Below are 288,358 nucleotides of genomic sequence, written 5' to 3' on the forward strand. Positions count from 1 at the left end.
TAAAAGGCTTGTTGAAAAAGGAAGGAATATGTACCTAAAAGATGACGCCTGTCTGATCTGTAACATCCGATTAATAATGCAAAGCCTGAATTGGGCCTCTGCAATTTGTAACCCTAGCGAAACACAGCTCACCACCACCAATGCATGGTGGTGGCCCACTGTGAGTTCAATAAACCTGCTTTATTGCCTGGCTAGGACTGCAAAAACATGCAAAAACATGGAGTCTTTCAAGCACCCAGGTGGCCACAATACAGAGCTTGCTGGCTGCATGTGGACAGGCAGTCTCAAGCTGTGTAGACCAGGTCAAAGTATCAAATTCCTGCTGTCTTATTGCTGAGTTTTAGCAATGTCTCCCTTTTCTTGGTACCAGGGCAAAAGTATCTAGCATATCTGCTGCAAACTCTTTTATTGGATTGCAATACTACATATGGACTTTGGACTTGGGTATTTTGCCTTTTTTTCTGGATTTTCTGACTTGTTTTCTGGATTCAATACATAAATGAAATGGAAATGGACTGCCTTCAAGTAGATCCCGACTTACGGCTACCCTATTAATGGGGTTTTCATGCTAAGCGATATTCAGAGGGGGTTTACCATTGGCTCCCTCTGAGGCTAGTCTTCCCCAGCTAGCTGGGGCCTGCTCAGCTTGCCACAGCTGCACAAGCCAGCCCCTTCATTGTCCGCAACTGCCAGCTGGGGGGCAACTGGGCTCCTTGGGACTATGCAGCTTGCCCACGGCTGCACAGGTGGCAGGGCACGTAACCCCTGAGCCACTCACTGTGGGAGTGATCTTTAGCTGGCCCTTGACACCCAGGAGACACGAGTGGGGATTTGAACTCACAGACTCCCAGCCAGGCTGTCCTCCCTACAGTATTTAGAAGGCAATCTAACCTATTGTCAAGGAAATGTGTGTGTGTGGAGACTGGACATGCTAGTTTTATCTTCATTTTTTAAATCCAAAAAGAAAAAATGCGGAGAAAGGAACCACCAGTGAGAATTTTATAAAAATAAGAAAAAGTGTTCTGGCATTCTTGCAGATGTTTACCTTCCTTGCCACTATTTGCTACTTTAAAAGAAATATCACAAAATGAACTCTCCAGCACCAGAGTTGTACAGTGGGGATACACATAGCCTCCAAAGGTGAAAGAAAATCTATTTAAAACAGGGCTGGGGAACCTTTGACACTCCAGATGCTGTTGGACTCCAACTTTCATCGGTCCCAGCCATCTTGACCATTGATTGGGGATTATGGGAACTGGACTTCAGCAACATCTGGAGGGCCAAAGGTTCCCCAGCCCTGATTTAAAAGCTCCTTAAAAGGGTACAGGACTGAAGGGGGCAAATATGTTACTTGAAGAGCTACCTACCTTTGGATATGCTTAACTGTGTTTTTAAAATCATCGGGAGGGGGGGACCTTCTCTGGGTATCCCTGCTATCTGAAGTGAGATGGATCATTATCAGGCCCTTCTCAGTGATGGCACCCCAGCTAGGAAACACCTCCCCAGAGAGGTCTACCTGGCACCCACAGGGCTCCCCAGTATGGATGGAAGGATCTGTCCATTTCAGTTCTCTCCGTTTTGCATTTTTCCAATCTTAAATTCAGTTCTCCACATTTTCACAGCAATCTGCAGTTTCAAAAAACACACACGAAAACTCTTCAGCATTTTTGTGTAAATTTCACCTAGTAAACACATTTTTGTATGCTAACGTATACATTTTTGCAAGTAGTTTTGCCTAATAAACAATGAGTATTAAACAGGTAAGTAGAATAACGCAAATATCAAAACCCGGTAAGATTTACTGCAACTTGCATATTCTTGATGCAGTGGGGAGGAGCACAGAACCTGACCTTCCACTGTGTCACACACAAACTTGGCCTTGTTAATGTTTGTGTCAGAAATGAGAAGTGTGCCAGCTCTGCCCTGCTGGGTCAGCAAAATATATGGATTTCAACCAGTGAAGCCCCAGAGTAGCAGATTAAAAAACAGCATAGCTTGCCCCTTACAAAGTGCCTTTGTAAGAAGAGGATGGGATTGATTTCCAGCTGGTTGCCTTTTTCACTCCTAACTAAACATACACCTTTTAAAAATATCTCAAGCCCTCTGCTGAGTAGGCAGCAGATAACAGTTTAGATGCCGAGCAGAGTTGCTGCAGCAGCAACAAGCCTGTGAGTCAGAGATCTGGGAGAGGCAAGTGTAAAGGTACTGGCTAACTTGTCCTACAGCTGCAGCTACAGAACACTGAAGTGGATCCTCAGCCAGAAGATCGCCGGCAGTGAAAGATGGATCTTTTGGGAGTCCTGTGGCTCCTGATGCACTGCAGAGGCTCAGCTGCTGCCTCAGGTAACTTTGGCTTTTAGCTAGTAGTTTGAGAGAAAACAATTCATAGATGGGGTTTAAGGCAAGAAGGCAGATTGTCTCACAGCTTGGGTTTGTGGCACAAACATGTGATTACCCAGGACTGGCCCGTGACATTTTGCTGCCGGAGGCCAAGGATAGGAACCTGGGAAACAGCATTATACTGAGTCAGACCAATTGTCCATCTAGCTCAGTATTGTCTACACTGACTGACAGTGCCTGTCTAGGGTTTCAGACAGCGATTCCCTTCTAGCTGTACTTGGAGGTGTCAGGGACTGAACTTGGGACCTTCTGCATGCAAGGCAAATGCTCTACCGCTGAGCCACGACCCTTCCCTAGGTAAGATGGTGCTCCCCAGCCCATTTCACCTAGAGAAGTCAACCAGTAGGCATGGGGGAGAAATGTGGTTTCGTTTGCATGTTAATGAAAAATTACCCTTCTCAAACCCATATGCAAAATGAAACACAATTATCCTTCGAAATTTGCACTTCTCCAAATCTTGCGATAGCGTTCTCCAACCAGCGTGTACAAATGTTAGGGGAAAGTGTGAACTAAAAAGCAGGCTATGGTCTGAAGGCGCATAATGCCAGCTCCCTGCTGCAGGGTCAGATCTGGTCAGTGCCTGGATGGGAGACCGCCTGGGAACCATATGTAAGCCGCCTTGGGTTTCTATCATGAAGAGAAAGGCAGGGTAGAAATTAAATAAATAAATAAAATAGCTTACAAAATGCATTACATTAGGGGGAATTGCTTGCAACAATGTGTACATTAGTCAAAACTTAATACAATGATGTGTTTATCTTAGGAGAAAATCATAATAAGTGCTAACAAGTTTTCATTATTTTTTTTATATACCAAATTGCTGAAGAAACATTGAGAATTTAAGATTGATTAAATGAGTAATTGAGAGAAACTGAAGGTGACAGATTAATCCATTCTTACTGATCAGGCTGACAGTTGAATGAATCTTATGCCAATACTGGCAATGGCACAGTGCCCTTTACAGCACCGGATTAGCTTCAGGGGCACAGAGCAGATCATGTTGCAGGCAAAGCTCAGTATTTTAAGTGTCTGGAGCTTGCTTGCTATCTGCTCAGATGCTAAAATGTTGCGGTAGAGGTGGCACAAACATACAACATGTCAGTAGAGCAACTGATGCATGATGACTGCTGGCGTGTATGGCCAGGCTGCCGCTTTGCCTGCTTGTTTGATTAGGGGCCTGTCCTGATGGTCTCCAATATGTCAGAAAAAGGCAGGCAGACAAGACAGACAGCCCAGGCCAGCAATAAGCAAAGGGCCATAGCTCAGTGATAGAGCATCTGTCTTGCAGTCAGAAGGTCCCAGGTTCAATCTTCACCATCGCCAGGTAGGGCTGGGAATGTCACTGCTTGAAACCCCGGAGAGCTGCTGCCAGTCAGTGTGGACAGTACTGAGCTAGACAGATTAAGGGCTTGACTCATACAAGGCAGTTTCCTATTCCTATGCCAGCATTGCCACCACTGAGCCATTAGCTCAGGAGGCTTGGTCTGGGGCAGGGGATGCACCCCCATTGCTTCCCAGCATCTGCTGCCTGAGGCAGCTCCCCTAATGATTGAGGCACAGAGGATTTGGAAAGGAATCCACTAAGTTGACACGGCTGCCATCTTTTTTGGAGGGGGGAATTTGGGTATGCTCTCATGTGGCAAAGCGCCAGCAAAGTCAAAAGCAATGCGTTAAGTACAGTGGCACACTACCTTTCACCTCCCAGAGCCCTGCATTAGCCAACAGGATGCATTGCTCCACCCATGCCCAGCATCCAGAACAGGATTCTTTGGGGGAAGCCATGTGCTTTAAATGTATGGTGTCGATGTGACTGTAGCCCTCTTGGGCTGCTTTCACACTGCACTTTATTATTCTGCTGATTTTTTACCTGGTAATTTGCACATTATATTTGACCTTGCATATGATGTAAAAGCCAGTTCCAGAAATCTAGTGGAATCTCGTGGAAGTTCAGCACTAATTTTTGTGATAAATAATACCTGAAATAATCCATTTGCAAGCCTGGGAACCAGAAGATCACGGGGGTTTTGCATTAACTACAGCTGCTCACATGACAGATATTCCAGCATGCAATGCGTTCCTACCCTTTAGGTATGCACCAATTTTTTCTGCCTAACAAAAATTGTACTGGTATTCCAGAGTAGCAGCATTCCCTTCCTTCTTTTCCCAGCCCCACCCCCTGTGTCCAGACACTAACCTGCACAGGGAATTATGGGGAAACTACAGTGTATAATGAATAAGGGCCGAAAACAAGGTGCTGTTCATTGCAGCATTGTGAAAGACAGTTGCGCGAAAAGCTGGTATATCGGCTGAAAAAGCCATGGTTCCTTAACGCAACAGGTACTGCAATATGAAAGGAATTTTAGACATCGGGTCAGAAGCGCTACCATTTTGATCCATTAAACTAACGCAATAAGCCCCATGTCTGAATGCAGCAATGTCAGATTTTAACTCCTATCACCCCTGACCACTGGTCAGCCTGGCCGAGGCTGATGGGAGTTGAACAACATAGGAAGGGCTGCAGGTTCCCCACTCTTGGTTTAATGTCTAGTTTCCTTACTGGGTTGGTTTAAATGGATTGATTTATTGTGTATTTTGATTATGGGTGTTTATATTTTAATGCTCGTGTAATGGGCTTTTGTGCTTTGTAAACCACTTAGAAGCCTATTTTGACATTAAGCGATCTAGGAATAAATAAAGAAAAGTTTGCCCTCTGTCAGGGAACGCAGCCTGTACTTTGGTCTTCTTGCAAAGGAAAGAGCTGCAGCTGCAAACTTGGTACACAACATCCAAGCCGTTTTGCATCCTCAGCTGCTTCCAGCTGAACAGCTGATGGGAGGAAAAGGACTCAGAGGGCTGGATGAAGTCTGGCTGTTGTGGGCTGCACCTGGCCCTTGGGCTGGGGATTCCCCACCCTCCTCTAGGCTTCAAGTAAAGCTTTCCAAAGCAAAAGTAGAAATATTTCATCAAGAGTTTTATTTTTATCCTTTTTTAAATTACATAGTGGATTGGTTTGCCTTTCCCCCCCTGTTAACAATACAAATAACAAATACGAACAATAAAAGGGGGGAGAACAGAGCAGCAAAACATGCCAATTCGCAATGCCATTAAGAAAAGCAGACATATGCTTTAAAAAGAAAGAAAGAAAGAAAGAAAGAAAGAAAGAAAGAAAGAAAGAAAGAAAGAAAGAAAGAAAGAAAGAAAGAAAGAAAGAAAGAAAGAAAGAAAGAACAATCAATCAAGGGGAGAAGGGGAAGGGATGGGAGGGAATGGGCTCCAATAGACCCCACGTGGCATACCCAATCATACAAACAGCTCCAAGCAGGATTGTTTGTTGGTCAGAGAACCTTTCTTCCCTTACAGCATAAGAAAGAGCTAGTTTTGTTTCTGTCTTTGCCTTGATCAGGTTCCTTTTGGCACATCACAGACCTTCATCTGGACCCGCAGTACAAAGTATCCTCAGACCCCTTGAAGGTGTGCCCATCTGCTGGCACTCAACCAGTGCCCAACGCAGGGGCTTGGGGAGATTACTTGTGCGATGCTCCCTGGATTCTTGTCAACTCTTCTGTTTATGCCATGAAGAAGATTCTCCCTAACCCAGACTTCATTCTCTGGACAGGGTAAGGAGCTTGTGCACTGTGCTGCTGCTGCTCCTCCTCCTTCCTCTTTTTCTGCCACTTACACACTCATTTGCACACTCAGATTGTGTGTATTTGCACACTCAGTTTGGTAAATCTTTGTCTAAACTAGGTGATAGGAACATTTGGCCCTCAAAATGTTGTTGGTCATCTGTCACGGTTGCAGGGGAAGATGGGAGTTGTAGTTCAGTAACATCTGGAGGGCCAAAGGTTCCCCACACTTGGTCTAAACCAAAAGTGATAACAGAGCGTGCTGGAAAAACCCAAAGAACAGTATATTTTTATGGAGTATATATTACAAAACAGGCAAACATTGAAACATAAAAGAAAAAAAACTGATGTAGATAAAAATGACCCCCTCTTCAGCATCTTGCCACTTTAAATAGTCATGGCTTCCCCCAAATAATCCTGAGAACTGTAGTTTGTTAAGGGTGCTTTGTTAAAAGAGACCTTATTCCCCTCACAGAGCTATAATTCCCAAAGTGGTTTTACAGTCAATTCCGCTTCCCAGGGAACTCTGGGAACTGTAGCTCTTTGAGGGGAATAGTGGTCTCCAAACAACTTCTCAGCATGCACACAGTTCCCAGGATTCTTTGGGGGAAAGCCATGGTATGATACTGCTTTAAATGTATAGTGCAGATGGGGCCTTACTTCAGCTATGGAATTCAGTGCTACAAGATGTGGTGATGGTCACCAACCTAGATGGTTTTAAAAAAGGGACTGGACAAATTCATGGAGGATAAGGCTATCAATGGCTACTAGTCATGATGGCTATGCATTGCCTCCAGGAGCAGATCCAACATGTGTCTGAATACGAGTTGCTGGAGAACAACATCAAGAGGTGGCTATTGCCCTCATGTCTTGCTTGTGGGCTTCCCATAGGCCACTGTAGGAAACAGGATGCTAGACTAGATACGCCATTTGGTGTGATCCAGTAGGGTTCCTCTCATGTTCTTATTTGGTTAACTCCTGCACACAGTTAATCTAGCCAGAGACTTGGCTTTTGCTCAGTGACCGTGTCCTTGAGCCGGATGGCATTTGTGCTGTTTTCCAGAGACGACACTCCTCACGTACCTGATGAGAAACTGGGTGAAGACACTGTGTTGGAGATAATTGGAAAGCTAACTAACCTGATCAAACAAGTCTTTCCAGGTAGGATGTTCCAGAGCGGTTGGGCGGTAAGAAGGCAGTGCCAAGAAGAGGCCAGAACTAAATGCCATGAGTTTTAAATGGCAAGAAAAAAGTCTTAAGTTGCACAATAGGGAGTGGGGGAATCTTGACTGTTTCGGCAGTGGAGCAAGACGATAGAATGTACTTCCTTGAAGAGTGTCAAGGGTAGGCAAGATGAGCCCCAAACAAGTATAGGCAAGGCTATATATATATTCTAGTAAAATAAATCAACTCAGCACCAAAAAAAAATTGTATTCAATTATTGGAGCCACGCCAGGCAAGTAATGGGTACAAAAATAGAATCATAGAATAGTAGAGTTGGAAGGGGCCTATAAGGCCATCAAGTCCAACTCCCTGCGCAATGCAGGAATCCAAATCAAAGCATTCCCGACAGATGGCTGTCCAGCTGCCTCTTCAATACCTCCAGTGTCAGAGAGCCCACTACCTCTCTAGGTAATTGATTCCATTGTCGTATGGCTCTAACAGTTAGGAAGTTTTTCCTGATGTCCACTCGAAATCTGGCTCTGTGCAACTTGAGCCCATTATTCCGTGTCCTGCACTCTGGGATGATCGAGAAGAGATCCCGGCCCTCCTCAATGTGACAACCTTTCGTGTACTTGAAGAGTGCTAGAATATCTCCTCTCAGTCTTCTCTTCTCCAGGCATAAATCTGTTTCTTTTACATTGCGGGGATGGGGATGGGACCTTATTTCTGTGGTCTATATTTCCTTGTGGGTAATCTGATCAGAGCTTGGAAAAGTTACTTTTTTAAACTACAACTCCCATCAGCCCCAGCCAGCATGGCCACTGGATTGGGCTGATGGGAGTTGTAGTTCAAAAAAGTAACTTTTCCAAGTTCTAAATCTGATAGGGATTAAGCCACCCTTTTTTCTCGCTTTCTGCTACTCCCTTCCCCTCCCATTTTTCACCACTTTCATCAAAGTGGGTCAGGGCTGCACATTGTTTGCCCCTGTTGACACAATGCAATTCAGATCCCAGGTTGCTCCCCGTGAACCTTTCCCCACATCGGAGTGGCAAGCAGGATTTATATAAGCCAGAGGTTCCAAAATGGTGGTTGCTCTTTGTGAAGAATAGTGGTCTCCTAGCAACTCCCAGCATCCTTAGCAACACTACAGGGTGGTATTCAACATTAGTCCTACTCAGAGTATGGGCATGTCTAGCAGGTTTATTAATTTCAATGAGTCTACTCTGAATAGGACTTAATTGAATACAACCCACAGTTCCCAAGATTCTTTGTGGGAAGTCATGACTATTAAAGTGGTAGAATAGTGCTTTAATTGTGTGGTATGGATAGTGTCCACGTGCTTTGCCCACGTTTTCCTACTCTTTCCCATCTGTTGCCATGTGGACGACTGAACAGCTGCAGTGATACAGCAACTTTTCTTCCCCTCCTGTTTTGGCAAAGGGAGATGCCACAATCCAATTAGTGATGCTAGCGCCAGCACTGAGATGTTTGTTCTGCAGTCACCTCCAGCCTTTGGATGCAAAAACTAATCTCTTCTCCAGCCCCTAAACCCACTGCACTGTTCCCCCCCCTTCCAGAAACTCAGGTGTATCCTGCGATGGGCAACCATGATTTCCACCCCAAAAACCAGCTTCCAGCCGAGGAGAACCGGATCTATAATGCAACTGCAGACTTGTGGCACCCTTGGCTCAGTGATCACTCTGTGCAGATGTTCCGAACAGGTGTGTGTTGGATCCATTTCAGAAACTGATGCTGACTGTGAGAGGTTAAAGAGGAATCCGATAGGCCCAAATGAGATATATCCCTCTGGTTCCGCACAGGTTACAAGAAAACAAATAGCTATCTCAGTCAGAGCAACATAGGGACCTGAATCAGACCATAGGTCTACACTGACTGGCAGCAGCTCTCTGGGGCTTCAGACAGGAGTCTCTCGCAGCCCTGCCTGGAGGTGCCCGGGATTGAACCTGGGACCTTCTGCAGGCAAGGCAGGTGCTCTATCACTGAGCTGCACTACTAGTTCCAGATTGTTTGCCTGTCTAGCCCAGTGTTGTCCACTCTGACTTATTTGCTTAAAGCAGAGCTGCTCAGTAGACTTGTGTTCTTTGCGGCCTCTGCACAGATCCTGGCGGGGAGAGCGAGGGACAACAAACCTAGACTGAACTGTCTTGTTGGCTGTTTTGCAGGGGCTTTCTACAGTCAGATGCTGTCTGGTCCTGGCCCAGCAAGGCGAATGATTGTCCTCAACACAAACCTGTACTATGAAAATAATAATCAAACCATCAGCCTGGAAGATCCAGGAGGCCAGTTCCATTGGCTGGAAGATATGCTGACCAAGGCATCAGATGCAGGGGAAAAGGTTCCTTATCCATGCTTTATTGTTTGTGAATTATTAAGAAAAAAGAGATGCTGTTGGGGGGGGGGAAAGTGGGATGGCAGATCACTGTTATTCCCACTGCACAGATGAGGTGCTGAGGCTGGGACCCAGCAGGTATTTGGCTGAGCAAGAATTTATAGCCAAGCATGTCACATTGCCCTATCCATTTCCTCTTGTCTCTTCTCTTTTCAGGTCTATATTATTGGGCATGTCCCTCCTGGCTTCTTTGAAAAGAAACGAGGCAAGCCCTGGTTCCGAGAACATTTTAACCGAAGATATACAGAAATCATTCAGAAGCATCATGGAGTGATTGTGGCACAGTTCTTTGGGCATCATCACACTGATAGTTTTAGAATGTTTTACAGTAACACAGGTATACTCCCTTTGATGTCAATGGGTTCAGAAGTCCACTGTAGTCTGTTAGGTTATTTTTATGCTGCCTTTCAGCAAAGCCAGGGCTGGGCTGGCATCAAGGGTTGGCATGGTTGGGCATCTGCCGATGATCCATACCCCATCAGAGGGTCCACTGACAAGACCCGCTGGACCTGTTCCTACTTTTCACCATGTTGAGAATTTATTTTTATTTATTTTATTCTGTTTGTTGCTTTCAAAACTGTCTATATATACACACATTAAAATTATTCGGTAACAGTCAACGTCAAAAGCAAATTTTAAAATACAAAAAAATAATTAAAAGCAGTTAAAATTACATTTTAAAACATGTCTGCTCTTAAATGTCTGGGTAGGGTTGCCTAAACAAAGAAGCCTTTAGCAGGCACCAAAAGAATACAGCAAAGGTGTTGGCCTGATATCAATAGGTAGGGAGATCTAGGGTTTAGGTGCTGCTGTGCTAAAAGATGTATTCCTTACAAGTGTGGAACAAATATTATATGGCACTTCTAATAGTGCTAATTCTGCAGATCAGAGCGGTCATGTAGGCATGTATGGGGTAAGGCAATCTCTCAAGTAAATTGGTCCTTCCAGTAAATTGGTCCCATTGCAACTTGCTGGTTCACCTGGCTCTTGCTGTGGTCCAGGCAATGGTGGAGCTGTTGTTAAAGCAGGATCAGTAGATGCTGCTGCCTGCTTGCTCATTGGTTCTCTGCCTGGCATGCAAGCAAGTGGTAGCGGTGGTGAGAAAGAGGAACAGCATCAACTGGTGATATTGGCAGAGACGAGCTAGATTCACTGAGAGTGGGAGTGCCATGCAGGGGATCTTGCCCAAGGACACTCCAGAACCTTGCGCAAGCACTGGGTAGAACTCCTAGGACAGGAGTGGGGAAACATTTTGAACCTGAGGGCCACATTCCTTTCTAGGCAACCTTCCAGGGGCCACATGGCAGTGGTGGGCAGGGACAGAGGAATGCATGCGTTCCTTATTCACGTTTTCTTTTGCCTTTTCTTCCAGGTTCCCCCATCAGTGTCATGTTTTTAGCACCAGCAGTAACACCCTGGAAGACAACTTTACCAGGTGTGCACAATGGAGCCAACAACCCTGGCATACGGGTCTTTACGTATGACCGTGACACCCTGCGAGTGAAGGTAGGGGGAGACTGACTGTCAGTTGTTTATGTTTGTCTCCAGCAAATCAAGTGTTAGTGTCAAGTGTGACACTAATCAATGTGGCCACTGCAAGAGAGTATTCTGGCAAGAAAATCCATCCTGCTCCCAGTGAAGGAAAGACCAGGAAAGGGACTGTGCAGGTCTGGCTTGGGTTGAGATTCACTGACTTCCTCTTCCCCCAGTTTGTGTTTGCCTTAGGCCTGCAAGGTGGTAGATGCCACAAAGAATGCAGCAGTTGGCACAGTTCTGCCAATATCACTTTTAATTACAGCTGTTGCCTGTTTTTATGATGTTTTAACGTGTATTTAGCGCTTCTGTTTGCCGCCCTGGGCTCCTGCTGGGAGGAAGGGTGGGATATAAATTGAATAATAAATAAATAAATAAATAAATTTAAGAAAATCTTAGTCAATTCATTGCATGGTTTTGATAAAAATAAGTAAAATTTGCATATGAATGTTGCAGTATGAATGGCTCTCTACTTATGGGAAAAAGGCATTCCTCACCTGTTTTTAAACAATTTGTGTTTAGAAGGGTTAGTCCTTTGTCAGAGAGGAGAGAGTGCCTCTTCCACACACCATTTTCATTGCTTCTTGTATGAAAATACTTAAGCTGTTATTTTTGTTTATTGTTTTTAAAAAATGCACCCACATGTTGCAGCAAACACCATCTTAGAAGAGGCGGTGTGTGTGTGTGGGGAATATATTTTCTAATGCCTGCTTCTTACCCATCTTTGTAAGTTCTTGCGTTGAAAGAGTTAAGCATTAGAAAAGCAATTTGCTGCCTGATTAATCTGCTACACTGTTTTAATCAATCAAATATTTTTAATTGACTGGCTGATTAATTGACTAAGCAGTGAAGCCTAAATTACTATCTCCATTAGACAGGGTCAAGCTACATGTGATGCTTAGCTGTTTGCAACTTTGTGAGGATATTATCCTGAAAAGTGAGAGTGAAAAAATGAATAAAACAAATAAAAAGTAGTTAATTGACTTTCACATTTGTTTTTACAATTATATATTTATTTGATTGGTTTATTAGTCAGTTTCCACATAAAAAAGGTTCCAGGTGACTTACAACGACCTCACAATATTATTATTATTATTATTATTATTATTAGTAGTAGTAGTAGTAGTAGTAGCAGTAGTAGCAGTAGTACTACTAATACAGCTGTTAAAACCAATATAATAGAAATGGCTCAGCATAGGCATTGTTCATCACTGTTCACAATGAAAGGCAAAGGCTAGTAGGCAAAAGTGTGGTTCGTTGCAGCATTTGAGAAACTTATGCAGCAGAGTGCTTTGCCACATTGAGGAATGAGTGTGGATCTTTAGGCAGCAACACCATCCATGCACAAGAGGAAGGTATCAGCAGGTTTGGGGGAACTCTAAAGTTTGCACGAATACCAGAAAAGGTCAGGAAGAAAAAATAAGGCTGGGAAAAGCCCCAAACAATGAGGACTGACCATGCTTAATAAGCACGTAACGTTGACTGGCTGTTGGGGGGGGGAATGGAAAAGGGGTGGGGCAAGGGTAATGGAATGGAATATTCTGGGAAAAGGTATGGCTGGTTGGCTGTCTGGAACCCTGAACTGGACCAGTCAACACTGCCACATTTTGTTGTAGGTCCCACTTGCAAATAAATTAAGCCAAATGCTTTATGCCTAGCACAGAGTTGCCACTGTTGACCCCCAGTGCCTTTTGTTCTCTTTTTAGGATATGGTAACTTATTATTTAAACCTCACCCACGCTAACATGGGGACCCCTGAATGGGAGAAAGAATACAGCCTGACTGAAGCTTTCCAGATCACAGACGGTTCCGTCAGCTCCATGCAGCTGCTGCTGGAGAAGATTGGGAAGGACCAAGGTCACCTCCAGCAGTACTACCGCTATAACTCGGTTCAATATGACCTTGCAGACTGTGATGGCAGCTGCCAGACTGACCACATCTGTGCCATCAGGGAAGTTGATTTTGCAAAATATAGCCAGTGTATTCAAGCCGGAAGTGCTGCAGAAGCACCCTTAACTCCAGTGCTGGGCCTTCTGTTGTTTTGCTCCATGATGGGACTCTAGGCCTATAGGGAGCATTGAATAGACTGGGATATGAGCAAAGGTGTGTGGCTTCTACACAAGCACAGAAAAAGCACAAGAGTTGGCCACTGCCCCGGATATCAGCATCCTGAGATCAGCTTTCCTGGCCTTTTCTTTTCTTTCTTTTCTTTTCACAAACCTAGGTTGGAAGGTATGCATAGAAATGGGTGCCAAATGCATGTCATTCTCCTGAGTTATTGAACCATTTGAGAACAGGTTGATGACAACATCATTTCAGTGTCTCTAGGATTGTTTTATCAGAGCAAGATACAAAGCTGTTGATAAATTTGCCAGTGCATTACTTGTCTTAGCGTATCTTTTCCTTGCTCCAAAGGGATCTCTCCAGTCTGGGTGAATTGGCAATAAAATGGCAAATGCAATTCAATGCAAGCAAGTGTAAAATGATGCACATTGGAGGAAAAATCCTAATTTCACATATATGCAAATAGGATCTGAACTGGCAGTGACTGACCAGGAACGAGACCTTGGGGGCCTAGTGGATAGCCCAAAGAAGATGTTCACCCAATGTGCAGCAGGTGTGAAAAAAGTGAATTCCATGCAAGGGATTGTTAGGAAAGGGACTGAAAAAACCCTGCCAATATCGTACCGCCATTACCCAAATCTATGGTGTGACTGCATTTGGAGTACTGTGTAAAGTTCTGGTCACGTGACCTCAGAAAGGATATTGTAGAGATGGAAAATATTCAGAAAAGCGCAATCAAAATCATCAAGGGGATGGAGCAATTCCTTTATGATGAAGAACGGCTGCAACATTTGGGACTTTTTTTAGAGAAAATATGAGTAAAAAAGGACATGAGAGAGCTATATCAAACTAAGCATGGAATGGGAAAAGTGGATAGAGATTTTTCTTCCTCTCTAATACTAGAATTCAGACTCATCCAATGATGCTGCATGTTGACTGATGGATATGTTTGACGTCACTTGGAATACTGTGTACAGTTCTGGTTGCCTCACCTCAAAATAGGATATTGTAGACCTGGAAAAGGTTCAGAACAGGGCAACCAAAATGATTAAGGGGATGGAGCGACTCTCCTGTGAGGAAAAGTTGCAGCATTTGGGGCTTTTTAATTTAGAGAAAAGGCGAGTAAGAAGTGATATGATAGAAGTGTATAAAATTGTGCACGGGATGGAGCAAGTGGATCGAGAAAAGTTTTTCTTCCTCTCTCATAATGCTGCAGCTTGTGGACATCCAATGAAGCTGAGTGTTGGAAGATTCAGGACAGACAAAAGAAAGTACTTCTTCACACGGTGCATAGTTACAGGTAAACTATGGAATTTGCTCTCACAAGAGGCAGTGATGGCCACCAACTTGGATGGCTTGAAAAGAGGATTCGACAAATTCATGCAGGATAAGGCTATTAATAGCTACTAGCCATGATGGCTATGCTCTGTCTCCATAGTTGGAGGTGATATGCTTGCAAATACCAGTTGCTGGAAACCGCAAGAGGGAAAAGTGCTCTTGTACTCAGGTCCTCCTTGTGGGCTTCCATAGGGCAACTGGTTGGCCATTGTGAGAACAGGATTCTGGACTAGATGGGCCATTGGTCTGATCCAGCACAGCTCTTCTTATGTTCTCCCTCCAGGATGCCTCTGAATGCCAGTTGCCGGGAATCACAAATGGGGAAAACACTTTTGTGTTTAGGTCCTGCTTGCAGGCTTCCCATAGGCAACTAGCTGGCCACTGTGAAAACAGAATGCTGGATTAGATGATCCAGTAGGGCTCTTAAGAGCACGTGTGTGGGATCTTCCAGGGGAAAGAGCAACATGACTCAACATCAAACTTTACCTACCAGTTCTGTTAAAAGAAGGGGACCGTGGTTGAAAGATACGTAATAAGTGTGGAAGAGAAGGAAGTGGGCAGAGGGGTGAGTCTGTGAAGTGAGAAGGGTTGACTGTGTTTGGTAGAAGTAAACAAATGGTGAAGATACATTTGTCAGAGCTGATGACCTTCAGGGCCTGGGTACCGTTTGTTTCCTTTTCTTATCCCATGCCTGCAAGGCCATAATATAGATAAGGTGAGAGTTACATGTTGTTGTTACTCAGATTTGTTTCTCAGCAGAGAACAGGGAGAGGGGAAAAGATAGTAGAAACAGACATGACTTTTGTGTCTCACACACACTGTGTTCCATTTCATTTTATTGTGATAGATTGAGTCACCTGTTGAAACACATTGTATGCTTAAAGCACATGAGTTCCCCAAAGAATCCTGAGAACTGAAAGGTGCTGGGAAATTTAGCTCTCTGAATGTAAGCTATAGGATTGTTTGGGGGGAGTCATGTGCTTTAAAGGCATGTTGCATATGCAGTCCAGATCCTGTTAGTTGTTTCCCCAAAGGGAATAGTTTCTTCCCCATCCCAGAACTCAGAAAAGGGTTAGAAGAGAGGGTTTAGCTGCACCCTCAAGCCTCCTTTTCTTTTTTCCTGTGCCTTAGCCAAGCTTTGGCAGTGTCTGCCTGCCTGCCTGCCCGCCCAACAGATCTCTATCTGTTCTCCTTCCATCTTCAAAAAGACATCATGAGATAACAAGACCTCCTAGGGATTCCCAGCTGAGGAAGCGCATGGCCTTTCAAATTCCCCTGCCTCTATATTGGTTTGAGCTCCAGTGACTATCTGACAGCTCCCCTCACTTTGCAGCATTTTTTCCACCTAATAACAAACCGTAAAGAAAAGGAAAGGAAAAATCTTACAGAAAGGCCAATCACTATTTTTTAAAATTTTAACAAAACCTGTGAAAACAGAGGAGTCCAGCCCAAACCTTTATTCTGTCTTTTCAATGGAGTTCCACCTGTGGATGTTACTCAGAACACGCTGCAACACTTTGTTGTGGTCTACTCAGAAGTAAGGCCCACTGCATTCAGTGGGACCTACTCCCAGGGAAGTGTGTATAGGACTGCAGATTTAGGGGTTTGAAGGTAAGAACCAGCTCTTTGGCTTGAAACAAATTGGAGTCCAAGCTGACAACCACTTAATATTGGTGTTATAAGGCCTGAAGCTCTTAACAGAATTTGAGCTGTCGTGTCCTGTACTATCATTTGACACTTCTGAATACTTTTAAAAAAATAAACTTTATTATTTTATACAATCAATACACATTCTAGATATCAAAAATGTTAAGAACATCAATATTTAAAGTTAATTTTTAAAACTTGTATAAAATTAAACCATTTTACAATTATAGAAATAGGATAAAATGCTATATTATAAATAGATACAACAGTTACTTAATAAAGGGAGCAGATATGTTGACTAGTGTGTGATTTGTTCTTCTTGTTATTTACAGCTTTCAGCTTTTCCTTAAATGCATTAATTTTACGTCTTCATAAATACATATAATCAATTCCCTGCCCTACAATTCCCAACTTTTTATATATATCATAAGTTACCAGGTTCCACTTTATGGTTTCTCTAAACCTCTCTCTTACTCTTTAAGCATGGCTGTTAGTTTAACAATATTTAACTGTTCCCATACCTTCCTTATTAAATCTAATTTAGTTGGCTTCTGATTTCCCCCCCCCCTTTATATAACGTATCCTAGCTAGGGTTAGGATACAGAGAACTTGTTCTTGTGACTTATATGCTCTTTCACATATTTTCTGAATACTTTCAATTCTTCTGGGCTTGAACCTCTACTGTTTGGAGCTATCCATCTGCCCTTAATTAATTAATTAATTTCCTTGATAACTGGTTAACACCATTGCCTCTAAGCAGTGGTGCTGTCAGGGCAGAACTTTGGCGCTGAAATCCAGGGTACCACTGGAGGGTCTCTCAAACACAGCAACGCTGGATTACCCTGAAGAGAGGCCCCATAAGACCATTAAGTCAAGTATCTGAAATGACTTAATTGTACCACGCTAACACAAGGGTAGGGAACTGGATCAGGCTGGTGGGCTGGATCCTTATCTCTCCCACCCCTGTGGGTCAAGTTTGACAGATGGGTGGGTATGCCCACATGCCAGTCACCTGATATCATAATGATGTCAGGTGACCCATTTTCACCCTGTGTAGTGCAGTGCTTTGAAACCTCAACAATCAGCTGACCTCTAACAGAAGAAAGCACTAGGCTTTCAGCCTGACCTGGGAGTAGTCAGAACACAAAAAGGAATGCGGGCATGTAAGAAAAAAATGCACATCTCCAAAAACTAAATAGTATTGTTCTTTTAGCAATATCTGTATTATATAGCAAAATTATCATATTAACATTTGTCCAATGCATGTTGTATAATATATACATTTCTCAAGTCAACATTTCAAGTCAAGTGAGAAATGTCAACAAAAACTAAGAAAATAAAGTATAACAAACAATGGCCTTATTTCTGGGGAATGTATTGAGAGTTTTGAGTAAAGGATGAAGACCTTTTGGGGGTTACTTTCCATTTCTTAATTTACCTGTGTACTCCCTAGTCCTAAGAGTTATAGGATATGTGATAGAAGACCGTGACATAGCATGTAAAATGAAAAGTGACATAGAATATATATTTAAACAAATACTCCCTCTAACAGTGGATGGAGGTGGTAAATGCAAAAACAAATGAAGCCAAAACCGAACCATGGAGGAACAAGAAGGAGGTATCAGCTTGTCTGTGGGAACTCTGAGGTTTTCAAAATGGCAATTTAAATAAAAGTAAACAAACTGAAGGGGAGCTTTACAATGAGGATTGAGCATGCTCAGTAACCACAGTTTGTTGAGTGTCACAAAGGAGGGATGGAATGCAGTATTTTGGAGGGCGTGGCTGGCTGCCATGCTAGGTCTGGAACCCTCAACAGAAGCATACCTGCAAGGTGAGAATACACTGCAACATTTTGTTGCAGTTCCCACTGGCACATTTTAAAATCCAAACCCTGTTTTTATCTAGTCACTGAGACTTTACGTTTAAAGTCCAAGCCAAATTGTGACATTTTACCACACAAGCTCTTGCCTCCAGCTGTTTCCAAACCAGACAAGACTAAGGAAGGGCTTTTCCTCTGAACATAGCAGCTTTAGCAATTAAATGGTTGGACTAGGACACACCACTGATCTTGGTTTGAATGCTGACTCAAACCATTTCGGTGACCTTGTTGTATGCTGTTCACAGGATGTACAGTACATATATATGTATAAGGAGTCTGTATGTATGTACAGATGTTTATCTTTCAGCCTGGCCTGCCTCACAGGGGTGTTATGATAGAACAGGAAGGGATAGAATATGTATGCTGCCCTATGTTGAATCGTTATTTGTATATTTAAAAATATTTCAAGATGTTTATTTCATTACCATTTCATTTAAATTATAAAGTGTAATCTTATAAACCAATATTCTTTCTGCAGCCTTTGATAAAAAATGTTATGAAATAAAAATGAAGAAATACATGTTAAACATCAGCCATCGTTTCACATTTTATCCTACCTTCACTGCAGTTGCCTCTATTACCCTTTTTCACGGAACATTCACAACAGTTAACATGTAAGCCTCTGGTTGTGTACTATCGGCTGCAAAATTGGAAATTGCCTGTCACTGGAACCACAACTCTCCGTTTACATTAAATGAGTGGTAGGTGAAAGTTTGGAATCTCGGTTTGTTGGAAAAATTGGCTCAGCAAAATAGGCTACTCAGGGGAGTGATTAAATTCGATACTTTCATTGAATCCTGGTGGCCTTTGTTTACCAACAGCGAAGAATGCGCCAGTTGCCCGCCAGCTAGTTATCTGACTGATTCAGAGACGCTGAACATCATGTTTAGATACTTATGATTTATGTATAGGGACTTGCGTGTTCTCTTTGCTATGGCTGTGTCTCTCTTCCCCTTTTTACACTGTTATGACACCACCGCTTGGTTTGTATGCTTTTATTAAAAAATCAATAAAAAGTATTTTTAGAAAGAAAAGAAACGTAAATGTTGTTCACATAACGGAATCTCAACTCTTAACATTCCATATATTATACACTTTAGCCTGGTGGCGGCGGCAACAACAAACACAATTTCTCAATGGCAATCGCACCAGATCCAGTAGGGGGAAAAGAGGGATTGGTCTCTTTCAAGGCGGGACGACGCGTGGGGCCGGCGAGACGGAAGGCCTTCCCTCTCGCTGGGCGGGAGAAGGACGTGCTCTTTGGCTTGTCAGCCGCGTCCTCTCCGACCAAAACGGGGCTGGGCCCGAGCGGAGCTTAGAAGCCTGTAGGAGTTTGGAAGGGAGGCGCTCGCTCCGCCGGGAAAAGTTTGTGGTTGACCGGGGCTGGAGCACACAAGGCGAGGAGAGGGGGAGGAAGGGAGACGATGATGCCATGGAGATCTGCTGGCAATCTCCTCAGAGAAAGTCCCCTCCCGTCGTCGAGGAAGGAAGGATCCCTTTTTTACTCCTGCAGTCGAGGACGGAGAACTAGGGGCATGTGGGCTAACTTGAGGAGGCGGAGCAAGCCAGAATAGTGGCAAAGAAAGACTCATCCAGAAGAACCCAAGGAAGTTGAAGGATTTTTTTGGGGGGGGGGGTTCTCTAGAAAGATCTCTTGTCTGGACGAGGGTCCCCAAAAGAAGGCTAGGAGAGACCGCGCATACGAAATAAGGAGATATCCCTAAACAGCAAGGACGAATCTCATCGAGGAGTTTGGGGGAGGTAGGGTTTAGTTAAGGAGTTCTCATTTGATTCCAGGAAACTTTGATGCGATCAGGGTAGGAGGTCCTTCTCAGCTTTTCTACGTGACTAGCAACTAGCAGCAGTGAGAACTTACTCCTGCCCTCTCATCCCCTGACCCTGGGATCACTGACTCTCCTTAACCCTGTTTCCCCACAAACCATGGCATGGTCTAGTTGTGGTCCCAGCTGCAACCCACCTTGGCCTCCCCGTTACCGTTTCCTGGACCTGGTCTTTGCCTTGTTGGGCACCGTTGCGTTTCTGGTGGACCTGGGCGCTGACGTGTGGGTAGCTGCCAGTTACTTGAAGGCCGGGCACTACCACTGGGGTGGACTGGTGCTGGGGCTGTTGGTCTTGTCGTCACTGACAACACAGTTGTTCAGCTTGGCCTGGTACTGGAGTGACCCCAAAGATCTAATGCAACAGCTGCCCACAGGCAGGACCCTCGTTGCCTTACACTTCCTACAGCTTGGCTACCTGTACAGGTAAGGACATTAGGGATGCTGTGTTCCTTGCTCTAACCTATTCAGACAGAAAGCAATTGCTCTGAGGTTCCATAATAAGATACAAGAGTTCCACATTTCTAAGAGCAAAGCCGTCCAGCTCAGCTTTCCAAGGATTCACTCATTTTGTTCTGTTTCATTTATGGAACCCAACAAAATGATTACTGATGTCAAACCAATTGGGTTCTGTACAAACTCAAGTCTAGAGACTAGGCTATGTAAGGGCAATTTATCTTCCCCATCTCTTGGAACAGGGAAATTAGAGTACCTGTTAATCAGACTACTGCAAATATAATATAGACAAGTAGGGCCCACAACAAAATATTGCAGTATGGAGTGTCTTGTTCTGTGTTCCACACAATCAGCCATACCTTCCTTCAGGATACTCCGTTCCATCCCCCTCCCCCCCATTTCTCCTCAACAGTCAACCAACATTCTATGCTCAGTTCTCATTTTAGTTGATTTGGAGGATCAAGGCCTTGAGCATTTTTACCCCCTAAAGGTTTCATTTTTGTACTTTTGCAAACCTAGAGGTTCCCCTGAGCCTGCCAATAGCTCCCTCTTGTGTGTGTGTGTGGTGGTGTTTTGACTACATTAGGACTAGTAGCTGGAGATTTGTGGTCACTGTTAGAATATGATGCTATCTTCCTCACGTGCTCCAGCTTCTGTAGACTTTTGAGTCTGATTGGACCTCCCTAATAGAACATGTACAGCATTTAGTTCAACTAGTATTCTAAAATCCCATTTTATATACATTGAAGTTCAATTGACCCTCCCTATTCAGAGACAGGTACCCTAAAGACGCCCAATCTTGTCTGATCTCGTAAGCTAAGCACGGTCAGGCCTGGTTAATACTTGGATGGGAGACTGCCTGGGAATACTGGGTGCTGTAGGCTTAGAGGAAGGCAATGGTAAACGACCGCTGAATACCTCTTACCGTGAAAACCCTATGAATATATCCAAAAGAATCATAGGGTCGCCATAAGTCATAATCGGCTTGAAGGCATGTAACAACAAACTCAGACAGTGAGAGAGACTCCCTCCAGGTGAAACCATGGCTAAGAAATGTCCCAAGACATTTTGCTGCCAGAAAAATAGGATAAGATCCCCCCCCAATCCCACATACACAATCCAACATTACATTTTGGGCCCATCTGCAGTACACATTTAAAACAGGTGGTGTTGGCAGTGGCAGGTTGCAAAGCTGAGACATCTCTGAGGTGGGTGGTAGTGTCCCTTGTTCAGATTTTGATGGAGAGAAAGAAAGCTGTATAGGAATAGGACATGGATGTGTATGTTTGTGTCAAAAGGCCACATCAGCACCATACATTTAAAGTACTGTTATACCATTTTAAACAGTCATGGCTTCCCTCAAAGCATCCTGGGAACCATAGTTTGTTAAAGGTGCTGAAATGAGACCCCTGTTCCCCTCACAGAGCTACAATTGCCAGAGTTCCCTGAGGGATGGATTACTAAACAACTCTGGGAATTGTGGTATAATACTGCTTTAAATGTATAGTGCAGATGGGACCTTTATTATTTATTTGTTTCTTACATTTATATCCCACCTTTCCTCCAAGGAGCTCAAGGTGATGTACGTGGCTCTCCACCCCCTGTTTTATCCTCAAAACAACCCTGTGAAGTAGGTTAGGCTGAGAGACAGTTATTGGCCCAAGGTCATCCAGTGAGCTTCATGGCTGAGTGGGCATTCGAACCCTGGTGTTCCTGGTCCTAGTTCAACACTCTAACCATTACCCACCCTTCCCACAGGGAGCTTGGGGGAGGCGTATATTTCCCTTTTCCTGTTTTTTATCTTCACGACAACTTTGTGAAGTAGGTGAGCTGAGTGAGCAAGCAAGGGAGACTACCCCAAGATCACCCTACTGTACGCTTTGGGGGCTAGTGGGGATTTGAGCTGGATCTCTCCAGTCTAAGGCCACATTCACACCATACATTTATTCCATGATTATTCCGTTTTTAAACAGTCAAAAGAATGCTGGCAAGTGTAGTTTGTGAAGGGTGCTGGATGTTGTTAGGAGATCCCTCTTCCCCTCACAGAGCCACAATTCCCAGAGTTCTGTGAGAACAGGGACTGACTGTTAAACCACTGGGGCAATTGTAGCTCTGTGATGAGAATAGAGGTCTCCTAACAACTCTCGGCACCCTTCACAAATGATACCTCCCAGAATTCTTTGGGAGAAGCCATGACTGTTTAAAGTGGAATAAATGTATGGTGTGAATGTGGCTTAAGCATAGTATTCTACTCCATTGTCCCCATATTGGCTGGCCTTTGCACCCCCTCTGAGAATACTGTGTTGCCTTTCCTTTGCGCAGGTGTTTCCATGTTCTGAGGGTGGGCTTCCATGTCTGCCGATTGAAGGCTGCAGAAGATGCAGAGCGGGGTTACGCCATTTTCCTGTCACACGACATCAGCTTATTGCGCCTCTTTGAGACCTTCCTGGAAAGCGCCCCTCAGCTCACCCTGGCTCTCTACATTATCCTACACACAAACAAAACTGAGATATTTCAGCGTGAGTGTCTGGCCAAAGGGGCACAGGGAGAGGGCTGTGTTGTTTGTTTCCAGAAGTTTCCTTGTGAGGTACTGCTTGCATAGTTCATTTCAGATTAAATCAGATTTGAACACAAGAAGAGCCTGCTGGATCAGGCCAATGACCCATTAACATCCATACCCTATATTCCACTATTATTCCACTTTAAATAGTCATGGCTTCCCCCAAAGAATTCTGGGGAGTGTCATTTGTGAAGTCTACTGAGAGTTGTTAGGAAACTCCTCCTCACAGAGCGACAATTCCTAGAGTGGTTTAATGATCAATCCCTCTTCCCAGGGAACTCTGGGAATTGTAGCTCTGTGAGGAGAATAGGGGTCTTCTAACAACTTTCAGTACCCTTCATAAACTACTCTTCCCAGGATTCCTTGGGGGAAGTTACGGTTATTTAAAGTGGAATAAATGTATGGTGGGACTGTGGCCCTATTACAGTTTCCTGTTCTCACAGTGGCCAACCAGATGCCTATCTCAAACCATGGCTAAGAACAGGGCAGGCCCAAGACATTTTACTGCCTGAAGGGAAGGACAAGATAGGCCTCTCTTCCATTTCATATACAGAATACAAACAAAATGGAGGGTGTCCACTAAGGGCAACAGACTATTGTATATTAATTAATTCCAAGGAGCTAAACATTCCCCCCACAATTTTCGCCTCAAAACAATTCTGCCAGGGCCAGCCCAAGATATTTTGCTTCTTGAGACAAAGGGCAAGATGGCATCCCCGATTCCATATGGAGAAGGTGACTTGGATGGGCAAATAAAGCTTCACTTCTGGTGGCAGTACAGCTTCCTTCACCACACTTGAGAGCAAGAGGGGAGTTTAGAGGGTGCAAGGCAGGTTAAATTAGGAGACACAGAGGGAACAATGGTTGTTTTTTCATTTCATTTCATTAGATTTATTACGGTCAATTGACCAGCCAGACAATGGTTGTTTGCCTCCATTGCCCCACTGCTGCTTGAGGCAGCTGCTTCACTCTGCCTCATGGTAGGACTGGCCCTGTGTGACTGTGTACACCACATACATTAATAAAAATAACACCTAGGTCTGTTCATCACATTTTTGCTGCTTTTTATATACTGGTTTGTGTTCAACTGAGGTCTGCTCTGAGGTGAACTAAGAGATACAATCCATGGTCTATCTTCCGAGAAGATCAGGGTAGCATATGCAGTTCTCTCCCGCCCTTTTAAAAAAAATTCTCACCACATCCCTGTGAGGTAGGTTAGACTGAGAAAGACTAACTGGCCCAACTTCCTACAGTGAGGTCCAGGACACTACAATAGCTCTTAGTCCCAAGAACACACATGTACATGCAGGGCACTAAAATCTGTTCCAATTCACCACAGAAAGTTATGGAAGCCACATCTGTACACCCTCTCATTCCATTTCTAAGATTTCAACAGACATTGCCCACAAATATATTTTGTAGTCTTAAGGCCTAGAATCATGTATTTGTTTTTTACATGCAACCTGAGAATGTCAGGAGACTGAATTTTTCTACCTTGTAGTACCAATATCTGTGATTGTGTAGTGTGATTGGTCTCTTCCTCACGTTCTGTGTGCCGATTGCCCTCTCTTCCCTTCTCTCATTTCAGTGCTTGGGATTTGCACATCTTTCCTATGTATCACCTGGGCCCTCTTGGATTATCACCAGTCCCTGCGCAGCTTCCTGCAGGAGAAACACAAGCTAGGCCTCTGCTCCTCTGCCCTCTACTTCCTGTGGAACTTCCTGTTGGTGTGCCCCCGCATCCTGTGCCTGGCTCTCTTCGCTGTGGTCTTCCCAAGCTACATTTTCTTTCATTTCCTGGGAGTCTGGGGTGCCATGCTTCTCTGGGTCACCTTGCAAGGCACAGACTTCATGGAACATGCCATCTCTGAGTGGCTTTACCGGGCCGTGGTGGCTGTCATTCTCTACTTCTCCTGGTTCAACGTGGCTGAGGGGAAGACGTGCCACCGCTCAGTCATCTACCACACCTTCCTGTTGGTGGACAGTGTCCTCCTGGCTGTCTCATGGCTCTGGAACAATGCTCCCTTGAACAGTGACACCCATGTGATGCACGCGCTCTGTGCAGCCCTACCCTGTTACATACTTGGGATCCTTTGGAGAAGTGTCTACTACAAATATTTTCACCCCACTCGGCAGACTTTAACCCCGATTGCTTATGATGAAGTGGACAACAGAGAGCTGGCAGGCAAAGGTGTTGTCGCTTTCCGGCAACTAGTTATAGAAAGACACATCAACCATCGGACTTGCAAACTTGCGCAAAGCTTCTTTGCTGACACTCCTTCATGGGAAGTACAGCACCAAGGAAATGGGAATCTTGGAGACATTAATCTGTGACCCTCTCTTCTAACTTTTGTGATTGTTCCACTGAGTGTTTTTGGCCCTTAGGCTCAATGAAGCCGTTGCCTTGATGCCAGCTGTGTGTGGCTAAATGACCTGTTCTTCAAGAGCCTATTCCGTGAACAGCCCTGTCCCCTTTCCCTGAACATTTATGTCCCCTTCTACCCCCAACCTAACTTCATGTAGCTAAATTTGAAACACAATGTTATTACAGTAATGTATATCAGTTCAAATTGTCAAGCTGTTGGTGTTTTTTAAAAAAATCTAAGGAGCTCAAGCGCAAACCAACTTTTATTTATCAGGCGCATTAACAGCCTCCATTCTTTTCTAAACGAAAAGCAGCTGTCAGAGGCTGGAAGTCTGAGTGGAGGAACAGCAAATAGTCTGGGAGAGGGAGAGGGAAAGAGACTGCTGAATTCTTTCCTTGCCAGCTATTTTTCTTCTCAAACTTAATCCCCATCTGCTTTGTTGCTTGTAGAGGAGAGGATATGGGTATCATGCCACTGAAACCCCCTCTCTGTCTGCCTTCTCTTGACTCACAGCCTCCTGCAACTGTTTTTCATGTTTAAAAAGTGGATGCACATTGGCTGCATAACTTTAGCGTTCTTCGCTTGCATGTGGACAGCTTGGAAAAGTTACTTTTTTTTAACTACAACTCCCATCAGCCCCAGCCAGCATGGCCACTGGATTGGGCTGATGGGAGTTGTAGTTCAAAAAAGTAACTTTTCCAAGCTCTGCATGTGGGGCACTCAGGTGGTGAAACTGCAGCAGAGCTGTGCTGCTGGCCCCACCCTCAGCATTCTAACTCCAGAGTGGCCCCACCCCTGATGTGCCATCAATAAGCACCAATGTTATGCAAAGGAACCCTTGTGCATGAATCCTTACTCATGTGTAGGGGGTTCCTTTGCTGATATTCATGAACCGAGGGGTGGGGCTAGCCTGGGGGTGTGGCATCAGGGGCAAGGGCAGCAGCATGGCCCCATTCCTACTTCACCACCTGAGTGCCCTACATACGAGCAACATACGAATAAGGCTATCGAGTTTGGCCTTCTGTTTAAAGATAGAGTGTTAACTTATTGGCATTTATGAAGTTGTTTAGACAGAATAAAGCGCTTCGATTACTGTTCAGGTCTGTTGTTTTATCAGAACTTACACATGATAAGCCCTGAGGTGATTCCAGAGTGCACTACTTTGACTGGACTGGAAGTGTTTCCATTAACCACAGTTTTGGTATGCTTGTGCCTTCCTTGGTTCCTGGTAGGGATGGGGAGAAATTCAATTCAGTTTGCATTTAAAGCCAAGTTTATCAAATCACCACTTTCTGAAACAACGTGGGACCTGAAACACAGTCATCCTTCTAGATTTGCACCTATTCAAATTTTGTGATGCAGTTCTTCAACTAAGCAAAGTTAGCAAAAAATGCATCTATTAGCATTAACATGCACAAAAGGAATATATTAGTGAAATTAATGTACAAAAATGTAATGCATTTATTGCTTGGAAATTGCTTGGAAACGTGTTTATTAGGAGAAATCCTTACTAAAATGCTGGAGAATTTTCATGAGGATTGTTTTTTAAAAAAAATGAATTGCAAATTGCTGCAGAAATGTGGAGAATCAGATTTAAGATCGGAAAAATGGGAAACTGAGAGAACTGAAATGGACATCCTACCCTCCCTAGTATGAGAGCCAGTGTGGTGTAGTGGTTAAGGTGCTGGACTACAACCTGGGAGACCAGGGTTCGAATCCCCACACAGCCGTGACCATGATCACTGGGTGACCTTGGGCCAGTCACTGCCTCTCGGCCTCAGAGGGAGGCAATGGTAAACACCCTCTGAATACCGCTTACCATGAAAACCCTATTCATAGGGTCTCCATAAGTCGGGATCGACTTGAAGGCAGCCCATTTCCATTCACCCTCCCTAGTCTCTGGGTAGCTGTCAGAGATTACTCCAAGGGATGATTGGTAGTGGATGCTCCAACAAAATGTTTCTCATCCCTTTCATTCTCTCATCTTTCAGTCACAGTATATTAAGGCCCTATATGATGTGCCTTAAATTGCTTGTGTAAATGAGCAAGGAACCAGCTTCTGATTAAATCCTTGCTTGCCTAACAATGGCCCACCCAACCCCATTGAACTTCTTTATGCGTGGATAGCACTGATTTTAGAGCCGCATTTGCAGAATGATTTTGCTATTAGTGAGTATAGTATGTGGGGGGAGTGCAAAGAGATATTTTCTCCCTCAGAGAACACTAGAACTTGGGGTCTTCCTGACATAAGAATATCAGAAGATTTCTGCTGCATTAGACCAAAGGCTGTTCTATCTACACCAGCATTCTGTTTTCACAGTGGCCCATCCGATGCCTATGGTTAGGCTGCAAGCAGGACATGAGTCTCACTGCTGTGAAGCTGCCACAGATGGCAGGCACCAGAGGAGGAGGAATCTTCCCAATGTAGGATCCATAGTTTGTGCTTCACACTGTCCATATACAGAGCTTTGTTGACATTGCACCCCAAAGAGGCCCTTGTTGCGTGTTTCTTTGATAGGAAATGGTTTCCAAAAAAAGGAAGAAGCACTTCAATAGGATTTCTGCCTTTTTTACCCCAACTTTTCAACTCAACCTCATTGTGATGTAATAGGCAATTCTGGAACATGCATCAGTGTTATTGACGGTTAATGTACAAATCAACAGGAGGTGATAAGAACATAAGAGCCCTGCAGGATTAGGCCAAAGGCCTATTTAGTCCAGTGTTCTATTCTTACAGTGGCCAACCTGAGATGCCTGTGGGAAATCACAAGCAGGACTTGACCACAAGGGTCACTGCAGAAAACAAACACAGATGGAGCTGAATTATGTCCAAGAAAGAACTTGACCATTTCCCTGTGGGCTAGTGCTTAGGCAGACGAGTTTTTGAGGTCCTCATCAGCTCCAATAGGTTCTTGGATGTGTCATTATTAAAAAAAACCATTTGTTTCAATTCAGCCAGCAAAAGGTAGCCCATGATTGAACTGTGCAAAATACAGGCCTCTGCTTTGAGTCGCTTATCCTTTCTATTCTGTTCTGTTCTATTGGATTTAATTTATTGCTGTTGGCACCTTGATCACTATTTGGTGGAAGGTGGGACACCAATTTAACAAATAAACAAATAGTTAACACAAGGGCCAGGCAACCAGAGGAAAGCTTGGTAGGATACTACGAGCCTTGGACAGAGCTCCTATCTACTGGCACACTTAAGGGCCAGACTACCCTTCCTATTAGTCACGTGTTTAACTAAGCATGCTTAACCTGACCATTTTTTATTTGGGAACAAAAATAGATGTGACTTTTGTTGACTTTTCTTTTGTTGACCTCTCAGTTGCTGCCCACTGCACTTCAACCAGTGTTTTGACCACTGCCCTTGTTAGTATTTTTGAGGTGGGGAGAAGTGCTGGATTGGACCAACCACTCACTATGCAATGCCAACTTTGTCGAAAGGGCTTAGCAGAGGCTCTCAAATGACAGAACTGGGAGTTCCTCATTTTTTGAACAAGGAACACCACTGAAGGCCTTTAGTGCTTCATATTTGGCACAGAAAAAGGAAACTCAGCTTCCCCCCCCCCATGCCATATTGTTGGCAGCTCCTTTTGGGCTCACAAGTCAATGTAGTGTCTCCAGCAGAGACTATCTGGGTTCCAGCAAATAAAAGCTCTGACCCAAAGGCTCTGACTGACAGGGTTTCTTCTGGTTGGGCCTTGCATTAAAAACTACCCAGAGCCTGTGCCTGTGACAAGGGCCACACCACACCAGGGTTTGTGATAGGCAGGGATGGGTAACCTGTGGCCCTTCAGATGTTGCAATTGGATTCCAACTCCCATCAGCCCCAGGATGATAGGAGTAGTTCAACAACATCTGGAGGGCCACAGGTTACTCATCTATGATGTATACTTACCTGAGCAAACTGCAGGCAGGACAGGCTAAAAGCAATACAGAGTGGCTAACCTTTTCCAAACTGAGGACCACAGTGACCCATAGTCAACCCTCTTGGGGGCCAGATGTCAAAAGTGGATGTGGCAGGTCTTTTTTTAAAGGACAATGGGGGTCACAAAAATCTTTTGGCAGCACAGAATCACAGCAGGGGACCTGCAGGAGTGGTCAGATTTTTTTCTTTAATGGTCATATTTCAGGAGGCCACAAACAACCTTTTGGTGTCACACTGGGGTGCCCATGGGAGCTGTCAGTAAAAAAAAAGATTTAATTTTTTTTAAAAGGGGAGGACTTGTGGCATCCTAGTATCACAACAGGAGGGGTTTTTTGGGAGCAGTCAGTAAAAATTAATTTTAAAAAATCAAATGGAAAATGTTTAGTGGGCCTAGGGAGGGTGCTATTTAGCATCATGGCAGAGGATCCACAGTGTGTGTGTGTGTACACACATAACGTACACACTTGTAACAAAGCTTTTTAAAAATGACAAATTTTGGGAGGCCACTCTTGGGCCTATGGGTTAACCACCCCTGATGTTAAAAATAACAGAAGCAATAAAATGGATATATGAGCTGGGTGGTTATGTTCAATGAGGCTTCCAGCTTCCCTGTAGGGTGTAAAGTGAATACATTTGAGTTTGCACATCCTAGCACTCAGGGTGGTTCAGGACTGAGTTTTCAGGAAGGAGGAAAAGAATAACATGCGTTTGTTTTTTAATAGAAAATAAAGATTTTATTTTTCCAGTTCACAGGACAGTTCCCACTACACAGAACATGATGTTTGACGAAATCTATAGCTGTTAATACCCTCTAATCACAATTGTAAGTACAGCTGATGCCAGTTCTGGACACCTGCAAGACCCTGAGGGTGAATCAGCATTTCTAATCTACACCAGCACATGCAGTTGCCTTGATTGCAGCCTCTGCCTGTGGTGCTTGATAGGATTTCGATTATTCAGACTGCAATGGAAACACAGACCAAGTTGGAGCTGAGGACACAAGACTCTCCCACTCGTTATACAGACATAAGGGATGCAGAGAGCCTTGACTGTCCAGCTTTGCATTAGAATGGAACTGATGCTTGAATGTTAACCAATGGGAAAGAACTGAAAGAGTAGGAAGCAAAAACAAAACCACACACCAGTTTCTAAATTCTTTAAGAAGGCCCAAGAGAAACACAGCCAGTGAGTTCAATGACACAAGAGCCAGGACAATCTTTATTAATGTTAACACAGAACATGTACCATCACCTGAGTGGGTTAGGAAAAAATAAATTCACATACATTGAAGGGGACACTATATAAATATTGATAGCTGATGCCAACAGCGGAGGCTGGTGATCCATGTCAGTGGGGCAGTAGAAACCGCTCCAGATTTTAGTCTAAACTTTCAAGGAGTTGTCCAAGGAAACACCTTGGACAGCTCTTTGAAAGTTCAGACTAAAACCTGGAGTGGATTCCACTGCCCCACTGACATGGAGCCGCCAGCCACCACTGGATGCCCCCCCCAAGCTTCACACACAGCAGCCAAAGGTTTTCTTAAATCTTGAAGGATTCTGAAATGGTTTCACCAAGTCAAACAAAACTCAGGGCAATGTTTATCAATTTCCTGGTGGCTCAACACATCCCTACCTGCTATAATTACTGTGAGCATTTTTTAAAAAACCAAGATTAATCTTGATGGGGGGGAAATTCCTCTACACAGCTGCTGACATCCAATAGTTGGGTGGAAATTAAGGCACAGAGTTGATTCCAAAGTGAAGCACAGACCACAGATTTGGTAGGAGGTAACTCTTAGCTGCCCAGCGAATGACCTTTCTAGCCTTTGCAAAGGAGTGAACAAAGGAAGTTGGAATGATAAGAACAGAGTTTTCTGTTCTATTTGAGAGACACAGAGCTTCCCTGATTGTTGGGGGAGAGGGAAGGAATGTATTTTCATTCCATAAAATTCTACTATATTGCCTTCTGTAAGCTTGTAAGAGAAGCTGAGTGGCTAAATGTCAGGAAACAAAGCAACTTCTGGCTTCCTGTGCAGCTTCCTCTATGGTGCACATTCTTCTCTTCAGAAACTACCCCTCTAGTATATACTATGTTTCTGCAGGGAAAGAAATCACAATGCTGCCTGCCTAGCAAGAATCACTTCTCCACCTATTGGTATGAAATGGTGCTATGAGTCCTGATGGTGCCTGCTTTACTATTTAGGGAGTATGCAGACAAAGACTATCCAGTGCATGATCAGCAGGAGGGTACTGTATGGTACCAAATGCAATAGAGACATTTCTTGGGAGATGGCAGTCTTCAGCTGGGACTAATGCATAAATGTATCTGCACCTGTCCAAGTCAGAAAGTAATGAACTTGGTCTTGTTTCAGCAAACCACTTAGAAATTCAGAATATTAAGTGGTGTATAAATATCTCAAATTAATAAACTCCTGGAGGCTCTGTTTGAAACTGAGGGGGTTTCCATTCCTGTACTTTATGTTTCCTGTTCTGCAAGTGAGTGCAGGTGTCGCTACTTCCCGTTCGCTAAGCCAGTGTTTTAACCCGACACTGTGGCTACTAAATCCTATCCTGGATTCGAGAGGAGACTCAGGGCTGCAGCTGCCCCATTCTGCCCAACTCTTCCCCTCCCACCGCCACCCAAAAGATTGCAAAGAGGCAGGGTGACTAAGGCAAAAAAATAAGGCTACACGTAGTGCCGAGCTGGAATCTTGCTTGAGAAGTTGGTAGATCACACAAAATACCTGTAAATGGAAAGCAGGTGTTTTTCTAAGTGGATTTCCTCTGCTGGTTGGACAGCTCTGTTAGTGTCATGTTGCTTCTTAAGAAATCCTGCTTCTACTTATGCAAGTCAGCAGGTGAACAGAGGGATGAAATGGTGTTTCACTTTCTGCTTCCATTACTCTGATAATCTGGCAGAACCTGCATCTAAATGTCCTGCTGCTGTGGCACGCTTGAGATTGCTAGCTAAGTGGAGAACTCACTGTACGCTAGAGACAAAAACTCTTATGAGAAACTGAACCCAACCTTCCCTTCTTGGTATCAGAGATTGAGGGCATGCCTGGCTATAATTCAGTACCACAGGACATACCAAGAGGGAAAGTTCCCCCATCCTCTCAACACATAATTATTTTGTGATCTTTCCATGAAAATCCATAGCCTTTTCTGGCTTTGCAAGAAGGGAAACATTTCTGGACCCCTTTCTGTAAAAAAATAAACAATCAGTTCACTTCCTTTTGAAACACCTGGTGGTGACAAAGTACTCTACAAAAAATTTGACTGCTTTTTTCTTTTCTTTTTTTAAAACATAATATAATACCACCAAGAGCTGCACAGTGAGTTAGGTCTGTACTGCTGGAGATTCCTATCCAGGATGCTCTACTCAGTCCCCAAAATTCCTCTTTGCCAAAATGCAGACAAGGGTTACAGGCTTCTTCGGCGGCTCTCCTGGGAAAAGCAACGGTGTGTGGTGCCTCCTACTGTACATTTCTGTTAGCTACATTGCTTTGTCTGGATGAAAAAGGAAGTCCCCAAGCAGGCTCATGTTTTAAGCCACGAGGGGGCTGTTGGGAGCTATACCGAACTGCCTTTTGCTCAGTTCCTCACAGAAAGTCCAGTTCAAGGGCCTGATGGAGGGACACCAGATCAGCGTGATTTGTGATTCTCCAAAAGGGCATGTTGTGCTGCAAAACAAGAGAAGTAACGGATGTCAACAAAATGCGCAGATAAACAGCTCGATGCTGCCCTCGTGCAGTGTGAATGGAAGTGTGTATACTGCAGAGGGTGGGTGTTGGGTGATGCTGGCCTTTCTATGACAAAATGAAAAATGAGCCAGCAAGGAAGGGGAAGGTTAACAGGCAAGCAGCCAGGATGCTATTTTAAGATACAGGCGTGTGCCTTTGACAGCAGGTGCCAATGCACTCCTAGGCCATCCCACTGAACATAGGGCACAGCTGTCTACTGTGAGGCTTTCCACAAGGAGCACATTAAAGGCCCTTTTGACCACAGATCTGCAGATGCATTCTTCAGAAGGCAGATCTCCATTCAGATATGCTGGGTCATCTGGGGACGCTCCAGGCAATCTCTGACACATGAAGAAAGCCAACGCGTGCAAAAGATGACAAAGGACACCCAAGGACACTATGGCCGTGTTGCCTCGGAGACAAAGAGGTTCCAAAGATTTGGCAGGACCAACAGCCAGCAGCAACAGGAAGGGAGGCAATGGATTATACTGGGGTATAAAAGTGACCCAGGACTCCTCAAGAAGGGTGCTGCAAGACAAATGTAGCCAACAGTCACCTGTTTGGCTGCCATCTCTTCATCACGCCCATCTCCAATCACCACGTATGTCACCTTCTTCCCAAATCGAGAGATAATCCTTTCAAAACAGCTTTCTTTACCTGTGAAGACACAGACACACACTTGTGATTTATGATCGAAGGAATATTACAGGCCCCAGTAGGGCTGGTGTCAGCACCTGGCATGTGTGGGCAGCTACTCTTTCCCTGGGCCCGTTTAAAAAAAATATCTGGCCTTATGCTCCAAGTAGCACTAGGCAGATGGATCTAGCTGCCATTTTAATTTTCTCCCCCCAATATAGCATCAGTCTGGGGTATTGTAGGAAATGACAATTATTGTTCTGATTTATTCATTAATAAACCACTTAATGCTAACAGAGGTTTCTAAAAGGTTTACATAGTATAAAGGCCAATTACAAGGACATTAAAATATAAACATCCATAACTAAAACACACAGTAAAACAATCTCCTTAAAACTTCAAAATATAAAATATAAACTTCCATCATTAAAATATGCATAAAATTATCCCATTAAACAACGCAGAAATTTAAACAGGTTGAGAGGTCAAGGGAATGCCTGTGTAAACAGGAGCACCTGCAAAAGCTGGTGGAATGTAGCCCCCAGCCATCTGTAAAGCTTTAGCTGCTGCTCTGCCTGCCACCACTGATAAGTTAGCCCATCAGGGCCCATCTAGAGAGGAGGGGGTCCATTACTTTGCCCAGAGATCTCTCAAATCTGGAGCAAGCCTTGACCCCAGCACTATAGGCCTGCTGCTTGTCCTAAGCCTTCTCTCTCTGCATAACCATACTCCACCATGAGGTTCCAGTTGTAAGTACTTGTATTGCAAATAACACATTAAACTCTTCTAACTGATTAACTAGGGCTTCCTATTAAAAGGGTTTTTTTAAAAAAAAAAGATTAAATAAGATCAAATGAAATTAAATAAAAAAAAGATCAAAGTATTTTTTTTAAAAAATATCAATTGATCTCATCAACTGAACAATTAAAATCATCATCACATGACAACCACTACCACCTCTGGCAAAAGCTGTGGGTTGGGAAACGGCTGGGGAAAATTGCAGCTTGGGCAGCTAAAGGCAAAGCATTTTTAAAGAGCATGCTCTTCAACACAGACTGTGACAGTGTGGATCAAGGGCCATCATATGGTGCCATCTACAGCAGCCACTCCATCAGGCTATAGCAGAGGGAGAGATGAGACTCCAAAGATTCTGCCAAAGTCTTTCAGCTTTTGGCTCCTCTCCAATTTTTTCCTGCTGCTCACTACAAGATCTCTGTACTCAGTGACTGAGCTTGATTTTTTCCCTACCCCTCCCAGTTCCTTTTGTTTGTGTCTTTTTAGATTGTGAGCTTGAGGGCAGGGATTTGCAAGCCACTCTGGGAGCCTTTTTTTGGCTGAAGAGTAGGATAAAAATGCCAATACTACTACTGCTGCTGCTACTGCATACCTCTTGCAGATTGATCAAGCTTAGGGAACTTGTTTAAGAGGCATCTAAAAAGTATAAATAATAATCAGTAATAAATAAATAAAACTATGCATCTGGCAGGAGGAATACTAAATGGACTATAAAGACTGCAACAATTTATTGAGCAGTACCTCTGAATCACAGTTGTTGCTCCAAAAGGCTTTGAGGCAACATAAGCCTTTGAGGAGCCCTGCAGAAGGTGGAACAGATGCTGCAGTGGTTGGTTTGACAAGCTGAAGTCTTCCCTTCTTTCCACACCCAAGTTGCACTCAAGGGTCGACTCCCTAACACCATCCAGGTTAACGGCCAAAAAGAGTTGGAATTTGGTGTCACCACCTACCTATTTTTGTTGCACTATAAATATTTTCAATTGGGAACACTTCACCTAGTCCATACAGCAGGACCTTAGCCAGAGCTGGCACCAGCTGAGTAGTCGTTATCAGAACATTCACACAATTCTTTCTAGAGGGTAACAAGAGAAACTGGTCAGGGAGAGGAGCTTGTTTATGCATGCTTGAAAAAAGCTGGGATGCTGCAGATCACATTTTTACAAGCACTGATGGAAAGAAGAAGAAATTGTAGGAAGCTTAGTTTGGATCCTTCCCTTTTATTCACTATTTGGTATTCTTTGTGCCAAAGAATATTATTCTCCACTTTGTGCCCTCCAGATGCTTTGGACTACAGCTCCCATAAGCCCCAGCCAGCACAGCTAGGATACAAACCAAGTTGAACTCCATCTTACAGAGGAGGAACATGGAATTTGACACAGGGCTACTGTTTGTGATTGTTCTGTCCTAAGAGTGGTCTCGGCTTCCACTTTTCGAAAGGTGCTAATATGAACAGCAAATTAATTACACAGAGCCTGCCTAGTAATGCACTACAGATCTATCCCTCCCCCCCTCCACACACAACAGTGCTCACCGGTGGCACCTCTTTTTTTTGCTGCCCACACACAGAGTTTTATTTATATATATTTATGTATTTTTTTAAAAAAATTGTACATACAGTATCACCCTATATCAGTTGATTTTAGGGCAATTATATAAAAATTCAATAAAAAGTGAACATATATTCAAACTATAGCAAAACAGCAGAATGCAGAGTTCTATGTCAAAAACAAGAAAGTCTTTATCTGGCACCTGAATGATAACAAAAGACAGCACCAGTCAAGCCTCCTTGGACAGGACCTCCATACAGGGAGCACAGCTGAAAATGCCCTCCCTGGTGGCTACCTGCTTCACTTCTGGTATCAGGGGCAACTGGCAAAGGGTACCAGAAGATTACATTATTAAACATGTAATCAGAACTGGCTTGTCTGGAGAGGCGGAGTCACTATGCTACTTTCCCAGTAGGTGGGTTGCTGTTGCTTACTGGGGAGGGAGAGCAAGGTGTCAGGGAGGTCAGCACAGTGCAAATAAACTGGAAGGTCCAATATGGTGCTCCTGCATGTGTATTTGCTATGTGTCGACCTCCCCTCCACCTGCCCCTCTTCCCAGTAAGCAACAATGATCCACCTGTCAGGAAGCTAGTGTAACACCTCCGCCCCACTTCAGCATGTAAATAACAACAATAACAAAAATTAAATTTATTACCCGCACTTCACCCTAAGGCCCTTGGTGAGTCACAACAACACATTATTAAAAACAGTTTAAAACCAATTACATTCACAACTAGAGAAGGTCCAAAAAAATATACATTCCAAGTGTCAAAAGCCAGGGTGAAAAGGTGCATCTTCAGAGGAAGGCAGTGGTAAACCACATCTGAATACCACTTACCATGAAAACCCTATTCACAGGGTCACCAGAAGTTGGAATCGACTTGAAGGCAGTCCATTTTCATTTTTTAGCAAACAATAATGCTGTTACAGTGAAGGTGTCAGACACACCTCTGTGAGGAGGAAAGTCCACAACTCAGAGGCCTCCATAGAGAAAGCCTTCTCCCAGGCCACCCCCTGCCTTGAACTTCGGAGGGTGGTGGAACTATCAAGAGGGCTCCCTCTGCTGACCTTAGCACCCGAGAGGGTCTGTAGGGGAGGAGGCAGTCTTTCAGATATTTGGAGCCTAAGTTGCAAGTGGCTTGTATTACAATCAATAATAAATAATCTAATCAGACCAACACATCTTTCATGCTAATTTAAATGGGATGTGGATTGTCTCATTTCTCCTCGCCACCCTGCCTTTAAGTCTTTAATAGGAGGACAAGCAGATGTTGCAGTGTGCTTGGATACCAAGGTAGAAGGTTCTTCACTGACATGTGGCACAACACAATTCAGACAAGAAGTGTCTACACAACAGTGTATGTGAGATGTATCATAGTTCACACCCCTGAAAGTACTCTGTGAAATCTGTAAAAAAGGGTAAGAGCACCCTTTTGTACTAGAGATGTCAATGTAGCAGTTGATAGTGTAGCCTGTCATCTCCATACCTTGACTGAATGAGCAGCAGGGACTTCAATGCTGTTCCCAACCAGGAATCTGTTAACATTTCTATGTCTTCCCTTAATCTCTGCAAAACCTCCTTCTTCTCTGGGCTGAGAAGGGCTACAAAACGTACATAGACCAATTATATTTGTCAGCAAGCAAACACATAATTTTACCAAGTAATGAGTCGCATCCAACTGAGTGCTACTCAGAGCAGATTCATTGAAATTAATGGACCTACGCTATGTAAGTTAATTTCAATGGGCCTCCTCTGAGTAGCACTAACATTGGATACAACCCTAAGTTATTGGCACAAGATGAGCAAGGGTCCAGCTTTGTGATTTCTGCATTTACTTAATGGGAAATGACTCCAATCTGGAAACAACATTATGAAAATGTCAGGCAGAACATTTTTTCCCATCATTTTTTCTCTTTAGAATTTCTAAGCAGCCTTTCTGCAGTATGGCACTCAAGATGGTTTGCAAATAGTTACATATAAAAGATTCAATATTAAACATCCTACAGTGCACAAAAACAGTCTTCCTCTGCACTAACAGAACTCCTTTTTTCATTGGCCTCTCACAAATACATTTATATGAAAATACAGTTACAAATAACCTATTGTGAAAAGGCAAAAGAGCTCTGAGTACAGTAGGGCCCCACTTCCCAGCGTTCTGTTTCCTGGTGTTCCGCTAATGCAGCAGCTTTCCTCCCCTCTTTAAAAGCCGCTTTTGTGGCATTTTTGCGGCATTTTCGCGCAACGCACCCCATTAAAGTCAATGGGGTTCCGCCTTACGGCAATTTCTGCTTTACAGCAGGGGTCCGGAACGGAACCCGCCGTATAAGCGGGGCCCTACTGTAATCTGTTTAAAGGTAAGCCTTCTGCAGGCATTTCATCCACATGGAACTATGCACTTTCTTGACAATACTGGACACTTCACACACATGGATTAGTTCTCTCTCTTGCTTTCAATGTGTCTTTCAGTCCCAGGCAATTCAGATGTGAACATTTTAAGACAGTTTATCTTGTTTGGACATAATGCTAAACCATAGTTTAGCATTAGGCGGATAAGCTGTTGCAAGAAGTTTAGAAGCTTTCACTGATGTTTTAGATCAACCACAGCTTCCTATGTTATCCAAGCCTAACAAATGGTGGTTAATCAACTATGGTTTGTTTAAAGAAGCCAACTTCAAACCATAGTTTAAAAGACTGGCCTATTTTAACAAACCATAGTTAAGATTAATCACAGTTTGATGTATGGATGACACACTAAACTGTAGTTAATCAAAAGCAGAAGCACTGGAGAAGGATGCCAACCTGAGGCTTGCTGTGGCTTGTCCTCATAATGCTAAACCATGGCTTAGCAATATATGTGAGCCAGGCCAGTTACTACAATACTGGCATGGTCTTAAAAGACAGGAAAAAAGGAACAACTCCCTCACTCCAATTTCCAAGGATGGGTGGCTGATTGTGGCCCCAGCTCTCTAACATACAAGAGCTTAATAATGACAGAACAGTTTAGACAGACAAATCTTCCCCTGCAGCCTACAGCAGAATGCTACTCACACTCACCTACTACGTTGCTTTTGTATTTATCATAGACCTCGCGCACCTTCCGGTAGCGGAAAGCAAGCTTCCTCATCCAATCTACTCCACCTTGGACTCCTGCTGAACCGTGATTGGCATTGTTTCCTGAGCCACTGAAGCCATCCGAGGAAAAATTGTAGGTGCTGGGGCAGAAAATGCCGGCTTTGCATTACATATACTGGCAACTTCTACTTAAATTATAGCAGTTACTGTTGGATTAGTGGTTCTGATCCTCTTGTCCAACCCACAGCAGATCTGCATGTGAACACACCTGACTACACTTTTGGCCCTGCTGCTCAGAAACCTGGATACCAAATCTAATTAGTCTTTGTGTATTTAGGATCTGATCCTTGGAGGCTTTGTCAGAACATCAGATCAGGCCAAGTCTGTGTCTCGGGCTCAGTTCTCTCCTGAATATTAAGTCCAGATGGCGGGGTTCCTCATGGACAATTTGTTCTGGGATCTCTGTTAGCAAGTACCATCTCCAGGGCTGCCTTCAGAAATATCTGTGTTCAAGATAAGGAGGGACCCTAGTGGTTCAGTGGTGGAGCACATGCTATCCATGCAGTAGGTCCCATCTCCAGTTAAAAAGATCTTAGGATGCAAGTGATGGGAAAGACTCTCTTGCTGTAAAGCAGTTCCTTGGGACGGTCAGGTGTTTCTCTGATCCTATCTGGGCTGCATCAAATATTAGTGGATGAACATTTTTTGGTAGAAAGGTTTTTCAGGGGCTAAAAATGTTCCCCAGAAAAGCCCCCCAAAGCTTACTATTTTTGTACCTGTTCACTCACTATTTGTTGCCCCTCCACCGTGACAGATTTGGTGCCAGTTTTTGCTTTTCACAATAGCTTCTTCTTCATAATAATAATCGTAACCAGTCAGCAATCATGGTATGAATGTGATATCACAATGCCAAATAGCCAATTAGAGTTGGTTTTGTAATTAGTCGCGGAGAGCAAGGCAGCCAATTCATAGTGAGAGCAATGCTTCCAGGATCACATGGTAATCACTCTCAATGGGCAGAGAAATGGATGTTGGATGGAGAAGAAAGGTGGTTGTGGTTGCCATTGTGACTGCTCCCGCAGCCGCAGGATACCTATCTACCATCAGAAAAGTTTGAAGAGGAAGGTGTTGCTATTATGACACCTGCTGCCACTTCTTAGGGATGGTGAATAAAACTTCACCTGTTTGAAAGCCCCCCAAAAATCTGGAAGTAGGGGGGCCCTTTTGGTTGCCTACAAAGAGGGCTGCAAAGTCTGTTTTGGCTTAGCTTTTACTTTAATTTATATTTCATTTATTAAATTATTTGTGTCTGTCTTACGGCCCAGTGTGGTGTACCATATTAAAAATCATACAATGCAAAAGCTAAAAAGAGAGAGCACCCCATAATTTCTACCCTTCTTCACAGATGAGACACGGTTTTAAACTCTCATCTTATCTCTTGTCAGGAGTAGGGAACCTGTGGTCCTCCAGATGTTGTCAGGTTCTGACTCCCGTCAGTCACAGCCAGCATGGCTTATGGTCAAGGATAATGGAAGTTGTAACCCAACAATATCTGGAGGGCTACAGGTTCCCATCCCCCGTTTTAGGGTAACTGGGTAAGATAACCACTTGAAGAAGCAATTAAGATTGTCTGCTTGTAAATTGATTCTAACCAGCTTGGTCACGTAATTTGGATGGGTAATGAAAGGCCTCTTTTACTCAATAGAAGGATTTAGCATGATTGGTGAAGCATCATTGGGTACCTCTGACTCTTGGGCTGCCATCTACCTACCTCTTTTAACAGCAAAAACTAAAATATAGTGTTTTAATAGTCATGTAACAGTACATACATTTGTTTAGTTTGTGAGCCTTCAGGAAAGGGAACCTTGTTGGTTTTTTGTTCAATGAATACAATAAAGATGCCCACTTTAGACCTTGGGCGCAACAATTCAAAATCGTAATATATCACCTTAAATCTTGCCCATTGTCATCCGATGCAACATCTTCCACGTGAACTTGGTCACACTCCTGTAACAAGAGAAAATGAAGTATGAGAAGATGCCTTATATCAAGCTAGACTATTTAACCATCCAGCCCAGTTATTACTGGAACCTGTGGCTCTCCCAAAGCTGCTAAATTCCAACTCCCATCAGCCCCATGGGCAGCAGCTAGGAATGATGACAGCTGTAGTCCAATAACATCTGAAGAGTTCATGTGGTGCTATGATATCTGGGTTCTGTAGCAGTTTTATGCTTTCAGTTGTGCAAGCACAACAGCTTTGGACATAGCTTCTTCTCGCACAACGCTGTGGTGCAAGGTGTAAAACGGCCCCTTAACAAACAGAAGACAACTTCCAAATGAGGAAGGGCACCTTTGGATCCAAACCCATCAGACATTAATATTAGCCTACTCTTTTAATCCTTGCCAGCAAATGTCAGTCCAGATAAAAGGGCTTACACTTTTTTTCTGGAAGATGCTAAAGCTGACAGAGCTGGAAGCCAGTGTGGCACAGCAGTGAGAATAATGGACTAGGGCTGAGGAAACCTGGTTTCAAACTCCCGCTCGGTTATGAAGCTGATTGGGTGACCTCAGGCTAGTGGCTATATTTCAGCCTAATCTAACCTATCTCACAGGGTTGGGAATAAAGTGGTGGGGGTGATGGTGAGGAGAACAATCTATGTCACCTTAATTTTCTTGCAGGAAAAGCAGTTTTCCTGAGTAGTGAGTTACACCAGATGACCTCGAAGGTCCCTTCCAACTCTATGATTCACTGATCTGGTTCGCATGGAAAGCTAAGCCAAACGTGTGGTTTCCCAGAACAAAGATTGTAGCGGCTGTGCTCCTCTCCCCGCCTCAACCCTGGTCCTGCTGCCGCTGCACTATCTAAGGCTAAGACATGGTTTGGCTTAGTGTTACATCCAAACCATGACTTGTAGGGATTTGTAACCAAGGATTATTTTTGGTTTACTGCTTGTGGTCTGGCTGGGGGTGCCAAACAATGAGCCCAAGTTTGGACATAACACTAAGCCAAACCATAGTTTACCCCTGGGAAGCATGGCAGCGGCAAGAACGGGGGAGAAAAGCTGCAGACATGGTTTGGCTTAGCTTTATGTACAAACTTGGCCTATATGTCATAAATAAATAATTAGCAGTTGTTAAGGGTGCTTTATAGTAGGCTCTTGTAGTTTATGCATAGATGATATCCTCAAGAGGGTGCTGCTGGACAGATCTCAGTGATGACAACGATACACAGGGAAGGAGGTGGTGTGTGCAAAGCATGTAGACCCCAAGTGGTTAAACAGTCCAAGCGGGCCAATTTAGGAGTTTAGGTGTGCAATCTACATCTGGTCCCACTGTTGTTTCAGTTCCAGCTGATGCTGTTAGAAGCTACTTTGCTCTTCTGGGTCACTAGACATTACCAAGGCATTCCATCATATCTATTCAAGGCTCAAATTCAGAAAAGAACACATACCTCTAAGTCATTGAAAAATAAGTGTGTATCGGCCACTTCAAAAATCATTTCTTCCATAGTCAAACCAGAGCCAATCACCAGCGTTGGATCCTAGAAATCAGAATAGAAAATAAATTGTTTTATGTGCTAAAGCTTTGATAGCAACATAGGAAGCTGCCTAAGTCAGACCATTGGTCCCTCTAACAGTATTGTCATCACTGACTGGCAGTGGATCTCCAGGATTTCAGACAGAGTTTAAGGAGAGCTGCCACCCAATGAAAGATATCTTAGAGAGCATTCTTATGCATGTCATAAGTAATTCCCACAGAGATCAATGGGACTTACTCTTCATTACGTGTCTATGGGATTGAAACCTTAGACTTACTTAGGAATAAACGCAGGCATGAAGCAGGGAGACCGAGAAGTAGGGAGAACTAGACAGGTGAATCCAAGGGCTTCCCACCTCTGTAATGGGGCCAGATCAAAATTTTCCAGCTCTACCCAAGCCGAAGATCAGAGCAGGGGATGTGCATTGCTACTGGAGTGAAACGGCCAAGAAATATGTGCAGTGATAAAGTAATAACGTTGGGAAATTAAAACTCCCTTCCTCAATTGATATGAGAGAGAGAGAGAGAGAGAGAGAGAGAGAGAGAGAGAGACAGAGACAGACAGAGAGACAGAGAGAGACAGAGACAGAGAGAGAACCAGGGGCACCTTTTTAGTCAATTCAAAGGAGTTTTTTTCTCTTATGTAAGTGATTAACAGTGCAATTCTATACATGTCCACTTAGAAATAAGCCCTACTAGATATGCCTCCAAAAGTTACTAGCCAACTGCTGCAAGAGGGATGAAGTGATTGTTCCTCCTTCTGTAAGTTCACTGCTTTTCCATGCTGGTTGTGGAGGAATATTTTCCTTCCTCTCCTACAAAAATCAAGTGGGCTGGCAGAGGAAGGATGGAGCGGTCCATCCCTCCTCCATTAGCCTGCTTACTTGCCTGCATGGAATTCCAGGTTGCCTATGGCTATCAAGGAAGTTGTTAAATACAAAGCTGGAGCATAAGAATGCAGCCTAAACATTGTAGCCCTAATTCTAAACCAAAGGCTTAGAATGGGGAAAGGCTGTAGTTCAGTGGCAGAGCACCTGCTTTGTATGCAAAAGGTCCCAGGCTCAATCCCTGGCATCTCCAGGTAGGGCCGGAAGAGACTCCTACCTGAAATTCTGGAGAGCCACTGCCAGTCTGTCTGGACAATACCAAGCTAGATGGATCAATGGTAAGACAATTTCCTATGTTCCTAAGTAACTGGTAAAATCAAGGACCACTATACCAAGCTGCATGATTGTGTGGTATACAAGGGAGATCTCCCGTCAAACTACAGGGTTGAATCCAACTTAGTCATTGTGCAAATGGAACAACTGGCACTAGAACTTCCTCTCTCTCTCTCTCCCCTGCACCCCCACAAATCTGCTCTGAAGGGTTGAGGGAACCACCAAAGCAGATGGGTGTGTGTGTGAGGGAGAGGAAATTCCTTTGCGCAATGACTTCATTGGGCACAACCCAAAGAGAGAATGCAGTGATTGGATATTAGTCTCTGATAAACTTATGAATACACATAAGACTTGCATACACTATAAACATAGAATTATGGAATAGTAGACTTGGACGAGGCCTATATGGACATCGAGTCCAACCCCCTGCTCAATGCAGGAATCCAAATTAAAGCATACACGGCAGGTGCCTGTCCAGCTGCCTCTTGAATGCCTCCAGTGTTGGAGAGCCCACCTAGGTAATTGGTTCTATTGTTATACTGTTCTACCAGAAATCTGGCTTCCTGTAACTTGAGCCAATTATTCCATGTCCTACACTCTAGGATGATTGAGAAGAGATTCTGGCCCTCTTCTGTGTGACAACCTTTCAAATACCTCATATCTCCTCTCAATCTTCTCTTCTCAAGGGTAAACATGCCCAGTTCTTTCAGTCTCTCCTCATAGGGCTTTGTTTCCATTACATGAGTATGTTGTGCTATAAAACTGACCAAAAAAAGCACTTGCACTTCAAATCTTTCATAGTCTCAAACCCTTAAAGAAAATGATTTGGGGGAGGGGGGAATAATAATTACATTTTCACTTATTACCATCCATTTAATTGCTACTACCCTCACACAATCCAGGATATTCTTCAATACAGTAAGCATTTATAATTTATTTACTGCACCTGCAAATTTCCCTTCTGTAGATGTCTGCAAGGCATCTCATAATTTATAATAGTGGTGTACATTTAATAGAGAGCCAGTGTGGTGTAGTGGTTAAGGTGTTGGACTACGACCTGGGAGACCAGGGTTGGAATGCCCACATAGCCATGAAGCTCACTGGGTGACCTTGGGCCAGTCACTGCCTCTCAGCCTCATGAAAACCCTATTCATAGGGATGCCATAAGTCAGAATTGACTTGAAGGCAGTACATTTACATTTTTTTTACATTTAATAAGCACAATACCAAAAAAAAGGGGGGGAAGGGAAAAGGAAAAGGGGACAGGGAGGGAAGAGGAAAGCCAGTCAATACAGGTAGCCTGGCAATTGAATGAGAGCAGTGCTGGGATGGGAGAAGCCAAATATTCCCAGCTAAACTGATGGGAGGGGCCTTGCTATCTCATCTTTCTCTCTGTGGCAGTCAAGTGGAATTGCCACTCATAGAGACATTTCTGGGAGAGAAGGAGTCAAACAGAAGTTGGCCCTACCCAGGCTGACGGAGGCAACCTCACTGTCTCACCTCTGCTCCTGAGTACTGTCCCTGATTCACTGCTTTAGAAGCACTCTCATACTAGGTTGCCATTTTAATTTATTAACTCAGAGTACAGCTGAAACAATTCAAAAGTTCTGCAGTAAAAAGAAAAACATCAGTACCTTCCCATATTTCTGGGCGTATGATCCTGTGAGAAGAGAGTGAAATATTATGATGGTCTCATCCAAGTCCCATAAGAACACTCGCTGAGGAAGAAATCACAGAGATTAATTTGTTTTTGTTTTTCTTCATTTGCCAAGATAGTCCTCCTATTTCAGGAACTTAAAGAGGCCAGAGCGGCTTAACACTGCTGTTATAATCATCTTAAATGTAGACAGGAGAGGGTCATCCAATCAAGCTCTACAGTGGGAGATTCAGAACAGACAAAAGGAAGTACTTCTTTACACAGCTCATATGTCTTTCAAGTCCTTTTAGTACTACAATTCTAAAGCAGCGGTTAATCAAGGTCCACTCTCCATACCACTCCCTGATCCCTACCCAATTGTTCACACACTGTTAAAGCCTTGAAAGAGAGAAAGAGGGGTGTGAGAACAGCTGAACACCAACTTCAAGTTCATTGTCCTGTGGTGAAGAAGAGTCTGCTTTCCTCTTCCCTCTGTTTTTCCCAGTCACATTTTTCCTGGACTGCTCCTCTATGTCTTTACTTGCTGTCGCCCTCAGCAACGATGGACTTGTAGATGGGTCTCCTGGAAAAAAAGGGACAGTGGAGATTTATGTATTTTGTGCAGTGATATCCCACCCTTCAATGCACTAAATTTCCAGGGCAGCTGTTGCACTAAATTTCCAGGGCAGCTGTTGTAATTCAAAGAAAACAATAACATGCAATAAACAAGTCATGCTAAAAACACCCAGGAGTTAAAAACATTTGCAAGGGGCATGAAGTGTAACAAGACTTTTAAAAACTCAGAGTAGGCACAAGATAAACCTCCCTCTCCCCACCATCCTCATTTCAAATGTTAGGGGCATCTAGGCAGAGGAAGATCTCTGAAAATGACCTAAGTGTACAGGCAAGATTGAGGTGGAAATAGGCATTTCTTCAAGTATCTGGGTTCCAAGCTGTGCAGGCCTTTAAAGGTAAGATGATTTAGTGCATGCTGTGGGTCCCCACTTATCATAGACCCAATTATTTGGGCCTCTGGCACATCTGGAGGGCAAGGCATTGGCTCCTGCATTTGGGGAAGGGCCATAGCTCAATAGAAGAGCATCTGCCTTGCATGCAGATGGTCCCAGGTTCAGTCCTTGGCATATCCAAGTGGGGCTGGAAAAGACTCCTGCCTGAAACCCTGGACAGCCATTGCCAGTCAGTGTAGATAGTACTGAGATAGACAGACCATGTTCCTATGGCTACCCCTGACTTAATGGAATTCACTGTCCCAAGATGTGGCTTGGATGGGTTTAAAAGGGGATTAGACAAATGTGTGGAGGAGAATGCTATCAATGGCCACAAGTACCTCCAGAATCAGCGGCTCCATACTTATCAGTTATCAGTTCCTGGTGGGGGAGGTCATAAGCAGAATAGAGCGATTGCACTTTTGTTCTGCTTGTGGACTTCCCAGGGGCATCTGGCTGGGCACTGTGTGAAACAGGATGATACTTTGGTCTGATCTACTGGGGCTCCTCTTATGGTCCATTGATGGTCTTGTTATTGCTTTAAAAATGAGTAATTTTGCAATTTCTTTAACAATGTGCATATTTTCAAAATGATAAAGGTCCATTGCAATATAATACTGAGTAGCCAATGCAGTTGAAGAAATGGTGCAACTCACAGACATTACTGTACATTACCTTTTTTCAAAAACTTGTATATTAATGAAGTGCTCATCAAAAGTGCTTCAACTAGTTTTAATACGTTTTTATTGCAGTCAACATATTCAGAGTCTTGAGTCTTGATTTTTTTGAAAAAAAGAGGTAAATGTTTTAACAATCAAAAATTGCCTTCTGGTAGATTTGTGACCCTGCATTGCGAGAACAGTAGTCCAACTTCATACATTTGCCCCCCAAAAAGGCAGGCAATGCTCACGTTTCTCTTATCCTCTAAGAGCTGGAGAGTCAACAATGACAGGTAGGGGAAGAACATGTATGCTGCCTTGTGGACCTCAGAAGAAAGGTGTGATGGGAATATAATAAACAAAAAAAGTGAAAGTTGAGACCTTTTGGGACTAAGAAGTGGGGTAGAAGGCAATCAGTAGAGCGGCAAAAAAATTCCCAAAAATTCTAAAGCAAAGTGCTTTAGAAAGACCAATACACTAAGATGCATCTTTTAAAATTAATATTATTAAAAAATAATTAATATTATTAAAAAATAATTGAGACTCCTCCCCTTTGCCCAACACACACGTACATAAGAAATTCCATACAAGATTTTCTCCATCATATTACCAGAGGAATGTCTCTGCGCTGTCTGAGTAGGCACCATGGCATTTGGTTTTTCAGAAGGATATGTGGTCGTTGCTAGTGTGGGACTCTCTGTGCTGCTGTCTGCTGGTGTTATAACTCCAAAGCTCGAACTTGAGTAATATGGCTGGTATTGACTTTGGCCAAGGATTGTGTACGTAGGATACTCCTGTTCAAGAGTAAGAGTCAAAGAGGGAAAGGGACAACAAAACAAACACACTCACAGCTCCCCAGAGAGCTGGCAGAAAAAACCCAAAACAGTTCCAACATCAGACTCTATAGGACTGTCATCAGAATTCCTACTAATTTGCAGATAACCTTGGTTTGTAATGTTCCCTGTCACAGACAGAATTAGGTTCTAAAGTGGGAAATTAGACCAAACAAGATACTATGTGTATTTATTTTATTTTTATTGCCTCCATGGGAAAAGGCTGCATGCTTCTGAATACCAGTTGCTGGAAACCACAGGAGGGGAGAGGGCTGTTGTGTTCAGGTCGTGCTTGTGGGCTTCCATAGGCATCTGGTTGGCCACTGTGAGAACCAGATGGACTAAGATGGGCTATTGGTCTGATACAGCAGGCTCTTTTTATATTCTTATTCTGTACATTTATAACCCGTATTTCTTTGGTTCTCATCCAGGAGCAGACCAGACATAGGCTTTAGGGGTGAGGTGGGGAATCTATCCCTTTCTCTTTAGTTGGAATTCTAAAAGAATCATTCAGAGCTAATGTCGTTCAGCCATGAACACAGGAGGAGAGTTTCATTGAGCCTTTAAATCAGCCTTCCTCAACCTGGTGCCTTCCAGATCTGCTGGACTACAACTCCCACTCAGTCTCAACCACCATGGCTAATTGCCAGAGATAATGGGAGCTGGAGTCCAACAACATCTGGCGGTCACCAGGTTTGCGAAGTCTCCTTTAACCAATCAACACTGTAGTAAGTTAGCCAGAGCAAATTAGAGTAACACAGCTTTATACAAGCTCAGATAAATTTGTAATGCCTTTCAGGGGGGAGGGCAGAGGAATTTCAGTTAATTTTTCAGGGGAGGAGGAGGGAGGAAGGAGTTTTGCTTACCTTAAAATGTTACAAGGTAGCCAAGGGATGCTCTTGCATTTAACTTTCAGCCTGTCTTGCTAGCGTGCTTCTTAGAATGCCCATGGGATGATATGATTTCAGGATATCCTCCCATTATATTACAGAGTATTATAGGACGAATGGCAGCCAAGTAGGCTGCCTGCTGAGCAGACAGAGAGTGGTGCAAGGATTAAACAAGTTAGAAGGAACAGTGTGTTCCTTTTAACTTAAACAAAGAAAGTAATGACATGGCATTCTCCCATAGGGATTTCAGGGAGCGTGTTGGCTGGGGTGGGCAGGCTAAGAAGCACCAGAAAGTGGCACATTAAAAAAAAAAAGTTAAGAGGAAGAATACTTCTCAGTCACCTTAATGTTAATTCTTAAAGTAATTGCCAAGTATCAACCCCTCCCCAAAAAGTCATCAAAACATTCCTGCCTTTCCTGCCCTTGCAAAAACCTGGCCTTAATTATCAGCCCAGGGCTAGATTAATGTCTTTCATCTTCCATCCACAGCTTGTTAGCATTTCCTAGGCTCACACAGAACTTCTGCTTGAGCGAGTTTTCCAGTTCACTTCAACAAAGAGGACAGGTCAGCACACACAACAGCTTCAATCTCTGTATGCTCCACTGAAGTGAACAGGAAAAACACAGTCAGGGTGTATGAGTAAAGGATTGTTTCTGGTAACACAGGTGATAGTTACAGAAGAAACAGAAGTCTGTACAGAAAAGACACTGAGCCTATAGATCTTTACTGCAAAGTCTGCCATCAAGTACTCAGCTGCAAGGGTGGGCTTACAATAACTCCCTCTCTTACTCTTATTTTAGAAATATGCTAAATTTCACTTGGTCTTGAAGGAGACCCAGAGCAGAAAGGAACAGATATCAGTTGTGCAAATATGACTCAGAAAAATGGGAAAAGGTCATTAGAACTGCGAAGGGCAAAATCTATTTTTGCAGAGGGTCCCTGGTTCAATCTCCAGCATTTCTAGGAAGGGCTGGGAGAGATTCTTGCCTGAAACCCTGGAGAGCTGCCAGTCAGTGTAGAGAGCACTGAGCTAGATGGACGAATGGTTTGACTCAGGATAAGGCAGCTTCCTATGTTCATAATTAGCTCATAAAACATTCGATTTCCCACACACACAACACACCAAGAAACCCCTTTACTATTATATGGCTTCCACAAATTTGAGGGCCTACAGAAGAAATCAAAGTGAATTTAATTCCTGTTTACTGATGAATTAAGGGGAAAGCTATCTAGACATATTCTCTGGCTATATTTGTTCTCAAACTAAGGTCACCATAATTTATAGACCTTCTAATCTAGGATCATCTCCATAATGAACCCACAATGGCTTATAATTTAGACAAACCACAGTTCCTTACAAGTGGGGAAAATGGAGGTTTACAAATGCGAAGAGATTCAGCCAAGGTTGCAAAGGCAAATCATGGCAAAGGAAGGAATCCGGTCTCCAACTCCCAGGAAGCAACTCTATAATTTTCAGCTACAAGGTCATTTCTCTCCACGCAATGAAAATAATTGGTTGGATCCAAACTAAAGGGTATTCAGATAATCCTCCCCCACGTTCAAGGAATACATGACAGGAGTTGCAGGGCAGTCCACATGGGCCCTGAAATCCCCCCTTCCCATGTGCCTTGAACATGTTTGAGGGAGGGCAGTCTGAATCCTCTTAAGTTAATTGCACTTAGGTCTCACTGAAATCAATATAAAGCATTAGTCATGGCTTATTGATTTCAATGAGAGCAAAGTTTGACTACCTTAATCAGGATCCAACCTTCAGTCTCCAAGAATAGCTTCTGGGAGTTCAAGTCTGGCTTTCATTCTGCATCCAAAACTTCACTCCTAGTATGAAGAGGCAGCCATGAACCAACCCCACAAAATACTTCCAAAGATTTAGGCTGCAATGCCAAACACACTTAACTAGGGCATAAGGCTCATCGAAGACAGTGGGAACTTACTTTCAAATGAACATGACAGAGTATTGCACTGTTAGTATTACAACATCCACTAAAACAATGAATAAAGAAGCTTCACACAGTTCAAAAATGAAAAGCATGGGCATAAAAAATTTCATGCAGACTTATTTCTTTAGCAGGAACAAGTACCTGTTGAGAGATGCTAGCTACTGCTGATGCTGAAATATTGACAGTAGGCGAAGTGGTGGACACTGAATTGGCATTGGTACTTGAAGCTGTGAAAATCAAATAGATGGGTATATATCAATGCATAAAAAGTGCAAGGGGTGGTCAAATGTCACTGGAGAGGGGAAAACAGCAGTTACCAGCATTCGTAGTCCCAACTGGGTTTCCCTTAATCAAAGGTGGAGTTTACAATGACAGCAAGGGGGCAACATAGACTGAGCAACTCTGCTGCCCTCACAACCATCTTTTTGCTACACAGTGCCAAGTTGGAAGTCACCTCATTTTGAAAACAGTGCTTTTCAAATTCTGCCAGATTTGGTTAAAATAAGAAAAAAAACAGTACATGATAGATTTGGTCCTCCCATACAAGCATGCCAGAAGCTGCAACTGTGTAATATTGCGAACAACAGTAGTGGCTTGCATTTATGTTCCAGTGAAACCAATGAGAAAAATTATTCATGACTAAGTCCTATTGTTTTAAGTGGGACCCAAGTGTGCAAAACTTACAAAGCAATCCTAACCATGTCAGAAGACCTTCAATGGGACTTACTCCCAGGTTAAGACTGCAGCCTTAGACTGGATCCAACCTAATCAATCATCATCACCACTATTCTCTCTAATAGCCAACTCAGTTGATAACTGCCAATAGAACAGGAGCCAAAATGAGGCTACTGAAAACATGAGGGAGATAATCAGTTTGTTCCAGCCAACCCAGACATTTACAGTAATACAAAACAATTGGAAAAGGAAAGAAATGGAAAGACGCAAAACTCAAAACATTCCCATGAGGACCGAGAATACTCAGTAGTCACAGAACATTCAAGTATCAGCTGGACAAGAAATAAGGAAAGGGGTGGTGGAAAAGGGTATCCTAGAGGAAGGCATGGCTGGCAAGCTGGAACCATGAACAGGAGCACATCTTTGATGAGTGAGGGTACAATGCAACACTTATAAAAATCATCATCATATTTTAATCTTAAAAACTAAGGCCTACATCTAACGCAGTGCCTACTTAAGCCCACTGAAAATCGAGGGGGTTAAGCAGGTCTCACTCTGTGCTGGATTGTGGCCTGAGTGCTATGCTGAATAACTGTTCCTTTGTCAAGGGGATTCAAAATTAAATACATTGGCTAAGGGGGTGCTCTCTCACATGCCACAGCTGAACACCAACCATAGAGGAACTTAATGGAGTTGGAGCAAACCCAGTTAATCTGTGAAGGTGAATGACCTACTTTAAATGCAATATAAAAATTGCTTAATTCTAGGAAATAGCTACATTAGTATTTGAAATCCTTCCAGCTCATGTGACCCTTGTTTTACAGCAGATGGTTTGTCTGTGCAATAAACAGAGCACTATCGAAGTTCTATTTATTCCAGTGATTATATTAGGATGCTTACAGTTCTTAATGCAACTGACAAAAAGAAAAAAAAAGTCACCATCATCCCCCAAAGTGACATAAGCCACTCATGGCAGTTGCACCAAGGGTGACAGTATCTTGTTTTCAGCTTGGGTCTTCCACTGCTGCCTGGCTCCTCATCTTGCTACATGGCATTGTTCACAGCTTGTTTTTAATCAATAAGCCTGCTACACGTCACAATGACATACAATCTGGGTGAAAAACACCGCCATCTTTTCCCAGCGGTCTGCATTTCCATCTTGTTCGCAAGCCATCGGGGATGCACTTCTTCAAGGTCTGCTCAGTGATACCAAAAGTGAGTTTTTGAAATTCATGTACCCGTAGAACACATGATTTGCCAGAGTCTAGGATTTAGTTCTCATTTTGGAGACAGCTGCATACGAGTAACTGGAATATTAAGATTGCACTCTCTGCTGCCAGTTTTTTAAAACAGGCACACACGTAAAAAGAAACTAATGATAAGCTGATGAAATATGAGAATTCACGCTGGGGCTGGCTGAATCCTGGATGTTTTCAAGTACAAAACAGAGGTTATTATATCTATCTGGGTGTGCTACAAAACAGAGCGTTATTTTGATATGGGCTATAGAGAAGTGGTATGATTTTGCCCATCTATATAAAATCTGACTAGGGCCAAAATACATGTTATGTTAGCTACATGGCTGTGCCTTTCAGTGAAGGCTTTTTGTACACAAATAGCCAGTGTGAGGGGGCCGATCCAGATAGGGGGCCCCATGCTTGCAATTTGCATTAGAAAGAAAAGCTCCAGTTTGTATAGGAAAAAATGCTCCCATTAAAGCAAACTGCAGATCAGGACCATACAGGGGCAAAGGATTAAAAAAAAAAAACCATTTCCCTCAATGCTAGGGTACTGATCTGGATCAGGGCCCACACATTGGTAATGTGTGTGGAAAAAACAAGACTGCACTCAAACACACACTGATGTAGCTAATGGAACATGTTGTTTGGCTCTTGGTCTTCATAGCTTGAACCTAGCGAACAGTCTTCCAGCTTTTACAAGTGCTGGAGGAAGGAGGTAGCCAATGGTAGCTTACTAGATTGTTTGGAGTGAAACAAACCACGATTCTTGGTTAGGAGATAATAATGAGCCAGGGATCATTGCTTGTTTCTCCCACACACTCCCAGGGAGGAGGAAAGTGACCCAGATCGGTACGTTTGTGATAAATCACGAAGTATGGATGATTGTGACATGTGAACAAGGCCAGTAAAAGAGTCAAGTATAAGTATAAATGTGGGGAGAAACAGGCCATTTACTGCATGAATAACACTTGCACACAGGAGCTCTAACAAAGGAAGTTAATAATCTGTAAGTGAAATGAGAGTTAACCGTATTCCCGCCACAACTTGAGGAAGTGGCAAGCGGGTTAACCCTCTGCCTGAATCAACCAGGAACAACATGAATTAGGCCCAGATATTCCCACTTCCTCCTTCCTTCTCTCTTTACGCACTCAGATCCCATTGTTTGCTTCCTGATTCACAATAACCAGAGTCTGTTGTTACTTCCAAACTGGGCAAACTAATGCTGCAGCAAACCAGAACTGGAAACCATGGCTTGAATGGACTTTCCAATTCTGGTCTGGAGGCAAACTATGGTTGCAACAGTTGATATAGTTTGTTTAATTCAAAGGCAACAAGATGCAATTGCTAGTGTAACTAGGAAAGGGAAGGAGGGAACCGGAGTTCACTCAAGGCAACCACTGGCCAGAGAACGAGCAGCTGGAAGAAAGTTTTCCTCACCTCCACCCTGCCAGAAAGTACTCTAATTGCCAGTCTGCCTGGAACTGGGGGGGGGGAACCTCTGCCAATGGCCAAAGGGACAAGGGCTGCTGGATAGTGATTTTGTTTTGTTTTGAATAGCTGCAATCTGTTATAAGCTGCCATTGAGACGATTTGATCAACAGGAGGGGTACAAATATTTAAAATAAATAAAAAATAGTTGCTAGCTCATATGGCTAACCTATAGGCATATTTCCATTTGTAACAAGAGTACCAGAACATAGAACTGACCTCTATGCATTCTTAAAACTCAAGCCCAGTGCTACTGGGAAACAAACATAGACATGCTGAACAATGACATGCATTTGACTTTTGTGATCCATTCCTCCCTTTCCTGGACAGTCTCCTCTTGCCTCCATGAGAGTTTCAGAAGCATAGCACACTACTCCTGTAGTAGTAGACAGATCTCAGCAAATCAGTCAAAAAGGGCAGGCAAATGATGAGTGGGGGAGGAAACCATGACTTGCAAAGCACAGAGAAACATGCACAAAACAAAGACAAAGAACGTGCTGGCCTCTTCATGGTTTCTGGACCGGGCTACAGGGAAGAGGTACGTAGATAAAAACCATGCTGACCTTTACCTTGAATAGGATAAGAATAATGTGCTGGGCTGGATTGGCTTGTGGTTAACCCTGTAGTGCAGGTAAGAACACTGTGCTGACTTGGAGATGGAGTCTGAATTAAACCACTCTCAGGTTTCATACCTGGCCACAGTGCACCTGAATCAGATAAATTGCACCAGTTATAAACAAAATTGGTAGTGGTCAAGCCAGGCTCCCCACTGAGATTATTTTTTGCCTCTGTGTACAAGTGATAAAATCATTGCCTAAATATTGAGAATTGTTAATTTTGCATGTGCAAGTCTTGAGGTATAAGCCTAGAGAAAACAGCAGAGCCAAAGAAAAGAAGAAGAAAGGGAGAAAAGCTGCCCAAAAATTAAAAGAGGGAGAAGGGGTGGGGCAAGGTTAATTTCCAAGCCTTTGCAGGAAAGAAAAATAATGTCCTGGCATTTCTGATGAAGCTATTACTGGGCTGATGCTAAGTAGTTGATCATCACCCTCTGGATTCCTGTGATACCTGTAACAAGGACTCAGTTGGGTGGAAGGCAATCTTAATACCAGCTGCTTCCTTTCTGAAAGGAACTGAAATGTGGCACAATACCTGGGATGGGGGGGGAGTGATTCAATGAAAATTATTGCATGATGTATGCAAGATCTGCTATTACTGAGAATATACATGAGAGTGCACATTCAAAGAAATTGATTTGTAAAACGTTATTTATCTTGATCAATCTATTCTTTGTCACATACAAGCACAACTGGACCCGATTGTCTTTTGCTGTATTCATCTATAACCTTTCATCTACTGGCAGCGGCATGTAAAATGATCCCAGACTTGCACAAACTCTTCAAAAGCCAAACCTTATTAGATGTAGCAGAGTACATGTCTTGCACAAAGATCCCAGGTTTAATTCCTAGCATTAAAAGGATCAGGTAGCAGTTAATGGGTAAAATCTTTCCCTGAGATCCTGGAGTTTACATGTAAGAATAAGCTGAATAACAATTACCTACACCAGGGGTTACCAAACTGTGGCCCCTGGGCCACCACTGATCTGCAAACTTCAGTCAGGTGGCCCAGGACATATCCACATATTGATTTCTAATTGTGTTTTTATTGTTTCTATTATTTCTTATATTGTATTTTACTGTATTACAGTCTGAATTCTATGAAATGCAATTTACCCCCAAATTGGAATTGCAATTTGCAATACAATAAAATACAAAATAAGACATAAAAGCAATAAAATGCAATTAAAATCATCATCTAGCACACTAATAATTGCTACAGCAGGCAGAACAATCATGAAGTGGTCTGCCAAGACCTTCAGCAATTTCCAAATGGTTGATGGGGGGGAAAGTTTGGGAAGCACCAATGATGCTGTTGTGAGGATTCCTGAAGCCTGATTTATTACACATGAAGCAGAATGAGGTGGTAGAATGTACTGTACTATGTCAGTCTGTGGGTGGAGGATTGGGTCACATGTTTTGAACTCTCCCTTATTGTAAAAGTGTTGCCAAATGCAAAAGAACCACTCAGGCCGCTATATTCTAGCCTAGCTGTATGTCTGCTGGGCTGCTTTTCTATCTGCATGGAGTTGTGTTGTTATTTTTTTTCACATGGGAAATAATTAAGGATGGGCACCTCTCATCTGTAGTGTGCAGTAGTACAGCCCATTCTACTACCTCAGCATTCTTCCATTTACAGATCATTCTGCTGCATGTGCGGACCCAGCTTGCAATAATATATGTGAAGCATTTTGAATGCTTGAAATGCTTCCTCCTTTCGGAGGAAGGATGGGACATAAATTTAATAAATACATAAATAAATAAAATATTCCATATCAGGAATGAGGAATCAGATGTTGTTGGACTCCAGCTCCATCAGCCCCAAGCCAGCATGGTCAATGGTCAGGGATGATGGGAGTCGTAGTCCAATATCTGGAGGGCCACATGATCCTGATCCCTGTTCTACATAACTGTTGCTGTTGTTATTTTGCAAGGTTTGTTCTGTGGCAAAATGTGAGTTGCACTTTTTTTTTTGTAAAATTTGGAATTTAGCACTCAGGTTTTATTGTTGGTGGGGGAACAGCTCATATTAAAATGGGGAGGTGCCAAAAGAGATGTGTAATTGTGTTTACAAAAGGATTGAAAAATATGATGAAGTCCTAACTTTGCCCTCTGGAAACCCTACCTATGGCTCTTAAAACTGTAGGGGTGGGAGTGGGAATGTCAACATCTTTTCATATTGTTTTCCACTTGCATGAGGAGCCAGTGACATCACCAGTTAGGCCAGCTGATAATGCAGGTAGGTGTGATTTGGAAAAAATGGCCTCATGGACCGAACTGGATGCCCTGGCATGCCAACATTGGCCTGGAAGGAGAGAGGGAGGGAGGGAGTGTGTGTGTGTGTGTGGGGGGTTCCCTACCCCTGTCCTAAAGTGTGGTTAATCTGAACAATGGTTTATTGAAACAAGCCAGCTTCTTAAAGTATAGTTTGAAGCCGACTTGTTTCTATTAACTATAATTAAGATTAACCACAGTTTGGCGTATTTGAATGACACGGCAAGCTGCATTTTATCTAAAATGAAAGTGAAAGCTTCTGAACTCCTCCTCACAACCACCCCAGAGGGGGGAGGAGGAGGACTGCACAAGCCAAAGGCTTGCCCGGGCTCATTCTCATAGCGCTAAATGATAGCATTACATCCAAACTGCCCAAAAGACACTGAATTTCTGCAGAAGTGACTGAATTCTGGACTAGAGGACATGGTATAAACTGTAGCCACATGGGCTCCTAGATGTTCTACAGATCATTAACAAAACAATAGCTTACTTGCATGAAGTGAACTGAGAAAAGAGTTCATACACATTTACACTGCATTCCGAACCCTGGGAAGGCAGTGATGGGGCTTAACTGAGTAGTTCAACCGCTACCACATACATCTGCAGCCCTGCTGTTCACAACAGCTGGGGCAGAAGGTGGTGGTGGGGAGACAGGCAAATCGCTGCACCAGCCAACAACTGGCACAGCAACTGGGTCCATCAAGCCTAATGCCATCAATTAACTGCAGTGCGGCCAGACTAGCATCCAGCAATTTGACTCTTCCGAACCAATCCCAAGGGTAGTTCTATATAGAGTGTGCATTGCAGTAATACAGTCTGGATGTTACCAGTGTATGGAAAACAGTGGTCAGGCTATCCTGGTCCAGAAATGGCCATAGCTGTCTTACCAACCAAAGCTGGTAAAAGGCATTCCTAGCCACTGAAGACACCTGCACCTTCAGTTAACAGAGTTGGATCTAGAAGCACCCCCAAACTATGTGCCTGCCCTTTAGGGAGAGTGCAACCCCATCCAGGACAAGCAGCTGACTGACTTCCTGGACCTGGGAACCATTCACCCACAGAACCTCCATATTGCCAGGATTCAGATTGAGCTTATTAGCTCTGATCCAGCCCACCATTGCATCCAGATACTGGTCCAGGACCTACATAGCCACTCCTGATTCAGTTATTGCAAAGAAACAGAGTTGGGTATCATCACCATATTGATGGCACTTTACTCCAAATCTCCTAATGACCAACCTCTTGATGTAGACATTAAATACCACAAGAGACAGTACAGAGCCATGCAGCATCCCATACCTTAAGAGTCAGGGGACTGAAAAATGCTAATCCAATGCTGTCTTCTGGAACCATCCCTGAGGATGAAGCCAGAATGGCTACAGAACAGTGCCCCTATTACCCACCTCCCATAGACAGTCCATGAGGATACCATGGTTGATGGTATCAAAAGCTGATGAAAGATTGGGCAGGGGTAAAAAAAAGTCACATTCCCCCCCTCCATCCCTTTTTGGATAAGTCATCCATCCTGATTCAATCCTGAAACCATGTCTGAACTCAAATAGGAATGCGTCTAGATTATTTTATTATTATTATTAAATTTATTACCCGCCCTTCACCCAGAGGTCCCAGGGCAGGCTACAATTTTAAAACACATCATTAAAACAATTAAAACAACTTAAAATCACAACATCCCAAAAAATTGGGTGGGTCCTAAAAATGTACATCTCAGGGTCAAAGACCAGGGCAAAGACATGCATCTTCAGCATTTGCCAAAAGCTGTACAGTGAAGTTGCCAGACACATCTTTGTGGGAGGGAGATAATCCATTTCCTCCAAATATGCCTGCAAAGGTATCATCATGACCCTCTCGAATATCTTGCCCAAAAAGGAGGTATTTGAGACTGCACAGTAGTAGTTGTTAAATACTATTGGTGGTTTTTTCCAGGAGTAGCTACATTACCACCTGCTTCAATGTGGCAGGCATCAATCCTGCATACAAAGATGAATTCACCACACACTGGATCCACTCAGTCATGCTGCTCCCCACCCCTTTGGCTAGCTTTAATCAGTCATGGAGTGCAAGGATCAAGAGAACATGTGGTTGGGTAGATACTTGCAAGCACTTTATTCATGTTGTCATGGGGGAAAACTGAAACTGATCCCACAGAATAAGGCTTGATGGAGAACTGGGAACTTGGAGTTGTGACAACCATGGCATCAGGCTCATTATGGAGATGTGTGACGTTTTCCTCAAAGTGCCCAGCAAGCCAATCACAGCAAGTCTCCAAGGGGTCTTGGGCTCCATCCACAACTACAGGTGTAAATGGCCCATAGATCACCCTGAAGAGTTCTATTGGGTCATTACTCAAGTATGTGATGGAGGCAGCAAAGTAGGCCCTCATAGCTGCTTTTGCTCCCACCTGCAGTCTAGCTGTCATCCATCTCTGTTTCTTAGCACAAAGCTTCCCAGTATACCATGAGGCCAAAAGTACTCTTCAGCATCAGAGACTGCACTCAGGAGCAATTGTATCAATGACCATCTGCATCTTGCCATTTCACAGTGAGAGGAGGGCCTAGGCAGGTTCACCAGCTCTATCCCCAGAGCATTCAGGAATCCATCAGACCCCATAAGTCTCTGAGAGTGGACAAACCTAATTGGTCCTCCATCTGTGCAGGGAGAAATTAGTACCAATACCCTAAACTTAATCAGCAAGTGGTTCGGGAACCAACCTCACCACCAGGAGCAAAAACTAAATTGAGGGTGTGTCATGCACTATGTGGCAGGTTGATAACCCCTTTAGAAAGGCCCATAATTGACATGGAAGTCATGAAATTCTGAGCCAGACCAGTGAGAGCAGTCTTAGCATGGACATTTACGTCCTCCAGGCAATATTCCTCAAGTTCTCCAAAACCTCACCAGAGTCTTCCTCTGCCAGCTTGGTCAGGAAGGTGCTGGGCAGCAGGTTGGGCGGTACTCTCACAACAGCAGCAAGGCCTAGACCCTTTTCCTCAAAAAAAATTTAGAAACTGCCATCAAATTAGTAAAAAACTTCTATGTGAGCAGCTTGGTAATTCATTATGATAAATTGGTAGTACAGTAAGGTATTCCCCCCCTCATCAATTAAGAATGTAAATACCTTTGGCTGTACATTATGCTTTCATGTTCAATACTTTAGGCAATGGAGCAAGTGTGTAAGACCCTTATGTAAGACTCATGTGTCAACCATTCCAGAAACCTGTGACACTTCCTGCCTTATATACATAGAAGGAGAATTGTTGCACTCAGGTCCTGCTTGCAGGCTTCCCATTGGCATCTAGTTGGTTACTGTGAGAACAGGAGCCTGGACTAGGTGGGCCTTTGGCCTGGTCCAGGAAGGTTCTTATGTTCTTATGAAGGAACATAAGAGGGTTTACATAAAATGGTTTCCACGCTGATATCAAGACACCTTTTCTTGCAAGAACTCTCTGACTTACCAAAAGGAGGTAGTCCATAGGCTTGGGTTGTCTGAGGATAAACAGCATACGTCTGTGACTGCTGTAGTGCTTGGTACTGAGTCTGACCAGAATAAGAGGCCATCGTTTCGGATACAGGTACAGAAAGAATATGTGCATATGGCCTGATGAAAGAAAAAGAAAGAAAAAAGTCTTGTCATTAAGGAGTGTTATTAAGTGACTAGGCAAAAGCACTAAGTTAGGAAGGCCAGGATGTATCCTAGAATCATAAAACAGTAGAGTTGGAAGGGGCCTATAAGGCCACTGAGTTCAACCCCCTGCTCAATGCAGGAGTCCATGTTAAAGCACAACTGACAAGTAGCTGTCCAGCTGCTTCTTGAACGCCTCCGGTGTTGGAGAGCCCACCACCTCCCTAGGCAATTGGTTTCATTGTTGTACTGCTCTAACAGTTAGGAAGTTTTTCCTGATGTTGAGCCCTGGATATATGACATCAAGTATAGGGCTGGTGGCCGTGGCTTCCTCAATATGGCCTGGTAGGCCAAATAGGAAAGCCTGAGGGGCCAAGTTTGGTCTGCGGCTGGAGGCTCCCTACCCCTGGTCTAAAGGACAGGAGTATGCAGCCCCCAGGGTGCTATATACATTCCTGCCCCATTAGAAGGTATACACAACCCAGAAAGGTGAATGTGACCCACAACAGGAGGCAGTGCAGCTTTAGGTGCACTGCATTTGCCTTCACAGTTGAACAGGCATGTCTGGCGGGGAAGAAGGATTGTATGAAGGTTTTCAATTTTAAGGACAATTCTCCCCTCCCAAGCAAAACTGAAAGGGGGTGGGCTTCAAGGAGTCATACCCATGACTAATTGCTACTTCTTCCCCCTACTGCCACCCACCACGATCCTTTAAACTGCAAAGAGATAGTCTCCCCTGTCATTTAAAGTATGCATCTGAGAGTGAATGTTGTGCTGTGAACATACACTGTCTTAAGATTAAAACTATGTTGACATCCCTTTACCTATTCTGGTATCTGTTGTGGAGATTTAACCATACTGAGAACTACAGAGAAGCAAAACACTGGATATGCTGAACCAAACTATTCAACTTACTTTGCAGAATACATCTGCGAGGTATATTCATTCGATGACCTTGAGATGTAATCAGTGCATGGCATAACTGAAAAATACACACACACACACACACACATATATATATATATAATTACATGCAAATGATCTAAGAATGATCTTTTAACTGATATTAACATAAACAACTTAGTTAGATGTGCAAGGTTGTATACTGAAACCATATGCATTCCAGTGTGAAGAATGCATGGAAGTGGAAGCTTTTACTCCCTTCCTCTCTTGTAGTGAATGAAGTGACGAGAACAATTAATGAAACTCACAATAATCAAAACCAGGGGTGGGAACCTCAGGGCCGCGGGCCAAATGCGGCCCTCCAGGTCTATTTGGCCCTCGGAACTCCCCAGGCTACACCCTTCACTGGCCCTGTTTCGCACCCCAAGTGTTTTTGCCTGGGAGGAGAGTGTCCTTGAACTCTGATAATACCTCTTCCGTGTCTGGATGGAGGACAGAGAGGCATGTGTGAGTGTGTACAGAAACAAGCCAACTGTACAAAGGTAAAAAATTTACATTTGTTTCTTCACCCACTTTTGCCTCTGGCTCCACCCATTACTGGAATGTGACTCTCAAGAGGTTGTCCAGAAGGGAATGTGGCCCTCAGGCTGAAAAAGGTTCCCCACCCCTGATCAAAAGCATGGCTGAGGACACAGATGGGGAACCTGGGCCCTCCAGATGTTATTGGGACTCCAACTCCCATCAGCCCCAACCAGCACGGCCAATGGTGATGGGGCTGTAGTCTAGCAACAGCTGGAGAGCCACAGGTCTCTCATCCCTGGTTTACATGATTGAACTGGGCCAACATGATACAGAGAATCATTACACAGAAAAGAATGAATGGTAATAAGAGCCAGTTCCCACCCCTCTGTATTTATGTTTTAGCAGCTCACTAGAATGAGCTACTTTGGGCAAGTGTTATGTCAGAGGAAGGCATTCAAGGACATCTGCATGGTTAGCTCTAAATGTTTTGCATGTCCTGTTCACAGCAGTAACTGTATATTCTTCGGAGAATACCCTCCTCCAATATTACACAATAATATATTAAGTAGGCCACTTGTGCAATCAAATGTGTGTGTGGGGAAGGGGGAATCTGCCCTAGAAATTAGATTTATAATTATTGCTTTAAATAGCTGAAAGTCTTCAAGATGCCACCATGCACCCTCTTCCTTATTTAGACTCCTATCGCTCTTCACCTATATTAGACAGCATTCCAGTTATTGTGATCACATAACACTTCAAAGATGGCACCTGAACCTCTCTGTCTTCTTCCCAAGCTATCAACCTAGGGCACCAGTTTATAATTGCCATGGGCATGATGTGTCCAAGGACAAGATTCCTCCCTACAGGGTACCTAAAGTTTATATGGTTTCACCACAATCACCTGTGTCCCATAGAAAGCCATCTTGTACCAAAGTCAGACCATCTAGTTCAGTATTATTGACACCAACTGGCAACAGCTCTCCAGGCTTTCAGGCAGGATTCTTTCCCAATACTACCTGGAGATACAAGCAGTAGTGTAGTGGCAAATTCAGAAGTGCAGGGTCCCTTAATGTTAGTTACAGACGTACCCCTTCTCTCTTTTTTGCTGTGGGGTTGAGAATGAGATCATTAATGCCTTCTTCCACAACAACAGACATCCCTATGAGCCAATAAGCATGAAAGAGGAGAATATTAGCTACTAAGAGTGTTTTGGGTGGCTGATTCACCTCCTTTCACTCTGATTGGCTCCAATCAGCAGGAAAGGACAAGGAAGCATGTTAGAAAACTCTTCTCAGTGACTAACACACTCCTCTTTCATGCTGGTTGGCTCATAGGATGCTGGAGACATTGGGACCATTACCCCCAAAAAGTAAGGAATCTAAGATCCCCTGAGACCCTGGACAACTATACCTCTGGATACAAGGGACTGAATCTGGAAACATCTTCATGCAAAGCATGTGTTCTGCCACTCAGCTACAGCCCTTTTCCAAGGTTTCACCATTGTGGTAGTCCCTTGGTTAGAAACCCAGATTAGGGCCAAATGCCAGCTATGACTGAACCAGCAGGAGAGAGTGAAAGGCAGTTCTGATATGCTTAACCAGACGCTATCTTGGCAATCATGAGAATGACCCAACCAAAGAATTATCCCCAGAGAGATTTGAGAGAATGGTGGTGATCCACTGTAGTCTGACAGAGATCCTTTCTTAAAAAACAGAGCGGCTCATCTGTTTTCATTTCCAGCTTAGCTTCATAAATTTTCTCCTGTGTCCATGTTGCAGCAGTGTCTTGAGTCCTGATTTGGCAGTCCCATACAAACCATGGTTTGTACAGCTGGTACTAGTCTCAACTAAGACAAGCTTTGGGTTAACAAACTATGATTTAGTGTTATGTCTGAGTGCAGCCCCTGACAGACTACAGAGACCTTCTACCAGATGTTTTTACACCCAGGTGCATGAGTCAAGGTACGGGGCCCAACATCTTCCCTACCTAGGCTGTGGTCTCAAGGCACATGAGGCCAGCACCCTGCTGAAGCTAAGCAGGGTCAGGTCTGGTCAGTGCCTGGATGGGAGACTGCCTGGGAACCATATGTAAGCTGCCTTGGGTTTCTATCATGAAAAGAAAGGTGGGATATAAATGTAATAAATAAATAAATAATACCTAGTTCCTCTTTGGCTGGCACAAAAAAAGCTTTTAAGGGGCCATAGCTCAATGGCAGAGCATCTGTTTTCCATGCAGAAGGTCCCAGATTCAATCCTTGGCATTTCCAAGTAGGGATGGGGGAGACCTACCTGAAACCCTGGACAGCCACTGCCAGTCAGTGTAGACAATATTGAGCTAGTTGGTCTGACTCAATATAAAGTAGCTTCCTATGTTTCTGTGACAGACAGAGGTAGCACATTGCCTTCTCTGGCTTCACTGACAGGCAAGTCCAAACGAATAGCTTGCTAGCTCATTAATTCAGGAACTCTTGCATTTTTCTGATATGTGTATGTGGGTCATTCTCCTATCTAATTTTTCAGACATCAGAAATGGTTTCCCAAAAAAGGAGTAGAAATAGCGTCAGGAAGGCTTTTTGTACTGAATGGTACCCACTACAGTTCAGTAGTTACAAAAAGATAGGACAGAAAGAATCCATTATACTACCCTAGTTTCACAGTGCATCTCCTGTTCACTCTACTTTTCTTTAAAAATACCTCTAAATGGCCCTGCACAATTCCTTCTCAAAACCTCTGAAAGGGCTTCTATCCTGTTAACATCACTGGTAAATACAATTAAACTGTGAACTGGTTTAACACAGTGACAAAGGAGGTAAGCCAGGAAGCATCATTTAAATCTTGCCTTTGTCATGGCTGTCTCTAGGTAGCCTGAGTCAAGCTGTTGGATCTCAGCCTCATGTATTCACCTACTTTTTAGGCCTGATTCAAACGTAACTGGAAACCACTGACCAACTAGAAACCAAGCAACATGAACAAACCATGATTTCCTGCTACATAAGCACCCTCAATCTTGTGCATCCCCCTTTTCTTTTGTACTCATGACAGGAAGATCAGAAACTATTGCTTCTGACTTTACAACAAACCAGCATTTCCATGGCATCTAAAACTCAGGGAACTATAGTTTGTTTAAACCATGATTTGAGAACAAACCAAGGCCTGAAACCATTTGTTGATCCTTGCTTGTTCCCACTAATCATCGTTTAAACAAACCCCAGTTCTGCTCTCTTCTCTGCAAATATAACAGAGAGGTAGGGTGCAACCCTGAGGCTTGCTGTGGTACATTCATACAGCAGGAAACCATGGTTTCCTGTTATGCATGAACCTGGCCACAGAGAAGTTGCAAGGATTACTGTGATGATGTAGTTCAGGGGTGGGGAACCTTTGGCCTCCAGAGGTTGCTGAACTACAAGTCCCATCAGCTCCAGCAAGTATGGCCAATGGCCAAGGATGATGTGAAGTGCAGTCTAGCAACATTTGGAGGGTCAAACCTTTCCACCCCTGAGCTATTGTAATAAGTAGGGTCCATCTCAGCCCTAATATGCAACCTATTTTCCTCTTTTAGGTTTCCTTTCAGCAGTTTCTAGACCAAACTCACAAGCTATTGTTTTAAAACTTAAGGGAGTTAAAGAGCTGTGGGATCCTATGGGAACATTCAAAAGAGAGAAACTATTTCATAAAAAATACATGTGAGCCCAAACCCCTCTGGACTGCTAGCAAAGTTTACATTGCAATGTAAGCATCTGGGAATGACAAGGACTACTATGTACAATTCAGGTACATAAACCCACCCAGTTTTTTTACTCATCTACAAAGATAACAAAGCTACTTACTTTCATTGGACATGGATAGGTTTGAACCAAGGCTTGAGGATTCAGGTTTCTGATCATTGCTGTCTGTGCTGTTCACTTGCCTGAAAGGATGAATGCAGACAAGCGAATTGTCACTGGCCTTTGTAGTAAAGTACATTGGCTCAATGTGAACATCATACCAAACCATAGCTTATTCTAATCACAGCTGAGAACCCAAACCATGGTTTGAACTGCCAGACAAATAGTTGGCAAACCCCGATTTAAAGCTGCTTGTCTGCTGTCATTTTCCACCTGATCAGCAATGAGCTTCAGAAGTTTCAGTGTTAGCATTCTGGTTTGCAAACAAACTTTGAACTGTGGCTTCACACATAATCCATTATTTGTAAATTAGTATAGGTTCTGGACATTCTGTGTCTGATTGCAGCCTTTGGCCCAATTCATGCACTCAATTTCCAATTACACCATAATTTAGCAGTCCAGAATGAGCAAGTGGAGCATCTGCTCCTGCCTTATCCTTCCTTGGTGCTTATTTCAGACCGTGTTTTAAGGTCCTGGTTAGTAAACTGACAGTTCCCTGCTTTGGATGTGACAGCTGTGGTTTAATTAAACCAGGATGAAAATGCTAAAGAAAAGAAGGGGCAACAGAATTTGTTAAGCCACTGTTTTGCAATATATCCAAACCAAGGAATTGTGATTTACAATGCAATCCTGTACCACTGTGTTTACCCAGACCGTCCACTGTATTCCATGGGGCTTATTCCCTAGTAAGTGTGTTTAGAATTGCTGCCTTAATCTCTGACTACAAACCAAGATCTGAAGGAAACCACAGGAACACAAAAGGCCTATGATTCATCTCCACTGTCGGAAGAAATATGCCTCCGAATGTCAGTTGCTGGGAATCACAAGTAGAGAAAGGGGGTTGGACTTGATGGTCTTATAGGTCCCTTCCAACTCTACGATTCTATGATTCTATAATTCTATGCTGTTTGCCCTCAAGTCCTTCTTGCAGGATTCCCAAAGGCATCTCGCTGGCCATTGTGAGAACAGGATGCTGGACTAGATGGGTCGCTAGCACGATCCATTAGGCTTTTCTTATGTCTTACTAATCACCTCTTGCAACATTTTATGAACATACCATTAGAACATTAGCTTATTCCATTGTCTTGCCGACATGAAACATAAACATATATTACTGTCATACAGAATTTGGTTTTTAACCACCTATTTATGTTTGTTTGGAGCCAGTCCTTGTCCTGGGGCTAGATCCTGCTGCCTCCTTTTTCCTGACAACTAGTATTAAACTAATAACAAAGTAAAATCCTATGGATATATGCGTATGAAAGTCAATAAGAGTGCAATCCAAAAAGCTCTAATGCTGGACAACCTCCATTTATATAAATAGGAACCCTGAGAAAACTACATTCAAATATATGTGTGTTATACATTAGCAATGCCTGACTACTACACACTGGAAGTGTCACAAGAAGGTTTTCTTACAATGCTAGATTCCATCTATAATTCTAGGGGTGGGGAAAAAACAGACAGACACAGCTTTAGAAACCTAGGAAGTTGCCTTATACCAAGTCAGATCACTGGTCCATATAGCTTGGTACTGTCTACACTGACTGGCAGCAGTTCTCCAGGGTTTCACACTTTCAGGGCCCTACCTGGGGATGCCAGGAACTGAACCTGGGACCTGTTGCATGCAAAGTATGCATGCTGTACCAATGAATTACAGCCCTGCTTAATTGACTCGCCTATTCTGGTTAAAAAGAGAACATCCTATGCGGTTATAAAAATCTGACAAAACCACTTGCAAAACCAAATGACAACTCAGCTGGCAATGGAAGGTCATGTAAGAGGATTTTCTTGTCCTTTCCTTCATCCCTTTGCACCCCCCTGTGCCATCCAAATGCCTCTCTGGCAGGTCCAGGTTTCTCTCTTCTGAACAGTGTGGCATAGGGTGTAGCGGTTGCTGGTGGGAGGGAGGAAACATTACAAATTGAGTGTGGCGCCTTGCAGAAATGGAACTCCACTTGCACATGGGGCCTTCATCCAATTTTGGGCAACACTCCCCTACTTCTGAGGTCCCCCAATGGCCACCCCACACTGTTCAGGAGGGACTCATACTGTTTGGAAAAGACTTGGAGGATGTGTGTGCAGGGGATGGAAAAGCCCCTTTCCATGTACTTGATACCATTCATAGTTTGCACAACTGAAGCCTTTGTGAAGTTAAATATTCTTTATTTGTGTTCAAGACAGAAGGCAGTGTTCACTGCTGCAGCTGTGTGCAATAGAACTTTTTCTCTCCTGTTCCCTTAACCCCGCATGGCCTCAAAATCAGCTCTGGAGAGTTGGGGGACCCTCTGGAGCAGATTTTGAGGGGTGCAGGTGGGAGGAAACAGAAACTCCATTGGGCCAGTGGAGCCCCACTGATGCAGCATTGGCTATCTTGCAGAATAGCAATCCTTAAATAGCAATTTGTTCTCCATTACAAATTTATAATGAAAAACAATTCCACATACATGTGAACACTCACTGATTTCATGGCAGTTTAATTGCTCATATCACTTATTCCATGTGCAAATCTACTTTCAGACGGAGAGGTGGGATATCAGGGTCCTGTCCATAGGTTTGGTTCAGAGGTCACTGGTGTTTGGCTGTTCCCCTCTCTGAATTGTTCCCCTTCAAGCTGGTCATTTATAAGCAGGGGTGACTGGTCCATTAGGGCAAGTGGAACACTGCCTTATCAAACTCTGTCTGCCCTCAGCCAGCCCCACCTACTTGCCTTTGTACTTGGCAACCTGGCAACCAAGAGGTCTTCTGTATCTTTAAAAGTTGTGCAGGGGGAAGGGAGAATTCCACCTTGTGGTTTTCCCATTACAGTGTTGCAAGAACACCTGCATTTGGCTGACTATCTCTTCTCCTAAAGATACAGGTTCAGGATCAGGCCCTGAACCTGGCAACCCTAGTGGTGCTGGTTGTTGTTATGTGCCTCCAAGTCGACTACGACTTATGGCAACCCTATGAATCAGCGACCTCCAAGAGCATCTGTCATGAACCACCCTGTTCAGGTCTTGTAAGTTCAGGTCTGTGGCTTCCTTTATGGAATCAATCCATCTCTTGTTTGGCCTTCCTCTTTTTCTACTTCCTTCTGTTTTTCCAAGCATTATTATCTTTTCTAATGAATCATGTCTTCTCATTATGTGTCCAAAGTATGATAACCTCAGTTTCATCATTTTAGCTTCTAGTGATAGGTCTGGTTTAATTTGTTCTAACACCCAATTATTTGTCTTTTTTGCAGTCCATGGTATCCACAAAGCTCTTCTCCAACACCACATTTCAAATGAGTTGATTTATCAGCTTTTTTCACTGTCCAACTTTCACATCCATAGATAGAGATCGATACCATGATCTAAATGATCCTGACTTTAGTGTTCAGTGATATATCTTTACATTTGAGGATCTTTTCTAGTTCTCTCACAGCTGCCCTCCCCAGTCCTAGCCTTCTTCTGATTTCTTGACTATTGTCTCCATTTTGGTTAATGATTGTGCCAAGATATTGATAATCCTTGACAAGTTCAATGTCCTCATTGTCAACTGTAAAGTTGCATAAATCTTCTGTTATCATTACTTTAGTCTTTTTGATGTTCAGCTGTAGTCCTGCTTTTGTGCTTTCCTCTTTAACTTTCATCAGCATTCGTTTCAAATCATTACTGGTTTCTGCTAGTAGTATGGTATCGTCTGCATATCTTAAATTATTGATATTTCTCCCTCCAATTTTTACACCTCCTTCTTCTTGGTCCAATCCTGCTTTCCGTATGATATGTTCTGCATATAGATTAAATAAATAGGGTGATAAAATACACCCCTGTCTCACACCCTTTCCGGTTTCCTCCATTCCTCCATCCCATAAGGATTTTAATCCTGTTAGTTGCCCAACTTGTCCATCAGTTCAGTATAAAGTTCAGCAACTAGCCCTTTTCCTGAAGTGTTATTCATCATGATGTATTCAAACTGAGTAAAGCATCTGGTTGCATATGTCTGAATACTGGGGTTTTGGAGAAGGTGTGCAATTTGTTGCATGTGGAGCCAAGTAATTTTTAAGTCATGCAAATCTGTTCGTAATTGATATTGTGTAATTGGTGTGCCATTCTGAAAAAAATCTTGCAATCTAAACTAATCCTTATTGTCTAGATGGTATACTAAATTTTTAAGTGTTGGATCTATAATGACAGGGTATGTCACTAAGGGGCTCGGGGGGAGTGGACAGGAGAGAGCGGAAGTTTCCAGTGTTTCCATGCCTGGAACATGCATAAAGTAAAAGGATCACTTATTTTATTACTTATTTTTCTCAGTTGAGACAAAGTAATATGAACAAAAGGAAGAGCCCATAAAGGGCCCGAACTTGACATTTCGTCTTCCAGGGAGATCAACATGTGTTTTCATCATCATAATTGTCTCAACTGGAAAGCATTGTAATATACAGGTAGATTTGGTAATCCCCCTCCATCCAGTCTTCTGTAATATAGTTTAAGTACCAACCACGGTTTTTTATCTTGGAAAATAAATTTATTAAGCATTTGTTGCCAGCATTTCAAGGTGGATGGATGGATGGTGATGAGGAGAACTCGAAACAAAAAAAGAAAAGATGGTATAATTTTCATATATACTGCTGCAATCCTATCAAGCAGATAAAGTTTTAACTTCTCTTTTTTTAATTTTTCATTTTTTTCATATCTCAGAGAATTGGACCATAGTTCAGATCGAAAAGTTTAGATAAATTTCATGGAAGTTGCACTCTCAGGTATCTAAATACTTCATGACATATGAGGATATTACTACCTTGAGAAATGTGGATCTGATCCTTTGGTTTAATATTAAAAAACATCATGAGAGACTTTCTAAAATTAATTCAGAGCCCCGCCAAGCTTTCAAATTGCTGAAATTCAAATTGCACAGCTGGAATAGCTTTGTTTGGATCCTGCAACATCAACATGATGTCATCCATGTAAAGATTTATAAGATGATCTACTCCCTCACTCCAAAACCCCCTGACAACTGTATTCAGTCTCAAAGCTGTAGCCAGGCGATCCAGGGAGAGGGCAAAGAGCAATGGGGATACGGGGCATCCTTGTTTGGTTCCATGAAGCCCAGAAAAAGGAGAATTTCTAAATTATTTATACGCAAAGAGGCGAAATTTCAGGAATATAATTTAGAAATGTTTTCTATAAATTGATCACCCAGTTTACACTTTTTCAGAACAAAAAATAAATATTCCCATTCTAAGCAATCAAACGCTTTATACGTGTCTAAAGGGAGAAGTGTTTTTTTCTTATTAACAGCATGAATCACATTTAATACTCTACGGATCGGATCAGCGATACGTCTTCCTGGTATAAACCCTGTTTGATCAATATGAACAACTGACAGAATGACTGTGTTCAAGTGGGCTGCTAAAATGGAACTAATTTTTTTTTATCTTGATTTAATAGGGCTATGGGTCTACAAGACCCCACCTTCCTTTCCATCTTTCCCTGGTTTAAGAATTACAACAATTCTTGAGGTGGTCCAAGTTTCTGGAATCTGACTTGCCAAATAGAATTGAACAGATCAAGTAAATGAGGGGTCAGAAGATCTTTATACTTTTTATTGAAAGAGCTCCCAAATCCATCAGATTCCAGCGCTCAATTATTTTTAAGTTTCTGAATGTTGTTGTTATGTGCCTTCAAGTCTTACGACTTATGGCGACCCTATGAATCCGCGACCTCCAAAGCATCTGTCATGAACCACCCTGTTCAGATTTTGTAAGTTCAGGTCTGTGGCTTTCTTTATGGATCAATCCATCTCTTGTTTGGTGTTCCTCTTTTTCTACTCCCTTCTGTTTTTCCCAGCATTACTGTCTTTTCTTCTCCCAGGCATTTTAGCATGTGTTTTTAATTTTTTTAAAAAAGTGTTTTTAAATTTGTATATTTGTTTTTAATGTTTTTAATTGTTGTAAACCACCCAGAGAGCTTCGGCTATGGGGTGGTATACAAATGTAATAAATAATAAATAATAATAAATTTCTAGTGAATCATGTCTTCTCATTATGTGTCCAAAGTATGATAACCTCAGTTTCATCATTTTAGCTTCTAGTGACAGTTCTGGTTTAATTTGTTCTAACACCCAATCATTTGTCTTTTTCGCAGTCCATGGTATGAGTAAAGCTCTCCTCCAATACCACATTTCAAATGAGTTGATTTTTCTCTTACCCACTTTTTTCAATGTCCAGCTTTCACATCCATACATAACTGATTGGGAATACCATGGTCTGAATGATCCTGACTTTAGTGTTCAGTGATACATCTTTGCATTTGAGGATCTTTTCTAGTTCTCTCATAGCTGCCCTCCCCAGTACTAGTCTTCTTCTGATTTCTTGACTATTGTCTCCATTTTGGTTAATGACTGTGCCACGGTATTGATAATCTTTGACAAGTTCAATGTCCTCATTATCAACTTTGAAGTTACATGAACCTTCTGTTGTCATTACTTTAGTCTTCTTGACGTTCAGCTGTAGTCCTGCTTTTGTGCTTTCCTCTTTTAACTTTCATCAGCATTCGTTTCAAATCATTACTGGTTTCTGCTAGTAGTATGGTATCGTCTGCGTATCTTCAATTATTTCTATTTCTCCCTCCAGTTTTCACACCTCCTTCATCTTAGTCCAATACCGCTTTCCGTATATGTTCTGTGTATAGATTAAATAAATAGGGTGATAAAATACACACCTGTCTCACACCCTTTCCGATTGGGAACCAATCGGTCTCTCCATATTCTGTCCTTACAGTAGCCTCTTGTCCAGAGTATAGGTTGCACATCAGGACAATCAGATGCTGTGGCATCCCCATTTCTTTTAAAGCATTTCATAGTTTTTCATGATTTACGCAGTCAAAGGCTTTGCTGTAATCTATAAAGCACAGGGTGATTTTCTTCTGAAATTCCTTGGTTTGTTCCATTATCCAACGTATCTTTGCAATATGATCTCTGGTGCCTCTTCCCTTTCTAAATAGTTTCTGAATAGCTGTAAGCATTTCTTCCTCAGTAATTGACTTATTAAGTAGAGCTCTTACTGCGTCTAAAACTGGTTTAAGATCTAGTTTATTGAGGTATGAGTTTATAGCGTCTTGGGTTGGGTTGGAAGAGGAATACAAATTTGAACAGATTTATATAAATGCTATATTAACAGATTTTGAATCCTGCATGAAAGAACCATTGTCTAATTTAATTGAATCAATTTTACTGCTATTTTTCTTTTTTGCTAGGGCATGGGCTAGAAGCTTAGAATTTCTATTTCCTAATTCATAATCCTCCTCTAGGATGCACACCTTAACTTGATGAGGGGGTTTGAGAGTATAGAAGAAGCTGAGAGCAATGCCGTCAGGAGTCTAGATCAAGGGGCTAGACTCCTAGCAGGGTCACCCAAGGCGGAATGGTCAAAGCTGAGACACCAGACCAGAGCTTGGAAAAGTTACTTTTTTGAACTACAACTCCCACCAGCCCAATCCAGTGGCCATGCTGGCTGGGGCTGATGGGAGTTGTAGTTCAAAAAAGTAACTTTTCCAAGCTCTGCACCAGACTAAGATGCATCCAGACTCAGAGGAAGGCACCTGTGAATACCTTTTACCATAAAAACCTTATGAATAGACTATCCAAAATGCAACACAAGATAGTGCTGGAAGATGAGATCCCCAGTCAGAAGGCACCCATTGAGTTACTGGGGAAGAACAATGGACAAGTACGAGTAGCGCCATGACTAATGACGCAACTGGGTCAAAGCCGAAAGGAAGCCCAGAGACTGAGGCGCACAGATACGAAACGAGAGTCCGGAGTTGTACAATGTAGACAATAGGAACATGGAATGTGAGAAGCATGAACCAGGGAAAGTTAGAAACTGTCAAGAAAGAAATGGAATGTATCAATATTACAATACTTGGCGTGAGTGAATTAAAATGGATGGGAATGGGACATTTTCAATCAGGCAACTACAAAATATTTTATGCAGGAAATGAGAAATTAAGAAGAAATGGGGTTGCTCTGTGAGAAGTGATGTAGCAAAAGCAATTAGGAGCCATAACGCAAGGTCTGAGCGAATGATATCAATGAGATTTAACGGGAAACCTATCAATACAATCATCATCCAAGTCTATGCTCCAACAGCAAACACAGAAGAAGAGGAAATGGAGCGATTTTACGCAGAACTACAGGAAGAAATTGATCACACACCAAAACAGGATGCTCCAATAATCATGGGAGTCTGGAATGCAAAAGTAGGGAACAGAGAAGAACTAGAAATAGTGGGTAAATGGTGCTTAGGAGATAGAAATGAAGCAGGAGAAAGACTTACTGAATTCTGTGAAGCTAATAATTTGTTTCTTGCAAACACATTTTTCAAGGAACCAAAAAGACAACTGTATACGTGCACATCACCAAATGGTCAATATAGGAATCAAATTGATTATATAATTGGAAGCAGAAGATGGAAAAGTTCCATACTTTCTGCGAAAACAAAACCAGGAGTAGACTGCGGTACAGATCATGAACTGGTAATATCGAAAATCAGAGTAAAGCTAAAGAAGAACAATGCCAAAATACAACTTAAATAACATCCCAGAAGAATTTAAAGATCAAATAAGAAACAGATTTGAGGCTTTAAACCTAGCTGATAGAGAACTAGATGAACTATGGATTGAAGTCAGAGACATTATCAGGGAAGAATGCAAAAAGACAATACCTCTAATTAAAAAGAGAGAAAGGCCTCAATGGATGACTGACGAAACTCTTAAAATGGTTAAAGATAGAAGAAAAGCAAAAGCAAAAGGAGAAACACAGTTAGAACCCTAAGTGCAATAATATAGTGACTAGTACGTAGGGTTAAAGAGAACTACTACAATAATTATTGTACAGAAATAGAAGAGGATAATAAAAAAGGTAGAAGAGCCCTATTCCAAAAGATTAGAGAAATCAAAGAGAAATTCAAACCAAGAGTAGGGATGTGAAATAATCAACAGGGAAACACACTGACTGACCGAGATAAAATAAAAGGAAGATGGAAGCAATACACTGAGTTATATAAAAGAGATGCAATGATGAGAGATTCATGGAGGAACCGTATGAAGAAGAACCAGAAATTTTAGAATGTGAGGTGAAAGCTGCACTTAAAATACTTGAAAGAAACAAATCACCAGGAATAGATGGCATACCAATTGAGCAGCTACAAGTTTCTGAGATGGAATCTGTCCAAGGTTTGACAAAAAATTGTCAACAAATATTGAAAATAAAACAATGGCATATAGACTGGAAGCATTCAATATACATCCCAATCCAAAGAAAGGGGATCCCAGGGAATGCAGTAATTATTGAACTATTGCCTTAATATTCCATGCAAGTAAAGTACCGCTCAAGTTTCTACAACAAAGGCTCTTACCGTATATGGAGCGAGAAATGCCGGATGTCCAAGCTGGAAAGGGAAGAGGCACCAGAGACATTGCAAACATATGTAGGATAATGGAAAGGACCAAGGAATTTCAGAAAAGCCTTTGATTGTGTAGATCACAAAAAAAACTGTGGAATACTTTAAAATAAATAGGGGTGCCACAGCATTGATTGTTCTGATGCCCAACCTATACTCTGGACAAGAGGCGTAAGAACAGAATATGGAGAAACGAACTGGTTCCCAATGGGAAAGGGGTGTGAGACTGGTGTGCATGTTATCACCCTACTTGTTTAATCTATATGCAGAACATATCATATGGAAAGCTGGATTGGACCAAGATGAAGGAGGTGTGAAAATTGGAGGGAGAAATATTAATAATTAAAGATATGCAGATGATAGCATGCTACTAACAGAAACCAGTAATGATTTGAAACGAATGCTGATGAAAGTTAAAGAGGAAAGCACAAAAGCAGGACTATAGCTGAACATCAAGAAGACTAAAGTAACGACAACAGAAGATTTTTGTAACTTCAACGTTGATAATGAGGACACTGAACTTGTCAAGGATTATCAATACCTTGGTGCAGCCATTAACCAAAATGGAGACAATAGTTAAGAAATTAGAAGGTGGCTAGTACTGGGGAGGGCAGCTATGAGAGAACTAGAAAAGATCCTCAAATGCAAAGATGTATCACTGAACACTAAAGTCAGGATCATTCAGACCATGGTATTCCCAATCTCTTATGTATGGATGTGAAAGTTGGACATTGAAAAAAGTGGGTAAGAGAAAAATCAACTCATTTGAAATGTGGTGTTGGAGGAGAGCTTTACTCATACCATGGACTGTGAAAAAGACAAATGATTGGCTGTTAGAACAAATTAAACCAGAACTGTCACTAGAAGCTAAAATGATGAAACTGAGGTTATCATACTTTGGACACATAATGAGAAGACATGATTCACTAGAAAATACAATAATGCTGGGGAAAACAGAAGGGAGTAGAAAAAGAGGAAGGCCAAACAAAAGATGGACTGATTCCATAAAGGAATCTGCAGACTTGAACTTACAAGATTTGAACAGGGTGGTTTACAATAAATGCTACTGGAGGTCATTTATTCATAGGGTCGCCATAAGTCGCAATCAACTTGAAGGCACATCACACACACACACAATTCATAATATTTTTGTTTGGTAAAGGTTAGAGATTTGGCAACATTTAATTCTGCTTTTCTGGCCAGGAGTTTAGCATAGACTTTGTGAGACCCCATATTTTTGGGTTCTTTCTCTAATTGTTTGATAGTTTGTAATAATAATTGTGATGCTGTAGCATGTGCTTTTTTGATTCTTGAATATTCTGCGATACATTTGCCATGCACAGTAGCTTTCATAACATCTCACAGTATTTCAGGTCTTATCTCTGGAGAGGTATTAAATTTAAAATATTCCTCAACTGCAGATTTAATTGCTTCATTCGAACTCTGAGAAATCAAAAGTAAAGGATCAAGTCTCCAAGCTGGACTAGTCATTTGTATATTACATTGGGGGCGGAATTCCATTTCCACCATTGCATGGTCCAATATAACTACAGTATTGGACTCATAAAAGATGAAAACAGGTCAGGAAGCAGGGAGTCAGAGATTACTATACGATCTAGCCTTGAATCAGTATGATATCTTGCATAGAATGAATAATCTCTGACTCCCTGGTTCAAATATCGCCAAGCATCTATTAACTTGTATTTCAGCATGAGTGAGTAAATGGAGGCATTACTCAGGGTCCTTCTAGAATGCAATGAGGGATGCCTATTAAGATGCTTGTTTACAATAGTGTTGAAGTCTCCTGCTATGACAATCTGTGCAATAGCAAATTTATGAAACTTTTTAAAAGTCTTGGCCAAAAAAGATAGCTGTTGTGCATTGGGAGCATAAATAGATGCTAGCATGAGAAGTTGAGTTCCCCAGAGCCTATCCACAAATATAAATATACCCACTGGATCCCACAATATTTTATGTACCTGAAAATCACAGTATTTGGCCAAAATAATTGCTACACCTCTTGAATGTTTAGTACCATGAGCCAAATACTGATTTCCAAAATAAGAATGAGACAATAGTTTGGTGGTAACAACATCATGGTGTGTTTCCTGCAAAAAGACGATGGAGGGATTCCGCCTATGAAGATAGTTGGAGACCCTCCTCCGCTTCACTACATCTCCCAAACCATGAACATTCCACATGACAAATCTAATATCAGTCATATTGGGGGGATGAGAGAAAAGAAATAAAGATATAATAACCAGAGGATATGATATTGAGTGCTTCATCAGATATTGTCACCAAATACTTTATGAACTGGTCTACATTGTATAGTTGTCCCATATTCCAAGGAAAATAAAACCAACATTCCCAATAAACATCTTCTTCTTCCCTCCCTCCCTCCCCTCCCTAACACCCAAAAAAGAATCCCTAGCATGGAAACCCGCAGTATGAACCAAACAGTATTCCCGCTATACCGGAATGGAGTATGAAACTGTTATGGGGTACAACAAGCAAGGATGCAATTAATAAAACAAAGTTGAGAAAGACAGGACATGATTCCCTCCCCCTCACCTTGATCCAATATAATCTACCACATATTAGTAAATAAAACACCCTCGGTCTCACATGAACTAATGCAAGTGTAGTTCATTTAAATCGTGGACACAATATCATTTTCTTTTGATCCTGGTGGACCTAGTGAATCTGGAAGTGAGCTGCGGAGACATAGCCAGGCCCAATTTAGATTGATTTTTTTTCTGTGGTGCGCGCGTTTGTTGCCAACCTTCCCATCTCATAAGTCTTCTTCATCTAGGTCTTCTTCACCTCATGGAACAGGTACATTAAGAAGAGTGAGGATATGTGCCATATCTTTTTTGGTGAGAGCCTTATGTACCATGCCATCCACCTCAGTTATTAAGGCATACGGGAAACCCCATTTGTAACTGACGTTTGCCTCTCTTAAAAGGTGTTGCTAGTTTAAATGCTTTACATCACAGAAGTGTTTCAGTGCTCAAGTCTTGTAGGAATACAATGGGTTTCCCTTTATACTCATAGAATCATAGTAGAGTTGGAAAGGGCCTACAAGGCCATCAAGTCCAACCCCCTCCTCAATGCAAGAATCCAAATCAAAGCATTCCCAACAGATGGCTGTCCAGCTGCCTCTTGAATGCCTCCAGTGTTGGAGAGCCCACTACCTCTCTACATAATTGGTTCCACTGTTGTACGGCTCTAACAGTTCGGAAGGTTTTCCTGATGTTCAGTCGAAATTTGGCTTCCTGCAACATGAGCCCATTATTCTGTGACGATCAATAATAAATAATAATAAAATTTTATTTTTAGGCCGCCTATCTGGCTGAATAAACAGCCACTCTAGGCAGCGTACATAATTAAAATTTAAAATACACATATAAATACAATCATAACATATTCAATTTACCCACATCTGTACACTATAGAATTAAAATTAACTAGTGATTCTGTATGCCCGCTGAAACAGCCATGTTTTTAGTCCTTGGCGGAAGCCTACCAGGGAGGGGACATGGCGTAGGTCATATGGCAGAGAGTTCCAGAGGGTGGGGGCCACAACCGAGAATGCCCTCTCTCTGGTCCGCACCAGTCTAGCTGTTCTAACTGGTGGGACCGAGAGAAGGTCTTGAGAGGCTGATCTCGTCAGGCGGCATACTTGGTGATGCTGGAGGCACTCCTTTAGATACACTGGACCGAAACCGTGTAGGGCTTTAAAGGTTAACACCAACACCTTGAATTGGGCTCGGTAAACAACTGGTAGCCAGTGCAGATCTTCAAGCACTGGGGTGATGTGATCCCGCCGGCGGCTATTCTTAATCAATCGTGCCGCCGCATTCTGTACCAGCTGTAATTTCCGGACCGTCTTCAAGGGTAGCCCAACGTACAGCGCATTACAGTAGTCTAAGCGAGAGGAGACCAGGGCATGCACTACCCGCGGGAGCAGATGAACCGGAAGATAGGGTCGCAGCCTCTGTATCAGATGTAATTGATACCAAGCTGCCCGGCTCACTGCTGATACCTGAGCCTCCATGGACAGCTGGGAGTCAAGAATGACCCCGAGGCTGCGAACCTGGTCCTTCAGGGGCAAACTAACCCCATTCAGCACCAGGTCAATATCTCCTAATCTTCTCTTGTCTCCCACCAGCAGTACCTCGGTCTTGTCAGGGTTCAGTTTCAGCCTGTTACCTCCCATCCATTCACTTACGGACTCCAGGCACTTGGAAATAGTCTCTACAGCCAACTCCGGTGAGGACTTAAATGAGAGATAGAGCTCCCGGCCCTCCTCTGTGTGACAACCTTTCATGTACTTGAAGAGTGCTATCATATCTTTCCTCAATCTTCTCTTCTCCAGGCTAAACATACTGAATTGTACCCTTGGACCTGAGAGCTTTAGTTCAGGCTTTAACTGCAAAATTATGGAGGGCAATTATAATATCCTGGAGTGGTGTGTTTTCTCTTTGCCAAGGGCCCACACTTCTATGTGCCCACTCAATATCTAATCTGGACAGGAACAAGATCTTTCCACCAGTCAATCAGAAAAGAAATTAAATCATCTTGTCCATCCTTTTCAATCAGGCCACACACTCGAATATTTTTGCAAGACCCACAATTTTCTTGGTTGTCCAACCAAGTCTGGAGTTCTTTAGGGCTGCGGGCTAACTGCATGATATAGGTGGCATGGTGTAATCCAAGATCCATAGCATTGTTTGCAGTTTTTTCAGTGTCTACCATTCTTTGTGCAAGATTTCAATTTTATCTTCCAAAGTTTCGAAGCTTGCCTCCCATTTCTTCACTAATTCAGGGTGTAGGCTAGTAATTTGTGCCATAACAATATCAGTAAGGTCCAGAGAAGGCATAATCATATCGTTCTTCCCAGAGCTTTGAAAATTTACTTTTTTGAACTACAACTCCCATCAGCCCAATCCAGTGGCCATGCTGGCTGGGACTGATGGGAGTTGCAGTTTTAAAAAAGTAACTTTTCCAAGCTCTGGTTCTTCCCGCCTTTTGCTATCTTGGTCGCCATATTGGATTATTGATTATCTTCCGCGGTATATTCCAAGCCACCAGTAATCGGCTTAAAAAACAAGTTAAGTCATAATTTCGCCTCCCAGCAGTACCAGATAGCATAGCCAGCTAGTATCTACCAAGAGTAACAGGTATTTCTGCCTTGGGAGAGTGTTATTTTTATATAGAGGATCAGGGAGGAACGGAACAACGGAACTACCTTGTTAATGGTGAGGTCGTGCACATGTGCCCCCTGATGATGATTAATAATAATAATAAATAAATAAATGTATATCCTGCCCTTACTCCCAGAAGGAGCCCAGAGCGGCAAATCAATGAAACACTAAAAGCATCTATAAAACATCTTACAAACAAAGCATCTTTTAAAAAATCCTTTAAAAATATTTTAAAACATCTTTAAAAACAATTCTAACACTGACACAAGCTGGGATAAGGTTTCTGCTTAAAAGGCTTGTTGAAAAAGGAAGGTCTAAAACAAGGAGGACGTAGATGTTAGGTGCTTTATACATTATAAATAAATATGAATGCATACATTGATGGTTTTGTTCCTCCACAAAACGTGTGCTTTAATTGGAATCTAATTACTAATCATTTGCTCACAGCCAAAAAAAAATTGTTTTCTGTATGTCAGCATAACTCGGTTTTCAGAGAACAGACCTCCAGTTTCCATTCACTGATATCTAGTTATATATTAGAACTTCAGAAACAAGAGAGTAATGTTTGACAGTCTGACAAGGAATATAAAACAAAATGTTTCCACAGATATAAAATGGCTTCTAAGATTCAGTGCAAACAGGATTATTGGATCTGTTTGAGCTGAAGCTTAACTGAGACAAAAATGTTTTCCTATTGAGAAGCTACACATGTTATGCTTTTCCTTAGCTACAATGACTGACACAACTCTCAAATCCCCACTTTAGATATAGGAAGGGCCATAGTCATTGGTACAGCAACTGCTCTGCATGCAGAAACTCTTAGGTTCAATTCTTGGTGTTTTCAGTTACAGCTGGGAGAAACACCTGGGGAGCAACTGCCAGTCAGTATAGACCAGCCTTTCCCAACCTTTGAGTTCCCAGATATTGCTAGACTACAATTCCCATAATTCCTGACCACTGGCCATGTTGGCTGGGGCTGATGGGAGTTGTTGTTCAGCAACATCTCAGGACCCAAAGGTTGGGAAAGGCTGGTATAGACAATACTGAGCTAGATAAACCAATTATTCTCAGTGTAAGACAACTTCCCATGTTCCTATGTGTTGTTACAGGTGTTATTTGCAATCAATATACTGTGGGATTTTGTGGTCCCCAGCAGCTAAATAAAGTAATGTTTTCAATAATTTTCTAAAATGCAACTTTAAACATAAAAAACATGCTGGACACAAAGTAAAAATCTTTGCTAAATTCAAATATCTCAAAAGCATTGCTTATTGTTATGAGAATGAGCAATTGCACGTTTAACGTAACCATGCTCCCTCTTCCCTCCCCTTGTGAGGGAGGAGACTGAAAACTTCCAACTGCAGTTTGAAACAAACCAGTTTCCTTTTGCAACAGAATATGGGAAACTGTGGGTTGTACAAACCATAGTTAGGTAACAAACCAGAATCAATATCCTAATTGTACAAGCTACAGTTTCCCATACTCAAATGAAATGGAAAACTGCACTTTGTAACAATCTCTTCCCCCTTTCATGCAAAGAGGAAAGGGAGGAAGTGTACTAACCTGAGGCTGTCAGATGCACATTCTCATAACAAATAATCTGTTCTGTTGTTATGTTTTAATTGGAGTAGTATTTTCAGTGAGACTAAGTTCCTAGGAGGCATGCTCAGGACTGCAACCATACATAATGAGACTATGAGATGGTTCAAATGCAATACCAAACCATGGTTTATTGTGATGTCTGAACCAACACCATCCAACAAACCATGGTTTGCAGGCGGCAGCCAAGCCAGGATCTGACACAAGCTAAGGCCATACATCATGGTAAACCATAAATCATGAATCAACTATAATCTGGCATTAAATTTGAACTGCCAAGCCATGCTTTAGCACACTGCTCCATCCTTGGGAGGTTTGTGTTGGGATAGCTTCAATTTCAGGGAAAGTGGGGAAAGACAAAAAGCTCATAAAGTGTGGTTTGCCTATACGTCTGAAATACAAACAATGTTTTGCAGACAAAGCAATGGTTAGCGCAAACTATGGCTTGACGTTTTGTCTGAAGCAAGTCCACTGACAAAGTTATTGTTACATTTAATACTTTTAATAAAACCATCTTTTCATCAACAGACATCAACCATGCATTTGTTAAACTGTTGTTCCAACAACATGGAATTGCAAAGAAAGGAAACTATAAAGATACAAAGCAGATACTGGTTAAAGTGCCACAAAGCGTTCACATTACACTACCCTATTGTGGTTATTATTGGGGGAAAGCCATTTGTGTGCAGGAGATCACCAGAAAATCAAGCGATTGCCAGCACAAGAAAAAAGGTAAAGGTGTCCCCGCACTTATAGTGCGAGTCGTTTCTGACTCTTAGAGTGACGTCTTGCGACGTTTACTAGGCATACCGTATATATGGGGTGGGATTGCCAGTTCCTTCCCCGGCCTTTCTTTACCCCCCAGCATATGCCGGGTACTCATTTTACCGACCACAGATGGATGGAAGGCTGAGTGGACCTCGGCCCCTTTTACCGGAGATTCGACGACTCCTTCCATTGGAATCGAACTCCGGCCGTGAGCAGAGCTTCGGCTGTGTTACCACCGCTTACCACTCTGCGCCACGGAGGGTCAGCACAAGAGAACCAGAGGTGTAATGTTAGGGGGAAAACTCCATCTAGCAAGCTGCTGAACGCAACAGTTTGCCATATGGAGGATGCCACCAATTTAAAATGGTGTCTGCTCTGCATGTGTTCAATGGCCCTTTGATTAAGGCACCTGGTTGGCCACTGTGAGAACAGGATGCTGGACTAGATGGGCCACTGGCCTGATCCAGCAGGCTCTTCTTATGTTCTTATGTTAAGAGGCAAGAAACTGAGCCAAAGGAGTGCTATATCTGGGTCTTTTCTCCCTTCCTGCATTTGGCTCCAATCGCTACTCACCAACTCACAACAGCCTTGAAAACAAAGCGCTCTTTTCTTGGTTTCTGATCACCATCTGTGAAATGTCAACAACAGTGACCTACTTCACAGGATTGTTGTAAAGATTAGTGAAGTAAGGTTTATAATGTACATTACATTCTATAACAAGGCACAAAGAAATAGAGAGCAATAGCTCTCTCTTTTAAAGAAAAAATACAAAACCTCCACAGAAATTTAACAACTACTATTTAAAAAACAATTCAAGGATTACGCACCTTAACAGCTGTTCGCCTGATTCCTGCATCTTGGCTTTTTTCATCTGCAGAGAGAAATATGTTCAAAGGTATCAGGTTAGCCAAGTATCATTAACACCTGCCTACAAGCAAAGAGCTCCATACAGCTGGCAATAAATATATTTTATATTTTGCTAAATATGAACAATAGCATGTAAGTCAAAAAGGTTCAGTTCAGGTGCAATGGGGAAATATAATTAAGGAAGCTTAACAATGATTTGGGATGATGTCTGACAAACTATAGAATCAGAAACCATGGTTTTAAGTAGGATTATATACCTTCTGTGTGATGAATGAATTAACAAGCATCCAGGGGTTGCTGCATCTTGGAGACAGGAGTGAAATTAAAAGTGGAAGGAAAACTGAAGCATATAAACAGCTCTAATCCATGGTTTATCTATGATATGTTTGGAAGCTCAAACCACAGTTTGGATTCTAAACCATGGTTAGTTTAAATCCTGGTTTGGTACAACTGAACAGAGATAGAATTTTGACAAATCCGCTTTCCCTCAAAGAGGGGATTGACTCATAAGTTAGCAATACTGGTTAGGAAGACGGGGAAAAACATAGTTACAGCCGAGACCTTGAATTCTAGAGACCATTCCAATTTCTTTAGAGCTAGCGTCCAAAATATCCAGCTTTCATAAACCGGGATTTCCTATTTTGAATCTATGTAAACATGCTAAGGAAGATGTTGAAAACTGGATCTACCATCCAGGTTTAAAGCCATTGGACAAAGGGAGGCACAGATGGGTAGACTTACCCTCTTCCAATGCACTTTTAGTGTGTTAGTTTTTTAGAATTTTGTAGTTACATGAATTAGTTTAATGTATTTGAATTGTTGTTGGGCTCAGGTAGAAGCCTTCCATGAGTTACAGAATCCTGTCATAAGACCATGTTTGGATTCCTAAAGAGCAACATTTGTATGATTTGCAAGATATAAAATTCATGGCAGCATCTTCAAAACACTCCAGGGTTCAAGATCTCTGCTGCTTATGCCACCAAACTCTGCCTCACCTGATATCACACTGAACAAAAACAAAGTACAAAGTCAACAAAAAAGTCAAAACAGTGGATTCAGATGCAAATACAGAAAAATGCCCCCTCACAAGGGAACTGAGGTGGTATGAGGGCACGTCCACATTCACAAATGCATTTAAGAATGGGTCCTAAGAAATCCAGAGGAAGAGGTCACTGTGTACCATCAGTTACCTCAGCTGTAAGAGGGCTTCACTGATCATCAGTTCTCAAATATTTTATTTCTTTAAATAAATCATTTCTATACCGCTTCATATTTTCAAAAGAATCTCAAGTTCTTTTCTATTATCTTGGAAAGAATGTACTTCAAGTCTAAGGCATCAAATAATACAAAACTGTTTTCATGGCCACAGTTTACATTATCCACACTGGAAATGAATTGCAGGCTCACACATTCTTGCAACTTCACTTTTGGTTTACAGTTTAGCACTAACCACAGTTTGCTGTGTCATCTGAATTAACAAGCTGTGGTTAGCACTTGCTGCAAAGCAGAATTGGGATGGGCTTTTAATTCTGGTTTGGAGGTTTAGCGCTAAGCAGAGCTTGGAAAAGTTACTTTTTTGAACTACAACTCATAAGAACATAAGAACATAAGAAGAGCCTGCTGGATCAGGCCAGTGGCCCATCTAGTCCAGCATCCTGTTCTCACAGTGACCAACCAGGTGCCTGGGGGAAGCCCGCAAGCAGGACCCGAGTGCAAGAACACTCTCCTCTCCTGAGGCTTCCGGCAACTGGTTTTCAGAAGCATGCTGCTTCTGACTAGGGTGGCACAGCACAGCCATCACGGCTAGTAGCCATTGATAGCCCTGTCCTCCATGAATTTGTCTAATCTTCTTTTAAAGCCGTCCAAGCTGGTGGCCATGACTGCATCTTGTGGGAGCAAATTCCATAGTTTAACTATGCGCTGAGTAAAGAAGTACTTCCTTTTGTCTGTCCTGAATCTTCCAACATTCAGCTTCTTGGAATGTCCACGAGTTCTAGTATTATGAGAGAGGGAGAAGAACTTTTCTCTATCCACTTTCTCAATGCCATGCATAATTTTATACACTTCTATCATGTCTCCTCTGACCCGCCTTTTCTCTAAACTAAAAAGCCCCAAATGCTGCAACCTTTCCTCGTAAGGGAGTCGCTCCATCCCCTTGATCATTCTGGTTGCCCTCTTCTGAACCTTTTCCAACTCTAGAATATCCTTTTTGAGATGAGGCGACCAGAACTGTACACAGTATTCCAAATGCGGCCGCACCATAGATTTATACAACGGCATTATGATATCGGCTGTTTTATTTTCAATACCTTTCCTAATTATCGCTAGCATGGAATTTGCCTTTTTCACAGCTGCCGCACACTGGGTCGACATTTTCATCGTGCTGTCCACTACAACCCTGAGGTCTCTCTCCTGGTCGCTCACCGCCAGTTCAGACCCCATGAGCGTATATGTGAAATTAAGATTTTTTGCTCCAATATGCATAATTTTACACTTGTTTATATTGAATTGCATTTGCCATTTTTCCACCCATTCACTCAGTTTGGAGATATCTTTTTGGAGCTCTTCGCAATCCCTTTTTGTTTTAACAACCCTGAACAATTTAGTGTCGTCAGCAAACTTGGCCACTTCACTGCTCACTCCTAATTCTAGGTCACTAATGAACAAGTTGAAAAGTACAGGTCCCAATACCGATCCTTGAGGGACTCCACTTTCTACAGCCCTCCATTGGGAGAACTGTCTGTTTATTCCTACTCTCTGCTTTCTGCTTCTTAACCAATTCCTTATCCACAAGAGGACCTCTCCTCTTATTCCATGACTGCTAAACTTCCTCAGAAGTCTTTGGTGAGGTACCTTGTCAAACGCTTTTTGAAAGTCTAAGTACACTATGTCCACTGGATCACCTCTATCTATATGCTTGTTGACACTCTCAAAGAATTCTAATAGGTTACTGAGACAGGACTTTCCTTGTTCTTCTATGTGCTTAGTTAATCTAGCTTTAATAATACTTTCTACCAGTTTTCCAGGGACAAAAGTTAAGCTAACTGGCCTGTAATTTCCGGGATCCCCTCTGGATCCATTTTTGAAGATTGGCGTTACATTTGCCACTTTCCAGTCCTCAGGCACGGAGGAGGACCCGAGGGACAAGTTACATATTTTAGTTAGCAGATCAGCAATTTCACATTTGAGTTCTTTGAGAACTCTCGGGTGGATGCCATCCGGGCCCGGTGATTTGTCAGTTTTTATATTGTCCATTAAGCTTAGAACTTCCTCTCTCGTTACCACTATTTGTCTCAGTTCCTCAGAATCCCTTCCTGCAAATGTTAGTTCAGGTTCAGGGATCTGCCCTATATCTTCCACTGTGAAGACAGATGCAAAGAATTCATTTAGCTTCTCTTCAATCTCCTTATCGTTCTTTAGTACACCTTTGACTCCCTTATCATCCAAGGGTCCAATCGCCTCCCTAGATGGTCTCCTGCTTTGAATGTATTTATAGAATTTTTTGTTGTTGGTTTTTATGTTCTTAGCAATGTGCTCCTCAAATTCTTTTTTAGCATCCCTTATTGTCTTCTTGCATTTCTTTTGCCAGAGTTTGTGTTCTTTTTTATTTTCTTCATTCGGACAAGACTTCCATTTTCTGAAGGAAGACTTTTTGCCTCTAAGAGCTTCCTTGACTTTGCTCATTAACCATGCTGGCATCTTCTTGGCCCTGGCGGTACCTTTTCTGATCTGCGGTATGCACTCCAGTTGAGCTTCTAATATAGTGTTTTTAAACAACTTCCAAGCATTTTCGAGTGATGTGACCCTCTGGACTTTGTTTTTCAGCTTTCTTTTTACCAATCCCCTCATTTTTGTGAAGTTTCCTCTTTTGAAGTCAAATGTGACCGTGTTGGATTTTCTTGGCAATTGGCCATTGACATGTATGTTTAATTTAATAGCACTGTGGTCACTGCTCCCAATCGGTTCAACAACACTTACATCTCGCACCAGGTCCCGGTCCCCACTGAGGATTAAGTCCAGGGTTGCCGTCCCTCTGGTCGGTTCCATGACCAACTGGTCTAGGGAATAGTCATTTAGAAGATCTAGAAACTTTGCTTCTTTGTCATGACTGGAACACATATGAGGCCAGTCTATGTCCAGGTAGTTGAAGTCACCCATTACTACCACATTTCCTACTTTGGATGCTTCCTCAATTTCATATCTCATCTCAAGGTCTCCCTGAGCATTTTGATCAGGGGGACGATAGATCGTTCCCAGTATTAAGTCCCTCCTGGGGAATGGTATCACCACCCACAACGATTCTGTGGAGGAGTCTGCCTCTTTTGGGGTTTCGAGGTTGCTGGATTCAATGCCTTCTTTCATGTATAGAGCGACTCCGCCACCAATACGTCCTTCCCTGTCCTTCCGATATAGTTTATATCCAGGGATAACCGTATCCCACTGGTTTTCTCCATTCCACCAGGTCTCCCTTATGCTCACTATATCAATGCTCTCCTCTAAGACCAAGCACTCCAGTTCTCCCATCTTGGTTCGCAGGCTCCTAGCATTAGCGTACAGGCACTTGTAAGCAGTGTTTCTCTTCAAGTGTCTTTGGCACTTGTGGTTTGGCCTGTGGTAATTTTGCTCTTCTGAATTTATATCCTGTGCCCCTGCTCTCACAATGCCTACTTCTAGGCCTACCCCTTTTAAAATTTCATCATTTCTTTGGTTTTTATCCCGGGGGGAGGTTTATTCCGAACCGGACCTTTCTCAGCTCCTGTCGGGTTTCCCCCCTCAGTCAGTTTAAAAGCTGCTCTGCTACCTTTTTAATTTTAAGTGCCAGCAGTCTGGTTCCATTCTGGTTCAAGTGGAGCCCGTCCCTTTTGTACAGGCCCGGCTTGTCCCAAAATGTTCCCCAGTGCCTAACAAATCTAAACCCTTCCACCCGACACCATCGTCTCATCCACGCATTGAGACTGCAAAGCTGGGCCTGTCTGGCTGGGCCTGCGCGTGGAACCGGTAGCATTTCAGAGAAAGCCACCTTGGAGGTCCTGGCTTTCAGCATCCTACCTAGCAACCTAAATTTTGCTTCCAGGACCTCACCGCTGCATTTCCCCATGTCGTTGGTGCCAACGTGCACCACGACCACTGACTCCTCCCCAGCACTGTCTACCAAACTATCTAAACGACGGGCGATATCCGCAACCTTCGCACCAGGCAGGCAAAACACCTTGCTGTCTACACGCCCATCACACACCCCACTGTCTATGTTCCTAATGATCGAATCACCCACTACAAGGATCCCTCCACCCCCTGGAGATATATCCTCGGCACGAGAGGATAGCTGCTCATCCCCCAAGGAATGGGTCCCTTCTAAGGGATCGTTTCCCTCTTCCTCAGCTGGATGCTCTCCTTCCCCGAGACCATCGTTCTCCATGATAGCAGGAGAGCTATCATCGCTGGAGTGGGACACAGCTATAACGTCCCTGAAGGCCTCCTCCACACACCTCTCTGCCTCTCTCAGCTTTTCCAGGTCTGCCACCTTGGCCTCAAGGAAATGAAGTCGTTCCCGGAGAGCCAGGAGCTCATTGCACCGAGAGCACACCCACGACTGCTGTCCAACAGGCAGATAGTCGTACATGCTGCAGGCTGTGCAAAACACTGGAAAGCCCCCACACGCCTGCTGGCTTCTTACCTGCATAGTTTTGTTTGAGGTTTATTACATCAATAGGTTGGAGACTGTGGTTTAGTTGAGGTCAGGGAACAGAAGGGCAGAGTGGGGGGCCCTGGCCTCCTCGCCCTGCTGCCGAACTCGCTCTGCTGCTTAACTCGCCTTGACGCTTTGTCAGCTGGGGCCTTGACGCTTCGTCAGCTGGGGCTCCCTCTAGCTTGTGGAGCAGGCTCCCTCGCTAGGTGCTCTGACTTTATATGTGTGGCTGGTTCCTCCCAGCTACTGCTGCCAGCCAATGATGTGTTACTTGAGGCTGATGGCTCAACTATCAGCTGGGGCTTAACTCTTTAGTATTATCTCAGGCTTCCTTCCTTTGAAGGAACTCCCATCAGCTCCAGCCAACATGGCAACTGGATTGGGCTGGTGGGAGTTGTAGTTCAAAAAAGTAACTTTTCCAAGCTCTGGCGCTAACTAGGGTTGGGTATTTCAGGCCTGGGAAATGTATGTGGCCCTCCAGGCCAGTCTACCTGGCTCCTGGGACTCTCCCCAGACCACACCCCTTATTGGCCCTGCTTCACATCCTTGAGTGTTTTTGCGTAGCTGGAGTGTGTCCTCGAACTCTTGATAATGCCTCTTGCTTACCTTGATGGAGGTTAGATAGGACTGTATAAATGTGTGTTGAAACAAGCCTACTGTACAAAGGTAAAATTTACAGACATGGCTCTGCCCACTTTTGCCTCTGGCCTACACACACTACTGACATGTGGCCTCCAGAAAGCTACAAAGAAGGAAATGTGGCCCTTGGTCTGAAAAAGTTCCCCAACCTTGGTGATGACCATAGCTTGGCAATTCAAACTTCATGTTAGGGTCCTTACTCTGGAGGAGCATCCAAACTGGCCCTATATCATCTGCTTTTATCTTTCTCATCTCACTATAGAAATGGCAGTGACAGATTAGCCTCACATCTGGAAAGGATCTGCCAATGCTTTGCCATTAAGCCTTGAGCTCTAAAAAGGCGCAGATAAGAAATTTGAATTTTCTTGGGAACCTGGCACGCAGCACACATCTATAGCACTTGTAATATGATTGCCCAACACATTTTAAATGATAGCCATCTGTGCTGAAATAACAGTATTTTTATATTGGGAAAGCTACATTAAATTATCAAGTCTGGGTTACTATGTCAATAAATGGAGTGGATGCAAATTAACCTTTCATTTAGAACACTTATGTAAACGTTATGCACAACACATCCAGAAGGAGCAAGCAAAGAATCAATCTTCCTCTACTATTCAGGCAAAACAAAACTGGCCACTTGGAGAAGGTTTATTATTAAAGGCTCCATCCTCAAATTCATCACTTTTGGGATTCAAACCCACTGTTTCCATGATCAGCTGAACTCTGAATATTCTGAAAGTTGGAACTTTTTCTGTGAAATTCAGGGGAAGGTGTGGGAGGAAAATCTAACAATTTGGGGAGGGACATTTTCTGGCTATTGGGGGGTTACCTTGAAAAGTGATGGCTGCAGAAGCATTCCCCCTTTAATGTTTTGCCTCTGCAAGTCATGGTATTGCTCCAATCAATTGTCAATCAGTCATTTCCTTCTACAATGTCCAGTGGTAAAGCATCTGCTTTATATGCAGAAGGTTCCAAGTTCAATCCCTGGCATCTCCAGGTAAGGCTGGGAATGTTCCCTACCTGAAACCCTGGAGAGCTGCTGCCCATTGATTGATTGATTGACTGATATCCTGCTCTTCCTCCCAGTAGGAGTCCAGGGTAGCACTGTAGACAATACCAAATGAGATGGACCAATTCTCTCACTCGGGATAAGGCAACTTCCCATGTTCCTCTTTCACACAAACACTTGTACATGTGTGGAGGCAGCCTGCACCTCTGTTCAGTGTAACATGTGAATAAGCCTATAGTGTAATTGCAAGAGGCATTGGGAGAAGCAGGGAGATGGTGGCCCTGGAAGCTACCACTTCTTCTCCAACAATGTCTCTAAAATGACACTATATCATGAATGCAGCAGCATTCCAGGGGAAGCATTGTTTGGGGGCGATCACTGTTGGATTACCAGAAGGAGTGCCAGTGCCCATTCCAGCAGTGGCAAAACCGCACTACCAAAGGGAGAGGCCTCTGTCACCAGTGCTTTTCCAGAGAAGACACACAGCACCTGAAAAAAGATAAGATCTACCCACCCCCCAAAAGTGCCATAATGCCCCTTCCCTACTTTCACAGCCTGTGAATATGGCTGCAAATGTGTGTTTGTGTGAGGAAGGGATGTTCAGATCAGCACTAGTACTTTCTATATAGAAAAAAAACTATGAAAGAGGCAAATAAATCTTTATATGTTTTCCTCCCAATACCTGAGGTAATCCCAGAAATTATTGTTGAAAGCTGCATTTTTGGGGAAAACAATAAAATAAAAAGCAGGACATGCTTTAAAATAAAAATATGCTATGTATATGTGAGGATGTGTGTGTTAGTAATATGTAGGAGATGACCAAAAACAAAAGACTTGTTCATGATCAGTATGTTTTTTTCATATCAGCTAGTAATTCAATTACCAGGAGGAATTTAAATGGGGGGGGGGCGAATCAAAGTCAGTACAGGTTTGTCAAGGGTGGAAAATGTCAAAATGGTCCTCTCAATTTGGTGGAAGGAATTAAGACAATTAGGGCATTTTTATCACTAATAATATTTTTTATTCCTTTGTTTAGGGATAGAAGATCTACATGTGAAACCTCACAGACTCTGCTATGATGGTAAAATACTCTATTGAAAACTGTTAGCCACCTTTGTACTAAGAAAGGCACTCTGAGAATGTTTTGTTGAAAAGCAGTATAAAGATATTCTAAATATATAAATAATATTATTTTATTATGTATTATATTAGTCATTTTTTTCAAAAAGAAACTCAATGTGACCTTCAACATTAAAAACAGATATAAAAACAAGAATATACACACAAAACACATAAAAAGAAAATACAGCTCCTGCCCACCTGATAAAAACAAACAGAAAATTGAACTCCAAAGGCCTGAGTGAATAAAAATGCTTTTCCCTAACACCTAAAAATAGGCAATAATGGTGCTAGGTGTGCTTTCCTGGGGAGAGCATTCCACAAATACTAATTATAATAAATTATAAATGATTTATACCCCAGTTTTTACAAAAATATTGAGGAGGGCCGTAGCCCAGTGGGACGCATATGCTTTGTATACAAAAGGTTCTAGATTCAATCCCTAGCGTCTCCAGGTAAGGCTGAGAAAGACTCCTCCCTAAAACTCTGGAGAGCTCCTGCCAGTCAGTGTTGAAACAACTGAGCTAGATTGACCAACAGTCTGACTTGGTACAAGGAAGCTTCCTATGTTCTTATCAGTACGATAAAAACAAGATAAGATCCATCAAAACACAAACATGGTTTTATTTCAAGACTAAAAAACCTCTAAGCACTACACATAAAAACAAATTTTAAAATATGACATTCAGTAAAACATTCTGCAAACAAGACAAAAACATTATAAAAACAAACTGACATCTCACAAACAAACTGAGCAATGTGCAAAAGAAGAGAGTTCAAAAATTAAAAGACTTAAGCCTGCAGGAAAGCTTGATTAAACATGTAAGTTTTCAGAGAGGCATTTAAAAATAAAAGTCATTACTGCCTCTGTCTCACCAATTACCTGAGGGAGGGGAAGCCTTGGTTATGGTGCTTATAACCATGACAATCTACTGGTTGTGGAACAACCAGCAGGGTCTCCTTGGAAGATCTTAAATATCAGCTTGATCTGTACCAGGGGCAGGGCAGGCGGTCTGCTACACATCGTTGTCCCACGTTGTGTAGGTCTTTAAATGTCATTAGGAAAACCTTAGTAGCTAACAGGTAGGTACTGCTGATCTTTCAGCACCAATATAATATGCCATTTTAAAATTAACATTGCTCATGGATATAACCCATCCCCTCTCCCAGGTCTTTAACTGAGTTATGTTTCTTCCAGTCATCTGAGGTGAACCAAGCGGGTGCATGAGACAGGGTCTTATCTGGTCACTGCACTAAAGCTCTGGAAATCTTTACCCCAGAAAGCTCGTCGGGACTCTCTGCCTTCCAGAACAGTGTAAAATCTTTTCTTTTTCAGAGGAGACCTGGAAGAGTTTCTTGCTGTCATTGCCAGTTTTACCCTAGAATTGCTCTCTGTTGCTGTTAGCCATTGGTTTGTGGCTGTCATTTACCATCTGCAAAGTATATTTTAAGATAAGCTTTGTTAACTGCTCTGAACTGCTTGTTAAAAAGGGAAATATGGGATACAAATCTTTTTAAACAAATCGGTGTAAGAAATGCCTTGCTGGATCAAGCAAACAATTCACCTGGTCCAGCACTTGGTTACCACCAGTGGTGCTAGCCAATCAGAGCAACCGGAATGGAAGTTCCCAAGCAAGGCATCTAGCAGATGCTTGTTCTTAGCATTTTGTGACCAGATAATGAAGCTGTGCACCCAGAGATTCAGTTTTAAGATACCATGGTTAATAGCAATAATAGTGCCCTATTTTAAATAAATGAGGCACTTTCCCCGCCCCAAATATTAAGCCAATGGGTGATATGCAATATCACACCAGTGAACCCAACAAGACTTCCCTTTCTCTCCTCCTCTCTAAAGCCTCCATGCCACCGAAAAAACTGCCTGGGGGTGTCAAACAGAGTTTGAGAGTGGGAGAAGAAATGACAGAAAGCATGAAGGAGGGTTCTAAAGTAACCTGTCCATAATAAAAAACCCATTTTCCAAACCATGCCAGCTTATATTCCAAATTATTATGTGCAAAACCAGGGTGGGGAAAGCACTACACACAGGTCATTTCATTCTAGGCACACATTCTGGTTTGGTACCATTTAACAATGTTCATCCCTGGGGAAAGTGTGTGAGTCATATTATCAGGGATAATGATTCCAAGTATGTGGCTGCTCCCTTCTCCATAGCCACAGAGCGACTGCATCCTGGCTAGGGAACTACCACCCATCTCCGTATGCAGGAGGATGCTTCTAGTCCAACGTAGCATTCCCAGAATCTTCATCACCCAGCAGGAGTGCTGGCAACTGCCTCCCATAGCTTCCAATGGGATGGCAGGTGGATGTCATAGATAATCCAAGGGGAAACCATGAGGTCTCAAAAGCAGTCTTCCCATTCTACAGCCTCTTGCATCCCTCAACAAAGATTCAGAATGTTTCTCCCATGGACAAAAGCCCTCCACTGTTGTTATTAAATTAGATGTCTCTAGGGAAAGATTCGTGGATGCACAATCACCTGTTTGCATTTACTTCAGTGGGGAGGGCATCCCGCCCCCAAATATTTCTACATTCAGCGACTGTAGGCAGAATGTTCGTCCTCAACATTCTAACTCCTTTTGTTGAAAAAATACAAATGGGTCTTCAGAAAAGAGAAGTAATCTAAATGCACAACTTTTCTGAGCATCAGCCAAGAAGAAAACATGATCCCCGAGTGCTACAATCATCTTCAGGTTTAATTTAAGTTTAATTTACAAAGCTCATTCTTGTTTGGAACCTACTTATCTTAGAGATCACATCTGCTATTATACACCTTCATGGGAGTTACTATTTCCCAGAGGGCTCTTGTTATCGTTAAAGGTAAAGGTGTCCCCGCACTTATAGTGCGAGTCGTTTCCGACTCTTAGGGTGACGTCTTGCGACATTTACTAGGCAGACCGTATATATGGGGTGGGATTGCCAGTTCCTTCCCCGGCCTTTCTTTACCCCCCAGCATATGCCGGGTACTCATTTTACCGACCACGGATGGATGGAAGGCTGAGTGGACCTCGACCCCTTTTACCGGAGATTCGACTTCCTCCTTCCGTTGGAATCGAACTCCGGCCGTGAGCAGAGCTTCGGCTGCGTTACTGCTGCTTACCACTCTGCGCCACGGAGGGTTCCAAAAATGCCATATTTGGAATAATGTCCATGAAGAACTCATACCTTTAAAAATCCATCCCTCCATGGTCTTATCCAAGTTCTAAATTATGGAAACTGAAGAAAGTATAAAAAAGCGATGGACTCAAGCTCAAATTGGGAGGCTATCTGAAGCTCTCATCTCTTTTTTATTATTATTTTTGGGTTTGCCGCATCATGCCCAGAGTTCCACACAACCTTTAAATTTTACTAAAATAAATCATCATGGACTAGATAATTACCTTTTACATTTCAATTATGTACAAATGCAAAGAGCTCTTATATCAATCAAGCACTGCCAGACACCATATTTATGAACTAGAAGGTATCAAAATGTGATGAATATTTGTTGCAATTTATGAGGCACATTTCCTGTATTCTTTTGCGGATATGAGCAGTGGTTAAGTCCAGATTTCAGCTTCCAGTCACATCACCTTAACCCTCGAGTTAGCTATAGCGGAACTGTAAAACTTCATTGGCCTGCAGCATTACAGAAATGCATGTTAACAGGAACTTTAAAATCTAACATTTAAATAGCTGCTTCTGCTATTTATTTATTTTTTGCAAAAAAAAGTCATTAAATATTATGTATATATGCTGTTATAAATGCCCTGTCTATTAACCTCTGGCCCCAGACCAAAAATTCTCTACTCCTTTGTTTTCTACTCCTGCAAACAAAACAGGAAACAGAATTAATGTACTATTAAAAAAAAAAAGACTCGCCACAAATTCATCTGAAAGACAAAGATCTTTTTCTATGGCTCTTGCAGTTTCTTTTATATACTCACAGGCTGTTCTGCTAAATCTTGTACCTCTTCCATGGATGTGAATCTTTTCAAAATGCTCAAATGTGCAGAATGTGTGTCCTCCTCTGCTGTCTTCAAAGCCTGTAACAAAAGATGTTCATTGCTTTATGTACTGTTGGAAGTGCTTATCATTTAGGCTATCAGTGACCGTAGTCATATCTAATGTGCTGTTTTTTTAAACAGGTGGGCTTGTCTAAAATAGAGACACCGCACTCATGTATGGGGGGGAAAGCAAAGATTTATCATTAAGCCCCAAGCTACAATAGATAGGGAACAATAACGAAGACTTATGTATGTGTGCACACCGCGGCACGTGGCACATTTCCACAGTATTCCTCCTGCAACACAGTTGACACAAAAGCCAACATATTCAGTATTTCAAGAAAGCCACGTGTGGGGCACTTGTAAAAATACTTCAGGATTACCAGAGTTATATTATAGTTCAGGCCATGTTGTCAGTGAATGCAACGATACAATCTAACCTGTTTTAATTTGGAGCACTTACATAACTGTCACACACATGCGCAGACACATACACAAACACAAAATCAGGACAAAACTTAATGGCGGAATGTTTTAACAAGCAAGATAGCTTGTTGTCACATCTGCTGCTTAAACTGCCTATTTTAAAATGGGCAAGCAAAAGAACTTTAAAACTACAGACCATAACCTAAAGCGTGGTGTGCACATAAGAGCCTTTCAGCTGTTGTCTTCTAGTGGGACCAAAGAATGAAGGGGTCCCTGAACAGCACCTGTGCGTGCAAGGGACTCTGGCCAGATATAAAGATGGTCATGCATGAGCCTCACTTGATCAGAGACACAGATTTAAAAAGTGGTCTTCTCCAGTCAAATAAAATTATATGATTGTCTATTTAAAAGACAAAGTACATATCGTTATTATCCCATTAAGTACCTAGATTTCTGTGATTTACAAAAACAAAAAATATATTAACATGTAAACATAAAATATTAAAAATCACAGAACTGAAAGCAATCAACCATAAAAAAGCAGCCAAAAGGGATTCTGTGGCCCTAAACATGCTGTAAGACTATAGCTCCCATCATCACTGGCCATTAGCCATACTGGTTCAGTCTGATGGGAGTTGGAGTCCAATGACATTTGAAGGGCCGCAGATTCTCCATCACTGCAATAAAAATAATTAAACATAGCAGCAGAGCCGGATCTTAGAAGCCTGTCGGAATAAAAATGCTTCCAATTTCTGCCTGAAAAAAAAGCAGGAAGGTAGCCAGGCAAATCTCCATAAGGAGGGCAGTCTAAATGCCAAAGTTTGACACCAGCACTGAGGAGGCCTTGTCAGCCATAATAAGAAGTCCTCCAGGTCAAAATACCACTGAACATCAGTTGCTGGGGGGATTATTATTATTTATTTGATTTATACTCCGCCTTCCTCCGCAGGGCGGCAAATTTCCCAGGGGATGATGCCTTCATGCCCTACTAGTGGCTTTCTTGGAGGCATCTGGTGAACTACTCTGGGAAACAGAAAACGGGACTAGATGGATCTTTGGTCTGATCCAGTAGGGCTCTTCTTAATTTCTTGCTTATTTATTTGCCACTTTCCAGTTGCTCAAAGTATTTTACAATAAAAATACAGATAAACCAAACAAGAAAATACAATAATCAATTTAGACAGCCACAAATGGCTTCAGCCAACACCCAAATTTAAATAAATGTCTTGCAATCCTTGCAAAAAACAAAACAAAATACCTTTCCAGTGGAGGTGACATGACAGTGGAACACTTACTCCAAGGGTATCCACCTAGCAGTCTTACTGTTTCTACAAGGGCTCTCAGATTCTGCTTGAAGGCTTTATTTTCTTAGTTATTGATATGAGAATTTCTATCCTGTCCACCCCACCCTTCTGCTAAAGCACACACATCACCCAGGGTGGCTTACAATATTTAAAACCTATAAAATAGTTCAAAAAAAATTTTTTTTAAGAACTGGAATAAAAATTATTTTTTTAAAAAATAGCAAATGAAAATAATGAAAATAAAAACATTTTATGCTGATATTCTATATAATGTTCTTTTAAAATAGTTTTTACTCCCTATTCATCAAGCTGTCTTGGAAAGATGATATGTTGAAAGACAGGGTTTAAGTTAATAAGCTAAATATATAAATAAATTATAAAGAGGTAGCAGTCCTAACCTAGCGTTGTGCTGAATCCTTCTAAAACTCATTAAAAAAATCATAGAAGGAATTTCATTTTGAAGGAAGATTAATTATACACAGAGCTATACTATGAATCCTGAAACTGCCTCTAAAATAATACAGGAACAGTCCCTTTTCCCAGCTTTGAATTTTGGAGCCTGTCAAAGAAACCTCTTGGGCAACCCAACACTTGGCCCTCAGCATCATTCTTTAAAAAATCATGTCTCTCTGTGTAATGCCAAACAGGATATACGGATCCAAAATCAGAAGTGCTCCCCTTTCTAAATTATAACAGCACAGTAGAGGGTTCAGACTGACCTCTACTGAACACTGGATTTTAGAGCATGAAGCCAAAACAGTACAAACTGCAGAATGGAGAATATTACTTGAGTTTTTTATAGCATACATTATCAGGGAGGAAGCTGCATCTTCCATAGACAGAAACATCATGGGTGAGGGTGGGGTGGGAGGAGACCATCCAAGATGGATAATGTTACCCACTATATAAACTGGTTTGTTAAATTTGTATCCTGCCTTTCCCCCAAAATGATGCTCAAGGCAGGTAACAATCATGCAGATACTATATAATACAACAAAAGAGCAATAAATTAAAAAATGGAGGGTGGGGGGCACCATAAAAACAAGGCAGGTAAAATCGCAATAAGATCAACCAAATAAAACCAATTTCAACATATTTACACATCAGACTATCATTTACCATTCTCCCGTTCCATGTCCCTGATTTATCTGAATTTGGAGTTTCTATAGCTAATCTGTCCTTTCACTTATTTCACTGATGTAATTGCAGTGAGGTAACAAGAATGACGTTTCAGTAAGCATATTCTTCATCTCCCAGCCATTTTCTGGCATGATGAACCTTAATCTCTCTGGTTCTGTATTTATTGTATGCCATAATCAGGACGATTCTAAGTCAGTTTTATCTATCAATTGGGCTAATTCACTAGCAATATTTAGACTAAGCTACAAGAATGTTTTGCTTGAGATGCCAACCCCTACAATTGTCACAACATTTGAGGACCCCCAAATACCTGTGCTACCATTTCCAAAAAGATGAAGGGACTGTATCTCAACTCTTCTCTGCTTATTGGTTTTTGTTTTTTTACTGTTTATGGTTATTTTTGCACTGGCTGAATGCATTTTAAATTACCTGAATGTATGAACATAAGAAGAGTCTGCTGGATCAGGCCAATGGCCTATCTAGTCCGGCATCTTCTTCTCACAGCAGCTCACCAAATGCCTATGGGAAGTCCTCAAGAAGGACCTGAGCGCAAGAGCTCCCCTCCTGTGGTTTTCCAGCGACTAGATATTGTTGTCAGTTTGCTTTTTGGGGGGAAGAAAAAAGCCCTGACATTTGTAGTTTCTGGTTTTAAAACTGGTTTTTATGGTTCCATCATAATTAAAAACTGCCTTGAGAGGATTTTGGCCTGAAACACAGAACAAAAATACTGTAAATTTTAAAAATGCATGAGAGTGGTGGGGATGGAGGTGTTTTAAAATTCCTACTTTGGTATAAAACAAACAGGGGAAAAAAATTCTCCCAAACCACAAGTGATAAATAGAAACATTATAAAGAGATGAGTCAGATTTCCTGAAATATTTCATATATATAATGAGAAAACTCTCTCACACACAATGTATTTGTTTAAAATATTTCTATACCACTCTTCTTCAAGAAACAAAAAAATTATATAATTTAAAAATAAACACAACTAGCACTCACAATAACAATAGAATACCAACAGATTACCCAATTGTAAGGGTGCCTAAAATGCTTCAAGTGCCTTGAAGAATAAAAATGTTTCTGCCTGAAAAAAAGGTGATGATGGTGCCAGGTAAACCTGCTTGAGGCATTTCAGAGTTTGTTCCTAATGATTTACTCATTATATATATTTGTAATGTGCCTAAGAATATGAATTCTCTAGGCCTCATACAATAAATTAATGAGAACATTTTAAAAATAAGCATACAACGAAAACTAGAACAAGAAAATAAAACAAACAGCAACTACAAATAGATCATCATGGGCAAAAATCACCTCAGAAAAGAAAAACAAAAAGAAGAAGCCTGGGAACTGTTGTTTATCCCTCATAGAGCTACAATTCCTAGCACCCTTAACAACCTACAGTTCCCAGTATTCTTTGGGAGGGGCTATGCTTTAAATGTATGGTATGTATACAGCTGGACACTACTTGGGATTTCACAGTGGAAAAGGCCCTCAGTCTCATTGCCATATGCCACACCTCTGACAGGAAGGCACAGCGAGAAGGGTCCCTGCAGTTGACTAACAGCAATTTCTTAAAATAAACAGCCAGGGGTTATATAAAACCTGACAGACAAATAAAGACTGCAAATGGTACTGAGTCTCTCTATGGAAAGGTTAACATTTAAAAGCAAATTATGTTGCTGAACATAATGTTACAATCTTTTTTATTCATTGTTTTTACTCAAAGTCTTTCTGCGGCTGCACTAGGATTTGTAAGATCGTTTATCGCCAATATCTGGCTGCATTAGGATTTGTACAAATGTTTATCAACAATAATCTCCAATGTGCATTAGCATTTGTAAAATGGTTTATCAACAATTTGCTTTTAAATTTTAACTCTTCCATGGAGAGTTTTATTTTACAAAATGTTTGTATAGATTTTACATGGAAAACATTTGTGCAATTTTGGCCTCTAACCGTTCTAAACTTTCTAAGTGCAAGGAAAAAGGCAGACTTACAGTGCAAACCTATGTCAGTCTACTCAGAAATTCATTGGAACTTACCCCTAGGTAAGTGTGCACATATCTGATGAGGCAACTAATTTATTTTAGGAAGAAACACATTTACTGAGAATTAGATATGTCATATACTGTAAGTTCCAAAATATTGCTTATCTAAATGTGGTTTTCCCGTTTGCGTTTCTTTCCCATATAAGGAACATTAATAAAAAAAAAAGAATTAGGTGCCAAATTTTCAGGAGCTAGGATAAAATGCAACAGTGCCAGCTTTGTACAAGGTTGGGGATATTTTCAAAATTGTAAAGTTTCAGCATCAAGTTTCTGCCTTTTCCACCACAGTTCATGAGGAATTAGTTAAATAAGGTTTTCATTTTTCTAAAGGGTAATTTTTTTATCACCACTACCACCACAAAGTAAATATTTTGAAGATTTTAATTCAGAACAGCAACACAACTGGCCCAAAAGCTCCAAGCCAAATAAATAAATAAATAAATTATAGGCACAAAAAATCTGCTTTACAGTTTAATGCTTTTCTTCCTCATGGTTTCCCGAAAAGATACACATTTGCATAGGAAGCAAAGTAAATGGGACGTTTGTTCTTGGAAATATTGAAATTCACATTACAGAATTCAAGGCAACATTACTGCAGTTGGATTTCAGATCAAATTCTCTCTGTGTGATTTAAACAGTGTCTTCACTTCAAACTACAAGATTGGGGGGGGGAGAGAGAGAGCTTACATGACTGACTGGTCCTCCATTTGAAAAAAAATCTACATAGAAAAACAGCATGCCAAAGAGAAAGCTATGCTAAAACCTTGCCCCTGTCATGCTAGTTTTGTATATGGAGATTTTTTTTTAAATAGAGGCTTCGGTTATTTGAACCTGCAGCGCTCACAATCTGAAGTGGCATAGCCCAGCCACCAGTTTAGCACTTCAGTAGCTAAATTAAGATGATTCTTCCCACACTGGATCCTTCCGTGGCCCCTCCCCTCTTCCACCAACTGTAGTGGTTTATTTCTGATCTGTATGTATTAAGCCAGAGTTCCCTGTGATGTTCAAACAAGGGAATCTAGTGTAATCTCTTAACAAACCAAGATAATGTACAAGGTAGAACTAGCCTCAGAATACTTGTTGCTTTCTTAAAAGTAACAGAGTTAGGCACATCTAAATACACTGCTTTCAATGAGTTCAGTTAGGCAGACCAAACTTTGCACTGGAATGAGAAGTAAACTGAGCACATTGATCAAAACTTCACTCCAGCTGTAATCCTATACTGTAATGCTGCAATACCCCCAATACCTATTTTACTTTTCTTTTGGAAACAAATGATCGCAGAAATATGGCAAAATGGCACAATATTATCCCTATATTTCCAGTACTGTATATGACAAATATTGATCAGTATAGATTTATGAGCTTTTGGGTTTTCTGGTTGGGATTTATCGTCATCAGTTAATTTCACCATAAATGCCACATTCCTTTAAAAAACCAGTAATATTTTACATTGCCAGTCATAACAAGAGTCATATAAGTTTTATATGTGATTTTGGAATAAGAGAAGTCTGTTCAATTAACCCAACAAATTAAACCTTTTTTTACACTAAAGATTATCAATAACCATTCAGCTGTTTATCTGTTCATCTTACTAGTTTTCCCACATATTTTAATTTTAGGACTCCAGAATAAGAAAGAAGTCAACTTGAGTTACATATCCCTGCAATTAGCCATTTGATATGCTACAAAAAGATTTTAAACTAGCAGTAAGATACTATTGGAACACATTTTCTTCTAACTGTGAATTAATTATAATATGTAAAATATTCTAAATCCATTGTCATTCCTTATAAAATATAACAAAGAGTAGATCTTTTCCCATTTCTTTCAAAAGGTATATGTGCTTTGTTTAAATCTAATAGCAATGAATAAATATGTCCAAAATACCTTACATTCAGACAAAAAGTTTTGTAACTAACCAAGAGCAATTAAGAAGTATTTACTAGGAGTCTTATTTGCAGGAACTGTAGGAAAGGTAGGCTGTGAAATTCTATTTAAGCAACAGCATGATAATATATTACAACCTATAAGGTAGTGGAGATGAAATTGGGTATAATATGAATTGAGTTTTATACCCAGTTTCATTCCCACTACATTATATGAATGTTTGCCAAATTTAAACATTTAGCTAATGATGATCATCTATTAATTCTAGCCACAACTATCCTATCATTCCTTTTGCTCAGCTTGATAACAGTATCTTAGTTATATCAGTCGGGTTTAATTGTTAATTTAGCCACATAATATTAGTTATCAAGAACAGCAATTCATCCTTGAATCATTTCTTATCAATCTTTATTCCAGCCTATATAATGCATTAAAGGGATTACAAAATGTATAATGATGGAGAGATAAATCCTTTGGTTCATATACTGTATTAAAAATTCAAATCACAACTGACCATTGATATTCTCCAACAAGGAACCTTAGACATGCATGTACCACACTAAACGGGATCCCTTCTTTTTCATGTGCTAATTTGGAAAATTGAAAAGAAGCTACTTAATCATTGATTTCCCACTAAGAAACGCATGGCTTGGTTGCAGGGATTACCTTATGAACAGATGACTTGCCTTAATTTAATTTGTTTCCAGAATCAACAAACCAAAGGGACTGGCCACTGCAAACAGCTGTAAGACAGTTGCATTAGGAGAAGTTGGGTCTTTTCCATTACCAGATTTTAGTTTAATACCCACTTTACTCTTAGCTGAAACAAGAACAGAATGATGTTGACGCACTGAAAACAAATCTTGACAATGTAAAATTAAGTAATTAGATAAATTGCTTTCAACATTTAACTCCACCCCACTCTATAGATACATCATTAAAATAATTTCCTATAAACTACAAGGCAGACGATCATACTTCAAGAAGCTTATGTGTACTATGTTAGAGACACACGGAGGATCTTTTCATACTGTTATATGTCAGTCCAAATTTTCCCAGAAATACTAAAACTAAAATCCCTACCCTATGCATTTATAATAGTCTTGCTTCAGATCTATGTGAGAGATAAGATTACACATTAGTGAGAGTACTCCCAATAATCAGTTTCTCACTAATCAGCCATCCTACCCAACTGAATAACTGCAGATTAGTCAAATTGCATAAGATTGTGGATGGCAAATTTCTTAACTGAAAATATTAAAACCATGGTGGTATTCAACCAGTTGAAATTAGCCTAAATTTCTCTTCGGTAAACAAATCATCCACTATTTATCTTATCTATGTATCTGCATAGATTGTTTTATTTAAAACTTAGAGACAGAGACTTTCTAACTATTAAATAGTAACTAGACTAAAACCCGGCAAACAATATAACTAAATAGCCAAATGACAACCAATAAGATTCTCAATTTCACAGTTCCATTTGTTTGGCTCAATTATTTAGGGAACTTTTTTGTGTGTCAGACAAACCATCAAAAACCTTTGAAAGGAAAAGTTGTCAATTAAAATCTACTGATCAACATCTCACTAAACCTTAAAAGCCAATAAAAATACTGGGCAATAACTAAGTCTGACCAGAGCTTCAAGCACAAAACAGATTTTTTAAAAAATATAGCTCTGGAAGTAACTAGTGAGAGTGCTTATATATTCATCTTTAACCTACCAAGTAAAAAATACTGAATTCTAATAAAAGAGACCTTAATCTTGCATACACATACATACGCACACACACACACAAACACAGGGCAACTAATTAAAATTTGATATTTGGAGCTGAACATACTGAATGTATTTCACTTAATAAATCAGTTCCTCTATTTCTGATGTTCAGAGGGTGTGCTGTTACTTATGTAGTCAAAATGGCACCACGTAGGCACAAGCGTTGGGTATAGCAGGGTTGAGGTTTGCACACATACCAAAAACTGTTAGCAGAGGAGGACTTAACGGAGGAGGGACACACAAAACAGCCTAGTAAGGACTAAGTGTGCTTAGGAGCCATGAAATGCTGACTGACTGATGGGGATAAAACAGAAAACCAACAAGAATAGAATCCTGAACAGGGAGTATTCCACACTGCAGGTCCCACTTATGTTTCTTACTAGCATTTTGGACAAATGGTGATTTTACTGCTATGGATATTATGGCATCAGTTTAGCAGCAGGACAAGAAAAAATTAATTACTTGAATCTGTAACAATTGAAGATTTTGTTCTTCAGGTCAAAAGGTTCAAGGCAGTGGCTACAGCTTGAATGGAAAACCCCACTTCTTCATATTCCTAACACAATCAGTCTAAAATGTTAAAATTGAGCTAGTTGAAATTTAATTGAAATACATCTAATTAACACAGAGTTGATAACTAGCTTGTACTTGATTTCATCTTTGCTAAAAAAATATTCACTTGGAATATGTAGAATATCATAAATTTATTAAAAAGACTATGCTCTTAGCAGTTGAGTGCAAGAGATGTACAAAGTGTTCCTGGCTGGTACTTAATGGCACAGATTTAAATAACTGAGGGTCAACACATTACATGGTTTCTCCATAACTCTCCCCTGCCTTTAAAAATAAATGAAGGGCAGGAATGTTTAATCCTTTCCCTGACTGCCATTCTCCCTTCCATTGCCTCCTCCAACCTGATTTTCATCCTATTGGAGGAAAAAAAATATCTGTTCCCGTACATTTTCCGATCACAGGGAGGAACAAAGTTGAAGGTGGGAATTTGAGAGGAAAATGGCCAGCAGGGAAAGGGTTAAGCTTTTGTCCTTCCTCCACTCATAAATGCAACCTTCAGCAGTTGCTTTTCATTTATTTTTTAAAAAATCTAGAGAAAGTTATAGGGAACCCCTCTGTATAGTTCTGCAGTCCTGAACAGCATGGCATGCCCATCCACGAAACTAGCTTGCAAGAAATACTAATTGGCAATTGTTATTTTATAGGATACAAATGCCACTGCTTTTATTACAAAGGCTTTTATTACAATTGCTTGCCTGTATTTGGGCTTCATTGTCAGTTTGAGAAAGATCATTTTATTGCATTGTTCTCTATGCAACACAGTGTGGGATCATTGCTAATAAGAAAATTAACTGTCTACTCAGTATGATCCCCAAAAGAAATAAAAACATCAAAGGTGAACAAAATGGAGAATCTTCCAATGAAAACCAAGGGAATGCCATACACCCCAAAAGACATGCCAGCATGGTTATGCCTGCCAGTTTCGTCACAGTCTGAAAACAAAAAAGTATAAAAGCGTGTAAGGAAAAGATTTTCCCCAATCTGAAGAAGCCAATCTGTGATCTGAGAAATAGGAAATAATTCATGTGCCCAAACATGAAACACCAGCTTTTTTGCACTCAAAGCCTCCTTGCTTATCTTAACTGGGCTCCTGCCTTCTGCTTTTTTTTTTTTAATTAAAAGGCTAACAGAAAGAAATATTGGGATAATGCGAAAAAGACCATGTTATAAAATTAAGAAATAAGTAAACACGTTGTATGAGCAAAACTAAAACATTAAATGCGTCAAGGCAGGTCAAAGTACTAAAAATAATCCCAGAGAGTAAAGAGGCAACAGCATCATCGTTGTGCATTGACAACCAAGTTACTACTTCCGCCAAACAGCAGGACAGCTTTTGCTAGAGATTGTTTGGATTTGTAAACTATATACAAACTGTGCTGAGATTATTAAATCCAGTTATTCACAGGTGCATGTATTCGAAGATTATACCTCAGAAGCATGGGATTTGATGTTGGTTACAAAATTCAGCACAGTCCAAGAAACTTGGCTTTGCATTTGTTTGAAATAGCAAATTTCTAGACTTATGGCTGGAGGGGCAGCCATGTTTTCTGTCATAGCAAAAACAACCAAGAGACTTTTGGGATCTTAAAGACTAACACATGCATTGTGGCATAAACCTTGTGGAGTAGAGTCTGTCAATTGAAACTTTATGACTTGCAATGATAATCTTGGAAGATTCCAGACCAGCCTTCCCCAACCTGGTGCCCCCCAGATGTTTTAGCCATGCCAGCTGGAGCTGATGGGAGTTGTAGTCCAAAACATTTGGAGCTCTGGGGAAGGCTGATCTAGGCAATACTAAGTAGGAGGGAGATTAGCAGGATTTTCAGTGGTCAGGCTCCAGTACCATGAATAGCACCTTCACCAGGAATAGAAGCAGAAAAAAGCATACAAATACACAAATTCATTTCATCTGCATATTTCATTCAGCCCACAAAAATCATGCAGAATTTGGGTTACCTTTTTTGGCTTCACCTGTTTGTACAGAAAGCACATATCCCACCACCACCACCACTTGATTTATCTGACAAGAGAGTATAGCAGAACTTCGTGCTTCTAAATTGAGCACCATGAATAAGTACAAGCATCTCCCTTTGATACCAAGCTCGCCCTTTGAGACAGCTAGCAACAAGTAACATACAACAGCTTACTGGCACTAAGAGTCGATTCCATCGCATAGAAATCCAGAAAAATAAAAGAACCCAAAGGCAACTGGAAGAGCCATTGTTTAGAAAAAGAAATACAAATCCAGAAGGTATGTCCAAAGTCAGATATTCCTGCCCCATTCTCCAGATTCTCCACTTTTCAGCAACACTTCTCTTTCAATGGCAGCTATAATGAAGCATATGCCACTGTTTCCCAAACCTCACAACAATGTTGTATAAATTTCCCTTGTTACAAAGAGTCATGTCCTATCGCTTAGCAACGTTTAATGCCATACCAATTGTTTTCTTAGATCTTCAAATTACTTAAATGCTAAACCCTCACAGTCTACAACCAGGTGTACGTGAAACTATACATAGGGGAAACAGTGAGTTTCATTTACCAACCTTTGATTGCAGTCTTTGATTGCACAAGCTTTCCAAGAAGCTGTACAGAAAGGACACAACTGGCAGAACTCAACAGACTGCAAACGCATTAGACCGTATTTTGCTTTGTTTCATTTCACTCTGCCTTAAGACTCACTGGATCGAAAGGTGGTTATGTATTCCATAAATAAAATATACAGTTTTTGTGTTTGTACAGGAAGATACTGTGACTTAACAATTACATTTTCCATTATTGTCACTAACAAAGTTTTAAAGATGAATCACACTGTGTCAATCCATGCTAAAATTAATCAATGGAGGATGATACAACTATTAATCATCCACTGTCCATTTAATGAGGAAAATGGAAGTGGGAATTTTAGACTAATTTGCAGAATGAAGAGTTTGTCAATATTATTAAGAATCTTTACGATACAATTGTTTAACACACACACACACAAAGCGGACAGTAATGCCATTTCTTCTTTCTATGCAAAAACAACAAAGACATACGTATCTGCTCTATTTAGTCACTATTTATGGAGTAGATCCAACTGTCTTTAATTAACAGCACTGCCATACAAATGTGATCAGCACTGTAATTTAAGTAAATTGGGATAATGTTTCTTGAAACCGAAACTGAAAAAACAGACACATTATTAAATTCTCTAACAAAATATATAATTTAAAATATATACACAAACACACATGCATATATATACATACACACACACTTTAAACTTAATTTACATCCATCTTGTTGTCATGTGGTTTAGTTTATTTTCAAGACCTCTTTCCCAACGTTTCAAATTTTTTTGGTTCCAATACTGAATAAACTTGCACCAACAATTCAAAGAGTGGTAGGTTTGTTTGTTCCGTAGATCCTTTTCACAATTTCTTTATATATCATTTTACACATTAATGTTCTGTGCCTTATACTTCTTTCACAGTTGTCTACTGATAGGAGCTGTTGCTTTTCTAGTTTTTGAGCACTATAAATGTTTCTTAATTATTTGATGTGACTCACAAAGCAGGTCAGATAGTATGGCCATTAATTAGTATACCCCTTTCAGTGCACGGATGTGTAAATTGCTGAATTTTTGCCTTCTTTTTCCAGACATCCCCATATCCTATAAAGTAGGGGTGGCTAATTTGTGACTATTAAGATGTTACTGGACCCATCATCCCTGACCACTAGCTGGGACTAATGGAAGTGGGAATCCAAGAATATTTTGAGAGGCAGAGCTTAGACTTCCCTGCTATAAAGTAGCTGGGGAAGAGTCGCAGATCAATACCAAACACCAGCGTTGCATGCAAACGTTCCAAGACTGGCATCTACAGGCAAAGCTGGGAGAGATCCTGGTCTGAAATCCTGAAGTGCTACTGCCAGCCAGTGTAGACAATACCAATGGTCTGACTCAGTATGAGGCAGTTTCCCAGGTTCCAAATACGCTAACAGCAAACTCATTCTCCAAGTGTGGATTGTTATGTCACCAATATGGCACTATCCATGCACAACAGGGAGGCACCGGCAAGTTTGGGTAAACCAATTCTTTTTTTAAAAAAATGTCAATATTTAGCTATTGAAAGATAAATGACATGAACGCAGAAACAAGCTTTCCACAATGAGTAATATTTAAGTGGAGTGTGTGTACACTGCTGTGCTTAGGCAATAATCCTAGGTCTCATAATAGAGGCATTATACATACATAAGAGCATACCTAATTTTGTTTGTGATACGTCAGAGAGAATGCATTCACGGCTGCACACTGCCCAAAAAGCATTTTAAAAACAATCCAGTTTCTCTAGTGTACTACAATAAAGTTTAAGATGTTAAAAAAAAAAACACCAAGAACCACAGCTGATGTTTTAGAAGCTTCTAAGCAAAGAAAAGTAAATGTCATAGTACAAGTCGAAATGACAAAAGCAAAACATAAATAAAAGGTAAAACAGATGCACAAGTAGGGTAAAAACACAGAACAAAAAGTCCACCACCACCAAGAAATTCACTCCATTTGCAAGCAGAAATTGGTTTTCTGGGGGAGAGGGGGAATTTCAGCAATTTTTCAGGGGTAGCTGAAAGATGTCAAAAGGGTTGGGGGGGGCTTATTTGCTGCAGTAGCCATTACTCTCCCTCCTCAAAAAGGCATCTGGAATGACACTGCCTCATGGTGCAGCATTGTTCCAAGGAAGCATTTGGAGGGGGAACTGCAGAGTCCAGCAAGCAGCTGCCAAGAAACGTTCTGCTGATTTCATCACCTGCAGCAGCAGCAGCAGCAGCAGCAGCAGCAAGAAAGAAAGAAAGAAAGCACCACCGCTCTCATTACCAAAAGGGGCAAGAGCCCTTTATTTATTTAAGTGGATTTATATATTGCTTAATCATCAGAACTTCTAAGGGGCTTATATCAAATTGGTTTTCCACAAAACTTCTAAGTGGTTTACATAACTGTGAATCTTTGGGTGAACTTCACTTGTACTCACCAAATGAATTGGAGCTGACCTCTGGAAAACCACATGGTAGAGTCCTTCCTGTTCTACACCACTTCAGATTGTTGCCCCATTAAAAAAAAATTCCTCACATCATGAATACTAGTGTCTTTTTCTAATGTGTGGAAAACTAACACACTAGAGAGAAGTATAGCACCATCCCCAAATAAGACTGAAACTGAGCCATTGTACATCTGCTTTAGTAATGGCAATGCAATTATGGCATGTCTCCAGTCCTCAGGATGCTGGATCACTTCAGCAGGGAAGTACACTTTTACTCAAGAAGGTATATATGTGTCAGTACTGATTTTTTTTCTTATCCCTAGTGCTGTCTCTCACTGTCATGGTCCAGCCAGGCACAGTGAGCATGTTCAGGGAATCCTTTCTTCCCATGGTGTGTGTGTGTTCAAACTGATTTAGGGCAGGGACCCTCTTCTCCCTAACTGCAGAAAGCCAGCTTGCCTTTGCAGGGGCTTTCACTGCCCCCAGGTTATCTTTGTAGGCTCTCAGTTCTGAGCCAGGTATCCTGGACAGCCGGTCCACCACGTTCCTAAAACAGACACTTCACTTGGGGCTTCTGCATCAGCTGTCGCTTTCTCCTTTCCAAAGAGCCATTTAAGGTCCCAGTCATCACAGCTATAGTCTATGCCTTCCCTCCTCCTCCCACTTTCCTCACTCATTCATCTCTCATCTTTCTAGCATGTGTCACTGAGCATTGCCAATCTTGGAAATGCCATGCTGGGGAGCCAGGTGGATTCCACACTGGGAAATGGGATGGATGGGGGTGGGGGGTGGATGATGCCACAGGCATTTAAATTTTCACATCATAGATAAGTGGCTTTGATTTAACAGCATCATTATCCTCCCTGAGCTCTTGGATTGAATGGATTATTATTATCATCATCATTGTTATTATATTACAAATAATACAATTTCATTCAAGCAAGCATTCTCTTCATCAGCCTCTTTTATGCTTAAACTGCTGGATTTGAACTGTCCTAAACTGTATTTTATTGGTTTGTATTGATTGTGGGGTTATATTGATTTTTACTGACTTGCATTATTTTATTGTTTTTAATTGATGATTTTATTGTTTTCAATGTCTTATTGGTTCTTTTCTTCATTGATTTGTACTTGTCATTTTATTGTGAGCTCTCTCAAGTACACTATGGTGTAGAAATGTGGGACAAAAGTCATTTCAATAACAAATAAATGAAATAATATTTCAAAAAATGGTGAGATTTTGTAAAATGGGAGATGTAATCAAATTTTAAAAATAAATAAATACACACAAGGGGAATTCAGGTCTCTAATTTGCCAAGTCTGCCCCAACATACCTCCATTGTTTCTTCTTTTCACATTTATGATTTCTTTATGTCCAATACTCCTAGACCACCTTTCAACAAAAATGCTCATACCACAGTTAACAAAAAATTAAAAATACAAGTATAAAGCAAATCTAATCAAAAGAGTGGAAAATAATAAGACATAAAGCAACATTAAAAAGCTCCACTGATCCCAAATATCTAAGTCCAAACGGCAATCAGGAAAGAACTCATATGGATGTTTCAAGGGAGCTCATTCTCTAACTCTGAGGCCACACACACAAAAAAGGCCCTGATACTGTTCTTTCCTGTATTTGTGAGATTTGCCCATTGTCCCTGTTATCCCAAATGAACTGGGCTGGGTTGTTTCCTTCTAGTTGGGGAACAGGCTTGGAGTCTGGGTTTATTTAAACTGTGCTGAAACTTGACCACCACCAGAAGTGGACTTCTTTCATACACTGCCACAATTATGGAAGTATGCAAAAATTTTAAAAGGAGGGGCATTGAAAGGAAAAGGTGCTCCAAATAATGTCCTTATACAAAACCCAGAAAACAACAAAACAATGGGAACCTGAGGATTGCTGAATGCGGAGGTGGAGGGAAGCAAGATGGGTTTTTAAAAAAATGTGATAAAGATTTAAGAGGTGGGATAGAACTCTGAAATAAATCAAAACTCTGAAATGAATCTCCACAATGACATTTTTACTGCATGAGACAGCACACAAGGCTAGCTCCACTTGTAGAAGATATATGCTTTCGTTTTAAAAGTTCAAAAGCAAAGCACATATATAGAGAGGTTATTTCCTTCAACTCAATGTCTTAAAACAATAACATTCAGATATATATTCAGATATATATATATTCAGATGCATATAGGGTTCAGGCTGCAGAAGTGACAAGTCACAGAAAAACAAAAAGTGACGAGCGTGGACATGCCTTTGAGGAAAAGCAGGAATTTCTGGAGTGTCTTTCCTGCTCTTATGCAACCACCTTACATAGTAAGTACAATCAATTAGTAAAGCAACAAAGAATAATATCTATTAAACAACTCACAGCCCAATCTTTACCATGTTTACTCAGAAATAATCCTGTTGGCTCCAATGGGACTTACTTCGAAATGCTTAACAATGCAGCTCGACTCAAGAAAATAAGAACTCTTTTTTTCTGCACTCATTTAAAAGTTTGGTCTTACAATCAAAACTGCATTACCTAATTTTCCTGGAGTCCTCACAAACAAATTTTCAAGAGCACTGCCTGTCATTTTTCTGAGAGGAAAAAAAAACCCTCACCCTTGGGAATAAATTTAATACCTGTATTACCACAGTGTACTATATTTATTCTGTAATGATACTCAAGATAAAGCCTTTAAAAAATAAAATAAATCATTCATACATTCTGGCTGGAAGCACAGCCTCAAAGTGCTAGAATTTAAGCTGATTGCTCCAATTTATTTCAGACAAACTTGCATTACGGAGCCAACTGCCCATATTGTTGTTCTTAAAGATATCATCATTTCAGCTCCAAAGTAAAGCCAGAATGAAAGCATTGAACATTTTTTTAATTATTAAGCAATAAATCATTAAAATTACTATCAGCAATCCAGTTCCTATTACAAATATCCTACATATTCAATCACTGCACAGGAGCCAAAGAACCACACCACTAGTGCCACATAACCAAGGAAGCTTTGGGTTTCAGATGCAGAACAGAATAGTGGTTAGAGGGTTAGATCAGGACCAGGGAGACCAGAGTTGAAATCCCCATTCAGCTGACCTTGGGTCAGTCGCTGTCTCTCAGCCTAAACTACCTCACAGGGTTGTTGTGAGGATAAAATGGAGAGGGAGGGAAACTTGAGCTCCTTGGAGGAAAGGTGGGAAGTAAATGTAATATTACCTTAAGAACCATCCAATTCTTTATGCTCTACCTCGCTCACTGAGATCTTCTGGTGGGGCACATTTAGTGGTCCCCCATGTCCCTGCCCTGTGGAACATCTTGCCAATAGAAGTATGAAAGGAATTTTCCCTAGGTTTCAAAAACTGTACTGTTCAGACAGGCCTTTGGAATGTGACTTTTTAAAAAACCAACCAGTTTTTACTGATGTCATTGTAGTATTATGCTTTTAATTTGCACAGCGCCTTGTTGTTATTTTTTTTCATTGCAGTTTATAAATATTTAAATAAAACAAACAACATAAACAGCATTCGCCAATCTCACAGGAGAAGCCATTTTTTTAAAAACTGAGAAGGCTTTCAAAAGCATATTGAGATATGACATGGGGATCTGCTGTTCAAGGAAAAGTCGTAATTCCCTCAGGCATGCCCAAGCCATCGCACACTTAAAGTAGCTCATTGGATTCCAACTGTTCATTCCAAATGACTTCCAAATGGGACATAGATTCATGCCCCATCAGCTGCATCATTTCTATTTTGTATCTTATTAAAATATTCATTAAACGCCACTTTCCTTTCGAGTAGCTAGAGCAGCTTATAACCCAAAGTAAAAATCACTGTTAACAATAAAAATATATTTTCAAATGATATAACAGCAATGTAAAACAGAAAAAAAACATTAATGGACAGCTACGAGAGTGGCTGTGTATAGTATAGTCAGCATGAATTTTTTGCATTCCACAATGTTAAATCAAAAATACCAACATGCCATTCTGACGCTTCCCATAAACTCATTTCAAAACAAAACTTACAAAACTTATACTCCTGAACTCAGAAACACTTACTTAACAACCCACTAAAGCAGAGCCGGGGCCAGGCTTGCCGGGGCCCTTGGGCACCAGCCTGCCCCGGGCCCCTCTGCTCCCCTTTCACAATCCGCGGCAGGAGCCGCAGATCACAGGACAGGAGCTTCCGAGCCGCCCGCCATCCCCCCGCTTCTCCTATCTTTCTCTGCTGTTTTTTGCAGCTGCATGCACAATGCGCGCAGGGTTGCCATCAATCAAGATGGCGGCAGAGGTTTCCGTAAGGGGCTGAAGCCTCTGCTGCCATCTTGGTTGATGACACGCACACGCATGCATTGCTGCCATCAACCAAGATGGCAGCAGAGGCTTCAGCCCCTTATGGAAACTTGGCCGCCATCTTGGTTGATGGCAACCCTGCGCACACTGCAAAAAACAGCAGAGAGAAAGGTAGGTGAAGCGGGGGGATGGCGGGGGGCTCGGAAGCTCCTCCTGTCCTGCGATCCGTGGCTCCTACCGTGGATCGCGGGAGGGGAGTGGGGGGCCCCTCAGGGGGCCCTATAGCTCCAGGGGCCCTCAGGCCAGTGCCCCACCTGGCAGCCCTTTAGAACTGCCCCTGCTCTAAAGTTTCATGGCGATACACAAAACAGAGAGAATCGAGAGTTCAAAGTGTAAAAAGAGAGAGAGAGAGAAACCAGACACCTGTTGGACTTCTTTCTGTCAGAGTTCTCATAATCTGTTGAAATTAATTAAAAATCAGCTATGTTCATAGAGTACCTGTAATCCTATTACTGACCTTGCCCCGTACTCTGACCTTCACCTTCTGCAGTTTAAAAGTTTAAAAAATGCCTGGCTGATTTTTAATTAATTTAAGAAATTTAGCATTGAACTCAATGATAATGTCGGGCATGCTAAGTAAGAACCAACTGTCAGTGTTCTAAAAGCCAGACTCACAGCTGGTGGGCTTGCCTAATCAGGGGGCCACACCCACAGCAGATCTTTATTTCACTTCAGACAGTCATGGCTTCCCTCAAAATCTCCTGGGAAGTGTAGTTTGTGAAGGGTGCTGAGAGGAGACTCCTATTCCCCTGACAGAGCTCCAGCTGCCAGAGTGGTTTAACAGTCAGCAGCTATGATTGAAGCTCTGATTGAGGGGGACAGGGCATCACCTAGCAACTCTCAGCACCCTTCACTAACTACACTTCCCAGGATTCTTTGGGAGAAGCCATGACTATCTAAAGCAGGGGTGGCTACTCTGTGGCTCTCCAGATGCTGCTGGACTACAGCTCCCATCATCCCTGACCATGAGCTGTGTTGGCTGAGACTGATGGGAGCTGTAGTTCAGCAGCATCTGGAGAGCCACGGAGTGGCCACTCCTGATCTAAAGGGAAATTAAGGACTGGTGTGGATGTGGCCAGGGACAGCCTTGGTTTAAATTTGGGTGGAAGGCTACATGTGCCTGCTGTAGAATAAAAAGGTGGGGGGAAACCTGAAAAAGAATGATACTGTTCACAATGTTTTCTTTTTGGAAACTAAAGGGGCTTCCCCTCAGCCCAGTGCCCACCAATCCAATGTCCTGTCCTCCCCCTCCCTCTCCTCTTCGTGCCCTCCTCCTCCCCCCACCCCTCCCCCAGGTCAGTTTCACCTATCCTAAGCATGATTGCAGGGGAGTAAATCCCACTGAACCCAATAAGCATGCAAATGATCAAACCTGCCCTCCCCTCCTCCTCCCTCCTATCTCCTCCCTCTTGCCCCTTCCCTCCCCCTTCCTTCACCCCTCTTTCTCCTTCCCCATACCTTTCCAATCCCCTCCTTCCCCCTCCTCCTCCTCCCCCTCCCCCATGGTCAGTTTTACCTATCCTAGGACTACGACCAGTGAGATCAGGGTTTGAATCCCCACACAGCCACGAAGCTCACTGGGTGACCTTAGGCCAGTCTCAGAGGAAGGCAATGGTAAACCACCTCTGAATACTGCTTACCATGAAAGTCCTATTCAGAGGGTCGGCATAAGTCAGAATCGACTTGAAGGCAGTCCATTTCATTTTCAAGCACAATTGCACGGGAGTAAATCCCACTGAACTCAATAAGCATGCAAATGGTCCTCCCTCCCATCACCTCCCTTTTGCCCCTTTTCTCCTCCTTCCTTCATCCCTCCTCCTCTCCTTCCAATCCTCTCCTTCCCCTTCCCCCTCCCCCTCGTTCTGTTCCCCCCTCCCCCCTTCCTCTTTCCGTCTACTCTCCCCTCCCCCTACTCCTCCCCCATGGTCAGTTTTACCTATCCTAGCCATGACTGCATGGGAGTAAATCCCACTGAATTCAATAAGCATGCAAAAGATCAGACCTGCCTTTCCCCTCCTTCCCTTCCTCCTCCCCTCCCCTCTTCCTCCTTCCTTCTCCCCTGCCCACTCCAGCCCTCCCTCCCTCCCTCCCTCCCCCCGCCGGTCAATTATAATATGCTAAGCATGATTGCATGGGAGTAAATCCCACTGAATTTAATAAGCATGCAAATGATCAGACCTGCCTTTCCCCTCCTTCCCCTCTCCTCTCCCTTCCTCCTCCCTTCTTCCTCTCCTCCCCTCTTCCTTCTTTCTCCTCCCCTGGCCACTCCAGCCCTCCTTCACCATGGTCAGTTTTACCTATCCTAAGCTTGATTGCACAGGAGTAGATCTCACTGAACTCAATAAACATGCAAATGATCAAACCTCCCCTCCTCCCCCCCTCCTGTCTGCTCCCCTCCCCATCCCCTGTGGTCAGTTTCACCTATCCTAAGCATGATTGCAGGGGAGTAGATCCCACTGAACTCAATAAGCATGCAAATGATCAACCCGTTCTCAGCAAACTTGCACAGGATCCCATTTCTTACTTCCAGGATTAAAAAGCAGAGAAATTCACTAATAGGCAAAAAACCGTGAGGTTTAAGAATGTACCTATAGCCAACAGATATTTCTATCAACCTTTAAAAGTCAGGGAAATTGGGCAGCTATAGTGAATGCACCAGGGGAGGAGACCTGACCTCCTCTCTGAGATATTGTACTGCCCTACAAATTTGTCAAAATGCAAACCGACTTAGGGTTTTCATGGTAAGCGGTATTCAGACGTGGTTTACCATTGCCTTCCTCTGAGGCTGAGAGGCAGTGACTGGCAAGGACACCCAGTGAGCTTCATGGCTGTGTGGGAATTCAAACCCTGATTTCCCAGCTCGTAGTCCAACATTCTAACCACTACACCACATTGGCTCTCTTAAAGCTTTTACATTGACAAAAATTTTATTTATATAGATTTCTAGTACAGGTGTTATCAAAACTGCAGATGCCTAGCATCATCTTAAGAGAGGTGTTCTTGCTTCTCTCTGACAAAGGAGAAAACCCTAAGAATAATGCTTGCTATGACATATGTATGCATCCTTGCTTCAGAAATATTGTTTTTTTACCCATTGATGAATATACCAATTGATGACCTAGTACCCATGAGTAATCAATTAAAATCTCTTTAATCAAGTTGCATCCCATCAGAACTTAAATGAACACCTGCAACTGCAGGACAAGTAAGAAAAGAAATTCAGGTTTCAAGCACCAGCTCAGCTGTAATCATAAACATACTTACAACGGAATAAGCCCTACTGAACACAGAGGCACTTATTTCCACACAAACATGTTTAGGACTGTGTCTGCTTTTCTTCTTCCCATGCTCTTTCCCACCAGCACTAATCAGTGTTGAGAAAGGGCTGTAGCTCGGGGTGGAGCGTACGCTTTGCCTTCAGTAGGCATAAGATTCAATCCCCAGCATCTCCAGGTAGGAAAGACTCCTTTCTGAAATCCTAGAGAGCTGCTGCCAATCAATGTTGACAATACACAGCCAACGTCTGACAGTATAATGTAGCTGCCTATGTTCTAGATGAGTTTCTGGGACAGAGAGTCACTCCAATCCCTGTCTTTATTGCACTGGAGCATTGCCAAGAACCAAGTGCACAAGGATGCCAACAGAAGATATGTAATGCAATCCTAAGCATGTTTACTCAGAAGAAAGTCCCACTCAGTAAGTGCACTCAAGATTGCAACCTTAAGCTTTCTGTGCACTAGCAGGTGGCTGAGAAAACCAAAGCACTAAACAAGAGTTGTATTTATTTAACTAAGGCTGCCATCAGTCTTAATTTAGATAGCTAATGCTTCCCTCAATTATCAGTAAGAGCAAAATGTTCCAAATGTATGCCCAACTTTGGATGTTGACCACTGAAGTCTGCAAGGATCTGGCACATCCTGCACATATCTTGAACAAGATCTTTTATTTTTGTTTTCCAAAACAAGTTTAGTGCTTCGCATTAGTCTACTGTTCTAATTAGAACACTATACAAAGCATGAAGCAGCCATGCTATTTGGCACTGAGCAACCAGGTCTAGAGGTTTCTGTTTTAGCAACCAGAAGGTTACCATAGAAACAGGCTCAAAACAACGTAGATAAAAATCAATTCTAAAAAATCAAGAATTTTATCGAAATCCAATATTAATTTAAATCAGTTTTTTCTTTTAAAAAAATATTGCGTCTCTTAAAAAGAAACTGGTATAAATTGAAATCTGAGTGTAAGCAAGCAAGCATACACATAATCTCTTGAAACTGAATCCATAACCCTCTATCAAACACACAGAGTTAACGCCTATTTTTCTGTTAAAGGATGAACCAGGGGAAAAAATATGACTCTTGAGATCAACTATGATAAAGCATGGCACAATAGGCCATCTACAGTGCCATCCCATTCATGCCTACTCAGAAGTAAGCCCCACAAAGTGTGTATAATATCACTGTTTTATTTATTACTGTGCAAATTCTGAGTGATGTCTGATGTTGTGCAAGGAGAAGTAACAGGAATTCTTCTTCCTCTCTTCCCCCCGCAGCCCTCCCCATCCCTGAATTTGCTCTGGAGCATCTAGAGCAAATCTGAGGGAATCACAGGGGGCTGCTGGGGGAAGCCCAGCTGCATGAATGGAAGTCTGCTCTGCTTGAGGATGGACAGTTGGAAATCAACATATCAGTATCTAGACCAGGGATCAACAATCTGTAGCCTTCCAGATGTTGAACTACAACTCCCATCATCCCTGACCACTAGCCATGCTGGCTGGGTGTGATGGAGTTGGAATCCAACAAGATCTGGATGACAACACATCCCCTATCCAAAATTTAGACTGTCAACAAAACAGCATAGACATATACTTTCTTTGTAACAGAAAAATACTGTTCTTTCCCAAAACTACTAACTTTTGCTTCTGGACTTAGTGCCTTCAAATAAATCACCTTGCTTAGTGTCTTTACATGTGAACATAGAGATAAACAGACATCCTTAATTTCCCAAGTGTTCCCCTAAAGAACTTTCAATTCTGAAGTAGAAAAATCATGGGAGCTGTATGACAGACATTCTGGATTATGCACCTGGATTATTAAAAGGCTAGTTTTACTAGTCCTCTAGTAAACAGAATTGTTATAGCAACCAAGGAGAATGCATTCTTGTTCACGAAAATTGTGAATAAGAAAGATTGAACCTTCACTTGAAAATTTAAAAATTATTTAAATTGCCTTGATCTGAATCAGCGTGGGAAAAGTTTTCAGCCCAAGGGCCACATTTTCTTCTATGCAACATTCTGGGGGCCACATGCCAGGGGTGGGCCGGGCCAAAGGCAAAGGGGATGGAGCAACAAATGGAAATTTTAACTTTGTATAGTAGGCTAGAATCTACACACACTATTCTCCAGGCAAGAGAGGTTAAAGACACATTCCACCAAAACAACAACACTCAAGGAGGATGTGAATAAGGGCCAGTAAGGGGTGTGGCCTGAGAGGGGGTGAGGCTATAAGGAGGTGTGGCTTGGAAAAAGTCCTGAGGATCAGATACAGAGGCCAAGAAAGCCACATTTGACTCCCAGGACTAAGGTTCCCCATTTGATTTAAATCAATCTATGCTAGCTCAAACTGGGAAAAATAAATTAAAATTTTGGTAAATCAAACTTTTTACCAGAGGAGGAACCAGCAGTGGTCGGCAGAGCAGGACATCTGAAAATGAAAATGGACTGCCTTCAAGTCGATTCCGGCTTATGGCAACCCTATGAATAGGGTTTCATGGTAAGCGGTATTCAGAGGTGGTTTACCATTGCCTTCCTCTGAGAGGAAGTGGCTGGCCCAAGGTCACCCAGTGAGCTTCATGGCTGTGTGGGGATTTGAACCGTAGTCCAACACTAATCACTACAACACACTGGCTCTCTAGGACAACATCTGAACCAGGCCACAATTAGAGTTGTAAAATTTCCAGAAATTTTGAAGCCATGGAAAAAAATGTTTTTTTTCCCAGAAAAATAAATTTTCAGAAAAATTGAAAAAATGCAATATTTGCACTTTTTACAGATTGAAAGTCACTTTGCTACTTCAGGAACATAAAATGCAATTATGTACAAGTTGGTTCGGCATAAAATTATCACAGTTGGTATATTAAAAGTACATTTTATTCAAACATTTATTGCAAATTGAATTTACTTTTTTAAATTTTTACTTTTTTTTGTAACAAATGGATCTACAAGATCCTGAACTGTAAGGAACACCTAAACTGTAAGGAACCTCTTTTGTTGTGCCAGTTCATGAGGAGCAGGCAAAAAACAATTTAAAAAAACCCAGAAGAAACCATCAATATTAATAACAAAGAACATTATTTATGTCTACGCTAGTCCTTCACAGTGTCAAGCAGACATAAAGCATCCATTCCCATAACAAGAACTGAGAAAAAGGGAGGGGCCAAGATTCAATGAAACATTTTATTCATAATGCTAAAATAAAACATTCCATAATCCATTTTTCTTTTTTCCAATTTTTCCAATTTTTCAGAAAAAAAAACAAAAACGGCTTCAGAAAAAAATGAAAAAAAACCATTTCCCCCCAAATTTTTCAAGTTTTTCCCCCCAGCCTTTACATCTCTAGCCACAATTAAAGCAGTTTTGTGTGAGATAACCAGCCTGCTCATTTGCTCCAAGCAGATCGAAAATTCGAGTACCAAGGACTCCTTCCTCCAGCTGCTGTTTGCCAAGCTCCTACTCAGAGCCTACTGCTGCAATCCCAGCCTCAAGCAGTGCCCTGGGGATGATGGGTGGGGTCTGAAGCATGAGAGAGGGATGGCACAGGGGAACAAGAACAAAGTCCTGAAAAGGAGCAATCGCTAGCCACACTTCATCTTCCACCAGAAGGTAGTTCTTGCTCCTAGAGTCCCCGTATTTATGCTTCTGCAGGCCTCTAGCGGCCTCCAAAGCTTAGGCTTTGGGCTTTGTAAAAAAGAAAAAAAGAAAGAAAACCTCCACAAAAGCTACACGTGCACTGACACTTTTACTGGCCCATCTGCCACCAGAAGCGGTAATGGCTGCCAACTTGGATGGCTTTAAAAGAGGTTTGACAATGGTTAAGGCTATCAACGGCTACTAACCATGGAGGTTATGTTCTACCTTCACGGTCATAAGCAGTATGCTTCTTGAGTACCAGTTCTTGGAAACCCCAGGAGGGGAGAACATTGTTATACTCAGGTCTCGCTTGCGTACTTCCTACAGGCAACTGATTGGCCACTGTCATAACAAGATGCTGCACTAGATGGATCACTGGCCTGATCTTGCCGTTTTTATACCTAATTTTATTTGTACACTGCTTGCTTTTTGATCAAGCTGTGCATAAAATTTCTAAATAAATTAACTGTAGAAGGACCAAAACCATCTAACACTTTAATACCAACGTTTTATTAGTCACTGTAATGCATGTGTGCATGTCAATCTCTCTGTGTGTATGTAAGCATACACACACTGAGGACAAGTAAAGTGAAGGTAGAATGCCTCATTCAAAGCAATAACAATTCAAATGTTCTATAATAATACAGGAAGATATAAGCATATGAGACATCCCTGTGGCAGCTGACTCCCGCTATACATGCTTCCTGTCTCTAGATATGCATGCTGAAACGAAGGGGTGGGGCAAATTCTAGAGCTGATCAAGAAGGAGAGTTCCATCGATTTTGACAAATGTAGCTGGTATTTGTGAGGGGCAGGGTGAAGCAAACTGAAGGATCTCATGAATAAATGTGAACCTGTCCATATGTTAGGAGCTTAGGCTGCCACATTGCTCTGGCTGCCCTTGCTTTCAAAAGGTTTGGGGGTAACTGCTGGAGGTGGAGGGGACAGGGCCTTTTGTGTGGTGGCACCCAGGCTATGGGCATCCTGCCTGAGCCTTTGTTGCTATCTTTAATTATTTTTTTTATTTGCTCAAGCTTTTGGAAGCATCTAATTTGTGGAGGGCTTTATCCACTGTATTATTTCCTGCTGTATCTGTTACATTGTAATTTTTTTGTAATACCTTGTGCTGTTAACTATTTAAGTAAGCCACCTTGGGGACCAATGTTGGTAGATAAGAAGGAAACAAATAAAGACACTTCCAATTCTTCTCAGCGAGTACTCTCCTCTATAAGACAAATTAGGCTGGAAGGGACACAATTACACTCCTTGGTGGACACCACCAAGCCTGCATCACAGCAGTCCCAAAAGTAGCCAGTCCACAAAGGTGCACATTGCAGAGTCAGGACAATGGGCAGAAGCCAGCACCTATCATGACCAGACAGCATCACACAACTCAACATGGATTGTCATCTAATGTCCACTGTCTAGGTGGGCAGGGGCTACTCTCTGACATCACGGTCAATGGCCCACATAGTCAATGGCTCACTGTGGCACACATCCTTCCCTCCTCTGGCAAGCAGGACGAGCTCTTGCCCTTCTCCCAAAACTGGAAATGGTGCGAAGAATGAGGGATCCTCTCTGCAGTTGTTTTTCAGATATTATCTGAAGCTTGGCCTGACTTCAGAGACAAGGCCATGCCACTCTACCAAGTTGAGGAAGGAACAGAGTCGTGGCAGCTCCAAATTTTGGCTGGCTATCAAGACCAACCATAACAAGAGATCCACTGAGTATATGGTCTGTGCTTGACGCACCCCACTGTGGCATATCCTCAACTGGGTCTCTAGGCAGTCCCACACACAGGCATGCTACCTTCCAACTTTTAAAGCACTTTGTTGAATTTTGAAGTGTTTTCCTGGTGTTACCCCTGCTATAATTCTAGAACCAGTACTGCTGATTGCACTTTGTTTTATTATTATTATTATTATTTAAAATACTTATACCCCGCCCTTCTTCCGAGGAACTCAGGGCGGCTCACAATTAAAAATACCGGTACATCATTTTGCCACAACAGCCAGCAACATACCCACATGTGCCCAGTTCAGGTACTCTTTCAATTAACAGGCATCCCGGAATCCACAGAACGGCAAATCTAAGAATTCACATTTGGGAGTAAAATTAACTTGAGGTATATAAATAGCAAAACATATACACAACACCATCAACTGGGACTAGCACACACATATTTAATAGCACACAGGTTTCCCTGTTTTAAACATGGAAGCGAGAACTATTCTTTTCTTGATCCTATTTCCATTTCTCAACTTCCAGTTACTACTTCCAACACCCTCCTCTGCTTTCAAAACCACAGATCTCCATAAAAATGTAACTTTACTTATTTCTGGGAAATTCATATGACTTTTAACATGCACTTCATCTCAATGCAGATTGTACTCAGGGATCTTTAAATTATATATAATTAAGAACTACAATTATTTACATGTATTTCTCTCAAACAGGAACACCAATAAACATGCAATTTCCCAAAGACCCAAGTGCCCCTATATACAGGAAGCCAGATTTCAGCTAATGTCAGGAAAATCTTCCTGTTAGAGTGGTATAACAGTGGAACCAATTACCTAGGGAGGTGGTGGGCTCTCCAACACTGGAGACATTCAAGAGGCAGCTGGGCAGCCACCTGTTGAGTATGCTTTAAGTTGGATTCCTGCACTCAGCAGAGGGTTGGACTCGATGGCCTTATAGGTCCCTTCCAACTCTACTATTCTATGGTTCTATGACATGAATAACTTAGGTCCAATAGTTTCAATGGGTGTAGTCCAAGTAGAACTTAGCTGGATACCACAGAACTGCGGTGGCTCTATTTAAACTACCAAGCAGCCACTGATAGACTTGTCCTCCACCTCTTCTTTGAATCTGTCTGACAGCCAAAGTCTCCTACCAACTCTCACTTTCTAAGCATGCTTTTAAAGCAGGGGTGGGGAACCTGCGGTCCTCCAGATGTCCTCAGCCTCCAACGCCCATGGGCCCTAGGCAGCATGGCCAATGGTCACGGGTGATAGAGAGTTGTAGGTCAACAACATCTGCGACGGGAACACACAAGTTTTCTACCCCTGTTCTGAAGCCGGGGAGGGGGGGCAGCCGTCACACCATGTTGTGGCAGTGAGTTCCACAAGTTAGTCGTTAGCCGTTCTGACTAACAGCCAGCCCTCGCTCCCCCTCCCTAACTGCCAAGGTAACCGGCGAGTGGGGGAGGGGCCACGGCAACAGCTGCGCGGGCAGCCACGCCCACCGACCGCGAGCCGATCGCGCGAGAGGAGAGGGAAGGGAGGAGGGGGAGGAATGAGGGCTCTTCTTTCTCTCTCACCGTGACGAGTCGATTGCGGGGCCGACCTCGACACTCGGCGACATGTCAGCCGCGACAGACCGGACTCTTAGCAAAGAAAGAAGGAAAGAAAGAAAGGAACCGAGCCCCCTTCGGCAAACCTCGGCAGGGCTTCACACCCGGAAGCGGAACCTCGCCGGCGGAAGTGACGACGAGGGCGAGCGGGGATTTGGTTGGCCGAACATTTGCTGTGGGCTTTTCTGAGGAGATTTCTTCCCTCAGCCCCGTTTCTCTCTTCTAAAGTGACCGGTGTGGGGAAAGAGTGGCATGGCAACGGCCGACTGCTTTCGCTCCCCACTGAAGTGGCGCATATTTCGCTTTCCTCCGCCCAAGGCTGCGAGCTTGATTCTGTGGTTGTGATTGGCAAGGGCGGCGGGGAAGCAGCAGTCATGGTCTTCCGAAAGGTAGCGTTACGCGTTTCCACCCCTAGGTGGCGTTCGCCGCGGCGGGGACGGCATCGGCTGATTCCACTATATATGTAAAGCACATGATGACTTCCCCCAACGAATCTTAAGTGGGTTTCTTCAGGTGCATATGCACGGTATTGTCAGAGTGAGTTGGTGTAATGGTTAATTCAAAGGTGGCTAACCTGTGGCCCTTATGAAGTTGGATACCACGGATACTAGGATACTAGGTCATTAATGACCTAGAATTAGGAGTGAGCAGTGAAGTGGCCAAGTTTGCTGATGACACTAAATTGTTCAGGGTTGTTCAAACAAAAAGGGATTGTGAAGAGCTCCAAAAAGACCTCTCCAAACTGAGTGAATGGGCAGAAAAATGGCAAATGCAATTCAATATAAACAAGTGTAAAATTATGCATATTGGAGCAAAAAATCTTAATTTCACATATACGCTCATGGGGTCTGAACTGGCGGTGAGCGACCAGGAGAGAGACCTCGGGGTTGTAGTGGACAGCACGATGAAAATGTCGACCCAGTGTGCGGCAGCTGTGAAAAAGGCAAATTCCATGCTAGCGATAATTAGGAAAGGTATTGAAAATAAAACAGCCGATATCATAATGCCGTTGTATAAATCTATGGTGCGGCCGCATTTGGAATACTGTGTACAGTTCTGGTCGCCTCATCTCAAAAAGGATATTCTAGAGTTGGAAAAGGTTCAGAAGAGGGCAACCAGAATGATCAAGGGGATGGAGCGACTCCCTTACGAGGAAAGGTTGCAGCATTTGGGGCTTTTTAGTTTAGAGAAAAGGCGGGTCAGAGGAGACATGATAGAAGTGTATAAAATTATGCATGGCATTGAGAAAGTGGATAGAGAAAAGTTCTTCTCCCTCTCTCATAATACTAGAACTCGTGGACATTCCAAGAAGCTGAATGTTGGAAGATTCAGGACAGACAAAAGGAAGTACTTCTTCACTCAGCGCATAGTTAAACTATGGAATTTGCTCCCACAAGATGCAGTCATGGCCACCAGCTTGGACGGCTTTAAAAGAAGATTAGACAAATTCATGGAGGACAGGGCTATCAATGGCTACTAGCCGTGATGGCTGTGCTCTGCCACCCTAGTCAGAGGCAGCATGCTTCTGAAAACCAGTTGCCGGAAGCCTCAGGAGGGGAGAGTGTTCTTGCACTCGGGTCCTGCTTGCGGGCTTCCCCCAGGCACCTGGTTGGCCACTGTGAGAACAGGATGCTGGACTAGATGGGCCACTGGCCTGATCCAGCAGGCTCTTCTTATGTTCTTATGTTCTTAAGTTAGGATTCAATTCCTATCAGCCCCGGCAATAGTCAGGGATGATGGGAGTTACAGTCTCAACGATACCTGCAGGGCCCTGTACAGCCACCCCTGCCTTAACTGGAGCAGCTTTTTCATGGACAGGGCAATATTGAACCCTTCTGAAATGAATTATTTAGGCCCATAACCTATTCCAATGTTTTAGCTTAAAGGGTGTTAAATTTTGTAACTTTCTAACTTTAATTCCTTCCTCCATGAACATAGAACACTAGTCTTTTATCCTCACCACAAGCTAGACTGAGGAATGGTGTACTTCCCAGAGCACCTAACCCTGTTAAATCTCCCTAATCCGGACAAAAAATTATGCCAGTCTGCAAACAGAAAAACTTAGCGAAGGTATTTGCATCTGAGTGTTTGGCTTTCCTGATTTCCAGCTTTCCTCCTTGCCCAGGCACTTAGAATGATGAATGTGGGGTTCCCAGATTTTCTCTCTTCCAGTTATTGGCAGGTACATCAATGGCTTTAAGATAACTACAGATGCAGTTTTCATGCCATGTTCCAGATCCCTAATTTTTAAAGGCCCAAATGCTATCAGAAACAAGCCCTACCTAAAGCAGAACACTTCATTTGCATACAGACAATTTCAACATGTAGAGGTATCTCCAGGTTGCTTTTAAGGTAGCAGATCTAGGAAAGAACTCTACCGGAGAGTCTAGAGATCCACCACCAGACAGAATTGACAATATTGGTAAACCAAATGTGTAACTTTGGTATAAAGCACTTCCATACTGTGTGCCCAAAAGCTGGAACTCATTCTTTATGGCATTGCAAGCAAGCTCCCTAGCAAAACCAGTACGTTTTTGGATTCAAACGTTTACTAGCACAGTTGTGCAATTTTAGAATTAGAAACCCAGGAAGTGACTTTTTTTAAAAATGAAGATTCACAAACAATTTGGGGGGGTAAACTTCATATTTTTTTAATAACATAAAGCCTTTCTGTAGAGGCTTATTAGTCATTTCCAAGTTCTCTTGCCATTAATGTTTTTGATATTATCATAACACATCCCTGTAGCATCATCATAAGCCTGGGTACAACATCTGCCAGGCTGTGACTTTGGGGCTTGCTTCATTTCAGTTCGTAGTTGTGGAACTGGACTTTGCACCTTAAGAAAATCTGCAGTTTCTCCACTGAATGGCTATAACTGTGATTTGATCTTCATAATACAGTACTAGGAACTTTTTTTAAACTTTATAAAACGATGTAATGCAAAAAGATAGAGAAATAACAATTTCTAAAGAAGTCTTTAATTGCCAAGTTAAAATACATAGAAGAAAAGATTGATTTATTTATTATTTATTAATTAAATTTCTATACCGCCCCATAGCTGAAGCTGTCTGGGCGGTTCACAACAAAAGATAACCTGTTTTAAAAGATTTACTCTCCTTTTTTGCATAGAAAAGGATTTTTAGACACCCACGTAAGAACTTAACAGCTATAAGATTCTACAGATACCTTCATTCCTGGTATATGTTACCTCTGATTTCAGTGTAAGCTATTTCCTGAAGCAACTATTTCCTGGGGATTGCAGCCCAATTCAGTCTATGTTTACATGGCAGCAAGTCCCATTGGTTTCAGTGGGACTGATTTGCAAGTAAGCATGTTCAGAACTGTGGTCCTATTTTAAAAGAATGGGACTGCTGATGTGCTATTAATTTTAGTATCAAGATGGTAGGACTTGTTCTATAATAACGCAGAAAGAATTGTCTTTTTTTAAAAAACAAAAAACAAAATCAACCAAAATAACAAGTTTGAGAGCTAAGCCCTTTCTGTGTTGTATGGAAATATTAAACATACATTTCTTTTCTCGCACAGCTCTTGGGATGGAGACCTTCTCTGCTGTGTAGTTTGCTAAAGTGAAGCTAGGATCTCAGATATCACTTCATGAAATGGCGTTCCTTGTTAAACAGCAAAGGGTTAGATGAGGATGTTAAGCATTGGTTGTCCATGGCCAAAGTAGCAACCACAGTTTCCTCGCACACTTTCCCGACAAGAACTGTCTCATCTTGCACCATCTGACCTGCTATATTTGGCTCTTTGGTTAAGAAAGAACTGAGCCCTTTGCCTGCACAACAAAAACATCTGTTGATTTTAGCTTCCTGGTGTTTGATTTTCTCACCTGTGCTGCCCTCTTCTGGTTCTTGGATCTGCCTGCTCTGTCATTCCCCTCTGTGGTTTGAATAAATCTACTTAGTGATTTCATACGACTTTACTCCTGAAGGCACTCAAAGAAGTATATAATAAAATAATGAGTAAAAAGTTTCCCTAAACACACAAGATACAAAGGAATAACTGTTGGTATAACAGCCCCAGCTTTTTTGCATAGTCGACTACGGTCACTATTTTCTGGCCTCTGATCCCTATTTCTGCTTTGGGGCAATAACTTGTTAACATTTTGTTAGTGTGAGCTGCTATCATTAGAAGCTAAAATGATGAAATTGAGGTTATCATACTTTGGACATATAATGAGAAGTCATGATTCACTAGAAAAGACAATAATGCTGGGAAAACAGAAGGGAGTAGAAAAAGAAGAAAGCCAAACAAGAGATGGATTGAATCCATAGAGGAAGCCACAGACCTGAACTTACAAGATCTGAACAGAGTGGTTTATGACAGATCCTATTGGAGGTCACTGATTCATAGTAATCAACTTGAAGGCACATAACAACAACAAAGTGTGAGCTGCTAGTCAGTTTTCAGTTTCCTCCTGGGGGTCTCTAGCATTTAAACCTCTGGGGTGGAGATGCATCCCACCCCTGGGGTACATATAGGCAAATGCATGTGCATGAACACCATGCAGTACACAGTCTGCAGTGATTTCACATACTGTAGCATGTTTGGAATTGCTGATGACATGGTGGAGGACAATTACACTTTTCTAGTATGTTGTCAGCTTCAAAAACAATCATGCTGTTGGCTTTCAAATCAACTGGGGACGAGAGTGCCGCAGAATAGACATTCAACAGGCAGCACAGGGTTCCCAATATGTGATGGAGGGAGGGGCATTCCAGCAATAACCCTTGATAAAATGATATGGGTATTGCAAGCATTTCTGTATTTCCATCTATGACATATTGGAGGGTATTCATTTGGCTCTCCACTGTGTCTCCTGTATTGGTGAACCCTCTCCCTCCCTCATTGGACAACTGTATATTGTTGTAGTGTGTCTCCTTATTTAAGGGATTGAATGAAACCAGAAGGCCTCCTGGACCACAGAGTTCCCTAGAACAGAGGTGGACAACCGGTGACCCGCCAGATGTTGGGCTTCTGTCATCTCTGTCCATTGGCCCTACCAGCTGGATTGATGCGATTTGGAGGCCAACAAGATCTGGAGGGCCACAAGTTCCCCATCCCTGCCCGAGAATTCCACACAGGCTTCCCGTCCTACCAAGGAAGCTTGGGTTTGGCTTTTAGTTTTCACATCTTTGTAGATCTGGCAGCAAGGAAAAATGTGAGGATTCATTCTCTAGGCAGTAGTGGCTGTTGCCTATTGGGACTGGCAGGGCAGAAGGCAGGGAGCTCAAATACTAAGTTGAGCCAGAGCCAATGACAAGCAGAGCAAACTTAATTTTAGCTTTGTCCTCATCCTCCTCCCTGCTGAGTTCTACAAGCGGAACACTGAGACTGAGGAGGAAGCCTCCCTGACAGGCCTGATGGCTGTTTAGAGTGGAGGTGTGGTTTGTAAAAGTAACCTGGTGAATAAGATTTGGGGGCTGACGACTGAATTACAATTAATAGGTATCTTGGTTCAGCTTTGATAGATTCCAGCTCGTGGGCATTGCTGGAACAAGATGGCTGACCAGGTGGCTAGGAAGGCTTTGGAACAGAGGAACATTGATCTTGTGTTGCCTCTGTCCTTTTCAGAAGTTAGGATGCTATTGGGTGAGTGGCAAAAGCAGTGGGAGGCAGATTCTGCAGGTCGGCTGGGTATTTTCTTTTTACCCAGTTTTGGAGAATTTTATCATGCTTCATCTGGAAGGGCAGCAGAGATAAGTCAGTCAGTGGAGCATTGTGCTCTTCAAAGTGGCTTGTACAGGTTTGGAAGACTGGATTCTGAGTGTATTTGGGATTCTGTGAGATATGTGGAAGATAGAGAGCCTCTCTTTTGTAGTTTAGTGATTTCAGAATTACAAACTTGTCTGTGGGATCAGCCCTTCAAGATAAGAGTCTTTGTGGTTTGTTGGAGATTCTTTGGCAGTTTGTTAAGACTGCAAAGCTTTGTGAAAGGTTATGAGATGTGCTAAAATTTTCTGCTAGCGGGTGGTGATAATAGGGCCTTCCCTTAGCCTTGATTCGCCATTAAACTGAAGGAAGAGGAAGAGAAGGAAGTTGACAGCCAGTGCAGGCAGATGGGGGCTGGCTGAGGGCAGACTGAGGTTGGTGGGGCAGTGCCCCATTTTCCCTAACAGACCAGCTTCCACTACCTGTAGTGACCCAGTGGCTGTATTGTAGTTCTCCCACATTCCAGATATTGCAATAGACCCTACTGTCCTTGAATCCCTTCACAGGTTATGAAAAACTCAACAGCATGGCCAAGTGGTATCAGTTCAAGACAGATTGTGTGTGTACTTCGGATTAGATGCCCTCAGTTAAACCCCTTTCCTGGCAGGCCCACCTCCTCCATGTCACTGTCACTGCTGCCAGTCGATTAACCTCCTCTGGCCCAGTGGTGGCTGGTGCCCCCTGGAACTGGGAGGAAGGAAGGCATGGAGACCAACAGTAGGCAGAGCCAGAGGCAATGGCAGGGAGAGCCATCCCCTGGCAGGAAGGAAGGCAGGCAGGCAGGTAGGGGCTGGCTGGTACGGCAGTGCCCCATTTGCTCTTATTGACCAGCCTCCATGCTCTAAGCCCAATCTGAGTAGCTGTCTAGAGGAGGAGAGTGGGGTGAGCTTTTTCCTTGGCCCTACCACAGCTGAGACAGCTCACTCGCTTAAAGTAAGTGAAGAGCCAGAAGGCTCTGCGGGTTGGCAGTGGCCCCCAAAATGAGGCACAAACTACAGGTGCCCAATGATGTCCACCTCCGATGCCCAACCTGCCCCAAAGACTTCTGAATTAGCTTCAGGACAAAAATGTGGAACTAAACATAAAGCATCACATAGCCTCTGCACCTAGAAAGAAATGTAATGCCCATATTTTTAAGAGACACCATAAGTAATTTAAAACATTTTCTTTTCATTACAACAACAAAAGACTGAGGTATTCTATGTTCTTCCTGAGTTATGGTATCCAAACCATCCTAAATGTATTTCAGTTCCTGCAGTTGCATCTAGAGATAAGCTGGAAACCTGAATGCATCTGCCAGCCTTGTGGTGAGATGCAGAGGGTCTGTGCCTGTCACCAGCCTGTACTTTGTGCTGAGTAACCATAACAGAAGACATAAGAATGCAAGAAGAGCCTGCTGGATCGGGCCAGTGACCCATCTAGTCCAGCATCCTGTTTCACAGTGGCCAACAACCAGATGCCCGTGGAAAGCATGCAAGCAAGATCTGAGCACAACAGCACACTCTGCTCCTATGGTTTCCAGCAACTCGGATTCAGAAGCATGCTGCCTCTGACAATGGAGGTAGAACACTGGCATCAGGATTAGTAGCCATTGATAGTCTATCCTCCATGAATTTGTCTCATCCTCTTTTCAAGCCATTCAAGTTAGTAACCATCACTGCCTTTTGTGGGAGTGAATTCCATAGTTTTAACTATGCACTGCGTGAAGGCTTTCTTTTATCTGTCCTGAATCTTCCAATAGTCAATGTCTCTCTAGTTATTGAGACTTTTAAGGCTTGATGGAGACACGGTGGCACTCTTCAAGAGGCAGCATCCCGTCCACGGTGGTCTCAGTTATTTGCCTGGAACACTTACGACTGTCTTTTATGTTTCTCAGATTCTCAGAAAGATGTTTCCTGAATTTTTTGGTAAGGAAGCAGTAAATGACAGGATCCAATACACAGTTGGCACCCAGGAGGAACAGGGTCACTTGATGGATATCATTCCACAACTTCTTGCTCCGACAGCTTATTTCCCATTTATTCAGCACCATCAAGGTCCAGGGCAGGTCCACAATGTGGTGAGGCACAAAACACAGCACAAAGACAGCCTGGACGGTGCACACCAACCAAAGCGCCCTTTGCCTGATGTGGGCACTTTTCCGAGCTTGAGGTTGTTGGGAGAGCAGTGTCCGGATAATAAATGCATTGCATACCAGGACAATCAGAAAAGCAATGAAGAAACAAATGCAAATGATGATGTGGGAAACAAGGACAGGAGTATTATCACTGCTTGTGTCATAACGCTCAAAACAGCGCGTTAAAGAGCCCTCTTTAGTAGTGCCCGTGCCAAATAGGAAGTACGTGGAAGGGCCAGCGATCAGGACCCAGATAGCAGCCGTGACATAGATGCCCCTTCGTCGTGTGGTAGACTGAGCTGCTGAAATGGGCTTCGTGACTGCTTGGAACCGGTTGTATGTTATGACCCCCAGGAAGGCAACTGAGCAGTAAGTGTTGACAAAGAACAAGTAGCCAGCCAAGTTACACAAAAAACTGGGCATGATCCAGTTCCCTTTGTTGTGGTAATATATGATCCACATTGGCAACGTGGCCAGGAAGAGTAGGTCAGCCGTTGTCAAGTTGACCATGAATATTTTGATTTCGTTTAATTTCTTAGTCGCGTAAACCCGTGTGAAAAGCCACAGGACGTAGCTGTTTGCGATAAAGCCCAGGATGAAGATGATGCTGTAGTAGACAGTGAACAGGGTATATCTGAACTCGGAATCCACGTGGCATTCCACAGCCTTAATGCCAAGCAATGAGATATTTGCAGTTTCACCCTTGCTAGACATCATCGCAGTAATCATGTTATGCTTTTAATAAAGGATGTTCTTGCTCTCTGTTTTTCTTATTCTAAAAAAAAAAAAGAGAGAAGGAAATTAATAATACTGGATGGACCATAGTTCAGCAATAAAACACAATGTTTTGCATGCAGAAAGTCAATTCCCGGCAGCTCCAGTTAAAACGGGTGTCAATCCCCGCGCCAGGGGCCTGATTCAGGCCCCAAGCAAATTCTGTGCCTCCCAAGACCCCAGCAATTATGGTATTGGCAGCAAAAAGCAAAACAAAGTAGACATGGTACTGGGATGGACACACAGGTTTAAACCTCTTCACGTAGCCCAAAGACCAGATGGGGATGCAAATTGCCCTCTCTCCAGTTATGTCGATTATTTGTTGAGCAGGGAGGGAGCAGTAACCCCCCTCCCCAGTTTGTCTGCACCAATAGCAATACACGGATCCAATGAACAGCAGTTCCGTCAATCCAGGTGCCCTCTCTGAGAAAGGTTCTGAGGGTAGCAACAAAGGAGAGTGCTTTTTCAATTGTGACTCCCCCATTTGTGGAACACGCCCCAGTGAGACCCACCTGGCATCAATTTTACTATCTTTTTAGTGCCATGGTAAAACCTTCCTTTACTCTCAGGTATTTGATGGGCTAACGAGGGACTAAGGCTGTGTGCACACCACACATTTAAGGCACATGGCTTCCCCCAAAGAATCCTGGAAACTTGTTTACTACAGATGTTGGGAATCATAGCTCTGTGAGGGATAAACTTCAGTTCCCAAGATTCTTGGGGGGTGGGATGTGCTTTAAATGTATATGATCACAGCCATTGCCCATTGCTGCCTCCTTTATCTTTCCACTTGCTGCTTTCCCCTTCCAGGATTGGAAAAGAAGAGTCATTTGACTTTCTGGATAATCTAGCTTGACTGCTGAGCAGTTTTATTGACATTAGGTTATAGTGACCATCTTAAACTGCTTACCCCAAGAGGAAGTGAAAGCTCTGTAGAGAAAAGCAAAGTCATCAGAAGAGGATCTGTGCTTATGAGATTGAGAAATGCTACCCAGTTCACATAAACCACACAATAAATTGTGTAATTTGTCAATGTGGTGTGGTAAAATAACTGCTAAATTTGTTCGTGTTTTCTTTTTAAAAAAAGGGGATTAAAAGGTTGCCTATATTTTTATTCAAAATTTTTTTTTAAAGCAGCTCTTTTATGAGTCCTAATGCTGCAATCTTATGCACACTTACTGTGGAACAAGCCCCACTAAAATCAGTGGGATTTAGGGCTGGCGTCAATGGTTGGCATGACCAGGGCACTTGCTGAGGCCCAGAACTTAGCAGGATGCTTAGTGCTGACATAAGATGTTGGACCAGTCTCCCACCAGGAAATGGGGGACCTTTCTGTTTGCTTACAGCAGAAGAAACAGAATGCAAAAGCCATGCTCTGTTGCCTCTTCCAGATACCTCCTCCAGTTCCATGGACCAATGGGAGCTTGTTCCAAATGCCCTTGCGTCATTGCAGAGAGAAGTATCTGGGCAGGCTCCAATTTCCCACTGGGCAGTATACCTGAAGGCTTAGCCAACACTCCAGTGGGAGTACATAGGAAGCTGCCTTGTACAGAGTCGGGCCATTTGTTCATCTAATCTATTGTTGCTGATGATGTCTGGCAGAGGCTCTCCTGGTATTCAGAGAGGATTCTTTCCCAGCCATACCTGGAGATGCAGGAGAGCTAACCTGTAAAGCATATGGTTGAGCACAATCCAGGCTTGTCCATTAGGGTAAGTGGGTCAATGGCCCACCACACTCAGTCTGCCCTCAGCCAGCCCACATCAGCCTACCTTCTTACTTACAGTCAGTCTAGGTGGCAGCCCTGGCTGTCAGCTTCCTCCTCCTAACTCTCAGTGTTGCTTTTGTAGAAGTCAGCAGGGAGGAAGATGGGGGCAAAGCCAAAATTAGTTGGCTCTCCTTGGTTCTGCCATACCTAGTGTTGGGCTCCCTGACTTCACACACTCAGTTCCAGTGGGGACCAGGCACCATTGCTCTACCACTGAGCTGCAGCCACAATGCAGGGGAAGATGAAGGAAACTATACTGTAGGAGGTGAAGCCCCAAACCCCTGCAACCAGCCCTGGACTTAATTTAATGCAAACATTTGTAAGATTGTGCTGCTTGAGGCTGTAATGGCACACTTGGCAACTTTGCCCCATACCTTGAGACCTGAAATGTAAGTCCTGACCCTGGAGACCAGAAATACTGTGGAACTAGATTCTGCTCACTTTAGACTGCTGATTCCCAGTACCAAGTGTATTCCAGCTTTGTCAACCCTGCTGGAGAAGTGTGAATGTTGCTGGATGCGGCTGGAAATGTCAGGCAAGAACACACCAATCAACAAGATTTCCTTCCCCAGCCCCAAATTATTAGGGAAGAAAAACCTACACATACTGGCATATGTCACTGTTAGTTCCATTTTACAGATGAGGAACTAAGGTTGGAAGAGAGAAAATCTGTTAAGGTTAGAGATGAGGAGAAATTTGATTCCTTTTGCATTTAAAGGCAAACTTACATAATTCATACTTTACAAAACAGTGGCTGCATCAATTACACACCATACATTTAAAGCAAATGACCACCCTCCAAAGAATCTAGAGAACTATAGTTAAGCCCTCACCAAGGTACCATGCCCAGCACCCTTAACAAACTACAGTTCTTAGAATTTTGGGGGGGGGGGCTGCTTTAAAAATATAGTGTATGTGCAGCTAATATGTGAATTACAACAGCTATGCTTCAGAATTCACATATCCAAATTTTGCTATGCAATGCTCGAGCAAAATAATGCATACAAAAATGTGTATACTAGGGTGGAGTGTGTGCATATGAATAAATTTACAGAAATTTCTTACAGTAAGCAAATTTATTTGCAAAAATATGCATATTAGGCAAAATTCACACAAAAATGTTGATGAATTTTCATGAGGGCTCTTTTTAAAAATACCCAAACTGATGTGGAAATGTGAACAGAATTTAAGATTGGAAAAATTAGAAACAGAGAGAAACTAAAATGGACACATTCACCCATCTCTAGTTAAGGTCTCTCAATTTCTCACCAAATGCCTGTCCAATGTACTTCAGTTACATTTTGCTGCCTGAGATGGAACAGCAAATGACATATTTGTGCATATGCACATGCACACACAAACATGCACACATGCTCAGCTTATGCATAGTACCTAAGGCTGGTCAAGTTGTTTTGGCACCTGAGGCAGAAAATCCCACAAGCACCACTCTTTGAGAGTAAAAATACAATTCTTATTAGATAAGTAACAATCTGCTACTCTTTCATGACACCCCAAATCAGCTGCCTAGGACAGCCACCTCATTCTGCCTAACAGTAGGACTGGCTCTTACAGCATCAAGGCCTCCATATTTTGCTGATATGAAACATACAGCTTCCTGCTACAGAGGATCAGAAGAATTTGAACTTTTTATCACAACTCACCAATCATGTTTTAACATTTTAGGATCCTCGCGAAGCCTAAACTGAGGCTGGAGAGGAACACTGGTTTTTCAGAGAGTTGAAATCTACACCTCCCCCTGCTGTACATGTTTCTTTTTTCCAGCTACAGTTTCTGGTCAAATAGATTTGGTAGGTGTTTCAAGCAATACAAAAGCCTGCAAAACTTGTTTTGCCAAGAGGTGATACAAGTATAGCTGTCACCAGCAACTATCCCTCTTTCAAAGCACCTCTTGACTCTTTGAAAAAGTATTGTTTGTCTCTAGCCTCAAAGACCTACTTTTATAAATGTTGCTATCCCTTAGCCCAGGACTCTCATACTTTTTGGCAAGAGAAGTCTTAGACAAACAGGGGAGCCAGTGTAGTGTCGAACAGCTTTATATTTAAGCACTAGCTTGTTAGCCATAGGTGAGAAGGAACTGCATGCAGGTGAGTTCTTTGAATTCCACATAAACAGGTGAGCAGGCTCGGAGAGCGTTCTGTCTGCCTTCTGCTCCCAACACCAAAATGAAGCAGGCTGCTGGAGAAAGGACAAAGCTTTCCATTCCTTTTCTGCCAGCCCCCAGCAGGCTAGTACAAAAAATTGTAGGCTAGTAACTTTTGTGGACTTATTCACAAGTCTGGATTAGAGTGTCAAACTAGGACAGGAGAGACCTGGGCTCATATCTCCACTCAGCTATGATGACTTTGGGCTAGTCACTACCTCTCAGCCGAACCCACTTTGCATGACTGGGATTCTTAAGAAAAGGAGGGGAAGACCCATGTATACTATTCCGAGCTCCTCACGGGAAGGCTAACACCTAACTAACAGAAGACAGAGATATTTGTGCCCTTATTTGGCCCTGACATGGAAGATTTTTAATGCTTTTTTGTTGTTGTTGCCTGTAACCTCAGTTCTGGTGCTTGAAAAGAGGAAGTGGAACCTCAAATGCCTCTGCCTCTGCTTGTGACAGTTTATCCTTGACACAGAGCACAGACAAATTAAGGGGTCCAATGGAAATTATGTTTGCTGCCCTGAGCCCCTTTGGGAGGAAAGGCAGAATAGAAATTTAACAAACAAGTTTGACCTGAAAACAATTATTATTAATAATTGAATATTGTTAAATATTATTAGTGATATTTGTTTCTTTTTGTAAATTGTTTCTTATTGAATTTTAAGAAAATAAACAGTGATACAGTACCAATCCAATGAGAGGAAGATAGAAATACCCATTTTTACATTCTAGTGGCACTCTAAACCCAATGTCCAGCCCACCAAATATATTGGACAGGCCAAATATAAAATAAACAGCCACCACCCACCCACCCGTGGCAATATAGGAAACGACAATAGGGAAAAAAAGATTGGCAAAAAGTCAGAGGACAACTACAAATACAAACAAAGATCCTGACAATCTAGTTGCTGCATTAGATCACAGTAGGGTCAAAATTAAGGTAAGACTGATTCAAAAATACCTTTATGCATTCCTTATTCATGCATATTGAGATGGGGGGGTCACAACCATGCTCCTTGTGAGAATCATATGTTACAAAAGCATACCATATTTTGAGGAACTTGTCCTTTTTAGAAATCCCTCTCGCTACTCGCAGTTTTGCCGTTAATTTCTCCATGAAAGCTACTATACTTTCTGATACTGGTAACAAAGGGTAGCACCCTTAAGATCCCTCCAGGGTGCTGCTATTGTCATCCTTGTAGCCATTAAAAGATGCCCAGTCAGTACCTTATTAACTAAATCTGTATTAACCCTGTAAAAAAAAAAAGCTAGCTGTGGAGTCTTGTCTATACTCTGGGATGTTACTCTCCGAAGTTCATCAAAAACAACAGTCCAAAATTGTTGAATTTGTTCACAACAGTACCACATATGGTGTTATATAACATACTTTGTGCAGTTCCTCCAGCATCCAGAGGTGTATGCATGATTTGGTCAGGAAAGCTCACCAACAGTATGCTATTTTCAACATAGTTTCACAGACTTGATTTGAAGAGGTAATGACCAGCAATTTGTACCAGGTTTTAATCCAATCAGCTTCATCTATTTCTGCCAACCAGTCCCATTCCCAGATCCTTTTAAGTGTCACTCAAGGGTCTACTCCAAAGTTAACTAACAGTCCATAAAGTCATGATACTGTTCCCTTATCTCTGTTCCTTGCTGCTAGTATTATATGTTCAAAAGGTGATAAGGATAAAGTCACTTGTCCTTAATAGTAGAGCGACTTAGGAAATCTACCACCTGTCCCCAGTGCAGCCACTGTACTTCCTGACTACCAGGAGCAGTGCAGAAAGCTTGCTGAGATATTAGATTATTATTGATATAGAATCCTTTTAAAGAAAAAAGATCTTCTCTCTCCATTACTGCCATGGCAGATACCTATTCCAGTTGTAGAAGCCAGGGTTAAAAAACAGTGGGATTAAGGGTGAGGGAGTTGGTAATAAACAACTACTCCATAACTGCAAATATTAAAGCAGTGTGGTGGTGAGGGGGTTTCCTTCCAACCCCTGCTGCAGTTGTTTAGTGATTTAAACCGAATTTTAATATTGTATTTTAAATTGCTGTAACCCATCCTGGAACCTTGTGGTAAAGAGCAGAGAAGCAATCGTCACCACCACCATCATCATAGGTTGTATCCAAATAAGTTTTATCAAGAGTAGATCAATTAATATTAATGGACCTAATTTTCATTGGTAAACCTAATCATCATCATCATACTCATTGAAATTAATGGCTCTAGCTAAGTCATGTTAATTAATTTCAATGGATCTACTCTGAGTATGACTAGCATTGGAAGAAAACATGATGAATAATAATAAGCATCATTTGGGTTGTATTCAGCAAAGTCCTACTCAGATTAGACCCATTGAACCTAATGAACCTGAATTAGTTGTGTCTATTAATTGCAATGGACCTACTCGGAGTAGGCTAGCATTGAATACCACCCATTATTCTTGTCACTCCCTGGAAATGCAGATTGTTGCAAAGAAGCTTCTTGGAGAGTTTTAATAAAGAAACTTGGGCTGCAAAATCAGAACACATCCCCAGTGAATACCCTAAGAATTGCATCTGTAAAAGCACTGTCCACTTACCACAGTTTAGAGATTGGATATTCTCCACTGAATCCAAATTAGTGGAGGGAGTTCATCGACTGGTGACTCTCAGGTACTTGTGAGCATTCCCTCTGCCAGCCTGTAGCTGGAAGCTCCTTGTTAACCCGCCAAGTTCCACAAACCAGAACTGGAAAGGACGCAGCAAGGGCCCCTGTGCAGTCATTGGAAATGAAGAAACAGTGGGTGTCATCAACAAGGAAGTGCAAGATTGTGTAATGTTAAGAGGAAGGCAATTAACCACAAAAGAGAGAGAGCCATGATATGCCATTGCTAACCTAGATTTATCAGCGGATTTGTTCCTGAAATGCCTGACCAAGCCTCTGTCCGTCTGCTCTCAAGGCTCCAAGGGAAAGCGCTTCTCGTTATCATTAGTCATAAATCTAAGGCCACTTAATGACTTCCTTCCAGTAAGCATAAAAAGCCATTGGCCCCAGGTTTCATGACTGGCTTACCAGACCTTTGAACCTGAAATGTCAGTTAACACTGAGCGGCACCCAGAGGCCTTTGGTTAGTGCACGCCACCCAGCTACCCTTGAAATGGCACGTTTTTAGCTTGCAACATGCTTTTGTCACAGTAATCTCAGCAATCTCACAGTGTAGGATTCCAGTGCAATTAATAACAAATAATACCATGTTCATCATCATGACTTCCTGACAGCAAGTATCAGAGAGGGTCAGGAGCTGGAGTGAGACATTGCCTCTGCTGGATCTCATACATGTTTTGAAATCATAACTCTGGGGTAGGGATGGGCAATTCTGTCAGTTTTGATTTCTCTCCATTTCTCATTTTTCCAATCTTAAGTCCAGCCACCACATTTGCCATTTTTTTTTAAAGTCCATCAGTGTGAATTTCTCCTCATACTTACATTTGTATGCAACTTTGCCTGATACATGTTTGCAAAGCAATTATTTCCTAATATAACACATGTTTATATGTTATTATAATGAATAAATGCATTTTGTTATGCAAACATTACTGTAGTATAAGCATTTTCGTACACATGACATGGCTGGAGAACTGCATTGCAAAATTCAGAGAAGTGCAAATTCTGTAGTGTTTCAGTTTACATACTGTTGCAGAAAGTGTAAATTTGAAAGGTTCACCTTTAAAATCAAATTTCTCCCACACATCTACTCAGGGGTAGCCAACATAGTGGTCTCTTGATGTTGTTGTTGATTTTTAATAATAATTATAATTATTAAAAAATGGCAGCAACACTTCCCATCATCCATGACCATTGTGTCATGCTTGCTAGAGCTGCTGAGGGTTATAGTCCAACAACAGCTTTACTTTGGTCACCACTTTGGTGACCTGTCATAGCTTGTGAAAGATGCTTCAGTGATTCTACAGTTGCCTGCTGCGGTGACCACTTCATAACAACCATCCAATCAGTTAGACTTGTCAAGAACTCATTTGATTCCAAAGAATGATTCCACCACCCTCTGCTGCCCCCCATTTAATGATGATCAATATATATACAGAACAATAACAAGAAAAAGCATAGAGCAACCAATTGGTTTGAAAATTTCCCTATTTATTTGTCATAGAATTATAGAGTAGAACAAGTGAGAGATGCAACATGAAATGCTCCTCCTCTTCGGGTTTCCAGGCACTCAGCCATGTCCACTCCTTGGTTTTCCATCCCCCCTACCCCCCCCAACAACAGTCAGCTTTCTGTGCTATCCTTCATGAAAGAGTTTGGAGACTATGCTTGGATAGTAGTAGGAACGGAGGAAGTGAAGGAGACCTTCTGGAAGGAGTTACTAGAACTCTGGAACTTATTATGATGGGAATATAACCACCATTTGGCTTAAGACTGAGCTCAGTCTGGATTTGCTCGAACCTTTGGGGCAGGATATGAATGCAGATAAAAGCCTTAACACCACTGTAATGCTTTCAGGATGTCTGTGACATGCACAAGCTGCATCAACTTCTGAATCATCAAGAGACCTTGTTTCTGCAATTTCCTTCTGATCTCAGCAAACCTGTTCACCCTGCACAGTTTGGCATTGACTAATTGTATCATACCTTTAGTTTGCATGAGAAAACAATGAACAACATAATCACAACATTTAGCATTTGGTGTTAAACGATGGTATAATGACTGACAGTGGACAATAGGAAGTGCAAAAGGAACAAGGATGATCAAGGGTAATGACTCCAACTGCATGAAGACTGCTGCCGGTGGTGTTAACTCTGCCTTGATTGGAGGCTGTAATTCAGGGGCAGACAATCTGTGGGCCCCCAATTACTGCTACTCCCCTCAGCCTCAACCACCGTGGCCAATGGTCAGGGATGATGGGAGTTGTAGTCCAGCAACATAGGGAGGGGCACTGGTTCCCTACTCCCAATCTAATTAAATGTACCTCCAAAGCAAGATAGTCTAAAAAAAGAAAACCAATGAACTTAAAAATTTCATGTGAAATAAATGCAAGAGTGGACCTTGGACAGCTCCTTGAAAGTTTGGACTAAAGCCCTGAGCGAATTTATTTATTTATTTTATTTAATTTAATTTATATACCGCCCTAAGCCCGAAGGCTCTCTGGGCGGTGTACATAAAAGGTAAAAGCAGGCACAATATATAAATACAATAAATATAATAACTCAAAAAACAAAAACACACAAACAATACGAGAACCAAACAACATCCAGAATACAACATAGTAATAAAATACTGTAAAAATACACTTTAAAATGCCTGGGAGTATACTGACATCAGAGCCACCAGTTTCCACTGCTTAATCTCCAAGCTAAACATCGTTGTTGCTGTTGTTATGTGCCTTCAAGTCAATTACGACTTATGGCGACCCTATGAATCAGCGACCTCCAAGAGCATCTGTCATGAACCACCCTGTTCAGATCTTGTAAGTTCAGGTCAGAGCTTGGAAAAGTTACTTTTTTGAACTACAACTCCCATCAGCCCAATCCAGTGACCATGCTGGCTGGGGCTGATGGGAGTTATAGTTCAAAAAAGTAACTTTTCCAAGTTCTGGTTCAGGTCTGTAGCTTTCTTTATGGAATCAATCCATCTCTTGTTTGGCCTTCCTCTTTTTCTACTCCCTGCTGTTTTCCCCAACATTATTGTCTTTTGTAGTGAATCATGTCTTCTCATGATGAATCCAAAGTATGATAACCTCAGTTTCATCATTTTAGCTTCTAGTGACAGTTCTGGTTTAATTTGTTCTAACACCCAATTATTTGTCTTTTTCGCAGTCCATGGTATATGCAAAGCTCTCCTCCAACACCACATTTCAAAGGAGTTGATTTTTCTCTTAAGCTAAACATACCCACCTCAATCAACAATTTCTCATTGGACTTGGGTTCAAGATCCCTCACTATCTTGGTTGCCCTCCTCTAGGCATGTTTGTCAATGATCTTCTTAAAATGTGATGCCCAGCACTGTACTCCATTACTCCAGATGCAGTATGATGAGTGCACAACCCATAACTTCCTACTGAAATCCTGTAACTTTTTATACCATGAATGTTGAAATGACCCCTGTATCCAGCAGTAATTGGGACAAAGGTTCGGAGGTTGGACCCTCATGGGCACCTTCCCCTGAGTCTGAAGAACCAGATGCTGCCCACCGCATATCACCAGTGTGGTAGCACAGGGAGTGCACCAAGAGGAAGGCTATGGAACATAGGAGGAGTGCCTGTCTTTAGGCCAGACGGTTGGCTCTTAAAGGTTCTGAAGTGCTCTCGAGGGGGTGGAGCCTGGATGAGGTAGTCTGGAGACAGAGGCACAAAAGGCCTCAGTCTGCTCCCAACCTTTGTTGGGGTAAGTTGCTCATTCAGAGCTGACTGTGGTCCAGCAACCTTTGACCAACCTTGCCACTTTCCTGGTGGGATCTAGCATGGGATCAAAACACGACAAATGTTCTGATTTATTTTTATCTGGCTTTTGTTAAGCTATAGCCTCTCTGGGCAGCAATAACATAATAGCATTGGGGAATCTTCGCAAAGCAAACTAAAGCAGACTAAATTCACCACTAATGCACTATTATTTTGTCAAGAACATGTTGCAGAATACACCCTCATTAAAACACCAGTCTAGAGAAACCTCAAAACTGCATTAGCTTTTTTTAATTATTTTTTTAAAGCAGCCTTATTGTATTCTATCTCATTTTCGACTTATGATAAACTAGAATATTTTTAACATGTACTGCTTGCCAAGCCAGATCTCTCCCATCCTATACTTGTGCCTTTGGTTTATTTAATTTTTGTGTACCTATGTGCAGGACTTTACATTGATGAACAGCTGACTGATCTCTGTTTAATTTTCTCCCTGCACTCCATTGCAAGCTATTTCTCCCAGCCCAGCTCTGATTCATAAAATCAGCCAAGCAGGGTGCAAATGGTTTGAAAGTTGCAGAGAGGTAAGGCAGAGAGGAAGCAGGGCTGAGCTCCCCTCATCATGGTCAGCATTGAGGGTCACCTTGGGTGATCATCTGCCAGCATGGATGATGGGAGTTGTGGGCCATCAACATCTGGAGGGCTACCAGTTTGCCATCCCTGCAATAGAGCAAGGATGTAGTTGCCATCTAGACAATTTTGATTGTTGCCTGAGCAGGCAAAGGGACAAATTCATTTCATAGAAAATCAAAATGTCAACCCCCCCTACACTTACATTAATAAATAGGAGCACAATCCTCTTGGAAATGCTCTTGCACAAGTCTCAGTGAAATGAATGGGTGTTGAGTAAGAACATCTGTATGGTAAGTCAGAGCTATCACACTCTGTGATTCTTAATGATGCATTGCCTCACCTTGGCACATGATGATGGAGGTAGCACGTACCCAACTAGGTTTAAGCTACCTTGGAAAGGTTTCCCCACCACTGCGGGCTGAAAATATTTAAATAACAAACTCACTACTTTTCCTTTGGTTGATGGGCAAGAATTCTATTCAGTTCACATTTAAAGCCAAATTTATCAAATTCATAACTTTCCAAAACAATATGAGAACCAGAACACAACCATCCTTCCAAATTCCCACTTATTTTAATTTTGTGATGCTTTTCTCCAACCAAACATAGTTTACAAAAATGGATATAGATATACTAAGGGAAAGGATGCACAAAATGAATATATTGCTGAAAATAACATACAACAATACATTATATTAGAAGAAAATGCTTCTTAAAAAATGTGTACCTTAGTCAAAACTGCACACAAAAAGGTATTTATTAAGATTAATTCTCACTAAAATGCCAAAGAATTTTCATGAGGACTTTTTAAAAATCACAAATTGTTGCAGAAATGTGGAGAACATAGTTTTAAGATTATAAAAATGAGAAACAGAGAGAACCAAAATTGACAAATTATTCCATTCCTGGTCCTAACACTTTTGCAGAGCTTGCTTTCCTTCCATTTATTAACTAAATACATGCCAATGATTCCCATATAAGTAAGTATTCCCATATGTATCTATATATCACCAGGATCTTGGTGTCCCCCAGGAAACTTCAGCAAAGTGAAAAGCAGAATAACGTCCGAATTCTCTACAGACAGAGATAGTTCCCCCATACAATCGTAATCTAAGGAAGGGGCAAACGCAAGCAATAAATGTCCCTTCCTATTTATGTATTTATTTTGCTTTGTTCTTTTTGAAATATGTGATCTTCCCTTCTGCAGCATGGGAATGCTCATCTCCCAAATGATTCATTTTCTGCCCGGCTAGGCCGGTTTTTCCTACACACAATGGTGGCTGATGCCCATTAGGACTGGTGGGGCAGAAGGCAGGAAGGCCCATAGTAGGTAGAGCCAGAGCCAATGACAGGCAGTGCCAACTATTTCTAGTTTTAGCACCACCCTCCTTCCTGCTGAGATCTACAAGGGGCAATATTGAGAGTAGGGAAGAAGAAGCAGATAGCCACGCCCCTGGACTGATTTAAGTAGGAAGGAAGGAAGGTAGAGGTTGTCTGTGGGTATACTGAAGTTGGTGGGGCAGTGCCTCATTTGCCCTAAGGGACCAACCTCCACAGCAAGGTTGCTCCCCCTCCCATTATGTTTCTTCTGAGCTCATGCTTGAGGGAGCATCTGTCCAAATGAGTAAAACTGTGCCCATTGCTCAAAGTATTGTTGTGACACTTTACCATCTTGATGACGCTGAATGGGTCTGTCTTATCCATCTGTCTATCTAGTTGGAAGCCGCCCCATAACGTAAGAGTCCTCTAGGCAGCTTAAGTATAGAACCCATTTTAATATACAACAATAAAACATAAAAACCATCAAATCAAAAAACATAAATTTAGCAAATCAGCTAAAGATTAGCAGCCTGGCCAGGTGTCAGCACTCAGTAGCTACTGGGGCCTCAACAACCTGGCAAGGGCCCATTGGCACTGACACCTGCGCTGGGCCCCTGCACAAAGTGGCTACAAACTGTCATTAAATGTTCCCACAGTGTTCCAGACTGCCCAATGCAGCACTGGTCTAGGACAGCCTTTCCCAACTAGTGGGCCACCAGATGTTGTTGGACCACAACTCCCATCTTCCTGACCATTGGCAATGCTGGCTGAGGCTGATGGGAGTTGTGGTCCAACAACATCTGGTAGCCCACTAGTTGGGAAAGGCTGGTCTAGGACATTGTGGGGAATTTTAAATGGACCCCGACATTTTAATTTCCCGCAACATCACAGAGCATGATGCTATGTCAGAGGGATTGTTGGACATTTTAAATGGTGACTTGTAGCCACCAGTCACTACTGATAAGTAGGCCTGTGGCCAGAGGGATCCCCACGGACATAGGAGGGAGCCCACGCTCTCGGAGTCTGCTTGCTTTATTGCATCCAGCAGTCTTTCCTGATCAACACAATGTCAAGTACATACAACCACATGTGAAACTGATCTGGTTCTAATTTCGGCTCCAGGTAGTGCATATTAATGCCACCTGCTTGTGAAGCCATTCTAGAACCCACACCCACCCACCCACCCACACACACACACACACACACACACTGTTGCTTTATGCTGTCTGAGCCCATAACCTATTGGAAGCCAGCAAAGTTACACAGCAGTTGCAACAAAATAGCCTGTTAAGAGTAGACCACAGGTGAAGGTAATAAAAGAAGTGAAAGTTTTATTTCCTTCTAGCATACAAAGCCATCTCTGAGCGGGAGCTCAGAATGGCACATCCTTACACTTGGACCGAGAACAAAGGAGAGAGAGGTGTGAGAAGGAGGAGGAAGAGAGGCACAAAAAAATCAAACAAGGTCGTTTCCACAGTTACAGAGGAGTCATAGAAACACAAGGATTACTTTTTCTGTCTATCACCCCCTGCTGGTTCAGGTAACTAACTACAAGGATTGTTCTCTCCCATTCCAGCATGCCTCCACTGTGTTCTGCTGGTCTATTTGTAAATAAAACAAATATTGCAAAGACAGCTTAAGTCTCCAGCTCTAACATCCAAACGATAATTAAACCCTGTGCTACCCTCGGGGAAGCAAAGGGCACATAACAATATGTTGTCCATATAAGGCAAGAGTAGGGAATCTCCACCCCATGAGCCTAATTAGGCTTGCTGGGTCTCTTCATTTGGCCCACAAGGCTGTTTTGGCCTCAGGATGTGGGTCAGGTAAAGATACAGCTGGGCCAAAAGGGGTTTGCAGAGTGCTGGCTGACTGGCAGCACCTGCAAAGCCCTACGCAAAGCATCACAGTCTGCGCTTTGCAAGCAGCGACAATCAGCTGATCATCAGGGCTTGCACAGCACTATGCGCAGCAGTTTGCAAGTGCTGACAAACAGCTGATTGGTGTGGCTTGCAAAGCGCTGTGCACAGAGCTTTGTGAGCTCCCAATCAACTTATATTATAAGCTCTTGCTAAGCTCTAGTTGTATTCATGTGACATCTATATGGTTATGCCACTTGGAGATTATTGAAATGCTTTTAAATGGAATGGGCAGATGGTTATGAATACATGGAAGAGGACAGCTTTGTCATGCTCACTGGCATTCCCTTGGCCTCTCAACAGAGACTATGCACATACAATTGTACACTTATAGGATCTGTACATATCATTTGGAAATCCCATAAGATAATAAGAAGAACCTGTTGGATCAGGCCAATGGCCCATCTAGCCTAGCATACTGCTCTTACAGTGCCCATCCAGGTGTCTGTGGGGATTCCACAGTCAGGACCGAAGTGCAACAGCACTCTCCCCTCCTGCAGTTTCCAGCAACTAGTATTCAGAAGCATACTGTCTCCAACAGTGGAGGTAGTGCATAAAGTTCAAGGTCCCTGACTATGTAGAGAGAGGCTAGGTACATGTAACATATATGTGTATAAGCTGCCTTTAGACCTTTGCATGAGCACATGGAGGTTGTGGGTAGGACTAGTGGGTGTAATCCCACTTCCTCCTTCAAGTGTTCATATCCCTACACATGTAACTTGTTTGTTTATTAACAATATTTATATGCTTCCCAATTACAAAGTTCTCTAGGCAGGTTGCACAAATAATAAATAAACAAACAAACTGTAAAAACTGATGCATCAAAACGAACAACCCAAAACCTTCCATAAACAAAGAATAAAATCAGTATAACAAAACTCTCAAGTTGCATCAGAAAAACAACTTTAAACTGGTGAAAAAGTTTAAAAGGCCTAGGGAAGTTCAATGCTTCACCTGGCACTGAAAAGACCACAAAGTGGATGTCAGATGAGTCTGGAGAAGTCATTCCATAACTGGGGTGCCACCACCAGAAAAGTCTCTTTCCTCAAGAGCCCACAGCACATCACTTTGGGGGGACACTCAGAGAAGGGCCTCCAAGGAGGCAATTCTTCATATGCCATATGAATATTTCCATGCTTTATTCATAAGGACATAAGACCATAAGAAGAGTCCTGCTGGATCAGGCCAATGGCCCATCTAGTCCAGCATCCTGTTCTCACAGTGGCCAACCACATGCCTATGGGAAATCCATTCGCAAGACATGAGTGCAAGAGCACTCTTCCCTCCTGCAGTTTCCAGTAACTGGTATTCAGAAGCATGCTGCCCCTGAACATAGAGGCAGAGCATAGCCTCCATGGCTAGTAGCCACTGATAGCCTTATCCTCCATTAATTTGTCTGATCCCCTTTTAAAGCTATCCAAGTTGTGGCCATCACTGCTTCCTGTGAGAGCATGCTTGAAGCTTCAACTATGCATTGCGTGAAGTGCTTTCTTCTGACTGTCCTGAATTCAACGATATGCACATCCTGGCCTTTTTTCTGCTCTGCACCTCTTATCCAGAGGGCTGTGGTCAGCAGAGGAGGGGAAGGGCAGTAGTACCACTACTTAAAAAAAATAGGCTCAATAAAAATCTAAACTATAAAATACATATTAATTAAAACTTACTGTCTGGTGTAGTGGTTAGTGTGTTGGACTACGACCTTGGAGATCAGGGTTCAAATCCCCACACAGCCATGAAGCTTGCTGGGTGACCTTGGGCCAGTCACTGCCTCTCAGCCTCAGAGGAAGGCAATGGTCAAGCACCTCTGAATACCGCTTACCATGAAAACCTTGTTCATAACAAGGTTGCCATAAGTCGGGAATGACTTGAAGGCAGTCCATTTCCATTTTCACTGTCTCCCCCATGACATCAACCCCCCCCCCAAAAAAAACCTCTGAATGGGATTCAGGGAGGATGGGGGGAAAAAACTCTCTCCACAATGTTACTCATTTGAAACAACTTCTTCCATGCCAGCAACTAGTAGAGAAAAGAAGAAAATGGATGTAGGGGTGCTATGCCCAGCTAGCATCCTCTATCAGAAGCTCATCTAAGAAGGAGGACTCCACAACTCACCCTCACCTACCTGAGGTTCAAGGTGAGTAAAAAGAAACACACAAACTGCCTGAGGTCACGCTTACCACCTAGGAAGGTGCCCCCCAAGTGTATGTAGCATAGGAATGAAGAAGCTGCAGGCCTCATAGGAACATAGGAAGCTCCCTTTTTATACCACGTCAGACCATTGGTCCATATAGCTCAGTATTGGCTACTGAGGCCTGGGTGGTGGGGCCACCACTGAGCACTGCCTGGCTGGTGCTGACCCATGACAGGGGCTATCGCTAGTCGGGCGGTATATAAATTTAATAAATAATAATAAAAAATAATAATAATTTTCAGTGGTGACTCCCCATTTGTGGAATGTCCTCTCCTGAGAGATGTGTCTGTCTCCATCACTTTTGACTTTCAGGAGGAATTTGAAAACATTCCTGTTTACCCAGGCATTTGATGGCTTAAGCAGACTGCTCCTGGCAACTTGAAGATCACTGGGGGAAGAATATTTTTAACTCTGGTTTTTTAAAATATTTTAACAGTTTTTAGGATGTTTTTAACTGAATTTTGGAATTTTCAGAATGTTTTTAATTGTAATGGTGTTTGAAATATTTTCATTGTGATTTTAGAATGCTTTAAAATGCCTTTTCCCCTTTGTTACATTGTTTGTTTTTTATGTTTGCTGTCCTGGGTTCCTTTGGGAAGAAGGGCAGGAGATTAATTAATTAATTAAATATTAATAAATAAATAACACTCACTGGCATTCGCTGGATGTCTTCAAGCAGAGGCTGGACAGCTATCTGCGGGAGATGCTCTAGCTGTGGATTTCCTGCTGTGAGCAGGGGGTTGGACTCGATGGCCTACAAGGCCCCTTCCAACTCTATGATTCTATGATTCTATGACCTTCTCCGTAGGCTAATTTTCACCTCCTGCTCCACATTCTTCCACAGCTGAGGGCACGTCTTTTCTGGCAGCTTGGATGGCTTTCAAGAGGCCCTGTGTGGGGAAGGGAAGAAGTCCTTGGTAGAACATCAACGAGAAAGAAACCTTCCTTGTGTGGAAAGAGCCAGGTGCTGGGCGCACCGACACACTTGGTATGCAACTTCAGCACTGGGAAATCCCAACACGTAAGGCATATCTTCCAAGTCATTTCCTAGTAGCAATACCAGGAAACAAAAATGGACAACAGAGGATCTCAGGGAGTGACTCACAGACCAGCATGCTCCAACTAGTTTCTGCTCCTCCTCTTACTCAAGAGACGAGGGATGAGTGAATCTGTTCATTTTGGTTTCTCTCGGTTTCTCATTTTTCCAGTCTTCACTTCAGTTCTCCACATACCCACAACAGTTTGCAGATTTTATTTTTAAAGTCCTAATGAAAATTTATCAACATTTTGGTGCGCATTTCACCTACAGACTTTTTGCATGCCATTTTGCCTAATACAATGTGTTTTTCTAAGTTATTTTCACAAATATATCCATTTTTATGCACACTTTATATACATGTTTGTACACATTACTTGGCTGGAGAAATGCACTGCAAAATTTTGAGAAGTGAAACTTTTGACGGATGGATGTCTTCCCGTTTGCTTATTGTTTTGGAAAGTGGGAATTAGTAATCAAATATCTCCTCCATCCCTACTCAAGATTCCACCCCTGCCTCTAAAAAAGTCTATATCCCATTTTTTAGGAGGAAACTCCTCACAAAGCAGCATACAGAAAGCTCAAATTAAACAATCACCCAAAATAAAATAAAAACATGTTTAAACTTCAAAACTTTAGGGATGGGGAACCTTATGTGTGAGGGCAAATGTGGCCCTCCAGTCCTCTCTATCTGGCCCTCAGGATTATTCCAAGGTCACACTCCCCTCCCCAAACTATGCCCCTCACTGGTCCTGCTTTGAACCCTTCTTGAGTGCATTTTTCCTGGCTAGAATGTTGCCTCTTTTTTGCCTGAATGAAGGATACAGAGAGATGTGTGTACTAGCCTATTGTACAAAGGAAAAAAATTGTATTAGTTTCTCTGTTCACATTTGTCTGTGAGCCACACTCCTCTCACATGTGGTCCCTGGAAAATTGACCAGAAAGGAATGTGGCCCTTGGGCTGAAAAAGGTTCCATATCCAAAAGCCTTCAAAAGCCTTGAACAAGTCAGCACACGGACAATAATCACCTCAGTATAATGCTAACATGCTGTAAGCAAACAAGTGACAAATTGCAATATCATCTCTGTGGCCCAGCTGAAATCAAGCAGTAAAAAGTGGCAAAGGAGAGAGAGAAACAAAGGAAGCTGCCTTATTCCAAGTCAGATCTTGGTCCATCTAGCTCCGTATTGTCTACACACTGACTGGCAGTGGTTCTACAGGAGTCTCTCCCAACCCTACCTGGAGATGCTGGGGATTGAACATGGCACCTTCTACCTGCAAAGCAGATGTTCTGTCATTGGGTTTCACCTCTTCCCCAATAGGTTGTCAAAGCCCACTTAAACATTTGGCTGGGATGGGGACTGCATGATCTCACGTGGAATTTAATCCCATGCAGGTGGAGCCACAGTAACTTCTGTGATGCTTGGTGTTTCTGTGCTGCCAGATCGCATTGGTCCTGGCCCATGATGGCTGGTGGCCAATGCAACTAGTGGGGTGGAAGGCAGGGAGACCAACAGTAGTAGGTGGAGCCGGACCCAATGGCGGACAGATCCAACTAGTTCTAGTTTTGCCGCCATCGCCTTCCCTGCTGAGTTCTGCAAGCGGCAACAATGAGACTGAGGAGGAGGAAGGTGACAGCCAGGGCTACCCTCCTGCGCTGGGTGTAAGGCAGGCAGGCAGGCAAGGGCTGGCTGAGGGCAGATTGCTGTTGCTGGGGCATTGCTTTCGCTGGCTCTGGCAGCCTTACCTGACTGTGTTGACAGTGCTCCGAGCCACACTGGATGGGTCTAGTCTCCATTTAGATTCCCCACAATGCCCATTAGGTCAGGAGCATTGTGAGGCACTAAAAACATGTTAGATCTGGTTGCCTGGCATTGCTCCAATGGTTAAGTCAAACAAAATTAGGTGGGCTCAGAGCAGGCATAAGCTGTTGAACCTACCAGGGTTGGCAGCTTGCCCAAGGATTCTAGATGCCAACCTGGCTGGTTCTTTTTGGGCCCTGAGGCAGAATATCCCACAAGCACCTCTTCCCCACTGCAGCCCTGCAAATTTTATTTGTTGTTTGTTATTTAAATCACAAACATGCTGCCCTTTCATTACACCCAAAATCAGCTGCCTGAGGTGGCCAGTTGGCCACCTGACTCCGCCTAATGTTAGGAACAGATCCAGCTAGTTTTAGATGCTGGATATGCCTGAGCCTGGTTGAGATTCATGTAGTTGTGGCAGCATCTGTGCTCCAGTTCTGGGTTCTGAGCAAGCCTTCCACTCAGAGAATGTACAAGTGCATATTAAAAGGCTCATGCTTGCAGTTCTAGAAGGGATCAACTGGATGCAGAAGGGCAAGCTGACATGCAGTTGCCTAATCCTGGAATTACACTCACAGCCTTGGCCACAGTAAACAGCTTCATTCATTACGAAAGAGTGAATAACTCTGCAGCAGCAATAAAAAACTACTCAATGGTCCTGTGTCATCTTGACACTAAGCCCACGGTCTTGTCCCCATTCATCAGTAGTGTGATGTGCAGAGGACAATGGACTCCAGGCATGAAAACTCAGTAGAGACCACCCAGACAGATCTGCAGACATTGGCTCTGTTGGAGTTTTTGGTGGACATATATTGCAGCAGAATGCAGAAATAAGTGGTCTGTTAAGACTGGTAGTTGCAAGAATAAAGAATGTTTATTGCTACAAAGAGGTAACGTCATACATGCTGAAGCAGCCATGTGGGTTCCACACAGGCAGCCATTACTGAGAACAACGACAGGAAGAGAGGCAAGGAAGGGAGGAGCAAAGCTTGCAAAAACAGCAAATGTTTTAGAGGAGGAATCAGCAGAGGAAAGAATATATTGCCTTTCTATCACCCCCTCCCCCCAGTTCAGGTCACTTGTAACATGCATTGGTACTTTACTCCCAAAGGTGCCAGTCTTCTCAGGGCCGCCTAGCCAGCTGCACATTTGAGCAGATCCTGGACAAAGTGCTGTCTGTTGGGCTCAGTCCTCCTAGCGGGCTTACCTGACAGCATGCTGCAGTGCTGGCTGCCTGGGTCTATCCGTCCTCTTGGTGTTATGGGATGCACTCCCTGATGAAATAAGAGAGGATCCATCAGTACTGACATTCTGCCAGCTTCTGAAGACATTCTGGTTTACACAGGCATTCCTTTGATTTCTTGACCCAAGTAACCTGCTTTAATTAATGTATTGTTCCAAAGGAATTGTTTTATTCAGAACACAGGAAGCTGCCTTATAAGGTGTCAGACCATTGGTTCATCTAGCTCTGTACGTTATACACTGACTGGCAGCAGCTCTTCAAGGTTTCAGATTGGACCATCACCCAGTCCCAGCCTTACCTGAAGATGCCAGGGGATCCACCAGGGACCCTATGCATGCACGGCAGATGCTCTTAACTCTGAGCTATGTCCCTTCCCCTGAATACTGCATACATGGGATTGATCTGTTGTCTATTTTAATTGTGGATTATTTATTTATTTATTTAATTGATACCCCCCACCCTTCCTTCCAAAGGAGCCCAGGTCGCCAAACACACAAGAGATAAAACAATTAAAACATCTTCAAAAGCATTTTATATTGTAACCCTGGTGTAATTGGTTTGCATGCTTGCAAACTGCTCAGAAGCCTGTTTTGGCCTGGGGCAGTATATTACTAAATTTATTTATTTATTTATTTATTTTATTAAATTTCTATACCGCCCCATAGCCGAAGCTCTCTGGGCGGTGCACAACAGTCAAACATAAACATACAATAGGTCACATATAAACAAATTTAAAAACTTTTAAAAAAACTTTAAAATTATAAAATACCCAGAAGAATCAAGACAGTTTTCAACACATACTAAAATGCTAAAATGCCTGGGAAAAGAGGAAAGTTTTAACCTGGCGCCGAAACGATAGTAATGTTGGCGCCAGGCGTACCTCATCAGGGAGATTGTTCCATAATTCGGGGGCCACCACTGAGAAGGCCCTTTTCCTTGTTGTCATCCTCCGAGCTTCCCTATGGGTAGGTACCCGGAGGATGGTCTTCGATGTAGAGCGTAGTGTACGGGTGGGTTCATATTGTTGGCATGAGGCCTAGTAGTTTTCCATCAAGTCTGAAAGTTTTGAAAGTTAAGAGGAGTTATGTCTTTGCTCAGTCTGGGAACGGACAGTGAAGGCCGTTGTTATGGTAACCATCAAGATATAGACTGGGAAAGTTCTAACAGAGTCTGTGAGTTGTTGTTCCTTCTGCTTCATGCCTCTGACCTGAGAGGCTGTCTTACTTTTGCTTTCGGAGAGAAATGTGCTGTAGAGCTAGAGGGGGGGTGAAACTGCTGAAAAGCCTTAATGTCTTAATAAAGACTCTTAACATGCTCTAATGCTCTGAAGAAGTTTCTTGCTCAACTTAACTCCAACGTAATGTATGCTGTTTCACGCAACAACGCACACACGCCAACACATATCAGGGGAGGCATTCCACCAGGTATTGTGGTCCCGCGCCATATAAGGCTTTATAGGTTAAAACCAGCACTTTGAACCTGGCCCGGAAACATATAGGCAGCCAATGCAAGTGAGCCAGGATCGGTGTTATATGATCGGAACGCCTAGTCCCTGTTATCAATCTGGCCGCTGCATTTTGTACAAGCTGCAGTTTCCGGACCATCTTCAAAGGCAGCCCCACGTAGAGCGCATTGCAGTAATCTAACTTCGAGGTTATCAGAGCATGGACAACCGAAGCGAGATTCTCTCTATCTAGATAGGGGCGTAGCTAGGCCACCAACCGAAGTTGGTAAAAAGCATTCCATGCCACAGAATAAATAACATGAATTTCTTACACTGCTCTGACATAGCATTGCTGCATAGTGGGTAGATATTGCTCCTCTGGGGACCATCAGAGGAGAAACTTGTGAGAAGATCAACTCACAGGTTAACCCCATGAGATAGCTGTGAATGAGGAACAAGTGACTGGTTGAAGGTGCCCCAGTGAGTTTCATGACTGAGAGGGTGTCTGCACCAGATTTTCTATTCCAAGCAGTGAACACAGACAGGTTGGGGTGTAAATCCAACCAGGGGTCTAACCAGGAGTTCAGAGTCAAGCAGAAGGTCCTCCACAAGCAGAACCTTGGATAGTTCCAACTGGCGCTTACAGTGAAGTCAGACTGCCTGCTAATATACAAGCAAGAGATGCTAAAATGTTGCTTCAGCAGTAGTCTGTGCTTCAGTGAGGCTTTAAATAGGCTGCAGCTCAGTATAGGCAATTAAACACACCTCCTCAAGGAAAAGCCTCCTGTATTTAAAGGGGCCTTGCTCAATTACATAAGTGTTGACTCCCAATGGGGTGGTCAACTCAACTGCAGATTCTTTGGAATCTCAGGATGATGGTAATGTGATCTCAGGCTGGGAAAGTAGTGATAGAATGACATCCAGGGGTTCTCCAGGCTCGGGGCATTGTAGTAAATGGGCTGGCCTGGGATTTGTGTTGAGGGTCAATCACTATTTGTCTTTCCTGGGGTTGTATACAACTAAATCCTACTCAAAGTAGATAACCTGAAATTAATGAACCTAAGTTACTTATTTCATTTAGTTAGTCTTGTCCATTAACTTCAATGGGTCTACTCCAAGTAGGAGTAATGTTGACTAGAACCCTTGGAGTTTATGGCCTCATCCCTCAAGTGTGTGGAGTCTGGCTTTGACATCCAGTCCCCCCAGGCCTAGCTAGTCTAACACTCTAGCCTTGCATCATACCTTACACTCACCCAGTTGTCACACTCTGATGAGTCCGGGATTAATATTAATTCAATTAAGAATGTTCCTAAACACAGCTAGTTGTCCACAGCTTTCAGTGAATGTGAAAAACATGTATAAAGTGACAACAGAAACAGGGATTTCCACATTGCCTGGTCAAAATGTAGACTTTTCAAGTGATGGCTAGGAATGTGCGCAGTGCCATGTCCTATTGATGCTGTGAGTTTGTGCACATTCTCAATAGTCAGTATTTTTTGAGGTAAATCGGTTAGCTTTGTAAATGTGCTGCACTGTTCTTCTGGTTTGATTTTGTGGATGGAGATCTGATGCGTTTCCCCCCTTTTTTGGCATTATTTTCGTAGTGATTTGCAATAAAAAAGCGGTGCCCATTCCCTACATCTTTGTTTACAGGAACAATCACTTGTGTTTATGCATATTAAACAGTAAAGTCACATTAACTCCAATCCAACAACATTTGCACAGCCAATGGTCAGGAATGATTCGAGTTATTGCCCCAAAATACCCAGAGGGCCACAGGTTCCCCATCTCTGGTCTAGGGAAAACCTTGGTGCATACTTATAATAAGAGTCCTAACAGAAAGCTGTATAAAACCTTGAATATGAATCACTTATACAAAGCCTGGATTCTGTAGTCAAGATTAAACAGACGACACACAAAGGACAAATAGTGAGACATAGTCCTCCCTGTGTTACAGTTGTGTTATAGCTTTAATGTCCTGTACAAAATAACATTTCCTGAATTCACAGAACTGCTGTTCCTTGTAGAAAACAAAGCCTGATCTTATGAAGCCACGTAGGATTTTTATACCCGACAGAGAAAGGGAGCTCAAATTATTTATAAATCCCTGTTCTGCTGAGCCCCATCATGCCACGCACTTGTGCTAAGGATAAACAAAAAACACAGCCCAGCCTCACTCTGGAGCTAAGAAATGAGCTACAAAGCAGAAGCCAGACTAAGCCTGGGGATTCCTTCCCTAACTGTGCTGGTTTGAATATTTAAATCTCTAAACAGTCTGTGAATGGGATATCCTAAGACAGGGATGGGGAACCTGTGTCCCTCCAGATGTTGCTGGACTCCAGTTCTCATCAGCCTCAGCCAGCATGGCCATTGATCAGGTATGATGGGAGATGTAGTCCAACAATGTCTGTGGGACACAGGTTCCCCATCCCTGTCCTAACCACTGCCTCCTCCACTGTTAACATAGAACACTGCCTTATATCAAGTATGATTCTTGTTTAATTCAGTTCAATACTGCCTACCCTAACTGGCAGCAGCTCACCAGGGTTTCAGACAGGCTTTTCCCGGTCCTACCTCAAAATGCTGGGATCTGAACCTGGGATCTTCTGCATGCAAAGCAGATGCTCTACCACTAAACTACATATCCCAAGTGAGATATTTTGTGCATCTTGTTCCACCTAGCTCAATATTGTTTACACCAGCCTTCCCCATCCTGGTGCTTTTCAGATGTTGTTCAACTCCAAAAGCCCTAACCGGCATGGCCAGTGGTCAAGGAAGAGGGGAGTTGTAGTCCAGCAACATCTAGAGGCCACAGGGTGAGGAAGGCTGGTCTATACTCACTGGCAGTGGCATTGGTAACTGGTGCCTGTTGGGTAGGGCAGAAGACAGGGAGGTCAACAGTATGTGGAACCAGAGCCAATGTGTGGTGGAGCCAACTGGCCCTAGTTTGTCTCCATCCTCCCCCCTGTTGAGTTCAACAAGGGCAAAACTGACACAAAGGAGAAGGAGGTAGACAGCTTGGTCCACCCCCTGGAATGCCAGGTAAGAAGGCAGACAATACTGAGCGAGATGGAACAATGGTCTGCCTCAGTATAAGGCCACTTTTTCTGTCCCTATGTGGCAAGGGGAGGAGCCCACCTGGAAAGGCATCTTGTTCAGAAGTCCCCCCAAATCTGGACCCAACAATACTCTGCTATGAACTCCTTGGTACAAGGGCAGTATGGAAATACAATTAAAACACACAGTATTGAGATGGAGATCTGCCTTTACCCTACCTCAGTTATAAGTGAGAACGTACTTGCACGATCCCTTTTGAGCTCAAGGCTTCTTAGTTCCACACAGATGCTTTTTCTCCAACCCCTTGTGCTATATGTATAGATTGCAGAAGTTCAGCAGGAAAGGGGAGCTTCTTTTGCTACCAGCCCCTTAATATTGCAACAAGAGCTCACATGTGCTCTGAGTCACCACATTTGCTCAAGCTTTATGTTTCCCAATGCATTTGTAGTACACCATTGCATAAACTGTGTCACTTTTTAAAGCTAGGATATGTCAGAATGTTTCAGCTCCTAAAGCTCCATTTGAGATCTATAAATAAATTGTCAAGGTAACCCAACCCTCTTACAAATTTCAGCAAATGGAGATAATCTGTTTTCATTCCTTATTGCATTAAGGATGTTTGCAGCCAAATGGACTAGACAAAGCAAAGAAGATAGGGATTTTTAAAGCAGGGACAAGCATGCTGTGGCACTCCAGGTGTTTTGGGACTACAACTCCCATCATCCTCTAACCATGGGCCAGGCTGGCTAAGGCTGATGGAAGTTGAAATCCAGCAACACTGGGAGAGCTATACCCCCCTTGCTTTAACCCCCTACAGGACTGAATGATGTAAAGATCAGGGGTCCTGCCCAGACAGTAGTATTGTACCCATATTAGAGTAGTGGGGCTGAAAGGGGTGCCTTAGCCTACCACCCAATTCTAGTCAATTTAAACTGGAACCTCCAGTTCCAGTTTAAGGTAGAGTGGCCATGTGTTTTGCTTTACAGAAATAGTCCTGTATTTGAAGGAATGTCAGTGGATAATCCTCTATTTAAAGGGTAGCCCAATCCAAGTCCATTTACAAGATTAAGAACCCTAAGAAGGAAGAACAGGTGCCTTGAAGGTGCACATCAGCAATTAGCACCCGGGCAGGAGACTGAGTTGATGCACAAGTCACACTCTTCCCCATGCTGAGATGTCTTGTATTTCTATTTAAAATACAGTAATTATTTCTAAGTTTGCATTTATACATGTAAATCAACTGATCTGTGTCCTCTTTTTTCTCCTTTTTGGTGACGCTTAAGTGGCCACCTTATTATAAGCTCGGGATCCTAAAATACTACACTACACTAGTTGCAATGCTTAGGGTTCTGGGGCATGAGGGCAGATTGCTACTGTTTCATTCTCCAGGGAAAGATCTCAAACTTATATACTGTACGGTAAAAGTGTAACTGGCTGGAGGATAAAATTATCAATGACTATTAGCCATGATGACTGTGTTCTTCCTCCACTGTCAAGAAGCAGTATGCTTATGAATACCAGCTGCTAGGACTCACAAAGTGGGAGAGTGGCCTGAAGGCAGGTGTGGGGAACCTTTGCCCCCCCCCGATGCTGCTGGACTACAGCTCCTATCATCCCTGGCCATTGGTCATGCTTGCTGAGGCTGATGGAAGTGGTAGTTCAGCAACACCTAGACCCATCTGCTCTAAGCTTCTGCTTGCGCTTCCCATAGGTATCTGGTTGACCATTGCAAAAACAGGATGCTGGATTAGATTGGCTTTTGGCCTAATGCATCACCGCTTTTCCTATGTTCTTAAATGTAAGCTGTCTGATCATCCCTTGGTTAAGCAGATTACTGGTTAATTGTCCACAGCTGTTGTTGGAAATTTCATCACTGGTTGGAGGTGGCTGCCTGATAGCTGGAAACATCTCTACTTTTGAATGAGATACTCTATCAGGGGTTATAAAAGGCAACATTCCTCCAGCTAAAAGTAGCAGGGAGATATGAGGTCAGGCCCAGTGTCAGATTTGAGACAGCCCTTGCAGACCCCTCAGTGACACTTCAGTGGTGGGTGGTCACCTGCAAACTTACTGGGCAGCGTTAGGGGCTGCCACGGCAGAGGCAGTAAGTGGCAGCACTTTTTAGACTTTGAGGCCCATTCCTAAAAATCAAAGTGCCAGGCACTTCCGGGAAGGGTGACTTCGCCTGTGCCTGCCTTTGAGACGAGCTCTCGTCTCAGAAGAAGCTTTTTCAGTTTTAAAATCAGTCAGAATGTTTTTTTTTGACTGGTAAAGACTTTCTCCCGGGCAGGGAGAAGCGTAGAGATTAACCACAAAAGCCTGTGTTTGTTGGGAGGACTGGATTTCATTAGTTTATGAGAGAAGGTTCAGCCAGCAGTGCCGGATGGATTTTCAAACAAGCTCTAACTGATTAAGCGACACGTTTATCTTTTCTTTAAAGAAAAACGGATTTTAACAGGCAAGCATCCTTCTTTCTATTTTTATCATCTGGTTTAAATTGTTGCAGCAAAAAGAGATTTGTCAATGAATCAGCTATAAAGAATCCCTGGGTGAGTTATAACTCTTCTCTTTCATTCACAAAATTAAGGAGGAAAGAAATTGAAAAAGCTTATCTTTGTTTTTATTGCAAAAAGCTGGCCTGGAATTGTGCATTTTAAAGATACAAACGGATGAGGGATTTCTATTCCGAGGAGAAAAATAAATAAATCTGATTTATGAATTTTGGAGTATTATATGTCTGGGACTATTTTTTTTGGTCTATTCCATTTTGACGAATCTGCTTGTTCAAGATGCCACTAACTGTTTTGATGCTGTGAACTAAATTTGTTTTGCATTCCTGAACATATAAGAGATAAAGCAGGCTGTGCTGTCTACACTGTGATGTCATCAGGCTTGGAATATTAACCCAATTGTTGCTGGAATAAGAAGTGGTTTTTTTTTTTCTTCGTAGTTTTAAGAATGGCAATCAAGAAAGTGGCTGAGACCCTGGAAGTAATTATGTTTCAGAAAATAATGGATGAGATTGAGATAACGAAACAAACCCTGAGACAGGGTAGACAGGAGATGAAAATTGAATTTGGCAAAATGAAGCAGGAGCTTAAAGAAATAGGGGATCTTGTGAGAGAGGAGGTTGATGAGATCAGAGATACTACTGGACAAGCATTAGAAGATTAAAAAAGAAAAATTAAAGGGAAGATGCAAGCCCTGGAGATTGGAACAAATGTGGAATTGGAAAAAGATCTGGAGTTTATGGATATTAGAGATAAAATTTACTGTTTGGAATTCAACATTGTCTCTGAAGAAATTAATGAAGATATTAGAGATAAAGTTATCAATGTCTTGGATAAATTTCTGGACTGGAATGATGTGATGGAGCTTGACATAGAAAAAATCTATGGAATTAATTACAGATATGTGACAATGGAAAAACTCTCAAGAGATGTGCCAGTGCATTTCGTAAAAAAGAAGAACAGAGATATGACTTTACAACAATATTTCAGCAACACATTCAGAATTGATGGCAAGGAAATATTTGTGATAAAGGAAATTCCCATCAGACTCTTATTATATGACTATGGCTACGACAGCAAGATTATTATGGGACACTGATAATGGAAGAATGGCTACTGAAATTACTGGACTTAACAGGATTATTATGGGTGCAAGGATGGAAGATGGAATTAATATTGATAATGGAAGAATGGCTATTGAAATTATTGGACCTAACAGATTTGATGAGATGGATTAATTGACATGTTTATTTGGAGAAAAATTGATAGATATATTTCTCAAGGAATTGAAGCCTCTCTTTGACTTTTTGTGGAAAGAATAAAGTAATGTTTATGAGATTTGATGATTAATTAAGATAACTACTGGAGGAAAGTGATTTTGTAATATAATTTAAGAGACAGGTTTGTTATATATTGTAGACCTATAACTGATCTGCGACAAATCGGAAGTCAACATTTTATTTTATTGTTTAATTATTTTTGTTTTGATTTGTTTTGTTTTTGAAAATTTGAATAAAAATTAATGATAAAAAAAAAAATCAAAGTGCCAGGATAGGATAGGCAACTGCAGCTTCACCCAAATTTCCCCATAGTTACTCTAGGCACTTCTATAATTTCCAGGCCCTTAAGTTAACACAAACACAGGCCTTTGCATTTGCCCTGCCATTCCGGGTGCTGTCTTAAGAGTGCATCCACCCAAAAGTTACATGTAGCAAGATTCATGCTCAACCTCATGGCTGCATGTAGGTGTGATGTGAAGTAAGAGGAAAGAGTTCCACTGAAAGCACCTGACTATCCAATCATGAAGACTAATATGTATGGCTGACAGCATACAAACTGGTTATTAGCAGATAATGAAAAGCCCCACTACTAACAGCCAAATAAGAAATGATTTGCATGTTAAAAAAAATATCTTGGACTGCTTTAAGAAATCACAAAATCTTGCTGAACAGTTGCACACAGGACAGCTGGACTATGGCATGTTACTGAGCAGCTGAGCTAGTTGAAGAGTTCCAGGGAAATGTCAGGCACACCCCAAATGTACTGATCTTACGTGCAGCAACTTTTTATAGATATCCTGTACCACTCTATTGTTGGTTTGAGGCCAAGTTGACACTACAGCCAACTGCCTGGAGTATGAAACTCAGAAATTGAGGTTCAGGCCACATTTGGTTGTGTTAGATCTGAAAAGCATGGTCAGGTACTCCAAGGCCATCATGCTATGCTCCTGGTTAGGGAAGCATTTTTAAAAAAGACTCTGAAACACCAGCCATTTGAGAGTTAGGCAGCAGAATCAACCTTCCACCATGTCTACAATTCTACTGCAACAGATCTAGTGCAGTGTATTGCAATAGATGAAAGGCTGTTAAGTCAGTATGAGATAAATTCAGGACAAAAGTTATGAGAACAGGCAAACCTCACATCTCAGGAGCAACTAAGAAACATCAGAAGTGTTTGGGTAAAAATTTATTTTACATACAGAACATTGCCACTAACTGAATATCCAATGCAAGACTTTTTATTTACAAAGAGGGGTCTGGAAGTCTAGAAGGCCAGTTACTCATCTGCAGTCCTGGAATGCAGGAGTTTCCAGCTGAGAGTCAGAGCCAAGGGATAAATTTTCCTCTGTGTAACTGAGTTGGGAACTTTTGTGAAGTCCAACTATGCATCTCTATTTCAGGCTCAATTCTCACTACTGCCAAGTGGAAACTGATGCAGGCAAAAACATGACAACTGGCCCAGATGACCATTTTCAGCATTTGCCTCAGCTGGACACTTTTACAAGTTAGGTTTAACGGTGATTTGAACAGCAATATCCTTGCAATACAGAACATTAACTTACGGGGGGAAGACAAGTAAATGCAACAGCAGTTACGGTAGGGTCTTTCTAAGTTAGCCAGGTGTTCTAAGTGCAGTAGGTTTGGCCCTGGACATCACGCCATGAATCTCAGGGCAAACGTGCAGAAGACAGAAAATACTCAGACCAAGGTTCAATCATACTGAAAATAAAGATCCTACAGGAAAAGCAAGAAAGGGTTCAATGTGGCAATGATATGAGTGTCCACTGGAGCCTATAAAAGCCAGGCTCATTCACGCTGCTCCATCTTCACTTTGGGGGGCCTCAAGAAGGTCCTATTTTTCTTCTCTTTCTTCCCTTTTGTATTTGCCTGGAAATTCCTCCAGCTGTCCACACGTCCATCCCGACTTTCCTGGATATGAGCAAGATGACAGAGGAACCAATCAATAAGAGCTACTGAGGCCACAGTTTTAATTTCCTGTGTGTATCCAAGTGGAAATGTTCCCCAAGAAGTCTCCAGAAGCAGGGAAAGGGCGTCAAATCACAAAAAGGGCCAGTTGGTGGAAAGGATTGTACAGTCTGCCTTAGTAACACGGGGCAGGGCTTGCACAAAGAGAACAGGAAACCCTTATATGCTAGAAACAAAGTGACACTTCCTTCCTCCTGCCCCCAAATTGCCAAGCCAATAACTAAGGTCCCTACTTAGTTTTGCAATGTGCCTCTGCTTTCTCCAAATCATTCAGTTTCCAACCATCCCGTATCATCTGTGGTTAAATACTTTCCTGAAATGACTCACACCATATTTTCACTAGGAAAATTGTTGTGTATCAAAGCTTAATAACCAAACCTCATAAGCTTCTCATTTAAGATTTTCTATGCATCTGGAATACATCAGTACTCCTAGCCTTTCTCCCAAGACACTAGCACCTGAGGATGTTAAATCCCTGGCATTCTGCTCAAATTGTCTAATATGGACTAGGGATGCCCATTGGGGTAACTGGAGAATCTTTCATAAGGAGGCAACCCAAGATCCTGTCTCATAAGCTTCTCACACAGGTTGCCAGACAGCAATCCAGCATTGACCCTCTGATATGCTAGGCTTGCACACATAAGGGCTCTAAGTTGAGCAAGTACAATTCTTGACAGTTGGAAAAGGAGGGGCCACAACTCAATTGAAAAGCACATGCTTTGAATGTGTAATGTTCAACGTTCAATCCCTGGCATAACCAGTTAAACCAGAGGTGGGGAACCTCTAGCCTGTTGGCCTAATCAGGCCCACCAGGCCTCCCCCATTTGAACTACTAGGCTGTTTATGCCAAGCCATGACCACCTGGCCCATACTTGACAGCATATATGTTATCATGCGTGGGGCAGATAAAGATGCACCTGATCAGCAGCACCTGCAAAACCCTGTGCACAGCCCTTTGCAAGCACAGATGACCAGACGATTGTCCATGCAGGCAAGAGATGGGGCACCTAACATCATGGTAACATCACATGACATGCCTAACTGTCAAACTTGGCTCAGTGGAAAGGTGAGACAGAGATAATGATCTGACCTGCTGGTTGGATCCAGTTCTCCACCTCTGAGTGGAAGCGTCTCTGATAGGTGAGCAGGACGAGACATTGTATGGAACACTTTGAAAGAATAAATAATAGTGGACTACATGGAGATGGTCTGACTATAAACTCTGGGCTCCTTTGGGAGGAAGGGCAGGATAATGATAGTAAGAAAGAAGAAGGAGTAGCACAAATTCTACTGTCCAAAGCAAAATCAGTTTACTCATAACACCCACAAACTTTGCCCCCCATAGCAGAAAGATATATAGGGAGGGATCACAGCTCAGTGAGAGAGCACATGATTTGCAGTAGAAGGCTCTAGTTTCAATCCCTGGCATCTCCAACGGAAAGGATCTCAGAAACGAAGGGATGGGGAAAGGACTGCTGGTTGAGAGTTTGGAGAGCCACAGACAGAGATAGCTGATTCACAACATCAACTGAAAAAAAGGAGGGGAGGGGCAGGGAGAGAGTCCTTCTCACAGAACTGTATGGTTTTAGGAACACCTAGAAGCATCTTCCTAGCCTTCCAGAATTGCTGGGGTATATTTGAATTTGTGGAGAACGCTGAACCTATCCAGAACAAAGCTGTGCAATTTGGTAAAAATGGCAAGGTATATATGTATGCCTACAACCCCTTCATGCAAGCCTTACAGCACAATCCCAAGCATATTTACTCATACAAGCCTGAGTGGGTTCAGTGGGACTTACTAGAAAATAACTGCGCTTTAAAATTATACTGCTGAAGTTCAGCTGGGATATCCAGAGTTGCAAAGGAACAATTACCTCAAAGTTTTTCTGCCACTCTCGCTCACGCTTGGCTTTCTCTTGAGCCTCTATTTCTTCTTCTCTTTGCCGCTTCCTAGAATGGAAGCGAAGGAGCAAAACATTAACCCTGCATTCCCTGTGGGCAACATAGTCCTGGGGAATGGGAGCAAGTATGAGATGAAAGATCAGTTCTGGCCACATAAAGGAAAAGAATGAGGCAAATGAGGTTAGCTGGATGCTTTCCTTGACAAAGGCACAGGAGACAGAACTAAGAAATTTGGAAAAGGAATTCTACCCATGCATACCAGGGGTGGGTGCTGCTGGACTATAACGCCCACTGTCCCTGGCCACTGGCCTTGCTGGCTGGGGCCGATGGGAGTTGAGAGTCCAACAACATCTGGAGGGCCACAGGTTCCTCATCCATGATGTCCATCCATATCTCCCTGCTATGACCATCCATCCATCTCCCCACACCCCTTTTTAATTTGATTATGTACCTCTGAGAAAGCAACAGCATATTACCCATACAAAGCCTTTGACAAAGGACAGGATGCAAATTTAACAAACTGATACTACATTAGGCATTTGCATACAGCAGCTTGGACGGCAGGCCTCCATTTCCCACCATTTTATAGCAAAATGGTGTGCAATACAATTACTGGTAAGCCACCAACATTGTCTTGTATGAAGCCCTCTGAAGCAACTCATTCCTGCTGTAAAACAACATTGTGGACACAAGGGTGGACATCTTAGTGTATATGACACTTGCTGCAATTAAAGATGCTCTTTGCAGAGTACTGGGGACGACAATAAAATGGGGGACTCAGATCTGCCCAGAAGAGAGACACTCGGTAAAAAAATAAAATAAAACTGGTTTCAGAGCAAATAGAGGGCAGTAAGCAGATAAACTGGATCTCTTAGTCTATATGACTGGTAAGACAAAGACTGCCATCTGGAGCCCCAATCTGGATACCGCAATGTAAGAGAGCTCATTTCTCTTGCAACCTAAGGTATCTCTTTTCTCCTTGTCTCCCCATATTATTCCTTTTTCTAGTACATTAGGCACACTGCAGCCCACCTTATCATCCTGGAAATAAGGGGAGTGTAATACTCTTTCTTCTACAACCCTCAATGTTTGTGGTGTAAAAGACAGATTTTGGACATGTAATATGTATGTTCAAATCCATGCTCAGCAATGTGGGCTGCACAAGACAGATATCTGTCCTTTGATGTAACCTTATCATTGTGGTCAACAAAGGGTCTTGTGGCACCTTAAAGATGAAGAGTTTTATTATGGCATATGCTTGTACACGCAGGCATAGAAAAAAGGAGATTTTGAGGAGTGGGGCAAATGGCTGTAAAATACAAGAGTACAAGTCTGTGACAATCCAAGCAAAGCTTAAATCTATAGTAGGTAACCACAGCCACAATTCATGTCATCAGTAATATATGATAAAGCAAATCTTCCTCAACAAAATATTCCTAGTTTTGCTATTTTTTATTTATCTTAAAAGATTTATGAGCCAATCACATTATAAAATATTATGCTTGTCACCTGTTACCACTGTTTTGAATGGTCACTGTGCTTATCTTGCATATGCTGAAGCTTTGCGTAGAATTGTCTTGCATTTCATGGCCATTTCGTCCCACTTTTTTTCAATTTCAAACACAAAGGCAGGTCTCGTGTGCGATATATATTTTATACAATCACAAAACCAACTGAGGATAACAGTCATGCATTTTATGAAGTAGGTTCTAGTCAACAAAAGCTTATTATGCTACAATAAGATGTATTAGGTTTTTTTTAAGGTGCCATAAGACTCTTGCAACAGATTTGACAGCTACCTCTCTGGGAGAATGTGTAAAGATGCTCATTGAGTTATATGCTATAAAAATGCTTAATAAAATAAAAATACCCCACTAGCAGTTCTCCTAAATTTTTAGAAAACCGTAACAACCCAAATTTCAGACACTGCCTACATGCACCAGGGTTTCAAACTACACAGGCCTTGATATGAGCCACAACAAAAACAAGAGATGCTGCTCCTTCTACCTTTCGTGCATTTCTTTTGCTTCTCTCTCTTTTCTTTTAATTTCGAGTTCTGCGAAGAGTTTCATTGTCTGCTTGTACACTGCTTGTTTGAACTGTAAAAAACACAGGTTTAGTGCCTATGACAAAGCCCAATTGCAATTTAACCTTTCATTCAACAGCCTTAACCTGAAAATCTGAAAGCTAAGAACAAAACCTCCTGCCCGCCCCCACTCCGAAACTGCAAGTGCATATACATAGAAATAACACTGCAGCACACTCTAGTTTGAACCTTCAGAGGCTGAGGCTTGAAATACTACTTCTTCTACCAACTCATCACCCCACTAGTATGTTCCACAGGAATCTCACAAATGTTTATACAAGGCATCATCCTGTAGTAAAATTATTAAGAATAAATTTATTTTTGAGTTTGGGGAGGATGATTGAGGCTGCAATCCTAACCCCACTTACCTGGGAGCAAGCCCCATTGAATTTAATAGGACTTGATTCTGAGTAGACATACTTTGTGCCCTGTAAAAGTGCGGTCAAATGCAGCAAGTCTCACCAGACAGCAGTGAAAGGAGTACCAAATAACACAAAGGAGGGGAGAGAGTGCACAGACTTCACAAATGTGTTTATTTATCTGGACAATTTACATACTACCAACTAAATGAAGTTCTCTTAAGCAGCTTACAATGTACTGAAAATGCAGTAACACAGACCAGGCCCAGTGTCAGGAGCAGGAGACAGATGTGGGAGCCCAGAAACCTGGCAGGACCCACTGCTGAGATATTACTTGCACCCCCCTTCATTTCTTACTCCCCAGTGCACTAAGTGGCTGGGTCTGGGTGGGTAGGTAGATGTATTGGTTTTTATGGAACAAGGGCAGCTAGGCCTTATTAGGCACCAGGTCTGGAACTGTTGTTATTTAAATGTCCCACAACATCCCTCATGTAGCACCACTCCAGAGCAGTGTGGGAAAATTCTGAAGACAACCCCCTGGCTGCCCAACCCTCATAAGAGTTCTGTTACTTCCCACCACCTGGTAAGTTTACTGGGGGCCTATCAATGTAACAGGAGATCCAGAGGGCAGATTTGCAAAGGGCCTTCTCAATCCTGGAACCAGCTCTGACACAGACAATAAAGACGCCAAGAGTCCCTCACAAGGCAAGGCTTCCTCACCCAGACTGCTAAGGTCTCTTGCACCTATTGGCTCCTGGTGCATGACTCAGAAAATGCTGGGGGGGGGGAGCAAAGGTGTTAACAAGCCTCCCCCTTCAAGGTTTCAGATGTTCCAATCGCCACTCTCCTGCTGAATCTCTGAACCATGGCAGCTGTCAAATGAAGTAACCCTGGCCTGGACATGACTGCCAGAACAGCCAAATGATGGCAGACAGAAGTTGCTTTGGGGGAGGTAATTACAAACTTCCCCGCCCCAGATATTCCGAGTTATGAATTGCTCCCAAATCACAAAAAAATGGGTACATCCCAAGACTGGGACACTCCAGCCCCATAAAGCAAGTATATTCTGCAAGCCAACTTACAACTTCTGGATCATCCTCTTCTATATTGATTGATTTGCCATCTTTCTTTAACTGTTTCTTTTTTTCTTTTGCCTAAAAAAAAGTATCACAGGTAAGAAGCACAGAAATCTCACAGAATCCAAGAATTTGCACTATTCCTTGGACTCGGATCACCTCTGTGGTCCATTCCAACAGCCACGGGATCAATCAACATAGGCACCATTGTCATGGGCACTGAATAAAATATTTTCCCCAATCTGTTTAACTTGTTCCTATCTGGATATCCAAATTAAAAATATTAAAATGCAAATACAAGGAGACAATCCATATGATCATTGTGAATACTGTGACAACTTCCAACACTTCAGGAAGATTTAAAAATATGTTTGTAGTGATTTTCGCTATAAGAGAGACTAAGGGAGCAATCCAACTGCCGGCTAGCCAGCAGAGGAGGAGCCATCAGAAAGCTACGCGGGATCCTCCTCCCGTTCTGGAGATGCCAGCTCCATCGGGAGCCATGTGTACGAGCCAGCTGGAAAATACCAACTCCAGCCAACAGGCTTTCCAGGGAGTAAGTGTTCCCCATAGGCCTGAATGGGATTAAAAACATTTTTTTTACACTGGCAGAGTTCAAAGGGGGATCGGGATCCAGCGGAGGGGTCTGAAAATGAGAAGGATCTTGTGTAAGTCCCCCCTGTAGCTTCTCCATCTTCAAAACGCCCAATTTTGGGTCTTCCACCAGGCCTCCATCTGCCAGGCTGGCTGTCCCTGGAGGACCCCAGAGGTGCCAAGAGGCTCCTGGTGGAGCCTCATCTCTGTCGCAGCATCCAATTCACCCCAGTCCAGTGGAAGGGTGAGTTGGACTGCTCCCTAAGACTACAATCTTATACCCATTTGTTTGGGCACAAGCCCCCCTAAACCCAACCGTTCTGAGAAGACACGTAGAAGATTATGATGTGAACAGAAGTTGGAAACCCTGTAACTTCTCCTACCTCTAGATATGTGTCATCAAGGTACAAACAAGTAGCTAGGGACGTGGGTTCAAGTTCAGTAGCCATCAGTTTCCCATTTACTTTTAACAAAGCTCATTTTCTAGCTCTGCAATACTCCGCTTTTTAAAAATCATCATCAATCAGCAATCCAGCGTTGCAGCTAACAGGATTGAGTCCTGGTACCAGATAACTTTGCTGCCTTTGGGCCAACCCAACTCATATCAATGGCTGGAGATAAAAGACAGCAGTGGGAAATTGTGACAAGAATGGAGAAATGGACAGCATTCTAATTCCCTCCCTAACCACCTCACCCTTCACATATTCAAGCATGAAACAGCACCACAGTTCAGAAGCTTTTTTTGCTTTCAGTTCAAGAGCAAGAATGTGAACAACGTGGAAGCAAAAGGCTCTGAAGGGATATAGGCTGGTCAAACTAAAGCAGTACACATGTAAAAATGTTTAAATAATTTAATTTAACCCACTTAAGCTTGTGTCCAGGATTACATATGGAAGAAATGATCATAACAACGAAATCTAATTTCCCCCCAACTTTCTCAGTTATATATTTTCCTAGGAGAGTTTTAAGAAAACAGCTTTGAAATAAGTTTACATTTTCAGATAAATTAAAAAATGAATTATCTAATAGACTTCCATAGGAACAAATGGAAAGAGTCTACAACACATCTAAGATTAGTCATCCGCACAATAACTAGCATTCACCAAATTCAAAAAGATTAAAAAAGCAACATCAACAGTTACATTTGGCATTTCTCCCTGATCCCATTTATAAAATGCAATTCTATTTATAGTTGCAGTAAATCTTTATTAAAATCATGGCTGAATAAAATATGGAAAAGCTTGGTTAAAACTTGATCTACTACGAGCAAACACTTAGGCTCTCAGCAAATATAAAATTGCATTTAGTATAGAGAACCCCCTCCCTAGGCATCAGGCTCAGCAGCGCAATCCCCTCCCTCAAATCACAGGCTGACTGTCACACACCCATTGTACTTACAATGTGCTCTACATATTCCTTTCCAGCCTGTATCACGTCCAAGGCCCTCTTCTTTTGTTCCTGGTCCAGCAACAACTTGTATGCTTTGTCGACAGCTGACAAACCAAACATTTCTATCAGCACACTTATATAACTTAAATAATCTACACTGCTTATGTGATTAGTGCTTGAGAAACAAAGCCATGTTCACTTCTACAGATCCAACAGAGCAGCAAATACACAGCTCTCTTTCCAGCACCTCTCTAGCATCAAACCCAGCCACACCTATTTGGTGCAATGCTAGCATCTGGAGCTTTGAGCATAGGAAAAAACAGAGCGGTACCTTCAAATGCCTTCTGCGCTCTTTCAGGATCATCTTGGTTTTTGTCAGGATGCACCAATATGGATAACTGTAAAATACAATTAAAAAATTACAAATGTACTTCATCAAAAGAATGTGCTTGCCTACGGTTACCTGGTCAGCTCATGACAGAAATGGAATTTGAACTGGGGATTATCCAGTTCACAGCTCATTGTATTCACCATGACACTAGCTCAATTCTCTAACAAACAGAGCACTCTGGCCAAGCACATGTATGTGAACATGCACACTTACCTAATCATCAGTAGGACATGAAATCAAAATTAGCTAGAATTATGCCATTGACAACACACTCTGGAAAAACAAATCCCATATTCTTTTAGGAGCAGCTCTCACCCAACGTCAGACCCAGCATTGTTTCCCTGCAAACACTAGCTCTCATATGCCTGCCATATCCCTGCTGACATAGTAGCTATTGTCTTTGAGGGTCAAACACTTTTCTCTCTCCTCACATGATTTGCTCCAAGACCCTTTGTGTTACTAAAACAAGAGAGCAACATACCTGACGGAACCTTTTCTTTATCTCCTCATCTGTAACTTCAGGATCCAACTGCAACACCTGAAGAGACCAAAGTCACATAAACACAAGCAGCTTTATCCTGAGCCTTCCTGCAACTACACACGGCTTTCTTCAGCAAAACAATTACATCCCAATAGACAGTGCTATGGTAAGAAGTCACTACCAAAAACTCATGCTCTTTTCCAAAATTACATCTTTGGTTATTAAATTGGATGTAAAATGCCATGCACTTCTTTCTTGGTACAGAGATTGGGAAACTTGACAGAAGTGGCTTCCTTGACAAAGGACTGTCTCAAAAAACGTATATACAAATATCAAACTCATTCTCTAAGTGAAGATAGTTTTGTAGCCAGTATCATTCATGTATAAGAGAGAGAACGTCAGGCTCAGGAAAACCCCAAGGTTTGCAAAAGTATAAAAACTGGGGGGGGGGGGGCTAGGAGAAAAAATCCCAAAACAGCCCACTGAGAACTGACCGTGCTCAGTGGCCACTGAATGTTGACTGTGTGTGTGTGCTGTAAGTTTGTATGAAAAACCAGGGTGGAGTGGGTAACGAAATGGAATATCCTGGAAAAGAGTATGGTTGGCTGGCACTCTAAACAGGAGCACTGTACGCTGCAACATTTTGTTGTAGGTACCACTTGTAGTTCCAAATGCAAAACAGAAAAGCTGAAGAATTACTGTGGTAAGGACAAATTAGATATCAAGGCACAACTTGCTCAGGAGTGGATAAAAAAGGATTGGGGAGACTAGCCTTAGTATTCTGTTGCACTGAACGCCAAGCCTTGATAGAACACCTAAAACAAAGTAGAATATGGTTGTTTTCTTGGAAGTTTAATGTTTCATTTCCAAGAAACAACTAAGAGTCTTATTATTCATTCACATACAAGGATATATATATATATATATAGTAATTACTGGGACTGGAAACTGATGAGGCAAGTATGAAAATGCATTTTCTATCTGCTTGAAATAAAGGGTTACCTATGAACTAGGCATGTCCACCAATCACATAATAAGCAAATAACACCTCTTAATAAGGGGTCATACAGAACAAGATAGGCTCTGTACAAATGTACAAACATCATTTATCCCAGACACATTTTAAATCACAAGCAAATAACCAGGAGGTACAGTGGTAGTAGAGAGCCGGTGTGGTGTAGTGGTTAAGGTGTTGGACTACGACCTAGAAGACCAGGATTCGAATCCCCACATAGCCATGAAGCTCACTGGGTGACCTTGGGCCAGTCACTGCTTCTCAGCCTCATGAAAACCCTATTCATAGGGTCGCCATAAGTCGGAATCGACTTGAAGGTGGTACATTTACTTTACAGTGGTAGTACAACTAATGAAAATATACTTGGACTTACCTCAAATGGATTCAGGTTGAAATAGGATGATCCAGGTCTTGTAAGTCTCTCAATTTGGTTTTTTGATGTTAGAACAGAGTCCCGCTTTTCTATTTGCTTCACCTGCAAAAATTACAACTGCCATCAATAGTTAGAAATGTACATTATTAGACCACATGTTGCAGGAGCAGTTTAAGATAAAGGTGATCTTCAGAACCCAACACCAAAGCATAATCTGTAACTATGGGTTGAATGCAGACATGCACTCAGTGGAGTTCTGCTTACAATGGAGGAAGGCAGCGGGAAAACAATTTTCACCGATTCCCCCTTCTCCCTGCAACGCCATGCCTTCTGAAAAGCTGCTCTGGAGGGTCAGGGGACCTTCGGGGCAGCATGATAGGCAGCAGAGGTGGCTTCGGGGGGGGGAAGAATTGACAAAAACAGCCCCCCCTCCTCCATGGATCTCAGTACCTTCCACAAATGAAAGTAGCCCTTCCAACTGTGGAATGGCCACTATGGTTCCAGCTAATAGCCCTCCAAGGCCTATAGTGACCCATTTGCAAGACACCATGTGGATAAAATTGCTTGCATTGGTCACACAAGTTCTACCTGGTCAGTTTTCCTTTTATATTTTTCAGCTTGATCATCCTGAGGACGTGGACAAGATACTTGGAGAGGTAACACTCACACAACCCTCTTCAAACTGGATCATCATGACTTATTAAATCAGTTAAGCTATGGCTGGACAGTTGGGTCACTGAGGCTGTATATGCCTCAATAGTAGTGGTGAGGTTCTGTACACTCTTAAGGTGGCCAGGGTGAAACCACTTCTGAAAAAAATCAGCTCTCAACCCTTCCACAGAAAATGAAAGATTTGGGACATGGAACACAAAGAGCACCCCCAGACTGTGATATGAAGTACACATGCACCAGAGCTCTCTGTGAATCTACTGTGATTTTTCTATTAGATGTGTATTTCCCTTTTTAAAATCCCTCAAGGAAGGAGCTAAAAGACTGGAGATCGAGTATGTGGTTTACATGCCAGGGAGTGGTAGAGCATCTGCTGTGCATGCAAAAGGTCCCAGGTTCAATCCTTGGCACCTCCAGGTAGGGCTGGGAGAGACTCCCGTCTGAAACTGTGGAGAACTGCTGCCAGTCAGTGTAGGCAGTACTGAACTAGATGGGCTAATGGTCTGATTCAGGTTAAGATAGCTTCCTATGTTTCTCCCTACGAAGAAGGTTCCCAGCACTTCTAGATAAAAGGATCTAGAGTCAGAGGACTGGAAGAGATGCCTCCACATGAAACTTTAGAGAGCTGCTGGATTAGATGGAGTAATGGTCTGACACAGTATAAAGCAGCTGTTTATGTTTCAAACAATAATTCATATTGCTGTAAAAAATTAAAAATGTTTTGAGATGACTGAATAGTACGTAGTGCATGGCAGAACTCTCTCTGTAGTGCAACAGATATCAAAACAAAGGCGATGTAAACTGGTATGTGAATTCATAGGAGCATAGAGCTGCTTTTCAGTGTATGTATTAGCTCATCCTGCTCTTACACGGGGTTCCAAGAGGTCTCCTACCAAAGGGCTAACCAGGTCCACCACATCTGTTTGGCTTCAGTGATGGCGCAGCATCAGATACTGCCAAATGATAAACTGAGTCAAGGTAAAGGTATTTATAATGGAAGCAGATGCTCTCAGAATTCTGGATTTTGTGTCCAATACCAGTTTCTACATTTGTACAGTGCAATCGTAAGGTACACACAGTCCTGCACTAAATAAATGTCAGAATTCAAATATGTGGATCAAGGTCCGAGATGTCAAATTCCAGAAGGCACACCACTGTTGCTGCACTAGTTACTCCAGCAGAGCAGTGATGCAGATTTTCTAAAAAAATCATTAGTCACTTGTAAGCTTTGACAAGATCGATACAATAAACAGATCAGTAGAGCTTGCTCTGAAGCTGAACATGTTCAGGACTGTATTTCTCTTTTCCAACAATCTCACCTTAGTTTTATCTTCTTAGTGTAATGTAGCCCCACCACAGCAATATAGTAATTATAGTATTTTCAAAGGCCAACAGGGAGCTTTCTAGCTTCAGTGGGGCTTACTCCCAGGCAAGCAGAAATAGGCCTACAGACTTTAAGACAGCCTTGTAATTAACAAATCATGCAGAAGCCATAAGCAAGACAGGAATTCCATGTAAGTGAGCTGCTAAAAAGAGGGCAGCTTCACCCCTCTTCCACCATCCAGGTTTCTTTTCTAGTCAGGGAAGAAAAAAGACTCTTCCTCTGGAATCACAGGAGCCAACTGGCAGAGAACAGAAGAACCAATCCATCCATCCTCAACCAATCCGCTTAGTAGAAGACTTCCCCCCCCATGCCTCCTAAGGTGCTAGAAGCCTGAGTTTCCTAGCTTTCCCTCCTCCATAGCGAGCAGTCAACCACAGGCTACATCTCTGCAGTCTAGTAAATTTTGTTGGCTTATTTACAAGGCTGGTATAAATAGCTCATACAAAATAAATAACTTTAAACCATTAGGCCAGAGATGGACAGAAGTTAGGTTGGGATCTACTGGTAGATATCTGGATGATTTGAAATAGATCAGCAAACATGCATGACTCCTAATTGTTGTATCAATCATGATACGAAATTACACACACACTACTGAAAAGAAAGCAAAGCAGTGATAGTAATTAGGAATGTATTTCTGCACGAAAAAACTTTAAGTTCAGCTCTGCCCTGATACTCAAAAACAAATCCCTAGACTAAGAATTCTTAATTCCATGTGGGATATCTTTTGCACCTGACTGTCCTTAGTGGATCTCAGGGACCTAGTAAAGCAACGAAGCTGATACCACACGTCTGATATATGCCCATCCCTGCTTTAGGCAACCTATCTCTATATTTGTTGTATCCCTTTTTCTTCCCCCACTGTAAGGTTTCTGTCGCAGGGGATGGGTGGAGAGGAAATGGATCCTGTATTTCGCTAGGATGCGCAGGACAGCAACCACATACAGCCATCGCCAAAACAGCCCAGGGCTGTCAATGAGGACGGCCCCGGCCGCCACTCAGCATACTTCCCAAGGCAACATCCAAAAACAAGGCTCCTCTACTTCAAGGAGGCAGACAAAGGGAGCGACTGTGGGAAAGGCGCATCATACGATGGAGCAGAGGCTGTAGGCACCTTCCAGGACCTCAACAGGCCCAAAAGAAAACGCCCAGCCGGTGCGAGAGACACCTGCCTGCCTACCCCGTAAGGCCTAGGCAGGACAAAGCCTCAAGCGGACGGGAGCTTAAAACACAAGGGAAAGCGGTCCAGGCTCTAATTACCTCCGTGTAGAAAGTAAGAAACGCCTCTTCGGCGCCGCCGCCCGCCTCTCGCTCCGCCGGAGCCGCCATCTCTTGCACCACGTGATCCTCCGGGCGCCCCTTCCACGTGATACGAACGCATCTCTCTAGCCATCAACACGTGACCAAAAGCGTCTGCCTATTCTTGACCTACAGGGAGTTGGGAAAAGGAGGGGGGGCTCTTAAAGGGCCAGTACACTAATATGAGGACAGGTTCTTCTGCGGTTGCAGCCCCTTTCAGGGTGTGACGTTGTAAATCTCTTCTATAGCAGGTTCACTGTGGCAAACGATGGGGTTATTTAATGTATATTAAAGGAAAACAGAGTGCAGGACACGGAATAATAGGCTCAAGTTACAGAACGCCAGATTTCACCCGAACATCAGGAAAAACTTCCTAACTGTTAGAACAGTATGACAATGGAACCAATTACCTAGGGAAGTGGTGGGCTCTCCCACACTGGAGGCATTCAAGAGGCATCTGAATAGCCGTCTGCTCAATGCAGGAATCCAACGTAAAGCATACCTGACAGGTTTTATATTGGATTCCTGCACCGAGCAGGGGGTTGGACTTGATGGCCTTATAGGTCCCTTCCAACTCTACGATCCTATAATTCTATGATATGAGAAAGAGAAGATACAATCCTGAGAACACAGATGTGCCAAGAGACTGACATCACTACAAGTGCCAACTGACTGATGGATGGATGAGCTACCGGGGCTCAGTGAAGATATCAAAAGAACATCAAAACATTATTTTACTATAAAGACACCCCAGCTTCACCAGGAGATTTGACAAGTTTTCCAGCACAGCCTGCCACCTGGGAGTTCTGTGAGCGGGCCACCTGCTTCTCAAAGGCTTTTCTTCCTTGTTATGGTAACTGGCTGGCCCCCAGTTGCTTATGTATAAAAGATCAGGACTACTGGGCATATCTAATTTTGCATTTTTACTATTCCTACAATGGGTGACTCACAAGAGCACCTCTGGCTGTGTCAATTGGACATCTTTCAATAAATCTGTTAAAACCTTTTATATTGGTGTGGTCCCAACATTCCTTCTGTTCGTTCCTGTTCTCTCCTGGCTTGATTACTCAGGAGTAGTTTTGGGTTCGTTGGTAAGACCTAATTCCCCAGTACTATGTGTCAGGACATGGCTTGGGGAAAGTGCCAAGTGCCTGTTTGTTTATTTTATTATTTATTAAATTTGTTAGCTGCTTTTCTACACATATATGTGCATTCAAAACAACTTAGGTTTTTAAAAAACAGATTCTTCTGTTTTTAGAGGAATTTCTTGTTGCATACAGATGGTGCATAATTTTTTTCTTCAGAGCTAATATTTTTAATCACATGTAATTTTATGCAGACAACTGATTACAATCAAATGACTGAATAAGATTTCTTTAATTGAATGAAAGACCTAAAGAAATGCAATTAAGGAAATGCAATTCTGCTAGTATCATAATATTGTCATACAAATTATTGTATGACCACACTCAGAATACTGTGTTCAGTTTTGATTCCTGCACCTGAGAAAGGATATTGTACAGCTGGAACAGGTTTGAAAAAGGGCAACCAAAATGATCACTGGGTTTAAACAACTCCCCTAGGAGGAAAGGTTACAACTTTTTCAGCTTTTCAGCTTAGAAAAAAAGGCATGTATGGGAGGAGAACATGATAGAGATATATAAAATTGCATCTGGCATGTAGAAAGTCCTTGTCCCATGTTACTAGAACTCAGTGGGATCATCCAATGAAGCTGAATGTTGGATGATTCAGTCAGACAGAAGTACTTCTTTGTACAGCACATAGTTCAACTATGGAATTTGCTACTACAGTTGGCTACCAACAACTTTAAAATGGGATTAGGCAAATTCATGGAGGATACAGGTATCAATGACTACTAGCCATGATGGCTGTGCATTACCTCTAGTATGTGCCTTTGAATACTAGTTGCTAGTGACCACAAGTGGGGAGAGCGCTATTGCACTCATGTGCTGCTTGCGGGCTTCCCATAAGCATCTTGTTGGGCATTGTGAGAATAGAATGAAGGACTAGATGGACTTCTGGTCTTAACCAGTAGGGCTCTTATGTTCTTATGAATTGGCTTATAACCTGTGTTATATATTTCTACTCATAAGCAAGTTCCACTGAGTTAAATGCGGCTCATTCCCCAGGTAACTGTAATAGGATTGTATTATGACAGTGCAAAGTATACGGATCTAATCACAAGTAACCCCCTCCCCCTCCCCGTTAAAGATAAGTGCTCAGGATTTCATTCTGTGTAACCCTATTCAGAATTAAGCCCCATTGAGCTCAGGATTTCAGCCTGAGGGTTTCTCCTCACTACACCTCTCCTTCAGTGAACTTGTCCAGCCGACGCAACTTTCACCATCAGAACCAAGCTGGCGTTTTTCAACCTAGTACCGGAAGCTCAGCCTGCGAGTAAGTTTTGTAGTCATTCCTCCCTCTTTTTTTCCTCTCTTTGTCTCTATGGTTCTTCCTTCCCTTCGACTTCCGCATGACCTTCAGGGCGTAATGTTGATTGGCCATCTTCCTCTCGCTTCTTTGCTCCCATAGGCCCTGCTCGTTTTATTCCCTCCTTTTCTCTTTTGTCAGGCAGTAAGGCGTGTCCGGTCGGGTTCGGCCAGATTTCACACCCCTGCCAAGGGCAGACTCGGGATGGCTGCTGTGGGTTCTGTTTTGAGGTGCGGCTTTCGGGGAGCCCTGGCATTACCCAACCAACAGCGGGCCTGGAGCTCGGGCGCCGATCAGGTACGCGGGTAGTGTGGTCGGTAGCAGTGGCGTTGCCGCAATGCGGGGCGTGGAGGGCCTCGGCTGGCGCCATCGGGCGAGAAAAGTGAAGCTGGCGTCTGATATTTGCTTCCCTCCTTTTCTCTCTTTTTCTCTCCCCCCCCCCCCCAGCTGGGTGAGCTGGGCAAAGGCGCTGGGAAGGGCGGTGGTGGAGGCGGTACCATCCGTGAGGCTGGTGGCGCCTTTGGAAAACGGGAAGCAGCCGCGGAAGAGCGTTACTTCAAGTACGTCGTTCTTTGCATTTCTCTTCACACACACCCTCCGCCAATCCTGCCTGCCTAAATTTACTGGTGGAAGTGTCGGTCTTAGTTTTGGATTGTGCGACTAGCAAATTATTTGACTTTTTTTTAATGCCAGGGAAGGGGAGATGCGGTTGTAGCACCCCCCGTCTCCCATGCCAAAATAACTTGATTTGGGGTATTATGGACCCTTTTTGGGGGGAGGTGCCATTTGCTACTCTGCTTGAGGTAACAAAATGACTTTAATCTAGGCCCCATCTACACTATGCATTTAAAGCAGTATCATACTACTTTAAATAGTTATGGCTTTCCCCAAAGAACCCTGGGAGCTGCAGTTTGTGAAGGGTGCTGAGAGTTTTTAGTTTAGTTTATATATATACCACTTTTTGGCCAAAAGGCCCCCAAAGTGGTGAACAACATATTAAAACATATTACCAAAACAAAAAATTACATAAGAAATAACCAGTAAAAAATACAGTAAGAAAGTTGTTGCCTACCCTACCCCTACTCCCCTCACAGACCTGCAGTTTGCCAGAGTGGTTTAACAGTCCATCCCTCTTCCCAGGGTGGGAGGGGGGTAAGTCAATTGGCATTCCTTATAAAACACAGTGATTGAGTCTTTTATACATTTCAATCTCTGAATAGAAATGTCACAGGCTCTAACCCTTGAATTCCATGGCCTTTTGACCCCAATGTTTAATTTTTCTCTCTTTTTTTGCCTCACTTTCTCTATATTAAAAACACTTCATGCATCCAGCATTGGCTGCAAGTTACAAAAACATTTGCCACAGTAAACTAGTTTAGTATTTAGGCTATTTTTTGTTTATGCTCTTTTTGTCTAATAAGGCTAACATATATTCATTTAGATGTGGTTCATTTTTCTCATTGCCCCTGCCCGAACGTTAAGGGATGGGTTGGGACTGAAATACAATTTGGTGCAGAAAAACAGCAGATGGGGAAGATTGAGCAACTCCATTACTCTGTCTCCGTTCTCACAACTTCTCTACACAAACTTGCAAAACAAAAACATAGTTTGAAGTTCAGGGCTTTTACAATAGGCAGTTTTTTTTGTAAAGTATAGTTTGACCTGAGGCTGTAGTCCCAAGGTTTCTTTGAGGTGCGACTCAACTTGGTGGGACTTGCTTCCAAATAAATATGGAAGGAATGCTTAATCTGCTTATATCCAGCTGAGATGCTTTGTGACAGGTGCTCTGTATCTTTCTGTGGTTTTTATTAAGTGTCTAGAAGTATTGCAGGACTCATTTACAGATTTAAATAATATCCTAATTCCTTGAAATGAATAAAAAGGTTTGTGGTTCTTCAAAAGAGGTCTGTACAACTTTTGACCTACCAAGCCAAACAGCCCATCAGCCAAATCCTTGAACTCATGTCGTGCAGTCCAGGGCAAGCACAGGCCACCATAGATTGATAGTGGGCTACATTCAACTTTCTGTGTCACAAGTCATGGAGTCCAGCTTTAGAAAAATAAGAGCCAGTGTGGTATACTGCTTACACTAGAGTATCTGGCTAGGACTGGGGAGACCCAGATTCAAATCCTTGCTCAGCCATGAAGCTCACTAAGTGGTCCAAGGCTATAATTTCTTAGCCCAATGTAACTTACAGGATTGCTGTGAGTATAAAGAGGTGGTAGGGAAGAGAACCATGCATAGAGCTTTGAGAGCCTTAGAGTGAAGGCAGAATATAAAAGTAGTTATAACAATAATCAGAAATCTCAGGGATCAAACTTTGTGGCAAGCCTTATGGCTTGTTCGGAGGCCTCTGGATGAGGTGGACTATTTTTGTTATCTTTCTGTATCTGCTGACTATGGGTTAAAGTGTGAGGTGGTTAGGCTATGCTGTGATTGTACACATCTGATACCTTTGCTGAGTTTGCATGTCTACGTGGGGGATAGACTGCTGTGTGCATGTGCTGCCCTACCTTTTGTGAATTGGCTTTGGCTGAGACCAGAAGGATGAGCTGTGGCAATATGCACTAATAATTGATAACCATGCTGTTGCAGGGAGAAAGAGAGAGAACAGTTGGCAGAACTGAGAAAACATCATGAAGATGAAATACATCATCAAAAGAAAGAGATAGAGCGCCTGCAGAAGGAAATTGAACGCCATAAGTACAAGATCAAGAAGCTTAGTGAGGATGATTAAATAGTTTGTGTTACTGGTGAGAGATGTGCCTGGCATTACTTTGAAAAAAGTGTCTGCCGACATCCAAGATATCTTGCTGTTATCTCAGTGTGAAATAAATCATTCACTCTTTCTCTGATCAGTTTATTAACTACGCATATCTAATAATTATATTTCGCATTGTCTCTTAATGGTGCTTTTTTGGGGGGGGTACATTGAAAGCTCACTAGTCTCATGTTACTGGCAAGTAATTTAAGATGTAATTCAGATGTTTGCATTGCCAAACCAAAACCTCCCTACCATTTTTGTGGCCCTTTCCCTCTTAGCTATTAGGCAGATGCAATGTTCATTAGTCAGGGAGTAATGACATTACTTCCCAGCAGGAGCCCAGAGCGGCAAACAGAAACACTAAAAACACTTTAAAATCATAAAAACAGATCTTAAAATACATTAAAACAAAACAATGTTAAAAACCTTTTTAAAAAAGCTTTAAAAACATCTTTTAAAAAGGAGTTAAAACATATTATTTAAAAAAACACATATTAACAAGCAATTCTAACACAGATGCAGACTGGGGTATGCACTTACTTGGGAGTAATTTATTTATTTAGATATTTCTCCCCCCCCACCTGACAATCACAAGGCAGTGTACAACATATTAAAATGCATCAGTACATATTTTGAAACTGATTAAAGCACAAATACAAAATAAGGGCAACATAAAGTAATATAAACATAAGATAGCAGAGGGTACAACTACAAAACCAACCCCAATCAATGTAAATCTCTTCACCTCCAAAAGCCTGGTGAAAGAGGTATGTCTTCACCATCCTCCTAAAAGAATATAATGTTGAGGCTAGACACACCTCTTTGGGGAGATGGTTGCAAAGTTTTGGAGTGATAGTAGCTGAATCAGGCTTACTTTGAGTACGCATATATAGGATTGGTCTACATAAATTTACAGCTTTCTGATTTTGCTTGCTGTCCCCCTCCCCAAATAATATTATCTGGACTGAGTTTTAATTTATTCACTCTCATTCAGTCCTTTACTGATTCCAGATAGGCACTCCTTCTAACTGCTTTCCCTAGTTCTGTTGTAAAAGTAAAATAGTTATATTTAATTCTCTCTCTATTGTGAGAATCCTTGGTTATAACTTTAATTTTTATTTATTGCATTTATATCCCACCTTTTCTCCAAGGAGCTCAAGGTGGCGTACATGGTACTCCTTCTAATTTAATCCCCACAACAACCCTGTGTGGTAGGTTAGGTTGAGAGGCAGTGAGTGGCCCAGTGAGCTTCATGACTGGGCAGGAACTTAAACCCAGTCTGACACTCTAACCACTATGGCACCCTGACTCTCTCAATAAAGAGTGCACTTTATTTATTTATTAAATGTATATCCCTTCCTCCCAGAAGGAGCCCAGGGTGGCAAACAAACACTACAAGGACTTTAAAACATCTTAGAAACAAAAGACTTTAAAACATTGAAACAAAATATCTTTGAAAACAGGTGAAAACAAAATATCTTAAAAACATATTATTTTAAAAAATAATCACAGACTATCACTACATTTCTTGGTTTAAGGGGGCAGTTTTCTCCACACAGATGCACTGTAACTGAAGCCTCTCTAAACTAAACATCAGCCAGACTCCCCAAACCTCTTAATTTTCTTTTTTCCTCCCCTTCCTCTACCAATAACTCTCCTGTATCTTAAAATGAAAGCAAAAGCCACAGCTGAAATCCTAGTACTTTGGCTTAATACAGGGATGAAGAGTTATGTTTGTTAGACTACAACTCCCATCAGCCCTAACTAATATCTGAAGGCCCAGAGGTTCCTCAATCCTGAAGTCTTATGGGAATGAGTCAGGGATCCCATGTGCTGTTGCCATCCTGCACGCAAGAAAGAGCAGAGCTTTGGTGTTGACTACATATGCATAGCTGGTTTTCAGAAATCTTCAGAATTTAGGAAATGCTTTCTCCACTATGGAGAAAACAGGAGACTTCAGACCTTCTTCTCACAGAAATGATAAAATATGTGTCTAGGCTGCATCACTAGTCATGACCTGCAGTTCAGGTGAGCTATTTAATTAATTAACAAATATTTATACTCCTTTCATTAAAAAAGCCACTGGAAGAGGCTAGCAACCACCCATAAGATACTACTGGATATGTTATGTTATATTACAGACTTTATTACATATAGCCATAGGTCATTGCAATTCAAAATTAAAGAATAGATCATCCAAAAATATACAGACAACAGGTTAAATACAAAAGAAACAAATCTCATCCAGTCTTTAAAAGAGTGCTTAAATGCTTAAAACTTAAAATAACCCTAATGTATGAAATATCAAATACCAGAAGGACTGAGCAGCCCCATCTTTTATAACACATGTTATATGTATTTGTAGTATATAACATATACTCGCAATATGAAATTTAAATCCACAAATCAGCTTACTGTGCAGTCCTATACATATCTACTGTACTCACAAATAAGGTTAGCCAAGAGTAATGGTGCTTGCTCTCCAATAAATGGTTATGGGAGGGGGGCTGCCTTCAAGTCAATCCCGACTTATGGCGACCCTCTGAATAGGGTTTTATGGTAAGTGGTATTCAGAGGGGATTTACCATTGCCTCCCTCTGAGACTAGTCCTCCCCAGCTGGCTAGGGCCTGCTCAGCTTGCCACAGCTGCACAAGCCAGCCCCTTCCTTGTCCGCAGCTGCCAGCTGGGGGGCAACTGGGCTCCTTGAGACTATGCAGCTTACCTATGGCTGCACAAGTGGCAGGGCACGTAACCCCTGAGCCACTCACTGGGGGTGATCTTTAGCTAGTTCTTGACACCCAGAAGACACGAGCGAGGATTTGAACTCACAGACTGTAGACTCCCAGCTAGGCTCTCCTCCCCGCTGTGCTAAATCCAATCTAATGTGAAATCAACAAAATCGTAAGACACCAAGATGTTTTTTTAAAAGGAAAAGAAAAAAACCACAGTAGCATAAAATATGAATGCTCTATCTTACATTTTTTCTGGAATAGAAATGTTCTAACCCATTTCTCAAAGGGGATGAAATGGGAAGAGACTGGTACTTTGGGGAACATAACTGAAAAGGCCTAATCTTGACTGACCATTCCCTTAGCTGCAGAAATACATGATGGGACGCTTCTTCATATGATGATGATAATAAATTCCCGAGCAAAGAAAGCTAGCATTTGAGGGAGAAAGATTGTATTTTTGCCTTCCCGAGATACTAAGAGGTTTTTTTTTTATGAGCAGAGATTTATTTCCAGGTTTGCTTGTGTATGTGTTTTTTAAAAGGAGTATTCAAAGGTGCACAGGCTGAAGTACTACGGCTCAGATACTTCAACGAGAACTAGGCCTTAGTAAGACTCAAAGTTGGGCAACCAGCGAGACTCCCTTTGTCTCGAAACCAACTACAAAAAGCGGGAACCGTCCGCTCTTTAAAAAGCCCTGGATTCCTTTCCTCCGTCTTAACCCTACCGGCGCGCCATAGCTTTCCCAGTTCTACGGATTGGCCAGGCGCTCCCTCGCCTTTGATTGGAAGGGGAGGCCGCCGCCTGCTCCCGCCTACTGGCCCCGATAGAGGCTTCGGGCTGCCTCTCCGAAACGCCGCCCGCGGATTGGCCGCGGGAGCCAGTCCCTGGAAACAGTTCCGGGAAACCCCTCGCGTTGCCGGGGTCGCTCTTGTCGTCCATGAGGGGAGGGAAGGGGAGGAGCGCGCGCCATTTGCAGCTGCTGATCCAGCCGCGCCGCGCAGGTCCCGCTCCGGTGAGTCTCTCGCTAAGACCACTTGGCCGAGGAACTGGGGAGGGAAAGAGATCGAGCGAGCACAAGTATCGGGAGGGGAAGCCGCCGGCAGGGCTAGGCAGGAAGCGGCCGCGCCAGGCCTCGCGCTCTCTCTAAAGCGCCTTTTGTGGCCGCATCGCGGCTGTGGATGCGTCTCGGCGGTGCAGGCCCCGCGCTCGACGTGGGGGCGGGGAGGTAGGCCCAGCTGTGGGCGGGTTGGCGCCTTGGCGCCTTCTGCTCTAGTTCTGACTGAGCTCGGCAGGCCCTCACCGGAGTGTTGCTGTCCGTGCCTAGAACCCACTGGGGTTTTGACCGCAGTCCATGAGGAGAGAGAAAGAAAGAGAAAAGAAGAGGTCCTTAAGCACTTACTCTGCTTCGTAGGCCCAACCCCTCTGTGATGACACGGGGGAAGCGGGGGGCGTGTTGTGACTCTGTCATCCAAGACTGAATCCAAAGTAAGCTCCCGATTCAGTTGGCTGGTTTTTTTTGTATGGGGATTTCCATTTTTATTTTCTTTATTTTTGCCACTGGGAACGATTTTAGATTCTTGCCCCTTTCCTCTTCCTTCCCCGGTGCCAGGTTTAAGAAATACTGCCTTAGTGTTGTGATCCTAGGTATATTTACCTGGGAATAAACCGCAGTTGAAACAAGCTGATTTAAATCGTGAATAAACAGGCACAGGATGGAGCTGACCTGGAAGACTAGGCTCGCTTAACTGGGATTAAGGCCCCTTTGAATCCGGTGGGTTTAGTTGAGGATATACAGTACATGTATCGGGGATCCAGCTGTACAGCTGCACTCCTGAGCATACTTAACAGCCCTGTTGAACACAGTAAGATTTAACTTTTGAGCAAACATGCACTGAACTGCTGTCCTTGAAAAACCAACCAATTTGCCAGTTGTGCCTTTTCCCAGGGGAAGACAGTAAGTTTTTAAGTGGGGTATATCTCCCCCCACCAAAAAACCCTCAGTTGATTTGAAACGTATCACACTGATTTTTCATGGCCCTGCCAAAATCCGAGTTGACAGTTAGTGGTGATTTGTGTTGTGTGAAAGAGTGATGAATTGGGAATTCTAGTTCCCGTGAATAGCATAGGAGCTGTTGACAGCTGTTGGTTCTTGTTTGACAGCAGTGGAAGCTTAGTGGAATGGTGTCTTTAACTGCAGCACTGCTACAGTTGTGAAGTTAAGCACCAGCTATGGAGCCTGTAGGCTAGCTAACTTTTTTCTGCAGCATGTGCTTTTTTCAGAAATAGTTTCAAAGTTGTTTAGGTACATGGCACATGCTTGAATGCATTGTGATTACTTGAAGTTTGTTCCACTAGGTGACTTGCAATTGTAGGTTTATATCACCATTTTACATATGCAGAGGCAGTTTAGAGTTTATAATCGGTAAAGTGAAGTTTGTGATGGCATATAATCATTTGAGAGTTATGGCATTTTTAGGTAGATAAGATTACTTGGCAGTAAGTGGCTTGGATTGTGTCTTCAGTGCCAAAACATATAGGCAAAAATAGTTTCTCTGCCTGAGAAATGTGATTCTTTCATTTTTAAAGTTCAGAAAAATGACAGTGGGTTGTTTATGAAACTCCTTGAAATGTTTATGTGAGCTAGAAGGGATTTAAGTACACCACATACAAATATTATGGCTATGCTGTGTTCCATTAGTTTGCAAAAACATACTGACTTTTCCTGAGGAAAAAACACTTTGCTGAATACTTTTTTCTGCTAACAAAAAATATTCACCAGTTATTTGGATGTAGTTTGTTAAATGGTAGTAGCATTTTTGTTATAGTAGTGTTTATGTCAAGTTTTATATTTATTTATTTATTTATTAAATTTATTAGTCGCCCATCTGGCTGGTTGTCAGTATAAGAGTGCAGTAGTCCCTGTTGCTATTTAGCTTACATTATAAATCATTATCTGTAGCTGCAATTTATTAACTTCTCCTTCTCATTATTATTATTAACCTATTAGGGAGTAAACCATATTAAACTCAGTGAGACTTGCTTCATAGTGCATTTGCACTGGGTAGCTCATTATTTCGCAAATTTTACTGCCTTTGGAGTGTAGTGGGTTACTTTACAATAAATCTGTTTTGCTGATTCTCCCACTATTGAAATAAGATGTAAAATTCCAGTGTAAGAACAAAGCTGGCTGTTGGTGTGTTTTGTGTCTTTTATTGACTTCAATTATTGATTGAACTTTAGGATAACATTGTACTAAGATTTTTGCTAGGTTTAAAAATAGAAATAGTAAAATAGAATAAACGTCATGTTACCTTAGAATAAAAGTTAATTTATTTAGTCAAAGTCAACTCATGTCAAGAATCAACTGGGCTGGCTAGGGTGACAATTAAGGCATAGATATGCATAATTGGAAGTAAAGCATAGTGAATACAGTGCAACTTCTAAGTAAACATGCTTTAGGATGTGCTGTATGTAGCTTGAACTAGTGTGGCCAAAAGCCCGGTTCCTACACCAGTGCAGTGAGCTCCGGCAGCTCAGTCACACTCAAAAAACTGTAAGGGTACAGCTGAAGTATGCATGGCTTTGTAGCAGTTTCAGAGGAGTAGCAATGTATATAGGAGGGGTAATGTTAGCTGGCATCCTGCATAGGATGCCTGAGTTGGAGCCCTAATAGGCCCTAGTGCAAAACTACAGTTTGGAAATGTGAATTATAATTAAATGCAGAAGACCAGTCCAAGTGAAGGGCCCCATAGGATAAGCAGCGCACGTACTTACCTTTGCACACAAGAAGTGGCAGGAATTTATAATATTTATTCACAGAATAAATTCTTCAATATTCCCCCCCACACACACAGGTGACTCACCCCTCAGAGCAGAATTTCACTCACTTATAGCCTCCCCCAGCTGTCACTCCACAAACCCTGGTCTAACATATTAGAACAGGTTGCTAGAACATAGGATAGAGTAGCAAATCTCACTGGAGGTTGCAAAAGGCACAGGTGTAACAGAATAGCAATCTAGCACTGGTGCAAAAGAACCTTGCATGGAGTGATAAGGAGGATGGCATTTAGTCAGGCTGGAGGATAAGATGCTGATTAATTTGCACAGGTGAAAGGAGAAATATAGTGTCTGCCATTTTACAAGCATAGCCAGAACTCCACAAACTTTAGTTGGCCTTTGTAGCCAGCCATTATTTATAGTCACCACCAGTCCTGCCCCTTTCAATCCTCTGCACAGATTGTGTATATGTGGGTGCCCATCCCTGATCAGAGTTGATTTTGATCTAAATTACATTGATTTAAATCGCTTCCCTGGAGGACTCAATTTTAATGATTTAGATCACTAGTGAGGAAGATCCTATTTAATCATCATTTTTTAGTAGAAGTACCTTTTTGTTTAATATAACCTTAATACATATTTAGAGATACAGACTTCATTAGAAAATAGGTACACAGCAATTGTTCTGAATTGTTTTTGGATTAATTTTAATCAAAAATTGGATGATAATTTGGTCATTTTACTGCTAAAGCAGAATGAACTTGAGAAGTCATTCAGAAGATGAACCAGCTCCAACTGTTCAATTAATCAATGATATTTCTGTCATAATGTGCCAGATGCACAACTACCAAACAGGCTTTTAAATTGTGCTAATAAGATTGTGCTTCTGGTTAATTTTCTTTTTCAACAAACAACAACATTTACAAAACATGCACATGGATGTTTGAATGGTTAACTATTTCAATTTTTAAAGTTCTTTAAAAAATAAAATTTAGGCAATTTCAACTAAGTCAACATGAGAAACTTAAAAGGTTGGGTTGTACAGTTAACTTAGTCTTCTTCACCTTTGTCTTCCTTGTTCATTGTCTGGAAAAGACAAACAAGCTTTCTTGGTTTTTTCAGTTTCCCAACCTATTTCTCAATTTAGAATGAATTAATCCAAAGGAAGAAAGAATTCTCTCTACAGCTGCAGAAGAGGCTACTGCTGTTAATAGCAGAATTACCACTTCAGTGCTCCCTCCCCTCCTTGTTCAGATCTACTCCATCTTCCCAAATTCTCTATTCGTTACTCTAACTTTGCACTTAGAGAGATTGCACTTCATTGGCACCATTCATTGACACCATTTGTAGAATACGGTTGATAGGTCATCTGCCATCTCCATAAGCTGTTAACATATTCATAGAATATAATTAGAAGTTGTATAATTAGTATTCCTGACAATATCGCAGACCCAGGTCCTTTTTTTACTAATTTTTTAAAATTTAAATCCAATTTAAATCCAATTTAAATCCAATCCAATTTAAATTTAAAGAAAATCTGCAGGGTTTCATCCCTGACTTCACACTATAATGCCACTCAGAATGCCTCCAAAGCACAGTGCAAAGTCAGAGATGATATCTTGTGTCTCTTGCCTGAGTTCCAGACTCAGTGATGAGACAGGGTCAGTCTCTGACTTTATTTTGCTTTGGAAGTTTGCCTCTAAAGCTTAATATGAAGTCAGAATCTAAGAGTTAGCATGGTAACTGCAATGAGTTCATTTGTGTACCTTTTGAGCAGAGCATTGGGCTGTTAGTTACATTGCTGTACTTGGACAAACCCTGCTCTGTGGGGTGCTGGTAGTACTGTCAGAACAGAAGGCTGAGAATAATACCCTCGTACATACGTGTCTCCAATTTCAGTAAATTTTAGTAGAGTGCGTTTATTTGGTGTTTAAGTTTGCCATAGGTTGATATATTCAGAAGAAAAGAGAAGTCATCTTGAGCATCTTTATGGAACGATAAAACAGAAGCTTAATAAATGTGTGTGTGGGAAAATCTTAACTCATTGTATTGGAGCATAAACTTTATTTTTGGATGATTTTAGAGCTGTACAAACTCAGTGACAATGAATTAAGAAATTAAACTATGGATCCTGTGTCATTTTTGCAGGGATTTATATATAATTGTTTTACACAGTGGGGAGGAGAGCCTGGCTGGGAGTCCAGTGTCTGTGAGTTCAAATCCCCGCTCGTGTCTCCTGGGTGTCAAGGGCCAGCTAAAGATCACTCCCACAGTGAGTGGCTCAGGGGTTATGTGCCCTGCCACCTGTGCAGCCGTGGGCAAGCTGCACAGTCCCAAGGAGCCCAGTTGCCCCCTAGCTGGCAGTTGCGGACAAGGAAGGGGCTGGCTTGTGCAGCTGTGGCAAGCTGAGCAGGCCCTAGCCAGCTGGGGAGGACTAGCCTCAGAGGGAGGCAGTGGTAAACCCCCTCTGAAAACCACTTACCATGAAAACCCTGTTCATAGGGTCACCATAAGCCAAGATCAACTTGAAGGCAGTCCATTTCCATTTCATTTAGTACCCTTATGTCCTGTCTTTAAGTCAGCGTGCATGGGATTTCCATGCAGTCTCCCATCCAGCCACTGAGCAGACCTAAGCCTCTTAGGCCTCTTTAGCTTCAGCAGGGTGACAACTTCATGTCCCCTCAGACTATGCCGTAATCTTAAGGCACAAAATTACATGCAAATAAGTTTTGTAAGAACATTTCTTGCCATTTAGATCTGAAAGCCTATTGGAAAGACATTTAACATTATTTTGGTTGCAGTCTCAGTCCAGTGCTGGGGAATGAGAAGATTGGGGTGTGAAGAGTGAATATTTAAGAGACTTGTATTATGTAGTATAGAAATGTCATGCTGAAGGCTAGGGTTTTTAGAGTGCTGAAAATCTGTGATAATTTTTCAGCCTAGACAATGGAATAAATGTTTTAAGACATAAATGCTGATTCTGATTAGGCAAAAAATGTTTAGCTGTACAGTATTAGTGTATTTCCAATAATGTTAATAACTCAGTAGTTCTATAAAATTGCAAAAAACCCACCCACACTCTGGACTTGGTGGGGAGCAGGATTCCATGTAGAATCCACATCTGTTTACAGGCAACCTCTGCCCAGGAAGGAAAAGTTTACTTTTCACAGCGCTGTCACTTCTGAAGAGAATTATTTTCTGGTAATTCTATACTCATAGGTTGGGTAAACCTATCTCTAAGAATGCTAATCAGTCTTTCAAAAAAACACAGTTTAAGAGTCTTCTGTATTTTTTTTTCACACTCTTGAGGTCATGTGTTTTGTAGCTCATTGAGAATCTTTATACATCCTGGATATATGAACATCCCCTTAGAGGGGAAAGATTTGAAAATACACTATTTAGAATAAGAACTAAATGTGTTCTTATTTTTGTTGTTGTTGTTGTGCTACAACTTTTTAAAAAAAATTTCAGACGGCTGTCTTTGCTTTGGTAGTGTTGGCACTTTATTGCTGGAGACAATCAAGCCTATGTGCCTCTTGTTGGGACAAGGTGAATGATGGCTAGACTCAATTAATCTCTCAAGCAGGTCAAATTTACACTAGCCTTTGCTTGGATAGTATTCTTGATGTCTTTCCTGTTAAACAAAACTATCTATAGTTTTCACTGGGGAAAATGGCTTTGTGCATGGCAGAGCTTCTTCCTTCAGTGCTGTGCTCCCTGTAAAGGAGTAACTGGAGCTTGTGATATGCTGCTAGTAGTGTAGATTATCACTTTTAATATGTTTTCGCTTCAGATAAAATTAAAGCTTAATATAACTAGACTAGACAGGACATGTCTAGAAGCAGGACAAATAGCAGAAATTTAAGGGGTTTCATACAGTCTGTAACAGAAAGGTGTGGTGGTACCTGCTACAAAAATGGATAGTGTACTACGTATTTTGCACATGCTACAGTATGTATACAGCCCATTAGGAATTAAATAATTCCTTACCATTGAACTAAAAGGTTGCTAGCAAATCTCTTCTGGAGCGGGACATCTTATTTTGTCTTGCATTTGATACCTTAATTCTTGCATGATTCTGTTTGGGTTGTTATCTTCAAGTTGTATCTAGTATTAAGGACTAGTTTTAGTGTTTACCACAAACCTTTTAAAAAGTTTTCATTCCATTTTTTACTGAATTTTTCTGGAAAAGTCAAGCTTGCTTTGCTGCTCTGCTAAGTAGTGATATATTTATTTATTTATCGCCTCTACTGTTATGACGGAATACTAAGCATCAGTTGATATTCAGACACATAAAATAAGTTGTTTGAGAGGATAGTGGTACTTTTTTCATTCATATCTCTGCAGTCCTCTTACTGACTTTTACATCAAGTCTTTCTCACTGATATGGAAAATTGAAGGCACTGCCTTTTGTTTAAACCTTTCATTTATACTCTTAATACCTGGAATACCATGCTGTGCTATGATATGCAGAGTTTAATACAAGTTCATCTTGCTGTTATGTGAAGTGCAATTCGTTTATTGATTGTTCCACTTGTGCAAAACCTGATGTGGCATGTTCTTATTTTATTTTTTTAAGTGTTCTGGCAACTAGTGTACATTAAAGCAGCATGGCTTCTCTTATGTAACAATATGTTGGGTTTGAAGGAAGACATGGAATTAAGCCAGAAAAGTATGGGAAAGATGAAAATCAAGTATTGACATTTGCATATTTAGCTGCATACATTGATTTAAAATCTTTTTGAGACCAGGGTAATAATGGCAGATGTTTGTGCATTCCAGGATACTCCCTGCCAGTAAGATCATCACAGAAATGCATCACGCAAAAGTTAAAATTAAACCTGATGTACATGAAGTGCTTAAAATTGTGCACTGTTCCATGTACACATTCCACAATATTTAGAATTGTACTTTTGTAGGTGAGCTGCATTCTAAAGGCTTTAAATTATAGGTTTAATTCAAGTCACTTGCAGCATGTTTACAAATTAGTTTAGATAAATGCATTGTCCTACAAATTAGTTATTTCTGGCTTTATGTAATATAGCTCCTGAATTTTTTCCAGCAGCATAATAAAATGGCTAATCAGGTGAATGGTAATGCGGTACAGTTAAAAGAAGAGGAAGAACCAATGGATACTTCCAGTGTAACTCACACAGAACACTACAAGACACTGATAGAGGCAGGCCTCCCACAGAAGGTGGCAGAGAGACTTGATGAAATATTTCAGACAGGTATAATATGCATTTCTTGTTTCTGATTGGTTATGAAAGTGAAGGCAAACAATTTTCAAATTTTTAGGTTTTAAAGTTGAAAATTTACTTGTGTTTTGTATTGTGTAGCTTTGAATGTACAGCTGCTTTCACGTATTTGAGGTCAAATTGGGTTCGACGTGTTGACAGTATCTTAGGTCTTCAGGACACTTAACTGTTTCATAGACACAAGTAAAAGTGGACATTCCAGCTTACTGAATTGTAATTTTCCTCTATAAAATAATTTATTTCTGCCTTACTACCTTCATCAATTTTACAGTTACTATTTTAAACACTTAATATATGAGTAGGTGGCTTATTGAGGGAAATAGCTCGCTTGATTGGCTTGGGGCTATGTTTGAATTCCAGTCGGTATGTTAATTTCATGTTGTGTAGCTCCTAGTGAATAGTTCAATCCATATCAGCAATTAAACTGACGTATTCAGATTAATAATTACTTGAATTATGTTTATCTTGCATGGAGCAAGTGGCTTATTGTGTATTCTAAAGAGAGAGAGAGAACACATGTTCTACTTTAGGAAACACATACTTTTTTGGGTGTGAAATAGAAACTTCCTCTTCCTCTTTAGTATGCGTGTTGTGAATATATTTAGACATGTAAATGGAACTGCTTCATGCCCTTACCTCAAATACTTTAGTGGCAAGATTATCTTTTCTTCCCTAAAATACTCCAAAAGTTATGCAAGTTTAAGGCAGTTCAAAATAATACCATATCTGTCTTCATTATATTGATATTTTGACTCATGTGGCTGATCTGTCTTGACAGACAATCCCAGTGAGTTCCTGACAGGTAGCTTTTATTTCCTTGGAGAGACACTTCTCTAAGGTTGTGGTACATGATGATGCGCACTTAGTGGCTTGAGTGTAGGTGTCTGAGAAATGTTATGTACAGGATTTTAGAATGTGTTGCACTTAGGTTGTGTCATGAGGAGTTTCATACTTATCTAAACTTTAAAGTGCATTAATGTTTAACATTTTGCTACCTAGTATTCAGAAATACTTGTACAAAATCTTCATCTGTTAAACTTAGCCTGTTGGGGTCTTTTAGTACTGTTCGCTACAACTCATTTCTAATAGCTAAACTTGGGGCTGAACTTCATGACTTTTAAAATCTCTGAGTTTTGTCCCTGTACAAATGATGCAAGTTCCTTCCAATATGCAGGATCAATTCTGAAATGCAGTCTCTGTGTACTCCTATTCTCTGTGTTACAGCACAGTGATGTTTTTAGTGTTCTTTAAAATCCTTAACTATTCAAAACACTCTGGATATTTATTGGAAGTTGGTACAAAAATCTTAGCATCTTACCACATAATACTGATGGAAGCAGAAGTGTTCAACGTTTTCCATAAACTTCTACTAACTTTTGATCATGGAAAAGAAAGTAGTTTGCGCTTCAGAACTGGTCCTACAATATGTGAGTTTGTACTGTAAGCCTAATATTAGTGTACTTGAAGTACATAACAGGGCTCGAAATAATATCACTGGCTGGAAAGTTGTGGCAAAATGGTATTTAACTATAAGCAAAAACATCCACTGTAATCCCCAGAGAGAGAATTTTTCAATTTAGATTTTTTTTTGAAGGGGTAGAAGTTGGTTTGATAAGTTGCTCAAATAGCTGCTGTAGCACACTGTTGTTAGATTATGTATTCCTTATGCATAGTTTGAAATGGCTCCATCTGGAAGATATACTCTTAAAGGGAATGTGAGCCAGAGTTCATTATTTCAAACCCTGATATGTAGTGTTGATTTGTGCAGCAGAATATTCCCCAAAATTCTAAAACAATTGTTTCTCAATACAAATTTAGTCTACAGTAGTTATGACTTACTAAGCTCAAGTACTTCAATTTTAGCAAACTAAAATAATGTTGTTAAACTAAGTTCTCTCAGTATAATTAAATGGGAATCTGTAACTTTTCTCTATTTTTAATTTTTTAGGATTGGTAGCTTATGTTGATCTTGATGAGAGAGCAATAGATGCTCTTAGAGAATTTAACGAAGAAGGAGCCCTCTCTGTATTACAGCAGTTTAAGGAAAGTGACCTGTCGCATGTACAGGTAAGGTAAGAGCTCCTGTGGTGTGAAGAAATAGGTTTGCAAATGTAATATTGTTTCTAACGTGAATATAACAAGCAACAACAAACTGGCTAAGGTTGAAATTCCTTTTTTGAACTCTGATTGAAATTCTCCTGATTGATTCTCCTGCAGTATGTCTTTTTAACAATGTTGCCTCTCAAACACTCCGTTTAGACTGGAATTCTATTGTGCACTTACTTGGTAGTAAGCCCCATTCAACTTAGTGGGTTTACTTCTGAGAAGACATGTATAGGATTGCATCTTGAAGTCTAGAGTTGCATGTGCATAGTAAGACTTGCATATTAAGAGTCCTCGGCCTGATGTGTTTAATGGAGTGGTTGTTTGTGTTAAAGAAATTATAGCAAGCGATGTTTTTCAGGACACTAGTTAGTTCACACAAACTGGCTATGCTAGGTTCAATGGCTTCAGGTCTCTTTTTATATCTTCCTGTTGAATTATTTCATAAATTGTATCTGCAGAACAAAAGTGCATTTTTATGTGGAGTTATGAAGACTTACAGACAGAGAGAGAAACAAGGAAGCAAAGTACAAGAATCAACAAAAGGGCCAGATGAAGCAAAAATTAAGGTAATATAAGCATATGCTGAGTTAACAGCAGCAGATAAAAGTGCTACTGAACTTCTGTGTAGACATTTTTGTGTTCAGGAGGCTCATTGCATTGCTCTGATGTCGCTTTTGAGAACTTGTCCTGGAGCAAGACATACTGGGGTGGGAATTGTATGATGTTAAATAAATTGTTATGGTTCTTTTGCTATTCTGTGTTTGTAACACCATCTCGTCCTTGTGTTGGAGAGAAGCACATCTCCGTGGCTTTTCCTTCTCATTAAGTATAAGGTGTGCTTTGGAAATTGCATTCACTATTATCTGTCTGTCTGTCTGTCTGTCTGTCTGTCTGTCTGTCTGTCTGTCTGTCTGTCTGTCTGTCTGTCTGTCTGTCTGTCTGTCTGTCTGTCTGTCTGTCTGTCTGTCTGTCTGTCTGTCTGTCTGTCTGTCTGTCTGTCTGTCTGTCTGTCTGTCTGTCTGTCTGTCTGTCTGTCTGTCTGTCTGTCTGTCTGTCTGTCTGTCTGTCTGTCTGTCTGTCTAATCTGTCTAATCTGTCTAATCTGTCTAATCTGTCTAATCTGTCTAATCTGTCTAATCTGTCTATCTGTCTAATCTGTCTATCTGTCTAATCTGTCTAATCTGTCTAATCTATCTAATCACCCTTCCTCCCAGCAGGAGCCCAGGGTGGCAAACAGAAACGCTAAAAACACTTTAAAACATCATAAAAAGACTTTAAAATACATTAAAACAAAACAATGTTAAAAACATTTTCTAAAAAAGCTGTAAAAACATCTTTTTTTAAAAAAAAGTTTAAAAACATATTATTAAAGAAAAAACTTAAAAAGCTTGTCGAAAGAGGAAAGTCTTCAAAAGGCACCAAAAAGATAGCAGAGATGGTGCCTGCCTAATATTCAAGGGGAGGGAATTCCACAGGGTAGGTGTCGCCACACTAAAGATCCATTTCCCATATTGTGCAGAACGAACCTCCTGATAAGATGGTATCTGCAGGAGGCCCTCACCTGCAGAGCGCAGTGATCGACTGGGTATATAAGGGGTAAGACGATCTTTCAGGTATCCTGGTCCTGAGCTGTATAGGGCTTTGTACACCAGAACTAGAACCTACTATATATAATGTAGTCAGAACCTTTGTCTGGTCTACTGCTTCTCACTAGACCTTAAAGCTATAAATTGCTCTGATAGCATATGCAGCTTGTTTGTTTAACTCACCTGTACAATTTTAGCTCACTTTAATCACAGATTGGAAAACCCCTATACCTCTGGAATGAGGTATGTGCAGCACTTGAAGCAGGGAGAGAAAGAGAGGGACATGGCTCATCAGATTCAGTGCACCAGCACTTCTCCTAAGAACAAGTAGAAACTAGTATAGTCATACCTTTCTGCTCCCCTTTGCAGGGGCTTTATTTATTTGTTAAATTTATATACTACCCTTTCTCGCAGTAGAAGCCCAGGGTGGCATGGTTTCCAAGAAGTTGCTTGTTAGACAGACAACACAGAGTGATATTTCTGCCTGTCATGTAGAGTTAACAGCGCAATGCACACATTGGGAGAAAAGCTGGCAGCCATAGTATATAGTATATAAGCAGTCAAATACTGTCCGGTATGGTGGTACAACTCTGTAAGGACCTGTAGAATCAAAAGGAGGCAGCATCTGCCACCTCGAAGTGCATTCTCCTTGCTATTCCAGACAAGGAAGATAATTTTCTCCCACTTCATAGTGGACACACGTGACGTCACAGTACTTTAAAAGAAAGGCAAGGAGTTTGTTTACATCTAGCACAAACTCCTTGTTCTTGACTTTAGCTCCCTGTAGCCTCAACTCCTCCCTTTTTTGCCCTCATATATTTTATTTATATCCTGAAGTTTCCTTGCTAGCAATGCTCATAGTGGGAAAATAAAAGGGGATGACCTTATTTCATATTAAGCTAAACAGGGCAGGATGGTGTTAGGTCCACCTGAAATGTGGGATGACACCCCACCTTACTTTGAGCATTGCTTGCCTGTGAGCTTTCTTCCCCACCATTTCTCTCAGTTGCCCATAGAACGTGTGCTCTTAAACTACTTTGCCATTTTCTTTGCTGCCCCACATGTCTAGAACCCTCTTGTAGAACCCTGTTATAATACCACCTTGTGCTCTCCTTTCAAAGCCCACATATTCTGTGAAGCATTTAGTTTAACCTCTCCATTTTAACTGCCAAGTGAAATAAAGCCAAAGGTTGTATGACTCCATTGCTCTTTGCCCCTCAAAGAATGTAAGCTCTTAGGAGTGCTTGCTTATGCTACTCTGAAAAGTGTCATGTACTTTGATGGCACTGTGTGACAAATAGAGCCCAGTTAACGGGAACACAGGCCTTACAGAAGCTCAGTATACATGCCTCCCCTAGGGTTGAACAAGAAACATATACTCAGCACCTCCAGCAACTGAGGGCACCCTTTTCTCCAAGCAAGGAGTAGTGCAGCAAGTTTCATATTCCTCAGTCATGAAGATCACATGGGGAACAGCCAGACCCACCCAACACATTCCTGCTCCTGATGACCAATTGGTACAAAAGCCACCCAAATATATGTATGTGACCCTGCCCTGGTACACATGTCTTCATCACTGGAGAATGGGCGTTGATGCAAAAGGGACAATTGAGCACTCAGTACCAGCATTCATGAATGAAATAGATCAAACATACATCCGTTCTCATTTTCCAGTCCTTAATAGTGAGTCCATAAGGTTTTATTATTTGTAAGTGTTCTGTCCTTTGGCATATATAACTTGAGCACAATTCTTCCCTGATTAGTTTATAAACAGGGTTAGTTTGTCCCACTAGGACTTCCATTAAGATTTATGGCCAGCATGGTTGCTGATGTGATATGTGGATTGTGTTCATCTTTCAAGGATAGACCTTGAACAACTTGTGGTCTACCAATCTGAGTAAAGTTGGCTGATCACATATTGCGGCCTGGCAGGTTTTTGACCCAGATTGTTTCCTGTGATAGTCCCATTCAGAATAGTCCCTTTGAAATTAATGGACAAGACTAACTTAGGTCCATTAACTTCAATGAGTTTATTCTGAATTTTACTTAGTTGAATACAACCCCTTATTCTTTGCAGCAAGAAGAACATTGCATTTAGCTTGATGGGTTACCAGGCTGTGCAGATTAGGATATGAAATGGTGATATAATCTTGTCCAGAAGTTCTATGGATACGACTCCTTCTGGGGTTTTTTTCTGTCTTGGTAAATAATGTGCTGTTGAATGCCATTTGTGTTATGAAAACTTCTACTTGTAATTCTCCCTTCCTTAAAATTTAGGCTTTGCTGGAGAGAACTGGTTATACTTTGGATGTGACTACAGGCCAGCGAAAGTATGGTGGCCCCCCTCCAGATACAGTCTACTCAGGATCCCAGCCTGGCATTGGCACAGAGGTTTGTATATATATACTGATGCATATAAATTGCAGTTACTTAAAGATTGCTCTATGATAAATAAACTTAGAGCCGTGGTTGCCTATTTAATAAGACATAAAACTAAATATTTGTCTAGTTCTAATGATAATTAAAAATGATTTTTCAGCCAAATTTGTAATCAGATATTGGCACTAAGGGAAAATAGTGTTTCCTACAGGAAACTGTTTTAATGGTGGATCACTTGAGCTGTACAGGCCTGTTTTTTAACTTCCGTAATATTCAAAGTTGTTCATGTGATGTCATAAATCCTTTGGCTAACCTGTAGCCCTCAATATGTTGTTGGACCGCATCTTCCATAATCCTGGGCAATTGATCATGCTGGCTGGGACTGATGAGACTTGTAGTATAGCAACATCTAAAGAGCCACAGATAGCCATCCCTGCTGTAAATGCTTTTGAAACCAAATTTTTAAAAGATAATATCTTTATTTTTTAATATGTGCTCTTGAATAGTTGTCACTTGACTTGCTGACATCTAATAAGTTCACATTTGAGATACTGAGTACTTCACATTTTTATTTAGTTGTCTTATCTTTCTGGACAAAGGTATATAACTGATATGACAATTGGAAGAATGTGAATCAGTACAGTGAACTCTCCTTTGTGCTGTCATATTTTATCCAACAAACATTTATTTCCTTGTTTCCTATAGGCTTGACTAACTTTTGGCAGTTCCTTTGTGAACTTTTTGTGTGAATCTTCGTCAACATACAGTTCTGGCTGGGATAATTTTTTTTTATATTTTTGTGAACTTGGAATTGCTTCCTAGTCTGTCATTCCCTTTTGTTGGAAGTAGGATTGGACATTTGACCATAAAATATTATTAAATAATGGTCAAGTATTGTAAAGCATTACATTTAGAACACACCCCCAAATACTTTAATCATCAACAGATGAGATACTCATTGCAAAACAAATTTGTTAACTGTTGTGAAGCAACAACTTTTTGTAATAAACTTACTACAACTTTTTAAAATGCTAGGTAGGGTCTCTGTAAATGTTAACAATTCAAAGAACAGTTGTCTTTTGCTTTTATCCTGGAACGCAAGGGTCAGCGTAGCCTAACAATTTTAAAAATGAAATTAAAATAGAAGTAAAGCCAAATAACAGCAACCATTAAATAACAAAAGTCATGTTAAAGGCAGTTGTGCAGGGTAGACAGCAGGCCTCATGGTTTTATGAAATTGTACAGCCATGTGCATTCTTTCTCAGTATTTGAGAGCCAATGTGATGTAGTGAGTTGGACTAAGGAAACCTAGGTTCCAGTTCCCACACACCTATGAATACACTGGATGACTTTGGTCCAGTCACTATCTCAGCCAAACTCAGGATGTTGCAAAGATAAAGAGTGGGGGAGAACTGCCTTGTGCTCCTTGAAGGAAAGGTGGGATATGAATGGAATAAATAAATCAACTGACTTGTGTGGAATAGGAGTCATCCTAGTAGTGCGCACCTAAGTTGAGAGGAACATAATTTTATGGGGTTATATATCATTGTGCTCCTCTGCTGATGGAACATGCTTTGATCCAGTGGAACCTTCCGTCAGCAGAATGGATTGAGCCTATTTTTGGCTAATCCCATTCCCACCTGTGGCTTTGCCTTGCCACCCCTCCACACTGTTCCAAAGGGTCCCTCAGTCCTCCAGAACAGAGGTGGGGGCTGTTATGGAGAGCATAAAACAATGAGCTGTGGTAAGCCATGGGCTCACATACTCTTTTAACTTGTGTGTGCACAGACATGGACACCCCGTTGTGCCTGAAAATAAGAGATTGAAGACTTCTGTTTTTTTAAACTAGCCTTAGTTCCCCATGATATCCAGACTTGGAGATACGGTTTGTTTAAACTAGGGTTAATGTCAACAAGTCAGGATCTAATTAGGTTCCAGATCCTGGCTTGCCCTCAAACCATAGTTTAAACTAGGGATGGAAAACCTCAGGCCCAGGGGCCAAAGGTCTCTTTTCCCAGCCCTTGAGACTCTTGTTCCATGCCCTCCAAGTGTTTATGCTTAGCTGGAATGTGTCCTTGAACGATGATGATGTCACGTTTCCCTGGATGGTAATAGAGAGATGCATGTGTAGAAACCTCTGCTTTTACATGGCTGGAATGTAGTATATTATATGAAGGTAAGAGTCACATCCACTATACTACTCACGTTTGGCCTCTGGCCCCACCCACCAGTGGCTTGAAGCCCCTGGAATGTTGCTCATGAGGAATTATGGCCCTTGGGTTGAAAATGGTTTTACTTCCCCCCCCACTTTAAATAGCCAGAATTCCTCAAATTCATACGTCATGAGGAACTGTGGCTAGTTTAAAATTGAGAAGCTTTGCTGCCCTTCTGGGAAGGAGGGGAGCACATAAGCCCAAGGATATCTAGTTGGGAAGCCATGGTTTCTGATTACCTCTGAACTGAACCAGCATTTGTGTTGTGTGGTATGCAGAGCAATGATTCAAGAAAGAGTATGCCTGAAGTAGCTGTCTAGATTGTAGTCAGTGTGCTTAGAATGGGAACTATTCTGTTCTAAGTATTTGAAAAGGAAAATAAGTTCTGAAATCATTTGCATTTCTTAACTGAATAAAAGAAATGCCATTTACTAAAACAAAAGTTTTCCTTTAGGTTTTTGTTGGCAAAATTCCTAGAGATTTGTATGAAGATGAACTGGTGCCGCTCTTTGAGAAGGCAGGCCCAATTTGGGACCTGAGGCTCATGATGGATCCCCTCTCAGGCCAGAATCGAGGCTATGCGTTCATCACTTTCTGTAGTAAAGATGCAGCACAAGAAGCTGTCAAATTGGTGAGTATTCTGTCATAGTGCTCAGTACCTTGCAGGATGGAGTGACTGTTCAGATATGTGCAGAACGTCTAACTCATAGCATGTAGTTAGAGATATAATATATGGTCTTTTCTCACTCTCTCTTTTTTCCTCCTCAACCAGATATTCTGCTTTCACTTGTTTACAATCCTGTATAAAAGGTGGGATATGTCATTTGGCTGATAATTACTTTGCAAATAGGCCCCATAACATTACAGATCACTTAACAATGAGAAATTGTCTTTCTTAGCTATAAATTGCTGCTACTTAAGGCACTTCTCATTTTAACCATGCTATCTGATAAGTATAAATGAAATTACAGGCTGAAATTGACTGAGTTCTGCTTTGGGACCTCATACCTAGAGTTGTGATTGTGACCACCATGATAACTTTACTGTGTCAGCATTACTTCTATACCAGGTAAATTTTAGTAGAAAACATAAAGTAGGAAGGCATCTGCAACATAAGTGATGCTTGATTAACATTTTTAGAAATTTGCAGTTGTCAAGAGGCAGATAGATAGAGGTGTTCTAGTAGTCACTGTAGTTAGTTTTCAGAAATGTTTTGGACATGGCCCCTCACCAAAGCTCCTAAAATATGGCAGAAATGGGATAAAATGATGGGTAACTGGCTAAAAGAGAAGATAAAACATGTGAGAATGACAGCTTTCACAATACAGAAGAGTCTGCAAGGATCTGTAATTGCTGCTAATTATCTTCCATAAATGGACTGTAATGAGGGTTATTAGTGTGTTAGGTTTGCGGATAATACCAAATTGGGATTTTACCAAGCAGGCATTAACAGCACAATTCTAGACCTGTGTACTTGGAAGTAAGTTCTATTGAGTTCAGTAGAACTTACTCTCAGGTAAGTGTCTATAGGATTGCCACCTAAAGAATTTTCTCCAAACAGCAGATGGGGTAAGAGAATGGAAGATGAAATGCTCTGCCAGTGCATCTTGAGTGATGTGCTGAGTGGGTAAATGGGAATGCTAACTTCAGATATACACTAATGGATTTTAAATTGTTGATAATAGCCTGAAAAAATGCCTTCAGGTCATAAGGAAAAGCTTACTGAAAACATTAGTGTGTTGCAGCAGCAATAAAGGAAAATTCAGAGCTGGGAAATGGATTGAAAATAAAATGAAAGTAAACTAGTGATGGCTTTATATGTAAGTTCTGGAATGTTCACTGTTACAAAAAGCTGTGGAGTCCACGCCACTTGATCTGAAAAAGGAGATTGCGTCAATAGAAATATTACAGTAGAGGGTGTAACTAAAACATCTTCCTTTTGAAGGTAGCCTTAAGAATTGTTTAGCAATGAATTGTATTAACATACTCAGCTTTTAATTGATAAATTTATGAATAACAATGACCATGATAGCTAAGGATCTAACCCCCTTATTCAGAGGCAGTAAACCCATGAGTACCAGATATTGGGACTAAGGAGGAGGTGGTTACCTCCATCATGCCTGCATGGAAGCTTCCCAGGGACATCTGGCTTGAAGATCCTGAGGATGGATTGGAATGTTTGTTGTTGTGGTTTAGCGAAGTCATACTTATTTTGCATTATAAACCTAAGAAGTTTCCATTGAAAGTGTATTTAGAAGAGGTAAAATCTAAACTAGCAAAAATTATTGAGAATAGAACTAGGCTTTATTGGAATATTAAATCTTGCCCAGGTGGGATGCCCTTTTTGTAGTAGATATCATGATATTATTGGATCTTCCCAATGGGAGCAGGTGGGGGTTTTGATCATCCATGTTTCATTAAACTGAAGCGTTAAGATGAGTGTTCAGTTTCATCATCTTTTCAGTGTGACAACTATGAAATCCGTTCTGGTAAGCACCTTGGTGTATGCATCTCTGTGGCAAACAACAGGCTGTTTGTTGGATCAATTCCAAAAAACAAGACTAAGGAAAATATTCTAGAAGAGTTCAGCAAAGTCACAGGTAAGGACTTAAGCTTATGACATCACATTGCAAAAAGTTGTTGTTTCACTTATAAAACAAGCTGACAAGTGTCAACAATAAATATGCCAGTTATGACTCTGAGTTTAGTTAGTACAATTATTTTATATCCCAGATACAAACCCTTCCAAGGTGCCATTAACAAAAAAACAAACAAACATACTAAACAATGTCAACATATAAAATACCATTAGGATCTCTCCCATAGGGCCCGAATAGTACCTAGCTTGGAGCAGATGTGCAGTTAATTTACATTCTCTTCCATTTGTTTAACATAGCTGGGAAGGGAAGAGATGGTGGGATGAGAAGCTCTATACATTTGGGTGCCATTGTGTTCCATGCTACCACTTTTAGAAGAGGATGTAATGCACCAGGGGCTTCCTTGCCTTCCTGTAATGGCAACAGTGATTTTGATCATTTGGAGAAGCTTCAAAGTCTCCAGTAGCAGAAGAGGGGAGCCCATTCAAATACCAAGCAGCCATGTTGAAATCTAGCCAAGATTGGAGATCTCCTGCATGGCAGGTTGAAGTCATCTAAAATAAAAATGAAATCCCCAGTGGCAGCAAAGTAAGTGCCATTTGGAGCCCTACCAGTTTATTGGAGGAATCTCCATTCACAGATCTTTAGATTTGGTAGGTGGTGGCCCAGTGATAGTCATTGGTGGTCACTTTGTCACCCAGGAGGCCGGATACAGGGAGAGGAATGGCAACCCAGGTTCCAATTGTAAGCGCTTGACAAAGAAACAGCACTTCTACCTTCTTTGTGCTAGGAGTAAGTAGGTAGATGGGAGAATTCTAGTCTTAGTTGATAACCCCTACATAGTGTGTGTGTGTGTGTTTGTATTCTGCATTGTTTGAGCTAATGAGATTGTTAAAGACTTGATCTGTTTATGCTGAATCCTCTGCACTTCATTTGGCTTTTCAAGCTAGAAAGGCTTTATAGACTTGCATGTTACATCCAGTTGTCTTGTCCTTACAGAGGGTTTAGTGGATGTAATCTTGTATCATCAACCTGATGATAAAAAGAAAAATCGGGGATTCTGTTTCCTGGAGTATGAGGACCACAAATCAGCAGCTCAAGCTCGACGTCGGCTGATGAGTGGCAAAGTAAAAGTCTGGGGAAATGTTGTTACTGTGGAGTGGGCTGACCCAGTAGAGGAACCAGATCCAGAAGTCATGGCAAAGGTAATGCTGTAGGGGTAACTAATCCCAGTTTGGGGCCCTGATCTGGTTCCTCAAGATCACACTTAATTTGGGGGGCAACGAAAAGGAAAGCAAAACAGACACAGTGCTGGGGTGGGCAGAGCTCAGCTCCCTGATGGGGGTGAAAATTGCCCCATCCCAAGGGATCAAATCAATCAGTAACCTCCCTCAGCTGATCAGCATGGATCAACTGAGGTGGGGGGCTCTGGGGGGGCTGTGTATGGGAGCCATATCCACCACTGGCATGCATTTCCCAGAGCTGGCCAAGAATTAATTTTGGCCTTTGCAACCAAAAAGGTTAGCCACCCTTACTGTAATGGCAATGTCTACACTAAAACTCTTGGCACTTGGGGTGCCAAGTGCGATTTCCTTCCCTGCCTGACATAGAAACAAAGAGAGAAGGGTGGCAGAAAGAGAGCTGGTTCTGGTCCCACCCACCTTCAGTAAGTGAATGCAGCTCTTGACATAAAAATGTCCCGCTCATTTAGAAGTTTGTAATTATTTCTAAACATCATTCTTCGAATTATGCGTTCCAGATTTTTGCTTCTCTTATCAGATGTAGAGTAAGACAGCCCTATTTTCCTAACCTGCCTCAAAGTGAGGGTTGCTGAAGTATGCTATTACAAGCAGGGCTGTGGAGTCGGAGTCGGAAGCAATTTTGGGTGGAGTCTGAGTGGGTAGAAATGTACCGACTCCGGCTTCAAAATAAATTTTGATTGACAAATTTTTAAAAATATAAATTCAAAATGTCAAAGAAGCTTCCCATGAAGTCAGCTGTAGTTGAGCATTTCACCATAACTCAAGATGGAAAACATTTTGTGTGTCAGTGTATGACACAGGACCCAGATGAAGACAAATGCTGTGATGCCAAGATCAGCGCATATTCAGGCAGCGATAAAAATGCTCCTATGAGAGCTTCCAATTTAAAAAGACATTTACAGCCCTTTCCAGGGCTGTGGAGTTGGAAGCAATTTTGGGTGGAGTCGTAGTCGGACAGTAGAAAAATAGAGGAGTCGGAGTCGAAGGTTTGGCGTACCGACTCCACAGCCCTGATTACAAGTACATCGATGCTTCTCATCCACTTGGCAGTAGGAATAGAAGTGGTGCTTCTGGTCACCACTTTCTGTTCCTTGGGGATCTATTATATAAAAAAATAAGCAAAAAGGAAATGTGTCTGTATCTCCTAAGCAGAATATTAAAAGCCAAAGGAGATGAAGAATTTGCCTAATAGTTTCTGCAGAGGCCACCATTGAAATGTGCAGTTAATGGTCTGTTGCCATTTCAGAGTTGGAGACAGAATCAATGCCTCTGGTGATACAGGTAGCAAGTAATCTTTCCTTGAACAATAACTCTGTGAAGCCTTGGAGTAGGCATGCTAAAATTGTTTTGTAAGAGCTACTGGAGTTCAACTAAAATAGGAAATATTTCTCAACTGGTGTTCTGAAGCTGATGTCAAAATTCCGTGGTTTTTTGTTTGTTTTTTAAAAAAACAACAGGTGAAAGTTTTATTTGTGAGGAACTTGGCCACTACAGTGACAGAAGAAATATTGGAGAAATCGTTTTCAGAGTTTGGGAAGCTGGAAAGAGTGAAGAAATTAAAAGACTACGCTTTTGTTCATTTCGAAGACAGGGGGGCAGCAGTCAAGGTAGATGTGCATTATCTCGTTATCTAGACCAGTGGTGGGGAAAGGGCCTAATTAGTCCTGGCAAGAGTCCTAGTTTGACCCGTGAGGTCATTTTACCCAATCACATCCATCTATTGTACTCATGATGTTGTATATGACATTAAGTGTGGTGTAGGTCAATTTATTGTAGGCAGCTTCCTCTCAAAAGTAGAGTTTGCTGTTCCTTTGCCTGCACAATGTGATTTCACACCACACAGGCAAAGGGAAACTTCACCTGATGTCATGTTGATGTGAGGTGACTGACAGAAGGGCAGCCCCTCCCACCTATCAACATGGCCCGCAGCGGTTGGGGGACAGTGGGTGAAATCCACCCACCCACCCCAGTCTAGACACTAAAAAATTGCCATGGCCTGGGCCTTACGAAAAATAGACCAACCCAAGTAGAGCAGTAGACAGAAATCTGGTCTCCTGCTCACTTATATTACACATGGACCCTTTTCCTGTTGCTGATGTAGGTCAGTGATAGGAGAGTCCTGATTTTCAAAAATATGAGCATTTTTCTGTGTGGGGTGGGATATAGTAAAGTATCTCCTGGCAGACTTGTGTTTCTGCTTCCTGTATGTGTCCTGTTGATCTGAACTTCTTTTAAACGTGGAGAAGGCTGCAAAGATTCTCATCTGGCAGTAGCTGTGTGGGCTTTTACTAGTCCAAGCTTGCAGCATACGTCATAAATCTTTGTTGCATGTATACTTCTGGTCCACACAACTCCAGGTTTGGCATCCTGGGACTTCCTCTAGTTGCCCAGCAAGAAGTGGTGTTGCATGCTGGCTGAGTACACTTAGTTCAAACCTGTCCTCTGCCATAAACTCATAAGTACCTTTTAGCTGCTCTCGTCCTGCATCTGCAATAATGGGCATATTAACATGAACTTATATTACAAGTTGTTATAACAAGATTATAGTTGGCATCCGTTCTTGCAGGCAGCCTCTGCCTGACTTACAACCTCCCACTGCAGCCTGTGCCCCACATCTCAGGCCTTTCATGAGCCCCTTTCCTAGCCTTCAGGGGAGCTTTTTCAAGGCATGCTGGGGACTCTAATAGGGAGGAGTGCAAGCACAGCATTGGATGCAATCCAACACTCTGGGCTTCTACTGGGAGGAAGTGCAGGATATAAATGTAATAAATAAAAGTATGTGCTTTGAGCACCGAAAAATACTGTATAAATGCCAAGTACTTTTTTTGGTTTGTTTGTTACTAATAAATGCCAAGTACTTTTACTGGTTTGTTACAGTTTGTTACTCTCCATTTAAACCTCCTTGCTCTTTCCCACAACATGTAGAAAAGGTTTTGCCAGTGGATTGTTCACTTTGCCTATATTAAGTGGCACACACAGCCCCATAAATAAATGTTCTGGGAGGAAGGCTGTTTCCCCACCACCACCCCTATTCCATTTCCAGAACCCCCAAGCTTTCCCTCCTGTTCGCTGGTTTGTTTTCTAGGCTTCTTCATGTTTAAAAGCAGCTCAGGCAAGTCAGAATAGGAGCCAGGACTGGTGGCAGCCTTTAGTGCTGCATTATTCTTATTTATTTATTTATTAGATTTATTTCCCGCCCTTCCTCCCAGGAGGAGCTCATTTTTCACTGTGCAGCACCATAGGGCCTATTTTTTTGCCTACCAGGAAAAAGGGTGCAGCCTCCAGACCAATGCCCTGTTGTAAAACAAAGAGCTAATAGCCCTTCAAGGTTACAAAGAATATGTGCTCATATAAAGACTGTTCTATGCTTGTCCTAAGCAACCTGCTAATTGCAAGCCTTGCACACAAATGTCTACACATCTCTGGAAACGTAAAGTGATTCACTTCGTAAAACTCTTAATATGTGAATATGCATTGTGTGAAAAGTGAAGTTACTTTGGATATGAGAATATTTGGACTTAGAGGAGTGGAAAGGTGCGAAACGCTGAAGGATTCTTCTTTGTAGAATAGAATTGAAACTTTTTTTTTTTGCTTTTGAAACAGGCCATGAATGAAATGAATGGAAAAGAAATAGAGGGGGAAGAAATTGAAATAGTATTAGCCAAGCCTCCAGATAAGAAAAGGAAAGAACGCCAGGCTGCCAGACAAGCCTCCAGAAGCACTGCGTGAGTGTTAACTTCACTAATTGTAAATGTAGCCCAAAGAAGGAAGTTTTAATCTGATAGCAACATAATAATATACTTTATACTGGCATGGTGAACTCTGCCTGAACAGGATTTTTTAAAACACATAAGTCTAATGGTGATGCTTTTTTCCTGCTCATTAGGTATGAAGATTATTATTACTATCCTCCACCTCGTATGCCACCTCCAATTAGAGGCCGAGGTCGTGGAGGGAGAGGCGGCTATGGCTATCCCCCAGATTACTATGGCTATGAAGATTATTACGATGATTATTATGGCTATGACTATCATGACTACCGTGGTGGCTATGAAGATCCGTACTACGGCTATGATGATGGCTATGCTATAAGAGGAAGAGGAGGAGGAAGGGGTGGGCGAGGCGCACCTCCACCACCTAGGGGGCGGGGAGCACCACCACCAAGAGGTAGAGCTGGCTATTCCCAGAGGGGGGCACCAATGGGACCGCCAAGAGGAGCCAGGGGTGGGAGAGGGGGTCCTGCCCAGCAACAGAGAGGACGTGGTGCTCGCGGAGCCAGGGGCAACCGTGGGGGCAACGTGGGAGGCAAGAGAAAGGCTGATGGGTACAACCAACCTGATTCCAAGCGCCGTCAGACCAACAACCAGCAGAACTGGGGCTCCCAACCCATCGCTCAGCAGCCGCTTCAGCAAGGTGGTGACTATGCCGGTAACTATGGTTACAATAATGACAACCAGGAATTTTATCAGGATACATATGGGCAACAGTGGAAGTAAGACAAATAAGGAGGGCGTGGGAATATTGGCAACATAGAATTTGGCTATAGCTCTACATCCTTCCAAAAATTGGCTTAATGTTTCATCCTTCAGTAGTGATTGGCTGCCATTTGTATTGGGCTGAAGAATCACTCTATTGTGTATATACTCGTCTTTTATTTTTTTTTCTTTTCTCATAAATGCACTTGGACATTACTGAGCTTGCAGAATTCCCAAACGCAGTTTGGGGATACAGTGCTTTTTATCGTTTTAGGCTTCATTTTAGCAGTTTATCAGCAGGATGGGCGACACTGTTAAATCATGATTTTGCAAACCTTCTGTTTTTGGACAGTTTCATTTTTTCTTTTTTTGGATTTGGGATAGACTACATAGGCATATGCTGTACATAAAGTAAAGCTAGTACTTTGTCTCCGTAGTTTTAAGAAATTAAACAAAATTAAGTTTTCTTGTATTGAAAATAACATGACTGTATGTTTTGCATTCCTAGAAGTAGGTTAACTGTGTTTTTAAATTGTTATAACTTCACACCTTTTTGAAAATCTGCCCTACAAAATTTGTTTGGCCTAAACGTCAGATCCGTGGCAATTTGTTCCTTGATGTGATTGTATTTCCAATTTCTTCTTGTTCATGTAAGATTTCAATAAAACTCAAAAATCTATTCAAAACATTACCTATTTCAAATTCAATTGTGTCCTAAAACATTATTTTATTGGTAATTCTTGCAAGAAACATTTTTTAAAAAACTGCCTATGTGAGTGATCAAATTCATGCAAATTTCTTGCAGTTTCCAACATCAGGCACTGGTGGTATATGAGTCAGAGCTAGGTCTAATCATAGAATCAAATTGAAATTTTTTAATTGTTAATCTAATCTAGTTGCATTTAACTTTGAATTGGTTGCTCTCTTAACAGCGTCAAGTACATCTGTACATTTGTGCAAATCATTTTTAGTCAGATGTGAGAAGTTTTGTATAGGAAGGCAGTCAGTAAATTTATCCTGTTATAACATTACAAATATGGATAACATCTAATGGCTTCAGTACAATTTGATAGTGCACAAGCATAAAAACAGACAACTATGTGCTCAATTTTAATGTATAAAAGTTGTTTTTATTTACTTGGAACAAAGATATGAGAATGGTTGTAAATTTTTATACAGTACAGTGAAAATGTAAATAAATCTTTTATGCGATAAACACAATTTGCTAATTTGATTATACCATTAGATTTTACACCTTGCTGAATGAATGATTTAAAGCTCAAATTTTCATTGATTTGGGATATTGCTAGTTTTATCTTCAGGGTTTAGGAAGAACTTTTGTGTGAACCCTGTTTTTACCCATATTTTTAACATGCATTTGACTCAATTTATGATGCTTGTTTCACCTGTTTGCATCCTTTGCACTGTGCTAAACTGCAGTGAAGTACATTTGCATTTTAGGAAATAAAATCCAGAGGTCTTTAAATTTACAGATAAAAATAGCCAACTTGAATGTCCATAATAAATAGTTAGCTCCTAATGTATGGGTTTGCATTTGATTAGTACATACTGGGGGAAAAAACACAAGTCACTGGGAGAAAACAAGCTGCTTGTCTGAACCTCCATTAGTCTTTGCTGTATGGAAGAATAGCATTGTTATGTCAACAGTGTTCTTCCCGCAGTTTTTGTTGTGAGTCAGGAAAATAATTTTCATGGGTTTGTAGCTCTGACTCATTGAGGGATGAAAACCTAGTAAAAATGACTTTTCAGTACAGTCAGATATTTGGGGTATATGGTAACAATAATTGACCATGGTTCTGATCAAAGAAAATCCTGCAGCTCTTGTTCACATAGATGTCTTTGTTTTTGTCTGAGTAAAGCTGCAGGACTTAGCTTGTGAAGCTCATCTGGCTTTTAGGTCTATTACATGTGGTGGAAGTGGCTGGCTTTCTAATACCTAATGACACACACGCACAAAGATAGATCCAATTGTTTGGCAGTCAACTCCACAATTTAACAGTATATTGTACTGTGAAACCAAATTTGAGCCAACTTAAAATACTTGCCTTTGTCAAAAGGGCCTTAAAGTTAGCCATTATGGAGCATAAACAAGGACTTCCAACAGAGGTAAAAGGCAGCTTTGTGTTGATATGAAAACCTCTATGACAAAATCAGAGAAAGAATTGGAAATGTAACACACACATGTGCTAGTATGTAATGAGAAATCCTAGGACGTGTTTATATTCTGCCAAAACACTTTTAATTTTGTAAAATACTTTTATCCAAACGCAGTCTTTTGTACAACTAAATTCTGGAAGTTCTTTCAAGTAGCAAAATCTATATATGCAACACAAAATTAACAGTCCTACCTGTCCTCAAACATCTGTTTTAAATTCCATCCTTAAAGACAGCAGTATTGTTTAAACATTTTAGTAGTATGTATACATTATGAAGAGAACAAAACTCTTTTCCTTTTTGTTTCAAATTAAATACAGAACACAATCTAATTAAACAACCATGGCTTTAAAAAACTTTGTTCTACAAAATTATTTCCAAAGAAATAATTAAATATCAAAAGTGCAATCCAAAATATATTTTGTTTCATCTGTGCCTTGACCTTTGTTCATCAAAGCAATTAAGGGGAGGAAAACCCTGTCACAGAAGAATCTCAACCCTTTGTTCTTCAAGGTGGGGCAGAATCATGAAATGAAATATTTGATCACTCATTTATAGCAGTTGCTTCAATGTCTATTGATACAAAGGTGATTTTGGAAAAAAAACCCTGATGCCAGAGTTTTGGTACTTCAGAAACCTATGTCAAAAGATTTCTACAAATTCTTAATTATGTAGATCTAAGCATTGGAGTGCAAGCCAGTTTATACTTCAGAGTTAACCAGCTTACTGAGAACTATTCCTGTTTATGAAGGAAAATGTCTAAAACTTCTAGAGGTATAGTAATTGTTCTAGGCTTACACTTCCTTAAGTAAGATTCCTTTTTTCTTGTTGGAGATAACAATCTTCAATCCTTTTAACTGTTTTAAAACATTTTTTCTTCAGAATTTCTGTTGAAATCCCAAAGTATTGGAGATATTAAGCTTTAATAATCGGCTACATGAATGACTGCCTCATTTATCAAAGCCTGATTATATTTTCACCTTGTCTGCATTTGTATGCTATTATTTGAACTCATTTGCATCTTGAACATTAAAGAACATGCTTGTAATAAGGCTATTAAGAGCAAAGTAAAGAAATATATGAAAATACTTTGATAAAAGTCCAAGGACCTAATAATTTGAGTCCTTATGCAAGCAAATCTTGGAACTTCATTAGGACTTTCTTGCCTGGCCAAGCATGATTTGGGTTCTTGCGACTCTTAACATACGAGCCAGATTTTTCATATAATCCTTTGATTTAAATTTGAATACTTGTGTGAATGGGTATTTCATGAAATACTGAAAATGGGCAAAACTAGATTTTCTGTGACTAAAATGACCACTTGAAGCCGTTAAAGTTCTAAGGGCTTTATAAAATGAGAGTTCTGGACTGTATTTTCCCATTTCTCTGAAAATGGGAGCTTCTGTTAACTTTGGGCTACATAAAGCTGCTTTACATAATGAATTTGATAATGAAATCCTGCAAAATATGGACTGGCTCACCAAGGTGCACCTTTTTAATTTTTGCAGCGGTTGGAATAGGAAAAACCTCAATAGAAATAGGCTATTCATGCCTCTGATCTTCATTACACAATGAAGGTATATCATAAGTATCTGGGCATTGGTTAGAAACTGCCAACTTTTCTACTGTAACTGACAATTTTCTTCTGGAGTAATATAAGGCAGTTACCAGAAGCTCTGAATGACAATTCGGACTGTATTGCATTACATTTTCTGATGTTATCCAGAAACCTGCAAGTGTAACTTCTGTTTTAACTCCTTCCTTTTATTACCTGACTATCAGGGAAGCGTGGTTGAGGCTGCCCTGACCTGACATGTCATGATGTCGACTTGCTAGGTGGGGTTCGCAGGGGACAGTAACCCTTGGAGTTATCGGTAAGAGAACTTTCTTTCTAATTTTTCTCAAATAAGATGAAAGGGCTTTCTTCTGGGTGGTGGGTGGATTGAGCTATTTGCCCTCTCCTTTCTCTTGCTAAACTATTAATTGTTTGGGATTTCTTGTTAAAAAGCCCATCATTCTAGTGGATGTGTTGACTGTATGCAAGAGGTGAGTATCAATGTGACCCTGCAAATTTTAATGAGTTCATGGATTTGAATTATATAGGAAGATTGTTCAAAAGGCTTTATTCTTTTTTTTATAAAGATCCATGTGTAAAACATGGTTAGAACAGCAGATATACAGTTAGATCCAGGAGTGCTTTCCACTCACGGTAGGACAGTTTTGCATCTCACAGTAGAGCACTGTGTGAGAAAGTGAAACTATATGCCAGGTGTGGGGAGTCTTTGGCCCTTCAGATGTTGCTGAACTACAACTTCCATCATCCCTGGCCATTGGCCATGCTTGCTGGGGATGATGAGAGCCCCACGCCTTCTATATCTAGATGTATTGTTGTACTTATGCAGTCCTGCCCAGTTAAAAGCCATGAGAATTGCTTTAGTAGCTATTTTTCTTCTGCTCATGGCTCTCTGGATCCAAAGCATAGTTACTTGAACTAAGGAGTTTGGGGCTTTGTTTCTTGAAAAAATAGTCCCCCAGGCCACATGGCAAATTGTGTGTGTGTGTTTAAAAAGGCACCTTAGTTTTTTACAACTTTTTGTTATTTGTATATTTATTACATCAGAAATTAAACAAAAAAATTTAACGTACTGTAAACCGCCCAGAGAGCTTTGGCTATGGGGCAGTATACAAGTACAATAAATAAATAAATAAAGTCTAGAACCCAGATATATAAATTCAATCAAGGCACTTTTGACAAATCAACGGTCTTATATTTGTTTGGATCTTGAGTCTGATTGAGTGACTTGCATAATTTGGGCATACTAGGTGGTGGAAATGTTTCTCGCTTAGCCTGTCCCTTTACTTCAATTGATTGATGAGCTTTCCCCATTGAAGTGACTCCACAGATGTAGAAACCGCATGACAATACTGGGATTTGATGGGCCTTTCCAGGTGGCTGCTCTTGTTGCTGGTGCTGCTTCTGAAGAACACAAAATGAATTCTTTGTACAAGATATCTTGCTTATTTGATGAAAACATATTCAAGATTGCAAGCATTGGTGTTTTTGGCATATTTTGTCTTAATGAACATTAATTTTAGTAGGCGCTATTTCCCAGAATTTCCTGTTTGGGGACAAAACTGACCAGCTATTTCTTGAAGCGGGTTTGGGGGGATTTACAAAGTAGTTTGTGGTATGGTATGGAAGTCTGTTTTTCATTTAGGGGAAAAAATCCTGCTGGGCAAACACAAGTCCCTGGACACTCTCAAGTAGCTTTTTTAAATTGGTTTGATGAAAATATAATCTGATTACCCAGGTAGGAACTTTCTTAGTGCCTGGAAATCTGTTAGTATTAGGACTTCAGTTTTTGGTTAAAAAGAATGGATCTTTCAGTTCCTCAGAAGAACTCTGGTCTTATCACCAGGCTTTAGTGGGAATTTCACCCTATAGTATTGCCGTAGCTCAGTGTTCCGCAACCTGGTGCCCTCCAGATGTTTTGGACTACAACTGCCATCAGCCACAGCCTGAATAGCCATGCTTGGTGGAGCTGATGGGAGTTGTAGTCCAAGACATCTGGAGGACAGGTTGGAGAAGGCTGCCATAGTTAAATCTAGAATGTTAATCAGCAAAAGTTTCCATTCTTTAAATGTTGATGTTCTTTAGAGCTGGGGAAATTTATCAGATTTCTAGCAACCAGTAGCTAATCTTTTTATTGCAGGAATGGGAACCGGTTGCTTCTCAGTAGGCTGAGTGCTGCAAAGAGAGAAGTTTATAACAGAGTTGTGATTGATGTTCTAAACACTACTTTCTCTTGCAAAAAGGAGCCTTGTACATCCTGTTTTGAACATGACATAGTTCATCTTAAAAGCAGAAGCAGCCTCCATATCAACAATCTCTTCTTGAATCCAAATACTGAAGCTTGCAATAGATTGTACAATCACATCTTACCAAACTGACGTCTTCATTTTGCTTACTTAATAGCAACCCTTAAAGAACTATCTAAACATAATTTCATTTGTTTTAACACAACATTTTTTTCTACTGGCAAAAAATCTTGTTACTGCATATAAGCATAATAGGTACTCAGTATTCTTTGGTTTCCTGGGTTCCCTAATTGCCATTGTACGGTTGGGTTTTCTGAATGTAAAGGGGATGTTAAGTAGATTCCTGACTAATACTGGAGTTGCTTGGTTCCTCAAGCTGTACTAAACTTTAAAGGAGTGTATATAAGGAAATAATTTCCTTTGGGACCTTGGCGAAGAACTTCAAACTAAAAAAGAAAAAGGACCCAGCTTTTCTGTTGTTTTTTTAATTGCTAATATGGTTATAACCAAATCAACTGTCTCCCCCCTCTTAAATATGTTGTTCCACACAACTCCTGGGAATCTTCAAGGGCCATTCAGAGCTCCCACAAATTCTCATTGCTATGTAGGTGTTCCAACAGACTTTAGACTAAGGCAGGCTTTCCCCAAGTGGTGCCCTCCAGATTTTGTTAGACTACAATTCCCATCACCTGTGACTTGGCTGTGCTGGCTGAGGCTGATGGTAACTGGAGTCCAGCAATCTCTGGAGGGCACTCCATTGGAGAAGTGTGGACTAAAGACTACCTCTCAACCTGATCACAATATTTTTTTAAATGGAAATATACAGATACAAAATAGACATTAGTTGAATCAATACAGAAGGTCTGTGCAAATGACATGCAAGTTATATTGATTTGTCATAGAGTTGGAAGGGTGACCTTGTTCTTTGAAATGCTTCAAAATGTAACTGTTCGGTTAACTTTTGCCATTTTTGCAGTTCTCCAATAACTTGGCTAACTAGTGTTTCAGAGCTGGAGGTGCCTTAACATGCTTGGTGTCAATATTTTTGCACCTTAATCAAAAGATTCCATATTTGTTCTTGATGTTCCAGTACTAACCTTATAACCAAGCATACAAACAATGGATCACAGGGAGCTTGCCTTGGACAATGCAAGATTTTTCCCCAAAATACTGTCTTTTTTTACAAATTACCATATATGCACACAGTCAGCATTAGGAAATATCCCTACCACCTATCACAATTGCTTTTTATAATTTCTGTTTAATCACATGGGGTAAGAAACAATTGATACAGAATTTCATAATGATTCTCCTTAAGGTTTAACAAGGAGAAAAAGTTTTAACTGAAGACATCAACTTTTTCAGTTGAAATGTAGCTTTGAAAATGTACATATGGACTGCTGCATATAAATACTTGCTCATTTCTAGGCATTTAGTAAAATAGCAAGATATTTTGGCTGGCCAGAGTCTCCTTTGAATGAATTAAGTGGAAAAAATTGTGGTGGGTAACTTAAGACCTTAATTTTTGTGATGTGAAAAAATGAATTTCTGTCTCTTCATATTTTGAAACACCACATCTATAGAGGGATGTGTGGAATAAAATTGTTTTGCATATTTATCCGTATCAACCTGTGTTGCAACTTTAAAAAAAATTGCTTGCTATTGTATTGTATTGAGCCTTTGATGCTGAAAATGTTAATTGGTCTGTTTGACCCCTTGAGTGATATCAGAGACTTCCCCTTTGCCAATGGAAGACGTCCATCAGTGGAACATTGAGGAAAGCATATTTGGTGATTCTTCCTCCCTCTGTACCCCTGAAAAACCTGCTCTGTAAAACACAGGGAAATTGGAGAAAATGAGTAAACAAATGGAGGTGTATGCCCACATGACCCAGTGCTGTAACTTTACCATGGAATGGCTTTGGAAAATTGTAGAGACATTAGCTATATTTTATGGTTGGCTAGCTTTGGGGAAACTTTTTCCCTCTCTCCCAATTGGCCGTTTTGTCATCAGCTACTAGCATCACTTCATGCTCCAAGTGCTGATCAAATAAAGGTGCAAGAACAGCTTTTTTTTAAAAAAAATCAGTGTTTTGTTCCTTAAGCCATTTTGAGAGCCTGCTGCATAGGGAAACTTGTATGGGTAAAAAAGAACTAATGTGTTGATTTTGTTTTATCAGCTCTGGCTATAAGCAGCCTTGTAGGACATCAAGTAAATTAGGATAATAAATATATCCAGTTCTTTCTTTACGGAGCTTGTGTGTGTGTGTTTTAGTTTATCTTCTCAACAGCCCTATGTGATTGGTTAGGCTATATGGCGTGACATAGTTCAGTGTCACCCAGGTAGACCTTCAGGCATCACAGAGGGGTATACAACAAATATGCCTTGAGGTCTGAAACTTTGAATAACTAACATACACTAACACAGGGGTGGCCAATGTCGTGTCCTCTAGATGTTGTTGGATTCCAGTTCCCATTAGCTCCAGCTAGCATGGGTAATGTTCAGGAATAATGGGAGTTGGAGTCCAACAACATCTGGAGGACACCACATTGGCTACCCCTATACTAACAATTTTACCTAATCTGAGTTCATTGCAGGAAATGTCAGTTTTCCAGTGTGTGCGTCACTGAGAATGTACCTGTCTACTTCAACATGGGAGATTTTGTCTTCTGCTACAGATAAATGATGATCAGATGAAACTGCATGCTATCCCATTCAATTTGCAGTTTTTAAGAGGACGAATATAATAGCGAAAGTAGAAAAGGGTCTTGTGTCTAACCAGTGTGCTTTTATACTTCTGTGTGTAGAGGTTTCCTTCACCTACCTCAAGTTTGCACTGATATTAATACTAGTTGTAGTTAGGTTTAAACCAGAATTTGAAATTAACCATGGTTAATGCTGGGAAGGGGCAGAGTGGGAGCATGTGTGACACTCTAGATCTCTAAAGTTAAATGTAATGTAAATGTACTGCAAGTCGATTCCGACTTATGGCAACCGTATGAATAGGGTTTTCATGAGGCTGAGAGGCAGTGACTGGCCCAAAGTCACCCAGTGAGCTTCATGGCTGTGTGGAGATTCGTACCCTGGCCTCCCAGGTCGTAGTCCAACACCTTAACCACAACACCACATTGGCTCTCTAAAGTTAAGAGAACAGGAAAAGGCTATGTTTCAGAATGCCTTAGTGACACTTAAAGGCATCTTCTGTAGCTTGCCACCCAGTCTGGTACTAGTCTTGGGAAACATTGTCCTAAATTATTTCCTCCCTATCGCTCTTGATGAAGTATTTTATAGATGAACTTTTCATCCTACATCTTTTAAACTTAACTTCTTTACTCTTGCCATTTCATATCCTTTCACAAATGAAAACACATTCTCAGTAGTTTCCCGGTAGTTTCGGATTTTCAAAAGAATATGAATTGAGTTGGGAAGGGATATGGATATGTTTGTAAGCTATGCAATCCTTAGTGTGCAGGTGTGTGGACTGAAGGGGAGGTTTGGATGGCTGGGAGAAGAGGAGGCCCTTTGCAGTCAACAGTAGCAGATATTTTTGGAAATGACCCTGCTTCTGTAAATTATGCAAAGGCTTTGGCTGTCTTGTGTATTCCTAACTGCACAGTGTGTCACCTTTAGGCAGAATTATTTCAGCTAATTTTGTTGACAAAGCCTTGCTAATTTTATAGGGATTTTAGAGCATTGTCTTTAAATTTTCTAGTATCTAATAACTAGTCACATTCTCCTTGTTCTTCAGTGTTCCTGACCTTGTTGTAGCTGATCCATCTCTACTTGCAACTGCTGAATTTCACTAGTATAACTACATTATAAAATATACTTCTAGGCTCTATTTCTGTGGACATTTAAGTGGAACACTTGCTAGTAACAACTAGTTTTCCCCCCCAATTGAGATGTGTTTATAGAACCAGTTTCAGCTGTTGAAGAACTTACAGAGAACACCATACCTCTCGGTATCGAGCTGGTCAAAAGTGCTGTCATTTTTTTGAGAGGAAGAGATCAGCAAATCGAAGGAGTGCACTGGAATTCAAAGGTAAAAAGAAAAGTCATCTTACAAAATTGGGACATGTGGGATTGATTGGGGAGCGGTGCTGTGCATATAAAAGCCACTCTTTTTCTTTCTTTGAATGCTCCTGACTGTTTGACAGAGAGCAAATGTGCTGTTAACAGAACCAGGGCTAACTTAACTTTCAAGGAATCATTCTGGGACCATTTCCCTATTTATAGAAAGGTTTGGGTAGATGGCAAAATCTGCCTTGCAATCTTTTCAGAACTTGGGTACAGCATTCGGAATAAGAGCATATGAGATTGCCTTGCACAGAGTCTGACAATTGGCGTTTTTTGCCCAGTACTATCTGTGTCCTGGTTGACATGCAGAAGGTCTCTAGGAACTATATATCCCCACTGCCCCAGGACAGGCAGGATCATGCTGTCGAGATAGAGAGCTTTTCACCAGATATGGGAACAGTTAATGTATGCAAATCATATGCTTTACCCAGTTGTCAAGAACTATACTGAGGCCTTCTCAATTCTAATGTTTTGAAAGACTGATGAAATTATTTTCTCTAAATATATGCTATTGATTCAAGTATTCTCAGTAACTCCCACTGAGTGAAATAACCTTCTGATTCTTCCTAGCATTGAACTAATCAATGGCTTCTAGTTCTGCCTCCACTGTCAGAGGCAGTGTGCCTCTCTATACCCGCTGCTGGGAATTGCAATTGGGGCAAGCACAGTTGTGCTCAGTCCTGCTTTCAGGGTTCCCATAGGCACATGGTTGGCTGCTGTGAAAACTGGATGCTAGACTAGATGGGCCATGGGCAAGCTCAGCAGACTCTTCTTAGGATCTTAGGTTCCTAAGACTGGCAATAATTCTTGCCTAACTTACGCTGCAGAGGGGACATAGCTCTGTGGTACATGTTTTCCATGGAAAAGGTCTCTAATCCTTTGCAGCTCTAGCCAAAAGGTTTTGTGAGGGTGGGAAAAACACAGGCACACACACTGAGACTCTGCCAGTCAAAGTAGACAGTACTACTGAATTGAAGACTTTCCTCTTTCAACAAGCATTTTAAGTTGAGACCCATCCCAGTCTGCGTCTATGTTGGAATTGCTTTTTAATTTTCTTTAAACCTTTTTTTCCTCTAAACCATATGTTTTTAACCCTTTTTATTTAAGAAGTTTTTAAAGCTTTTTTAAAATACATTTTTAAAGTTGTTTTGTTTTAATGTATCTGAAGGTCTGTTTTATGATGTTTTAAAGTGTTTTTAGTGCTTTTGTTTGCTGCCCTGGGCTCCTTCTGGGAGGAAGGGCGGGATATAAATCAAATAATAAATAAATAAATAAATAAACTACATAGGTCATTAATCTAAAAGGTGGCTTCACATGCTGTTCATATGTTCAAGAGCCGGTCTGCCATTTATGGGCACTTTGTGGTTAATGGCTGGAATAAATGACTATTGCTTCCTGTCTCTCCAGTAGGTACATTTCTCCCAAAATATCTGCCATCTGAAAGGGCTACATTTTACAACAGGGCTGTTTTGTTAGTTCAATTAAAACTGGCAGTAATCCAAAGAATTGCTTTGGCTCATGCAAGGGGCTTGCAATATTCTGGTAGAATGTTTTTTGAAAATCTCTTCAGTAAGTTTTGAAAGCAGTTTGCCATGAAGCATGGAAAGCAGCTGTTTGAGGAAAATCAAAACCTTTTCAGCTCATGCCATTAGTTATACTGCGTTTTGGGTGCTGGCCAAAGTCATCTCCTCTTAACTAGTAGTTATGCTGATTAGTGTTATGGAGCAATGGAAAAACATAAATGGATTAGCAATATTTCTTGTAAGATACCCTGTGTTCATTACTTGATCTATATATATTTTTAAGAAAAAGAACAAAAACCTTAGAAGCACCTTAGTATATTCGGGCCATAGTTGCATTTAATTCCAGGTCCTGTAATTGATTTGAAGCTGCTTTTCTTAGGTTTTATTTTCATGTTCAAGCAAATACCTTCTTGGAGATACCTTCCATTTAATCTAAGTCAGCCTCCTAGACTGCCTGTCATCCTGGTCCTCTAATGTAACAGCTTCCCCTTCCCCCTCAAACTGCTGACTGAACCACCTAGCAGTCCATAGGAAGACATGTATTAGTGGAGGGGGAGAGCGAGAAAGAGAAGGAATGCAGATTCCTTGTCTTTGTGCTGTCCACCAAGACAGTTCAAGTTCACATCCCCTCCTTTTTTAGGTATGATTGTCTTAGGCTGCAATCCAATACATCTCCATTCAGAAGTAAGCCCCATTGGGTTCAGTGGAACTTACTCCCAGGTAAGTGTGTATTGGATTGCAGCCTTAATTTTTTTTCAGCCAACCCTAGTGCAATAGGGTGCAGTTATCTGTGCGTAAATATTCTAATATTTCTGGGCCACCTGTCAAGACTACCTTGCGTTAATAATAAATGTACAATTTCATTAATAAAAAACATTAAGACCGTACAATCCAGCTGAATTCAAACAGTTAAATGAGCCCTATACAATCAATTGCAATGACCAGCTCATTGCTAGGAGAAGGAGGATAAACACGTGAGACTAGCATTAGGACAAGGAGAAATAAACATTTACATTATAATAGTAGCCACTGTATCCTTTACATGTTGTTGAGACTACAGCTCCCATAATCTCTGTCCATTGGCCATGTTGACTGTAGCTGATGGGAGTTGGAGTCCAACAACTTCTGGAGGACACCACAATGGCTACCCTGAACTATGGCAAAAGACATTGGTTCATATGTACCACAAACATTCCAAAGCAAGCTTTTAATTAACAAAAGTAATTCCATTAAAGAGTCTCATGTCCTTCTCCCTAGAAGTATTCCATCCTAAGCAGGTTGTAAAGCAGAGATGGGGAATATATGATCCTCCAGTTGTTGCTGTACCCCAACTCCCATCAGCCCCAGCCAGCGATGATGGGCGTTGTAGTCCAGCAACACAGGCCCTTGCTCCCCTCTGGTGTGGGTGAATGAGCAACAAAATGGCAGATAAGTGCAAAGTGTTGCATATTTGATTTTTAAAATCTTGGGCAGCTGTCCACTGAATATTAATAAATTGGCGGTGACTACTGAAGAGAGAGATCCTGAGATTGCAATAAATACCTAGCCAAAAACAATCTCGGCTACTAGGGAGAGGGTTGGGAATAATGGCAAGTAAAATGTCACTCTATAAATATGTGGCAAGGCCACATTTGGAATAGAAAGACTGGACGTGCACACTTTCGTAAAGTGTATTGCAGAGCTGGCAAAGGTTAGCGTAACAGTGCGATCCTATACATGTCAACTCAGAAGTAAGTCGCACCGAGTTCAGTGGGGTTTGCTCCCAGATAATCTGAAAGACCATCTCCTTCCCTACAGACCCTCTTGGGTGTTACAATCAGCAGAGGGGACCCTCTTGGTACTTCCTCCACCATCAGAGGTTCAGGGATGGTGGTAGCCCAGGAGAGAACATTCTCTGTGGCAGCTCCTAGAGTGTGGAATTCCCTCGCCATCCAGCATCTTCGTTGTACAGTTTGTGTTGTATGCTCAAGATGCATTTCTTTCCCATTGCCTTTGACACTTGGGATATATGTTTTCACTGTAATTTGTTTTATACTCTTTTTTTAATGTTGAATTTTAAATTGATGTAACCCACCCTGGGACCTTATGCTGAAGATAAATCAGAGAGTCCCTAGTTTCAATCTCTAACAAATCTACTAGGCAGCCTTAGGCAATCCACAGTCTCTCAGCATCAGCCCTTCTTCTGCAGTACAGAGATATTGTTGGTATTGCTATCTTACAGGCTTCCTGTAAAGATTATGTGGAATGCTTTGAATGCTTGAAAGTGCTCTACCAATTTTGGCTAATAATGTTTCTTTAATGTGTAAGCCCCACCCTACCCCACCCAAAATAGTACCTCAGGGCTATCCAATGAAACTGACTGATTGGCAGGAGATTCAGGACAGGCAGAAGGAATTACTGTTTCATGTGATGGCTACATATTGCCATGTTTAGGGGCAATATGTCACCGAATACCAGTTGTAGAGGAAGCAACAACAGGACCTGTCCTGCTTTGGGGTTTCCCTCAGAAGCATTTGGCTGGTCACTGAGAAAACAGGATGCTGAGATAGATGGAGCTTTTGTCTGATCCAGCAGGGTTGAAGCAATCAGACCCCTGCACTAAAAGACAGCCTGAAGGGTAAAGGGGAGTGTGAGTCCCCCCTGACTTGATCTAGATTTGGTCAAACAGGTTATCTTTCACTCCAAGAAACAGTGTGTTGTCTGTGTGGCATGAGCAGAGCAAGAGCTGCAACTGAAAGCCAAACGCATGCTATGCAAACCTTTTTGCGTTGTGGTGTTTTGCAATGCCCTCAACACTTCCTAATAAATCAAGAGATACCTATCTAGGAACTCATTAAAAGGACAGCAGCTGGTCTGGACTTTGGAATGAGACTATTGCAATCTTCTCTCCCAAAAGGCCTGTTAAAAAGTTCTTAAAGTAAAAGGAAAGGTTAGGTGATACCATCGTAAGAAACAGCTGCTCACCAACTGATTTGACAGCCTGTCCCCCAGCAGAACAAACAGGAAACTTTTTTTATACAGATCTGTGACAGATGAACCTACCCAGTATAGGAGGGAAGAAGAGAGTGATAAATTTGCCTCCTCCTGTTGATCCTTTTCCAAATGAAGTTTATTTCTCTCCTCCCACCCCCAAATCTAAAAAGTATCAGGAAATGGATTCCAAAACTAATGTCAGTATTCTGGTCTACAGCTACTCTTCCTTCCTAGTGCGAAAATCAAACCCAGATTGGCAAGGAGAGGCAGGCAGATCCAGTGATTATGTTTATTCCAATTCTCTCCTTAGAATGCTACATAATAAAACTCTTTTGTCTCTTTACCTTGGTTACCTTTTCAACCATTTTTAAAATTAATTTTTGTAAAATATATAAAATGTTATGAATAAATAGATATACAATAAATTCATAAATAAAGTAGTGATGTATACTTACAAAAACGCTGTTTATGAAAACAACCAAATAGCTCATCTTCATTCTTACAAAATACTAAGATTATTCTTGCCCTTCATAAATACAAAGAGCTATTATCTTGATATTTCAATTTCTCAAAATGTATAGACTGATATTACAAATACAAAGTTGACTATATTTTTATCATACTATGACTGCACCTTCTATATGTTTCCAAATAAAGAATGTGGATTAATTTGATCTTGCACTTTATTATTCCAGTAAAAACAGCTCCATTTTTGCCTTTTCACTTTCAAGATCTGCAGTTGCTTCTTAAACTTTGAATGTTACATTCCATCTATTCAAATGTTATTTATGGAGTGCAGCTTCAAAAAGAAGTCTCTTCTTGGAAAGCCAGTGGTTTGATTTTGTCTTCCAAAGAGATGGGTAGTTCAGATTTGGTTGTCGGTGTGCTTGCCTCTAGCCCCAGCCAGTGTTGGGAAATATTCCATGCTAAGAGCTCATGAGGGCAGCTTGCATTGTTACACGGTGGCTGATGGGTCTCACTTCAGCACTGATCAGCAGCTCAGGGTAGGGTGGTGCATTGGAAACATAGGTTGCAGGGTGGCTGTTCTTTCAGATAATGCCAAGGTCCATATTCTATCCGGGGTAACAATGTAAACCTCTGGATTAAAGCTGGGTTGATTGAAACTTGCTTACTGGTCTTAAATGTAAAATGTTCTCACTTTAAAAAAATCAAGCGGAAATTCAACTTTGTCAGCAGTTAACATGCAGTGAAAAAGAATCTTATAGAAACTACTCATGTAACTGTCTTTCAGCCTTGGACAAGTGCCAGATCAACATTGGCAGGTAAGGAGATGCTGTTTTCTTCCCCACAACCCCACCCAGCCTTTTCAGCTCACTTGTGAATCTGTTCTAGATCCTGCTTTAGTGTTGATTTGTGCTGTATGAAGATATTCAGTGTTAAGTTAGTATTTAAACAGGATGAAATGATACCCATTGTGATAGGCAATGTTTGGATGGCAGCAAGCCTATTTTATGCTTGTTACAGACTGCTGTTTTTTATTGGGCAAAGGAGCTGGCAGCTGGTTGTATAAAACAGCTATTATTGAGCATTCTACTTTATGCTGACCACTTAAGCTGGAGCAAAATGAGTGTGCAAAATCATCCAATGCTTAGAAAAGAGAGTTGACCAGAAGAAAGATGAATATTCTGGAATCAGTTACTAATTCTATAGTCATAGCTGTATGCCTACTGTGAATCCTGTGCAGAAGTACTGAAAAGTATTTTAAAAATGAGTGGGCATGGAATTTATTTACCTGGGAATCTTTTTTAAAAAAGTTTCTAGGCTTTACGATGTCAGAGAGATATTTTAAAGTGCATGGACAATAACATTTCTGAAGCAAGCCCAGAGACCTTGTTGCTAAATATTTCCAGTGGGTATTCAGTGCCCTGTATAGATACAATACAGTCAGTAGAACTTTGGTTACCATGCAGATTAAAACAAAAACCACTGAATATACACAGCCTTATCTATAACACTTCATGCTTTCTGAAGTTCTAATAGGAGATGCTTGTTCAAAAGTATTTAAATTGTTGCAATTTCTTATTGCATAGCAACACTCCCCTGTCTTCAAGGTGTCCTTTTTTTTAACTGCTTTGCCAACTGCTTGCTTAACATCTACTGATTGACCCACTGTAGTTTACTGTGTTGTTTAAGGAGATTGTGGTTTGTTTCTTTTGCCTTTATGGTCCGGTGCTGTACAATGACCAAGAGTGCATCAGCGTAATTAAAAGTAGAAATGAAAAGCAGTTCAGTATTTGTTTCCTTAAAGCTGCATGAGAGGCAAACTACATTGAAATTAGTCCCTGTGTATACTTTGATAAAAACTATGCATCAGGTTTGTATATATAATGGCAGCTATAATGAAAATGTCTTGCTTATGCTGTGAAACCCTGACATTTCAGAAGTGTCATATGAGGAAGCCAGAAAGGTCCCCTTGGGGATACTGTGCTATTATGATGCAAGCTACTTTGTGTGATTTTGGAATAATGACCACATCAGAATGATGACATCACCCAGACCTGGAAAGACAAAAGGGGTGAGTTAGCTACTGGGTTGACTTGGTGGGTGTGATACCACCCATCCCAAATGGACACAGTAAGTGTTGGCACGACCGAAGAGAGCCAAAGAGAAGTTCATACCCAGGACAGCCCAGATTCCTGGCCATGAAGATCCCAAGGCCAGCATTTTGGGGGGGGGGGGTTGCCAAGTCCCAGACCTCAGCAGCGGCCCTTTGTTCATATGCACATGTTGTGCAAATATAATTGTGCATCTCATCATCTACGGGCAGCTGAATGATGGCTGGAGTCAGACTCAAGCCCAGGAGTCAAAAAGGCTGAATCCAGTATTAGGCTGCAAGCCAATGCATGTGTCCATTGAGTTGAATGGAATTTACTCCCTTGTAAGTGTGTATTGGATTGCAGCCTTAGCCTTTAACTCCCTGGGTGACTTGGGGAAGCCCACTGCCTCGGGTACAGTTTCTCATGAGTCTAATGGTAACCTCCCTTGCAGGATTATAGGGGAAGCACAAACAATAAAAGCTGGAGGGTGTTATGTGCACATTTGAATGCTGCCAACTTCTTTAAAAAACTGTACATCCCTCCCTGTGTGTAGAAAAGGTAATGCAGGAGATGGCTAGGCCAGGATTTTCCCCCCTGGTTTGTTTGTGTTTCACAGGCAGGGCATTTTTGACATGGGGCAGCAAATAAGTTGATTTTGATTCTGCCATAGGGCAACATCATAATAATGAACTGAAACCCACCTGCATTCTTAAGTGATATAGTCCCAGAAGGCAACCATACACTTTTTCTGAATGAACAGATTAGAAAAATGAGGTGCATGTCCTAGAATAATTGAAGGAGAAAGCTTTATATTACTAGCCCTGTTCAGGTGTTCACACTTGCACAATGACCATCACATGGAGGAAGAGAGTAGGGCAGTGCACACTGTTTCTGACATTTACTTATTTACAATTACATTTATATCCCACCTTTCCTACAAGGAGCTCAAGGGGGTGTACAAACATGGTTCTCCCCCTCCCAATTTTATCCTCACAACTCTGTGAGGTAGGTTCTTGCATTTGCTGATGTTCTGCCCCCCCATCACAAAAAGTTATAAATCAAGATGAATGCAGCCCTGGTCTTTCCCCTTGTGCAATGGTAATCATGTAAGTATGAATGCCCAAATAGGGCTTCTGTGTAACAGAATTGGTTGGAATCAACTATCCATTCCTGATTCACTTCAAAATTAGGCCTTGTTGATTGTTAACTGTCCTTCAAATTGATGGTTTTGTTTATTTTATACTTGAAGCAGGAAAAATACAGGCTTTTTTATATATGTGTATATATGTATATGTATATATATATATAAATACAAGAATGGGTGGAGTAAAAAGGGCATAGATTGAGTTGCTGGTCATCTTGAAGGATGGGACATCTTCCAATCAGGTTTTGTATTCATTCATTGCACAGTGTATGTTTCTACCGAAATACAGGATGGGTATAGTAACTGCAGCAAAAAAGTTAAGAATCAGCTGAAAAAATCCATATGCTCTGTTTCATTTGTTTGCCTTACTTTGTGTAAATGGCTGATTTCCCTTAAATAAACACTTTCCCAAAGCAAGTGTGTTGTGATCTTTTCCAAGAGTCTGCTTGTTCCTGCGTAGAGAATGTTATGAGGATACGTGATGCAGTTTGATTGCTGAAGATAAGCAAGTGTGATGTAGGACACAGCCTGGTTAGGAGACTGCCTGGGAAGCTGTACATAAAGCACTCTGAGCCCGTCAAAGCGTCACGTTTGCTAGCATTTCCTTCTGAACCAAGCGGGGGATAGGAAATTCCTCTTGCATTTTCTTGGCTGATTTACACAGGGGCAGCTGCTCTTAGATATCACACTCTGACTTGTGGGAGTGGGGATGTTCTGCTCTTACTGCCATCAGAAGCCCTCCTGCCCCTCCAAATTGCTCTGTTCCAGACACCACCCCTGTATGCTTAGCATATGGGTCTTAATAATTGGGGCTAAATGTTATCAGTGGCTCAACTTATGCCAGAAGGGGGCAGAGGCTGCTTAATTTTGTGTACAAAAGCAGCTGAGGCTCAAAAGTGATGCAAAGCGGCCTTGTGTGTTTAATCTTAAAGATACCCATTTTAACAGGGATTTAATCCAAATTGCATTGACTTTTTTTTAACTACACATCCATTGCTTTGCATCTGTTTTTATCATAAGTGCTTCTCCAGGCAATGTTGCACTGGTTGTGCAGGCAGTTTGTTTCCTCCCACCCGCCCCCTTTTCATTCTCTCACAGAGAACACTTGGAGAGTTTGGCTGAAGAGCGGCTAATAAGTATCAGAATGAATTATTCATTTGGGCCACACAACTCTTCCCCCTCCATTTTTTCATCATAACAACCCTGTGAGGTAGGTTAAGCTGAGAAACAGTGATTGGCCCAGGGTCGTCCGGTGAGGTTCATGGCTGAGCGGGGATTTGAACCCTGGTATCTCAGGTCCCAGTCCAACACTCTTAACCGCTGCGCCACACTGGGTCATTCAGCAGTAGCGCATTCAGCTCAGCTAATGAGTTAAACTCTATGGTGACAGCCCTCTTCCAAACAGCTTACTTCTTGTCTAGGTAATGGAAATGGTACAATTTAGCACAAGGTAGATGGAAATTAAATTTGTTTTTCCTCCTCTTGGGTATATTTTTGTCCCCACAGCACAGCAGAGAGATAATCCATGGTTTCCAGTCTTCTATTAAAGGTATTATTGCATGGATGGTATTTCTGTTTAAAAATCAGGCCCCCTTTTTGTAGAATAGTTATTAGAATACTGACTCTTGTATATTTGGGTTTGTTTTAAAAAAGCAATTACCAACCAACACTAAAAACATTGGGGGGGGGAGTAAATTGATTTGGTTTCATTAACAGAGTTAAGTGCTAAAAGGGATTTGATTATTGTAAGAACAGCAGAGAGGTAGGACTGCTGAGTGTTTAGAGGCTGCTAATGGTGTACAATACTGAAGAACTGGAGAGGAAGAGGTGTATGAATGGGAGTTGAGGAAATAAAAGAACTTGACTGGAAGGAATAAGCCTGTCAGCGCTCTTTTGGGGGTGAATAATTGATTACTAACTTGCTCACCGTACTATGTGTTAGTAAAACCAATGTTAACGCCACTGAAGCCAAGCACAGGGCAAGAAATATTTGCCCTGCTTTTCAGATCCAAATCCCTCCTTCCCTGAGATGCAGAGCCACAGAAAGTGCAACAGGGAATAAGCACTTAACAAGTTGCTTCAGGTTGCCTGGAGGAACACTTTTGTTTTTTGTCCAAGCGAGATGAATAACTGGGGAAGAGGTGTCACATTGAGTTGGGAAACTTTGGAACCTGCCCCAGTTTTCCCTTCCTGCTTGTGGGGTTTCTCTTGGTTCCACATTCAGGCTGAGAAAGGTTGGGTTTCCTAGGAGTAACCCTCCTCAGTGGTGGCTTTATGGCAGTGGAATCTGCTCTGGGTTTTAATCCAAACTTCTGAGGAGCTGTCCAAGGTCCTGCAGCACTTTAGACAGCTCCTTGAAAGTTTGGACTAAAACCCAGAGCAGATTCCACTGCCCCAATGACATGGAGCCACCATTGTCTCCTTCAACAGAACAAGGCATGCCTGCGCATATCTGGAGCATACAAAAAGGCATACAGTTAGTCTCTGTACAGGACATTTCTGTTCCACATGTACACATTTATTCTGAACCAAGTTTCCTTGGTGTCATTGATGGCAGACTAGGCTTCCTGCTGTACCCTGCCATAACCACCTGCCCTATTCTTTAAATGCAAATGGATAACAAGGTGTACAGGGGAACGCATCAACTACGTAATACTGAAAGACAGAAAGCCAAAGTTGGCTTAAAAGTGCAAAGAATGTACAGTAGGGCCCTGTTTTTTGATGGGCCACTTTTCAGTGTTCTGCTAATACGGTGGCTAAAATTAGAGTAAGGCTCCACTCATACAGTGCTTGTTCCACTTTTACGGCATTTGTTGGGCACCGGGCACCATTTTATTGAAGGAGTTCCGCTTTTCGGCCGGTTTCACTTTTAGACAGCGGTCTGGAACGACCGTAACCCTCCGTATGAGTGGGGCCCTACTGTATTGGGCAAACAATTACCAAAAGGTGACAGGAAATTGCTTAGCCATTCAATTGTATAATCCTTTCAGGCCACTAGATGGCACTACAGTTCTGGTTAAATGCCACTTTATTAGTCTCCTGACGGTAAGTTTGGCTTTCAGTAATGCTGAATCACTTTGATTCGATACTTTTCAGCTATTAAATGCATCCCTGCAGATGGTGAATGGGGGCATTTGTTGAGAAAAATGAAAAATCCATTGGCTCTTTAAAGGTGACTATTTTACAGTGTTTTATTAAGCCTTTCTCTTTATTTATTTATTAGTTGCCTTTTTTCCAAAATGAAACTCAAAGCAACTTACAAAAAAGAAAAAAATCTCAAAAACATATACAGAATAAAGATAACAGTACAAAAGCATACCAAGCAAAACTCAATACAATAAATAGAAAAATACGATAAAATTGCATTGATTTTCTGCTACCCCCTCCTGTCCCTAAAACTCAAAACCTACTAGTTCATTTATATTACTACTAGTTCTGTTTGTAGACAGCAACTAACGTTTGGCTGTTAGCAGCTGCCTGTTGCTTGCCAAAACATTCCTTAATAGCAGATCACAAAGTGAATGGGAAAGACAAACATCTACTTATCCTCATCCTTTGCCAAAGTGCAGAATAAACCAGTAGATTCCTACAGGGCATTTACATGGCTTGAGATAGCAGTGTGCCCTACGTAGCAAATGGAACCAGTAGAATTGAGAAAGCACCCTCCTCCAGTGGGCGACGAAGACAGGCTTTGGCATCTAAAACAAGGAGTCTGACCTTCAAAGTTTCCTATTTCAAATGGACTATTCTTGCTTTGCTTATTTAGACAAGGAAGCTAATATTAGGTCAGAGTCTGTTACGTTAGATCCACTGGTTTCCACATCACTTTTTTGGCCATGTTGGCTCCCATAGATCATCTTGCACAAAACAGGCCTTGAAATAGTGATGAAATAGTGGTGTATCTGCCAACTGCTTGCAGGCAAGATTAACTCTTGTGCCCTCTAATGGAGCATGCTTTATTGTTTGTCTTTCCTTCCAACAAAGGCTAAGACAGGAAGGGCGGGACATACATTTTGATGATGATCCAGGAATGGGGAAAGCCTGTAGTTCCCCAGATGTTGGGGATGCAGTTGAGTTTCTGCATTTGGGGAGATCGCAGGGGTCAGCACACCTGGAGTACCCTGGGGCAGACCTTCATGATCAAGATATTTCCTCTGCCTGTAGCTCCCCAGATGTTGGACTACAGCTCCCATGTTCTCTGACCATTGACCCTGCTGGCTGGGGCTGAGGCTGATGGATTGGGAGTCCAACTTCTGGAGGGCCAAAAGTTCCCCATCCTGCTCTTTCAAGTTTCCCAGATAAAAGCAGGGGCATGCTTATAACATCCCTATGCTCACATGAAGGGTTCAATTAGACATTGAAAGGCTGTCCTTCAGAAGATGAAGTCGACTTGTTCTCTTTGCTTCAGAGGACAGAATTAGAACTAATGGATGACAATTACAAGGAAGCAGATTTTGGCTAAACAGGAGAAATTGCCTAACAGTAAAAGTTTGCAGTGGTGGCTGGTGGTTCCACGTCAGTGGGGCAGTGGAACCTGCTCCTGGTTTTAGTCCAAACTTCCAAGGAGCTGTCCAAGGTGTTTCATTTTGAACAGCTCCTTGAAAGTTTGGACTTAAAGCCTGGAGTGAATTCCACTACCCCATTGACATGGAGTCACCAACTGCCATTGACTGTTTGACATTGGAACGGACTACCTTGGGAGGTGGTAGGCTCTCCCTTGCTTGAGGTATTTTAGCAGAAGCTGGGTGGGCTGTTGGGGATGCTGTAGTTGCAAGATTGCTGCAGTGTGCAGGGATTGAACTAGATGACCTTCAAGGTCTCTTCCAACAGCGTGCTGCATTTCTTTTATAATGGCCTGCCTTGCCACCACGTTATGTTCTTGGATTTCAAGATTTGAAAAAAATGCCCTACATTTTTTAATTCTGTTCAAAATGAGCCTCACCAGCCTATGAAATGTTAGGCTGTGTGCTCTATAGCACCTTAATGAGCATATGTGTGGGTTTTCATCAGCGATGGGAGACTTCAGGCCCAGGAGCTGCATGCAGTCCTCTAGACCTCTTTTGGGCCCTCTTTCCCAGACCACATCCCTCACTCACCTTCCTTTGGGCCCTTCTCAAAAACTTCTGCCTGGATGGAATGTGCTCTTAAACAGTGCCTGAATATTTGTGTGCATAAACCTCTGACTTAAGCATGGCTGGAATATAGCCTCCTTAAGAAAGGTAAGAGTTGCATCCATTGCTCTGTCCACTGTTACCTCTGGCTATGCCCACCACCAACATACGGCCTCCAGAAGATTGCACATGAGGAAATGTGGCCCTTGGACAGAAAAAGGTTCCTCAGCCCTTGTTTACAATGGTGCATGTACATTAGAGATGAGATGCATCCTTTTCCCTCTCTTAAGACACTGACCGTCTAGAGACTGGGAGGAGGGGAGCTGATTCCTCAAGAAGTCTAGCAACCTATATTAACAAATTGTATCAAAGCATTCCTCAAAAGGAAGAAACTGACTTAAAACGGGCAGAGAACCAGAAAACAAAAACTGCTGAGCAAATAGAGGCAGTTTGAGCATGCATGCTCAAGGAGCTAATGAATTTTGTTGCAGTGCCATTCTTTTCTGGATGATGCTGGGCATCCTCCCCCATTCTCTAATCCCCTTATTGACCGCCCTTCTGCTCCATAAAGCTAGACTAAGGTTCTGTTGCATCTGTTCAGAAGGGAGCAAATGCAGAATTGGTGGAAAGCCCGTGTCTTTAATAGGGTTTGCTTAACCATATGTGCTGGTTTTAAGTGGGTGCTGGGTTTCTGAAGCTTTTGTGGCAGTGAACTTTAAAAAGTGCTGTGAAAGGATGTAACCCTCCTACTCCCATAATTAGTTAATTTAAAAAAACCTATAAATGGGTAAAAGCTTTGGTGTGAGGTCAAGCTGTCATCCTGGCATGTGTCATGGGTGAAATGGCACACTGATGCTAATTCCTGGTAAGCTTTCATTCATACCTGTGGTTCCTCCTCTAAGGAGTTTGCTGCAGTTTTGGTGTCACATTCCTTATTTTTAGCCTGCTGTGTTCATATTAAAAGAAGAGCCCGTTCCAGCATAACACTGTATGTGTGATTTTTCCCTCTTTGGTATGTTAATTTTTGTGCCCAAAATGTACATGCTTTGCTCACTCTGAGCACAAACCATGCAGATGAATCCCCAAATTAAGCTGGTGATGTGTTCACGGGAACAAAGGCAAATTACAGAGAGTTCTCCTTTAAAAGGTTATTTGGAATGAAGCCTTCTAAAAGAATGCCTTATTACTATCCTTTTAAAAAAAAACTTTAATGCATTTTACTAATAATCCAACACAGAGGCAGGGACCTTTTAAAATCTTTGTGTGTGTGTGTGTTTCTCCTTAAAATACAATTGTTGAGCAGAACCTTTCATTAAAGCTCAAGATGCTATGTTCCACAGAGAGCAGTAACAACTAAAAACTTTTATTAATTGAATATTTTGGTTTTCGAAAAGTGAAGATACTGCCTACATGGGTTCAGACGTTCCTGTTGCAGCAATGAGAACTAGAATCTTGAAGGATTCAAATTATTTTTTGCTCCTATTGGAATAGATCAGGATTGAGGAACCTGTGGCCTTCCAGATGATGATGGACTACAACTCCCATCATTCCTGACCATTAAATGTGGTGGCTGGAACCAATGAAAGTTGTGGCCCTCCAGATGTTGCTGTACTACAGGTCCCTCTCCTTGGAATGGTCAACAATGTATTGGTGCTACACAGATGTTTCTTAATCTCTGCCACTGGTATTTTATATCCTGTGTTTTTTTCCAGTCAGGAATCAAATGCCGGATATTGCATGCAAGATGCAACAGGATTGAGAAGTGTGTCAACAGAATTACATTAAATGTACAAGGTCTGGATCAGGTGGACACTTGTGGGAAATCTTCCTGTAGTTGAAAAGAAGCCATTTGTATGATGCTGTAACAAAGAACTGGACATGTGAATAGCAGAACATTGACCTTCTAAATATGAAGGCTCTGGAATCAATTTGACTCGAAGGCTGCCGTTTCTCCTGCTTTCAACTCTATGTAAATGCACAGCAGGAAAGACTGCACTGCGATACTGATGAACAGACTGCCCTGGGGAAAGGGTGGCCTTTCTTGGGCTTCCTATTTGTGTTCATGGTGCATGTGTAAAGATGGTCTGCTTTTAGCAAGAAGGGCTACTCTAAGGGGAACAGACTAGCACTCCCTCTGCTGCTGAGTCATGGGAAGCCAGAGCAGAAACTTTCCCACCAAATTGTAAAAAAAAGCTTACGTTTGCTAGCAGACTATGCAAGTGATCTCCTATCCTGTCTTAGCTCAAGTATGGACAAGAGGTGGATGTGCTGATCATAAGAACAGCCTGCTGGATCAGGCCAATGGCACATCTAGTCCAGCATCCTGTTCTCACAGTGGCCAACCAGATGTCTCTGGGAAGCCCACAAGCAGGACCTGAGAGCATCAGCACTCTCCCTTCCTGCAGTTTTCAGCAACTGGCATTCAAAAACATGCTGCCTTTGGCCATGGAGGCAGAGCATAGCCATCATGGACAGTAGCCATTGATAGCCTTATCCATGAATTTGTCTCATCTTCTAAAGCCATCCAAGTTGGTGGCCATTCCTGCCTCTTAGGGAAGCAAATTCCAGCTACAAGATGTGTGAAGTACTCTCGTCAAAATCTTGCATAGAAAAAGTTGTTTTGGTAGCCAGTGGGATCCAGGGGATGGCCTGTTGATCTTGAAAGAAGACAGCAATATATTTAGAAGGACGGCTTAGATAAAATGCTCAGCCTCCCTGTCTTTTTAAAAATGGCAGCTGTTGCTTACAATTTTTTTAAAAAATGAAAAAGAACAGAATTGGGAAGTGCTGTGCATGTGAAAAAGTAGTGCAGAAAGATGAACAGTAGCCCAATGGTTTTGGTGTTTGCACTGTTAGTGACATGATCTGCACCATCAGTTCTTTCTAGTGCAGCGGGGATGAAACCTCTGGCCCTCCAGAATTTTTCAGACCATAACGCCCAGAAGCCCTACCTAGTGTGGCCAATGGTCAGGGACAATGGGAGGTGTAGTCCAACAATATCTGGAAGTCCACAGGTTCCCTATCCCTCCTCTAGTATGGAAGAGCTGCTTGGTGTACAGATTGATTGGATTTTTATTCACAGCATTTCCTTGTAGACTTCTTCACGTGTTCTTCAGATTCAGCAAAGAAACACCACTTCTGATAGTAACTCTAGTTTTTAAAATATGTGAGAATTTTGAAGTTTCTCAAGTACAAACGTGGAAATGAATATTGTCAGCAACCATATATGGTTTGTTGTTCTTCCAGTACTCCGAAGGTGGCCTACTTCTTGTTACTTTCAAAATAGATCAGGCCTAGGAAATTATTTTCACCAAAAGGGCCACATTCTCTTCTGGGGAACCTTCTGGGGGCCACTTGCCATTGATGGGCAGGGTCAGAGGCAAAAGTGGGTGGTGCAATGAATGTAAATGTTAGCTTTGTATTGTAGGGCTAGTTTCGATATACACTCCCTTCTATCCTTCATCCAGGCATTATCAGATTTCAAGGGCACATTCCAACCAGGCACAAACACAGCTGGGCCAGGGAAGGGTGCAGCAGGGGAGAGTTGCTGGGTCAGACAGAGAGATCTGGAGGGTCATATTTGGTCCTCGGGCCTGATGTTCCTCGCCCCTGCAATAAATAATGATAATGGATGTATTATACAGGCATGAATGTGGCTGTATACCATAGCCAGCATGGATTTTTCACATTCCGCTATGTTAAATTGGAAATACCCCCATGCCATTCTGCTGCTTCCCATAAGCTCATTTCAAAACAAAATCTTACAAAACTTACAGTCCTGAAGTCAGAAACATTTGCTTAACAACCTTCTAGGTTTTCATGGCAATACACAAAACACTCAGAGAATTCAGAGTTCATAGTCTTAAAAAAAAAATCCAGACCCCTGTTGGACTCTTTTCTGTCCTCATAATTTGTTGAAATTAATTAAAAAATCAGCTATGTTCACAGAATACATGTAATCCCATTACTGACCTTGCCCCATACTCTGACCTTCATCTTCTGCAGTTTAAAAGTTAAAAAAAATGTCTGGCTGGTTTTTAATTAATTTAAGAAATTTAACATTGGAGTCTATGATAGCGCAGGGATGCTTAGTAAGAACCAGCTGGCAATGTTCTAAAAGCCAGGTGTTTGGCTTGGCTAATTGGGGCCACACCCATGCCAGACATTTTTTCCACTTTAAGCAGTCATGGCTTCCCCCAAAGAATCCTAGGAAGTGTAGTTTGTGAAGGGTGCTGAGAGTTGTTTGGGGACTCCTATTTGCCTGACAGACCTCCAGTGTAGTCAGCTCCTCTTCTGTTGATTGTAGCTCTGTGAGGGGGAAAGGGTGTCTCTTAGCAACTCTCAGCACCTTTCACAAACTACACTTCCCAGGGTTCTTTGGGGAAAACCATGACTGTTTAAAGTGGAAAAAATATCTGATGTGGATGTGGCCAGGGACTGCTTTGGTTTAAATTTGGATGGAAGACTGCATGTGCCTGCTGTAGAATAAAAAGGTGGGGGTAACCCCCCAAAATAATGATACTGTTAACAATATTTTCCTTATGGAAAGGAAAAGGGCTTCCCCTCTGCTCAATGCCCACCCACCCAATCTCCACCCGTGCCCCTCCCCAGGTCAGTTTCACCTATCTAAGCTTGATTGTACAAGAGTAAATCCCATCAAACTCAATAAGTATGCAAATTATCAAACCTGCTCTCCCGCTATCCCCTCACCCATCCCATTCCAATCTCCCTCCCTTCTCTCACTCTCCTCTTTCCCTCCCCCTTCTCCTCCTCCTCCCCTGTGGTCAGTTTCACCTATCCTAAGCATGATTGGACAGGAGTAAACCACTGAACTCAATAAGCATGCAAATGACCAAACTTCCCCCCTCCCATCTCCACTCCACTCCCCCATGATCAGTTTTACCTATCTTAAGCATGATTTCAGGAGAGTAAATCTCATTAATAAGCATGCAAATAATCCATTCTCAGCAAACTGCACAGGATCCCATTTCTTACCTCCTGGATTAAAAAGCAGAGAAATTCACTAATAGGCAAAAAATGTCTTGTGATTTAAGAACATACCTATAGCCAACAGATATTTCTACCAGACTTTGAAAAGCTGGGAAATTGGGCGACTATAGTAAATGCACTGGGGACCAGGAGACCTGACCTCCTCTCTGAGATATTGTACTGCCCTACAAATTTGTCAAAATACAAACACAATTTGGGTTGGCCTTTCACAGTCCAATCCACTTCCTGTGTAGCTTGGAAGAATTTGATAATGTGCCTCTGAGCATATGGTAAATGGTGGCAACACCTGCAATCAGTCCAAATAACAGGAACAAGACATGTGCTGTGCTGATCTTTTTGTTTTAGCATGGAGGAAGCAACAATATTAAGACAGTAGATAAAGTTCAGATAGTCACTTTAAATATGTTAGATTTACTTTACAATTTTAGTGAAGTTTCCTATAGTAAATCATTTTCTTTTGCTTCTGTTTCTGTGAATATGTGAAGTACAGCAACATTTTGCAACACTAAAAAAAACTCCAAAAACAATTGTGGAATAATGGCACTGACTATTCTGCAGAATAGTTTCCAGTGGACATGAGGAGTGTCTCAGTTTGCACAAGATAAAACAGTGAGAGGTGAAATATATTCTAGCAAAATTCTAGGCATGTTCTATGTTTTTAATTGATGATGCCCACCTTTCCTTAAGTGAAGTGGTTTAAACAAAGCAGGCTGAAAACATGCATCTTGGGCAGGACAAGTTTGGTTTTTTCCAACAGCTAGAGTAATTGCTTAAGTAGCTTAATCAGTCTAATTTTACATCAAAGTGCAGTTTCAGATTCAACTTTTTAATGCACCCAAAATAGAAATAAAACATGATCTCCAGTTTAAAAGGCTGTCTTCACCATTATATGACATTGACCAATAAAAAGGCTTTGAAATGAATAAAAATAAATTTGACACAGATTTCTAGGATGAATAATGAGAGAAATATAATTTTCTAGGTTAGATTCTCTGGAGAAACAGTAGTAACACAGAAAAGAAGCAAAGTAAAAAGAACACCAACAAGCATACAAAAATGTAATTCTCCATCTGGCAGGTGTTGCTACCACTCATATGCTCAGAGGCACATTACCAAATTCTTCCAAGCTACACAGAAAGTGGACTGGACTATGAAAGACCAATCTAAATTGTGTTTGCATTTTCACAAATTTGTAGGGCAGTCCAATATCTTAGAGAGGTCAGGTCTCCTGCTCCTCTGGTGCATTCACTATAACTGCCCAATTTCCCTGCTTTTTAAAGTTTGATAGAAATATCTGTGGGCTATAGGTACGTTCTTCAGCCCCAAGGGTTGTGGGGTTTTTTTGCCTATTAGTGAATTTCTCTGCTTTGTAGTCCGGGAGGTAAGAAATGGGATTCTGTGCAAGTTTGCTGACAATGGATTGATAATTTGCATGCTTATTGAGTTCAATGGGATTTACTCCCCTGCAATCATGCTTAGGATAGGTGAAACTAACCATGGATGGGGAGAGAAGAGGAGAGAGAAGGAGGAAGGGAGGGGAGAGGGGAGCAGAAGGAGAGGGAAGGAGGGGAGGGGGAGGGTTGAAGGAAGGGGAGAGGGCAGGAGGGAGGGATAGCAGGGAGGAGGAGGGGCGGGCAGGTTTAATCATTTGCATGCTTTTTGAGTTCAGTGGGATTTACTCCTGTGCAATCATGCTTAGGATAGGTGAAACTGATCTGGGGAAGAGGGAGGGAGGGGAGGAGGAGTGCAGGAAGGGGAAGGGGAGGGGAGGAGATTGGATGGGTGGGCACTGGGCAGAGGGGAAGCCCATTTCCTTTCCTTTCCAAAAGGAAAACATTGTGAACAGTATCATTCTTTCAGGGTTTTCCCCACCTTTTTATTCTACAGCAGGCACATGTAGCCTTCCACCCAAATTTAAACCAAAGCTGTCACTGGCCACACCCACACCAGACCTTTATTCTACATTAGAAAGTCATGGCTTCCCCCAAAGAATCCTGGGAAGTGTAGTTAGTGAAGGGTGCTGAGAGTTGCTAGGAGATGCCCTGTTCCCCTCCAGAGTGGCTGTTAAACCACTCTAGCCACTGGAGCTCTGTCAGGGGAATAGGAATCTCAGGCTTGTTGAAAGAAGAAGGTCTTCAGTAGATAGCATCTGTCTAATTTTTAATGGGAGGGAATTCCAAAAGGTAGGTGCCATGATACTAAAGGCCCGATTCCAATATTGGTCAGAACGGACCTCCTGATAAGCCTCTCACCTGCAGAGTGCAGCCATCAATTGGGTATGCAAGAGGTGAGATGATATTTTAGGTAGATGTATCCATTCATGGACAATGTTTGAAAGGAAAGAATGAGGGCAAAATAGCAAAATTAATATTCTTGATTTTTGTTAGAAGTAAGATGTTCAGCCACTAAAGAACAGGTTGCCTGTACAAGTTCTGTTTAGAAAACAGTCCCGTGAACTGCTTCTGAGTAAGAACTGACTTTTGATGACCTGTTCAAGGGTGAAGAGACCATCTGGTGGTGGTACCTATAAGCAATCTAATCATCACAGTGATTAGGGGCTCCCCCTCCCACCTTCTTGATATGCAGATAAATATTTAGACAAGAGTTCAAATGACTCTTGAAATCACTGTCTGGGTATGCTAATGAGCCCATGGGAGCAGGAAGCTGGGAAAGCTCATTTGCACACTCAGATTTGTACACTCATCCTTGACGTTCACCTCTGCATGAATATTCTCAGCACTGGAGCATGCTGAAACAGTGCTGAATATTAATGTTGGCATTTCAGGCAAATCCCAATCCCCACCCTCTTACAACAGTGCAATCTTCCACACGGCAGCTTAAAACTAAAAGGACCCAACAATCTAACTTTTGTAACCTTTCATATTGAGTGCTAATCCAAAGGTACTTTCACCCATGATAAATATAAGGAGAGCCCTGGGGAATCCAGTTAAGGATCCACCTTCGTCAGCATCCTGATTCCAGCAGTGGTTATGCAGCTGAAGGCAATAGCCTTCCTCTGTCTGCCGTCAACATTGGTTATTCAGGTATACTCTCTTTGAATAAGGAGGTTCCATTTAACTATTTAGACATTGAGAAGTGGGATCTGCAACAAAACAAGAACAAAAGAGCCCTGCTGGATCAGGCCAGTGGCCCATCTAACCCAGCACCATATTTTCACAGTGGGAAGCCTTTGGGGAAGCTCAAAAGCAGGACCTAAGCAAAAGTGTCTGCAGATATATTTGGGGGGAGGGGCAGGGTCTACGAATTGTTACTACAAGGCCGTTGGCAACCCACTCCATCCACCATTACATTTAGAATTCGGGGGGGGGGTAGACACCCTTGGGCCTGGGTGTGTGTTGCAATATGGGGTGTTCCTGCCTGGCCAACTGGCCGGCCATGCCCTTATTCAGGATCTTACCTTAATTCCTCCTTCCCGTTTTCCATCCCCCCTCCCACAAGGCAGCGTTCTGTGGCTGCTAGGGATGGAAGAATCTGTCCGTTTCAGTTCTCTCAGTTTGTCATTTTTCCAGTCTTAAATTCAGTTTTCTACATTGTAGCCATCTGTGCTTTAATAAAAAAAAAAACTTCATGAAAATTCAGTATTTTAGTGCAAATGTCTCCTAATAAACACATTTTTGAATGCAGATTTGAGAAATGTACTCATTCTTGCAAGCACTATCTCTTAATATAATGCATTTTGTCTGTTTTTTCCACAGATATATTAATTTTCATGCACAGTTTCCCCTCATACATGCATTTTGTACATGTTGCTTGACTGCAGAACTGCACTGAATTGTCCAGATATGTGCAAATTTCTAAGGATAGCTGTGTTTCTGTTCTCATAATGTTTCGGTAAGTGCACATTTGTTAGATTTGGCTTTAAATGTGAACTGAACTTAATGTCTCCCACATCCCTAGTGGCCACTGAGCATATGCTGCCCTCACTGGGCTGGGGTTTTTTCCCTGATTCCCCCCCCCTCCATTTCTGCAAACCTTGGGGTTCCCTCAAGCCTGCTAGTATCCCCTAGCATTCGATTCTGAAATTCAAAACTGAAATTCGATCAGTTTGCATTTAATGAGAGAAGCAAAATTGACAGATCCTTCCATCCCTAATGGCCACCAGCGCTTATTGAAGATGGATGGCTGATTCCAGTCCTCAAAAACCTTTCATAACTAGACACATTGTGAATGACATAACTAATTTTGTTTGCACACACCCCTCCAATGCCTCCTGAATCTGCCGCATTCTTGCATCCTATCTGAGTCCAGTCCTCATTTTTCAGGTAGATCTGAGAGATGACCCTGTCTGAAATTCTGGAAAGCATCTGTCAGTCAGTGTAAGCAATGCTAAGCTAGGTGTAACAACTGTGTAAAGCAACTTCCTGTGATCCTAGAATTCTTTCCTTTCTGTTAGCGTTCTCCTTATTTGTCCTAGCTTTTACAACTCCCTTCTTCATATGTAGTTTCAGAATGAGTGAAAGAGGCAATTTTTTATTTGATACAAATAAGTTGTCGCTCCCCTTCTTGGCAAAGGAATTCTTTTAATTTGCTTTTTGAATTCCTTTCCAATTTGCTTATCTTTTTAGCAAGCATGCGACTCAACCAAAAAGATGGCCACCTCTTAACTATACTGATTGCAAACAATATTTCCATATCACACTGCTTCGTAAAGACTTTGGAATACAGGAAGCAGCTGCTTTTGCAATTAGGCTGGCCTCTTGTAGATTTTCTGTGCCCTTCAAAGTAGGCAGCCCTTGCTGCACAAGGCTGGGTCTGCCTTTAATGTGAATGGTATGTGCCCCCCAACCCTGCTTTTTGTTATGTGCCTTCAAATCAATTTCAGCTTATGACAACCCTATGAATCAGCAAGCTCCAATATCTGTTATAAACCACCCTGTTCAGAACTTATAAGTTCAAGACTGTGGCTTCCTGTATGGAATCAATCCATCTCTTGTTTGGCCTTCCTCTTTTTCTACTACCTTCTGTTTTTCCCAGCAGTATTGTCTTTTCCAGTGAATCATGTCTTCTCATTTGTGTCCAAAGTATGATAACCTCAGTTTCATCATTTTAGCTTCTAGTGATAGTTCTGGTTTAATTTAGTTCAGGATGAATGCTCAATAAACAAGTCATCTGGATGAGCCCAGAAACTCAGGCTAATTATATAGCCATGAGAGTAATAGGCAAAAACCCTTGTGGTGTAAGAATGTACTTATAGCCCACAGATATTTTTATCAAGCTTTAAAAAGCAGGGAAATTGGGCAGCTATAGTGAATGCAGGTGTTGCCACCGCTCACCATATGCTCAGAGGCACATGTTACCAAATTTTTCCACAGAATTTGGCTACACAGAAAGTGGATTGGGCTGTGAAAGACCAACCTAAATTGTGTTTGCATTTTCACAAATTTGTAGGGCAGTCCAATATCTCAGAGAGGAAGTCAGGTCTCCTGCTCCCCTGGTGCATTCACTATAGCTGCCCAATTTCCCTGCTTTTTAAAGTGTGATTGAAATATCTGTTGGCTATAGGTACATTCTTAAACTTCAAGTGTTTGTTTCTATCAGTGAATCAAAATATGTTAACCTATCCCATAAAGTGTGGGTGTTCCTTAAGGGAAGGCCACCACCATAAAGGCCCTCTCCTCAGTCACAACCTCCCTTGTCTCAGAAGGCAAGAGCTCCCAGAGAAGGGTGTCAGGTAAGGTTAATGTGCAGATTTGTATGGCTGCTAGTCATGATGTCTATATGGAACCCACAGCTTCAGAGGCACTATACTATTGCATATATTCTTCAAAAGTCCAATACCCAGACAGTTTGTGGTGATGGCAGTAAGGGCAGAGATTAGGATCCTTAAGGATACAGTTGGGGTATAATAAGCCATATCAGAAATTAATCCGTGGGTTGCCAATGTGGTTGGTGTACCTGAACCCACAGGGTCACCCCCCTGGCACCCACAGAGTTGCCCCCCCAAAAAAATTAGGCTTGAAAGAAGCATTATATTGTAGGTTCTGTGTGCTCGGTTGTGTGTGCTGTTCGCCATGACAGTTTCCCTGATTTGCAAATGAGTCCATCAGCTCAAAAAGGCTGGCAACCCTTGAAAATCGGAACAGAGGCCTATATTCAAATAGTCTCCTGTGTTAAAAGTTATTTAATTCATCTAGTCATTCTAATTGTAGAAAGTGTTAAATCACTTTAATAGGGTTGCCAGGTCCAGATCCAGGTCCTGTACCTTTAAGAGTTCCAGAGAAGGGGAAATTGCACTGGCTGCAATCATCAACGGCTGCCAGATCTATAAATGGAGGGGAACTACATTGGGGTTTGGCATCCATAGTGATAGCAATTCTCTTTTGCTTTGTCATTTCCAAAAGGTTCTGAAGCAGAAGCATAAATACTAACAACGAGGTGCTCCAATGGCAATTGCATTCTGATTTTGTTTTCTCCTGAAAAGAAATAGTTTCAAATGTCCTTAATGTGTCCTTCCTTCTGAATTGTAATGACAGGCTCCATTTCATTAAAGGTTTCCCTTTCCTACTGAAGGAATGTGGCAAGTTTATTGTCTCTTCTATGCACTTCATTACTTGGAATGTCTCACTCCCCAAATGCAATCTACCACTCCTTGAAAAGGCAAGTTCCACCGCATTAAATTCAGCATCGAGGACAACGCTGTAGTCATAAATTTCTGCTGGAGCCAACAAAGTTATTGAAATGCCCATTTTCTCCCTATTGTTCAAGACCAGCAAGGTGAGGAATAGGATGACCATTTTCTTCCAAGGGTGTTTTAGGAAGGATGTCACTCAGTGGCAGAACATCTGCTTTGTGTGCAGAAAGCCAGTCTCTGACGTCTCCAGATAAGGCTGGGAATATTACCTGGGAAGCCACTGCCAGTCAGTGTAGGCAATACTGAGGTGGATGGACCAATGGTTTCACTCCATAACAGACTGCTGCCTATGTCCCTTTGATGCCAGCTAGGGATGCAGAATTGGTTTTTCAGCAAGCTGCTAGTCTTCATGCGCACTGTGTGGATAATGCTGCCTTATCTTGCAGGGATGTTAGAATTAGAATCCTGGCAACTTGTAGTGCTCATCTCAAATACAAGGCATGCATTTATGGGGGTTTGGTATGGAGAGCAGGGCCGTGCAGAAATGAATAGTCTAGTGGTTGAAAGAATAAAGACAGACATGTGGTCATTATGGAATCATGAGGCTCGCAGTCACATTATCTGATAGAATATTTGCTATACTGAATTTATTACCAGATTTTGACATAATCTGACAATCTGCATTGTTTTCGTACCAACATTGATTTCTTGCGGCGGCTCGTGGCTATCATCAGCACAGTTTAAAAAAAAAAATCTCCAAATTTTACATGATGCATTCTTCATTCAGAAGTGCTGACAGCATTTTCATTAGCATTTTCATTAGCATTTTCATTAGCAATTATGTTATTTTTTCCGCTGGGAAAAACCCGCAAATCGGCAATTGTGCAAACAATTGGCAACAAAAAAATGGTGGATTGGTCCTGAAAGCTGGACTGTCGAAATTCAGAAGGACAGGAACCAGCTACCGAACCCCATCCCTACTATCTTAGTATCTAGAAGAAGAAAGAAAAGCCTGAGAAAAACAAACAAAAAGTAGTCATTCAGAAGGAATCAGCAAGGGGGGAAAATGGCTGCTTTTCTATCTATACCTCCCACCACCTTCAGTTTCCTTTTACAAGCATTGGTGCTTCGTTCCCAACAACATTACCACATGAAAAGGTCTGCTCTAGCTTGGAGTTCTCTAAGCCAGAGAAGAATTCAGCTCCTTTCTCCCTGCCTCTCTAACATGAACCTCCCGCTTCAACTACTGGCAAGCTGGAGAAAGGGAAGATGCCCCCCCCACACCTTTCTCTGCTGGCACTTGGCAAGCTTAAGAACATTGAAAGCTGCCTTATACTGAGTCAGGCCATTGGTCCATCTAGCTCAGTATGGCCTACACCAGCCTTTCCCAACCAGTGTGCCTCCAGATGTTGTTGGACCACAACTCCCATCAGCCTCAGCCAGCATTGCCAATGGTCAGGAAAGATGGGAATTGTGGTCCAACAACATCTGGAGGCACACTGGTTGGGAAAGGCTGGCCTACACTGTGTGGCAGTCACTTTCCAGGGTTTCAGATGGAGGACATCACCAGTCTCACCTGGAGATGCCAAGAATTGAATGTGGGACCTTCTGAATGCAAAGCGGATGCTGTATTGCTGAGCTACAACCCCTCCCCTCCTTTCTGGGATTGGAGAAAAATAGCTTTGGTTTTGCTGTCTCCATTTCTGAGCCCAAGCAGAGGGAGTTTAGTCTCATTTCAAATGCTCTAACAGCGAGAGAGAGGTGTGTGTGTATGTGTGTACACACACATATACATATATACAGTATATATAAAATATTTAATTACTTTAAACTAGTTGTCGTCTCTGTCGGCTTGGTCTATAACTTGCAGACAGTTAACTAAGGCAACAAAGTTTAACTTCTGAGAAACTGGAATTATATTTGCTGTTGTTTATGCCCCTCATTCCCACAGAGATCTGCCTACATCCTATTGCTGTAAATGCTGTTGTGATGTGTGTGTTTTGCTTGATGCTGAATGCTGGTAGCCAGAATTGTATTAATGCTTCTCCCTGCCGCCCTCCACAAAAGGCAGCTGAATCTTTTTGCAGTTGGCATCTCAATGAGAACTCAAAATAGGTTTGTTCAAATTATATAATTGTCTGAGTTAGACAAGTGCCTCTTTGAGAACATTTCTTTGCTCTGCTGAAACTTTTGACACCATAATTGATTGCCAGTCACCAGGACATTCATTTGTGCCCGATGAGCTGTGGATCAGCATCCAGCTGGAAGCACTGGCTCTGGATCATCCCACAGCTAGGACCAGACAAATTGCACAATATACCTGGACATATTTCCCTGTTGTTTCAGGAACCCCTATTGGGATGTCATTCCTTTTGAACAAAAGCATTTCTTACAACAGTCAAACAAAGCAATACCACCACCTGCTGGCAGATAAAGAAAGAAGAACATGAACACTTCAATTCACTTTAATGCTACCCATTTAAATCTTACCTTGTTTGTTTAAGGGTGCCTCTAGATTGTCACTGTTTTGTGGGAGAGATTTAAGCACATACTGAAGGTTTATGCAATTAAAGTGCTCTATTGCCCTAGCAGAACAAATCCACTTTTAAAAGACATAGAGACTTCTTTGTGGTTAGGAAAGTGATGAAAAATGCACTGAAAAGTGTGGGATGAATGAATTATTAACAGGAAGACACATAAGCACCCCGCAAGCAAATCAGGATGAATGCATTATGATCAATGCATCTTTGTTGTTTAACAAACAAATTAGAACGAATGTTCAATAAAGACTAAACATAGTCTAACCACCACATAAGTTTTGTGCAAGCAAATCAGGATGAATGCTGAATAAACAGGTGGCCTGGAGAAACCCTACAACAGAGACAGGATGCCTGTGACCCTCCATAGGTCTTTGGACTATAGCTCTCGTCAGCTCCAGCCAATGTATGGCCAATGCTCAAGGGATGATGGGGGGGTGTAGTCCAGCAATATCTGGAGGGTCACAAGTCCTCCATCACTGTTCTAAAAGCATTGTAATTCAGCTGTACTGTTACCTTTGGCACATACAGGAAGCCATCTTATGCCAAGTCTAGTTCAGCATTGTCACCACTAGGAATGGGGCACCTGTAACCCCTGGGTGTTGTTCAACTACAACTCTCATGAGCCCCAGCCTGCTTTGTGGATAGTCACACATTTAATAAAACATTGCTGGCAATTGTCAACAAGTTTTGATTTATGTTAGACCAGTGGCTCTTTAAAATCTTTAAAACAAACAGGGTAACAAGTTGGTAATGTCCTGCCCAGTGAGCAGTTGTGCCGCACAGCTGCAGCTTCCGGACCCACTTCAAAGGCAGCCCCCTATAGAGCGCATTACAGTAATCCAGCCTGGAGGTTACCAGTACACGGATGACAGTGGTCAGGCTATCCTGGTCCAGAAATGGCTGCAGCTTTCTTACCAGGTGAAGTTGGTAAAAAAAAGCACTCTGAGCCATGGAGGTCACCTGGGCCTTTAGCAACAAAGATGGATCCAGCAGCACCCTCAGACTATGGACCTGCTCTCTCCGATGGAGTACAACCCCATCCAAAGCAGGCATTTGACCAATTATCCGTACATACGCAAATATGCCTTTTCATCTTCTGTTTTTTGGCAATGCATAAGCAGCCACAAATGATATATATAATTTAGGAGTAATAACAAAGAGAAATATACTACATCTCATCATAGTAGGTTAGGTTTGTTCCCATCCACCATAAACTGGAGTGGGGAACTGGTGGTCTTCAAGATATTACTGGACTACAGCTCCCATCATCCCTGATTGTTGGCCATGCTGGCTGGTATGGGAGTTGGAGCCCATGAACATGGAGGGTGACAGGCCCCCCACTCCTGTCATACATGATGGTATATTGTGATGTCCAGACACTGCCAGTGTCTTCCCCAATCTATGCATTCCAAGGTTCTTTTGATAGTTAGTGTCATTTTTAGACCAGTTAAATGTTGCTCCTGCGTGTGGTGGAGTTGTTGGCCTGCATAACAATGCTCAGTGTGGATGAAAGATATTTCAACATAATATTTTCCAAAATGCATTATTTGGAGCTTAGAAAATTGCCATTACAGTGCAATTTAAATAAATCTGCAACCCAGAGTACCTTCTCAGCTGCCTCTACACCCAGGTGTCTTTACCTCCAAGCCCTTGTAATAAGCCATTTTCCCAGATAACACCATCTGCCTCTCTGCACAATTATTTAAGGTTGAATAAGAAGCATGCCTGATTCAATGCATGAAAACAGTTGGATAGGATAATTCGAGGTGCTCTTGGCTGTCTTCCTCCTGAGTAATTAATGTTTCAATGAGTAACATGACAGCCATGACACCTGAATGCAATATATTCCAGCCTTACTGTGCATTTAAATACCTGGTAAGACTTTTTAAATAGGGCAATTCTGTGCATCTTTACTTCGAAGTAAGCCTAAGCTCAATGGAGCTTCCTCCCTAGTAAGTGAACACACTGGGGAGTAAGCCCCATTGAACTCTGTGGGGTCTCAGCAGTGACGGCTGGTGTCTATTGTGTTTGTAGGGCAGAAGGCAGAGAGCCCAAACTGTGGTTGTAGCCAGAGCCAATGACAGACAGAGCCAACTCATTCTGGTTTTGTCCCCATCCTTCTCCCTGCTGAGTTCCACAAGGGCAACACTGAGACTGAAGAGGATGCTGACAGCCAAGGCCACCCCCTAGACCAGTTACTAGTACGAAGGCAGGCAGGTGGGGTCTAGCTGACAGCAGACTGAGATTGATGGGGCAATGCCCCATTTGCCCTAATGGACCAGCTTCTATTGACTGAGGTCTTTCCATTGCCTGCTATCTTAGATCCTTTCTTTAAGCAGCAACTCCTGGGGCTGAACCTGGGACTTTCTGCATATAGCTTGTCATACAGAAGATAATTGTCAACTGCTCCATGGGAAGGATCCCCAAGCCTGATAGGCTCAGGGGTGGGGTGGGGGGCAGGCAGAACCTTTTGATCAAGTGCTATGAGAAGCCATCAGCCTGCCATATTTTTTGCACTGGGGAGAAGGGCACAGCCTTCCTATTCCTGCTGTGTCCCTCCATACAAGAGAGCTGTAGTAGTTGCATTTCTGCCCGTCCTGAAGTTGATAAAGACCCAGAAACCATACAAGGAGAAGATGGCAGCCCTTCAGGTCAACGTGGGAGTTCCCACAATGATCTGAGTGCAAAATGGAGAAATACCTCGCTGTACTTCAGCTTGGTATTCTACAGGGTTCTGGTCCTCAGTAATGTTTACTCTCTTTCCCCAAAGCTTGTACCCCCTTGGTGTCTGTCCTCATTTTTCTTCTTCTGTTTGCCAGGACTCTGGAGCTGAGATCCTAGCTTGGAAGGAGTAGTTTTAGACTCTGGACTTCATGGTCTCATGGGGATCTCCCCCTTTTAGATGTCAATGTGTACTAACTTCAAGATGTGCTAAGCCAGCCCTGCCATCCTTAGAGTGGCCCTCCTGCTCATTCTGCTGTGTGGGAGTCTGGGCTTCTTCTCTGAAGTCCAGCTTTGATGCCACCATTGCCTGAAGACAACTCAGCTGGCTTTTCATCATACTTTCCCAAGACTCTGTTTCATCTTTTTCATTTCCTATTGAAGAAAGAGGAAGATACACTCATCTCCGCTGAGAGATTAGATATGGCTTTATTAGATGCTGCCTGAACTTTTAAACAAAGGGATGAACAACGGCCAGATATCTGGGCCGAGCCCGCAGCTTCAATGAGAGGGTTGCCAACTTTTCAATTGTCCTTCTGCACCTATGCCTTTTAACAATGACCCTGTCTGCAGGATCCTTTGTGTAGTAATTAGCAAAGTGCTGTGCTAAAATGTTGCTACTGTGAGTCACTAGAACTTTGTTTTATTCCCCCCTCTTTGCAAGTTTGCAAATACAAGTCCTAACTGATTTGCACATGGATGCTTGCAGAGTTTTAATGCTGCAATCTCTTCACAGGCCAGAGGTTGAGAATCTGTGGCCCTCCAATTGTTGTTGGACTTCAGCTTCCATCTACCCCACCTAGCATAGCCAACGGTCAGGGATGATGGTTGTTGTAGGGCCCATCCAGACTAGGGTTTTTGGCAGGTGTATTCTGCAACATGTCATTGACTGCATACACATAATGCATTTAAAGCACATGACTTCTCTGAAAGAATCCTGGGAACTGAAGTTTGTTAAGGGTGCTGGGAATTGTAGCTCTGTGAGGAGTAAACTATAGTTCCCAGGATTCTTGGGGGGAATCCTTGTGCTTTAAATGCATGGTGTGTATGCAGACAAAAGGCACAATAATAGTGCTCTGGTGATGAATTTATATTGGACCGTCCACACATCATTCCTTTTTATTACTTGTTCTGTGATGTTTCCCCAATGTTACCACATTATTGCCATATGGAGGGACACTTTTGTGCTATAATGCAACAAAACCAGGAAAAAAGCCCTATGAAAAGTTACAGGATTTCAACAGGAAACTACACAACATGCACCAGTTGGTAACAAAGCAATATGCCTGCTCCCAAAATTTTGCAGATGCAGACAGTGTTAAAAGTGGGACTGCGTAAAACCACCCTGATAGTATCATGAGCACAAATAATCATGAATGCACAATAAAAAGGACATCTGGAGGGCCACTTACTTATGAGCAAACATACTTAGCATTCTGGCTATGTGTTGCTCAACACAGGGCCTGCCTGCTTGCTTAGTAATCAGTTTGTAGCACCTTAGAAGCAGTCTGCAAATCTTCTCTAAAGGTTGGGCTCCTGTTGGAGCAGGGTACTGCATTTTCCAAGTGCTATATTTTTGTTTATGAGAAAATGCTCCAACCCCCTTAGGGTTAATTGCTATGATGGGGCATGTGATTATGCAAGTGTTGCAGGTCCAAACTTGCTACTGTCCACAACATTCTTTGTGACAAACTAACAACACAATCCCCATATCCATCACAAGGACTTTCTCGCTTTAACAGTGCAAGCCTATGCATGTTCACTCTGAAGTAAGCCCCACTGTGTTCCCTAGGCTTATTCCCTTGTAAGTGTATTTAGAATGGGGAAGTAGGTCCAACTGATTTTTAATGGGCTTGGCTTCTGAATAACCATGCATAGGATTGTGCTGTAAATACAGATACTATTCTAGGGCTGTGCATTCTAGCACTGGAGATGCGTGACACAGGAGTGCTCATACAGTTTTCTTCCTCCTCATGTATGTTGAACCTATAGGCAAGGGTGTAGTTGTCTGGGGTGTGTGTCTTAGACTCCTTAGTTTCCCAGGACTCAGAAGTCCCTATGTCTCCAGCATCCTGTGAGCCAATCAACATGAAAGGGGAGGGTGTTAACCACTGAGAAGAGTCCAAATATGTGTAAATTGCAAGCAAGCTTTTATCAGTTCTTACTTCAAAAAGTCAAGACAAGTTGTGGAGATTGAGAATTCTGTAATTGCAGAAGTAGAGACAGTGAATCCTGCTAATAGCATCCCGTCTACATCATCAACCAGTTTAGTAGCAGCAGGAGATAAACAAGTAGACACTGAATTCAGTAATTGAAGCAATATCTCTGAGAAAGGACAGTCAAACAGGGACAGGGACAGAGAAGCAGAAAGCAGTATTCAAGCCTGGCCAGATTATTCTATAATCGTGGAAGGGTGCATAATCTTTAAAGGGGGTGTGGCTGTGGTTATCATGAAGGCGCCCTGCACTTCTGAATTTGCCACTACACAACTGCCTATCAGTCTATTTCATGATTGCTGCTTTTCTTTTGATGGCTGCATTACCAATGTTTCTGTGGTGGCAGGTGCCCATTGGGAATGGTAGGGCTGAAGGCAGGAGGGCCAACAGCAGGTGGAGCTAGAGCCAATGATTTTGGGCAAAGCCAGCTTATTCCACTTTTCTCGTCATCCTCCTCCCTGCTGAGTCCCACAAGGGACAACACTAAGACTAAGTGGAAGGTATGGGACAGGTGGTGCCACCCCCTGGACTGATTGTAAGTAGGGAGGTGGACAGGTAGGGGCTGGCAGAGGGTAAATTGAAGTTGGTGGGGCAATACCCCGTTTGCCCTAATGGGTCAGCCTCCAACCACTTTAAGTTTGTGTTAATAATTGGATGGCAACATATGGGGTTGTTGTGTTTTGTTGCTGGAGTTTTCTGCTTGTTTGCTATGAAGAGCTGGCTCGCTCACCCCTCTCTGTCAATGGGGAGGGACCAAAGGCCAGTGACAGAGCACGTGCTTGGTCTGCAGAAGGTTCCAGGTTCAATCCCTGGCATCTCCAGCTATGAACGTTGAAAGCTGCCTTATTCTGCATCAGACCATGGGTCTACGTAGCTCACTATGGTCTACACCAACCTTTCCCAACCAGTGTGCCTCCAGATGTTGTTGGACCACAACTCCCATCAGCCTCAGCCAGCATTGCCAATGGTCAGGAACGATGGGAACTGTGGTCCAACAACATCTGGAGGCACACTGGTTGGGAAAGGCTGCTCTACACAGTCTGGGAACGGCTCTCAAAGATGTCAGACAGGAGGCTTTCCCAGCATCACCCGGCAAAGCTGGGGGTTGAATCTTGGACCTTCTACAAGCAAAATGGCCGTAGCTCAGTGGTGGAGCATCTGCTTTGAATGCAGAAGGTCCCGATGACCAGCCACTCGAGATAGGGCTGGGAGAGACCCTCGCCTAAAACCTTGGAGAGCTTCTGCTAGTCAGTTTGGACCAGCCATCCCCAAATGTTTTGGACACCCTCCATCCTCCTGTACCTTTTGGGAAGGGCAGCAACTCAGTGGTAGAGCATGCTAAAGATCCCAGGTTCAATCCCTGGCATCTCCAGGTAGGGCTGGGAGACACTCCCTGTCTGAAACCCTGAAGAGCCGGTGCCAGTCAGTGTAGACAATATTAAGTTAGATGGACCAACAGTCTGACTCAGGAACATGCCTTCAACTACATACCCGAGCCACAGCCCTTCTTCCTAGAAAGCTGCCTTATACCATGTCAGAGCATTTTTCCATCTAGCTCTGTACTGTCTACACTGACTGGCAGCAGTTCCCAAGGATGTCATACAAGAGTCTTTCCCAGACCTACCTAGAGATGAATTTGGTCTTTCTGTATGCAGAAAGCATGCAGTCTATCACAGAGCGACAGCCATTCCCTATAAGGATGAAGTTGCAAGTGATGGAAAAGATCTTTGCCCAAAGACCCTGGAGTGGGTGCTGCCAGTTAGAGTACACAGTAGTGGGCTAGATGTGTGGAGGATCCAGACTTTGGGTAAGAACTGCCCGGGTGCCAACATGCAGTTGCTGTGTGGTTCTGGGTGGATTATGTGGGATGAATCCAGACTTTGAGTACTGACCTGGTGCCAACATACAATTGCAGTATGGTTCTGGTTAATGATGTGTGGGAGATCCAGCTTTCTGGTTCTCTGAAAAATCTCCAGGTTCCTTCTGGTTCAGTTATGAAAGAAAGAATCTAGCAGAAACAAGAAACTATTGCATCTGTTAAAGATCAGTTTTCACTTGTTTTAGCTGGATTATAGCCAAGCCAGGAGCAAAACCACCTCTTGCTAGAGACGTGGGGAAAAGACCAACAGGATGAGTCTGTTCCATCCCTTCCCTCGCCCCCCACTCCATCTAAATCTTCACCAGTATCCCACAAGGTACCCATTTGTCTCTTGGCTGCCTCCTATTGCAAAAGAAACTTATCCACAAAGCAGATTCCCTGCTGCCATTCCTTCTTTGAGAACAAACGATTCCCTTTGTGACTGACAAAAGCGCTTTGAATGTCTTTGCTGTCAGCTGTCTCCTTTTTGAGCTCGCTCAGTGCCTTGCCTGTAGGATGGAACTGTTCCCTTCATCCTGTGCTGAATAGGGCCAGGGTTACCGATTTTAATCATCGCTTCCTCTTCATCCTCCCGGCTTCAAAGAGATCCCATTCAGCTAACCACAACTCTTGGCAGATAGCTCCCCTTCTTCCAGGCTGAATCCAGCTAGGTAGGTGGGAGGAACCACAAACAGGAACAGCCGGGACACAAATGGCAGGGAGGAAACCGAGGCATGCCGAATGCTGTAGCTCTCCAGGAAGAGTTCTGCACCACTTGGAAGTTTGAAGGCCAGCCCTATCATTAGGCAGAGTAAGGCAGCAGATGCTGGGGGGGAGGGAGGAGTGGCAAGGCGTTGGAGAACAGAGCTGTGTAGGCCACGTGGCCTGCCTTGCACTATGGGAGGCTGGTTATCAGGGCAAGGTGGGGCATAGCCCCCCCAGGATTTTTACTACTGCATTGTTTACGTGTCCACAGTGTCTTTGCAAGGGGGGAGGATGGGGAGAATACCAGGACAATCTGGGCCTCCCTCTGGTGACTCCCTTTGCTGCCCCACTGGGTCCAGTGATTACCAGCCACCACCGCCCTGCACCCCCTTAGCTTGCCAATGGTGCGGTGGAAGATGCTAGCCCGACACCAGTGTAACTAACATTCTCCTGCTGTTCTGGTCAGCTTCTGTATGTGGAATGGAAGGGGCACCATTTAGTCCTTAGTGTCTTGGGTTGGCCTTGACTTCTATACTGTACACATTTGCAGAGTGAGAGCCAGTCTGGTGTAGTGGTTAAGGTGCTGGTCTACAACCTGGGAGACCAGGGTTCGAATCCCCACACAGCCATGAAGCTCACTGGGTGACCATGGGCCAGTCACTGCCTCTCAGCCTCAGAGGGAGGCAACGGTAAACCCTCTCTGAATACTGCTTACCCTGAAAACCCTATTCATAAGGTGGCCATAAGTCGGGATCGACTTGAAGGCAGTCCGTTTCATTTTTCGGAGTCAAAGTTTCCATCTCTCAGTGTCTGGAATACTGAGCCACCTTGTAAACAGCAGTGGGAACATGTCCCTCCTAAAACGCCCAACAGAGAAACTGCTTTGCTGGATCAGACCAAAGGGTCATGTAGTCCAGTACTGTCTCCTATAGTGGCCTGTTAGATGCCTCATGAGAATGCCACAAGCAGGCGTGGGAGCGATAATCACCCCTTGTGGCTGATCAGTATCTGGTAATTTGTATTTATTTATAAAAGTATTTCTACACCGTCCTCTTGCACAACACCAGGGCAGTGTACGACAAAATAAAAACATTTAAAAAGAATAGCAAGAAACCATGAAAATGACTAGCTGTTCAAAAAACATTTTAAACAGGTGCATAGGCCTGTCGACACACAAAAAAATATTCAAGAGATGCCTGAAAGTCAAAAGCGATGCCTCCTGAATCTCTGCTGGAAGAGTGGTCCACAAGCTGGGACCCTGGCAACACTAAATGCCTAACTCGGTCGAGGCCAGTCAGACCTCTGTAACAGGGTGGACAACTAATAGCGCTCCTCCAGAAGATCTCAGTGATCAGGCTAGATATAAGGGCTCAGTTGGTCCTTAAAGTACCCTGGACCCAAGTTGTTTAGGGTTTTATATATCTTGAAGCTGGCCTGGTACGATAAGAGCAACCAGCGTAGATGTTTTAGCAGAAGTGTCAAATGCTGCCAGCCATCTGCCCTATCAGAAGTGTAGCTGCTGCATTCTGCACCAGCTGGAGCTTCCAGACCTGACCCAAGGGCAGCCCCACATAGAGCACATACTAATCAGGTATACTACCTTTGATCATGGAAGTTCCATCTTACACTAACAGCAGTCTCAGTTCTTTGAGGGCCAGGCCTTATTTAGCCAAACTGGCACCAGGCATACAGGAGAGGTAGGAGTTGGCATGGTCAAGGAAACTTCAAGGTTCACAAAAGTATTTAAAAAGTATATAAAATACTTTAGGGAGGAAAGAAGGGTAAGAAGGGCTAAGCAAAAATGGCAAAAGAATAAAAGTCCACACTATTTGTGGCCAGTGAAATTGGGGTTGGGGTATTTCGCAGAATGTTCTTGTGGGGAAGGGGAAGTGAAATTCTCCCAACAGTTTTTCTCAGAAAACTCTCTTTTGAGAAATTTCATCTCACTTCCCCCAAGAGAATGAATCTCTGTTGTTATCTGAGGAAAGTAAATGGCTAATAACAGAGGACTAGAAGGAGAAAGGGCCAAGCCTGACACTTTCTGCAACAATATTAAAATACTAGTAAACCATATTTAAGTAATAGAAAATAATATTAAAACTGGATCCTCAGTTGCGCCCAAAAATCATGGATGGTGAAACTGGGGGATTTTTCTGAATATTCTCCAGAGAAGGATTGAAATTCTCCAACAATTCAAGAAGCACTCCCTGGAATATTTTCAACAATTCATCAATTTTTGGGGGGGGGGACTTCTTGAGAGGGGGGGAAAGGACATTTGAAAAAGGATATTTTCAAACGTTTGTTAGAAAATTGTTTTTTGATAAATGTTGTCTCCACCTGAGGTAATGGTGGAAGGGGAATCAAAATGGCCTGATGATGACTGAGCATGCTCAGTGGGCGTGGAATGCTGACTGATAGGTGGGAGAAAGAAATGGAAAATTGGGAGGGAGGAAAGGAATTCAGTATCTTGTGCTGGCTGGGGTTGATGGGAGTTGTTGTTCAGGATGTAAGGAGGCAGCTATTTCCATCTTGTCCTGTGTTTGTCACAATTGGCGCTGTTTCTATTCCACTGCAGTTTGGCTTCCCCTGAAAGCTATGTTATTCTTCTTGCTATCCGCTATGGATTAAAGTAATGTAACTAATTACATAAACAATTTCAGTTGGTGATATTTAACTACATTTTACTCAGAGTAGACCCACTGAAATTAATAAACACCATGAAATTAGGTTTATTAATTTATTAATGGAAGGGAAATGTCAAACACAATGCAGAAAAGATTTGCGTAACTTTTGTGGACTAAAACATATTTGCTTGCATGATTTCTGTTCCTGATCTTGGACAAACATGTGCATTGCGGCAATTTCTGTTCCCGTTTCTGACAGAATTCTTCAACATCTCTAGTTGTAGAGATCTAGAGGGCACCAGGTTGGCAAAGGCCAGCTGAATCATCTAAGAGAGTGAACCATCGCCAAATCCTGAGGCAATGGAATTCCATCAATTATGCATTGCGGGAAGAAATGCTTGTCCCAAACCTACTGCCAACCAATCAATTTCACAGAGTGACCCCAACTTCTAGTGTGTTCAAGAGAGAATAATTGCTCTCGCTTCACCCTCTCCACATCATACATAATGTTATTAATATCTAGCACAGCAAAAGTACAACAGAATTGTGAGACTGGAAGAGACTAGGAAGTTTTCAAAATTTCCCCACCTCCCTAAGCCTAGAAGTATCAACTTATCCACGTGACTGCCGCCCACGGATAACACGGAATAATTTTGTTTGTTTCTTAAAATCTCCTTTCCTCTCAGAGGTTGATTATTGTGTCACCCACGCCTGCTAACATCACCTTGCATCCTTCCCCACAATGCGTTCCTTTGTCTAGCAATCTGCTTTTAACCTTGAAAGGAGTAAAAAGCTTTGATAGCTTTGTCTGTGAGACTTCAAATAACACACAATGGGAGGGGGAAGCCCTTGTACAAACACCTGAGGGCCGGCCCTATTGTTATGCGGAGGGAGGTGGCCACCTTAGTTGGTGACCTCAGGCAGCAGATGCTGTAGGAGCATAGGAACAGAAGAACAGCCCTGCTGGGTTAAACCAAAGGCCCATCAAGTCCAGCATCCTGTTCGGAGAGTGGTCAACCAATATTTCCCAGCAACTGGCATTCAGAAGCATACCACTTCTCACAATGGAGGCAGAACATAGCCATCATGGCTGGTAAGCAGTCACTGATCACCTTATCCTCCATGAATTTGTCTAATCCCCTCTTAAATCTGTGTGTGTGTGTGTGTGTGTGTACGTGCGTGTGGAGGAGCACCTGTGGCCCCCTTGTCATTTCTCCTGAACCTTTACACCATTTTCTTCCATGCGGGAAAGAGCGGTGCTTGCCCCACTTCCTGCCTGTCCCCACATAAACCTGCCCTCACAGGTGTGATGTACTATGCTGTCCCATCACCCGTTGAAGTAAAATTCAGCTACCAGTCCACTAAAGTTCCCCAGGTAGAATGGAGGGGGAGTGCCATCTTGTCTGCCTCAGTGTGGTGAAACGGTTAGAGTGATGGACTAGGACCTAGGAGACCAGGGTTCAAATCCCCACTCAGCCATGAAGCTCACTGGGTGACCTTGAGTTAGTCACTGCCTCTCAGCTTAACCTACCTCACAGGGTTGTTGTGAGGACAAAGTGGAGAGGGAGGGAAACATGTACACTACCTTGAACTCCTTGGATGAAAGGCAAGATATAAATGCAATAATAAATAAATAAATAAAATGTCTTGTGTTGGCTCTGTGAAATAGTCTACAAGTCCTGAACCTGTCAACTCTCAGTTCCCTCCTCTTGAATCTGACTGTTCCTTGTCTTGTGTTGGCTCTTGGTGCATGTTTTGCAAATTAACCATTTTTATATACAAGTCATATCCACACCACACATTTAAAGCACATCTAAAAGGTAAAGGTGTCCCTGCACTTGTAGTGCGAGTCATTTCCGACTCTTAGGGTGACGTCTTGCGACGTTTACTAGGCAGACCGTATATATGGGGTGGGATTGCCAGTTCCTTCCCCGGCCTTTCTTTACCCCCCAGCATATGCCAGGTACTCATTTTACTGACCACGGATGGATGGAAGGCTGAGTGGGCTTCGACCCCTTTTACCGGAGATTCGACTTCCTCCTTCCGTTGGAATCGAACTCCGGCCATGAGCAGAGCTTCAGCTGCGTTACCGCCGCTTACCACTCTGCGCATGGCTTCCCCTAAAGAATCTTGAGAACTGTAGTTTACTCCACACACAGAGCTCCAGTTCCCAGCACCCTTAACAAACTACCATTCCCTGGATTCTTTGGGAAGAAGCCATGTGTTTCAAATGTATGGCTTGGACATTACATTTTATTCGTCTATTTTACCTTGTTTTTGCAAACCACCTTACAAGCTCTGTTGAAAGGAGGTATAAAAATAGTTGGCATAGGTAGACAGATAGAGAGATGGTGGTTTAATTTTTATTATAGCATTTGATTTTACTATACTGCTGGGTCAGTTTGGCTTGTAGATATGGTTTATGGTACTGAAGGTTTTTTTTCCATTGCTGTTTTGTTTATTCATTATTATGGAGTGTCCTTTAATGCTGTCTGCTTTGGGGTTGGTTTTTTGTTGTTGTTGTTGTTGGTGACGTTGATGCTTTTTAATGAAACTTTGGTGAACTGCCTTAAATGCTGTGTGTAATGGAAGAAAGGTGGGTGGCATACAAAGCTGTAAAGTGTTTTTTTTTAAAAGTGCACATGGATATACATGTGTGTTCATTAGAAACAAGATGCACCCACCCACATAATATTTAAAGCTTCAACTTCTAGGGACCCAGGGAAATAGAGGAAGAGCTGAGGCTGACTGTGGGTCAGCAGCATCAGATACCTGATGAGGCTCACACCCCTGCAAGGTGGGGTACCTGTTGATGATGCTATGAACAGTCAATTTCAGTTTCTCTCGGTTTCTCATTTTTCCAATCTTAAATTCAGTTCTTTGTGTTTCTGCAGCAATTTGTGGTGGTTGTTTTTTTAAAAGTTCACATGAACATTCAACAGCATTTTAGTGCAAATTTCTGCTAATGTCCACATTTTTATGCAATTTTTTCTACATGTTTTTGCAAAGCGATTTCCCCCTTAATATAATGCATTTTTGCACATTATTTTTGCTTCTATATGCATATATGTGCACAGTTTCCCCTAGTATATACATTTTTGCAGACATTACTTAGCTGGAAATTTGGAGAAGTATGACGTTCAAAAGATGGCTGCATTTTGGGTCAAGCATTGTTTCGGAAAGTGTGAATTCTGTAAGTTCACCTTTAAATGCAAACTGAATTGAATTTCTCCCTCACCTCAACCATAGAAGCTCTGTAGGATCAGGTTGATAGGCAACAGTGTTGCTCAAGTATTTGTCACTCCAATTTCCCCCCATCTATTCAAGGTTCTTTTTTTCTAATGGCACTCATTTGTTCCTTAAGCAACTGTAAAGGGTTAAAAAGTTTAGGGGGTAGAATGGAGAAGACCACACTTTGCATTGCTTAGTTACCATGGCAAACACCCACTGTAAGCACTGTTTTAAAAGCTTTTCCACACTTTTATTAATGCAGAGAACAAGGGAAAAGTAGGAGAGCCTTGAAACGCTTTAAGAATTCACTAAGGCTTTCAGTTAACGGTGTTATCTTTCCCTGTAGAAATTAAATGACCTGAAATTCAGAGCATCATGACAATTCTCGCCATCATTGTGGGATGTCTGCATCAGTGTTCTCTCCAGTAAAACAAATGAAGAAAAACACAGAATGGACAGAGAAACAGCAGCAACGTTGGGCCGTTTTCATGAGACTGCTTTTTTGTTGTTGTTTTGCATTTCCCACATTTGTAATTCAGAGGTAAGATCAAGATTGGCTAGAATGTACACCCATGTTTATAATAGCTCTCTCTATCTTCCATTCACGCTTGCATGAACAAGACAAGAGATGTGTTAACCAGATTAAGGCCACAATCCTAGGCAACCTTTCTTTGGAGTAAGCCCCATTGTCCTCTAGTGGGATGTTCTTGAAAGTGTGAGTAGGATCAGGTTTCACAACAGCAGTCCTAAAGCTATTTTCTGAGAACTCACTGAGATGCTTCCAAATAAACATGCTTTGGATCATGATATTAAATAAATATTGATTTGGATTCCTGCATTGCGCAGGGGGTTGGACTTGATGGCCTTATAGGCCCCTTCCAACTCTACTATTCTATGATTCTATGATCATGGGCTCCTGCTGGGAGTAAGGGCGGGATATAAATCAAATAATAAATAAATTAAAGAAAATAAATAAATGAATTTTGTCATTCATTTATATATTTGAAATATTCATATCCTGCCCTTCATATACTAAGGTGGCTAACAATGCTTTTTTTCCAATGGATAAACATTGTCTGTTCCATAAAGAAACCACCCACCATTAGCAGAACCACATTGGCAACAGAAGCCCCGGCACACGGACATCAAGCTATGCAGTTCCAAAGACCCTCCAAAAGAACCATGTCTTCACCATATGATAAAAGGTCTGTGGAGGGACCATTGTTCAGTAGTACAGCTGTGTATATTAGGCAAAATTGAATTAGAAATGTGTATATTAGGAAAAATTTGTACAAAAATTCTGACGAATGTTTATAAGGACTTTTAAAAATGCAAAATTATGCAGAAATGTGGAGAACTGAATTTAAGTTTAGAAAAATGAAGAACTGAAACTGATAGATTTGTTTGTCCCTAATTACAGCTTATAGCTGTTTGCGCAGAAATCAGTAATAATGCTTTTCACAGCTGACAAACGTGATCACCAAGTGATATGTGTACATCAAGCTGCTCTTAAAATGCATAGCTACCCAACACCAGTTGAAAAGTTGGCAGCCCCACGAGGTCATGAGCCCTCTGGACAATTCTGCACCAGAAGCGCTCACTTTTCCCTGGGTTGTTTTGGCCTATTCTCCTTCTTTGTAAAGCAACTGGCCTTTAAACTCTTAAGTATTTTCAGAAGCATGTGAGATGATTTGAAGAGGGAGAATGAGCTGTGAGTGAAGGAAGGGATGAGCCACTGTGGAGGAGGTGTGATGGGAGTGAGGAATTATGAGAGACGGGACTGAATGACAGAAAAGAAACTCTGCCAAATTGTCACTCACGCAGTGCCCCCTGAGTCCATCAAGCCCCCTTGCATGTGATGAGGCAAGGAATCCTCCTTCACTCCTGGGAGTTTGTGCCACCCAAATTCTGTTTCAAGCAGGAAGGGAGTTGCTTGTTAAAAGTCAGTATTAGGGATGGAAGGATCTATCAATTTCAGTTTTCTCAGTTTCTTGTTTTTCCAATCTTAAATTCAGTTCTCCACGTTTCTGCAGCAATTTGCATTTTTAAAAAATCCTCATGAAAATTTGTATGCAGTTTTGACTAATGTACATATTTTTGCAAACAATTTCTCACAATTCCCTGGTGGTTTAACAGTCAGTGCCCTCTTCCCAGAGAACTGATGAAACTGTAGCTCTGTAAAGGGAATATGGTTCTTCTAACAATTCTCAGCACCCTTCACAAATGACATTTCCCAGGATTCTTTGCGGGAAGCCATAACTATTTAAATAATAGTGGAATAATAGTGAAATAAATGTATGGTATGAATGTGGTCTCATTGTGGTTCTGAATTCCTGTATGTGCGACTTTGATGGATGAGACCATAATGTCTTGCTCACTAATTCATTAATAAATGTTCTGGAGAGACCAAGTCAATTTATCATTATTTCAGCCAAGAATGTTCCCCTAGCCCCGGGGTTCCAATGTGGTGCCCATGGGCACCATAATGCCCTCAGACATCCTCCTAGGTACCCACAAATGCTCCTTGCCCCTCCTTTTAAAAAAAAAAATAGGGCTTCGGGGGCTTCTTTGCTGTTGTTTGGTTGGGAGTTGGGATGCTTGTTTGGGGAGCAGTTTCCTGATTTTATTCCTTGTATTTGATGTGGTATTTGGGGGGTGGGTTTGCCTGAGTTTTTTTGTGGGGACGGATCTTTGCACCATTCCTTTTTTTCCTGTGAAATGTGTATTTAGTAATGCCCTTGACAGTTTCTTGTGTTTTCCAATGTAGCCCTAGACCCAAAAAGGTTGAGGACTTCTGTCCTAGCCACTTTCCTTATCTACCCAGCTGCTCACTCTGCATTCCTTTAATACAACAGTCTTTGTGTGGTAGGAGTTGAAGCGGGGTGGAAGAGATGATTTTCAAATGTATTGTTCTATTTGAGAATTTATATCCTACCCTTCTAAAACAGGTGCATAACTCAGGATGGCTTACAACAGTTAAAATGTCACAATCTTATAATAAAATAACAGTATAGAATGGAGACAGGCTCAGCAAACAAAGTTCACTGTATAGAAGCATTAGCTGTCCTACAAGGCCAAAACAACAGCAGTGAAAACTTGCCCGAATTGAAAAGTCTTCAGCAAGCAGCAGAAGGCAGCAAGGGAAGGGGGCAAATGAACCTAATGAGAGAAGCTATTCCATAATCTGGGGGCAGCCACTGAGAAGGCCCTCTTGTTGCAGTCAATCATGTTGCCACCATAGGTGGTACACAGACAAGGGTCTCAGATCTTAAGGCTTAGTGGGCAGGCTTTTTATGAGGGGAAGCTGTCCCTAAAGTATCCTCAACCCAAGCCGTTATTCATCACCTGTCACCTCTCCATCTGTATGCCATTTTTCCACAAAATTGTGCCCAAAGTAGTTCATAACATATCAAGTAAACAATAAGTATAACAATTCAAATATATATATTAGAAACAATTATAAATAACCATAATAATAACCATAATAATAACCATAATAATAACCATAATAATAATAATAATAATAATAATAAATGCATACTTACAAAAAAGCAATCCAAGTTTGTGTAAACAATACAAATAATCTAATTTAATACATTAAAATTAAACAGGAGCAAGAATAATACCTAACACAGAAATTAAAAAGTAGTATATAAAATGTCAACATGCTCTCAGATGATGCATTTATTTCCCATAGTTTGCATCCAAGACTAAAACGTCAAACATCCAGGGGCCCCACCCCATCTCTCTTGCAGAACTTTAAAGATGATCACCAACACTCTAAATTGCGGCCAGAAACAATCCAGCACAGGGCACCCCAGTCTCCTTTCTAAACACACAAACGTCATGAGCAACTGAAATATTTTTACTCTGATTTGTATACATTTCCCTAAAGAAGTTTAGTAACAAGTAAAGCGCAAGTGAAAATGAGCCAAGTAACACAAGTACAAAACAGCTGCAATTAACAGTTTAAGACACTACAACACCAACAGAAATCAAAGAGAAAATGCCTGCTAGAATAAACAGATATTCAGCGTCCTTCTAAAAAAAAGGGGGGAGGGATCTTGGCGAACCTCTCGAAGGTAAGAACTACACAATTTTCATCCCATCACTGAAAAGGACTTCCCTGGTACTTGCCAACTGGCTCTTTTCTAATGATGGGCCAGAGTGAAAGGCTTCTGATACTGATTTCAAGGCTTAGGGTGGGTTCCTATGGAGGAAGCTTCTTGAGAGAACGTGGCCAAAGACTGATATAGCAAGTAAAATCCTCATCTAGCTGATGTAGATTCCCATCAGTGTTGCAATGTTTGGATGCAATCCTGTGCTGCTGGAGAGTGTGTGTTGTCCCTGGAACTACATACTACAAAGAAGATAAGTGTAGCAGTCTCCCCCATGGATCGTTTAAAATGCAAATTAGCCCTAGGAGACTGCAGTCCGGAGTGGAAGAAGGCATGGAAGGCTTACCTAGGCCTTTCCCCTACTTCTGTTTTCAATGCAAAATTGAATCCCAAGCTGCTTTTCCATGGCCAGTTGTGGGGTGGGGGTAGGTGGGGGGGTGTCTTTCACCCTGTGGGCAGAAAAACAACTTGGGACTAATTTTGCACAGGAAAGGACTAGAATAGAAGGGGAAAAGTAGTCCTCCCCTGCTATTCCTTTACTCCAGGGATGGGGATCCTATGACTTTCCAGATGTGACTATGGGCCATGCTAGCTGGGAATGATGGGAAATGGAGCCCAACAACATCTGGAAAGCCACGTGCCCTTCCCACCCCTGCTTTACTCCCAAGTGTGGGTGACGGAATGGGAGATTTGTAGAACTCAAACCAAATGGGTGGGGTTGATTGGTGAGTCTTTGCCGTGCACTTGACAATCTTCTAAAGATGAGAGGATTGATTGGATGGGAAAGAAAGACCAAAGTGATTGGGCTCTGCCCATGCAGTTAGAAAATGTATGCGCATTCCCCAGAAGCCATGGGAACACCCCAACCGAGAAGTGTCTCCCAAATTGCTGGATAATTGCCTGATGGGCTTCGGTAAACAAGCCATTTGTACTGCTCACCCACTGATTGAAACTTGTTGGCTTTTAAGCATGCCCACAAGAGCTTGACAATGAGAACTTAATGCTTTTACTGATGTACTCATTGTAGTCAGTTCATAACACGCATTCAAAAGGAGCCAGCAGAAAGTTTTTAAAAGATCTATTCATCTTGTGGAAGTGTCAGAAACAGCTCCCAATGTGCTCAAGGATATTGCAGTGCTGCAGAAGGTTGCCAGTTTGGTGGTGATGTGTGGTACTTAAATTAACCCTTTCTCACCAGCTGTTTTTTTGTCCTCTCAAAATCACACCCTAAAATACTTTTTCCATGCCAAAGGAAAACGTAGAAAAGAAGCTGGTAGTTTTTAACTTGAAAACACAGAAAGAATTAACAGTGAAAGCAGGCCTGCCCCCTGCCAGTCCTTTGTTTCTAATCGCAGCCTCCCACAGTTGCATGTCATTGAAAAGAAAATAATGCGCTAGGAGACAGTTCTGTGCATCTTCCTTGTAGCATCCGGTCCAAGGAGAATATGGGCACTTCCAGACAACATGGTTATTGAGCATTCATACTGATTGGTTTGCAGGATGATTAGACAGTGTTGGCTCTTTAATGAGCATTCATCCTGATTTGTTTGCAGGAAAATTAGATGGCATTGGCTATTTAATGAGCATTCAGTCTGATTTGTTTGTGGGGACGATAGATGCTGCTGCGTCAATGTCAAGCAAGTGTTCTCCCGCACTTTCCTGTGCATTTTCTCATCACTTATTGCAAAAATTCTGATTTTGGGTGGAAAAGACCTCCCCGTCAAGTATAATTGAGCAACCATAGCTGGTATGTGATTGAATCCCACCTGCAGATAGCAACAATCTATCTATCTATCTATCTATCTATCTATCTATCTATCTATCTATCTATCTATCTATCTATCTATCTATCTATCTATCTATCTATCTATCTATCTATCTATCTATCTATCTATCTATCTATCTATCTATCTATCTAATCTATCTTTCCAGTAGGAACCCAGGGTGGCATGCTGAAAGACCTTCTAAATGGCCATACAGGGATCCTCAAATGAATCTCTCCATGCACTTGAGTGCATGCATGCTGGGAAGAGCAGAAGCATGCCCACTGGCACCGCCTCCCACATCCATGAATTCAGCACAATGTTTGCAAAAGGGCACCCACATGCTTGCAGCTGCTCACATCTAGGTTTGCCATGATGCAGGATTCCTGACTGGGTGGACACCCTATGTGGGTGGGTACACAGTTAGATGCATGTAGGCTCTCTTTCAAATGTCATGCTGAAATAATGCTAAGATGTCAGGGCAGGAAGTGCTTGTCAGGGGGTTGGTGGCTGGTATTCGCTGGATCTTCTGGGGCCAAGGAGGCCACCAGAAGCAGGCCCCATTTGTCCTGCTTTTCTTCCCATTCTCCTCCCTTGCAAAGAGACTGTAGACACTTAAGTAACGCAGCAGTAAAATTCCTGGGAGGGCTCTGCCTCACCTAACTAGCTTCCCATGATGCAGAGCCTGCTGCACATTTGAGGGGACCCTCCTATGTTGTGGCGCAGAGTGGTAAGCGGCGGTAACGCAGTCGAAGCTCTGCTCAAGGCCGGAGTTCGATTCCAACGAAAGGAGGAAGTTGAATCTCCGGTAAAAGGGGTCGAGGTCCACTCAGCCTTCCATCCATCCGTGGTCGGTAAAATGAGTACCCGGCATATGCTGGGGGGTAAAGAAAGGCCCGGGAAGGAACTGGCAATCCCACCCCATATATACGGTCTGCCTAGTAAACGTCGCAAGACATCACCCTGTTAAGGATAACTTGTGATTTCTATGGTACTACAGTTCACTTGGGCTAACACCAGCTTGGGCTTTCTGGGAAATAGAACCAAAGTGGCTTTTATTTGGTCTTTAATATAAAATGTCGGTTTATTTCCTGGTGACCTGACCCTTACCTACATTCCAGTGGCTCGCATAATAAAAGCCGGTTTAAGCTGGAAACTTCCCTACTATGCATTTCTGTATCTCATGTATGCTTGTGGCCTTGCTTATTGCTGCTAATGTGCCTTACATAGAAATGTCAAATGCTGTTCCATTGCCCCTCATATCCTTGAGTTGTACTACTCCCTTTTGATATGTAAGTAAGAATGATGCCATGTCTGTGTTTGGTTTAGGGGGCGCCCGGTTGCAACTGGGCCTCCTCTTCTCATCTGCCTTTGTCTGTTCCTGCATAGTGCTTATCTCAAGGACATGCGAAATATGAGGACAAAGAGTCTAAGAGATAGTCTTGATGTTTCCACTTTGTCCTTCCCCCTGTACCCCTTTACCTCCTTACATATGCCCTAAAGCTATGGCAGTTAGCAATTGTTTCTTTTATATTTTATGACGTGAACCCAATATTGTAAACTTCGGGGTAAGCCTATATAAACCCTTGACCACCAATAAACGAGGTTCCCATGCTCGCAGGCTTTGGCGTGTAAGTATTGGGTCCCCTTTGCAAAGGCTTTTATCGTATGTTACTTGGTCTCTGACAGTGGGTTCATTTGCACCCAGCTCCGCACTCTTCCCGGGTGTAATAAGAGAGTTGGGGAGACAGGGCGGCTTGCGTGTTGGGTTTGGACCTAACAATTGGGGGCTCGTCCGGGATCCCTTGTGCGGACCCCCTTTTTGCCATTGCACCCCTTATTTGATAACAGGCGCCACGAGAAAATTTTCTCGGTTATCAATAAAGGCGGACAGCTTTGACATCTTGGGGATAAAGCACAGCTGAGGAAAAAAAACCCGCTGCCAGACGCCATGGGAAATAAAGGGAGCGTGCCGGTAAAGGACAGCCCCTTGGGAATCATGTGTATGTTGTGGCAAGAAGAGGAATTGCCGGTTAGAAGAAGAGGCCTGAAAAAGAAAAGGATGATAGAGCTCTGTGAGGAGGAGTGGCCGCGGATGACTGCAGTGTCGGCACCGGGTGAACGGTGGCCGAGGGGTGGGTCCTTTGAAACCGCTCCGTTACTGGGAGTGCGGAGGCGGATTGGGGATACCCACCCGGATCAATTGGAATTTTGGCTCCTATGGAAAATAGGGTCGCAAAAGTGGGATAGTCTTACTTTGATGGCAGTTAGAACTTTGTCCATTGAGGAACCCCCTCCTCAGTATTTTAATGACGATACGTCAATTAAAAGAACGGTCCTTACCCGTTCTATAATACCCTCTGCTCCAGATCCGCCACCAGCTCCCGGGAGCGGGCATCCCAATTTGGAGGAGAGGTGTTTTTCAGCTGTCTCAGATGATGAGACAGATGAAAAAGGAAAAGAGAAGGGGGCCCCAGGGGGTATGGACACGCGCCAGCGAAACAAGGATAAGAAAAGAAAAGAGGCAGAGGCGTTGGAAATGCCTCTAATTGTACATGACCAACCGTATGTGGATGGCCGCGGGGGCATCCAGCGTACAGAGGTAGTAGAGTTGAAAAGTTGGCTGGAATGGGACTTAAAGGAATGGAGTACCATGGCTGGGACTTTTGGGGAACAGCCAAGAAGAATCAGGGAGTTGTTAGCCAGATTATTTGAAAGCCACAATCCGACGTACTCGGATGTGGAGCATTTGCTGAGGAGAGTTTTAACAGGTGAAGAACGTAGCAGGTTGTGGACGTTGGAGACTGCTTGGGCCGCTGAGGCGGCGGTAAACAGGGCTTGGGCGGAACGAGCTCAAGCGGCTGCAGCCTGGGCAGCGGGAGACTGGACGCAGCCTCGCCGCGCCCAGTTGCAGTGAGCGCATGTAGCGGTTTACTCAATTCACCACACGATGGCAGCCATGGTCTACAAAACCCAATCAAGCCCAGGAACCCTCTTAACTGTCTCTTGGTTTTAGGAAGCGGGCAATTCTGTATGGTGGTAACACGCCCCGGGTCCATTTGCCGTCCCTCCGGTGTCAAAATGAACCCCAGGTATTTCACCTTTTCTAACAGCCACTGAATTTTCTTCGGGTCTATTTTGTGACCCCTTGAGTGTAAGTATAGCAAAAAGGCCTTACCGTCTTCTCGCAGCGCCCCCTGGTGTCCATTTGCAATCAGGATATCATCAACGTACAGCACCAGCACGGAACCCCTTTTGGGGGTGAACCCCTCAAGATCGTCCCTCAAGCATTGGCTAAACACCCCGGGACTATCACAGTATCCCTGCGGGATTCTTGTCCACACGAAAGAGCGTTGGTCCCATTCGAACCCGAACAAATGCTGCGAATCTGGGTGGAGAGGAATGCTAAAAAAAGCATTTTTTAAATCAATGACGGTAAACCACTTAGCGTCCCACGGAATCTGGCTAATGATCGTCACTGGGTCTGGAACAACAGTATGCAAGGGGACCACGTACCTGTTTACCGCCCTTAAGTCTTGGCAAAATCTCCACCGTATGGGGTCTCCTGGTTTCTTGGGTGGTTTCTTTATTGGTAGAATGGGCGTGTTACAGGGGGTTCGCTGTGGTCGGATGACTCCCTTGGCGATGAACCCTTCAATTATGGGACGTATGCCTTCTCTGGCTTCTAAAGACAAGGGGTACTGGGCGACATTGGGTGGTGGGAGGAACGGTTTTACCTGAATTCTAACAGGGCTCACTGATCGCAACAGTCCTCCATCCGTGTCCTCTGTGCCCCATAGATCCGGCGGCAGGTCGGCAAGGTCCTCTGGCAGATGATAGTCTATGTGTTTGTGTTTAATGGCGTTCCCTTCGGGTACCCCCAAAACGCTCATCAGTAAGCCCACCCCTTCAGGGGTGCAGGTTAAGGTAGCCTCCAGTTTACACAACATATCGCGACCCATCAAAGAAATAGGGCAAGAAGTGGAATAGAGGAAAACATGATTAAACATCTTATCATTGTATTTTACTTGCAATGGTAACGTGATACACATGGGTGTGGGGTTTCCGTCTACCCCCATTGTCATTTTTACTTCTTTACTCAACCAATTTTCAGAAACAACATTTATCAAAGAATATGTGGCTCCTGTGTCCACTAAAAAGGTCACCGCTTGCCCCTGCACATTTAAGGAAAGCCTGGGTTCCTGGGTTGGGTGAGAAAGAGAAAGAAAAAGGCCTGCCAAAGACATAAGAGTCATTAGTCCTGCTCCCAACCCCTCCCCTTCCATGGGTAGTCATTGTTGATTTTGCTGCTGCATTTGACGCCCGCCGTATTGGTCCCATGAAGCCGGTGTCTGCTGAGCGGCTTGCGTGTTGGGTTTGGACCTAACAACCCTAAGAGTTGGAAACGACTCGCACTATAAGTGCGGGGACACCTTTATATTTTTTCCTATGTTGTGAGCCCTGGTGAAGGTGGGGAGCCCCTGGGACAGGTGTCAACTCAGCAGTCTGACACCCTGGCAGGTATCTGAGGATACCTGGTGCTGCCGTAGTCTCTACTTCCTCCTTCACACATTGAGTATATGTGTGGAGGGCTTTGTTTGAACCCCCTTTATGATGTCAGGGTCTATATTATTAATTTGTTTATTATGACATGTATATCCCACCTTTCCTCCAAGGAGCTCAGGGTGGCATACATGGTTCTTCCCCTTATCTATGTTATCATCACAACAGCCCTGTAAGGTAGCTGTTTCGTTGAGAGATGGTGTCTGGACGAAGGTCACCCAGTGAGCTTCATGGCTGAGGAGGGATTTGAACCCAAATCTCCCAGGTCCAAGTCCAACACTCTAACCACCGCCCCAAACTGGCTATATGTATTTCTGTTTCCGTTCCCACATTGTGTTCTTTCTCCAAATAGTAATGGCCATTAGAGCTGTTTCAAAAAGTGGTTTGAAAGGTACTGGAGGTACTTAAACAGCAGCCACCCAAGTAAAGTGTACTTGGGTTCTTCCTGCCTCTCCACCCCCCTGCCTAACATTTTGAATCCACCTGGCACCAGGGCTGGAGAAATATTCCAAACTGAAAGGAGTCAGCATCAAAAATCTGTTTGAGAGCCAGACCTCTGTTCTTACAAGAAAGTACTTCTTGACACAACACATCATTAATTTATGAAATTTGCTGCCCCGAGATGCGATGATGGGCACTGGCTGAGATGGCTTTAAAAGGGATTAGACAAAGCTATAAAGACCAGGTCTAGCTGCAGTTATTAGCCATGAAAGCAGAATGGAATTTCCACATTCAGAGACACTATACCTCTGAATATCAGATGATTCTGGGGACATCCAGCAGAGAAGAGCTGTTGTTTTCATATCCTGCTGTTGGACTTTCTGGAGCTAATCACTGTAGGAAACAGGAAGGTAGACTAGATCAGTGTTTTTCATCCTTGAGTCCCCAGATGATGGACTACAACTCCTATCATCCCTCACCATTGACCATGCTGTCTCAGGATGATTGGAGCTGTAGTCTAATGACATCTGGGGCCCAAGGTTGAAGAACAGTAGACTAGATGCACCTTTGTGTCTGATCTTATTTATCTGGTCAATTTAACTCTAAATTTAAAGTCAATTTAAACTCTAAGCTATTTACAACATAAATTAAAACTTTTTAGATAAACAGCAAATACCCCCCAAAAACCTTTTTTAAAATTAATATTTTATTTGTTTGTTTTTAGATTCTATAAACACAGCAATTGTGCAGTTATGCTATTGTTTTATGTATGTTTTTACTGTATTGTGAAATCACTGAGATTTTTAATGGGAAGTGATTCATAAATGAAATAATAATAATAATAATAATTATTATTATTATTATTATTATTATTATTATTGACAACAACAAGCACACTCAGAACAACAAAAGGACAACCTGGGGGGAAAAAAGGGCTGGCAGAGGGAGGAGTGAAGGGAAAAAGTCGGCCACTTTCAGATTGCCAAAACATGAAATGCATCACCCCCCAAAAGACGGCACAGATAATCATGTTAATAGGTATATATGCTTTGGACTGCCTTCAAGTCATTTCCAACTTATGGTGACCCTATGAAAAGGGTTTTCACGGTAAGCGGTATTCAGAGGTGGTTTACCATTGCCTTCCTCTGAGGCCGAGAGGCAGTGACTGGCCCAAGGTCACCCAGTGAGCTTCATGGTTGTGCGGGGATTCGAACATTGTAGTCCAACACTCAAACCACTACACCACGCTGGCTCTCAATAGGTATATATAGGTTTAGAAATATTGGGCGATAGTCAACTAAGTCATATGCAGAGGAGACCCATTAAAATCAAGTCCACTGAATCCAGTGGAGTATGATTAACGTTGGCTATAACCCAGTTACTATCATTTAAGAAGAAAATACAATACATTTTATCATAGTGGTGGAGACTGACCAGGTGACCTCTGAACCTGCTCAGTCTGCTGACCACATACTAACAGTGGATGGTCAACTTCCAGGCCTCTGCTCTCTCTTCTTAGGGTCCTTTATCTTTAAATCAGACCTGGACAGTAGGAAGCAGGCCACGTGGCCACCCTATCATGGCCAAGTGACAGATCTCGGTTCTTGCTTCAGAACCAGGCATGAAAAGAGACAGGTTCAAAGGACAAGTTGAAGTTTTATACCAAAGATTGCCAATGGGATGCCTGTGGGCACCAGTGCGCCCACCAGTAGCTCCTATATAGGGTTGCCATATTGCCCGGTTAGCCAGGTTTTACCCAGATTCTAACCATACTACTCGGTGCCCACTTACCCCAATTGGTAGCTCGGATTCCCAGCTTATCCATAGGCTTTCTGACTGAGTCAACAAGGAGAAGCAGCCTTCATCTCAATTGCCTCTGTGTCTCAGGGTATGTGTCTTAAGGAATGAATGCAATGGGAGGGTCCACCTGCCATCATGAAGGATGGAATGAAGGGGTATGAATCCACCAAACAATCCTTCCCCTGAACAAATACAAGATATAAATAAGCAAACCTCTTTGTAGAAAAGGCTGCAGTATTAACATTTGCATTTTTCAGCTCTGCCCCCACCCTGTTAAATGGTGCTTACTCCCACGTAACGTTGCATTGGAATGCAGCCTCACCCATCCTGTTGCCCAGCAGTGCCTCTGTTCAGCAATTCAGAAAAGGCTAAAAAGTAGTTTTTATATATATACATATCCTTCTTCAAAATGACTGGCAGGCATCTCCCCACCAAAGATCACCCTACTTCATTTCCTCTCCAGGAATGGATGGGTGTGTGTGTTCATGTGTGTACATATAAACACACACACATGTACATATATACATACACACAGAGAGAATACATATATATATATATACATATTACTCAAGAAAAGAAGAAAAAATAGCCACTGTGATTCTGAGTATAGTGAGTGCTTTAAAAGAGTAAAGCGTAACTTAGGGTAGGTATTTTTTCAGATCACTTTAAGTTGTCTCATTATTTCACCCTGTAGTAATAAGCACTCAATCCTGCTCCACTAATCATAATAATTGCAGATTAAACAGACTCTTATTTCTAACTGCAGGCAAACAAATATGTTTATTTATGGTTTGTTGGGTAGAGAACACAAATGAAACTGAAAAGAAGCCCAAAGGAAGCCCAAGGGGTGGAATCTAACTCTAGCCCATAAAACAAAGTTCTAATATTTAATTCTGCAAGGGTCATGTTACTATACAGGCTGTTTTTTTCAGTATCAATTAAGTAATTATAGGGAGATTGTGATCATGAAAAACCCACCCTCAGTCAGGGAAAGCCTTGAGTGAACACTGAATTTTTCAGACGGTCTTATTTTAAATTGCTCCTGTTCTTAAAATAAATTGTAATTCTTTACATGAAAGCTGTCATTGTCTGTCACGCCACACCTTAAAATTTTCCAAAAAAAATCCGTGGGAGGGGAGCAAGCACAGCTTGAGCGGGGTGCAACCATTTGCCCCTCCCTAGCTACAGGTCTGTGGTGAGGAGCAGGAGGCTGACTACAGGCTAGGGGTGGGGGAGGAAGGAGGGGGTGGCTACCATGTCAAAGTAAGGCCCCATAAAGTAGTATCATACCACTTTAAACATTCATGCCTTCCCTAAAAGAATCCTGGGAAGTGTAGTTTGTTATGGGTGCTGAGAGTTGTTAGGGTACCCCTATTCCCCTCACAGAGCTACAGTTCTCAGGATGGTTTGTCACTCCCTCTTCCCAGGTAACTCTGGGAATTGCAGCTCTGTGAGGGGAATAGGGCTGTCTTAACAACTCTCCATTTTTAAATTCCTTCTGAATGTTAATAATGTGGGAGACAGACACATCTCACCAGGGAGGGCATTCCACAAATGGGGAACCGCCACCAAGAAGACCCCATCACAGGTCTTCACCAAACCGGGCAGCAGCCAGTTATTATCACAAAAAAAGTTAGCAAAACTTGAAATGAAAGCCTTCCCTCATGAAAATCTGGAAAGGGCAGACTGACAAAGCAGTCCTATGCAAGTTTACTCAGAAGTAATACAACTGCATGCAATGGGGCTCTCAGGAAAGTGTGCTTTGGACTGTGGCTGAAGCTTCAGAGTTCTCTTCCATTTTCTTTCTCTCATGCTTCCTTCCCTTGAAATTTTCTTGACAGCAAAGGGTGAAAACAACCCTAGAGGAATAGAAACACTGCTGTGCACACAACAGTTAGCTGGCTGGCTGGCCACCTAGACTGTAACACAGGCCTAATTTCTTATTTTCCCAATGTCTGTAGTTCAGCATGAGGCCTTTTTAGGGTTTCTGGGTAAAAAATCAATCCAGCAACCAGTAAAATAATCCAACTGCTTTCCACAGTTTGTTTGTTTGTCACTTAGTTAGTCCTTTATATAGACAGTCTATTAAGCAGAACATACTTTACAAAATTAAGGACTCAATCTCATTGACTCAGCAAGAAAGTTACGCTTATTCTAAGCATTACTCTCCCTAATTGCTTGACTATGGTTGCATTGTAATGTGCTCTTACTCTTATTCTAAACCTGGGCTTGTTTGTTTTTTGGGTTTTTTTTGTTTTGTATTGGTGGTTCCTTGATATAAGTTTAAAACTGAAATTTTGAGAAAACAAGCTCCATGCTAGTTTTTAACTTCTTAGTTATAGCATAAACTATTTTGTTTGTTTTACACCTTTTGGTATCCCCTCGTTCACTGTATCTGTAACATTCTTTTTTCTTATGAAAGAAAAAAATATGCCAGTCATTTAATTTCTGGTGTTCATACTAAATTTCTGTTTACAGAGCCCATTATGTAAGTTAAATGCTCTTTGCATGGAGGAGGAGTGAGGGGGAAGGTCACTGCCTTTCCCCTCCCCTGGCCTGGCCCTCACATCTTTTCCACCAGTGAGCGGCGTATTGGCTGGTGCTCTGCGCCTCCCCCCACAAAATGCCCCACCTAGAAATGTGGCTGCCCCACCTAACAAGGAAGGCTGACTGCAGGGCTCAGCTTTATCTCCACCTGCTAGACTCCATTCAAGATATTGTGGCTACAAGCCCCCCTCTCCCCGAGAACTTATAAAAGGAAGGGGGAGAGAGCCTCCACCCTTCCAGCCTCCCTTCTCCAATTGATTTCTCATAAAATCTGTTTTATGATAAACTAATAAATCTTCAAATATATGATTCCCCATGAGAAAGGAGAACCAAATCTCTAATACAGCAGCCTTCAATGTGGCTGAAGAGATTTCCTTTCTCATATTCCAGGTGTGTTTAAAATCCACACAGCTGGCCTAGCAAGCCAGTGTCCTTTTCCCTGAAGAGAAAACCTCACTGATTAAATCCTCTGAAAAGCAAATTGTCAGGAAGAATGGAAGGAAGGATCTGCACTTCCCTCTTTCTCTCTCTCCTCTTCAAGTGACAATTCCATTCGTTTGGTCAAAGCCTTTGTGCCCATCGCTCTCATGTTGGAAAGGAGCGCTTGAGCCCCTTTTGTACTTTCGTACAACGATTCCCTGCTGTGTTCAAAATTAAATGAGAAATATGCCAGAAATCATGACATCTCTGTGAATTGATTCCGGTGCCTTTAAAGGACTTTTTAACGAATAGCACCCCAGCAGACCACCTTCTCTTCCTTCAGCAACAACGGCAGCAAGGAAGGACACATACAACATTTTCAGAAATATGAAATATAATGGTGTCTGGAGAAGACCAGTGATATGGAAGCAAATCTCACTAAAGATGGATTTCTCCCTAGAAAGTTATTTTACAGATGAAAATAGACACACACTTGCAGTACCCCATTGTCATGCCAAGAGTTGCTGTCTGTGCCCTCCTCCCTACACATTGCTGATGGCAATGTCTGCTCTTTTCATTCATTCATGTATGTCAGCTCCGTTCATGCCTTTATTATTTATTTATTTATTATTTGATTTATATCCCCCTTTCCTCCCAACAGGAGCCCAGGGCAGCAAACAAAAACACTTTGAATTGAACTAGACTGCCTTCAAGTTGATCCCTACTCATGGCGACCCTGTGAATAGGGTTTTTCATGGTAAGTGGTATTCAGAGGGGGTTTGCCATTGCCTCCCTCTGAGGCTGAGAGGCAGTGACTGGCCCAAGATCACCCAGTGAGCTTCATGGCTGTCTGGGGATTCGAACCCTGGTCTCCCAGGTTGTAGTCCAACACTCTAACCACTACACCACACTTTAAAATACGTTAAAACAAAACATCTTTAAAAACATCTTTAAAAAAGCTTTGAAGACATCTTAAAAAAGAAAAAAGAGGAAAAAAGGTTAAAAACATATTGTTTTTTTAAAAAAGGTTTACAAACATATTAAAAAGTGATTCCAACACAGACACAGATTATGTTTGTTGTTGTTGTTGTTGTTGTTGTTGTTGTTGTTATGTGCCTTCAAGTCGACTACGACTTATGGCGACCCTATGAATCAGCAACCTCCAATAGCATCTGTTGTGAACTATTCTGTTCATATTGTGTAAATTACTATTATTATGTAATAGCCCTGTCTTCCACTGATTTAAAATCGGGGGGGGGGCTTTTGGTAGTTCCATCGCCCTCAGAAGCTCCAGGTGGCGGCGGCCCGGGACAGGGCATCCTCTGTGGCAGCCCCTCGTCCTTCCTCGTCCTCCTGGATCTCTCAGCGGCTTTTGATACCGTTGACCACGGTATCCTCCTGGATCGCCTGGAGGGAATGGGAATTGGGGGCACTGTTTTACGGTGGTTCCGTTCCTATCTCTCTGACAGGCACCAGAGGGTGGCATTGGGAGAGGAGGTTTCAGACCCTTGGCCTCTCAATTGTGGTGTGCCACAGGGTTCTATCCTCTCTCCCATGCTGTTTAACATGTATGTAAAGCCGCAGGGAGCTATCATCAGGAGATTTGGGTTGCAGTGTCACCAATATGCGGATGACACTCAGCTCTATCTCTCATTTAAGTTCTCACCGGAGTTGGCTGTGGAGACTATTTCCAAGTGCCTGGAGTCTATAAGTGAATGGATGGGAGGAAACAGGCTGAAACTGAACCCTGACAAGACCGAGGTACTGCTTGTGGGAGATAAGAGAAGGATAGGAGATATTGACCTGACGCTGAATGGGGTTAGATTGCCCCTGAAGGACCAGGTTCGCAGCCTCGGGGTCATTCTTGACTCCCAGCTGTCCATGGAGGCTCAGGTGTCAGCGGTGAGCCGGGCAGCTTGGTATCAATTACGTCTGATACAGAGGCTGCGACCCTACCTTCCGGTCCATCTGCTCCCACGGGTGGTGCATGCCCTGGTCTCCTCTCGGTTAGACTACTGTAATGCGCTCTACGTGGGGCTACCCTTGAAGACGGTCCAGAAATTACAACTGGTACAGAATGCGGCGGCACGGTTGATTAAAAACAGCCGCCGCCGAGATCATATCACCCCAGCGCTGGAAGATCTGCACTGGCTACCAGTTGTGTACCGAGCCCAATTCAAGGTGTTGGTGTTAACCTTTAAAGCCCTATACGGTGTCGGTCCAGTTTATCTAAAGGAGCGCCTCCAGCATCACCAAATATGCCGCCTGACGAGATCTGCCTCACAAGACCTTCTCTCAGTCCCACCAGTTAAGACAGCTAGGCTGGTGCGGGCCAGAGAGAGGGCATTCTCGGTTGTGGCCCCCACCCTCTGGAACTCTCTGCCATACGACCTTTGCCTGGTAGGTTTCCGCCAAGGATTGAAAACTTGGTTGTTTCAGCAGGCATACAAGTCTCCTAGATAATTTTAGTTTACAGTGTATAGATGTAGGTTGGTGGATTATAATTGTTTTATATGTTAAAACTGTATTATATGTTGTATTTTTAATTATGTACGCCGCCTAGAGTGGCCGTTCATTTGGCCAGATAGGCGGCCTAAAAATAATTTTTTATTATTATTATATTACTAAGTTATGGAACTCCCTCGCCACCAAGGTGCATCTGGCAATCTCACTATTCAGCTTCAGGCAAATGCTGAAGACTCACCTCTTTACCCTGGCCTTTGACACCTGAGGCATATATTTTTAGGACCCACCCTATTTTGTGATTTGGGTTGTTTTTCATTATTTTTAATGCTGCATTTTAAGGTTCTTGTAACCCACCCTATGACCTCTGGGTGAAAGGCAGGTAATAAATGCTAACAATAGTTCTTTGGGTTCAATTTATAGTTGAAAATATCATTGTCCTACAGCGAACAATTTAAAAACAGGGATGGGGAAATTGTGGGCCTCCAGATGTTGGATTACAACATCCCAAACAACAAACCCAAGACGAACATATCAAATAGTGTTATATTCTGCTGACAAACAATGTATCCAGCAATTGTTCCACACTCTTGAGGAATTGATCTCTCCGTGTGGTAGCACTCTGGAACTCCCTGGCCATTGACATTAGGCTGATGTTTTCACTGTGTTGTTTCTGGTGCCTGCTAAAAACTTAGTTGCTTAAACAGCTTTACAAATATGTAAAGTTGACATGCATTTTACTATGTATTTTTTTTTAATCATATATATTTTTAACAGCTGGTTTTATTTACTTTTTTTTACTTGTTTTTAACTTCTGGCTTTTTGTGGATAATCTTAATAGATATCTTATGTACGTTGCTTAGAGGTTGTTACAACTGACCAGTATACAAATTATGTATAATTAATTAATTAAATACAGTTGTACAGGAAGGCAGAGAGAATTAGCCTGAACAATACTGATCCACATAGTAATTACAACAAAGCATCAAATAATTCGAAACAATAAAGTCTTGGTAATTGACTTTTTCAATACAAGACAGAAGGTTTTATCCAGTTATGTTCTACCCACTGAAATTAATTAGCCATGTCTATTAGTTTCAATTGGTCTACTCTACTCTGAGTAGGATTAGCATTGGATAGAACCCAACATCTTATTCAAGTCAATGTATCATTAATTTCTAATTTCTTGGGGAAAACTACAGTCACCATCCTGATCCATGTCATCCATCAGGGCAACCACAACTGTTTTAGTCCTGAACCCAGACTGGAGTGGGTCAACAGATAGCATGATGTGAGACGAGAAAGCCCTATGTTGACGTATTTGGATGATAGCCACTTCCTAGCCTAATATGTGGTATTGATAAAAGGCAACAGGAGACACATTTTTCCTATAGAAAATGCAATATCAGAGATCTGTATATAAAGGAAATTATGGTTAGGTGCTTTTGGTACACACCCAGAGGCTCCACCTGGCTCCCAGTGATGTCAGAGGTTTGTTTTTATGGTTAGTGCTAGTCAGAAGCTCTGGATGGTTACCACTCACAGCTGATCACAGACAAGATCAATCTTTCTTTCCAATTAGTTAGAGTTTGACATTCAGCAGTCATGATTCTTTGAACCTATTAATATCATCATCATCAGGGCTGGCACGAAAGGGTGGCCAGGTCAGGCCCTGGCTGAGGGTCCCTGTGGCCTAGAGGGACCGCTAAAGGGGAATCATCCACTGTGATTACCTTACACAAAACATCATGATGGATCTATAAAAGAGCTGGCCAACATTCAGTGTTTTTAACCTTGTATGTCTTTTCTTTTTTAAAGCTTCATCAGTTGTATAACAAGACTACTGTGCTGTGAAAAGAAGCACCTGTTGAATTTCTGCCTACCACATGAAGCTATTAAATGTATTGAACCTCTCTCAGAGAAAAATAAAAAGTGGTAACCCTTAAGTGTGGCTTGGCATCCTACACAATCATGAAAATGATATTCAAATGGTTTTAATTGCCTGTTGCTAAAATCAGCTGTAGGCCCTCGTGCTCTCTATATGCATCTTGCAGTGAAAACAGGTTGCTCACTCCTGTAAGGCAAGATAACTTCAACTCACCCCCATCCGCTAGACAGAGCCACCTGGAATTTCCAGCATTTGCATATCTACCCAGTTTAATTTCCCGGTCTTATGCTGCTCAGTAATGTTCAATAAAGTAAATTACTGTGGAATTGATTTACATATAAATAGCAATTGAAAGATAAAGGTAATGTTGAATGGCACTTCTTATTCATGGGTAGAGGGTAACAAAGGACAGCTGTGCCCTGCATTACCACGTTTGGTTTTGTGCATGACAAATGTGGTTCTGTCTTATTTCATGAGGTCCACTTGCATTGGGGTGTTTCTGCCTCTTCAGCCTGCAACCCAAGCTACAAGATATTTGAAAGACTGCCTCCATTCCCTGCTAACCCTCTTAGGTACTAAGATCAGTGACAGGGGTTCTCCTGGTAGCTGCACCACCCTCAGAAGTTTGGGGAATGGTGCCCCTGGACAGGGCTTTCTCTGTAGCAGCCCCTAAATTGTGGAACTCCCTCCCCATGAAGAGGTGCATCAAGCATCAGTTGTATACCTTTCACATTATGCTGAAGATGCCCCTCTTTAATCCTGGCCTTTGACAGTTAAATTATTTGGTTTTGTGGGAGCCACCTCTTTTGCTGAATTTATACTGTTCTGGCTGGAACGGTTTCATCTGTTTTTATAATTGTAACCATTGTTATAAGAGTTGTAATTCACCCTAGCATCTTATGGTGAAGGGCATGTAAGAAATCGTATAAATAAATAAATATGTTTTCAGATCCCTGTTCCGGCTTACACAGAGACTGCCAAGAAAATGTCTGCCATCATAACTGTATCGCTTCTGTGACATTTCTATAATCAGTTATCATATGACTGCTTTCTCACTGCTCCGTTGAGCAGAATGTGATTCCTTTTAGATGAAGGACTAAGATGTATGGCTTTATTTGGTAATAACTAAACTGGAACAGGTTCAGGGGAGGGCAACAAGGATGATCAGAAGATTGGAAACAAAGTCCTATGAGGAGAGACGGACAGAACTGAGCATGTTTAGTCTTGAGAAGAGAAGACTGAGGGGAGATAGGATAGCACTCTTCAAGTATTTGAAAGGTTGTCACACAGAGGGCTAGGATCTCCTCTTGATCATCCCAGAGTTCAGGACACAGAATAATGGGCTGAAGTTAGAGGAAGCCAGATTTCAGCTGAACATCAGAACAAGCTTCCTAACTGTTAAGAGCAGTACGACAATGGAGCCAATTACCTAGGGAGGTTATGGGCTCTCCAAAACTGGAGGCGTTCAGGAGGCAGCTGGACAGCCACCTGTTGGGTATGCTGTACCTTGGATTTCTGCACTGAGCAGGAGTTGGGCTCAATGACCTTATAGGCCTCTTTCAACTCTACAATTCTATGATTCTATGAACTAGGGTTGTTGGGACTCTGGTTTTTGCCCAGGGATTCTGGATTTTTGGGGTCCTCTCCGGGTCTCTAGGTGACTCGCCTTAATCTCTGGACTCTCAGCTTTCATTAAAAAAAAGTAAGTTTCTAGGTGTTCTGGTTCATGAGATATATACCAAAACGGCACACACACACCTGCAACTTCTGTTAAAGAAGCTTATAGGTGGCTGCTCTAAACCCACCCTTTCAGTTTTGTAGCCAATAAGTGGAGTCAGGGTTGAATTTCTATTTGAAAAATTAATTAAAATGATTCACATGCAGGCAAAGTTTATTAAGTAGATCCACACAATACATTGAAGCACATCCAACTCACATTTAAAGCTCATGACTTCCCTCCAAGAATCCTGGGAAGTGTAGTTGCCCCCTCACAGTTATAGGTCCCACCACCCTTAACAAACTACAGTTCCCCGATTCTGTGGTGTGAATCATGTGCTTCAAATGTGTGTTGAATGTGCTTTACATGAGTGATGTAGATCTGCCCTAGATATGATGTGCATTCATTAGTGAATTGAAAAGAACAATTTTAAAAGATACTTTTTTAAACAGGGGAAGGGCTTATAGCTCAGTGGTAGGGCACATGCTTTGCATGCAAAGGTCCAAAATCCAATCTCTGGAAAAGACTATTGCCTGGATTCCTGGAGAGCCAATGCTAGTCCATGTTATCAGTACTGAGCTAGATGGTACCAAATGGCCTGAGTTGGTATAATGCAGATTCCTTTGTTCCTAAAAGTGGAAAGAGACCCAAGGGCCACAGTGCCCCCAAAATGTATTTATGTGTTTTATTTACAACATTTATATACCGCCTTATTGTAAAAAACCTCAAAGCGGTTTACAGAAGGAATTAAAACAAAATTATTGGCAAAAACAGTTACAGATAGGTATTTAAAAACATTCAAAATAATGAAACCAACAATGAGTTAAAAACAGATTAAAAATACAATCGCTTCTACATGCCTGAGTAGGCCTGCCTAAACATAAAATGTTTTTGGCAGGTGCCAAAAAGAGTACAATGAAGGCTCCTGCCTAATGTCAACATGCAGGGAGTTCCAAAGCTTAGGTGCTGCCACACTAAAGGATCCCTTTCTTACAAGATCAGAACAAGTACCATGTGGCACCCATAACATGGAAAGCATACCTTGAACTTGGCCTGGTAGCAAATCAGCAACAGTGGAGATTTCAGAGCAGAACTATTATATGCTGATAGGGTCTCACTCATGCCCGCAATTGTGCCACAGCATTCTGGGTTAACTGCAGTCCCTGGGTCAGGTTGTGCTGCATGGGGCTTTCTGTGACCTTGGCTGACTGGCTGCCAGGATTCTTTTAGTTTTGGTTTTTAGTGTGGAATCCTGACTGGTTGTGGGATGCTGAGTTTTCTGCCTTACTCACAGGAATCTTGTTGTGGTTGGTATGGTATTGTATTTAGGAAATCATCTTTTTCTATTTGCATTTTATTTGCCTTTAACCTCACTCCCTTACATCCATAAAAGCATCAACTGTGGTCCCATGCACTCAGCTCAACCCGCTTAGTCCCACTGATGATGCACCTTGTTGGTTGCATGATGGTTTGTTTCTTGCCCAATAGTGGTCAAAGAGAATTCACATACTGGGCAGTATGGCTGCAATTGTTATTGTTCCCAGGCTGCTGCCTGCCAAGCCATGTCTGTTTTCTCTCTGTGGATTACTACTCACTGGGATTGGGTTGGCTGTCAAAGTGAGTTTATAGCAGTCCACAGGGTAGACAGACAAGGGTAGAGAATCTTATTACTCTTACTCATTTCTCAGACCTCTTTCTGAAGTGAAGGGTCAAATCTGTAAAGACGTTTGGAGCTGCCATGTTAAAAGGGCATTCCAGGCAAGGGGTTGCCAACCCTGCTTGGATATGGATATTTTTCCTGAGGATCCCTAGTCAAGCTTTACCAACAGCACAATCCAAACTATATCTACTCAGAAGTAAGTCCTATTGAGTCTTATGGGGCTTAGTAAGTTTTTAGAATTGCAGCCTTCAGGGGCATCCATCTTTACTCCTGAGTACTCCCATCTAATATCTCCACAACACTAGGCTCTTTTCTTCCAGCAATTGCCTTCTGGTGACTGGACCTGCCTGAGGGCACTTAAACCCTTCTTGCCAGAAGCAAGTAAATAGATTAAATGTTCCCTGCCCAGGCTCCATCTTTGAGCTAAGATTTGTATCTTAATGTCCAATCAGAGAAATGTTTTTGTTTGAATTGTATGCTCCAAGCACCTGTGGTTGATGCGTAATCTATCATGCTTAATGACATCATGCGGGTCAACCCCTGAAATCTCAGGGTTTGGGATGCTTCTCACATGGCAACCCTACTGTGAACTAAGGAGTAGGTTGCATTGAACTCAGCAGGATTTTCTAGGGCGGCTATGTTAGGAAATATTTTATTTCTAGGCCCCAAGAGTTGTTCAGAGATGCTAAATTGTAGTCAGAGCTAGGGCCGCAATGAATGATGGAACTACGAGAGGGTGGGGAACGGAAGCCTCTAAGTTTCGTTTCGTCTCTCGTGAGAGATAACACACACAGGCGCCTCTCAGGCTGTAGCATCTTGGAAAAGAGATAACGTGTATCCCCTCTGGTTTGTTGCCATTTCTCTTGCCTTGCTTCACTTTACACATCCTGTGCATTGTAGCAAACTCATCACAAAGGAAGAAGTGTTCCCAAAATACTTTGCTAGAATTGTATCCATAGATTTACGTCATACTGCTTAGTGGATAACTTTCACAGGCATACTAGCCCTATCTTTATCTTTTACTGGTGTCAATCTAACTCTCTTCCTCGCCTTCCTCAGTTCTTATCTCAAATTAAGTTTTCTTAGATTGACAAGTGTATAAATTCTTTATCAATTTCTCGCTTTTTAAGAATTATAAGAAATGTAACAAGGATAAGAAAATGCGCTTGCTTTATCTCTGTAATGCTGTATTCCCTGTCTGTTATGATTTTAGTAATATTATATCTTGTTTTGCTTATGAAACCTATATAATGATGCTTCAATTAATAAACCATGCTCTCTTCCCTGTCAGACTGCTGTCTGTACAGTTTAGAGACCCCTCTTGATCAAGCAGTATTGTGTGTCTACTTTCTGTTTATGTTTGGTATCTGGCTGAACCACTGAGACAGGTAAATTACATTGCCAAGCTTGCACTCCCGTCCAAGGCGGAGGGGTGCATTAGCTCATCCCTTCAGAGAAAGGGGGGGGCGCTTAGATTTGGACCCAACAGCTACATGACAGAGGACAGTTCTCTGAAGAGCTGTCTGATCCAAGTCAAGTTTAAAGATAAAGAATCACAATAAGTGAAAGCAGGAGAGCCCTTAGACCATCCACAATGAGCACCTGGACAGCAGACTGAGGAGGCACATGGACCGCCTGGTCACAGTCTCCCTGCACACAGTGCACTGTGAGATGCATTTCATTTCTATTTAAATTGTAGGAATTGTCCCTAAATCCAACACCTATACATTAGGACATGCTAATCTTATGTAGCTCTGTGTCCTCAATGTTTCCTCTTCTTCTTCTTTTTTTGATGATGGTTAAGTGACTTACTGCTGAGTTAATGTTTAAAATGTGTCTGCAGAGATGCTTCTTTGTGTTGCCATCTTTGGTTTAAAACCATTCCTTGCTTCTTTTAGTATTTGTTTATTCGTTTGCTTAATTTGTATCCTGCACCTTCAGCCTACAAAGTTCCCAAAGTGGTGAACAAAGTATATTACGAATTAATAAATGAAAGCCAATAACATGACAAACAGCAGATACAACTGAGTCAATTAATATATATATAAAAAGCTGTGTCCATTAGTGCTAGATCTCTTTTGCTTTATTATCCTGCTTGTTAATTTACTGCAGTTACTCAAATGGGAATCTGAAAGATGCTTAAGGTAATGTAATAGTCTTCATTTAATCTCACTGCCCCTGCCTATTAATTGTAATGAATTGTTCACTGTAATATACAACAACCCTCTTAAACAAGCAGAGAGAATATTGAGGAGGAGTTGTTATTACTAAAACCAAGATGATTGTCCTTACCTTTCTGTCCAGAGGGACATATAACATCGTGTCAAAAGAAATGCAGAATTACAAGCTGAAAAGAAAAAAAGCAATTAGATGATATCCAGCACCAGGCATGAAGTACCTCCTGAGAGCTGTTGTTGAAAATTGGGTTCAATGGAGGAAGCTCATGCAATCAGAACTGAGGAGTGGCCAGGGCTGGTGCCATGGGACAAAGCCATTGGTCGTGCTTACTGGAATTAATGAGAGTATTAGTTCAGCAACATCTCATGGATCAAAGGTTCCCCATACCTGATATCAAGGAACACATCCTGTTGTTTAGGCAGGAAACTTTCTGCCCAGGAGGATCCAATTGCCAACTTGGCTAGGCAGGGCAGCCCTGGGAATCCTGCACTACCAGGCCATTGCTCCAAGCTGCAATCATATGGTTGTGTTATGTTATAGTTTATATACTGCTTTTTGACCTAAAGGCTCCTGAAATGGTGAATAGCATATTAATACCAAAATAAAAGTAGAAGAAATGCAATAGGACAATCATTGAAACAACAGAACAAAAAGAAAATGCCTGATAGTGGTTTGCCTACGCCAGCTAAAATATGATAGTGATATGCAATGAAATTCTCCAGCCATAAAACAAAACATAACATAGAAAAATGCATTATACTAGGGGAAATTGCTTGCAAATGTGTGGGTATCAGGCAAAATCCCATTAAAATGGGTATATTAGGAAATATTCACACTAAATGGCAATGCATTTTCATGAAGGCT

The 288,358-nt window shown here is 42.2% G+C and overlaps 7 protein-coding genes across 16 annotated transcripts; 4 read left to right on the forward strand and 3 right to left on the reverse strand.

Moving 5' to 3' along the window:
- Window positions 1-1,940: 1,940 nt before the first annotated feature.
- Window positions 1,941-16,341, forward strand: SMPDL3B (sphingomyelin phosphodiesterase acid like 3B). The gene is made up of 8 exons (XM_061596625.1): window positions 1,941-2,343; window positions 5,804-6,017; window positions 7,090-7,187; window positions 8,768-8,911; window positions 9,374-9,546; window positions 9,757-9,937; window positions 10,973-11,106; window positions 12,840-16,341. The coding sequence occupies exons 1-8, from the start codon at window positions 2,283-2,285 to the stop codon at window positions 13,194-13,196; spliced, it is 1,362 nt and encodes a 453-aa protein (XP_061452609.1). The 5' UTR covers window positions 1,941-2,282; the 3' UTR covers window positions 13,197-16,341.
- Window positions 16,342-17,510: 1,169 nt separating this feature from the next.
- XKR8 (XK related 8) lies at window positions 17,511-26,378 on the forward strand. Of its 2 annotated transcripts, none has more exons than XM_061596628.1 (3): window positions 17,511-18,013; window positions 22,678-22,874; window positions 24,504-26,378. In XM_061596628.1, exons 1-3 carry the CDS (start codon window positions 17,937-17,939, stop codon window positions 25,247-25,249), a joined length of 1,020 nt encoding a protein of 339 aa, XP_061452612.1. In that variant the 5' UTR covers window positions 17,511-17,936; the 3' UTR covers window positions 25,250-26,378. The 2 variants fall into 2 exon arrangements, with proteins under 2 accessions (XP_061452612.1, XP_061452611.1); XM_061596627.1 differs by lacking the exon at window positions 17,511-18,013 and adding an exon at window positions 19,266-20,325.
- A 3,579-nt stretch (window positions 26,379-29,957) lies between these two features.
- Window positions 29,958-125,344, reverse strand: EYA3 (EYA transcriptional coactivator and phosphatase 3). Of its 4 annotated transcripts, XM_061597664.1 has the most exons (19): window positions 125,018-125,344; window positions 123,719-123,784; window positions 96,201-96,299; window positions 83,761-83,804; window positions 65,870-65,949; window positions 61,534-61,600; window positions 60,452-60,594; window positions 54,660-54,797; window positions 50,828-50,913; window positions 47,615-47,798; window positions 45,782-45,921; window positions 45,337-45,420; window positions 42,457-42,546; window positions 40,954-41,012; window positions 38,988-39,145; window positions 37,420-37,534; window positions 35,336-35,457; window positions 33,511-33,611; window positions 29,958-32,894 (listed from the first exon to the last, which is right to left on the reverse strand). In XM_061597664.1, exons 2-19 carry the CDS (start codon window positions 123,722-123,724, stop codon window positions 32,814-32,816), a joined length of 1,797 nt encoding a protein of 598 aa, XP_061453648.1. In that variant the 5' UTR covers window positions 123,725-123,784; window positions 125,018-125,344; the 3' UTR covers window positions 29,958-32,813. The 4 variants fall into 4 exon arrangements, with proteins under 4 accessions (XP_061453648.1, XP_061453649.1, XP_061453650.1 ...); XM_061597665.1 differs by lacking the exon at window positions 123,719-123,784; XM_061597666.1 differs by lacking the exon at window positions 54,660-54,797 and having other exon boundaries at window positions 125,018-125,250.
- Window positions 125,345-127,939: 2,595 nt separating this feature from the next.
- PTAFR (platelet activating factor receptor) lies at window positions 127,940-154,194 on the reverse strand. Of its 2 annotated transcripts, XM_061597670.1 has the most exons (4): window positions 154,127-154,194; window positions 150,730-150,967; window positions 140,199-140,370; window positions 127,940-133,675 (listed from the first exon to the last, which is right to left on the reverse strand). In XM_061597670.1, the coding sequence occupies exon 4, from the start codon at window positions 133,627-133,629 to the stop codon at window positions 132,553-132,555; it is 1,077 nt and encodes a 358-aa protein (XP_061453654.1). In that variant the 5' UTR covers window positions 133,630-133,675; window positions 140,199-140,370; window positions 150,730-150,967; window positions 154,127-154,194; the 3' UTR covers window positions 127,940-132,552. The 2 variants fall into 2 exon arrangements, with proteins under 2 accessions (XP_061453654.1, XP_061453653.1); XM_061597669.1 differs by lacking the exon at window positions 154,127-154,194 and having other exon boundaries at window positions 150,730-151,150.
- A 9,429-nt stretch (window positions 154,195-163,623) lies between these two features.
- DNAJC8 (DnaJ heat shock protein family (Hsp40) member C8) lies at window positions 163,624-177,549 on the reverse strand. The gene is made up of 9 exons (XM_061597349.1): window positions 177,419-177,549; window positions 174,106-174,207; window positions 172,718-172,774; window positions 172,177-172,243; window positions 171,855-171,949; window positions 169,869-169,940; window positions 168,349-168,440; window positions 166,314-166,389; window positions 163,624-164,382 (listed from the first exon to the last, which is right to left on the reverse strand). The coding sequence occupies exons 1-9, from the start codon at window positions 177,485-177,487 to the stop codon at window positions 164,260-164,262; spliced, it is 753 nt and encodes a 250-aa protein (XP_061453333.1). The 5' UTR covers window positions 177,488-177,549; the 3' UTR covers window positions 163,624-164,259.
- A 2,500-nt stretch (window positions 177,550-180,049) lies between these two features.
- ATP5IF1 (ATP synthase inhibitory factor subunit 1) lies at window positions 180,050-182,757 on the forward strand. The gene is made up of 3 exons (XM_061596546.1): window positions 180,050-180,205; window positions 180,356-180,468; window positions 182,505-182,757. The coding sequence occupies exons 1-3, from the start codon at window positions 180,113-180,115 to the stop codon at window positions 182,644-182,646; spliced, it is 348 nt and encodes a 115-aa protein (XP_061452530.1). The 5' UTR covers window positions 180,050-180,112; the 3' UTR covers window positions 182,647-182,757.
- A 3,555-nt stretch (window positions 182,758-186,312) lies between these two features.
- On the forward strand, window positions 186,313-211,761 carry HNRNPR (heterogeneous nuclear ribonucleoprotein R). Of its 5 annotated transcripts, none has more exons than XM_061597139.1 (11): window positions 186,313-186,418; window positions 194,249-194,414; window positions 196,390-196,508; window positions 197,006-197,113; window positions 200,411-200,524; window positions 203,180-203,356; window positions 205,190-205,325; window positions 206,322-206,527; window positions 208,042-208,191; window positions 210,188-210,309; window positions 210,471-211,761. In XM_061597139.1, exons 1-11 carry the CDS (start codon window positions 186,344-186,346, stop codon window positions 211,078-211,080), a joined length of 1,983 nt encoding a protein of 660 aa, XP_061453123.1. In that variant the 5' UTR covers window positions 186,313-186,343; the 3' UTR covers window positions 211,081-211,761. The 5 variants fall into 5 exon arrangements, with proteins under 5 accessions (XP_061453123.1, XP_061453126.1, XP_061453122.1 ...); XM_061597138.1 differs by having other exon boundaries at window positions 186,314-186,418; window positions 194,246-194,414; XM_061597140.1 differs by lacking the exon at window positions 186,313-186,418 and adding an exon at window positions 186,668-186,891 and having other exon boundaries at window positions 194,246-194,414.
- Window positions 211,762-288,358: the final 76,597 nt, after the last annotated feature.

This window comes from Rhineura floridana, chromosome 15, assembly GCF_030035675.1.
Source record: "Rhineura floridana isolate rRhiFlo1 chromosome 15, rRhiFlo1.hap2, whole genome shotgun sequence".
NCBI lineage: Eukaryota > Metazoa > Chordata > Lepidosauria > Squamata > Rhineuridae > Rhineura > Rhineura floridana.

Coding starts and splice junctions, on each gene's coding strand:
- SMPDL3B (XM_061596625.1), top strand. CDS start 2,283: ATGGATCTTTTGGGAGTCCTGTGGCTCCTGATGCACTGCAGAGGCTCA. Junction 7,188..8,767: donor GATCAAACAAGTCTTTCCAG/GTAGGATGTTCC, acceptor CCCCCCTTCCAG/AAACTCAGGTGTATCCTGCG. Junction 9,938..10,972: donor AATGTTTTACAGTAACACAG/GTATACTCCCTT, acceptor CTTTTCTTCCAG/GTTCCCCCATCAGTGTCATG.
- XKR8 (XM_061596627.1), top strand. CDS start 20,003: ATGGCATGGTCTAGTTGTGGTCCCAGCTGCAACCCACCTTGGCCTCCC. Junction 20,326..22,677: donor CAGCTTGGCTACCTGTACAG/GTAAGGACATTA, acceptor TCCTTTGCGCAG/GTGTTTCCATGTTCTGAGGG. Junction 22,875..24,503: donor CAAAACTGAGATATTTCAGC/GTGAGTGTCTGG, acceptor CTCTCATTTCAG/TGCTTGGGATTTGCACATCT.
- EYA3 (XM_061597664.1), bottom strand. Junction 35,458..37,419: donor CTGCTGCTCATTCAGTCAAG/GTATGGAGATGA, acceptor GTTACCCTCTAG/AAAGAATTGTGTGAATGTTC. Junction 32,895..33,510: donor AAGAGATGGCAGCCAAACAG/GTGACTGTTGGC, acceptor CTTGTTTTGCAG/CACAACATGCCCTTTTGGAG.
- PTAFR (XM_061597670.1), bottom strand. CDS start 133,629: ATGATTACTGCGATGATGTCTAGCAAGGGTGAAACTGCAAATATCTCA.
- DNAJC8 (XM_061597349.1), bottom strand. CDS start 177,487: ATGGCGGCTCCGGCGGAGCGAGAGGCGGGCGGCGGCGCCGAAGAGGCG. Junction 172,775..174,105: donor TCAACCTGAATCCATTTGAG/GTAAGTCCAAGT, acceptor TGGTCTCTTCAG/GTGTTGCAGTTGGATCCTGA. Junction 166,390..168,348: donor GCAAAAGAAATGCACGAAAG/GTAGAAGGAGCA, acceptor CTTCCATTCTAG/GAAGCGGCAAAGAGAAGAAG.
- ATP5IF1 (XM_061596546.1), top strand. CDS start 180,113: ATGGCTGCTGTGGGTTCTGTTTTGAGGTGCGGCTTTCGGGGAGCCCTG. Junction 180,206..180,355: donor GGAGCTCGGGCGCCGATCAG/GTACGCGGGTAG, acceptor CCCCCCCCCCAG/CTGGGTGAGCTGGGCAAAGG. Junction 180,469..182,504: donor GCGGAAGAGCGTTACTTCAA/GTACGTCGTTCT, acceptor ATGCTGTTGCAG/GGAGAAAGAGAGAGAACAGT.
- HNRNPR (XM_061597138.1), top strand. CDS start 186,344: ATGAGGGGAGGGAAGGGGAGGAGCGCGCGCCATTTGCAGCTGCTGATC. Junction 196,509..197,005: donor GTGACCTGTCGCATGTACAG/GTAAGGTAAGAG, acceptor TTGTATCTGCAG/AACAAAAGTGCATTTTTATG. Junction 208,192..210,187: donor ACAGGGGGGCAGCAGTCAAG/GTAGATGTGCAT, acceptor CTTTTGAAACAG/GCCATGAATGAAATGAATGG.